The sequence below is a fragment of the Carassius carassius genome, chromosome 37 (assembly GCF_963082965.1).
Source record: "Carassius carassius chromosome 37, fCarCar2.1, whole genome shotgun sequence".
NCBI lineage: Eukaryota > Metazoa > Chordata > Actinopteri > Cypriniformes > Cyprinidae > Carassius > Carassius carassius.
In genome coordinates, this window is record NC_081791.1 from 14,055,763 (window position 1) to 14,307,520 (window position 251,758).

The following is a 251,758-nucleotide window of genomic DNA, read 5'->3' on the forward strand; positions in this document are numbered from 1 at the left end:
TGATAAAGATTTATAACAATTAGGCCTATGATTACAATAACAGAACATGAACTAACAATATATAGGCTAAACATACTTTTATTTTTTTAATGCATTATTTTAGTGGTATGTGTGCTCTGTCTTCAAGTTGTAGGCTACATATTGGGCCACAGATGCTGGAGAGGATCATTTAAAATAATTTCAAAAGTTGGTCAAAAGTTTACATACACCTTGCAGAATCTGCAAATTGTTATTTTTTAATCAAAATAAGAGGGATCATACAAAATGCACGTTATTTCGTACTGTCCTTAATTTGTGTGTTTATTTAACATAAAAGATGTTTACATGTAGTCAACAAGACAAAATTATAGCTGAATTATTTATATATATATATATATATATATTCAGGTGACTACCATTTCAGGTGACTACCTCTTGAAGCTCATCAAGAGAATGCCAAGAGTGTGCAAAGCAGTAATCAAAGCAAAAGGTGGCTACTTTGAAGAACCTAGAATATGACATATTTTCAGTGGTTTCACACTTTTTTGTTATGTATATAATTCCATTTATAATTCCACATGTGTTAATTCATAGTTTTGATGCCTTCAGTGTAGATCTACAATTTTCATAGTCATGAAAATAAAGAAAACTCTGTGAATGAGAAGGTGTGTCCAAACTTTTGGTCTGTACTGTGTATATATATATATATATATATATATATATATAATGACCCTGTTCAAAGGTTTATATATGCTTGATTCTGTGTTGTTACCTAGATGACCCATGAGACGGCTGTTCATGAGACCCTTGTTTGTTCTGTACATCCTTTAGTTCCCACAAATTGGTTCTGTTTTCCAGCATCTTTTGCATATTTGAACCCATTCCAGCATTGGCTTTATGATTCACACTGATGACAACTGAGGGACTCACACTCAACTATTACAAGAGCTTCAAACAAACATATATATTATGTGTACTGCATTATTATTAAGTCATCACACTGCCTTCCTTGTATCAGCTGTTTTATGAGTACATTTACAATAAAATAATTTACCGATATGAATAGCTCAAATAGGTGTGGTATATATTTTTTTGCTATTGCTTTTTGCTTATTTTATTTGGTAAGTGTACAAAATCAATAGTTATTGAAATCGTCTTAAACCAGCTTTGTAGAGGCAGGTGCCATGTCAGATAAAACACAGACACCACTGGCTCTGCACCCCTTTATCTAAGTTCATTACTTCAGACTTATGTGCCCTCTTGAAGCTTGTGTTCTGCAAGTGAATGGGGCATTATTGTGCCTTCTCAAAAGATTCTTTTGGAATAACATTAACATTTACTGTACTTTTTAATGAATTACAAATATTCATTCATAAACCATGGGTATTTTAACCTGTGCAAAGGTCGATATTAAAATGAGAAAATCAAACTTATTTGTTAGATCAGTTTGATAAAGCTAGACAGTTGAAGCAGAAGACTGGATGCTGTTACATGCTTTAACCACAGGATGGACTCCTGACATCAGTTGTACTGCCCTACATCTCTCAGTACTATGGTGCAACATGATATAGTGTTCAATTTATGATTTAGATAGAATAAACGTTATATAAGTTTCCATTTGTTTCCAAGTTTTTAAAGTAGCACTGAAACAGCCTTTAATATCAAGCCATCGCTTTTTTTTAACCACTGGCTGCAATAATGATGTTTTAACATGAGGCTAAATAGTTGTTCTTTTTTTAGAAAAGTTCTTGTTCAATTGCTGTAAAAGACAAAACAAAAGCATAAATACAGTACGTCTAATTCCAATAATTTAGCAAAGGTAGAAGTTGCGTAAGACATTTAAACCCATCCTACTTAATTCCTGTTGTGTTATTTTAAAGCATGTTTTCTTTAAATCAGTTCAATGGGCCTAAAGACATAAAGTGGCTTTGTATGTATTGTAAAAGCTCTTTACAAATAAACTTGACTGATCAGGTTAATGCTGATTCTTCAATGTATATTTCAAACTGACACACTGGTTATCACAGATAAAAAGACTTTTTCATGACCAACACACCAAGCAAGGAGCAATATCAGTGATTTTCCACATATTAGTTTATTTCATCCAAGACTTGACTATAATACATGTGCATCTATGTCTTAATATAGTATTTATCATTTTAAAAGTTTCATTATGTAAAACAAATTTCCATGTAGTACTAATAAGAAAATACTGACAATTTCAGTACAAATCTATACCTTAAGATTTATCTGGCAAGCTTATTATCAAAAAGAGAATTTGACACATGAATGAGAATGCTTAAAAGCCCATTTGTATGTCTCTCAAAGCAGGTGCTCATAGATATATGGTCTCCTTTAGAAATGCAAAAATATTCACAGTTTGGAAAATAGCAAGTTATTCTTCATATTTCTATTCACCCTAAAGGTCTGAGCATTGAGTTCCAACAAAGATGCTAGTGGGAAAAAAAACAGAACTCCATTTTCTAGACATGAAAAAAAAAAAAGGAATCAAAATGAGAGAAAAATGATGAGGTTTTGTGTCAGCTAAAACAAAGCAAGTAAAAATACATAGTCTATTTTAAAATAAATAAAATTTCTGTGATTCCAATTCCAAATCGTATGTAGTGGTTAATATAAAAATAAATTAACACAGCTAAAGACTTCATTCAATATGTCGTTTGTACGATAAAAATGAATGATCAGGATGAAGTGTGTATGATCACAGCTACAGTGCGTGTGCTACTCTAAGCAGATTTTGGTAATGTAAGTGCCATGAAAGTGATAAAAAGGGGATCTAATGAAAGGCTACTTCGGCTAAATCTCTAAGAGCAGGTCCTAACCGTAAGAGCGTAGGCACATCTGTCTCCCGTCAGTCTCTTCCAGTGTATCCACTGACACACACTTTGAGATCTCAGAAGATCGTATTGTATATGACAAGCTTACAGCTGTAACATCATGCATATCATTATGATGTATGTATAAGGTTGAAAGGGGGAGAAATGTACCTACAGCCATCTGAACTTAAAGGAATGCTTTCAAAGTAAGAGCATAACATTTGTTCATTTGTCCAGAGGTCATTTTTAGAAAGAATAATTATCACTCAAGTAGGAAGACCTCACTTTACCGTACACAGAGAGTGAAGGGTATGGACATTAGATGACAATATGATTAATTGTGCATTTTTGACTAGACTTCACAACAGATTTCAACCAGTTGAATTAAAAAATATTAATAATAATAAATTATGCATGTCTGTCCCATAGTAATGATGCAACTAACCCAACTGTTACATACTTTCTGAAGGGTTTGGCTGGTACTCTGCTGACATGCTCCCAAAAAAACAACAACAACAAAAAAATCTTCATATAAAGAGGGAAAGATACTGAATATTTTGGCATATATTCAATATTCATAGTAATTCACTACAAATTAAGGGTTGTTTTCTCCGTAATTCGACTGCAACACTTATTGTTAGAGGTAACACTTTAAAATAAGGTTCAATTTGTTAACATTAAATAATGAGTTATGTGTCATGAACCAAAAGTGAGCCATTTTTACAGCTTTTATTAATCCTGGTTAATGCTGATTCATACATATACTATTGTTCATGTCTCATTATGCATTATCTAATGTTTATTTAAACATTAACTTAAATGTTAAAAAGTAAATATAAGTGTATGCAGAAATTAACATAGATAATGTAAGAAATATTATAAATAGTTGGTTAAGATACCTAATGCATTAAGTGTACTGTATAGTTCACTCCCAGGAAAATGTAAATTCTGTCATCATATACTCACACCATGTTCCCAACAGGAACTCTCCATGTATGGAAATATCTGCTTTTATGCTCCACAGAAGAAAGAAAGTTATAAAATGACACAAGATCTGAGTAAAAGATGACAGAATATTAATTTCGGCTGATCTTTCTAATGTTAACAAGCTGAACCTTAGTGAAAAGTGTCAAGGTAGAGTCGCTCTTCAGAAATGAAACAACCAAGTGTCCACATCCGAGCGCTCCCTTGAAACATTATTGATATTTCTGTATTACAAAACCCCAGACAGGGTTATCAAGTAAGATCAATGGGTAAAATAAACCACAGGTAGCAAAGACCAGGATGATAGCCCTTGTAATAAAGAAATATAAGTGATACCAATAAAACATATCAGTATGAAAAATATGACATTGATCATCTGTCTTTTTGGCTATGATTAAAAACTTCTGAGATGATAAGACATCTGAATTTTAACCGAGGCAGCAGTCTACAACTGTCCACTCACATAAAAATATCTCCTAAACATTCACTCAAGCCTAAAGGTTCAAGATTCCCTTGATTACCACGAAGAAGCTGTACGCTGAGAGTGTTAGTGTTGCAGACAGGAACAGATGAAGAGCTTATTTCAGTTCCTTCTGAAGTTCTGTAGTGCAGCCAGACTCAGTTACCATGGTAACGCAGAGGATGGGTGAAACCCATTGTACTTTGTTCTCTGATAACGCAAGAGCCTCGTGGCTCTGAAGGGTGTGGTTGTCAAAGGAAAAAAAGATTGTCATGACTCATATGGTGCCGTCTGCATTCATTAAATCGCACTGACTCAGGAAGTTCATTATTACTCAAGAAATAGCTATTTTGGTGCTGTGCTGCTCTCCACGGGTTTGATGATGAGAACTACCTCATCAAGGTCCTGTTGTTATAGAGAAGTGCTGTAAGGTGCTGTGGTTTCTGGCCTTCTCTTTTGTTCCTGACATGCATTTTCAATCCTATGGCACACAAAAGTATGTATTGGCAAGTGTGTGTGATTATATGCTGTGTGTGTCTTTACAGTGTAATGACTGTGCCCTCCTCTAGATTTCGCCCTTCTAATCCCCTGTCATGGGCATTCAGAGACCTGGTGCTCATGCTGCTCGCCATGGTACCATTTGAGGGGCGGAGGTCGAGGTGGGGCTCGTATCTGGGCAGGGCGGGCATGCTGGTGCTGGCTGTTGCCCGCGCCCCTGCCTGCGGAAAAAGTTTAGCCCCTCTGTCTGCCTCGATCACCAGATCCTCCTCCTCCTCGCTCTCCTCGTCCGGTTCATAGTTCTGGATAATATGGGACGGGGTCATCGCCATCGAACCTGGTGTTGAGTTACCATAAAAACTGGTGCTGCTGTCAGATGATCGTCCTGAGCTGCCACCTCTGCTGCTGCGTACCACGTTATTGCGCTGATTGGCCGGTTTGACGGTTATAATGAGGTTGTGGCTGTTCGCGATCATCATGTCTGTGACTTGGTCCAAAGACTTCCCGCTCACCTCGATGCCGTTGACTTCGAGCACCTCGTCGTTGACGGCCAGCAGTCCCGTGCTCTCCGCCAGGCCTCCGGGGACCATGCGGGAGATGAAGATGCCTGGGACCTTTTCCAGGCCTTGGGGTGTGACGCGCACGCTTGAACCATCGCGGATGTAGAAGCCCAATGGTTTCTCTTGACCATGTTTGTAGAGGCGGACACGGCGGTGCGTCTCTGGGAGGATGTCCACATCGATGATGGAGGACACTGGCCGGAAATCTTTAGGCAGGCTGATGATGATAGGAGGCTTCTTCTTGTTGGCATCTGGTCGAAGGAGGACTGCTGCGAGCGCCGCTGGGGTCTTCTTACGGGTCACACTGTCCGTGCCGAATGCAGAGTAATCTGCCTCCTCTGCAGAAAAGGGAGAAGAAAGAGAAAAAGAATGTAAATATGTAACGTTTGTTTTAGTCATCTTAACTTAAAGGAATATTGGTGTTTACTTTATTTAGTGATGGGTTACGATGGTCATTCAACAACAACCATAAATTAAACAAACTATTTTTTGTATACATTGAATTTTTGCTTTTAAATAAAGTATAAACAAAGAAAAACAAACACACAAAAAAGCTGAAAAAAAAAACTAAACACAAAACAACTAAAAACGAAAATAAAATGGGTATATAGTACAACAACTAAAAGTGTGGGCATGAACACTTTTCAGTAGCTTTGTAAATAAATGCAGTATAATATCAGCATATTTTTGTTAATGTGAACAAGAACAACCACTTTGATCAAGTCATGTTTAATTTGAAAATAAATGAAAATAATATAAACCACTTTTTTGTTTGTTTTACTAAAAAAAATTAAAATAAAAAAGGTTAATATAGGACAGCAAAAAACAACAACGTGGGTAATATAAGGCAATAACTAAAAGAGCTTTTCAGAGGCTCAGTCCATACAATTTATTATCAGCATTATTGTGCTTGTAAACATATATTATGTCCATTAGAGCTGAAACAACGAATCGATTTAATCGATTAAAATCGATTATTAAAATAGTTGTAAACTAATTTAGTCATCGATTCGTTGCTAAATAACTTTTATTTGCCGTAAGCGGCTCATTTCGTGCATATTTCAAATCTGCGGTGACCAAAGTGTGGCAGTAATGAGCCACCGGAGGTTTTACTCAGCCAGTACAACAGGAGAAGTAGCGAATAGCCAATAGCTGGCCTTGTTTTATGTCACGTGCTTCCCGAGCAGCGTCTCTGCAGCCATAGACATCATATGATGTCTATATGTCTGCAGCATTCAGCGTGATGTGGGAGTACTTTACATTGAGCCTTTAAAAAAAGAAGAGTAACCTGTAAACTCTGCTCTACTGCACTGTTTAAGGGGACGTTCACATATCGCGTCTTTTGCGCGCTCAAGTTCGTTATTTCCAACACCGCACCGCATCGAGTTAAAAACATTTAAACTTTTCAGAATGCCGCAACCGCACCGCGGGTCATGTGACAAGAACTAACCAATCAGCTTCATCCTTTCCCGTAACAACGTTAAAAGCTCAGTCAAGATGAAAGGAACAGCTGATCATAGTTGTATATGGATTTCCATTTTGAAATAAACTTAGTAGCAGAGCTACTGCAAGCGATTTATTTGAGCTGCAAATCCATTTATCCTTTGCTGAAATTTCCGCGTCTTCAAGGAGAGAGCACGTCATGGTTGCTTAGCAAAGGCAGACGCCTCAGGGGCGCTTCTGTGCGAGCGCTTTGGAAAGAAGGAGAAAGCGGTGCGCCTAGCGTTTTCCACGCGTTTTTAGGCGCGATTTGTGAACGGCCCCTAAGACTTTCATTTGTGCAGATTCTCCAGTACAATATTGTTTGCAAATGTTTAGTCGTAAAAGCTGATAACATTGCTTTTTAACAGTTAACATTTAAAGCTTTACAAACATGTTCTGTGATCAGTTTGTCGTTTACCAGTTCAAAATTCAGTCGTGCAGCCTAATTATGACTGAATGAGAGAGGTAAATGTAGATATTTGAAATGCATTTTTTTTTTAAGTATTCACTGCTCTTTTTCACACAGCAGGTTTTTTGTGTGTGTCCTATTTTTTTTCTGGACAACCTTCTGATGGATTTTACTTTAAATTGTGAGTTCCATTCAGGTTTCATGCCATTGGCACTTTTTTTGAAGGATTGTTTACAATTTCACAGCAAAAGCTATAAAGCTGTTTCCCAGTAAATAATAAAATACAATGCACTGCAATTTTATTCTGTTTTATCCTTATTCTTCGTGAAAATATGTTCTGAAAGATTCCTTAATAAGCTTTGTTCAGGATGTTAAACTACTTTAGGAGCTCTAAGGACTGCCATGGTGAAAACATTATTTGAAATCTCCTTGTGAAATTTGCTAGAGTATGGGTCAGTGTTCTGATTGCAGAAGAGTTCGACAAAGGATTACTAACACAATAAAACAACTCCAGGTATGTTTTTGATGAGGATATGACAGTGCAAAATGGTTAAAATCTCTTAAATCTATGCTGAATGATAAAGACCATTTATTAATAATTTACTTGGGGAAAAAATGGAAAAAACTAAAATATAAGTACATAAACCGATTAATCGATTAATCGTAAAAATAATCGACAGATTAATTGATTATCAATTATTTAAAATCAATTATATAAAAATATTTTTTGCTCTTGTTAGACTATTCCCACAACTTTGTAAGGAGAGACCTGCAGGGGATACCATGGTAGAGAATGGCTGCTTGTTAGTTTCCCTCCGCCCCTCAGCTAATGTGTAATCTACTGTAAACCCAAGCCTCCTTTCAACCTCTCTCTCTTTTTCTCTCAGCTGCCATTTATGAATTCCTCAGAGGCTTAATCACTGCCTGGACTTTCACCTGCAAGACATTCATACTCAAGATCAAAAAGGAGAATAGAGTAGGAAGGGAGAGAGGATATAAATGCATGTGCGTGAAGAGTTCAAAGCAGTACCATGTGTTTTTCTGAACTCCCATTAACCAGAATGAACAATGGTTAACCTGAGAGATTTAATTATTAACAAAAACCACCATGTTATAAGAGTATAACTAACATTTCAATTATGATGTTTACTGATCTTTAGTATCAAGGGTTGTGACTTTTTTTTTAATGCCATAAACCTGAATTGTACCTCTAAAACGAAAAGCATCTTCTTCCAGTGTGTTTGTTTAACCAAGAATATGATAGCAGGGACGTGTCTGTGTGATCTAGTGAACAGATTTCACATTAGGCAGCACAAATATAGTCAAAACACACTCACACACACAATATTGATTGTTGGTCAAAGGTCCACACAGCCAGTTCCCACTAGAAAACTACCTAGATCGTCCTTGTGTTTTGTTTCAACATGAATATGCAGCCTGTGTTGAAATTTTAACAATAATTTGGCAAATTGTCTTCAGTACCTGCAGACATCATAAAAATGTCTTTCTGACCTAATAGAGCTGAGGTTTATTAGCCTAAAAGGACTTTGGGTTTATTCACAAACACGCAGGATGCACACACAAGGTTTGCTGGAGTGGTCGAGTATGTATGGTGGTCTCTTTTCATCTCCTCCAGAGTTCTTCTCCTCTCTTCCTTCCTTATCTGCTCCACTCTTCCATATTAAAGTCTAACAATGGCTTCACAGTAAGTGTTGAAGGGCAGCATGGGAAGCCCCTTAGGGCCACTCAAACGGGCACAAACTAGCTTTTCTGTTGGCTCAGAGATCGAGAGAAGAAAAAGTGAGAGGATGCTAAAAGCAGCTTACAATATATGGAAACTGCATCATGTTAAATGACACACAAACCTCTATCATCTTACTTTCTGAACACTTGACAGCTGGCTCTTTGTGAAACCTGACACTACAGAAACCAGTCTGGTTGTAATGGGTCTAATAATCATTAGAGGCAGACCAGGGGATATGAGTTATTTCTGAAATATGTCCTGAAGCAATACAATGCAAATTTAAAAAATCATGTATTGGTCAACTTAAGATGTCAAGATGATTAGTCAGTCAATTATTGATTCCTGACTTATGTCATTTATAATTACAGCATAATTACTATTATTTAAAAAACACACACATTAAATAAATAAAAAAAGAAATATTAAGTTTTCAACACTGATTATTTTAAATTGTAATAATATTTCACAATATAATTTTTTTTACTGTATTTCTGATTAAAAATGTAGCCTTGGTGAGCATAAGAGACTTCTTTCAAAAACATTAAAAAAAAAAAAAAAAACTTACAGACACCAAACTTTCTCTCTCAATATATATATATGTAAACATATAATGTAATATTCTTTAAAATTAGATTTCAGTTTGGTTTGGCAGTAAAATAGTGTGTATGTATCTGTTATGTGTTAATACAGTGCCTTGCAAAAGTACTGCCTGTAGAGCTCAGAAACAGGTTTGTGTCAAACCACACATCTGGGGAAGAGTTCAGAAAAAAAATCTGCTTAACTGAAGGGTCAGAGAAACATGTAGTCTCCATTACCCTTAATGAAAGAAGTTTGAAACAACAAGGAGTCTTCCTAGAGCTGGCCTTCTGGCCAAACTGAGCAACTGATGGAGAAGGGCTTTAGTTTGAGTGGTGACCAAGAACCTAATGGTCCCTCTAGTTGAGTTCCATGATCATATGTGGAGATAGGAGAAGCCTACAGAAGGACAGACATCACTGCAACACTCCACCGATCTGGGCTTTATGGCCGTGTGGGAAGACTCAATCCTCTCCTCAGTGAAGACACATGAAAACACACTTGGAATCAGACTCTGAGAAACAAGATTATTTGGTCTGATGAACCTAAATTCTAAGCATCATGTTTGAAGGAACCCAGCTCTGCTTATAATTTGCAGAGTAGCATCCCAAAAGTGAAGTGTGCTGGTAGCAGCCGCATGCTGAGGGACTGTTTTTCAGCACAGGGACTGAGGAACTCATCAGAGTAGTAAAGCTCAATGCACCAAAATATAGAGATAGCCTTAATGAAAAACTAGTCTAGAGCATTTAGAAGCTCAGACTGGGCCGAAGGTTTACCTTCCAACAGGACAGTGACCCTAAGCACACAGCAAAAACTCTGTGAATGTCCATGAGTGGCCCAGCAAGAGCTTGGGCTTGAACCCAATCAAATATTTCTGGAGAAACCTAAAAATACCTGACAGAGCTTGAGAGGTGAAGAGATGAGGTGAAGAATGGCAGATTATTGCCAGATGCAGATGTGCAAAGCTTTCCGCATCAAACAAAAAAGACTTGAGACTGTAAAGGTGCTTCAGCTAAATATTTAGTTAAGGGTATGAATACTTATGCAATGTACTTATTTCAGTGTTGTTGTTTTTTATATAAATTTATGAAGTTGCGACAACTCTGTTTTTGCTTTGTCACTATGGTGTATGGAGAGTAGATTGATGTGGAAAAAAGTAATTTAAAGCAGTTTAACATAAGGCAGCAACACATGAAAAAAATGAAGGGGTATAAATACTTTCGCAAGGCACTGTATGGCAGCAGTAATGTGACACTGGCTTTATCTGATACTGTGGTCACCATTGACCGTGGCAGTGGAAGCACCTCACTTCCTGTCAAAGGACACCAGGAAGAAGTCTGTGTGATCAGCATGCCAGTGAGAGTCGTGTATGTGTTTGTGTGTGTGTGAGCTTAGTGAAATGCTTTTTCCCACCTTTGCTTAGATGATCAGTATCTCAATACACAAGGTCATATTGTCTGCCTAATGTCAGGTGACCTGTTTGTGTATTCTTAAATCTTCTATGTTTTCAAGTAATTGATTAATGCCGACAATAAAATAAAAAATTATATTTTGTCTTAATAAATTAAAAATAAAACACAACACTGAAAACTAAAATCAATAGTTTTAAATGCTACAAGTGTTTTTGGCATCACAATGTTATAATATAAAGAATGATAATGGATATTAATTTTGAAATTTGCTAAAGATTAAATTAAACAGTTCTTAAATGTAAAAAAAAAAAAAAAAAAAAAAAAAAAAAAATAGGAGAAAGAAGCATGAACAATTAAATATCCACTATCTGCCAAAACTGAAAAAATATCTACATTTTGTCAGATAAAAATTATGCATCTATTATTTTGAATAAAATAGCTTTTTCTAGGTCCCTGATATTACAGGAGTGAGGATATTATAATTTAAAACAAACCGTGTCTGTAGAAATTAAACGAAGTTCAAAAATAAATTGGTGCACCTTGGGTCACTTAAAAAAAAAAGTTCCCACTGAATAAAGAAAGAAATTAAGATTGTTCAAGAACCAGAATGAAATGTAAAACACATTCGTGAGAAGCATCCCACGAGGAGTGTGAAAACAATAGAGATGTCACACCATGTCTCTGCTCACCGCAAACTGAGAGTGATGGACTCATCTCATCCAATATTCAGCAGGCCTTAAAAAGGCCGTGATGGCTCATGTTTCACTTTTGTGAATGTCTCATTCAGGTTTTTTTGCATGTGGCCACTGTGCTGCTTTCTGTTTATGGTCTCGCTCCACAAAGCTGCTTGCAAAGAATCGAGCACACAGATTATTCAGACGAGCAGCTGCTGACGGCATGACAGCGTCTGTGGAAACATTTCTGCTTCTTTAAGGTTAACTCCGAATGTCTCCCACATTGGGGAGTGTGTGCCATCCTGTTCCAGACACGGCACGATAAAGGAGAGGGGAGCAGAGAGGGTGGAGAGTGGGCTGTAATGAGCACTCATTAGGCCAGGCAGAGAGAAAGAGAATGAAAGAGCGAGGGAACTTTTCAATACAGAAACTTTATGAGGTGCTGCTATTCTGGGCTCGCGGAGCACATACTTCTGTGATGCAGCTAAGATAAAGTGAGAACAATTCTGATAACAGAAGAAAAACGCAAAGTGTGCGAGTAACGTAACAAAGGAAAAGCCCTTGAGGACAGGATACTTAGAGAAAATGTGGGAAAATAAGGTGGATGAAACTCACTCTGTGTAGGAATCATTACAGCAGTTTCTAATTTAAGTAAAAATGGCAAGCCAATCAAATTGTCTATTATGTGTAAACAATCTTGAGCCACCAATGTGTGATCCAGCTTTAACTAAAGAAAAAGTGAGTATGTTTTACTTTAACAAATCTTTGAACTGAAGATCTCCTTTCCTAATAATGTACATCAGGAACTGCTCATCATCGACAGGAGAGAGGGGTGAGGTGAGGAGCCGCTCATTAGCATTTAAAGGGATATGCACCTTTTGGGTCACTGTGAACAGAGCTGTTTTTGACGAGGTAAATATGGTGTTGTTTTACACTACCATTGAGAAATGTAACCAAAGTATATTATATATATATATATATATATATATATATATATATGGAAAATGGGCATCAGATGTCCCCTTTAAGTGTTATGTTCAGAAAGACTGACTGTTGACAATCAACATATCAAATTTACTTAACTTATTCTGTCCAGAAACTGGCCAAATAAACAGGAAGAGAAAGTCTCAATGATATGTGACCCTGGACCACAAAACCACTCTTGAGTGTCATTTTTTCGGAATTGAGATGTATACATTGTCTGGAAGCTGAATAAATAATTGATGTATGGTTTGTTAGGATATGACAATATTTGGCCGAGATACAATCTGAGGGTGCAAAAAAAAAAAGAAAAAAAGAAATCCACATACCGAGAAAATTGCCTTTAAAGTTGTCCAAATCAAGTTCTTAGTAATGCGTATTACTAATCAAAAATTACGTTTTTATATATTTACAGTAGGCAACTTACAAAATATCTTAATGAAACATGATCTGTACCTAATATCCTAATGATTTTTGGAATAAAAGAAAAATTGATCATTCTGACCCATACAATGTATTTTTGGCTACTGCTGGATACTAGGGGTGCACCGATATTTCAGCCGCTGAACATTTTCGGCCGAAATGGCATTATCGGTTTCGGGCCGAAATAAAAAAAAACAGCCGAAAACGTAAACCGAAAATGAATGTCACCCGCCCCTCCCATCCGTGCGCAAGCGCTTAGGTTTCACTCACGGTCGAGCTGTTATCACGCGTCTGCCTATCAAAGATTAAGCATGTCAAAGGGATGTCACAATCAAAAAAAGCTTGTCACAAAAGCTGCACAATCGATCGGACCAACCAACACAAGTTTCGAAAACGAAAACAGGGAATCGATTTTAACGGCCTTCTCTCGGAGTGCGTCCAGCTCGTCACTATACGCTCGCAGTGAATGCGCGTCACACAGCAACTGCAGGTTCTGACACACACACACACACACACACACACACACACACACAAACACACACACACACACAGAGCCTATTAGTGCATAATATCAATGTAGCCTTCAGTAATGTTTTTCATTGATGTTATGGCAGTCCACATTGCTGACTTGTGCGCGTCTCAAGCGCCCTCTTTACGTTCGCCCTAATGCCCGTTTAGTTGTCGGTGGATTTGCCTATATTTGGCGTTGAAAAACGGATCAACGCCAAATATAGGCAATTTACTAACGATTCAATGAACACTTTGCCTATGTCTCAAAAATCGAACAGGATTTTTTTTTCACAAAAGTGACAGCCCTATACGAGAGGACACCAAAGTTGCAATATGTAGCATTTGTTCTGCAAAAATCTCCAAAATTGTGAATTTTTTTTGCACAATTTTTAAAAAACTATTTTATTTGATGGAACATAAAACTTGAAGAATAATTTTTATTTATATTTATTGTTAAAAATATTTTATGTTTTGTTATGTAACTGTTAATAAAAGTTTGATTATTATATTGTGATATTTCAATTCAGATCCATTAAATCCAAGCAATATATATATACGTTTTTAAAAGAAGCCATTTTCGGCTTCAGTTTCGGTTTTCGGCCGAGTGCATCCTAAATTTTCGGTTTCGGCGCAAAATTTTCATTTCGGTGCATCACTACTGGATACCCCAGTGACTTAAGACTGGTTTTGTGGCCCAGGGTCACATATGTTAAGTGACCAACCACAAATCATTTTGTTTTAATGTGTTGTTGAGGGGCAGGTACATGAGAAAAACAGACTGACTGTTGAGTGCAAAACACAAAAATCTCATTACGGTTCATCTCTGAAAAAGAAATGGTATGGATCATTTCTTTTCAAGTGGTTCAATGGAAGTTACTTGACCATATTAAATTTTCCTAATTTTTCCATTTTTACAATTATTGGACCACTTAAGATTTAATAACCCAAAACATTGTGAAATTTGTTTTTTATTTTAATTTGAAAGAAATCAGTAGTCATTAACACCACCACTCGAATATTGTTGATTATTGCTTAATGTATTTAATTTAGTATTTATAATATAGCATATAGCACATGACAGCTTTACATCCTACATATATATAGTCCCTTTATAATGCTAGAGTTCTGTAAAGGATATGGTTAAGGAAATTTGGAACAAATTTAAGGATGATTAATATAAGCGTGTGTGGGTAGAATGACTCCTTCATGTTGTGTAACTACTGCTGCCTTCAGTTTAATTCATGCTGACGCTGCTCATTCTTCTCTCTCCCACTCTCTTCCTTCAATGTATCATCATCTCTCTCTCTCTTTCTCTCTCTCTCTCTCTCTTTCTAACACAGTCTCCGTCTCTTTAAGGGAGTGACTGTGACTGCTGTGCTACATCAGATGGGCTAGGCTTGTTTCAGTGGGCCTGTGTTTGGGCCAACCCTGGTTCCACAGGTTCAACAGTTAAATAACTGGTAGTTTCACTTTTAAATGGAAAGAAAATCTGATCAGTCTGTTATATTAGATGGAATCACGGTTTGGAGACTTTCTGCACTCAATTGTAGCTGGGACATGCTGTCACTCACTTTCCACAGTGAGGATCTTCCTGATAACCTGCATCTTCTCCTGCCTTTGACTCTGTGAGGAATGTGAAGTGCACTGCTAAAGGTCAGAGTTCAGTTTGGAAGGTGTTTTACTGCTCTGAAGTTAATGATACACATCAGAATCATAAAACACTAAACTCATCAGCATTTAAAACTTGTGACAGATGCAATTAAAAAACATGAGTGTCTCAAAACCCTGCATTTGGTTGTGTTTTATCTAGTCATCTACTCAAAAAAAGCTAGTTTCTGAGTCGTTGCTTATTTAGACAACCTGCTACTTATAGATGAGCCAAAAAAAAGGTTATATGAACAAACACATAATATAAAGTAATGTTCAGAAGTTGGGGTCAGTATGATTTTTTTTTTTAAATTAAATTAATACTTGTATTAAGCAAGGATGCATTAAATTGATCAGAAGTGACAAAGACAATGTATGTTAAATCCTGAAAAAAGTTTCACAGTTTCCACAAAAACATTAAGCAGCACAATTGTTTTCAACATTGATTATAAGAAATGTTTCTTCAGAATCAAATCAGCATATTAGAATAATTTCTAAAAGATCATGTGACATTGAAGAGTGGAATATTTTAATTGCAATAATATTTTAAAATAATATTGTTTACTTTATTTATTTTGGATTTTGAAATGCATGAAAGACTTCCCTCAAACACATTTTTAAAATCTTACTGACCGAAGACTTTTGAACAGTACTGTATATTGAGATACAAGGGTCTAATGTTTCTAAACAATACTGTGAGAAAACTCAATATTTGATCATATTGGCACCTCATCTATAAATATCTATGAAGCCATAGAACATCTCAACAAAGATTAACAACAAACAGTGTGTTTGTGAATGACTTGCCCTTTTATCCAAAACAGGACTAACCAGTGACCAGGTCTTTCACTAGTTTTTCTTCAACCATAATGTAACAGCAGAGTGTTTTCCCCACTAATAATACCTCCTTACCCTCCCACTGTTTTCTCATCACCTCTTTCCTGGTCTGGTCCCTGAGCTTCACAGACTGCTCCCTTCCTCGCCCTCCTGTCCTGTCTAATCTAATCAGCAGAGGTGATCAGAGTCTGAACACATTCCACAGAGATACGCCTCCCCCCAATCCTGCAGCTTACTGCCCCTTCCCCCCAGAAGAACAACCTCTTCCACCATGCAGCACACCCCCCACCCCTCCTTCAACCCGATCCGCTTCATTTGACAACACCAGAGAGGCTCTGGCCCTCTCTACCCAGGCATGACATAACAGTGTTCCAGTGCTTCTCTGCATCAGCGTGACATTCCATGACCCTGGAATTCCTCCCACATATTAAAGCGGCTCCTCCTAAAACTGAAGCGGCAATAAAAGCTGCAGACGTCACAGGTGTCCATAAAACACAACCCACCCCTGTGCCCTGATTCAGCTGATGACATGAATGGAAAAGTAAACAAATTTGTGGTTTCAGGAAAGAAAGGGGAGTGGAAAAGCGAAAGAGACGAGGTAAGAGTAGGCAGATTCCTAAAGCATATGTCACAGTGCTCTCTAGAAACTATTCCAGCTGTTTCCCTGAACCACACCTCTCAGACAGGTGAGGCCGGTAGGGAGGATCCCAGAGATACGCTGAGAAAACTATGAAAGGAATGGAAATGAATGACACAATCAAATGAATCATGGGGCTATTGTTAGAAACAGACACAGGTGGAAGGATTAATTATAATGAACAAAAGACAGCTCAATGCTAATACTATTAGCTGACTCGTCAATTAATCTCAGCGGAATTCTCAACTACAGCCTCTTTCAAAAGATTTTGTAGTTTGATTTAAATGTTGAAGTTAGCAAGTCAAGTGCTCAAACTGAAACTCTGTTCAGAAGCAAGCAGGCTGTCAGCTTTCTACACGCAGCTTTCTTCTAAGGCAGCATCCGAACTGAACAGGAACCCCTTAAGTGACAGATTTGGAACGCTGTACAGAGGCAGCAGGTCCACACGCCACACAAATAAGAATCCTAGTGTAAAGTGCAAAGGAGTCTAGACTCGTTTTATGTTAACAACCCAATTTTTAGGGTGAATACAACATTTTTGGCATCTCCTACCAAAATAGATAAGTAGGAGGAGATTGTCATTAGATGGCCTCTGGATAGAATTATGATGACACCTATGCAACACATATGTTGTGTACCATATCTCTGTTCCACTGACTGCTAAGCTGCACTGTAAAAAAAATTCCAGAAAAACACTATAGTAAATAGACAAAAAAAGAAAATAACATGCGATAGTAAAAATATGTTGACTGATTAACTGTAAGCTACCTTAAAGTAAAAAATGTAAATGAATTAACATTGAATTATATGTATTTTTACTTTTAAATATTGTATAATGTATAGTTTTTGTAAAGATAAACTATGGATTACCATATAATGTACAGTGAAAAACATTAAAAGTGCAATCCCTGCACATCACATATGATTATATATAATTTTTTCATTGTTTGTTTCTTCTTTTTATTGGTATCAGTCATGTTCATTATGGTGCCATGTTAAATTTAATTGAGTAAATGTTTAAATGCATTATTTTAGTGTCATGAGTGTACATGATCATTTGCATGTCTGTATTTTTACTGTCTGTATTATAATGTAGGTTATCAGTTTATCAAGCAGATCAATATGCCATCACATCACAATACCATTTTTTTCAGTGACTTTCTGAAAGTCACCACAGCTTTAATAGCTTATTTTTACAGTGTAAGATCATAAAAACATGATCTCATAAAGCACAGAAATTGATCACACACAGAAATGTTGGGTAAAACAGTCTATTAATTTAAGCTATTTCCATCTGTCTGTATTAAATGTGACCATGGACTACAAAACCAGTGATAAGGGTCAATGTTTTGAAATTCCATTGATGTATGGTTTGTTAGGACAGGACAATATTTGGCTGAGCTACAACTATTTGAAAATCTGGAATCTGAGGGTGCAAAAAACAAAACAAAAAAACACCAAATCACAATATTTAGAAAATCGCCTTTAAAGTTGTCCAAATTAAGCAATGCATATTACTAATCAAAAATTCAGTTTTGATGTATTTACGGTAGGAAATTTACTAAATATCTTCATGAAACATGATCTAAACTTATTATCCTAATGATTTTTGGCATAAAAGAAAAATCAATAATTTTGACCCATACAATGTATAGTGGGCTATTGCTACAAATATACCTGTGCTACTTATGACTGGTTTTGTGATCTAGGGTCACAAATGAACTATTGAAAAACAAGTTGTTGCAATGATGCCATTGGGCAAAATGAGTATTTCAGAGGACAGTAATATTGTTTCCCATTTTCAAGAACCTTTCACATAAGAAGCATCCCTATGGCACCTTAAAATGGTGTCTAGGGAGGCATCGCATAAGGTTTTGGAACGGAGGTTATTTTCTGGAATCTGCTGTTAACACGGAGGAGTGAATGTAGAGCATGGAGAATATAGAGCAAAGACCCAATATTATGACACAGTAGCGACTGAGCAGGATGTCTGATCAGGAAATCACATGATGCAAATAGACACACGGTTGCCAACACCCCTTAAACCAGCAAACACATATCCACAACAGCTCCACAACTACCACTGACACTGTGGGTGGGGGCACAGCAGAATCCGTATTCAGATACAACTTTCCATTTTTAACTGGTTCATTCTTAATTACAATTGGCCTCCCACAATCGTGAATATGTGGTATCTATCCCATCATGCTGCAATCACCACTCAAGTATCCCTCATCATTAACCCCACTTAGCTAAAGCTCTTCACTGCTGCCATGGCAGCAGATAAACAAGCATGGGATTGGTGCATTGTGGTCATCCTGATGTTGTCTGAAAAAGCATGTGCAACTGCATTGGGATGGGATGCCTATTGAAACACATACATCCTCATTTGGAGTGTTAAGATGCACATTAACACCCTACAAAACATCCTCATTAAAGATCGAGTAAGCTGAGCTCAAGTCAAGCCACTCGAATATGCCAAACAGGCTACGACAGAACAAAACCCACAATTACAAACACAATCCACAGATGAGGCACAGCGCTCAAGAATGCCTCAGACCCCCCCATCCCCCATGTGAACTCCAACCACAGCGAAGGCTTTCTTAACCAAGATCACTGAATGTGTGCCATTCAATGACGGCAAGACGCTGCACAAAAGATTTCAGCTGGTTTGACGGTCTCAGTACTGCGTGCCTTGATGTGATTTCAAACACAGATCCAACTCACGCATAGACATTATTATGTGAGTGTATGCGCTGGCATCCATCAAAGTGCACAAAACTCTCTGGATCTAATGTGATACGTGATGGAAATCTTCAAAAGGTAATACTTCAGGCTCTGTTCTGAAACCTGGCAAGATGCCTACTTAGACAGCATTTTAATGCATCACAACACTACAAAAACAAAGCCTGTTCCAAAAGGTAGACTGCAGAATGCATCGAGACTCCATGCAAAAATAAAAAAATAAAAATTCCATGATGGCAGAAAAGTACCAAGAAAAATCTTCTTATAATATGCTATTTATTTACTTAATAGTCTTATTTATTATGTAATTTCTATGCATAATATTGAGAATACTGTATGATTATCAACATGCTAATGTAAAACTCTAAAGGAATCAGTCGTGAGTCACATTTATTGTGAGCATTATTTGGTGAGGTATGCATGCCAGTCAGTCATAAATAGGCAGAACACTCCACAGATTTCCACAGCATTTTTTACATTTAACACATTCCATGCTTCTTATGTGTTTGTCAAGTAAAAATGTTGACAATTTGATTAGGCTTTTCAGCTACCAATAAGAATATAATTAACACCAAGAATGACTTCGATAACTATGAAGTTTTAATATTAATTCCTATGAGAATAGGGAAGTTCAAACAACAGAGGACCAAAGGCACAGAGGAACAATATTGTTAGAATAACTTTCAGAAAGATTGTCCAGCTCATAATTTATAATTAAAAATTTTTTTTAAAACACTGAGAGCCATTTTCCTTCTACTGAAAGAAAATATTTTGAAGAATATGGGTAATGAACTGTTAAAGGGTGATTTCCACTGATTTGCTTAGTATTTTATTTTTCTTAATATGGAAGTCAAAGGGGACCATCAACTGTTCTACAAAATATCTTCTTTTGCGTGATCACAGAATTATCTTTTTTTTTTAACAACCCCTTTAAAATGATCACAAAATGTCTACTGCTTTTACCTGGACCTACTTATAGACTCTTTTTTAGTCAAGGTTTTGCCTCAGAATGCCATTGTCTTATAAGCAGTGGAAAGCTAGAAAGGTTTTGAAACATAAGTTTATAAATCTAATGAATCTATGTAGCATTTAGCGCTTGGAATAATGTCTGCTTACCTCCTACATCCACAAACATGCATTCAAATAACTAAAACAATCGTGACAAGATATAGGGTCAAGTTAAAAAGTGGATGGCTCCTCGTGTGCCTCCGTGTCACACATTCTGCCATAGCAACAGGGCGCAGCATGGAGCTAGCGTCGCCATGTAATCGAAACGCAGGCCACACAGTGTTACACAGTGACCCCTCTAATCTCTGCCTGACAAAGTGGCTTACCATCTACAGGTCATATGGCACACAGACACAGCTTAGAGTGGGGGACCCCCAGCCTGGGGCCATGACACACCAAAAGCACACAACAACTGTGACCGGTCACCAGTTCAGACCTCAGAACTTTATATTGCTGCTTTCATGTTAGCTCAGTCGAGTCTCAAAGTCTGAAGACTTCTAACCCAAATTAAGAAACACTTGGCCATATTAGTTAACGAAAAATGCATCAAGGGAGAAATAAAATAGGTCTTATGAAATGTCTTAAATATCATAATCGCACAGCTGTAATTAAATTGTAAGTTATAGTATCAATAAAATGAGCAATCAGTTGTTCATATTAAACACATCTGTTAGTAAGGATTACATGAAGAAAACTTGAATTTAGACTTAAGCCGGCTAACTAGCAGTCAGGTTACTGAACACAACTCACTTCCCCCAGGACTACATAACCTGTCACATTATAATCTGATATGACTGATAAATAAACAAAAGCACAGCTTCCTGAAGCACAGCTATCGCCTCCACATGTTATCAGTCGAAACATTTGTGCATATTATATAACTACATGTATATAAATTCTCACCATACAGATCAGACAAATTTACTACAACCATGAGTGTTGAGACCATAAGGGATGTAGAGGGTATTGTTTCACATAATACACTGTGTGTAACACATGGGGTTGAAGTTTGACCAATGACCCAGTTCAAAAACACAACCCTCACCTTTCCGCTGCAAGAAGAGACGGAGCAGGGGCGCTGCCATGGAGATTGCTTTATGGTAGTTGTCATCATTGTTGATTGGCAGTAGGTCCCCGTGGACATCGGCGTAACCCACAAGCAGATCAACATTGGGGATCCGGTGCACATGCTGCAGCAAGCCATAGAACTCATCAAAGCGTCCCGGCTTGGACCGGTCCAAAGAGAAACGCCTGAATTCTGCTCCAAACTAACAACATGGAACAGATGTCAGTACACAGCAAAACAAGATGAACTCAACTAGTCTAGTTAGATAAAAAAAAACTTCTAAACGTCTTGCAAATTATGATTAATGCCTAGGCAGGACAAATGGACATTACTAAATTACAAGCTAAAACCTACACAAAAATTAATACTATTTAAAACTGAAAATGTGTAAATAAATGCTAAATCTAAATATTAACACATAGTATAATTGTATAATAAATAATACTAAAATAACAATGAAAAAGATAAAGATTTTCACATCTTGCATAAGTCAATTGGACTTCATTTTTGATTTTTTTTTAAAATTGTACTTTTGCTTCATCTATAAAACTTTTAAGTTCCAGTCACTATTCATTGTGCATGGAAAAAAGTAGGAATGCACTGATGCTACAAACCGTATTTTAAAACAATATATTAAACCGTTATTTTCAAGTTTTAGCTGACAACTGATAAACACCTGGTATTACAAATCTATAGTAGTTAAAATTAAAAAACACTGAAAACTGCTGACACATCTCCAGCATGCACTCTTAATGGTAATGCACTTTTTCAAGAGAATTAATATCCAAGAATAATATAGTGAAAGTATATTGTGCATATAAAAAAGCAACCAGTGCACCATTAAAAACATTTCCATTTTTGTATTAATAATAGAATCTTAATTTTTGGATGAACTATCCCTTTCAGTGAATTTAAGAATTATATTTTAGTATAGAGTAACTAAATATAGAATAGCATCAGTAGCAATAAAAATAATAATAATAATAATTAAACTATTTATAAACAAGGAAATTCAAAAGATCTTATGCAAAAATGTAAAGATTACTAACTAGTCAAAAGAGACAGCCTAAATTCTTTAGTGGTTTGTAATAGGTTATGAAGTGGTTTGGCAACAAACAAACAAAAGGGAGGATTGAGACTCAGTGTTTGAGTTGGTAGAGGGAGTATGACCAGGTTCTTGTTTATAGTGTCATCCATAATGATTAACACAAGAGAAACACGAAACATAGTGTAAACCACATCTACATTCCTCTGGTGCTGTTTCTATAGAAATCAACAAGAAAGGCTATGCTTGAGATTGAATGCCTACCTTGACAAATTTTAGGCATCATATGCATGTCTAGGTAGACAGGTTATTAGGTTTAAGACCAATATTAGATTTGCACATTAGATATAGCAGCATAAAGTTATAAATATCTTCTGTATAGATTTAAAGGTGTGTATAATGCCTGTAAAACTGCTCTTACGTAACTAACATCACAGTTGAGATAAAGACTCACTAAGACAGGTTCAGTAGATATCTTATTTATCCTATGTGCAGCTTGGTATTTGATTTAACTTTTTTTTTTTGAGCACAGTCAATATTTAATTTCCAACATGATCTTGTCATGTGGATGAGAAGTTTGGAACCCAAGATAAGTGATCATCAGTTTGTTTATGAGAAAAATGACTTTCATTGAATTTGTATTGATACATTGCAATGCCAAGCCACTTAAGCATTAAATTCCTTTAGACAAACTAGTATCTTTTTGTTACTAGCACTTAAAAAAAAAAATATTGCACTTATACCAATAATAACTAGTAGCCAATATATTAGTCAAAAGTATGTTCTCTTTTGCCAATATTCTCTATTCTCTTGTTATTGGTGAAGTTTTTCCACCGAATTCTATGGGGATTGGTGGTTCTTCTATCAGTTATTCACTTCCAACTAGCATCTAATCCGGTTTTACTAGTACCTATGCGTTATTTATGAATACATTTTCTTTTGTTTATTGTAACTTCTCATAGTATCCATTCCTGTTTTTCTAGTACTATTTGAACAGACACCAGTACTGGTTTATTAAACACTAGTATTTTGATTTTCATGTGACACTACTAACTTTTCAAATCTTACTAGTTATTTTTTTTAAACTGAACTACAAAACAACCATACTAGTTATTAAATATGACAACACACATGTAATTATAACCACTAAGTTAAGACATGTTAACAACTGGAAGAGATGTATCATACTGGCATAGTTAATAATCATTGGAGTCCATGAATAGTTAACTGGAACAGGGACCAGCAAGAACTGCTTCATCCTAATCTGACATAAACCACATAACAGCCCAATAGATTTAGAAGGAAATCAGCTATTTGAATTTAGGATAGTGACTAGTAGCAAATAAATGCAATTAATAAGTATTAGCTTCTACTAAATTCTCTATTGATTTAATTATTAGAAATTAAAAAATAAGTAACATAAAACAGATACTCGTTAGTTTAAAATAATAACGTTTTAAATAGCTTGCCATGGATAACACACACTTATATAAGAATTAAAATAAAAAAGTTTATATTATTCTACATTAGTTTTACATTATAATAAACACCTGACAACATGAGGTAAGAGAGCACCTGTCAAAACCTAAGGTCCAAACACACAATCTCTCCCTAACAACACGGACACATTGTGTCCTCAGCACTAAAAGCAACGGTCGACAGAACTCACAAGGTTGACCAAACTTGCCAGGACAGTGTGAGTGCGTCTGAACACCCAAAAGTATATTCCTACCACGAAGACTAGTCCGTTCTGTGACTGAACAGTAATTAAAGTAGTTGTCCCGCTGGGTACGCACCTTGCTCTTCACCTCCACGGCGTTCAGAGTTCGGTTGCTCGGCACTCGGTGGTTTTTGTTCATCTTTCGCTGACTGGACCCCGCCGCAGTAACACAGTTGCCCTCCCGCGGGCTGCGCTCATCCGCCTTCAGCTCTGTCCAACCAAAACGGCTTTTCTCGGCTTAATCCAGTTAAAGGCGCGTACCTCGCGACAGCTCCGTGCCTTCGCTTGTGTTGTTATCGGAATCGAGTAGCAACGGCGACGCCTGTCAACAGAACGTGCTCTAAACTCTGCCCCCCCCCCACTCTCTCTCTCTCTCACACACACACACACACACATATTACACTGGTCCGTCTGTGACGCTCGTGCACCCAGGAAACAGATCAAGCGCGCCCCCTCTGGACTTAAAGGCTATTCTGACATTCTTGTGCCATGAACGAGACTCATTACCAAGCCCAGTTCAAACACTCGCAAAAAAGAATTATATTCTTTGAAGTGCTTTGTATTTATATGTAAATACCACGAGTGGCAATCATTCAGTGCCATGGGATGTATAATGCTGTATTAAATTACATGGTATTACAATCTGATACCACTAGTTATCTTTTAGTGACACATAAAGTGACACATTATTCATTGCATTTTCAAACAATCTTTGTCTTGAAAAAGTATATTAGTTTTATTTGCTTTTTCATTTTAATGCTACTACAGACTGCAAATAAAAATGTACACTGTAATAATAGAAATGTGCAGTCAAAAATCATTTAGAATTATTGTTAACTACTAGATATATATTCTCACCCTAATTTATTACATTTAGTTTATTTTATAGAGGTCGTGTGGTCTCATTAAATATAGATTTTCATTTTATATATGAAACTCAATGTAGATTACATTTTCTTTTAAATATAGGTTTAAAAAACTATATCAGAAAAGTCTGTTGATAATATTCGCTAGTTTCCATTGATAAAGCTGTCGTCTGTAGGCCTACTCTTTCAGAGAGAATTCGTCCTCAAAAGCATTGGTTTATAATTTTAAGCTTTGGCACATTTATCTTTCCATACACTAATATATCCTTCTTTGTACTCTAGAGTATGCATATCGTTAATTAGTCATGATTGTACAAGGGCATACTGAATCTTCATTAAAGCAAACTTCGCATAGCTATAAGAGGGTTAAACCAAACTCACGAGTACAAATGTAAACTTCTCATGCCGCACCTTTAGAGGGCGATGGAAGACCTTCATTGTAAGATATTTGCTGTAGAAGAAGAGACTCTGACCGCGACAACGAGCACCAAAAGTAGGTAGACGGATTCACAAATGTGTGATATAATAACTGTGAGATGTCATTGCAAAGGTTTTCTGTTTTAAAAACGCATGCAATCTAAAGCTATAACTTAGATGCGCTAGGTTTAAAATGAAGACTTTGCATCACAGTGCTAACAGGTCCATTGATAGGCACCACCCATGTAGTCTGGGTTTAATTGTTTTCGTTGTTATGTTCAGGTCTTTTAAACCCCATCATCATGGCAACAGTCCAAGTGCCTGCTCCAGTTCCAGGTGAGACATCGTGGGTCTCCGCGTGTCCCGGGGGTCTGTGGGAGGTGCGCCGAAGGTGGCTTGGAGAAAGAAAACGAGGGGACATCACACCGATGCTGGGCTCACTGTGTAAGGTCAAGGTGCGGCGAAGTACTGTTACAGAAGGAGAAACACAACATACTGCTTCTCAAGAGCAGGAATCAACAGCCAGAGTTGATTCTAGCGAGCAGGTTACCTCTCACCCCCGCTCGCAGGACTCTGTGCTGCAGCTCCCGCTGGATGAGTGGTGCTTGTTGCGCATGGGCGAAGGGCAGTGTGACATTACAGAGGGCTGCCTGGAAGGGATGAGGGCTGGAGAGATGTGTGAGGTGAGGGCAAAGCTAAAATACAGACTTAGACCTGGGGTGTCCAATCCTGCTCCTGGACGGCCACTGTGCTGCAGAGTTTAGCTCAATCCAACCTGACACAGCTAGTCGAAGCGATTCTTTTAACAATTGTCTGGGTTCCCACTGTCCTGGTTTATTAGAAATATCCAGGTAGGTGTGTTGGGGCAAGTTAAAGCTAAACTTTACAGGACGGTGGCCCTCCGGAAGCAGGTTTGGACCTGGAGAATTTTAAAAGTATTTAACTGTTTATTAAATGAATTATTAAATCAAATGAAATTTTTCACCCTAAATCAAAATCTTTATATTATTTTCTAATCTATTATCTATCTATATTATTTTATTTTATTTTATTTTCTATTATCTATCTATCTTTTCTTAAAAAATTAAAAAGTTTTTTTTAACTATTCATGTCTTTTAAAGAATTATCTTCTGCTCACCAAACCTGGATATGTTTGATAGTATTACTATTTTAAATAACTGCTTTCAATTTGAAAATATTTGATAATCTGATTTATTCCTGTGATCAAATCTTAATTTTGAGCATCATTACTTCAGTCCTCAGTGTCACGTGATCCTTCAGAAATCATTATAATATGCTGATTTGCTGTTCAATAAACTTTTATTATTGTTATTGTCTATATCAATATTTAAAACATTTAAAAAAAATATATATTTTTTCAGTATAAGTATAATTTATGTAAGGAAGAAATTATAGAAATTAATACTTTTATTTAGCAAAGATGATTTAAATTGATCAAAAGAGATGATGAAGATCCAAAATGTTAATGTTACAAAAGATTTCTATTTCAGATAAATTATGTTCTTCTGAACTTTCTAAAATTCTACTCAATTGTATTTAACATAATAATAATAATAATAATAATAAATGTTTTTTGAGCAGCAAATCAGAACATGATTTCTGAAGATCATGTGACTGGAGTAATAATGCTAAAAATTTGGCTTTGAAATCACAGAAATAAATTTCATTTTAAAATACATACAAAAAGAAAACAGTTCTTTTAAATAGTAAAAATATTTAACTGTTTTTGCTGTACTTTGGATCAAATAAATGCAGGATAGATGAGCAGAAGAGACTTCTTTAAAGAACATGAAAAATGCCACTGTCCAAAAACTTTTGACTGGTACTGTATATATTAAGAAAGTTTTCCAGTTTTGTGGAATTGCACACATACACACTAGTCAAACAGCTGTAATTACACAGAAAACTTGACTTAATATAATGTTTAAAAAACTTCACGCTTCTCTTTGCATGTTTATATCTATGTGGTTCAAGATTATACTCAAATCAATGTATTAAACGAGTTAGGTCAAAACAATGTAAAAGTAATAAAACAGTAGACAGATTATTAAATGTAATAGATTACGTTACTGACTACAAGCTTCAACCTATAATGTGTTCAGTAAAGAACTACATTTTGTTACTAATTTACCAGCACTGTATGGTTATCATGGGAATAACATCTTATTCTTAAATTTTTTTTTTTTTTGGTGCAGTTTACAGTAAGTGCCTGGAATGCAAAGAACTCTAAAACAGCAGTCAGTGATGCTAATGGTACCCAGACTGAAAATACAACAGAGCAGGGATCGTCTCAGCAGTCTGACTGGTTTATACTCCAGCTTCACTCTTTAACCCCTGGGCAGGAGTCTTGGCAGATGACACCCGGAGAGAAATGGTCTTGGGTGCTGTCTCACAAGCAAAGGGGGGGTCAGCGGTTTGGGAATGGAGATATCTGGGGTGCGACAGACTGCTACTGCAGAGCAGTGAAACTGGCAATAACTATAAATGGCAAAACAAGAAGAAACGCCTCGTCCACTGGCTTTAAAGAAGGTGTGGATGGAGAGGATGATGATGATGATGCAGCTTTGACACCATGCTTTGATAAAGAAAATGAGCAGGCAGAAAGTGATGATGTCTCCATTCCAACTGAAGAGGAGTACAAAACTGTAAAAGCAGAACTTCACTGCAATCTTTCTTTATGCCAACTCAAGTTAGGCCAGCTTGGTAAGTCCAGAGACAGCAGTATCAAGGCCACTGAGCTGAACCCAAAGAGCACTAAGGCCTGGTACCGGCTTGGGCAAGCTTGCCTGCAGCTGGGCGAACTGGAGGAATCTCGCATGGCCTTTGGAAAGATTTTGGAGCTCCAGCCTGATTCTGCATCAGCTCGCACTGCTCTGAAACAAGTGAACTCCAGATTAAAGGACTTGGACTGTAAACTCGGTCAAAGGCTGAGCAAGATGTTTAACTAGAAAATCACTGAAAGTTGGGAATAATAAAAGAGGAACATGTGCATATGTATAAAAATTATAACAACGGTAAAGTGCCCAGAAGTTGTTTTTGGTCTGTTTTTGTAGCTTAACTTCAATGTTTAAAACTTGAAGTATGTTTACTGTATGGGTAGTATATGTACTATCTTAAATGTTCAGTGTTGTAATTTGTCAATGTTTAAACCTACATAAACTTGAAAGTTGTGCAAAGTCATAATACTGCTAGGACATTTCCTGAATGTACTAAAGTTTGGTTTATTTTTGTAAAATAAGAAGATACTGCTTTGATGTTTTGTTCTAAAACATGTTTTCATTCTGGATTTATAACTACTGTAGAAAATTATCAAGAGCCAAGTATACTGCATTCTTGCATCAAATGACAATAAACAATGTTATTTATATTTTATTTTTCTGTTTTTATTGATAAAGTTAACAATATGAACAATTAAACAGAAGGAATAGCATTGCCTATTTCAAACATGCAATTATATAATATTTCAGGGAGTTGCAAAACATTAGCATATCTTATTTTTTGTTGTGCTATTGCAGAAAATATTCAAATCATACTATAAACAGCTGAAAATCCATAAATCTATCCACCTTAAGCGTTTTTAATGAGTTAATTTTGTAGCCAATCGAATCACGTTTTCCATAAAGAGGCAGCCAATCAGACGACGCCTCCTCTCAACCGTTAACTTAGAAAGCCGTAGGTGAGCTGCTAGAGACAAAAGCAACACATTTACATTTTTCCCAGCTCTACAAAACAGCAGGTAATTCGTGAGGTAAGGAGATTATTGTATAATAACCAAGTAAACCAATCGATTTTACAGACATATTCCTTGATGTTGCTGCAGCGGTGAGTTGTGTGACGAGAACTACCGCTTGAGAGAACTGTTGCGCAATTGGCGGATTTAAGACTAAAATACCGTAGTAAACAATGTATCGAGCCATAACAAAGAATATCACGTGAACATTGCTATTAATGTAGATTATTATTGTTTGATTGTAATCACGACCCAGCAAGGACAATTAACATGTTGTAATGGCGGCCCAGCGCGGAAATGATCCAAGACCGTTAACGTTACATGGGGCCGCGAACACGATCTGCATGACAGATCTGCAGAGGAGGGCATGCAAAATGTTTTAGTAAGTGCAAAAAAAAAAAAAAAGCGTGAAACTAAATAAAGGAATACATTCACTGTGTCCTGCTATCGTTTTTTAAACCGTGTTAAAAACTTTTGCTCATACTTTTAAAGCGGGATTTTGTAATTTGTTCGCCACTACCCAAAAGGAAAATGGCTAAAGGGAATTGCAAAATTATAATTGTTTCCAAACTGCCGCCCCGCCAACGCCTTTTTATATAAAGCACTTTTCACCTCCACCCGGACCCCGCTGGTCGAGTCAACGGGTTTTGTCGGTTACTGAGAGAGAGAGAGAGGCTGATGATACACGGGACACATTGTTGAGCAATTTTGCCGGGCAACTTGTTTTGAGCAATGTTGCTTGGGCACTTTCTCTTTGAGAATGGTTAGCAATATGTTTAATCTGGATCCTTTAGATCGGTCCTGGGCCCTGTGTCTCGCCTGGATTCCCGATGATATGATACATGGGGCAGTGTTGCTGGGCAACATGAGACATGTGTCCCACGACCGATCTAAAGGATCCAGATTAAAAATATTGCTAACCATTCTCAAAGCGAAAGTGCCCAAGCACACAGTGCATATATAAATAACATCTACAACGCTGATAAACCAAAGTTTAGTTTTCAACACCTCTTAACTAAACCATACACGTTACATGCCACGTGGTGGCGTGACGTAAACCATTATTTAATGATAAATCGAATGAATTGCTGAAATTAACATTTGGGTTCTGTGTAATTATTTCCCAACGTTTGGCAAGAAATCTTAAGATGGTGTGGTTGGAAAGTACATACAACCAGTACTCACTGTGGATCTGGGAAGCCATGTTTTATAAATGGAAAATAAATGATTTTCTCTATGCTTGTTTACAGGTAATACCCATAACCATTTGTGAACTATATAAAGGCGAGCCCGCCAGACTCCTGCTAGAATCAGTGGTATGTATGGATACAAGGTATGTGATTTCACAAATTCATAAGAGATTTTCCAGGGTGAAAAATGGTGGTACTTAGATGAATCGTTCAGGCTGGAGCCATAGGTCTCTGTGGCGCAATCGGTTAGCGCGTTCGGCTGTTAACCGAAAGGTTGGTGGTTCAAGCCCACCCAGGGACGAAAGCTTTTGTTTTGATGCTTTTATTTTGAGTAATTCATCTTGCATTAACACAGCAACATTTATTCAGACATTGCTGATGCGCCTTACGACGATTCACTAGCAATGTCTGTGCACATTAATGAATGCAATCACAAAGGTCTGCGGTTAATGGTCTTGGCCACTTTTGCCAAAAACGCATCGTCTGTTATTCTAAAGGAATATTGATTTAAGTTTATACTTAAGCACATTTACCCCCAATGAAATTTTTTTTTTTTCTAAATATCGATAAACAACTATTGCGAAATGACGGCGTTTCCATTAACTGATGTTATGCGACTAAAACGTCATTTTTTTCCTCTCGCAATCAGTCATTCCAAAAATCATGGCAACGGACGTTGGTAGGTTGATATATATCACTAGACATTATGTTATTATTATTATCTCCAGGTTCAGGTTGGTGTGTGTTGGTTTTTGTCCACCTCAATCTCCAGGTTTGTGTGTGTGTGTGTGTCTGAGTCTGTGTGTGTGTGAGTCTTTTTGAATGTTTGAGTGTGTCAGTAAGTTTGTGAGTTTGAGTGTGTGTGTCCAGGTTTGTGTGTGTATGTGAGCAAAATTTGCAACAAGAAGTCTGTGGAGCAGTCATAGCGTAGAAAGCGTAGCAATGGCATAGCAATGTAGCAATAGCAATGTCTTTAAAGGGATAGTTCACCCAAAAATGAAAATTCTATCATCGTTTACTCACCCTCAAGTTGTTCCAAACTTGTATGAGTTTCTTTGTTCTGCTGAACACAAAGGAAGATATTTGGAAGAATGTTTGTAACCAAACATATCTCGGTCCCCATTGACTCCCATAGTATATATTTTTTCCTACTATGGAAGTCAATGTGGACCGAGATATGTTTGATTCTGTCATTCTTCCAAATATCTTCCTTTGTGTTCAACAGAATAAAGAAACTCATACAGGTTTGGAACAACTTGAGGGTGAGTAAACGATGATAGAATTTTCATTTTTGGGTGAACTATCCCTTTAAGGTATCTGACACGTGTTGGCAATGTGTACTTGTCACTAACAATATGAGATATATATATATATATATATATATATATATATATATATATGTTATAACATATATGTTATAACTTAATCCCCCATCCCCCCATGTATTGCTCATGTCAATAACGGAAATAAACTTGTAAAATATCTGCCGTTTTAATAAACTACCGTTATTCAAATGGCTGATCAAGCAATGAATACATTTAGGCAGTGCATATGGATTTCATAATCTTGGAAATATATTTATAGTATCAATTAATGGAGTGTATCTTATGACAAAATAACTGGGATAAGAGAAAACACCTGGCATGATTTGCGGACCTCCGTTCGTGACAGCGCTGCCCACACTGGCACACACTTCAGCATCACTGCTGCCATTAAATATTTCTGTTTTGTTTGTGGTATGCCGAGACGCACCGAGATGAGAGACTGATTCACATCCTGGACTCGATAGCAGACACAAGTTTAATACAGGCTGCCAAGACCCTCAAAACCCGCTGGCTCAATGTACTTTAATCTTAATTTTTATTTGTAATTAACACCTCTTGGAGACATCACTACGTGCCTTTCTATTTTTTTTTGCGTTTAATCAGCCACATGATTGTAACCAGGTGCACTTTATTTTTATTATACCTCCTCACCTGTAAATTTAAAATGAAACCCTAGCACAGATTTAAATCTGAGATAAAAGTTATGGTGCAACATGATTAAAGTTAATCTATCTTAAATATATATTAAACCAGGATCAAGATGATGGTTTAAACGTAAACCTGCTTATTTTAAAATAAGGTTAAAAGTTTGGTGCAACAGAGTTTATTACATAAACCTTGATTTATTTTAGATTTAATCCTTATTGGTGCAACCCATCCTAAGCCTAATAAAGATGTCCACTATCTGCAGTACACCGTGTGCGGTAATGCACAATTATCTATCGATAGCATGTATGTTGGGCAGCAAGGCAGTCATGCAACATGCATTAGGCTTAAACGGGCATGATATGCAGTGAAAAAAAGCAACAAAATATTTGGTTAGGAATGTTGTTTTTATTATTATTTTTAGGGCCTAAAAACATTTTGCCACACCTGCCAATTGCCGGTGGCATGATAAAATTTTAACGGCCAATTTTTTATTTTTTAACGACCATGAAACTGGCAGTTATTAATAATACAATGACTTGACATATTTACAATGTTTTTGTCCTGCTGGTGCATTTTCCCTCAATTTTCCCTATTAAAAATTGGTACCTAGCCGCGGTACCTAGCCGAAGCAATCTAAAATAGTTAGAATATAAACACTTATTATAGGGGTACCCTAGTGATTCAGGACACGCTAAAAACACGGTTTGGTAAATGGATTCATGGTGTACTCTCTTATTATATACATTTTAGTAAATTTTGAAAAAAAAAAAAAGTTACGGACCGCAGCTCTGATTGGTTGTTTCTGGGCGTGGTGTATTTCTGCAAGTGGCAATAGGACCACTGGGAGGAGCCAGAGGAGCTTGATTTTTTTTCACATATTATCCGTCTCATATTCTACTGTCAGGACATAATGACAGGTTTAACAAATATGAAAAAAATACATTTTTACAAAAGTTACCTACTGCAGCTTTAAGTGATTTAAAAAAAAATCTTCACATGAACTTTATTATATATGCAAATAAATCTTTATTCAAGCTATAAAAGTTAATAAGCAGCTAGAACAATCCATGGGTTTCTCTTTTGTTCTTTGCTTTTACTTCAATCAGACTTCAGCAGGTTTCACTTTAAAATCAGCGCTGTCTCTTTTAAACATGAATGTACATGATGCAGATTTAACACGCATCTGATTTTCTCCTAACTCTTTGTGGTCATTTAAGACGTTAAAACTCCTTTAAGATCACGTTTACAAGGTAACTCGCCAAAACCGTGTATTTAGACATAATTGTGTGTTTTAGTCTGTTGAAGCGCTACTGATGCGCTGTCTGAAGCGGATCAGCGTCTGTGTACAGCCGAACGCACAGCCTTTCAAACTATAATTTACTGCGGTGTTTAGGTGGCTTAACCCCAGTTTGTGTCGGTGCATTCTCGGGTTATAAAGAAGGGAAAAGTTAATCTGAGATGATGCAGCAATATCTTTTTAGGTAAAAGCGTTTAGAACCGTGTTTAGGGACAAGCTGGCCATCACTGCTCTGATCTTATCAGTCCGTGTGAATCCTATTATTTGATTCGCTTTCGTCGCTTCTGACAGAACCATAATCACGATGATATTGTCTTCGGAAAATATTATTTTTATTCGCTTGTGTCAGAAACGGCAAATCTTGTTAAAAACTGGCTGTTGTTTTCACTTCATTGCATTGTAATGATTTCGTAAAAGTTGTACCCTGCCAAATGGCGACTGACCCTGTTACATGGACTCGCCCACGCTGATTTTTACTCTCATTTGGCGCTTGGCGAGTATTTTCCTTTTGGCCCTGGTTGCACATCTCAAACCGATGTATTAAAAATGTTGCACTCCACGTAATGGCGTGATTTTACTCTGCATTCATTATTAAAGAGCGACATCTAGTGTCAAGCTCGGAGTAACTACAACTACTGTTATTTATTAAAATACTTTTTTTTTTTTTATTAATATGAAAAAAAATGTCATACGGTTTTTTGTTTTTTATTCATTGATTTAAAAACATTACAAAATTTTAATCGTTTAAGACTTTTTTTTTTGTTGTTTTTTTTTTTGTATGGCTTTGATTTGATTAGTAGTCTGTGATTACTGGCAGCTGTGATTTGCTGTTTTATAAAGCAACAATACCTCTTTTAGTAAAAAAAAGAAAACATGCACTAAGCCATTTAATATTGACCAATGGTTGATTTTGAAGGAATTCATGATTTCCAGTGTTGCATATTGACAGCGGTCTCCTGAAGGTCTGTGGACAGGCGATACCTTTTGGTAAACTTCAGAAATTTCCTTTGTGACAATGTCTTCCTAATGTGTGATTTGTTTGTGATGCAGATTTTCAGACAGGAAACGTGTTTCTTCTTCAGGAAACAGGCCAGGCAATACAACCACGAGGTCTCTGTGGCGCAATCGGTTAGCGCGTTCGGCTGTTAACCGAAAGGTTGGTGGTTCGAGCCCACCCAGGGACGTTCAGTTTTAATTTATATACGAATATTTGTAAAATAAAAATAGATTTTTTAATTTTTAAATACAGGGTTCCCACGGGTCCTTGAAATCCTTGAAAGTTTGTGAATCTGAAAATTGTTTTTTTTTCAAGGCCCTGGAAGGTTTTTGAAAATAAACATGTATTGATGTAGGTCCTTGAAAGTGCTTGAATTTATTTTGTGCGAGAAGTTTTTTGGAAAAAAATCCATATTATTCCCTCTGGTACGCTTATGTGTTAGTTTGTTATATTCTCGGCCTATTCATAGAAGCTTGCTTGATTTACATAAATTACGTGCATTTACTCGTAACGTTAAGTGTTTAGCATTTGAGGTACTTTGTGTGGCTGAGATTTCTGAATCGCCCAAAATGTCAGGAATTCGGCTTTTTCTTTCTACAGTCGCCAGTGCGTTTTTGTATTCGAGCGCTGCAAGGGACTGTTTTCTTAATCCCGCTGCCACTGAATTTCTGACCATTATTGCCCGCTCCCGTGAATTTTTTTTTTTTTTTTTTTTTTTTTTCTTCGTCCAGTCCCGCCCGCTCCCTGCAAACATTCTAATATTGCATATTTTTCGTGCATTTTCGCCGGAGCAGTTAACAATACCCAGAGTAATAAATCTCTTCTGAATAAGACTTCTCTCTCTACTCATCCTGTGATTCAGTCAAATCTGACTCCTGCAGCTCGTGTTGAATGCAGGGTTGCCAAGTCCGCATTTTGTTTTTCTCCTATGGCTACGTTTAAACTGTTGTAAAGGAGGCCCACTGGTAGAAAGCTTTTTAGCTGCGTTTATGATCAATGTGCATAACAGTATTTTATGTATGGATAATTGTATGGTCATTGCATTACTTTAACCACCAACAAACCAAACCCCAGCCCCCACCCTGCCCACACCCACATCTTAAAACTGTAACAATGTATCTTACAAGATAACACAATGTTACCTTGCTCTCATTTGAAATGTCTCCACACATTAAGTCCTTGAATTTGAGGGTACTGGACCTTGAAAGTCCTTGAATTTGAAGCTCATCAAGGTGTGGGAGCCCTGTAAATATATTTATTTATTTGAGTAATTAATGTGACCATTATATAGACACTGCTAAAGTAGCAACCTAATAAAGTATGCTATAAATGTCATTTTTTCTTTTTTAGTACAAAGTGAAAGGTCTGCACTCTGCAGTTCGTACAAGCTTTTTTTTATTTTTACGTCTTTCAAGTATGCACCTTTTAAAATGTAGTGTTTTTGAAAGATTTTCAGTTTGATTTGACACTAAGATTTTGCATTTATATTCTAAACAATAGATATCAAATAGAGCATTGCAGTGATGATAACATAATTTTTACCAAAAAGGAATTTATGATTACTCTGGTTCCCTTGACCAAAAACCCAACAGGATTTATTCATTGGTTTTTGAATTATTGCAGGCTCTGTGACCAAAAAAGAATGATTCTTAACACATTTTGTTCATAATAATAATAATTTTTACAAATAAACTTTATATGCACTTTGAAGCCTAAGTAAAGAAGAAAAATGTAAATGTTGGCTATAACAAGCTACACCACGCTTGCATGACTTTACATGACAACTCAGCTTCCAACAGCTCTTTAATTAAAAACATTTGTCATTTAAAGTTTAAATTAATTTGCAATAGTATGATTGTAAACACAATGAGGCTGTGAAAGCATTTAGATAAGTTTACCTGTTTGTCATGATGAACAACCTCTGTAGTCCAAGTAACAGCTAAAATCAATGATGTTTTTTATATTGCAGAATAAGGTGTGAAAATATCTTGATTTTGTGTTAACCATTCAAATAACACATTCAAGACAACGGAACCCATTTCTGGTTTTTGCAACAAAAAAAACCCAGACAATAATTTCTCATCTCTGTCTGCTGTGTATGGTACGCAGACAAAGCTTCACTTGAAATAGACTAATACTTTGTGCAACAATCTGAATTATCAGATATCTTGTCTAGTAGATTTTTTTTCTTGAGCATGAAGTATGGTGACAAAATGAACCTTAACAATTATTAATTTACGATAGGAATTTATTCAATGTAGCTCGTTTCTGAGGTCTGCTTTAAAGTTTAAACCTTATGGAAGAGCGGCCTCTTGTGTTAAACTCTGAGTAAAACTGTAACATTTAAGTTCGACCCTTGTTTTTCCTGAAGAGGGCGATAGAAGTTCACTATTGGGAGATTCTATTGCCTTTGTTTATGGTGACCAGAGTTTACCAAACAAAACCGGTCACCAATAGCGACAGACTGACTGCTTTTGAAAATAATACAGACATTAATGTGAGGTAACTAATATTAGAATAATTACTGTAAAACTCAGCAATAGACCATTGAGAGTCGTTTTTGTATTAAAATATTATTTAAATTGGCATGATGATCTTGAATTTAGTGAAAAGATATGGTGATATGTATAATTTACTGTATTATGATGGCATAGTTAGTAGGTGGATAAGTTATTCGCTTTTAAATCACTGGCAGAGCTCATCTGCTCCTAACAGTTACAGAAAACCGAATTCACAACACAAGTCAAGATCTACAGGTGACCAGTTTTTCAAGTGTTCAGAAACCACTGGCTGCAAAAAAAAAGAAGAGGTTATGAAGATTGAGTAAAAAGCATGAATATTTGTTTGTGTTTAGATCATGTCTGTATGGAAATACAAAGCCCGTGTGGATTGAATGTCCTACTTGTTGATGTTGGCTCCCTACAAAGAAGTGGTAAGTATTGAAAAGATCTTCTGTAAAAACCTAAACCTACCGTTGTCTATAAACTGTCCGAGTTGGAGTGGCAGCCATTTTTAACCAGATCTCCACAAGATCCTGCCCACAAGAGTATGACACAACCGTAAAGGTGAAGTTCTCTTGAAGGTGTAGTAGGACTTATAAATTCATGTTTACCTAATTCAAAAATAGAAGTATGCATCTTCTTTCAAAAATGAAGATGAAGTGTGGATTTGGTAATGATATTGGTGTGCAATGGTGTTCACTGACCAAAAATTATGGCTTCAGTCCAGAGGGGGTCTTCGTAGCCGAAATAGCTCAGTTGGGAGAGCGTTAGACTGAAGATCTAAAGGTCCCTGGTTCGATCCCGGGTTTCGGCATTTTGACTTTTCATTGTCTTGAAAAATTCCTATACGTTTAACAAAAATGATTTGTATGATTTCAACATTATTATAGAAAATCTTTCTTTTTCTTTATTTCTTTATTTATTGTTTGTTGAACGCTAAACACAAAGGATAAAATCACCACCACACACAAAGCAATTCTGTGTATTTGCTAATTGTTATGTAGTTAAATTTGATATTTTCCAATATTTAACACCAAAGAAAATGGAGCCATCAAATTAAAAAAAAGGAACGTTTCTTTAACCAAGAAAGACAGGATTAGAAAAATATAGTCTTATAAAAAAACAGATTAGGCTCACTTTATTGTCTTATTGTGTGTGTGTTTTGAAATGTGATTAAACAGCCAGGTGACAGTGATATAAGGTGTGGAACATTTAATAAAATCTCAGATATAATCAATTGATAACAGAACACAACATAACAGTAAAGGCACCTGAGCAGAGAGAACTGATACACTACAACAGTGTCATAAAGACACACAGGTAAATATAAAGCAGCCCTGCTGGAGTTTTATTGTGAGTATTTAATCATTTTTCTTTTTCTGTAATCAGTATAACACATTACACTTAAGGCATTTTCATTTTCTTCCAGGAATGACACCGTATTATTACAAAATTACATTACAAATATATTATTTCCACATATTGTATACATTCCAAAGCATATACAGTATTTCAGTATTTTTTCGACATCCCTTCTGCTTTCTACTGCTCTAGCTTCTTTTAGACTTTCCTTTAAGTGCTGCTTTATCAAAGATGGATTGACAGGCAGATAGCTGACACCACGAGTCCATTATAAGAATGAAAGGAATGACAATCCACAAAATATTCATAAACACAAAGTAGAACCAGAAATAGATGGGGTGACCATATTCACTGTGAATATATCCATCTCTGTGCTCAGTGAAGAAGTAGAGGACTGCACCATACAGCTGACCTGAAAGTAATGTTGGATGTTGAACTTAAATGTGCCTTATAACATACTTATAACATGCATACTTAATGTGGAAAAAATAACTTGTAAATTTGCACATATTTTATAATGCATCAAAACATATCTTACCTAGAGATACAATAAGTTGCAGGACAAATCTGTAAGAATGATTATACAGGAAGGCCACAACAATCAATATACTGAAGGGACCCCACAGGCACGCCGTCACTGTCTCCATGCTAACGGTGAAATTATCCGCTCTAGAGAAAAGATTCCATAAAAGGAGGTTAGATTCAATGCATAGACTCATTTTTTAATGCACAAACAAGCATGTGTATAACTTACATTGCATATCTGCTGTCTCCTTTGGAATATTCTTTCCCTGTAGAGGAAAACAAGCATTTTTGGTATTCAAGGGTTGTTAACGGAATATTTTCAAACAATTTTAGTCAAATAGACTTTTAGCCCCACTCACACAGTTGAGAAAGGAAACTCTGGTCTTCAGGAATGATGGTGTAGTATAAAGAGAACCATCCCTCAATGACTCCATGGATGAAGCCACACACGGTGAACCAGCACAGAGCTAACCTCCTCCCTCCACTGAGTCTGCTTCCAGACACCTTACGGCCAGTCAGTGACCAGGTGGCGAGCAGCAGTGTCCCGGACACAGAGAACAGGAATATGAGAATCTCTGACATTGAACGGTCATTAGCCACATAGTTGGGAATGGACAGGTTGCGTGGCCAATAGGGATGAGTTATAGTGTCTGCTTCCTTCAACATCTGTAAACATGGAAGAAAGATATGATGGAGACAACATTTTACAAATAGTAGCATTAGAAAAACTTCATCTGGAGTTACAGATCTTTTATTTTACACTAGATAACGTGGAAATAATACTACATGGAAATTACTTAATACGTCTGTACTTACTCTGGTGAATTGTGAAATGTCCTAGAAATGTGATTTCCTGCGTTACTCTTTATGTTTCATATAATTCTCCTCTTGGAGGTGGAGAGTTCAGCAATGAAGTGCTCAAATCTGCTCTTTGAAACTACATTATCAAATTGCAGAAACATCGCGCCACCATGTCACACCCCACGTGTTTCACGCCGCCCAATCACTAATAGGTTTTGTGAGAAGAACAGCCTTTCGTGAAATGTACTCGGCTTACAGTTGGATGATCTCCTCGGAACATGCATGTCGTCACATGTGATTGCGAAGTGTGTATATGTTGGTGAAATATATTACACATTTAGTAAATTAATACGTTTTGTCTCGTAAATCGCTCTTAGCGTTGGTAAATAAAGTGATGACTAAAATAAACGGAAGCTCCCAAGTTAAAAACCAAAAAACAGCACACCCCTTAGCCGCGTGATAGGGAGTCATCCCTGCCGTGACCCGGATTCGAACCGGGGTTGCTGCGGCCACAACGCAGAGTACTAACCACTATACGATCACGGCGAGCTAGCGGAGGTGATGGACGCCGATGGTGGAATTGGGCTTTAATAATTGTAGGCAATAGTTTTCTTTTTGTAATATTTTCTCAGTCTTATTGTACTGACACGCACTCATACTACTTTTTCTAGCATGGAGATCACTTGAGTACTAGATGGTTTCCGATCATAACGCAGCATGTTTGCATCTTTACGGAGGCTAGTAAAAATGAAGTGAAACTCTGCCATGGATCTTTAATAATTGACATCTGCAGTGCTTGATGCGACATTAAAAGGATTAACGGGAATGATGGACACTATAAAGTCTGTGGACTTTTGTGTTTTAAAAAATTGTGTATACATAATAAAATAATAAAATGGTTTACTCCTAATATATTAAATATCTCCCATATGGTCTAGCGGTTAGGATTCCTGGTTTTCACCCAGGCGGCCCGGGTTCGACTCCCGGTATGGGAAGTAGCTGTTTTCTTTTCAGTGTTAATTTTGTGAATGATACTGTGTATGCATAATATAAGTTTTTTTTTTTTTTTTTACTAATTCGAGTCGCTACAATAAAAGGCCACAAGCGAGTTAAGATTACACACAAAACACACAGTGTGAATATTTATTACACAACTCTTCACTCATATTTTGGGGAAAAAATAACAACATATGTGTGCTTAAATAAGCATGCAACATAAATCCTATAAAATATAAAGAATTCACAGAATTATAAACTATGCAATCTCTACGTAACGGATCTAGCTGGTGTCATGTGACTTAATGTCACGTGACCCATAAAGTTTCTCCAAAACCACTCTGATAGCGTTCAGCAGGAATACATTTCTTTTCATTCTTCATTAAGTTGTTTATTTTCTGTTGTTTATTGGTGTTCAGTTCTGTTTAACCAGATAAAACGACAGAAATGCGTGTTGATCAACAGCTTCGTTTGGACGAGCAGTTGCTGCTTTTCATGGACCAGCTCGAGGCTTTGGAGGAGAAACGACATAAACTTAATTCCCTTATAGAGGAGGTCAAACATTCAATTACACTTGATTAGACTGAGCACATATTAATATTAATTAATACTGGGAATAGAATCCAGCTTGTTTATAAATGCGTATTGTACACGGAAACATTTTCATTTGTAATCTGAATATAATTCCATTAATTTTTTTAACACAGGGATGGTTTTCAATTGCCAAAGGTCGTTATTCAATGGGGAAATAAGCAGGTCTCTGCTCTGCAGTACGCTAGTGAGATGGAGCCTCTTGTTTATGTTGAAACCAGGTCTGTATCATCACAAGCAATTAAATAACATTTGCTTGTGCTTAAAACTCAGTCATTTACCTCGATCCGTGTGCTTGCCTAATAACAGTGTGTTGGAAGGTGGAAAAGCTGAGTTCAAATGTGAGCAGAAAGAGAATAAAACAGAAGAACAGAAAAACAACACGATAGAAGACGTTGGAGCGAAAGAGACAGGTATGTCTTTCCACATTGTTGCTTATGTAATATTAAACATGTAGGAGCCTAAACTGTAATTGTTTTTTTTGTTTATGACAACATTATTGAAAATTTTAGGTCTTAGATGGCGTATAAATACCATACAAAAGGGGTTTAAAGACAAGGATCATGAGACAGACCCTAAAGTAAAAACAAAGGCAGAATCATCCACACCAGAGCACAGGGATCCTTTGAAGTGGTTTGGAATCCTTGTGCCACAAAATCTGAAACATGCTCGGTCTGCTTTTAAGGAGGGTGAGCTATTTTGTCTTTTATATAAATTGTTTGCTTATGCTATATTTAAGTTCATCCCTCCCTAGTGTACCGATGTGCTGCACATTTGCTGTGAGGCCTATATTTGAAGTATTATTTCAGCATCTTTTATTTATTTTATTATCATTTGTTCTTTCTTTTATTTTTTGTTAATTATATTGCTTGTATTCTGGGTTTATTGAAAGATTAATCATTTTTAAAAACAAAATGATTTGTTTTTGTCCCCCCCCCCCAGTCATCACTCTCTCAGCAGAAATTGCATCTCTACAAAGTGCAATACTTGCTACAAGAAAAGAGATGCAGGCACAGATGAAGGAGAAGCAAGAAAAGACAGAGACTCAACCAGAAATAAAAAAAGAATAACTGTGACCTTACTCACTTTCATCTATAATCTTTATTTATTGAAATTTTGTGTAAACCAGCTCAATTGTCCTGTGTTGAAATATATGAAATGTTTGTGACATGTCAAGACATCACTGAAAACACTCTTATTCTATGAACAATTCTAATAAAAATATCTTTGATTATTTGTATTGTCTTTTCAACATAATTTTGTCCTTTTAAATGTAAATACTCCTGCAATCATTAGTTATCAGATATTTCATGTCACCTTTATTTGTACAGTGGTTGTTACAATACAGATTGTGTCGAAGCAGCTTCACAGCGATAGACAGGAAAAATAGCATTAGAAACTCGACTAAGGGAACAGTGATATAGTTCAACAGTTCAAGGTTTCAGCGCAGATTTTGATGTCAAGAAAAGTTAGGTAGATACTAGATAGACAAGAATTATATTTGGCATGATTACTTAAGTTTTGCTCAAGAAAACTTGAATTGAATTCAAGAAAACATCTTCCAGGTATGCGTATGTAGCTTGGCATTGTTTAATCTAACACATTCCTGCTGTGAAGCAGCTCTAAAAGTCATTTTAGTGTTGGTTCAGGTACAATCCAATAACAGTCTGAATTTCATTTAAATCTATGTTTATAATCTACATTAGTAAATAAAAGCATTGTTCTAGTCGTTTCTAAGTGGCTAAATAATATCTGTCAGATAATTAAAGTGCATAGCCAAATGCATGTTCTTTTACATTTTTAATTGAACAATTTGTGAAAGATGAGAAGTTAATTGGGTATGTGTTAGATTAAACAATGCCAAGCTACATACGCATACCTGGAAGAAGGTTTCTTGAATTCAAGCAAAACTTCAGTTAACATGCTAAATATAATTCTTGTCTATCTAGTATCTACCTAACTTTTCTTGACGTCAAAATCCGCGCTAAAAAAACTCAAACATTTAAGTGGTAAACGTGCACGAGCAGTACGTATCAGGCGCGTCCTCGCCTCTTCTTGTCTGTTTGAGCTATAAAATAACATTTAATCACTGCATTAAATTAAAGTCCATAACGAGAAACACACACATCTCCTGTTCTTTGTTGTAGTTACTTCATAAGCCTTGTATAAAGCTGTAAGCGTCTCACGAATAAAATCCAAATATTCAGAGGCGGAATGGTAAATAAATAAATAAATATATTCCCCATTCATCGTCTACTTCCTGGTGTTCATCGGAAAAGAGCTGCTAGCGGATAGCGATGTTTACGGTCGGTTCTGACACCGGACATCATATCGTTTGCGCGATCGCGTAGATTTGACGGACGTCATTCTTTATGTTTTTACTGAGACGTGTAACCGAGAAGATGTTTTCACAATGACAGGACGATGCAATCAGTGTCAGACCAGGTGATCACGCTATCTCGGTCAGAATACTATCCTGTTATCTCTATGCTGAGACGAGGCTATTAACATTGAATCCCAAAAGCTGGACTAATATTTGATAAAAACGCAAGAGGATATCGCATGATTCTCGTTTGTAAGTGTGTTACTCTTACTGTATTGTTGCTCATATCGTGGAAGATTTGAGGATCACTGATGGCGTCAAAATCTAGGGTCTCCATTCTGGATTACTTCAATATCGTCTGTGAGGGAGAAAATGGCAAGATTGAATCTAACTGCAAAGCTTGTGGCACAAGGATTCAGGCTAAACGGACAGTTACTTCTAACTTTGTTACTCATTTAAAGGTAAGGGTTAATTTTTTAATGTAACAGTGTTTTGTATCTATTAACATGACAAATGTGAGAGGTTTAACAATGCATGGTCACTATTCAGGGTCATGGAAATTTGAAAACTAATTAAAATTGTAATTTTCTGGTCAATATTTACAGATATTAATACAAAAAAATAATAATTCACCATTTTTTATAAAATGTGCTGTGTTAATGCAATTTCTGTAAAGTTGGTTTATGATATACAAATGACTGGAAATGTCAAAGAAGTTAAATATCCATAAAGTGCAAGAATCTTCAAGTTTTTGCTCTTTGTGTGTGTTCTGTTTATATGATCATGTATTGGGTTCTCTATGTAATTCACCCGAATATAATTGTCACATTCACAGCGAAAACATCAGGCCATGTATGATGAGTTTGTGAGGAAGAAAGATGTGAAAAGGGAGGCAATGCAGATGTGTACTGGCCCTCCAAGTGGTCGAGTGATCTCTCAGAGTGGTGCTGGAATGAACAAGTTTGACTACAGTGACCCTCGCCAATCCCTAATTTCAGAAGCCATTGCCAAGATGATCATCCGAGACCTGCAGCCGGCACAGATAGTGGAATATGAGGGTTTTCGGGAGCTTCTTCAGCTCCTGGAGCCCCGTTACATACCAGTGCCATGCCATTATATACAACAGCAGCTCCTGCCAGCCTACGTCTCCCAAGTCCAACTAGCCGCCAAACAGGCTTTAAAAGGAGCCGAGTCCTGCAGTGTGACCCTTGACCTGTGGAGCTCTGTAGGTAATAACACTGGTGTTGGGTTTCTTGGAGTGACTTGCCATTTCATTAACACAGACTGGCATATCAGATCCGCTTTTTTGGCATGCTTGCCTCTTCCAGACCACAGCAACACTCAGCAAATGCTCAGCGAATTTGATGAGATCTCTGAGTCCCATGGCATCTCTGGCAAAGTGTTCAGAGTCATTGCAGACTTGTCGCCCTGTGAAAACAGATCAGCTTTTCGTCTTCCTGGGTTCAATCTCATTAGAAATGGTGAAGAAGATGAGGAGGATGGTAGCGATGAAGAGTCCAGTGCAGGGGAAGCCAAAGACGCCATTAGTAGCAAAGAGAACAACAAGTCTTTAGATCAGTGTCTTGGTCGAAGTAGGATAGACTGCTTTGCTCGATTACTAGCTCAGTGTGTTAAGGAAGGAGTTTGTGCTTCCCCTCAAATATCCGTTCCTCTAAACAAAGGAGCCCACCTGTATAACTACATAATTGCTACAGTGGCACCTGAAAAACTTGTCCAAGTGTTCGGCTCCAGCACCTCAACAAATTGGCAAAGACCCTCATCCACATACAAGTGGAATGCTCAGTTAAAAATACTACGGCAAATGGTAGAGTCAATGGATTTTCTTGAAGACATTGTGGATAGACATGACCTTGTCCTCAGTAACTTAGAAAAAGCAGAGCTACGGGAGCTGGTTGAAGTGTTGGAGCCTTTTGAGGAGGCCTCAGACATGGTCCAAGGAGACAAGCACGTGTCCATCAGCCTAGCCCTGCCCTGTGTGCTAGGTCTGCGCAAGCACCTGGCTGAGGTTGTTACTCACCATTGCGCTGGGATCGTGATGGGATTGTCTCAAGCTCTGGACCGCAGACTGGCAGGCATTCTTGAGGACCCTCTTTATGTAACAGCCACCACCCTGGACCCACAGTTCAAGCTGTCCTGGAGCAGTGACAGCGACTGGCACAAACAGGTGCTGCTGGAAGAGGTTGGAAAGCATACTCGGCCTTTGAGTCCACTAGAACATCACTCTGAGGCTCAGCCGTCACCGTCCAAACGCTGCAAGCTGTTCTCTTTCATTAAGCAGAGGCCGACCACCCAGGCCAAAACTGTGGAGCAGGAACTGTCCACATATCTCCACGAAGAACCCACAGACGAGGATCCACTACAATACTGGAAACGCAAGTCCATCGATTTCCCCCTACTCTCACAAGTAGCCAAAAAAGTTTTTACTGTGCCAGCAACAACCACATCAGTGGACCAGATATTTAACATGGTTAGTAAGACACTCAGACCAGAGCAATGCCGACTTCTGCCAAAAAATCTGGATACTCTGATTTACTTGAAGGCTAACTATAGGATACTTTGGTCCTAACTGCAAAGAGAGCTATTTTCTATGGATTTTCTCTTTACAGATATCACACCAAACACCTCAAATGCAAAATTGGGATTGTGCCTGATATATGTCTATCTATAAAGAACTGTGCCAAGTAAACAAAATACTGTTGTCAGCTAATATAATTATTATTTTTGTTAGGTACAAAAGTTGCGCATAAATTAGACAGATTAGGAAACTATTATGGGTAACAATTTATAATAACTTTTTTTATCTATCTGTCTATCTACTTACTATTTGAAAATATAATGGAATCTAATGAAAATGAAAGTTATTATAAAATGTTAACCTATTATGACTCATTATCTGATGCTGGTTGCCTTTATTGAAGACTTTTATAAAACATTATGTTCTGTCAACTCACTTTCACCACCCAAAACTGCATTGATTAATTGTTAAGTATTTACATAATAATTTTCCTTTACTATCAGCATGACAGAGTACCCCAGAAAATACACACTTCTTGTAGCCAAATGCTTTCTAGAAAACACCTTTAAGAAAAAGAATAGTACATTTCCAGCTAAATTAAACATTGTTATGAAACATTTAGTGTATAATAGTTAGCTTTATATTAAACTAAGGAAAGAACTGGTCAAATAGAGTTACTGTGTGGCTGACAGGCTTTTTGTGTGGGCTCTTTGTGTACAAAACCCACAGGGTAGAAAGCTGTAGGCAGGTTCTGTAATTGAAAATAATTACATTTCAGGCCTATGGGGAATCGGAGAATGCTGATGGTGGACTGCAGTCTCTCGCTTGCAGGGCTGAACCAAGAGCAATCAAGCCTGTGGGATATTAAGAAGAGTTGCTGTGCATTAAGGACCTTTTGTTATGAAAAAGACATTTCCATTTCAGTAAAAGTGTTTGTTATCAAACCTGACATGTTGTCCTGTCATAACTGCTGGGTCAAACAATAATATGCCAAAGGTCAAGCAATTTCAAGGTCTTTATAGCACGATCACTGATGTCAGTGTGTGCATTTACAGTTATAACTACAGCACACTTGTGCATCTCAACAGAGTTTATGTGTGCTTATATTCTGATCATGTGGAGAAGAAAATAGCAAAAGGACATTCAATCAATAAACTCAATTTCAAACAGATTTATGTGTAAGGCGGGGCAGCACTGCTGCAGTGCAGATATAATGAACATTCGTGAGTTAGTGTATGTGAATCCTGATTTCAGTTTCCCACTCAGTCTCAGTGGGGCTACAGTATCAAATTCTGGGTAACATTGTACTTGCAATTGCATTTTCTGTTTGTGCACACATCATTTGCAACGTCTGCCAAATTTTAAATGGAAAACGCAAAGTCCATTTGACATTTAATTTTCAACATGCATGCTGGAATGGCCCAGCCATATTGAAAGAGCAATAGCAGTGGCTCTGATTGCAATTTAATTTCCTCATTAACTTTACATGAGTGTACTACTGCATGTATGTGGTGGATAAAGTCAGATATATTACCAGTATATTTTCTTTCCATTTATATTATGATGTATTAACCAGAATATCAAAAAATATGGTAACTCAACATATCTGCAGAGTTAAACATGCCTACTTGATGACGTAAATATTACAGATTTTTTAAAATGATGAAATAACACCTTTTTCACATACTATTTTTTATAAAGGTAGGCAATACACAGTGTATACCACCCAGTAAGCTAATATCTTGAACATTGCCTCAACCTTTGGACTTTCCCTGGTTTCTCAGCTGGCAAAGATTCAAGATTGTGTAAAAATCTGGCAGGGAATTAGTAACAGAACTAATGGCTCAAATGGGTAGAGTGGGGGCATCAGCACTCTGTACAGGAATCTAACTTTAAAATTCACTGCATTTCACATCTGTGATTGTTATCTTCTTCAGAGTGAGCCAGTTCCTCCATCACAACATCTTAAGTGTCTGTAAATGGTAACAACACAGTTTGCTCATGGGTCAGGGACAGGGAGTGCAAAAATGTGATTCTTCAGGGACTGGCCAGTGCCATGCTGACCTTTAGACCACCTTGATCTGAGGGTAGCAAAGGCCTAAGCTGAACTATGGCATTCACTATGTGAAGATACTGAGTCATTCTCAACTGTCTGCCAAACTACAGTTATTAATAAACTGCCTGTTGTTGGTGGCAATAATATCCTGATCAAAAAGGGGAGGGAAATACCTGATGAATCTGGGTTATATGCCATTAAGTGTCAGTGCTCATTACACATTTTAAATTAAGCAAGAGGAAAACTGCTAGTTGAAGCAACTGTTGAACAAAGTGAGGCGGAGACGTGTTTAAACAATGAATGTATAAAATCCCACCTCCCATTATATTTTGGCCTTTTTTTAGAATGGAAACAAGAGAGCAGCTGCCCTTCGGTCTCCCTCCCTCTCTGACCAGCTCCTGTTTGTCACAGTGAGTTATCTTTATCTTCATCTTTTAACTATCAGACCTGGGACCATATTCAGGCTGTCATCTCTCTGACTCACATACTAAATCAACAGCCCCCTTCACACACTCACAGATAGCAGACTCATTTCATCGCACAGCTAAGTCATGGCGGACAAAAAGGACAGCAAGATCCCCAGTAAAAGCGGCCTGATAAAGAAGAAAGAAAAGAAATTGGAGAAAGTAGAGAGTAAACCTGAAAAGGAGAAAGAAAAGAACAAAGATAAAGGAGAAAAGGTGACAAAGAAGCCAGAGAAGACCCCAGAAAATCAGCAAATAAATGAGGAGGCGCCTCAAGGAAATGGGGAGGTAGCAGAAGGTGCCAAAGGCCCTGTCAAAGATGAGGAGTTTGAGCTGGAGCCTATGGAGCTGCCTCCATTCGAGATCATTATAGGGTATGTCAGACATCTTTCATGATCTCTTATCACAAACTGGATCCACAGTAATATTCACTATAATCACTCAGCAAGAAGAGTGGCATACTCTCAGAAAAAAAGTATCTGTAGGGATACAACAGCTTGTCACTGGGTTATTTACCCCTTAAACAGTTCATAATTGTAATTTAAGGGGACATACTTGTCATTTTAAAGGTACTGACAAGCTGTTGTATCCCTAAAGCTAAATTTTTTGCTAATTTGTTTCTGACACTGTCTCTACAAAATTCATAACAGCATGACATATTGCATGACACCACAACCTAATTTAAGACGACTTTGCCACTTGTTTGACTTTTGTTTGACTGATACTAAAAAGCCATTTTAAAAAAAACATGAAAACTTATAGATAAGTGTGTTTGGGTTGGTCGGACCAACTTTGACAAGAGTTACATCTGAAATTCCAACATGTTGGGTAGGAACATTATAAATTTGAACAATCCAGGTCACTGCTTTGAACCCCAGTGGTTTTAGGAAGTTGTGACTCTTCTGTAGGCTACTCAGTATAATATTCATGTCTTTATGAGTTTTCCTGTCCCTACCATGGTTTAGTTTCCCGAAGTCAATGACCAAAGGTTTCTGAGCACTGCCTTCTAATTGACCAGTTTGACTATTTCAACTGCACCCACAGTAACAGTTGCATATAATCTGGACCAAATGTCTTTCAACAGGGTACATCACTAAGTGAGGTCCATAAGGTTTGATTGACCTGCACAAACCCAGACCTGAAAAACCATTGGGATGAAATGCTCTTGCATTTAAATAGGAGCAATTCTCTAACCCCAATCCTTACCCAACCATGATTTAAATTATAGCAAACAACACACCTAGAAATGTGGAAGCTGTTAAAGAAGACTAATTCTCTATATCTGGTTTTGAAATTGTTCAACCAGGACATAGTTGTGTTGTGTTCAGGTGGCCATTTACTTTAAGCCCTGTAGTATTCATGAGGGCCAAAAAAAAAAAAAAAAGTTTTCATTTCAACTCACAAGTTTTCAACTCATCGGGTTCTTTTTCAAACTAAATAATACTCAAGAGAAACTCACCTGAGATAAGAATTTATTTAAACAAAGTGATCAATACAAGAAAATTACATCCTTTTGAGTCACTGCCTATTAGTGCCCACTCAAACAGAAGCACTTCTTGTCCAGTGTTAATGCATTCATTTGTTTTGAAGCAACACCACACAACTTTGACAAATAGTATTTAAAATCTGTTCTAATTTTCAGTAATGATGTCATGTAGTGTATTCCAGCTTTCACCCTTAAAGTCTCATTTCCAAACTCCAAATGTCCTCCTTCTTCCCACAGAGATCGAATAAACCCGACCTTCTTTAAGTTCCAATTTAAAAATGTGGAATATTCCTCTGGACGCAACAAGACCTTCCTGTGCTACCAGGTAGACATTCAAGGAGGCGCTGCAGAGACAGAAGGCCTTCGCGGTTACCTGGAAGATGAGCATTCGGGTTCACATGCTGAAGAGGCCTTCTTTCATCAGGTGCTGGCCTATTATGACAAGTCACTCCACTACACAGTGACCTGGTACACGTCCTCGAGCCCTTGCGCATCCTGCTCTGCTAAGCTCGTAGAGATCTTGCGAGCTCGCAAGACAATGCGCCTTAATATCCACTGCTCCCGTCTCTTTCAGTGGGAGGAAGCAGAGATACAGGCCGGACTTCAGGCGCTAGTTAGGGCAGGGTGTAAAATACGCATGATGAGGCCTGTGGATTTTGCGTATGTTTGGTCTACGTTCGTTGAGAACGAGGAAGATAACTTTACACCCTGGGAGGACTGTCAAGATAGCTATGATTATTATGATGAGAGATTGTGTGATATTTTAAAGTAGGGTAAGCAGCTGCTGCTGGCCTCTGATTCAGACCGTTAAAAACAGCCAACAACAAATGTAATACTTAAAAAGCTAATTTTTACAATGTCCCTGTAATTACAACAGCATTGTTTTCTCTGTCAACACTATTCGTCCTGTGAAATCACTTTGTTGACTTTACTGATTTTAAACTTACATAATGAATTCAAACCACAAATAAATAAATAAATAAATAAATAAATTAGGTAATATTTTTACTAAGTATCATTTTAAGAAAAATGTTAGAAGCTAAACATCTGGGTGCAAAATTCAAGCATAAAATTCCTGTTAACTCTAACTTTAACTAAAATATAATTTGCTTTGCACTAGCCTCTAAGCATTGTTTAAATACCGTATTCTAATTTTTTTTTATTTTATTATATGATGAATTTTGGGATTCTCCCTGTATGTAAAACAATAAACATGAGTCAATTAGCACAACTGCCCAATTTAAAGACAGCAGTGTGATGCTTTTCCATGCTATTTATATGTACTGATGCAGTGGATCACAACTGCGTTCCTTGAGTCTCCCCTAAACTGCACATTTTCGGTGTGTCTCATTTCAAAGGCTGCACCCTCCAGAGGTCACATTTGTCTGCCTTATCTGCCGACTGTTATATTCTAAAGACAGAAATGACTGTAACTATGCCTCATGAGGACTAAAAGTGAATTTTATAATGGTTGCTTTCCTGAAATGAGAGAGGTTCTGTGACGTTCGAGGCTGACAAATGCAACCTTTGGAGGGTACAGATTTGAAACATCTCCAGTAACACAGTTGAGAACCAATGTACTGAAGAAGAAAACTGGAAAATAAGGATATCAGAATAATGGTGGAATCATTATTTATGGGACATTTATAGTGCATTAATATTAGAGGTACATTTAATTTAGTGATAATGACTGGAAAAATATGAACTAGAAAGCATAATTTATCAAACAATCCAGTGACCCTCTAGTGATGAAAAGAACATCCACACAATTTAGAGATGCAACAGGAGAATGGAAGAACAATGGAACTGAACCCCTACATATTCTTAGAGTATATAACTGGAACAGTCTTAAGAGCCTATGTTTCCCAGAACAAGACTAATGAACACCCTACACACCATACAGTATGCTGTGAAATTCCATTAGAATAGAAAGTCATCCCCCAACCATTCTTCAAGCTTCAGACCTACTGTGGTCTAGATTGTGTACACAGTGATGGAGATTTGTGTGTCCTGGAAGACTTCTGTGATAATGGAAGACACATTTTCCCATTTCAGTCTATCCAGACCACAGCCAATCCTTCCAAGAGAAAACAACATCAGTTATTGAGGTCTATTCAGCAGAAGGCTAAAATCAATTCAAAAAGTAAAGTTACATTTGAGTTTTGACAACTGCAAAATTATTCTTAATGTCATTTTCAAAACATTTAGCTAGAATCATATTCAAGATAAGCAAATCTAAAACCAGTATCTGCATTTAAATTAAAAACAACACTATTGTTATTAAACATGTCAGTTTACCGAGGCATGGATATACTGTTAACACCATTGGCCAAGCAGTGTTCCCTCATAGACACAAGGCTCTTTCTGAGATTGTCATAGGTGGGTTTTTGGTTGTACTTTTTCTTTGTGACCTGGTTCAGGAATAAAAGTGGAAAAGGTAAGTTTTTCTTAACAAGAAAGCTTTAATTTATTTAGTAAAACATACAACAGATGTGAACTAAACCCTACAGGCCATCTTACCAGGTAGTACACAAAACGCTCAGATATTCTCAGGACAGCACACTGCCCAGGTTGCTTCTCTGCACAGAACAGAAAACCGGGAATCAAATGGGTGTAATTTGAGTGTCACTTCTCTTCTTATGATAATTCTCACTCACTCTGAGCCAGAAGCTCATCTACTCTACCAAAGGTCTTCTTGAAGAGCACAGCGATCCCTGCTCCCATGCGGCAGTCTTCACTGATGCAGTGCGCCAGGGCATCAGTGGGCGGACAGGTGAACAAATCTCCTCTCTTGTGCAGCAGCCGCCATCCTGATCTGCACAGCAGCTGTAATAAATGAACAAGAACACAAACCCAATCAAAACAAGACAATGCCCACAACCAACACTACAATTATTATTATTATTTTTTTAAATTATTATTTAATCAGTCTGAATACCCTTTTCACATTCTTTTGCTATGGAAGTCTTTGGTCAATCTTTACACAGATCCGAAAAAGTAAAAGAGCAAGTTTTTTAAGAGTACTGTTACTCAAATAATGATATGCTTACTTTTGCCATACCTTCATCCACAGGATTTTGCCTTCCAGATTCCTTTGACATTTGAGCAGGGACATGACTGGAATTATTTCCTGTACTGACACATTTTATCTTGACTACAAATAGCTATTGAACATTTCCGGTGTTACGGTCTAAGAGAAATATACAGGTCATTTAACACACGATGGGAGATGTTGTCACACAATATGGGGAAAGTCACAATATTACATTTATTCAGACATGAGAAGAATACACAAATATTGAAATATATAAACAGCCTAATATGCGAAATTTAACAGTCGTCTTCCACAAATTATCTGTAAATGTATTACAGGATAACAGTCAAACACAAAAAAAACAACAACAAAAAACAACAACAACAGCATTTTGGTCAACAGAAAATGCAGTTAATTCAGGGCTCTCAAGCTATGGCAAAAGTTTGGAGTGAGATTAGTTGAGGGGCCAATCAAAGGGGAGGAGCCATTAAAATATTTGCAGCACACAATTCTCTCAAGTTTTCGCTAGCAGTTCAATTTTACCTATTGTTCATAATTGACCTGAACAAATAGGAATGATAACCAGGGTTCCCCGTTTTTAAATGAATCTGAATCAATTAGCCAGTCACTTGCTTCATTCCTGAATGAATTAGTCATTTGAACAAATCAATTGAATGAATGATTCAGTGATAAACTCAATGATTTGCCACCACCTACTGGCAGTTTTACTTCCATTTTTAAAGTATCTTTTCTGTTATTTAGTTTGTTTAAATTTCTATATTCAAAATTTTATATTTAAAACATTAACCTCAACATGAATTTATGCATTTAATTGCACCCGTGCCAACTCTGAGCCTCATTTAACGTCTATAAAGCTCTTTCTGATTCTGATTATACCTAACAAGCCACTTTTGTGTTCTTTTGTGCCACCTCTGTAGTAAAAAAATAAAATTAAAGTAATACTGATTTAATTTGATTATTCTACTTGAGTTTATTCTGTTGTTTTAATTAGATATTTTAAACAGCTTATAAATAATATAATTTTTTGAATTTGACTTAAAAGTTGACATATCTTTAATGAAGTTAGAAAAATGCCATTACAAAGGTGTAAAAACTAAATTCCCTGTAAATCACTTTAAGGAGTCAAATATCATCTTGTAATGGGAAGGCTAATATTTCATCAGAGTTTTCGATTATTGATTAGAAGGTGCTCCTGAAATTTTTGACTGGGCTCCTAATTTTTTTTTTTACATTTAAAAAAAAAAAAAGTAAGCTTAGAGCCCTGTTTAACCACTTTTTATTAATTTTTTTTTTTTTTCTAATTTAAATATTTTGTTTGATGCAAGAATATATATTTTTATCAATATTTGAGAAATTGTATTTCAATATTACCAGTGTGAACTCCATTGAATTGCATTTAATTAAATTCCGCTGAACACGACTGCAAGTGTAAATGTCATGATGCTACGTATGCCAGTATGAAATTTGGCCAGAAACGAGCCAACTGAACAGCAGTACTCAATGTACATATTTGTCTGTCTTTTGTAGATTTACTCACTGTTATATTATAACATCGCTAGTACTTTCTTTTGTTTCTTGTAGCCAAAGTAAGGACTCTGGTGCAAAGCAGCTGGAGAGTTGACTGCATCAAAAATAATTTAGCATGAATGTGGCTATATTCCACAACATCAGCTCTCACTATCTTTGATCACAGGCAAGTGATTTCGTCCAGGAATCGTCAAATCAATCTGCTAAAAAAAAGGTAACCCTCAACATTCATCGGATATCGCTCTTTCAACTGTGCGCGAACCCATGGTGTTTAAAGCGCCTGCAGCGCGATCACGTCATTTTCGCGGAAACAACAACATACGCACAACCGGCGCAGTGTTATAGATGGTCTATGAACAGAGTCACGCCCACTTTTAGGGGAAAACAAACCGCCATACAGTATTGGATCGAGGAAGTGTACTAACCTTACAAAATGCCAAAGAGTTGTTGTGTGGTTGGGTGCACCAATAATGTTTGTAAAACCCCAAATTTAAAATTCATGGCTACCTGCCATCATCATCAATATCTTGCTGTTATGGAAATAACAGTTGTAGTTGTATGCTAGTTGTATGAATGGACACAAAAGTGCACTCAGTACTCTAAATATAAAGACATAATATACATTTAAAGAAGTTTACTTTCAAATATGAAGTAAAATCATTCACTGGCTTACCTGGTGACTCGATGAGGTACGAGTAAATGTCCCGGTAAGACACTTCTGGCCACTGGGTGAAGTTGTTACACCAGTTTGACACTGGGAGAATGAAGGGACGTACAGTACAGACCAAAAGTTTGGAAACATTACTATTTTTAATGTTTTTGAAAGAAGTTTCTTCTGCTCATCAAGCCTGCATTTTTTGATCAAAAATACAGAAAGAAATTTAATATTGTGATATATCAATATAAAATAATTGTTTTTAAATTTATTATACTTTAAATTATCATTTATTTCTGTGATGCAAAGCTGATTTTTTAGGATCATTATCACATGATCCTTTAGAAATCATTCTAATATGATTATTCATTATCAAAGTTGGAAACAGTTCTGCTGCTAAATATTTTTTCAGAACATGTGATACTTTTTTAGGATACTTTGATGTATGAAAAGTTAAAAAAAAAAGAAGCAATGTTTTTAAAATATAAATATTTTGTAATAACAATATACATTACTGGTCAGTAATTTGGGGTCAGTAATTTTTTTAAATTACTTTTTTTTAATTATTTTTTTTAAATAAAATCAATACTTTTATTCAGCAAGGATGTGTTAAATTGATAAAAAGTGATAGTAAAGAAAATATATTATTAGAATATAGAATTTTTATTTTATTTTGAATAAATCAAGTTCTTTTAAACCTTTTATTCATCAAATATATTAGACAGCAAAACTGTTTCCAACGCTCATAATAAATCAGAATATTAGAATGATTTCTAAATGATCATGTGATCGACTGGATGTTACATGTGACACTGAAGGCTGGAGTAATGATGCTGAAAATTCAGCTTTGCATCACAGGAATAATTTTTTTTAAGTATATTCAAATAGAAAACTATTATTTTAAGTTGTAATAATATATCACAATATTACTGTTTTTTTCTGTATTTTTGATCAAATAAATGCAGGCTTGATGAGCAGAAGAAACTTCTTTCAAAAACATTAAAAATAGTAATGTTTCCAAACTTTTGGTCTGTACTGTACGTGTTTTTAATTGACCAAATTAAGTTTGTGGATATATCTTTCACGCTCTGTGGCAGGAAGGGTGGACATATAATTACTTGACATGTTTCTTAAGTTATTCACGCCTGCCAGCTGTGTACGGACGTTGCTTTTTGCCTCTATTTTGTATGCAAGTCTATGGGAAATCAAGTTTATTTGAGACTTAGGTCTCTGCAGAGTAAAAGTGGGCGTTTATCACCTTGTGGGTGTTTTCAAACTGTTGGGTGTTTATAAATCATGCAATCTAAGTGATCCCCCAACCTCACCCCTAAACCTAACGTCACTTTGACGTCAACCAATCAGGTATCATAGTGTAAAAACACCCTGATCTGGTAACTCCCATTACTTGTCTGCAGAAAAAAAGGGGCGGTAATGAAATTCACAGTTACGTTCCCGGGTGTGCCGGTTGTGCGTATTCTAATTTCTGATTGGCTGGAAGATGGCATTTAACCTATGCATTTAACTATGAGACAGCTATGAACTCGGCAGAGAGCTTCCCGGTATTTGTTCATTAATTATAGCAGGAAAAGTTATCCCTTATTTCTCAGCGTGAGAAATACATGGTGTGGCGTGAGAGCGTGTGAACGGGTTGAAATCGTTTGAAATGCGCGTGTCTCACAGTGAATGCGTGACACTTGAAAGACCCAAGTTAATTATTGGTTATATTACATATAATTATATATAATATTACAATACATAAACAACACAGTGACGACACAAAATGTACGAATAAGTACTGTCCTGAAAGCTGCCAAGCCTGTTAAAATCTACCTTCATGATTCTGCTCTTTATTTAAAATCCCATGTATACTGAAGAATGGTGACTACATCCCGCTGTAAAATCTATAACGATCATGTTGATATTAATCAGTAAATACATTACCAATTAAGGTAAATGGGCCAAACTAAGGTGTGTTTAACTTTACATGTTTAAGTTCTTAACCAACAGCCGCTGGATAGATACGTCGAGTTCTGGCTAGAGATGCAGGACTGATAACTTACCACAACAATGAAGCTGATGTGTTTTACTTCCCTTTAAACATTGATATGGTTCTTCTACTCACACATGTTAAATAAAGAAGCAGGGGGAAAATGGTTTCTCTTTTGCTTTGAGTGCATGTTTAAATGAATGCTGATGATAGGCTTGAGCGCCATCTAGCGTCAGGGAGCCAACTTTATAAATCCACTGAGAGACATTGAAGGCTGATAAACGCTGATAAAAGAGAATGAAAGGTTACATTTAATAACAAAATATATATTTACTCACCAAAAAAGCTTCTATAACGTATGCATTTGTTTGTTTATTATTTCAAACAGTATCATACATCAGCATTTAATGGTTTATTTTAAAAAGTAGATAATAAAACATGTTTCTGTAGCACCACTGATTTTAAAAAGTGACAATTTCTATAATAATAAATTGTGACAATTGCTGACATCCTGAGACGAATAATTATTAGCAAATGCTATAACATTAGTGATGTTAATTTAATCATAAGATTAAATGTATAATTGATGAGTTTTTATTTTAGACAAATTTACAAATGCAAATACTTTTACAATTTGACCTTCCGGAGACTTTTATTTACAAACATGAGACATGCCAATTTGAAATTGGTTGGTTGTTTATAAATTGAGTAATATGCTACATACAGTAAACTCAGATGCACCTCATCTGAATAATAATACTAATAATAATAGATAATAGAAATTCAGAAATCCAGTCAGTCATGAAAGTGAGCATTTCGCAAATCCTAACAACAAGAATGAAAGAAACAATAAAGAAAACATGAATATTTACATGTTTATGGAATAAATTATGTTTGTCAAAAAACAAATGGGAGTAACACCACTACAGTACATTAGAAAACAAAGTGCTGATGGCTTAAAGCTGCAGTCCGTAAATTTTGTCTTTTTGTCGCCATCTGTGTTTGAAAACCTGGAATTGCAGTTCCTTGCGGAATTATATTCCATGCGTGGGTTGTGATGAATCTGTTTTGAGGTGGATGTGTAGCTCTCAGTCACCACACCAGTGTGGATATTCACTGTATATAGTAATCACAGATTCCAGTCTTGGAATATATGACCCAAATAATAATTTTACCCACATATTCATCTGAACAAGTAAGTAACAAGTCTGCCACGCTTTGTTCTGAAAAAAAGCATTACAGTAAATCGTGCTACCAATGGTAATTTAATCTAACGATCGATTGGCTCATATCACATCAAATCCTGCAAATGATCATTATCATTATTGTTATACTTTATACTCAAATTATTAATGTTAACAACATCCGCATTGCGTCACTATGAGTATAGTGTGTATTAGAATGTAGATTTCAATTTCTGTACAGTCTAATCTCTATTGACACATCATTCAAATTTAATTATTTTAACCCAAAAAGCAAACTATGCTCCCATCGAACTGGTTTTCTTTAAAATACACATCTTGTGTGAACCCAGGCTATCTGTAATCAGAACCACATTTAAAACTGGAACTCCGCCAACAAGATCATTTTTGAACTGCTGTGGGAATAGGCTATAATTAAATGTCAGCCACCTGCAGGATCCTCACATGTGACAGCATAGTAGCCGGGATAACTTCTTTAGGTTTACAGACGTGAAGTAATGACGCAGTGTCATGCTTAAATTTTCCGCAAAAACCTACCCGTACCACTCAAATTATTATATTCTAAATTAACCGTTGTGAATCGGGCTAAAGTAAGGCAATAGTTTGCTCAAATATTGATTCTGGATAATTTTTCAAACAAAAAAGTTACGGACTGCAGCTTTAAATTTACTTGAATGAACCATGACTAAGACTGTCCTTGAAGCTATTCATGCTCTGTATATGTTGGTTAAGGTGTAGGCTTCTGTTAAGAGTTGTTTTGGGGAATATGGAGCTCAGAAGTTGGTGCTGCGGCTTCTCTGTTCATTGATCCAGTCCCCAGGGTTCACGTCCATTTGCAGCATCTTCATGACCCATTTGTCACGTCGTGCCCCATCGATGAACTCATCCAGAGACAACTCCCCTGTGGACACAGCAAAGAAACTCAGTATCAGCTGCTTTTACAAGAAAGCCTTTGAACAGAAAGCTAGAATTTTCCCACAGTTTGATGAATTATTAACATCAGTGAACCTAAATAAACGCAGGCTATGTATTATAATAAAGGAAAAGACTAAACTTTGGCTTAACCATTTAAAAACTGTAGAAATAAAAATATGTTTTACCATCTCCATTCTCATCCACTAGCTCAAATATTCGGTCCACCACCTGATCTGGGGTCAGTAGGGTACACTTTTCATCAAGTTCACCATGGCAGGCTTTCTTTAGTCGGTAGATTGACTGTGAAGTAAAGGTGCAAATTTCTTTAGTTTTTTAATCCTAAATACATAAATGTCTTCTTTATAGTGGTATTACAAAGTATAACAGCATCTCTGCACACAAATGTACCGCTGTAACAGAGCTCATATGGATTAATCCCCTGTAAACATCTCACTAGTGAGTTTCAGTGTCAAGGTCAAAGTTATGAAATCGTAATCTCAGTACCAGAGCACACAGAATTATGTTTTTCATCCTTTTTTGACATGAGTTTTGATTACCTCCACAATCTCCCTGAGCTCTGTTTTGTCGATGCAGCCGCTCCCATCCTTGTCATACATTTTAAAAGTCCATTTCAGTTTGTGCTCCAACTTTCCTCGCAGCACTAGATTCAAGGCTGCAACGTATTCCAGAAAATCAATAGTGTTGTCCTATGAAAAAAATGTTTTTAAAGGAAGGTAAAGAGAAAGAGGATTGAACTGTCAAAAATTATAGATCATTTTCAGGGTCATTTTCTAAATATGTACTCTCTTTCCCGGTGTATATTTATATTATATCTGTGTAGTATTTTATACACTCACTTCTCACACAGTGTTTATGCCTACTTTTTGAAACTTAACTGAAATTAAATAACTTACCCCATTTTTATCAAAAGCACGAAACATGTTTTCTATATAATCAGCAGCTTCTGGGTTTCCAGTTACACCAAAGAAGCTCTTGAACTCGTGCATGAAGAGCGTCCCGCTCGGACATTCAGTCACAAACTTTTTATACCACTCCTGCAGTTCAGCAACATCAATTTCTTTATCGTCCGAATCCTCACTGAGTCGCTGACCCATCGCAAATGATGACAATAAAGAACACAAGCTCTGCTTCTCAACAAAAAATGTCCATTATCACAACTGGCAGCTTCACTGTCCTGGCATCCTCCTTGATCCAGACATCCCAATAAACCTTTAAGCTCCAAAAACTGATGATACAACACCAAAAATGTTCTGATATATGAGACAAATGTATATCCCCTTAAAAAAAAAGAAGTTTTGAAAAAACCTCAAGTTAAAAATTTCAGTTTGTACCAAAGTGTGAAACTAACCTCAGGCTTTCAGTAAAGGTGCTCTTATTGGCTTGGAATTCAGTACAAGGACTTTTTTGGATCACATGACTGCAAGGGATTATTCATATCAATCCATGTCTGAATCAATTAGCTTGAAACAAGATCAAGAGCTTTGCAATAATTCATCATTTAGTACACAGAGTGTTCTCTTCCTCATTTCAGGCTCAAGGGCTCCCCGAGGGTCTCGTGTCAGAGCATTAAACATGGCCTGATTATTTTTACCTGTTAAAGTTAAAATAATCCTTTGTAGGCCAAGTTGACGGCCACAAATTCCACAAAAAATCTTAGATTTAATTACTGAAAAAAAAATCACTCAAAAATGAATCAATGAAAATACATTTGGATAGTGTTTACTTCTTCCATACACTATAATAGAAAACTTAACCTTTGAGAAACCGAGAAAAAAAAATGAAAAAAAGAAAGATAATCATGGACACCTTCCCCCACATGTAAACTTTGTTTTTCAAAGTTGTAAATAAAACAAAAATATTAGAGCACATTTTACAAGAAAATACTTTTTCAGTCTTTTTACTTCAAAATTTCACATTTGATTCATTGTTACTTGCCATTTCTTTGTAATTATTTGTGAAATTTACTAACACTTTCTGTATAAATGTTTTTTTTTATTATACAAATATTCTATATACTGTAAAATGTATTTCTTAATGTAGTTAATTAATGATATACTGTGTAGCATTTTTGACCTGGGGGTCCATTGTTTGACTGAATGAGAAGAAATGTTGAAAGCCCTGACTGTATCCTGCTCTTGGTCACTCAATGTGAACCGTTCAGACAATCTGAGTCATAATCCCCTTTGCCCTCTACTATTACTATTAATAGTTTTTCAAAAATAGGATCTAGAAGTCTGCCCTAGTTCATGAGGGTGGTGCATTTTGTCTGGACACATACCACTTTGGACCACATAAAAACTCAGAGTGGTTATAATCTTTAAAATAAAAATTATTGGCTTCAATGGTTCCACAAAGAACTTTTAACATCTGTGCTACATTAGAAAAAAAGTTATTTTTTTATCACTTCTTTATCACTTAAAGGTTCATTCATTTCTGATAGAATGTTCTTTTGGAACCTTTATTTTCAAAACAGTAATAATGGGGTTGTGGAATTCAGGTATAGGCGACCCTGACCAAGTGGATCACCAAACATTTTTAAACGAGATGTGTTGCCTTTATAACTCAAATGACAGAAAGAATCTACAGTACAATTTGATCGTGCTACTAGCAGCCTAATATGAAGGCAACAGTGTTGACAGTTCTGCAACTATAACCTCAAAGAAAAGGTATTATGTGATATTACAGAATATAAATCTAAAGCAGCAGACTAATGTTATGATTTCACTATAATAATCTCTTTATGGAGTAGTGTGTGTCATACAGTGTCCACAATGCTTTGATGCATCACACACACCTGCATGCTGACATACTGAAATGTTACTGGTCAAAGATGCTCATTTGTCTACAAGTGAAAACAGATAGTACAGCAAGCCACATCTGTTTTGTCAGTCCATTAATTTTGAAGACCTTTTCCAAAGTGCTGACTATACTTTATAAGGATAAGCTCCTTTGGCCTATAGGTATCCAGACCGCTCATCGCACAATTAATTAATAATCGTATTGGATAGATAGTGAATGCAATAACAAATATGGAGAATTTGTACACTACGTCATATACATTTAGAATTCAAAATAATATTTTTTACTTCATTTTACCCATCGTTTACTTGCAATTTGCTTTTGTACCATGCATTATACAACAAAATCTTTCTAGTGCCATTAAAATCAATTACATCTGAAATGATTTAGTAGTTTTAGAGTCATAATTACAGCAAATAAGGCAGTATTCAGTACTGACTGATGGAGAAAGGAGTATGTTCACTATATATTTTGGCGTAATTACAATTACAAGTCATAAGTGGATTGTGATATCTTTAGAACTTAAATGAACTGCTGAGCAATGCTGATTTTTTATTTGTGATCAGGATGATTAATATATAAACATGATTCATCTCTGCTTTAATCTGATATGACACTAAATAAGTTACACAATGATACAAATATAGCCTGTGAGTAATTAACACAGACAAGAAGAGAAAGCCAAATTGAATCAAATTGAGTAGAAAACAAAGTTCTTTGTTACAGAGAAAAAATACTAAGAGATGCCCCTGGGTGTCAGTGTTACAAAGGCTAGCGTTTCATGCTGTGATTGGCTGCTTGATCACATTCTTTTGAGCCTATATGAATGATTTTTTAGTGCTAATTGAGTTACACACAAAATATAAGCTAGTTTCTAATTGCTAGAATTAAAGAAAGTCAAGGCAGAACTGTCTTGTTGTGAGGATTTAACATATTTCTTTAAAGCGATTACTAACGTGAATGTAGGCCTACTGTACCTCAGATACACCTCAGCATTAGTCAGAGCACTGACCGCGGGTGTCAACATTATGTAATCAAAAAAGACTCAGAGAGGAGAGTTATTCATTGGCTCTGAATTGAGATTAATGTCTGATCCAGTTGCCAGGGCAGTGAAATAATATTTCCTCTGTCTCTCATCCCACCTCCTCAAGCCCCTCACCCAAAACACACAGCAGGGAACCCAGAGCAATAATTCTGATGGTACACTCCTTTAATAAGAATGAGTAATAATCATCCACAGCACACACACACACACACACTGCGGGGAAATTAAAAAGCAGAAATTAGGATAAGTACAGAGTGCTACTGTTTAATTAGAGTATCAGCACAGCAGTTACCTGAGCAGGGATTCAAAGGCTTATGAAGTACTTTACTGTTTATAGTTAATTATTTTTTGATGCAAATGAATGAATTATTTGGCCACGTCCTTCATTTAATAATAGCCTGTGTAGCCTGTTTGAAATTAAATGCATTCATTATTTTATTAATATTGCTACAAGAAGGTGCAGGAAAGCACAAAATCAAACTGTCATTTAGACAACTGCCAGACTGTTAAGTCGTAAATCAACCCCTAACAGCCGAGGCAAGATACTAGACATCTTTAATCCCTGTCTTGCCAAGACGTGACATTTGAAGATGTTCTGGTTGTGTACTTCATCCAAAATAAATGGAGGTGACATTTTTGGGATTATTCGTTTATCTTTGTTCTGTAAACCAGCCAAGAAAAAAACTAAACAAAAACAATTCACTTGGGCCGGACCGGATCACACTGAGCCTTTTACTAAGCTCGTTTCCACCACTGAATAAAAAAATTAAAAAAGGTAATTGCGACTTTTTAAGGTTATATATGAGTTTATATCGCACAATTCTGAGAAAAAAAGTCAGAATTGTGAGATATAAACTCGCAATTGTGAGTTAGTCAGACTTGTGAGATATAAAATTGCAATTTTGAGAAAATAGTCTTTTTGGACTTTATATCTCACAATTCTGACTTTTTAACTTGCAGTTGTGAGTATCTCATAATTCTGAGAATTTCAAGATATGAACAAGTTTTTATCTCGCAATTCTGACTTTTTTCTCGCAATTGCGACCATAGGAGCCCAGTCTCATGAAAATGCATATAAATAGTACGCCAAAAAAAAATTGTGGCATTGATACACAAAAATTTACTTTGGCGTGCATTTATTATACAGTTTTCACGTGCATATGATACGCAGGTTTTGCGTACATATGATACATATCTACCCCACAACCCTAAATCTACCCATCGCATAGCATATGCATGCCAAAGTCAATTTTTGCATATCAATACCATGAGTTTTTGTTTTATTTGGTGTACAACTTATGGCCCTACGTACTTTCATGAGAACGGGTTAGGACTATATCTCACAATAGTGACTTTATACCACACAATTGCAGTTATAAAATCAGAATTGCGAGGGATAAAGTCGTATAAAGTTCTTACTTTATAACTTGTAATTGCAAGTTTATATCTCACAATTCTTAGAAAAATAGAATTGTGAGTTTGTATCATGCAATTCTGAGAAAAAACTCAGAATTGTGAGATAAAATGTCCCAATAACCTTTTTTATGTTTTAATTCAGTGGTGGAAGTATTCTTTTGTAATTTTGTAAACATGCGCTGTATTTTCAACTAGCCTACCTGTTTGCACATCAAGACGCATCTCGCAGTTTTGCCAGCTTCTTACATGCGATGCGATTTTACGACACCATGTTAAATGGATACTCCACCTCAAAATTAAAACGTTGTCATTAATCATTTACCCTCCAAACCTGTTAAAGCTTTGTTCGTCTTCGGAACACAGTTTAAGATATTTTGGATGAAAACCGGTAGGCTTGAGACTGTCCCATAGATTGCCAAATAAATAACAGTGTCAAGGTCCAGGAAAGTATGAAAAGCATCGTCTGCCATCAGTGATTCAACCGTAATGTTTGTAATGTTACTTTTTGTACTCGAAGGAAACACAAACAAAAGACGTTATTCAACAATTCCTCACCTCTGTCTCTCCGAATTAGCGTAGCGCCATTCTGGCAAATCTGAGCTTTACACAGGCGCCCGACCCTCTTCATTTTGCTATGCTGCATTCTTGTGTTCTTACATTAAAGTTTAAGAAAGACACACTGAACCACACAGGATCACATGGACATTTTCAAAGAGTTTATTACAGAAATCGCAGTAGAGGCACTACCTCACATATATAGGCACTGAACTACTGAACTGGACTCCCAATTGTGTGTCAACATGGCTCAACACAATTCAGATTTAAATCCAGACCATGTTAACCCATCTATAAATTTCAAGTGAAGTTCTCTATGTCATATGCAGCTTGAATCTCTGATATAATATACAAAGGGGGATTAAATCTGTGCACGAGATTTCACTGATATTCTGTGCAGTATATATATTGCTTTCTAACTACTCTTCATCCTGACAACATTATTAAAGGTGCTGTAAGCAGTTGGGAATCTGGGAATATTACACATAAATGTAACTCTAATCTGACAGATATCACTGAAACAGGTGTCCAGAGAAATCACACCTGTCTCTGTGACAGCGCTAGAATCTGTAGACAAAAACAATGAAATATTCAGGGGTCGCCAGCGCAATTTTATCCAATCAGAAACACTCTCTATCTGTCAGTCGTTTGTGTCTTTGAACTGTGGATGTTTTTGAGAGAAGTTTTGGATGTGAAAATGAGCAAAATATTGAAAGGCGAGCACTTACAGCACCTTTAAGGAGATAGTTCACTCAAAAATGTAAATCCTGTCATCATTACTCACCCTCATATCATTCCAAATCTATAAGAACGCTTTTGTCAGTCATACAGATGATGTGAGGGTGAGTAAATGATGCCAGAATTTAATTTTTTTAGGTGAACTATCCCTTTAAGACAGGCAAATGAAATTTCTTTCAAATGTTATCATAAACATTTTACACTATCAATAGCCATCAATAGCCTAGTTATGAATAAATGTCCCAACTCACATAGGTTCATGTCTACAGTGCTCATACAACATCAATTCTACAGTCCCATAGTTCTTCACAGAATAAACGCAGATAACAGTTACCTGTTTTTCAAAGTGTAACAACAGAGGCTGATTCAGTGCGTGGTCGACAACAGTATGCTAGAGGGTATAACAGCTTTTGCTGTGTGGATGGGTGCAGTGTAATCTCATGGGACACTGTGAGTTCCCCTGGGCCGACCGTGTGTCTCTGCTCATCTACCTCAGTGTGAATCAATCCTCCATGGCAATATTTCAGATGTGGAAAAACATGAACTACAATTGCATTTTCTGCTCAGGGCTAAAACCAAGACATATCTGTCTAGATTAGAGATTATGCAGTGAGATAATGTGGATTTTGATAGATTTTCTTATGGAAATTATGAGTCAGAAGCTGAAATGTGCCTAGAGTATCGGCACTGGGTGTTGAAGACTGTCGGAGGCCATCAGCTACCACTAGTACATCACATGACGGCACAACATCATAAAAAACAACAGACCATCTCAACAGCTCCTCAGATTACGGGTCAACATGACAACCTGTCACCTCACAAAGCAACAAAACAAACAGGTTAACCCACGAAACACTGGAGAAACTGCATTTAGTTCAACAACCCACCACAGAGAATATTCAGAACATGGAGAAACATGACAAATCACTGCAAAACAACTGCTACTTAGAGTTTAGGTGATCATACACGGCGTTTACGCCAAAGTGTTTTACATACATAGGGTAAAAGACGAAATGCATTTGAATGTTTACATAATAAAAAAAAGCCTATTTGAATTTCCTAAAGTAATTTAAAGCACTGTGGAGAGGTCTGAACGACACCTCTGAAATAAACAAATCGAGTAAAACATTTTGCACCTCTAGATATGAAAATATGAGCTCACTTCACCCACATTCGCCAGCGCTCAGATCATGGTCAAATGAATTCAGAAAACAGCCTGTTTAACATCCTGAGACATTTTTTTTTTGTCATGAGAGTAAAGAAGTTCAGCATTTCTATTTCGTAGAGGCAGCAGAAATGAGACTCGAGCGAAAGCGAGAAATACTCTGCCAAGATTAGTCATGTGTCTTGTTGCAGAATTCGTAGACAAGAAAAAATAGAGGTATATTTCTCTCGGCATTATCTTTTTCCCTCAGATCATCTATTCACACGTTGTCGTCTCCTGCGGTGCTGGAGGGTGTTTCAAATTTGAACCTCTGTGACATTTAACCTCACATGAAGCAAAGTGAAAATGAACTCGCTCTTTCAGTTAGCCTGCAGTCGGACCTACATTTAATAAAAAAATTAATTAAATACATTTAATTAAATAAAATGAAAAATGTAAAACTAAAATTAAATTTAAACATTTTTTAATAATAAAATATAACAAATAAGTTAATACTAAAAAACTCATCTTCTGGCGTTGTCACATATCTTCGAGTCCTTTGTTGTCTGTGAGTAGGATGGGTTTCATAGCTTCATACAGAAAAAAAAATGTGTATTTCCACTTTAAAATGACACGGATGATCTACATCTGCCAGCACAGCATCACAGTCATAGGGGAGGCTTAAATCTAAAACAAGTATGTGGATTTTATTCATTGTTCTTTTGATTCTAATGTTTCTAAGAGGCATTTTAATGTTGGATGTAAACCAAACTGACATACACTCCTCACCATCCCAACCAAAAACATACAAACAGCCATTTGCACTCAAACAACAGTCAGTATGAATATGTATGAAGGTCTGTTTATTCCCTCGGGCACCGTATCGCCTAATAACAACAGGTCAGCAAACCGTCTGAGACCAGAACGTGATGATAATCTGTGTGTGGGTGCACATTTTTATACAAACACATGCAGACCTGATAAATCAAACCCATACTCACCTCTCACAGCAAAGACGCACCTGAATTTAGTGCATTCAAACCTTTCAGTCAGCATTGTGAATTCCTGACATGTATGAGTTCTGTTTTCAGCATGCTAAATAGCTCAGTGACCCGATACCCTTGTCAAATCATCAGTGGGGGCAATACAAGACCCTCACAGTGCACTGGTGAAGCCAAAATGAGATGTATGAGGTCCAAGGTAAGGGTTTTATCTCATCAAAAAATACAGGAAGTGAGCCCTCTGTCCTCTTCCACGTCCCCTAGGAGCGTTCATCTCTCGCCCTCTAAATGGGTCACTCAGAAACCGTGAATCGCAACTGCATTGACTAGATTTAATTAGCTCTTACCCTGAAGAAACAACTTCCGATTAAATATGAATGTGGTTGTGAACTCATTTCCTGTGTTTAATGTGCTGAGAGATCTTGGAAATTACTACAGTTAATTTATCAAGAATTTATAAAATTGTAGTGTCTAATAATTTGTGACCATGGACCACAAAACCTTAAGTGTCAATTTTTCGACATTGAGATTTATACATTATCTGAAAGCTGAATAAATAAGCTTTCCATTGATCTATGGATCGGACAATAGCCTATTTGGCCGAGATGCAACTATTTGAAAATCTAAATATTGAGAAAATCGCCTTTGAAGTTGTTCAAATGAATTCTAAGCAATGCATATTACTAGTCAAAAATTAAGTTTTGATATATTTATGGCAGGAAATTTACAAAATATCTTAATGGAAAATCAATAATTTTGACCCATACAATGTTTTTTTGGCTATTGTTAAAAATATACCCCAGCGACTTAAGACTGGTTTTATGCTCCAGGTTCACATTTAGTGTAAAGGTTTTCCTCAAACAGCACACACCAGAAGAAAAACACACTTTGTAAGACTTTGTCCAAACTTCATTAGTATTAAAGGAATGTTCTGGATTCTATACAAGCTCTACCACCACAGAAAATATTTTTCAACTGGTTCATCAGCAAATAAAAACAAATGTGATAGCTTATGAACTTACAGTGGTGAGTCTGTAGGGCAGGACATTACATTATAAGATTTTTTTTTCTTTTTTTTTTTGAAAATGTAACCACAAAAAAATAACCATATTCATGCAAACATGAGATTTTTGATTATTTAAACTTTTAGCATAACCATTTAAAGCGGGTGACTGACCCATACATGTGTTTTTAGATTATGGGTTATGATAGATTACATAAACTATAGCAGGGTTTTCACACCTATTGACCAGTGAATTTGAGATAAAATAATGAGCCATCTTACCTGAAAAATACACTTAAGAATAAAAAATTATTGATATTTATTTTTGGTGTTTGGGGTCAGTGTTTGTTTTAAATAATACTTTTATTCACCAAGGATGCATTAAATTGATCAAAAGCGACAGTAAAGACATTTATAATGTTACCAAAGCTTTCTTTGTGAAGTAAATGCTGTTTTTAAAATGCATCATGTTTTCCACAAAAATATTTAGCGGCACAACTGTTTTGGACATTGAAAATAATAAGAAATGTATCTTGAGCAGCAAATCAGCATATAAGGATGATTTCTGAAGAACCATGTGACACTGAAATACATTTTTTTAACATAATCAAATACAAAACAGTTATTTCAAATAGTTACTATATTACCATTTTACTTAATATTTGATCAAATAAATGCAATCTTGGTGAGCTTGTGGGACTTCTTTCAAAAACACTATAAAAACATAATAAATAACACTAACATGTTAAATAAAAGACGTTTGTACAAATTAATTACTAGAACCACTTCAATTAAAATACATACCTTTCCTCTTAAATGTCCATTGCAAGAGCATTACTGTAAACACATAATTTAGCTTGTTTTAGGGACACATTCAAATGATCATCTGTCTAATCAACAGTATATTAAAGATACTTTCAAGCTAAACCTGTTTTGAACCCAGAACATTGCTTTAATAAACCAGCTAGATGAACCAAGTCCTCCTCCATCTCCCCTGTCTCATGCTACAGTGAGGCATCAGTGATTAGCCGTTATAAGAGTTGCTCTTTCCACGCATAATGATGCTCAATTTCACACGTGCATGGCTGTGAAGGTACAAAAACACACACGCACACACACATCCACCTCCAATTTCTGAAGTCTCACGCAGAAGATCCTCTGTTTGTCGATAATACAAAAAGTGCTTAACATGCTACCTCAGACGGATGCTGTGGCAGCGTGGTGGATATGGCCCTAAGTTCCTCTTTAGTTTGCCAGAAAATTACCCTGCTTTGATACTGAAAAATTCTGTATAGTTCAAAGGCGCCTGGAGTGTTGCGTGTGTAGGTCTGCACATTTAATCTATATTAATATATCAATATATGTATAATTACATTTATATATGTATTCATAAATATATTTACTATATTTAGTATAGTTATATTTAAGTATTTTTTTGCTTGTCTTAGCTCTCCAGTCCAAAACTCTTCTTTCCAGAGGTGTGGAACGCTGTCCAAGCTCCAGTAGATTGTCTCCACTATTCAAAGTATAAAGCTGGTGTGTCTTCTGAGGGGAAAGTCTGTGAATATTTGTCAGAGACACACACATGTCAGCTTGACGTCAGTATGCACGTGTGTGTGTTTGCAGAGCTTACACTCCGGAAAGTACAGCATGTGAGGATTTGTGTAGTTGTTCATTAGTGTGTGTTTGTGTGTCAGACGGTCTCTTTCAAACAGAGGGCTTCCACGGCGTTGCTGGGACCCTGGGACACCCCTCCGATGAGGAACAGCATGTTTGGGGTCTGAATGGAGGCACAGGAGCAGCGAGGGCTGGGTAACGGGGCCACGGGTTCCCATCTCCTCTTCAGCTGGTTATAACTCTCCACTGACGCCAGCGGGGACGGCTGGTTACCTGAATGCACACGAAACAAAGCACTGTCACAAACAAACAGAAATACAGAACTGTATGCACTGAAGTTCCCAAAATGTTTAGCAAATGCATGACAATTCAAATGTATAAATGGGCTACATTGATATTAACCATGAAATATAATAAATGTTGTCTCTTTGATTTAATACTGCTGTAGACCATGTAGCTGTGGGTTTTGTAAGTTTTGAAACGGGCCGCTATGGAGTGCTTAAGGCTTTGTGAAAATTCTGTTGTTCTTTGTGTATCTTGTATCTTTAAAAGAATTCACTAAAATACTGATGATGACTCCTGCCCTACACAGATTTTTAACCAATCAGATGCTCTCTCGAAATAAGTATGTCCCACTCCCAGTACCACTTACACTCAACTAGCAAGTATCAAATCACAATCCATGGCTGTGATGAAAAACTAATGGCAGTTAAAAAAAAAAAAAATGGGAGGATCCCTTTAATATTTCCCTAAAGTAAATATTTCCAGATTCAGTACATCACAGGCAGGTGTGCAGAAAGCCCTGCACATTACACAGCCTCTCCAGCCATTCAATCAACACAACACCCTCTCCACATTAGCATACAGCATCCACAGCGCACATCCTCTCACAGCACACACACACACTGCGGATGTTTCTTGCAGATGAAGCACTTGACACCTGGTGGGTTTTGGGACTAAAGCAGGTTTGAACAGGTGGCAGCATGCAGATTTCTTCAAATTACGTAACTCCAACAGATACTGTGGCTTATGCTTCGAGAAACCTTTGCTCTGATGTTGCAAAATAAAGAAATATATAAATAACAACAAAGTTTCCCTAGTAAATCCTGGCACAAACACTGCAGTCACAGTGAACAGCAAACATTTTCTCATTTTCCTCAGGGTCAGTTCAACTAGGCTGGTTGTTTACACTCCTTTGCCTTCAATGCTGAGACCTAAATCATCCCGCGCTACCTGCCGCTAAGTTTCCATGGTTACTCGAATTGAAGTGCAGATGATATGGACGGACTGGTGCAGTGACTATTGTTATCATAATTTCCTGGTAGAACAAACACTTGGGCGAATCCGTTTGCGGTAATCAAAAGTGTCACATCGAGCTGTGCTCCGGCGCTGGTGTGGAGAGCGAGAGCGTGTTGCAACGTATCCTCAGGCTCTTTTATGTTCACAGAAATACATATTTGAAAAAGTGGTTTTGTAGGAGCTGTTCGCAAAGGTTAGATTGATCTTTGCTGAATGATTTTCACCACCATCTATGGGGAGCCAGCTACCTCAACAGAAAAGAAAATCTTAAAGAAAAGTGTTAAATATACTGTACTGTAGATCTAACTCATAAAATTAAATCTAAATGTTAAATCTTTATTTAGAGCTAAATATTCAATGCTCTCCTCTGGCAGCAGCTAACAGAAAATAAAGCTGAACCATCAATGAAAATCTGAGAGATTTTAAAAATTAAAAACATAGCACAAACCATTTTACAATTTTTTTTAAAAGTTGTTTTCCCTAAATCAACATTCAATTTTTCATTTAGTTTTCTAAACTGGAAATAAAGTTTGGAAAACTCAGGTTGTTGTGTTAACTGGCGATGAATTAAACCAGGCACATTGTAGTTAAAATAATGCAGGACAAAGCACACATAAGTGTAAGTAAAATAAAAGTACTTTGGTGCAGTACTTTGATGAACCACTAGAGAGTGGTTAACTCCGCGGCATGTTGAGAGTCGATGTATATTGAATTCAGATGAAGAAGCCAGCTGAACATGCACGCACAAGGTTAGCATGAGATTGCACAAACGATTTAATTTCAATCTGTTTCTTCATTTTTATATGTATATTCTTTTATAAAGAATGTTATTAATCATTTAGGTTGCTAATTCATCCTGTTACTGAGGAAAAAAAACACACCAGTCAATGCTTTTGATTACTGGTTTGTCTTTTACGAGAACTCTGGTGAGTTTTGCTTATTGATGCATTACTTTGACATTCAAATTGACATTCATCTTTAACTTTATATGTCCTAAAAACCAATCAGAGTTATACATGATGTTTTACATGATGGAATTATTTTTCAATTCAATTTCAATTAACTCTATGCGTCAAATTCGCATAGAGTTAATTAATTTGTGTACAACGTTAGTTTAACTGTTTTGGTTAAATGATTGCATCTATGAGTATGTAAATGCACCAAATGGGAAAAAAAGGTGTTGTACAACAAGATATTTTGTATATTTAAGCACTTTTGTGTGTTTAAGCATGCTTATGTGCACTTTTGTGTTCACATGTTAGATTAACATTTGTACTCACAGACATTTTGTGCAGCTGATGTCGGTGTAGAAATTGTTGACATTTAGAAATGTTTAATGTGACTGCATTGTTTTGTGCAGATTGTTTTTTTTGTATGCTGATTCTGTTTGAGGATTCACCTTTTGAACGGCAAGCCAGACCCTGATCTACGATTCAAAAGAATCATCGTGATTCAACACGGATCCGAACTGCGAGCGAAGCACATACACACTACCCGGGTAGAAAACACAAAGAGGCCTTTATACACAATGGACATTTGAGTATATTACACACACATACACACATTGAGACTTTTTGTTTGGTTTTATTTTATTTTATTCCTTGACTTCACATTCTTGAGTGGAAACCAGAAAATTTTGATTTCATCTACATTATGAAGAATTGTTCACTCAAAGTTTTTTTTTAGTCTCTGCAATAAAATTGCCGGCTGTTAAATGCTTAAATTTAAATTTGTCTCAAACTTCTCATTTAAATCCTCCTAGAGCCAAACCTAGGCCTTATTTAACCTTTGTTGGGTAAAATACACTAAACATATTCTGTTTTCCCTGTTACATCCTTTTTTGTGGCGAGCCAGCCAGGAGGATTTTTCTAAATAGCTGGTTACAAGTACATTGAGACAGTAGTGAAATTCCAAGCTTTATTATCTGAAGTAATTTCTTTTTTTGTGATTTAGCGCAATGAGTATGTCTGATATTGAGAAGTGTTACAATGTGAAAGCACGACATTCATTATGTGTGTTAGGCATTACTGAAAATGACACAGATGATGACATTATTGCGACTTTTGAGAATTATGGGGTCATTGTGAAAGTAGTTAGAGTAGCCCCCTCTACTGAGCAGACAGGACATCCCATCATTATAGTGGAGTTTGATGCACACACTCCAGTCACACGTCTTGAGCCTAATTTCCCCCTAGAAATTAACCCTCTCGAGTCGATTAACGCAGATACAGGTTTTGAGTCATTTTCTCCTGATAACCCCGAAAAGAACTTAAATTACACTTTCAGTTTTAATCGTACAGATAAGAGCAATACATCAATCGAATCTGTAAAGGGTCTACTTTTTTTGGGGTACAGACATAATAATACACACAACAAAACTTTGTGCACTTATAAAATAAAGATAACAAACAAGGTGCGCTGTCTGCAGCCTTTGTCTGCGCTGATCTTCTTTTACAAACACGTCATTTAAATGAACTGTAACTCCGTGAATACTCAATGAAAATACATGAGAGAGATATATATAGAAAGCTTGACATGTCTATTTTTAAACTAAACAAGTGCCGCCGAAAACAGATATTCTGTGATAAAGTAATCCATATGAAAACAAGGCGATGTCTGTTTTTCAAGTCTCCCTTCATTATATCTAATGTGACCACGCCCCCACGCCGAACACGCTATTCAGATTCAAACTGAAGCGCGCGGCTTGAATACGCCCATAACAGAAGAAAAAGCAGCCAGACTGTTCAAGTTTTTTCATTTTACTGTTTGCTTCGCGATGAGAGGAATAAGACATAATTCACCCCAAATCAAAATCAAAGTCACGTGCCCTTAGTTCAGACAGCAAGCCTGATCCTGCTGTGAGAAAAAAACAACAAGGCCTGCCTTTAACACACTTACCAATGAGGAGTAGTTGAGCATGTCATCAAAAATGATGCTTTTTCTGCGCAGACCCACTCCAAATGGCTGCGTTCCTTCTCAGGAAAAGTACCTAAGCCCCCAGGTGAAGCTGACTTTGATACTTGGTGTCTTCATGTTGACCTTCTGTTACAGGATTCTCTTCCAATAGATATCCAGCGAAGGAAAATCTTAGAAAGCCTCTTGCCACCAGCTTCTGATGTGGTTAAACAGCTTGGTTCTACAGCTCCTCCTAGAGACTATGTGAAGCTTCTAGACTCGGCATACGGCTTATGGTGATGGAATCTTCGCCCGTTTCCTGAACACCAACCAAGATCCTGGTGAGAAAGCATCCGATTACTTACAAAGATTGCAAACACTGCTCAGTCCTGCGGTGAGGAGAAATGGTGTAAAGCAGTCATCTGCAGATCGTCAGTTGCTGAAACAATTTCAGCGTGGTTGCTGGGATCATTCGTTAATACTTACCCTTTAGCAGGAAGCCAAAGCCAAGACACCACCTGACTTTGCAGAGCTCTTGTTGCTGCTTAGGACTGAGGAAGACAGACGTGCAGCAAAACTGGACAAAATGCAATGACACTTAGGTAGTTCAAAGCACAAAGCTGCGATTCACAAACAATCTGTTGTTGACATGTCTCCTTACAGTGACTCAAGTGTGTTGCAGACCTACATTTCAGAAACAGAGGCTTTGAGAAAACAGGTGGCTGATCTCCAGATGCAGCTTAGATCCTCCAAATCTGAGAAAAAGAAGAAACATGAGTCCAAATTGACAGAATAACCAAGCACGGTGACACCTAAAGTTGAGATGCAAGCTCAGCAAGTGACTTCTAAACCACCAAAACCCTGGTTTTGTTTAGATGTGGTGAAGATATAGATAGCTCGGACATGTGAAGGTTCCATCAACAAAGCACTTGTGGACCAAAAGTACAAAGAGCTAAAAGTGAAACAAGATGAATGGAAAGTGAAAAATGGAGTGCCGTTAAACTGGACGGGGTTTCAGTAACGGGACATACTGGGGCCCATTGCAGCAAAGAATGTCCCAATGAACTGAACCAAAAAGAAGCAAAGTGTCAAGCTCACTCACGTCCTCCTTCTCATGAAAGTGAGTTAATCTCTAGCAAAATTGGTCCTAAATGCACAGCTGAAATCATCATTGAAGGACAGGTTTGCAACTCTCTTCTTGATTCAGGGTCACAGGTGACCACTGTGTCCAAGTCCTTTTATGACACACATCTGTCATCCTCTCCAATCCTCTCTCTTGATGATCTTATTGAAATTGAAGGAGCTGGGGGGCAGACTGTACCATACTTGGGCTATACTGAAGTTAGCATACATTTCCCAGAGAAAATTGCTGGAAAAGCTGAAACTGTTTCCACCCTTGCACTTGTCATACCTGACTACAAATTCAATGCTGAAGTCCCAGTACTGGTTGGTACCAACACCCTTGATGCATTGTTTAAATCTTGTGTTGCAAACGACAACAGTTATACTGCTCCCAAGGACAAATTCCAACATGCACCCCTTTTGAAAATTTTGTTGCGCAGATACATCCTGGGACAAAGTGATGGTAAAGTGGGCCAAGTCAAACTACAGGGTCAGAAATGCATCACCATTTCAGCGGGTCAAAAGATGGTCCTGGATGGGTATGCTAGGAATGTGGCAACGGTTGCTGATGCTCCACTTGTAGTAGAGCCATCCACTCACTCCAACCTCACCAGTGGTCTGCTTTTGTGCAGCTACGTCCTGACCAGTCCCAGACGGGCCTCATTTAAAGTCCCCATTATCCTCCAGAATGAAACGAAACACGAAATCACACTTCCAGCTAACTGTTGTTTAGCTGAGCTCTATGCTCCATCAGCTCTGTCCTCATTAAGGAATGCCTCAATTAAAGAAAAGAAGCCAAGTGTTGTGTCTTCCACCACTAAAGTCGGCTGCAATGCAGTATGTTCCACAAATCCTGAAAATAAGATGACGTTTGACTTCACAGACTCCTCTCTCTCTGAAGAGTGGAAAGATAGAATTACAAGAAAGCTCAACTCCATTCCTGAAGTATTTGCAATGGGTGACCTTGATTATGGGCACACTTCATCGGTCAAGCACAGAATTCAGCTTTCAGATCCAACTCCTTTTAAACAGAGAGTGAGGCCCATCCATCCCTCAGATTATGAAGCTGTCAGGCTTCATCTCCAGGAGCTTAAAAATGCAAACATAATTTGTGAGACAGAAAGCCCCTTCGCATTGCGAAGTGAATTATCTGGGACATATTGTATCGGAGAAAGGTGTAGAAACAGACCCTGAGAAAATCTCTGCACTCACCACCTGGCCAAAGCCGACAAATATCAGTGAGCTGAAGTCCTTTTTGGGTTTCACTGGGTATTATAGGAGGTTTTCTAAGAGACTACTCCAAAATTGCCAAAACATTAAATGCATTAACAGTTGGCTATTGTCCACCTCGAAGGAATGCAAAGAGTTCTAAGCCTGTCCCCAATTCTGATTTCAAGAAACCTTTTGGTGATAGATGGACGTCTGAGTGTGACACCGCATTCCGGGCACTAATTCAGAAGTTGACCACAGCCCCGGTGTTGGGATTTGCGAATCCAAAACTGCCGTACATCTTGCATACAGATGCTAGTCTCCATGGTCTTGGTGCTGCCTTGTACCAGGAACAAGATGGTCACATGAGGGTGATTTCATTTGCCAGCAGAGGGTTGTCAAACTGTGAAAAACTTTATCCCACCCACAAGTTGGAATTTTTAGCCTTAAAGTGGGCAGTGACGAATCTGTATGGGGCTGAGTTCACGATCATGACTGATAATAACCCCCTCACATATATATTAACATCTGCCAAGCTTGACGCTGCAGCCCTGTCTACTTTCAATTTCAGCATCCAATACAGAGCTGGAAAGAAAAATCAAGATGCTGATGGTCTCTCCAGGCGTCCACATGATCAAGTAGACACTGATAACAGAAAAGCAGAAAAAACATCTCCCCTTGTTAACATCGAGACCAGTCGACCTTTAGAACTAGTCTGTATGGACTACCTTTCTCTCGAGCCAGATGGTAAAGGTACTAAGAACATTTTAGTCATCACTGATCACTTTACCAAGTATGTTGTAGCAATTCCAACAGCTGATCAAAAAGCAAGAACAGTTGCTAAAGCACTTTGGGGTAACTTCTTCATTCATTATGGGATACCAGAACGCCTGCACAGCGATCAGGGTCGAGATTTCGAATCTGCTGTGATCAGACCTTTGTCTTTTGCTGGGTATAAAGAAGACTAAGACAACTCCTTACCACCCACGTGGAAATCCCGTGGAGCGGTTTAACCAACTCTTCTCCAAATGCTCGGAACTCTTCGAGAAGAAGACAAGATAAAATGGCGTGATTTTGTGCAGCCTCTGGTACATGCCTATAATTGTACGAAAAATGACACCACCGGGTTTTCTCCTTATCGGCTAATGTTCGGAAGACAGCCAAGCCTTCCCATAGATGTAGCCTTTGGTATCAAGCCTGAAGGGGAAAAGAGAGTTAGTCATGCTGATTGTGTCAAAAAGCTTCAAGAGAGCCTGCAAGAAAGCTACAAAATTGCTGTTGAATACAGTAAGAAGACAGCTCTTCGCAACAAGCAACGATATGACCTGAAGGTGAGAGAATCCACTTTACAAGCTGGAGACCGTGTTTTTATCAAGAATGTTGGCATAAGAGGCAAGTACAAGATAGCTGACCGATGGAGCATGACCATCTATCAAGTAGTCAAGCAAATAGCTGATTCTCCAGTTTATGTCATAAAGCCTCTTACTACTGACGGACCTGAAAGAACCCTCCATCGGGATTTACTCCGGCCCTGTGGTTTATTAACCCCCACCTATTCCAGTGATGAGGACAACAGGATTGAGGGAAAGGAAAAAACGACTTGTTCTAGGAAAACGCTAATAGTTCCAGAGGATGACGATGAACAAGCGTATGATAGTGTTGGAGAACCAGATTTCTACTTCCCCTAAATAATGCAGGATAAGACATATCCTACCATAACCATTGTCAAGGACGTGCCCTACATAAAAGAGGTGGAAGGAAGTTCCTGTGAGACAACACTGAATCCAAATGCACAACCATTTGAACCTTCTGGAGGTGTGGAAAGTCTTGATGTTGAATTTGAGCATGTGCAATTGGATGGGAGAAACACAGAGGAAGAAGTAGCTTTATCTGAAAAGGAAGAAACAAACTTACCTGAGGACATCCTGGAAGAGAATGTGAGAAACTCACCTGTCAAGGAACTGGATTCTGAGGCTGTTGATGTCAACAATGATGAGTGTAGTGAGGATTTGATCATGGATGGGATGGAACCTGTTGATGGAAAAAGAGATGGAATGTGGAAAGAGGATGATGACAGTGAAATACTAATTGAGAATTGTGACGAGTGGGGCGGGGCCGAGGGACATGGGAGCGAGGCCGGTGGAGTGATTGGAGATGAACTACACCTGTTCGACCCGCGGGTCTCGAGGCCCATGGAGGAGATGGAAGGATATAAAACTGGAGCGACGACAGTGAAGGACGAGAGAGGACCAGGCCTGGGTTTTTAGTTGTGTTTTGGTTTTATTTGAGCGCACCAGTCGTGCGTGAGGGGCTGGTGCGCTGTTTTGTGTTTATTTTGAATTATTGAAAGTTTCATTTGATTGTCCGCCGGTTCCCGCCTCCTTCTTCCGGATGAATATGAAGGTTTTATTATCGTTACAGTGGTGCCGAAGCCCGGGAGAAGGAGGGACGCGCTGCTGAAGATCTCTCGCCGCTGTGGTGAATCCGCGGTGCCAACGAGCAGGCGAGGATTGTGCCGCCATGGACGCTCGAGGCGGTGGGCTGGAGCGAGTTGCCGGGGACGGGCGAGCTCGCTACCGGCCGCCCACGATGTGGAGAGACGGCTGCCGTCCGTGAGGGAGCGGAGGAGTCGGCGCCGTTCGCCAGGTGGCCGGAGCCTGCTGCCATCCGCCGGAACGGGGAGGAGCAGGGAACGGGGGACTTCTGCCGGCTGCCCAAAACCGGAGGAGCCGTCGCCGTCCACCGGGCGGCGGAGGAGTGTCGTGCCGTCCGCCGAGGGCCGTCCAGTGCCACCGCCAGGCACCGCGGAGGAGATCGCCCAGCTGGTGGAGGGCCGAGCAGCGGTGCGTCTGGGAACCGGAATTTTTTTTTTTTTTTTCCTCTCTCCCCTCTCTCGTCTCTGTCGCTCCTCCTTCCATCTCCTTTTCTCTTGCCTCGTCTGTCCTACCCCCAGGTTCCCGCAGGTCCCCGTGAGCGGCCCCCCCGGAGGGAGGGGGGGGGGGGGGAGTAGAGCGCAGTCTCGGGAGTACCCCCCGGCCTGCGAGGGGCGATGGGGGTATGTGACGAGTGGGGCGGGGCCGAGGGACATGGGAGCGAGGCCGGTGGAGTGATTGGAGATGAACTACACCTGTTCGACCCGCCGGTCTCGAGGCCCATGGAGGAGATGGAAGGATATAAAACTGGAGCGACGACAGTGAAGGACGAGAGAGGACCAGGCCTGGGCTTTTAGTTGTGTTTTGGTTTTATTTGAGAAGATAAGAAGATTGAGAAGATTGAGAAGATATTTATTCGGAAGAAGGAGGCGGGAACCGGCGGACAATCAAATGAAACTTTCAATAATTCAAAATAAACACAAAACAGCGCACCAGCCCCTCACGCACGACTGGTGCGCTGTTTTGTGTTTATTTTGAATTATTGAAAGTTTAATAATTCCCGCCTCCTTCTTCTGGATGAATATGAAGGTTTTATTATCGTTACAAGAATGTTGAAAGAAATGGAAAAACACCTGTGCAGGAAATACCTGAGCCAGAGTCCAGACGTTCTACCAGAATCAGGGAGCCACCTGATAGGCTAACTTACACATCATTAGGAAACCCCTTAGTGTTAGTTATGCAATCCCTGTTAAGTGGTTTAAACAAAGCCTTCACACAAGCCTTTTAGTCAGATGATTTCCCTGAGGTTAGGATACTGACCCCTGATAGATCAGTGATTTTATAGGTACACTGCATGCAGAGACGCTTGCAGGTTCAGGAGGGGAGGATGTAACCCCTTTGAATTGTACATTCATATTTTCTTAATTTTTTTTTAGTCCTACAGTAAATTTATTTGTAACTATTTTTGTTTCGTGTGCTACAAAAAAAGAAACTGGTATCTTTGGTGCAGTACTTTGATGAACCACTAGAGGGTGGTTAACTCCGCGGCATGTTGAGAGTCGATGTATATTGAATTCAGACGAAGAAGCCAGCTGAACATGCACGCACGAGGTTAGCATGAGATTGCACAAACGATTTAATTTCAATCTGTTTCTTCGTTTTTATATGTATATTCTTTTATAAAGAATGTTATTAACCGTTTAGGTTGCTAATTCATCCTGTTACTGAGGAAAAAAAAAAACACCAGTCAATGCTTTTGATTACTGGTTTGTCTTTTACGAGAACTCTGGTGAGTTTTGCTTATTGATGCATTACTTTGACATTCAAATTGACATTCGTCTTTCACTTTATATGTCCTAAAAAAACAATCAGAGTTATACATGATGTTTTAGGAATTATTTTTGTATGTTTAAAAGGTCAAATAGAGTAGAGTTAATTAATTAATTAATTAATTTGTGTACAACGTTAGTTTAACTGTTTTGGTTAAATGATTGCATCTATGAGTATGTAAATGCACCAAATGGGAAAAAAAGGTGTTGTACAACAAGATATTTTGTATATTTAAGCACTTTTATGTGTTTAAGCATGCTTATGTGCACTTTTGTGTTCACATTTTAGATTAACATTTGTACTCACAGACATTTTGTGCAGCTGATAGTGAATGTCGGTGTAGAAATTGTTGACATTTAGAAATGTTTAATTTGACTGCATTGTTTTGTGCAGATTGGTTTTTTGTATGCTGATTCTGTTTGAGGATTCACCTTTTGAACGGCAAGCCAGACCCTGATCTACGATTCAAAAGAATCACCGTGATTCAACACGGATCTGAACTGCGAGCTAAGCACATACACACTACCCGGGTAGAAAACACAAAGAGGCCTTTATACACAATGGACATTTCAGTATATTACACACACATACACACATTGAGACTTTTTGTTTGGTTTTATTTTATTTTATTCCTTGACTTCACATTCTTGAGTGGAAACCAGAAAATTGTGATTTCATGTACAGTCATGGCCAAAAGTTTTGAGAATTACATAAATATTGGAAATTGGAAAAGTTGCTGCTTAAGTTTTTATAATAGCAATTTGCATATACTCCAGAATGTTATAAAGAGTGATCAGATGAATTGCATAGTCCTTCTTTGCCATGAAAATTAACTTAATCCCAAAAAAACCTTTCCACTGCATTTCATTGCTGTCATTAAAGGACCTGCTGAGATCATTTCAGTAATCGTCTTGTTAACTCAGGTGAGAATGTTGACGAGCACAAGGCTGGAGATCATTATGTCAGGCTGATTGGGTTAGAATGGCAGACTTGACATGTTAAAAGGAGGGTGATGCTTGAAATCATTGTTCTTCCATTGTTAACCATGGTGACCTGCAAAGAAACGCGTGCAGCCTTCATTGCGTTGCATAAAATGGCTTCACAGGCAAGGATATTGTGGCTACTAAGATTGCACCTAAATCAACAATTTATAGGATCATCAATAACTTCAAGGAAAGAGGTTCAATTCTTGTAAAGAAGGCTTCAGGGCGTCCAAGAAAGTCCAGCAAGCGCCAGGATCGTCTCCTAAAGAGGATTCAGCTGCGGGATCGGAGTGCCACCAGTGCAGAGCTTGCTCAGGAATGGCAGCAGGCAGGAGTGAGCGCATCTGCACACACAGTGAGGCGAAGACTTTTGGAAGATGGCCTGGTGTCAAGAAGGGCAGCAAAGAAGCCACTTCTCGCCAAAAAAAAACATCAGGGACAGATTGATCTTCTGCAGAAAGCATAGTGAATGGACTGCTGTGGACTGGGGCAAAGTCATATTCTCCAATGAAGCCCCTTTCCGATTGTTTGGGGCATCTGGAAAAAGGCTTGTCCGGACAGAAAAAGGTGAGCGCTACCATCAGTCCTGTGTCATGCCAACAGTAAAGCATCCTGACACCATTCATGTGTGGGGTTGCTTCTCATCCAAGGGAGTGGGCTCACTCACAATTCTGCCCCAAAACACCCTCCAACAGCAACTTCTTCCAACAATCCAACAACAGTTTGGTGAAGAACAATGCATTTTCCAGCACGATGGAGCACCGTGCCATAAGGCAAAAGTGATAACTAAGTGGCTCGGGGACCAGAATGTTGAAATTTTGGGTCCATGGCCTGGAAACTCCCCAGATCTTAATCCCATTGAGAACTTGTGGTCAATCCTCAAGAGGCGGGTGGACATACAAAAACCCACTAATTCTGACAAACTCCAAGAAGTGATTATAAAAGAATTTGATTGAGAGCATGCCCAGTCGAATTGCAGAGGTCCTGAAAAAGAAGGGCCAACACTGCAAATACTGACTCTTTGCATAAATGTCATGTAATTGTCAATAAAAGCCTTTGAAACGTATGAAGTGCTTGTAATTATATTCAGTACATCACATAAACAACTGAAACAAAGATCTAAATGCAGTTTAGCAGCAAACTTTTTGAAAACTAATATTTATGTAATTCTCAAAACTTTTGGCCACGACTGTACATTGTGAAGAATTGTTCACTCAAAGTTTTATTTTAGTCTCTGCAATAAAATTGCCGGCTGTTAAATTTAAATTTGTCTCAAACTTCTCATTTAAATCCTCCTAGAGCCGAACCTAGGCCGTATTTAACCTTTGTTGGGTAAAATACACTAAACTTATTCTGTTTTCCCTGTTACAACAAGTTTACCTGCATCTTGTAGTTTATCCATGCTGTGTGCATGAATAAGATGCTGCGATGCTCAAAACATGGTTCAATTTAAAGGGATAGTTCATCCAAAAGTTTCTTTCTTATGTTGAAGAATTTTGAGGAATCAAAAAGTTGCTGGTTCCCATTGACTTTCATAGTAGGAAAAGAAATGACTGTTTGATTCCCAGCATTCTTCAGAATATCTTCTTTTGTGTTCACCATAAGAAAGAGACTCATACAGGTTTGGAACAACATGAGGGGGATTAAATAATGACAAATATTAATTTATATTAATTAAAACTATTTCTTTAAGTGTCACTGTTTTGTCCCTTCAAATCTATTTGGATCAAAACCTATATATATATATATATATATATATATATATATATATATATATATATATATATATATATATATATATATATATATATATATATATATATATATATATAGGCTATATATATTTCATCAGAATATTTTCGGCTGATGCAATTTCAGGGCATTACTACATTTAACATACAAAAAAAAAAAGGTTTAATTTTTTTTATTTATTTATTTTTGTTATAATGGTAATATAAAAGCCACTGATCCATTTGTCCAGACAGTGTCATAAATATTCCGAGTCATTACACTGGTTGCTATAGTAATGACATGAACATCAACACAACGCCAAGAGTCTTTCTCACACCACAACTGAGAGAATCTGTCAGAGTGAAAAGAGGGTGGAAAAACTGGAAATTTTGTCTTTGCTCAAGTCTGTCATGACATCTTGACACAGTGCTGAACTCAGAAGGCACATTAAGCAACGGGGGCATTTTACTCAAGCACAGAATGCACAAAACATAGAAACATTGACTACATAATGAATTCCGCTATAAAAAGTAGAGTGAAAAATGAAAAAATGTGAGCACAGCTCCAAAAATATTATCCATTTTGTGTGATGTGTTATGGATGGTGCATATAAAAACATTTTAAACATAGCGAAAACACACACACACACACACACACAGACAGACACACACACACACACACACTCACACACACACACACACACACACACACACACACACACACACACACAGAGCTGGGTAGTAAATGATTACATGTAATCTGGATTCAAAAATGTAAGTACTTAGAATTAGATTAAATCACATTTTAAAATACTTGTAATGAGACTACAGTTACTTTTTTATTGATTGCATGATTATATATTATTCACACAATAGCAATAAATTATTCATAAGTATTAGTATAGTATTAGCTTAGGAAGTCTTTTGTCTTTCAAACACATTAAAATGCTCCAATTCAATAAAACAAATTATTTGAACAATTAAGTATCATGTTCATGTGTGAACTGTCATGTTAACACTTCTTTGATGTCGGTTAAAGTCACATGACACGCAGCTAAACAAATAAAATAGATAAATATTTTTTCCGTAACTGCTCCATTTTTATTGATGTTGTTTAAAAATTATTTAATTAATTATTAGCTTTTTATTAAACCTATGAACCCCCTACAATTCATTTGTGAACCTACATTTTGGAAAACCTTGATGTAATGTAGTACTTAATGCACTTTATGTTGTTAATCACAATTAATGGAATATATTTTCTTAATCTTTGCATTTTTATATCAATATGATTCAAGATTATCCGATTTTTAACAATGTTATAAATGACTTAGGTCAAAAGTAATCTAAAAGTAACTAAAGTTTTCCGATTATATTACCTAAAGTGTGTAATGTAATGGATTAGTCAATTCAATTCAATTTTATTTGTATAGCGGTTTTTACGATACAAATCGTTCCAAAGCAACTTTACAGGAAATGTATGTTTCTATAATATTTAGTAGTAGCTTATCAGTGGTGACTCAGAAATGTACAGAAAAATCAATTATGTTACTGATTAAAATTTTTGTCAGTCAATATATATATATATATATATATATATATATATAGATATAAAATGGTGGTCAATCAATTAAAATATTTCATTGCAATTAATCGTATGATTGTAATGAGTTAACTCGTGATTAACTGCAACTTAATCACACATTTTTATCTTTTAAAAATGTACCTCAAATGAATACTTTTCAAGTGTTTAATACTCTAATCAACAAGGCATGGACAAATAGGGATGCTTTATGCAAATGTATGTTTATTATTAGTGAAACCATACATAACATAAAGTATGAAGACTAGACAGGTTTTAAAGGTCATAGATGTTTTTCAAATAACTTGTCATATCTATTAGACATGAAAAAAAGAACATAGGAATACCAGGTTCCCATTATTTCTTACTTACGCAAGCCTGTTTACATTTTTGCATGACAGGGCAGCTCACATCTTCTGAACATGAAATATTTATTATTTATTATCACACTCCTCATTTGCCTCTCTGTGCCCACATACTGTATTTTGATATGGGTATATCTCAATAAAAAAGTTGTCATTGTTGTATTATACTGTTTCTTTTGTCAGACAACAGAATGAATATGAAATAGTGACTGAAGCTCGTGCGATAGTACCGGCGAGTTTCAAAACCTAAACAAGGTTTGTCCATAAAGCTGTTAGATTTAAATTTTTTTGAAGTCACTAAATCTAGTGACCAAGTCACTAAGTTGGCAACACTGTGCATCTCCATTTCTTCAACTACTGGCTTGGCCATGGGTCAAACAGAAAATGAATGCTGCATTAATCATGCATTAAAAAAATTAGTGCCAATAAAATGATCATGAAAATTATTTGTATTCGATGTATCCTCCATGTAATTATTTATATTCTGAATAGTTGCTAAACTATTAAACTACCTGATCAAATGTATAGTTCTCTTACGAGAGTTCTCTCGTACTGCGTCTTAGCTAAGACGCTACGGGAAAAGTCTCTTTTCACGAAATACTGAAGCAAAAAATTATCCTTAATTTTGAATTTTTGCAAAGCGCATTTGCAGCCGAAACGGGTGTGGCCCAACCCTATAAAAGGAGCTCGAAAAGGCTGACTCACCTGATTTTTCATCTCTTCAGCGGAGCTCACGCATCGCTGGATCACGAAGGGAGCAAGCGCCATCTGATAGGCATCTCAGCGGGACGAGCCACTTCCTGCTGCGCTCTCTGGCGCCTATATCCTTTTTATATATCCTCATAAAAGAGCTGCGTCTTTTTAAAGATGCCCTCGTGCGGCTCGTGCAGAGCCCCGCTCAGCGAAGGAGACCGTCACGTCATCTGTGTCTCCTGCCTGGGTGAGGACCATGCAGCGCTCGCTGACGGCGGCTGCCCTCACTGCGAGCTAATGCCGATGGTGACTCTGAGGACTCGCCCGGTGTTCTTCTCCAAGCCTGCATCCTCCGATGCGCCGCAGCGCCGTAAAAAGCGCCGCTCTCAGCGTTTACCGGAACCGCCTCCAGCTCTACCAAGCTCACCGGTTCCCTCCGCTTCACCGGCCTCCCCTGCATCGCTTCCTGATGGTCAGCTCCCGATGGTCAGCGCCCGCTGTCTGCCGCCGCGTCCTTCGAGGAAGTGGATCTCAGGGCCGCGTCGGAGGAAGAGGACATGTGCTCTCTGCTAGCTTCGGGCAGTGAGGGTTGGGCGAGCTCTGCGGATCTCGCGCCTTCTGCTCAGAGGCCCAGGCCTCGGCCTCGGCCTCGAGTGGTCTGCACCAGCGCCCCCTTCTCGTTCCCGGCTGGATGGTAGCTTTCTCCCGGATGAGCGTCTTTCTCCCAGCTCGAAGCACGCCCCTTTTCTTCCTGAGCTTCACGAAGAAGTGGCGAAAGCTTGGAACGCTCCATTCTCAGCGAGAATTCGTTCATCTGTTTCACCAGCATTCTCCACACTGGACGATGCTAAAAACAGAGGCTACCTGTCACTTCTTCTGGTGGAACAGGCTATAGCAGCGCACCTTTGCCCGCCCTCTGCTGGACAGTGGACGAAGGCGGCGTTGCCATCGAAAGCCTGCCGCATGACGTCATCGCTGCTCGCATGGATCTTCTCTGCTGCTGGGCAGGCTGCGTTTGCGCTACACACCATGGCCACGCTGCAGATTTTCCAGGGCGATCTCCTCCGCAAGCTGGATGAGATGGGACCTGAAGCGATCTGTCTCGCGGATCTGAGGAGTGCTTCGGATCTCTCCCTCCGCGCTACTAAGTCCGCTGCACAGGCCATGGGACGGGTTATGGCTTCCGATACGGTGGCTGACAGGCATTTGTGGCTAACGCTTTCCGACATCGCAGAGTCTGAGCGCGCTGCGTTCCTCGACGCGCAGCTGACTCCTGCTGGCCTCTTCGGATCGCCTGTCAACGAGTTTGTCGAGAGATTCGTCACAGGCGTTCAAGCACTTCCTGCCAAAGCGCTCCGGTTCTGCAGCGAGCCGTGGTAGACCGGCCCCACAAGGCTCTCAGTCACGCCCACCGCCTCCAGCCCCGTTCTCGCTCTTCCAGCCGTCGCCCCGCGCCGCGGGAGCCGCGGCAGAGGATTATGGTGAAGCCGGAAGCCCCGAAGTCATCCTAGCACTGCTAGGAAAGCGACGGTGTACGAGTTCCGCTGCGGCCGAGCTCTCACCCAAGCGCGTCGCTGTTGTAGTTCCAAGAATTGTGACTGTCTCAGCGTCTTCTGCAACGCGCAAGCCTGCACGAGTGCCCGCTTGCCTGCACACAAAAGCCGTTATCACGGCTACCCAGATATTTCCCGAAAAGAGTGTTATTTCTGGTGTTCCGGCCACGGCCGATGGTGCTATAAATGTAGTGACGATGCCCACTCCTCAGTGCCCATCTCCACATGTAAGCACAGCCCTGCACACAGGGCTCGCGCCTATAAGATCGACTCAGGTTGGTCGCGCGCGCCACATAGTAAACGTGCCCACTCCTCAGTGCCCACAAACACTATGTGACACACGGCGCGTGGTTTCTGTAAAAACGAAACCCGTGCACGTACGCTCTGCCCAGGCAGACAGCGAGTCGAAAGCAGTAAATGTGCACACTTGCAGCCCACAGTTACTCGCAGACATCACGAGTCCCACGGGACCCGCTCAGCCCCCCCTCAATCGGTTAAGCGCCGGGACGGGGTCGAGGAGGAGCGATCTGCCCGCTGTGATCAGCGCGCTCCCCGCCTCAAATGCCATAGGCGTAACGCCCATGGTGCAGCGCACCCAAGCGCCGCCGTTGCCCAGTCAACAGAGCGCGCTTCGCATCCAGCCCTTAGCCATTCATGCAGATGCATGGTCAGCGCTTCCAGGGGTTTCGGATTGGGTGCTAGGCATTATAAAGAGAGGCTACTCGCTACAGTTTTTTCGACGCCCTCCGCGCTTTTTAGCGGGCGTGGATACTACTGTCAAAACAGAAGTAGCACACATACTTCGGGCCGAAATATCAAAACTGTTGAGCAAAGGGGCTGTAGAGCCTGTGTCTCAAGCTCAAAGCGAGGGGGGGCTGTACAGCAGATACTTTCTAGTGCCCAAGAAAGACGGGAGTCTCAGGCCCATACTGGATCTAAGACAGCTGAACAAGGCATTGGTGAAACGCAGTTTCAGAATGCTTACAACCAGGAAGCTCCTCGCGCATATTCGCAGAGGAGACTGGTTCATGTCAGTAGATCTGAAGGACGCATATTTTCAAATACAGATAGCGTCAAGTCACAGGCGATATTTGAGATTCGCCTTCGAGGGCCAGGCATACCAGTTTACAGTCCTGCCGTTCGGCTTGTCCGTAGCTCCTCGTACGTTTACGTTAGCTCCTCTAAGACTCAGAGGCATGCGAGTGCTGAACTATTTGGACGACTGGCTGATTCTGGCTCAATCACGAGCGGAGCTCGTGGAGCACAGGGCCGTTTTACTCGATCACCTCGAGAAACTCGGTCTCAGTGTCAACTGGACGAAGAGTTCGCTGAACCCCAGTGTGACGAGTGGGGCGGGGCCGAGGGACATGGGAGCGAGGCCGGTGGAGTGATTGGAGATGAACTACACCTGTTCGACCCGCCGGTCTCGAGGCCCATGGAGGAGATGGAAGGATATAAAACTGGAGCGACGACAGTGAAGGACGAGAGAGGACCAAGCCTGGGCTTTCTCGTCCTTCACTGTCGTCGCTCCAGTTTTATATCCTTCCATCTCCTCCATGGGCCTCGAGACCGGCGGGTCGAACAGGTGTAGTTCATCTCCAATCACTCCTCCGGCCTCGCTCCCATGTCCCTCGGCCCCGCCCCACTCGTCACACCCAGTCAGACGATACTGTTTTTGGGTTTAGCTCTGGACTCACGTTCCATGACGGCTCGGCTGTCACCACAGCCTCATGGCCTCAGCATCTCCGGTTCTGCAGTTGGGCCTGCTCCGCATGCGCCCCCTGCAGTTCTGGCTGAAAGCGCGGGTATCTGGTCGACTGCGTCTCAAGGTCGATCAGGGCTGAAACCCTGGACAGCAAACGACTGGTACCAATCAGGTGTAAGCCTGGGGACTTCCTCGAAAGTGAAGATGGTGTCGACGGACGCCTCCACTTCGGGATGGGGAGCGCTGCTCGAGGGCAGACCGTCCTTTGGCCTGTGGTCAGAACGGGAAAAGCTCCAATATATCAACTGTCTGGAAATGCTGGCAGTGGAGAACGCGCTGACGCGCTTTTGTCCCCGAATCAAGGGCCGCCACGTCTTAGTCCGTTCGGACAACATGTCTGGAGTGTCCTACATAAATCGCCAGGGCGGTCTCGGGTCCCGAAACCTGTACAGGCTGACGGAACGCCTCCTGGTTTGGGCTCAGCGCAACTTGCGCTCGCTGAGGGCAGTTCATGTGCCTGGGCTACAGAATCTGGGTCCAGACAGGCTGTTCAGAAACAACATTCCCATGGGCGAATGGTCTCTACACCCGCAAACAGTCCGGCTGTTGTGGGAGAGATTTGTCAGGGCGGAGATGGACCTCTTCGCGTCCCATGAAAACGCTCACTGCCCCGCGTTCTTTTCCAAGAACAAAAGCGCGCTGTCACGGAAATGGCCGTGCTGCCCGCTTTATGCTTTCCCTCCCGTCTCCCTCCTTCCGCAGGTGATAGAACGGGTGAGAGAAACGAGATGTTCAATACTGCTTGTAGCACCTTTTTGGAAGAACCATCCATGGTTCCCAGATTTGCTGCAGTTAGCGGACATCGCCCCGTGGCCAGTGCCGTTGAGGAGGGACCTCCTCTCGCAGGCCAGGGGCTCGATTTGGCACCCTCAACCGGAGTTGTGGTCCCTCCATGTGTGGGCGCTCAATGGTTACCCGCTGATCTCTCAGTGGGAGTGCTAAATACCATCACTCAGGCTAGAGCTCTGTCGACACGACGGCTGTATGCCTCGAAGTGGTCGGTGTTCTCCAGCTGGTGTACAGCTCGGGGATGTTCACCCCTTAGTTGTGAGGTGAAGGAGGTTCTCTCCTTCCTACAGGAGCTGTTGGATAAGGGCAGAGCCCCATCCACGCTCAAAGTTTATGTGGCGGCCATCGCAGCGTTTTCTGAAACAGCGCTCGGTCAGTCAATAGGAAGGAACGATTTGGTCATCCGCTTCCTTAGAGGAGCTAGGAGGCTGAATCCTCCCAGACCTCCATCAGTCCCTATATGGGACCTTGCGGTGGTTTTGGAGGCCATGAAGGGTCCCCCTTTTGAGCCTATCCAATCGATTAGCCTCCAGCATCTGTCGTTCAAGACAGTATTCTTGTTGGCTCTCGCTTCAGTGAAGCGTGTGGGTGACCTGCACGCGCTCTCGGTGAGCCAGTCGTGCTTGGAGTTTGGGCCTAATGACTCAAGGGTCATACTCAAACCTAGGCACGGTTATGTGCCAAAGTCCCTCAACACGCCGTTTCGGGCTCAGGTTATTGCCCTGTCTGCCCTGTAGGTGTCAGGAGAGGATGGAGACTCGAGTCTTCTTTGCCCTGTTAGGGTTTTAAGAGCTTATGTGTCTCGCTCCGCTGTCTTTCGACAGACTGAGCAGCTGTATGTCTTGTTCGGTGGACGTTCCAAGGGAATGGCTGTTTCGAGACAGACTCTATCCAGATAGATAGTTGACGCCATAGCGTTAGCTTACGCTTCCAGGGGCCTTCAGTGCCCACTGGGCGTCAGAGCACACTCCACAAGGGGCATCGCCTCGTCATGGGCGTGGTCTACTGGGATCTCCTTGCAGGATATATGTATGGCGGCAGGTTGGGCCTCGCCGTCTACATTTATCAGGTTCTATAACCTGGAGGTTCCCGCCTTGCAAGCAAGGCTGCTGTCGGTATAACCGAATCAGGGCCCTGATGGGAATTCTGAGTTCGTGAGCATTATGCGCTGCCGACTGTTATATGGGCAGTATTGCGTAAGACCTGCATTGCCACATTGGTCAGGCCTTGCCTCGACTGTGTGATGTTGTATTGCCGCATCTACGGGTGCTGCTAGATATGGGACGGAAGGTTCTCCCCCCTCTCCTGTCCTGGACTCTCTGTGAGTCCCTCGTGTTACTGTGCACTGTAAATCCTGGGCGTTGCTTCAGGTTTATTGGTGTGTGATCCCTGCGCGCACAGTGTTTTACATGGGGTTCCCGTAGCGTCTTAGCTAAGACGCAGTACGAGAGAACTCTCGTAAGAGAACGTACTCGGTTACTAACGTAACCTCGGTTCTCTCTAGAAGAGGGAACGAGTACTGCGTTCTCTGCCGTGCGTACGATTCACTCTGCTTCGCTTCGGCGATGAAATAAATCAGGTGAGTCAGCCTTTTCGAGCTCCTTTTATAGGGTTGGGCCACACCCGTTTCGGCGGGAAGTGGCATGAAGGGCGCGAATTGGTCTGATATTGCATCAGGGTTTATTGCATATTGCTTGAGCAGCCAATGAGCGAGCGAGCCGTCTCGCCTATGGCTGTGTACTGCTGCAAATGCGCTTTACAAAAATTCAAAATTAAGGATAATTTTTTGCTTCAGTATTTCGTGAAAAGAGACTTTTCCCGTAGCGTCTTAGCTAAGACGCAGTACTCGTTCCCTCTTCTAGAGAGAACCGAGGTTACGTTAGTAACCGAGTACGTTTTTTTTGTGTAAAGTGAATATTTAGATACTGTTGACAATGTCACAAGTCATCAGCCAAATATGACAAAACAGTTATTAAGGAAGAATCCTAATTATCCTCATTTCCTTATTAAAATCATCCTGGAAATTATTTTGTCAGTACTTTTTTTTGTTACTGATACTGTGATAACACCTGAACAAATGATCATATATGGGCAACCAAATACATTTGAATGAGGCCATAGATGATTTAGGGACAAATCATCTGAAGAGCAATTTCCTGAACATCATGCTAATAGTAGCCATTAATTCTAGAAAGACATGAGGAGCTACAGGGAATGAAGCATCTCCTCCAGTTATGTCATTATGTCTCTGTGTGTGCATAAGTCTGTATGGCCTGAGTGTCCAACAATGCCTGTTAAAAAGAAAAAAAACAGAACAGAAGAAAAAGAGGAGGAAAGGACTAAAGTACTAGCAAAGAGACACAAAAATAGCTCAGAAAAAGCACCAGATAAAAAAATGAATGGCAACAGCAGAGACACTAAAATCCAAGGGAGGAAAAAACACACAGAGACAAAACATGAAGGGGGGACAGGGTAGAAAAAGGTGACAACAACTAAGAGAGGATAGAGCAAGCAGGTGAAGGAAGAAGTAGTGTGACGCTCAAATGTGAATGTTCTCACGCTATGAATAATGGAGACTCTCTCACACACACACACACACACACACACACACACACACACACACACACACACACAACCCTCCATTGGCTGCTGTGATGCCTGAAATTCTATCTATTTCTAGACATAAGAAAAGACGAAATAAATATGTGCCATGTTTAATCTGCAACGCTCTGCCCTAAATATCATTTTTTGGGAAGACGCTGAAATTTCTCGCCCACTCTTTGAGCTGACATTTATTGAAGAAATCTCTCTCTCTCCCTCTAGTAATGTAGCCACAGACAAACAGACTGGAAAGAAATAAGGCAGTATTTGAGACCGATATTCAGAGCCTTTTCATTGGAGCAGAAACCCAAATTAACAAATTATTTTGTTTGAGGACACATGGGTCTAAGGTACAGGCTGTCGTTGAGCGATTCCATATATATTCATTGTTTCATAATTAGATTTAATTTAAATCTAAGATTAAACAAGTGCATAAGGGAATGTTGATCGAACTACACCCTAAGATATCTTAAATTACACTGCACGTTACATTGATCGCTTCCTAATGGTAAGGGGCATAGTCGGGAAAGTTGTTGAGATGTGGTCTGTAATTGTTGCAGATGGTGTACTGTGAGGTGGATTCTTGTTGCTAGGTGACATTAGTGCACAGTACTTACTCATGGCTGAACATAAAGACCTCACATAATGAATCCATTTGCTTGATATGGCATTTTATTATGAGGCTGCTTCTGCCGCAGGTTGTTCTGAAAAATGACAGTCTTTGCACTGCGCTTTGTAGATTTCTTACCTGGTTTTCCAAGCTCAGTTGATCCTATTTGCATAATCTGTTCAACATCCGCAGTTACTTACCGAGTCCCCCGGCAGCGATGACCCATCCACCGAGACAGCCAGCAACGAAGTCCGCCCGCTTCTCTCTCATGCGACAGCTCCGTGTGGCCTTCAACCACACACCTGCACATGGGTGAAAAACACAAACCAGAGGTTAAAGGTTAAAGAGATCAAGATCGCACCGGGTATTATTGATGAAAGCAAAACCTAATTTTCCTTTAGTTTAAAGGTGACATTTCATGAAAATCTGACATTTTCTTTAAGTGCTATAATCGGGACTCTGTGCATCTACCAACCCAGAAAACAGATCAGTTGATTTATTGATTTATTTACTGTATATTGTATAATGACCACCCAAGAGGTCACCTGACAAACAGGTAAAGCAATCTTGATAAGCGCTCATTGTCAGAGTTTTAAACATAATGGCTTTCTTATTCCATGAGAAAGTTTGCCATCACAATGGCTATGTTTTCAGGCAGACCTTAAAATTATATTACACACACGAATCCCAGAAATCCTGTAAAATTCAACCAATCAAATGATGACTTTGAAACTTGCAAAATGTTTTCCATTTCGTGTGGCTTATGCATTACACGTTTGGCACATGGTCCATGGGCATGATGTCTTATAAATTTTATACATGTACACAGTACTGTGCAAAAGTCTTAGGTCATTAGTATTTTTACCAACAACAAAAAAAGGTTATAAGCCAGTTATTTCTTTCTTTTGCCTTATCTTTTGAATACATTGCCACAGGTCTTTACAAAAAATAGTTTTTCTGTTTCTTCAGGTAAAGCAAGATGGACTGTATGATTGTAAGATCAGATTTCTTTGTGGAGCACTGGCTGTTGTCAGACTCCCTGTGCATACAAAAGTCTCACTGGATTATTACAATTAATAGCAAAAGGCATGTTTGGAAAAGTAAACTGATATTTTTCTACTGACACAATACAACAAAAGATAGACATAACTGGCATAAAACTATTTTTGTCGGTGAAAATATGTATTACCTAAGATTTTGCGCGGTATCATATATATATATATATCAGAGTGATCAGTCACATGCCTTTATTGGTTCAGGTCTTCATGGCTCAAAAACATTCAGTGTAATGTTGGCAGATTATAAATTGTGCTCTTCCAGGGAGTTCTGTTCTAGCTGAACAAACAGTTGTTGAGATTCCTCCAGGTATTATAGACCTCCTTGGTCTGCTAGGTCTCCAAAGATCAATATAAAACCCAAGCATATTGTCTCTGGTTCACTCAAATTTAGCCAGATGGGACTTGTGGTCATTTGTCAGAAAAAAACTGACATGGAAACCATAATTTACCATAATGACAGCAATGAAAGAATACAAGTGGACACTGAATGTCAGAGACAGTTCAGACTCACTCAAGCAGTCAATCTGCCTTAAACTATACAGACAGGTTGATACACAACTTTAGCGATGAACAAACAGCTGAGAAGGGTGTATCTCTATTTTTGATTTCCTAACATGCCATGACCATGCAGTCTCCGGAAAGCTGTCTCCCTGCATGACACCATCTGCCTGGGAAAAAAATTATGCCCTCAGTTTTCTGTTACCATAAACAACATCTTCACTCACTCTTTTTAAATCCTCAGATTTTTTTTGAGGGCACTTTAAAATCTGTTCACTCCATTTTCTTGTAACCTTCAGCTCACCTGGCATCTCTTTCAACTTGTGGTCTCCAAGCTCTTTACCATCTTTCAATTCATCCCAAATTTCAATTCATTCTCCCTGCTGTTCGTCTCACATAAAAGAATGCAATTTGTTTGAAAAATATTCTGTAGGCCATTGTATTCCCACCCGCACACTCATATGTGTTCTTATCGGACTTAATAGCCCTCTTGCTCAAGGTATCAAGGTGATGTGCTCCTCATGAAGATAAGAAATACTCTGCTGTAACCCAACCCTGTCCTGACTGATGGCACAATCTGAGGAGCTGCTCTGAAATCTTTCTGAAGTGTGAATATCTTTCAGCACTTTCTGACTCTTTAATAGGGTCATAAGAATCTGAATTTTCCTTTGACAGTATGAGGCAAAAAAGAGTTTAGGATACTGTAAGTGTCAGAAGTCATAAGTGTGAATTTGAGAGATAATACACAGTCCACCAGCACTAGGACTTTTCACTGACAGTCATGCTGTCATGAATCTGATCTATGAACTTCCGTTCACACACTACCAGAGGTCACCCGCAACACTACATGGACTCTCACACTACACAGACTGTTACACATCACCCTGGACTACATTTCCCATCATCCGTTGCACTGATTGCACACAGCTGTAAACAATCACACACTCACCTGCAGACAATCACACACACTATATAACTCCCACCCAGTTCTAGCTGAAGTTGCCGAGTATTGTTTGTGCATATCACTCTTCTAGTGGTAGCACATTACAGAGCCAGTTTTCTGCCCTAGTTTCCAGTCCTTAGTTGTAGTCAAACCTTGCCTGTTTTCCCATGTTCTGATTCTTGCCTGAGTATTTTGGATTAGCCTTACGTCTTGTCTTTTGGATTAATTTTGCACCTTGCCTGGACTATTGTTTGTGTTCCTGGGATTACCCATTTAGTCAAGCCCTCTGGATTTTGTTCACCGATCGACGACCCACGCCTGTTTAACGGATACTCCTTAGTCTTGCCTGTGCTATATGTGTTTGCTGGTGTTCGACCCTGCCTGTTTCTGACAATGTCTTCCAATAAAGCTTTGCAAATAGATCCGCAAGTCGCACGTCTCGTTTGCCCCGTAACACATGCATTTGTGGTGGGAGGTTTGCAGCTTGTTCTGAAGGTTGCATCGCTACACCAGTTTGTGGAAGCAAGTGCCTGTCTTTATGAGCGAGTCAGTGAGTTATTTAACTAAGAGATTCATTAAAAACACATTGATTCAGTCAAGATGATTCTTCAGGGAGAACACATTAATACTGATAATAACATCAGTGGTGGTTATTTATTTCATGTGGTGACTTATGCATTTTATGGACATTAATGTTGATATGAAAGTTTTCTATATAATTATACTAGATTATAACTACAGGGCCGTTGAATGCTTGAATCTGTCTGGCTGATGAACATTCATTGGTGTGCAGTTATTTTCAGGGAAACGCATGGCGAACATAGTTCCAGGCAGCTCTCTTGACTGCATTACAGTTCCATATCACTTCGCATAGTTAATTGTAATAACATAAATTAGCATACAGTAACTATACAGCACACAGGACTAACAAAAACAACAACATGACAGACAATTTTCCGAAAGTAAATACACATGACATGGTAATAACAGTGCTGTTTAGAGATGCTGCTGCAGAACACTGTTGAAGGACAGTGCACAGACGTACAGAGGCACAGAGGTAGCATAATTCACACAAGCTCCCTCTCTTTCTCTCTCTGTTTCTTTCTCTTTCTCTGTGTGTCTCTGTCTCTCTCACTCTCTTTCTAATAACTTCATTAATACCAGAATTAAAATGCTATAAACGGCTGAAGCCTCCATTACCAGCTTTAAAAGTAAATTTTAGAACTAGCAAAAGAGGCATTGGATGAGATGTGGTAGAAATAATAGTGATTAATGTACAAAAACCGGACAAATCCCTTTAAATATATAATCTGATCTATGTTTTGAGGTGTGGTAACAGTAGTATAAGCGGAATAATTGACTCTGGGCTATTGAATTATTTTTCTATTAATTCAATGGCCTGTCGTCTATTATTCCTTACATATATAATATGATTCAGTACTCTGTACAACACAATAGCAGGACCCAGACAAATAAGTTTAACACTACAGGGATTCAAATAATACACTGCTTCCTGCGAACTGTCAAATCAAAGATGCTATTATCTTGAATCGTCACCTCTGATAATGAAGCTCTGCATTTAAACACATCCTTTCTAACAAAACTGATGGGCTGAGAAATACAGAGAAATCAAAGAGCAAAAGATCAAAGATATAAGCTTTCTCAACCTGTCTGTCTTTCTCTGCCTTCACACACACACACACACACACACACACACACACACACACACACACACACACACACACACACACACACACACACACACACACACACACACTCACACACACACACACACACACACAGACACAGTTAATGAAGTGTGGCGGCCCCAGAGTGACTGGTCAAACTGTTTTTAGAAGAGAGAAAGGTACAGGTAAACTCACTTCTTGAGATTACAGCACACTAAAAGGAGAACAAGAGAGCAATACAGAGAAGAAAATATTTGGATGGAGGCAAGAAAAGAGGAACAATTTCCACCCCCCTTTGAAGCCCCTTCTGAAACCATGAGATAAATTGGTTGAAATTGCCAGTGACTCCACGCTGACAGGAGTTTGAGTGTTTGTCTCGCTCTCTCAATGTGTATGAGACGCAAATGGAGCTGAATTAGGGTTAGAGGTCACAGATAACACTCTTAATCACTCAGACATGCTCAAATCTGATGGTTTATGTAGCATGCATTTACAGTGATGGTCGTTTCTCTCCATATGAGATCTCTGGAGATCACATTTCATCCTCAGATTCATCCATTTTCATTTGGGACAATTAGGTCAAGGTAACCTTCCAGGCTGTTACTGGTCACAAATCTATACATTTCCCTCCATTTATTGTAAAAGGTCAACTTTTCTACTCATTTTCTTAAAGATATTCAGACAATCATATTAAGTAAAATAAGATATAATGGTAAACACTTTTGGTTCAATTCATTAACACTAGTGTAGCCGATCTGACCCGAATCAGACAAATTAAAAAGTCGATTAAGACTGTGGTTGAAACACGAGCCGAATTCCTCAGGAAGGCAACCGGAGGTCATAAAGCATTCTGTGCCACAAGTCCCAAGCAAGATAACCAACCAACCAACCAACCAACCAACCAACCAACTCTTTCAGAAGAACAGCTTTCAACATTAACACCACTAGAACAATTATTGACTATTTCAATTCGGAGAAGATTTGTTCGTAATTGAGATGCAACGCCGGACATCACATGTAAACCCATGAGAGTTATACACAATATCCTTAAACACTTTCCCCCCTAGCAGAACCAGACTGAATTTCCTAAGGGGTGTCCATCGCTTCACTCCATATTCATTTATGTGTAACCCACACATTTGACTATCATGTTATAATCACTGATTGTGAATGTCTTTTAATAACTATTGGATAGCTTAAAGATACATATTCATGTTTAGTGTGTACGTGCTCGAATCTGTTAGCTTGAAACAGTCATGACCATCAGTTATTTGTCAAATGTATCATATTCTTTTTATAGGAATCATGTCCAAAATTAGACCCTGCAAGAGCGGGAAAATTTAGACCACATGCTTGATAAGATAACATATGATTTATGATACCCCCGAGCCAAGACAATATCTGATTGGTCAACACAACATTTGAGGTGTGGCCAACAGGCCAGTTTAAATACTTAGGCCACCATAAAATCTTGCTTTTAGCTTTTGTTAAGCTTTTGCTATTAGTCATGTCTGCTTTAGCTTTTAGTTTTAGCTTTGCTTCTGCTATTAGTCATGCCTGTTTTTAGCTTTTAGCTTGTAGCTTTGCTTCCTAGCTTTAGCTTTTAGCCATGCTTTAAGCTTTCTTTGAGCCCGGTTCCAGCGTGCTTCGGCCTGCACGCCTGCTGCTACTTAGCCACGATGAGAAGAAACACCACCTAGTCTCATCAAACTTTACTTTTTTTCTTTCCCGTTTGAGAGTTTTGTGTTCTGAGTTAAGTTTTGTAACGTCGAGTCTCCGACGTCTGACCTCGACTGCCCGTTCAACTTCAACCAGCCGACACAACTCCGCGTCTTCATTTTGAATCAAGTTTTAATATTTTATTAACTAAACAAACGCAAAGCTTCCAACAAGAAAAACTGTTCCTTGCAAGAGTACCTGGATTACCCGGATGAGTGTGTGTTTTAAGCTTTTACCGTTTGTTATCTAGGCATAACATACCTTGGAATGTCGCGATTGACCAATCAGAATCAAGTATTCCACAAAGCCATGTAATAATCTAGGTTAATGTTCATTTCTACATATACAAACACATTTTAACAGAAATGATTTAACAGTATTTTTTGTTTACAAAGCTTACTCTACACCTACATGCTACTGTACATCATCTGCTGGAAGGCCACTCTCGTGTATGTGCAAACGACAGTTAGTGGAAGCTAGAGATTACAATTTATATTACCGGATTTACTAAACAGGGCAAATTATAGCGCAATTCCATAAGCACCAATGGGAGGGGAAAGTCCTGCTTTTGATTTCCTGACAATGCGCACATTATAGAACACAGATGCAACCAGATGATTTCCATAATGACCAGCGCAACTTACCAAGAGCAGCCCAATTACCGCCTGCTTTAAGACATGCTTGTTTTGTGTGTTAAATAATGGCAAATACCAGTAATTTGATGGGTGCAAACATTAGTAAATCGTGTTGTGTAATTAATTTTAATAATCTCCTCCCAAAAATTTTGCATCTGAAAGGGAAACACCTACAAATGCTTATTCAATAAGGTCAGATGCAAAAATAACTGTCCACGCCTTTTCAGCACTAACTCTTCACTGCACGTTTTTAGTAAATCCGGACAGTAATATTTTAACGACAAAGGTTTTTTGCTGACGCAAACTTAGTTAATCTAGCCCATAAAGTTTTAAATATGGATATTTTCCTTACACAAATGCATCACTTCAAGAGGCCTTTATTAACCCCTCGGGGCCATGTGGAGCACTTTTTATGATGGATGGATGCACATAATCCACTTTGACCTGGACTTCAAAATTTCGACCCCCATTCACTGCCATTATAATGCTTGGAAGAGCCAGGACATTTTTTTATATGTGGACCTGGACCACAAAACCAGTCTTATATATATGTAGCAATCGTATATTTGTAGCAATAGCCAATAATAAATTGTTTGGGTAAAAATTGTAAAAAAAAAATTTTAATGCCAAAAATCATTAGGATGTTAAGTAAAGATTAAGTTCAATGAAAATATTCCCTACTGTAAATATATTAAAACTTATTTTTTGATTGGTAACATTTTAAAGAAATGTCCTTCATTTAGACAACTTTAAAGGCGTTTTTCTCAATATTTAGATTTTTTTGCGCCCTCAGATACTATACTAACAAACCATACATCAATGGAAAACTTATTTATTCAGCTTTCACATGATGTATAAATCTCAATTTCGAAAAAAATTCTATCTCAACAAATTAAAATACTTCATAAGACCAATTAAAAAAAAACATTTTTAGTGAATTGTTGGCCTTCTGGAAAGTATGTTCATTTACTGTACATGTACTCAATACTTGGTAGGGGCTCCTTTTCCTTTAATTACTCCCTTAATTCGGCGTGGCATGGAGGTGATCAGTTTGTGGCATTGCTGAGGTGGTCTGGAAGCCCAGGTTTCTTTGACAGTGGCCTTCAGCTCATCTGCATTTTTGGGTCTCTTGTTTCTCATTTTCTTCTTGACAATACTCCATAGATTCTCTGTGGGGTTCAGGTCTGGTGAGTTTGCTGGCCAGTCAAGCACACCAACACCATGGTCATTTAACCAACTTTTGGTGCTTTTGGCAGTGAGGGCAGGTGTCAAATCCTGTTGGAAAATGAAATAAGCATATTTAAAAAGCTGGCCAGCAGAAGGAAGAATGAAGTGCTCCAAAATTTCTTGGTAAATGGGTGCAGTGACTTTGGTTTTCGAAAAACACCCCAAATCATCACAGACTGTGGAAACTTCAAGCAACTTGGGATATGAGCTTCTCCACCCTTCCTCCAGACTCTAGGACCTTGGTTTCCAAATGAAACTTGCTCTCGTCTGAAAAGAGGACTTTGGACCACTGGGCAACAGTCCAGTTCTTCTTCTCCTTCTCCCAGGTAAGACGCCTCAGGAGTGTCTTACCAAGAGGAATACAAATACTGTAGCCAAATCTCTTGACACATCTGTGTGTGGTGGCTCTTGATGCCTTGACCCCAGCCTCAGTCCATTCTTTGTGAAGTTCACTCAAATTCTTGAATCGATTTCACTTGACAATCCTCATAAGGCTGCGGTTATCTCTGTTGGTTGTGCATATTTTTCTTCCACACTTTTTCCTTCAACTCGACTTTCTGTTAACATGCTTGGATACAGCACTCTGTGAACAGCCAGCTTCTTTGGCAATGAATGTTTGTGGGTTACCCTCCTTGTGAAGGGTGTCAATGATCGTCTTCTGGACAACTGTCAGATCAACAGTCTTCCCCATGATTGTGTAGCCTAGTGAACCAAACTGAGAGACCATTTTGAAGGCTCAGGAAACCTTTGCAGGTGTTTTGAGTTGATTAACTGATTGGCATGTCACCATATTCTAATTTGTTGAGATAGTGAATTGTTGGGTTTTTGTTAAGTGTGAGCCAAAATCATCACAATTAAAAGAACTAAAGACTTAAACTACTTCAGTCTGTGTGCATTGAATTTATTTAATACACAAGTTTCACAATTTGAGTTGAATTACTGAAATAAATGAACTTTTCCACGACATTCTAATTTATTGAGAAGCACCTGTATAACTCTGAGAGAAGAAAGTAATGTACAACTAGGATGGCATGAGGGTGAGTAAATCTTAGGGTAATTTTTTTTTGGGGTGAACTATCCTTTTAAATTTGTATATTTTAAAGCATCGCTACAGTTTGGTGGAACTTCCTTAGATAAACTTATGATGAAAAGCGATTCTTTTTATCATACTATAAAATACTCTTTATTTAGAGAGTGGAAAATAAGAAAGGAGGAGCCATATATCACAGCAAGGTCTACAAAGCACTGCACTTTTTCTTTGAACTGCTGCTTTAGAATATCTGTCTGCTTGCCCGCCTGTCTGTCTGTCTGTTGACCTGTCGCTTGCTATTAAACCAGACATGCACACAGCTGTGCTTCCCTCTGTAGCAAAAGAGTAGGAGGTGTTGTATGATTGACAGTTCTGCAGGCTCAAAACAACGACCCAGCTGGAGATGAGACCCTGTGTTTATTTAAAGCCCACAAATCAGTAATCTCTGCTCTTTCTTTTACGCTCACACATGTGCACACAAGCACATACCCCTTGTCTGATCTACACTTGTACACTACACTTGATCTACAGGTGTTTCTCTCACTGTCGGTCAACATATTTTCAACATGTATTTTAATCAAGACTCTTTAAAGTGCTTCAACCAAAGTCCCTTTCAAGAAAATTCCAGACTTTCAGGAATACGAAACCAACTCTTATTGACTTGAATGGGGAAATACCAAAATCTCAAAAACTTCTTACCACATTTGGAATTGGCATTTTGATCTCCACTGTGAATCTCATATCAACGGCCAGATAAATCTCTGCTGCTCCCCTGCACACTCTCAGGGGTAAAGAAGCACTGTGGGATTGATTAGAACAGATCAGTGGTGGGCTAATCCATGAGAGCTGTGCACTATATCAGTCAGTGTGATGCTGATGCTGATGCTGCGGAGGAGCACATGTGGAGTTTGTGTTATCAGAGCTGCTGGTCCAGATGGCCCTTGTGAGGAAGGACAGAAAAGTTGAAAATAAGGAGAAATGACAGGAGTGGAATGTATAAGGTCAGTCTGAGAACGACAGATAGAGGAGAGAGGAGGAGTGAAACATGTGACAGCAGGACATCAGCAACTAGGACTCACACAGTGAAAAACACAGTTTTTATGATGCCTTGAAAACCTTTAGGGAGGAAGTTTGTATTAAATCCTGCACTGGTGGTGCACACAAACCCTTTCTGCACACTGTTACTGTGAATAAGGATGAGGGATCCAGCAATTGTTGCTAACACCACACTCATTCATGTACAAAAGCCCTGAGAACACAAGCCGACAATAGCAGCCGTCACACCTAATGAGTGAACACACTCTGCCTGTACGGCACACAGCAGCTGAGGTAATGAGTCTGTGTTCAGAATCAATGTGAGAGGATGTGTGCTTTAATGTCTCGAACAACATCCACTGAAGATTTTCTTGCGTGAAGCTAAACCAACCATATCGAAGAGATCCCACTTTCATTAAAGGGGTCATATTGTGGATTCTCCCCCCTGGGGTCTGCTTTAAAAAATATTCTATTTCTGAAATGCCTCCAGGCGCATAATTGCTATTCAATAATTAAAAATGCATATATATATATATATATATATATATATATATATATATATATATATATATATATATATATATATATATGTAATTGCTTCTTTTTTGATTAAACAGTGGTTTACTATAATGATAGCAAACGAGAAGCGCACACTCCCGTCGAGGAGAGCCCAATCTTCAGCCGGAGCCTTCTATTTAAGTCAATTTAGCAACTGTGAATGTTTTGTGTGTTGGTAAGCAATTTTTTATTTATTGGTTTCATAAAAGCCTTATTTTTATGCATTTTTTTCATTACAAAAAAACCCCAAATGCGGCTAATCACATGGGAGGACAGACTAGGATCATACTATTATGTGAAAGAAGCAATGGGGAAACATGCACCAAAGATAGCGAGAGAAGTGGTACAGGTAATCAGTGGTACACAGAGCGACATGAAGAGACGGGGGAGCCAGATTTAAACACAAGCACGTTGGTTTAGGTAGGAAGCATTGTGCAACATTGGTCCCCTCAGAGAGTCTTCTCAAAAACAGGACAAATAATCACAGAGAGGAGAAACCGCATCAGCACATCCAAGCTGAGGCATCTGATATTTCTGAATGCCAGCCTGCACTAAAGTCTTATTATTAAAGTTTTATTAAAGTGTTAAATAATAGTATCTGTGTATTTTTTTTTAATTGAATTTGTTTTATTTTTTTTTTATAAAAATAAGGCTTTTATGAAAAAAAATTGCTTACCAACACTAAATTGGGCTAAAATAGAAGGCTCAGAGTGCTACTAAATAAAGTTAACTACTAAATAAACTACTAAAACTAGTTTACTGAACAAATTGGTTACAATGGTTATAATTTACAACAGATTTTAAATATAATAATCAACCTTCAGAAAATGTATGCAAATGTGTAAATGTTTTTAAATTAACTTAAAAATTTGAAAAATATATATATTTGTTGTTGAAATATTGAAAAAGTGTGGAACACAAATATTGAGAAAAGGCACAGAAAAGTGTTTTTTTTTGGTTCCCAAAGAAAAAAGAAACAAAGAAAGTAACATGAGGGGTAAGTAAATGATAGTGAAAATAAATATATTAATTGTAATATATTTATTTAATGATAAGTATCCTAAAAATAGATTGATGTCTATACTAATTGAACTAAATGTAGTTATTTCATGCTTTCATCAAGCACAAACATAGTGAACTACATCAGTGCACAGCTTATTTAGCCTATATTAAGACTTTCCAAGTCCATATAATTAAGTCTTTAAGTCCATATAATTTGTGCTGCCATTGTTAGAAAAAAAATATTTTTAGTTATAGTAGTATTTGTAACAGTATATAGAAAGACTGCAAAGTAACCGCAGTTTTTCACCGCGCATGTCTTCTTTATTGACGCATCTGGCAAAGCGAGTTCACATGTGTGGCATTGAACTGGGTTTGAATCCAGTCCACAGTGTTTCCTCTAGCCAATGTTCATTGTCAATGTCTTTGCCCAATGTTCCACTGATGTTCTCTGGATAATTGAGTTGGCTGGTATGCTGGGGTGTTAGTAAAAGGCAATTTCTTAAGCTGTGCCATTATTTATAAAAGTTAATTCATTGCATTAGAAGCACACAATAATTGTGCCATTAGCAAACTTAAAGTTTACTTGAAATGCCATTGCAATGCATTTTTAAAGTCACTACAAGTAAGGGATAATTTGACCTCAGTTTGTTATTTGTATTAGTTAGTCTAAAGTACATACAAATAAATTGTACTTAAGTATACTATTTTTTCACTAGGGTATCCTTTTAACACAAATTCAATAAAAGTCTCTTTTACAGTATGTGCCTTAAACTATTATAATGAGAGATTTTATAAAAAATAAATATATTAATAATACAATAAATAAAACAAATGCCAGTTGCTCACTCCACCAGAAGACCTACTAATCCTTTTCAGATTCTGAAATGTGCATCCAGTTTACAATCCTATGAGGCCACAGGAGCGGAGTTGTGAATGGAAGTGAAGTGACACAACTGGCTCTGGTAGGTCACATGACAATGACAACATGACAACTATAGAATGGCTAGATTACATTCATATACACACATTCAAAAGAAGTAGCTACTCAGAGTATGTGATTGTGAACGCAGCCCATTACTTGTATGTGGGCAGTTTTAAATTCTTATTTCAAAATTTACATTGCAAAATACACATCGCACACTGTACTATGCATTTTAATTTCTTAGCAGATGGATTTGACAAAAGCAAACATGTATAAAGGTTATGCTGACCATTCAAAAAGCACCTAAAAGATACAAAAGGAGTTCTTTGTACAGGCTCTTTGTTAAAAAAAGAAAAGAAAAAAACAAAAAGAGGCTTTCATTTGGTATAGTGGATGGTTTCTCCTCCATAACTCACAATAAGAGTCAGAGTGGCCACAGGGCTTTACCGGATCATATTCATACAGTAAAGGTTGCAACTACAGTGTCCAGTGATATGACAGGGTAATATTAGCAATCTCAGCCACTCAGCCATTTGCTCATGGGACACATATAACACTGTAATTAAATTACTCATTCTTAATGTTCATTGCTGGCAGTATGATTTATGACACATGCTGTACTGGGAGGGTGAATTCTGCCAGTCACTGTGCATCTACTTTCATTTTTGGTCATCCCTCTTGATGGTGATTGCAACTGAAATAATAGTTTACCCCATCATTTAAAAATCATCTATTTCTGTGACATCACTGGGTGAATGTATTCACAGAAGCGCTCTTGTATCTTCTCTTCAGAATGACTGGATGCTTCTGTGCATATTTATGTAAAACTGTAGCCAAGAGCTAAATGTCGTGCCACAATGTTACTGATATACATAAAAATCTCTAATTAATGCAAGTTGAAAGTTTTTTCAGCTTGTGCAATTGAGTTACATTTGTACATCTCCATAACAGCATGTTAATGCATAATATCTTATTATGCATGCTAGGAAACTATGGTTGATTGGCTGTATTATATTTCCATGAGGCTAAAAGACTGACCAAGAAAACAATATTTCAAACATAAGCAAAGAATAAAGAGATGAAAATTAAATGTGACAGCAGAGGAGGACGCAATGAGAGAGTGGGTGACAGAAAGGAAAAATCAGAAAAGAAAAAGAAAAAGAGAGAAGGAAAGAAAATAGACACAAAGTGCACCATGGAAGGTGTTTGACTATGCTATGATTCTTCTCAAATGTCAAAGGCTCTTCACAAGCACTCCCACTTAGCTCTGACAGACAAAGAGATAAAGAGCAACAGAAAAGAGAGAGTCATCTCAACTCATAAATACTGGCAGATGGACAAAAGAGCTGGCCAGAGGATAATCAGATGATCCTTCACTTTCATCCGCAGAAATTTGCTTAATTGATTTGACATGTTATAAAATGTTCATGTGCTAATGCATTCCAATATTTCTAAGGGCAACTTAGATTTAATGTATTACGCTAAAAATTTGACGTGACAGTTAAAATTGTGTCCTAATTTCCTAACCTTCATTTCATTCCAAACCAATATGACTTTATTTCTTTAGTGTAGATCTTTTGAAAAATGTCCTCGCCATCTTTTCCATACAATCAAAGTTAAGGGGTATCTGGGTTGTCGAGTATATAAAAGCAACATATCATTAATGTGGTCCATATGACTTGTGTACTACAAGTTGTACAACAGTTTTGTGAGGAATACACCTAAATTGAATTCATTATTCAATGAAAATGTTGCCCTCCATTCAAATACTGATGTCAATGAAAGCACGCCATATGTAAGATGTTAGAGAGTCTTTTTCCTCACACAAAGCATATCATATAGCTTCAGGAGACTTGAAACTTTTATATTCACTTATTTTCACATATTTAATAATACTTTGGAGTTATTGTTATTTTGGAGCTTGACATGCCAGATCCCTTTTCACTCTTATTATATGTAAAAGAGCGAGCAGTACATTCTTCAACATTTCTTTTTCATTTCTTGTCTTCTGCTAAAGACGGCAAATCACACAGGTTGTAATACAGGGCTTTATTTCTGGGGGAACTATGCCTTTAAAGATCATTTTATTTGTTAATTAAAGCCGTAGGGTAAACAGAGAGAAACTTCAGTTCAGCAGCTCTTCACAAAAAGATTTGCTTTGATATTAAACTAAAAAGCCATTTGTAAAGTTAGTTCATAAGGCAGCCTAACAAATCCCAACAGATTAAACATGAAATAACTGTCATACATATTGCATTATTCTGCTTGTATTCGGCTGGAATTCACAGCAAAAATGCTTTTGAACGTTTAAAAAAAGAAATGCCAGGAAAACTGTCTGTGTACACTGCAAGCATAGCCTCAGTCTATACATCATTCAAGACAAAGATGAAGAACTATCCTGTATAATATGTGTGATAAACTGGTTTGAAGCTAAAATAGGACCTTCTGAAGTGCACAGTGTGCTGGTCATATAATTAGAATATCATCAAGAAGTTGATTTATTTCACTAATTCCATTCAAAAAGTGAAACTTGTATATTACATTCATTCATTACACACAGACTGATATATTTCAAATGTTTATTTCTTTTAATTTTGATTATTATAACTGACAACTAAGGAAAATCCCAAATTCAGTATCTCAGAAAATTATAATATTGTGAAAAGGTTAAATTTTGAAGACACCTGGAGCCACTGTTACATATCTGGACTCAGTTTGTGTGTTTTTGCCCCTGTGACCCAGTTTCTGTCTTCCGTGTTTGGTTTGATTAGTTTCCAGGTGTGTCTCTTCATTTCCCCATGTGTTCCATGTCCCTGTTAATTTAGTCATGCCATCCACCTGTGTTTCCCCAATTATCCCTCGTACTTAAACCTTGTCCTTTGAGTTCTGTGTTGTCGGGTCTACTAACCACTCACTTGCTACTTACCTGTGTCTTCCTCTATGATCCATGTTTGGAGAATGCCTATGTTGGATAATAAAGCATTGTTTCGTTTATCCTTCGGCTCTGTGTTCCTTCCAGCAGCGTAAACGGTAACAGCCACACTCTAATCAGCTAATTAACTTAAAACACCTGCAAAGACTTTAAATGATCTCTCAGTCTAGTTCTGTAGACTACACAATCATGGGGAAGACTGCTGACTTAACAGTTGTACAAAAGATGACCACCTTGCACAAGGAGGGCAAGACACAAAAGGTCATTGCAAAATAGGCTGGCTGTTAACAGAGCTCTGTGTCCAAGCACATTAATAGAGAGGCGAAGGGAAGGAAAAGATGTGGTAGATAAAAAGTGTACAAGCAATAGGGATAACCACACCCTGGAGAGGATTGTGAAACAAACCCCATTCAAAAATGTGGGGGAGATTCACAAAGAGTGGACTGCAGCTGGAGTCAGTGCTTCAAGAACCAATACGCACAGACGTATGCAAGACATGGGTTTCAGCTGTCGCATTCCTTGTGTTAAACCACTCTTGAACATCAGACAGCGTCAGAAGCGTCTCGCCTGGGCTAAAGATAAAAAGGACTGGACTGCTGCTGAGTGGTCCACAGTTATGTTCTCTGATGAAAGTAAACTTTGCATTTCCTTTGGAAATCAAGGTCCCAGAGTCTGGAGGAAGAAAGGAGAGGCACACAATCCACGTTTCTTGAGGTCCAGTGTAAAGTTTCCACAGTCAGTGATGGTTTGGGGTGCCATGTCATCTGCTGGTGTTGGTCCACTGTGTTTTCTGAGGTTCAAGGTCAAAGCAGCTGTATACCAGGAAATTTTAGACCACTTCATGCTTCCTGCTGCTGACCAACTTTACAGAGATGCAGATTTCATTTTCCAACAGGACTTGGCACCTGCACACAGTGCCAAAGCTTCCAGTACCTGGTTTAAGGACCATGGTATCCCTGTTCTTAATTAGCCAGCAATCTCGCCTGACCTTAACCCCATAAAAAATCTATGGGGTATTGTGAAGAGGAAGATGCGATATGCCAGACCCAACAATGCAGAAGAGCTGAAGGCCACTATCAGAGCACACTCAGGCTCTCATAACCCCTGAGCAGTGCCACAGACTGATCGACTCCATGCCACGCCGCATTACTGCAGTAATTCAGGTAAAGTGCTGTACATGCTCATACTTTTCATGTTCATACTTTTCAGTTGGCCAAGTGTAATGAATTAACTTCCTACTCATCGGGAAGAAGGAGGCGGGAACCGGTGGACAAACAAACAACATTTTAATTACAAAAATAAACACAAAACAGCGCACCAGCCCCTCACGGACGACTGGTGCGCACAAAATGAAACCAAAACCTAAAATAACGCCCAGGCCTGGTCCTCTCTCGTCCTTCACTGTCGTCGCTCCAGTTCTATATCCTTCCATCTCCTACGTGGGACTCGAGACCGGCAGTGGGTCGCAGGTGCCACTGATTTCCCAATCATTGCCGGCCTCCCTCCTTGTTCCCACGTCCCTCGGCCCCGCCCCACTCGCCACACCAAGATTTCTAAAAATCCTTTCTTTGTATTGGTCTTAAGTAATATTCAAATTTTCTGAGACTGAATTTGGGATTTTCCTTTGTTGTCATTTATAATCATCAAAATTAAAATAAATAAACATTTCATCATATATATCATATATAAATATGTCTGTGTGTAATGAATTAATATAATATACAAGTTTCACTTTTTTAATAGAATTAGTGAAATAAATAAACTTTTTGATGATATTCTAATTATATGACCAGCACCTGTAGAGCTGTATGGGTCGATCACTGCCCTCAAAGACAACAGTGGAATTGACAAGAATTGAGGAGATTTGTAAACCACATGGAAGAGAAATGAGCCAAAGAAGCAGAAGTTTTCAGCAAATAACACTGAGACACAGCTCATCTGGGATTACACTGCAGATTACACTGATGTACTCTGAAACCAAAGTCAATAAGGATGAAAGGAAAAGACAGATGAGGGAGGAAAAATGTGTTAAGTAAAGACCCAACAACACTCACAAAATTGACTGTATTCATTTTTAATGGGCTATAGCTACACAATTCTACAACATTTTAATACAAGCAATCAATGTAAATTCCAAGCCAAAGGCTTTGTGAATAATATATTAAATCAGCATATTGACTGCATATCCAAAAGTAAAAAAAAAAATAAATAAAAAAACACAGCAAAAGCTAAATTATGGTAAAAAGGCAAAAACTACAGAAAAGTATTAAAATGTGTTAAAGAGGAGTGATTCAACAGAGAAACGCAGGCAGTGGTGTGGTGGTGCATACAGTATGTGCAGCAATCCTACTCAGTCCTTCTCATTTTCACTGCATTTAGTTGGCATAGCTAAATTAATTTGGACAAAAAGACTACTAAACCAAATCCATTCAAACTATTTATTTTTGCTGAGAAGGCTTACAGTTATTTAACTGCATGGAAAAGCTTCCTGAATTTAATTATGTAAATGTTTTATTATTGAATGAACAAAGGAATTGAATATGATAAGGGGATGCGATTAGGAAGCCAATGCTCGGGGAAGAATAAAGGAAAGGTTTAAAGCAAAGGAATTCAATGCTGAACAATAATGAAGTAATGAAAAAGGAAGGTTCTCTGAGCTCAGGAACAGAGAGAGAGCAGAGAGAGGATGCTCATACTAATGATTCCTCTCTAACAAGCCTCTCCTCGCTCTTTTATGTGGTACTGCTCTGAGGATGCTTGAGGGAGAGATTCCTGTCAGACCCAGACCTGCACTGCAGTTCCACCATAGACTACCCAGAGACATCATACTTTATCCAGCTCTCATTATTGATCACATCAGCTACAGGTAAATGGAAAGACAACAATTTCAGGTGAAAAGGCCAGGATCAGAATCAAATCAACAAATTTAATATTGAATTGTTGGTTTTCATTCTGTGGCAGGGAGAATAACTGTTGTTGTGAACTGAAACTGTTTAAAATAATCTTAGGTACAGAAATACATTAAAGTTAAACAAATATTTGAAACAAAAAACATTTATAAAATTGTTATAACTAAAATTAAATTTATTAATATATAATATAAAAATAAAAGCTCACAAAAAATTTAATAAGTATATAAATAATACTAAAATCCTTAGTGAAAAATAAATATACTAAAATGTATTTGAAATAAAATTATATTTATATAATTGAAGTATACAACAGATTACATACGTTGTATTTATGTATTTAATAAAAATACACTGCAATTGTACTAAACTAATAGGCTATCCACCTTTTTCCTGACGTAAAAATGTGTGTTGCCATTTGTAAATTCTATGGGTCTAGTTTCCGGGCTCATTTGCGTCCAGCTATTTTAAGCTGTACAAAACAGTTTGTTTTGCTGCTTGATATTGACAGTTGATGTGTCCTATCACATTATTTTAATCTATATTAAGAACACACTGCTTTGTACTGCAAACTGTTTTACCGTTTACTGCACGTTGTTATTTGCCTATAGCGGCTAATGAAACTGAAGTCTCACCCATAGGCTTACTTCCGCGTTGAGGAAAAAAGTGGATACTTAAAGTGCTAAATTTGAACAACTAATTATGTGTTTAATGCAATTTAATTGTACGGAAGTAGTTCTGAAGTCCAACTAAAGATATACTGATTGTGTTAAAGTGGAACTATTGCAAGTATACTTCATAGGGCCTTTCGCGTTGCAGAAACCTTTTCATAGTACCAGAACTAATCGTGGAACTACCAACTTTTTGGAATTTTCGCACAGCAGGAACTAGGTGTGATTTTAGTACCAGACTGCCTTTTTCAAGAACCAAATTAGCTCCTACTCCGGAGCAGGGCTTTGTTAATGTTGTTGCACTCTGTGCACAAATGACATTGATGTCAACCGGCTTATGTCACATCCTAGTACACACAGTCAGTGCGAATGCAACCCTTTAAATGGTACTGGGAAATAGTTCTGGAACTAAAGCGGTGCGAAAGGCCCTCATGTACAGTTTAAATGTCTTGCATTTAAAGACCGATATTCAGTGCATTGTGCACATGTGGTACTCCAAATTGTTTCATTGTAATTTTTACATCAGTAAGTTTCGAATGATATGTCAGTAAATATATTAATAGACTTGAACTATACTTAGTATGTAAGAAATGTATTTCAGATATATAACTTGTTTTACTAGGGATAACACATACAAAAACACTGATAGCGCTGTTTACTCTAAAACACTGTTTGGCTTTTTTAGAACCCATTCCATGCAAATTAGGTAATATTCAATATGCTAAACAAATGACAGACATAAAGACATCTTATTTAATCACTTCATTTAAATACTCAGGCTTTTGTAAGGTAATACCATGCAGTAATTTAAATTTAATTTGGCCCCAGCAAGTTTCAATGACCAACAACACTTATTGCACATCTCTGGAATACTTTACTCTGATTGGTCAGTGGCAACATCTTGCAATCAAATGACAAAACAATGAACATTAAACTATACAGCTGACCTTTGTTCCAGGAAACTGATTTCCTAGCAGTGCTACTTTAATGCTTCTTTCTTCTCCTATTATTTTGCACTAACAACTGGTTGACTGCACATTGTCCCTTTATAAATAAAGTGTACAGATTACAGTGATATCAATGCTCCGATATACAATGCAAATCACAATGCAACAGACTTTGTCTTTTACATTGTAATGCAGGACGACTCATAAATACACACAAGCACGCACATGTAGACCTATGTGTGCTGAATGGGGAGATTAGAGAGCAGTATAATGTGTAACTGAGACTACGGCCTGTAAACGTGGGCTGATAATTACAATGGGTAGCATTTCTCTATGGACTCTACAGTAATAGGTAAAGTGATAATGGAATTAGTGATTGCCTCTTACACAAGAAGGACTTGCGCTAGCCTCCATTAACCACACACACGTATATAGGCCTGTTCACACAAACACACACACACAGTTTTCTTTCACACACTTACAGCTCACAGAATCAGAGCACACAACTGCAGCATTTAAATGCAAATGTATCTTGATTAAAAGGTAAAACTGAGCAGGTTACAACCTGTCCCGCTCACGTCACCCATGTATGCTTGCCTTTTAGCAAATACACAACTCTCTCTCTCTCTCTCTCTCTCTCTCTCTATACAACCCGAATTCCGGAAAAGTTGGGACGTTTTTTAAATTTTAATAAAATGAAAACTAAAAGACTTTCAAATCACATGAGCCAATATTTTATTCACAATAGAACATAGATAACATAGCAAATGTTTAAACTGAGAAAGTTTACAATTTTATGCACAAAATGAGCTCATTTCAATTTTGATTTCTGCTACAGGTCTCAAAATAGTTGGGACGGGGCATGTTTACCATGATGTAGCATCTCCTTTTCTTTTCAAAACAGTTTGAAGACGTCTGGGCATTGAGGCTATGAGTTGCTGGAGTTTTGCTGCTGGAATTTGGTCCCATTCTTGCCTTATATAGATTTCCAGCTGCTGAAGAGTTCGTGGTCGTCTTTGACGTATTTTTCGTTTAATGATGCGCCAAATGTTCTCTATAGGTGAAAGATCTGGACTACAGGCAGGCCAGGTTAGCACCCGGACTCTTCTACGATGAAGCCATGCTGTTGTTATAGCTGCAGTATGTGGTTTTGCATTGTCCTTCTGAAATAAACAAGGCCTTCCCTGAAATAGACGTTGTTTGGAGGGAAGCATATGTTGCTCTAAAACCTTTATATACCTTTCAGCATTCACAGAGCCTTCCAAAACATGCAAGCTGCCCATACCGTATGCACTTATGCACCCCCATACCATCAGAGATGCTGGCTTTTGAACTGAACGCTGATAACATGCTGGAAGGTCTCCCTCCTCTTTAGCCCGGAGGACACGGCGTCCGTGATTTCCAACAAGAATGTCAAATTTGGACTCGTCTGACCATAAAACACTATTCCACTTTGAAATAGTCCATTTTAAATGAGCCTTGGCCCACAGGACACGACGGCGCTTCTGGACCATGTTCACATATGGCTTCCTTTTTGCATGATAGAGCTTTAGTTGGCATCTGCTGATGGCACGGCGGATTGTGTTTACCGACAGTGGTTTCTGAAAGTATTCCTGGGCCCATTTAGTAATGTCATTGACACAATCATGCCGATGAGTGATGCAGTGTCGTCTGAGAGCCCGAAGACCACGGGCATTAAATTTTAAATGAGCTAATTAAGTGGATAAAAGTGTAAAATTTCTCAGTTTAAACATTTGCTACGTTATCTATGTTCTATTGTGAATAAAATATTGGCTCATGTGATTTGAAATTCCTTTAGTTTTCATTTTATTGAAATTTAAAAAACTTGAAATTTATATTTTTTTAATGTTTTTTTTACTCTTACAGCTTCTTTTTTATGTAAAAAGCCTTATAACTCACTAAAAAGCACGTAGGATCCAAAAAGGTGGCTTGTTGTTTAAACATCCTTTCTTATAGATTTTTTTCCCTTCTATTCTTCTCTGTTTGTCGCTTTGGCTGAGTGAAACGGATAGAGACATTCGTGTAGCAGAGGTTTAATATATAGGTAGGCAGGAATATAATTTAAGAGGTCAGTGAGAATGACCCTTTTGTCAGGAGGACAGATCAGACTTCAGTCTGTGTTGGAGATTGCCCTGGAGTTTTGACAAACACTTACACACATATAAACGCTGGCAAACGCAAAGGGAATACGAAGGGAAAGTGACAGAAGATGAAAAAGCCAATAACACGTATCTTTGTGATAAGGGCCGGTGGCCCATGGGGGTCTGGCTATTTACATGAAGATGAGAAAACACTCTAAAATCACTCTAAACTATTTTTGTTAGCGAAATTAAAAGCTCATTGAGTGGTACTCCAGGGATAGGGAAAAAAGATTCAAACATAACAGAATTACAGTTTAATTAAATGCCAAAAAGACTGCAGAACACTGGGAGAAAACCAACACAGATCATTAGTAAAAATGCTTCTATTTTGCATACTTGTAATATAATAAAAACATTAATATATTGCTATTTATGTTACTATTAAATTGTTTTAAAGACTGATTAAAATTTTTTATAGTAATAAAATGAATGAATGAATGAATAAAAATAAATAACATAGCAATAAACATTAAATAAAAAAAAAAATTAAAAACCGATTACCAATTATATTAGCATTTTTTGTGAAATTGTTCAAAATCCTGAAACCTAAATTAGATATTGAAGCCCATATTTTAAATGTTGTCTCTGATTTGTAATATCAACAAATATTAAAAACTATATCATTACCTAACAATTTGAGTGAAATTGTCCAAAATCCTAAAACCTAATTTCCATTTTGTAGCCCATATTTTAAATGTGGCCTCAGACTTTTTTGTTAGATCGATGTGAATATTAAATCAGTGCGAGTTCTGAAACAATGCTTTCAATGACATGAACGAATATGACGTTTTAATTATATCAGATCCTTTATGTAAATTACTAACTGCGCCGTGGACTTAAATTATATATCCACAGGCCGTTGTTTTATTCAGGTCACCAGAACATTTTAAATAACTCATAAACTCATAAACCCACTTAAAATGGGTATTGGCCAGTCAGCTGATATTGCTGGATTCTGTGCACAATGACTGAATAATACTTCCTGTGCTCAGAGGAAGGTGAATAAATATTCTGTGTGCCCCTGTTGACTTCCCCCAAAATGAGAAATGGATTAAAAAAATATGCATTTTATAAGGCCAGAGGACTGACACAGCAGTTTCCACAAGGCCCTTACAGGTGGTGTTCACCCAGAAAGCATGTTGTATATCAGTGAGCAGTGAGAGAGTAACAAATATATTTCCACCCTTCCTGTGCTGTATGTACAGTGAACACAACAACACATCAATCTTTCTCCTGCCTGTCACATAGTGACTCTGAAGAGATTGAAGCTGAGCTGTCAGAGAGGTTTCAACCACAGCATCAGAGCCACAGCGAGAGGAAGTCATGTAAAAGAGACCACAATGTTGTCAAGGCTGCTTTAAATACATAATGATATGGAAATTAAATAAATATACTGACTCCTAAAGGCATTTTTGTGTGCCTATTTGCAAGTTTCCACTTGTTATGATAATGCAATGTCTTTATTTGGTAGTTTTTCTAAATCTAAATGCAAATATATGTGACTAATTAATCAGTATATGATGTAATTATTTAAATAAAAATGTTATTTATTATAAAAACACAGGTTTTACACAGGTTACTTGACATCAGTTTTGATAAATCAAATTATATGCATTAAAAGCATTACCGACACCTGTTCAAGCATCAAATTAGCATTGCTTTGATATTCACCAATTACAAATATAATAAACAAACTTAACTAACCATGGCATTGTATGCACGTAGTTTATTTTGTGCATGCTACTGAAAAGCATGCGCTGCGAGCACAATACTGTTTCTGTGCTCATTTGTGAAGTAGGAGCATGTCTGAATGTCTCCAGTTTAATGTGGTCATAAAGACGTTCTGTGACTGAATAAATGCACTTCTTGTCAACAGAAAAAGTGACAGAACCAGCAGTTTAGCAGAAAAAAATTAATAGTCTATGTTAACATGCTAATTTTGACCACTATTATATATATATATATATTTACTATAACGTATAACTTACAGACTCCAAACTTTTGAATGGTAGGGTAGTGTAATGACGAACCCAGGCAAAGCTTTTTCTTAAAAATATCCTTTTTACAGTACCATTTGGTTATATTTATTACTCCAACAATGTACAATGAAAAATGTCTTTGAGCTGACATACTAAAGATCACATTCCTTTTGTGTATTGTTTTATCGATAAAGATTCAGCAAAAGAGATGAAGTGCTCACCCTGCTCACAATCAAATTCCTCTACAGTGGAGACGAAGTGAGGTCTGGAGTAAAAGTTGTGGGGTCCAGGCTGCTGAAGACCCCCCAGGCTGAAAAAGGCCCTGTCGCTGGCAGCGCACGAGGAGAACGCTCTGCGGCTGGGGATGCACGGGTACCGGGTCCAGCTCTTCATCTCAAGGTCGAAGGCCTCAAATGCGGTCACTGGCAGCTTGCCCTGACGCCCACCTGTCGAAGGGGAAATAAGAAGAGGGTTGGAGGATTAAGATGACGTATACGTGTGTGTGTGTGTGTGTGTGTGTGTGTGTGTGTGTGTGTGTGTGTGTGGTATCTCTCTGATGGGACTCAGTCAGTGTGTCACGTCTATCCCTGCTGGGAGTCAGTGTGTGTGCGATTACCACGTGTTACGGCTCACTGACAACGCTTTGATCTCCTCAGACAAGCTGACAGCCTATTCCATTATTGGGTCTCTGACACACACACACACACACAAATATGCCTTTAACAGCACACCTACAGCCATACACAGGCTTGAAGGTACAAACTCATTTACATTTATTAATTTAGCAGATGCTTACAAATGAGATGAAGGTTTGAACGTGCATGACGCTTCTGCCTACTAAACAAATGATTCATCTTATGGAGACAGTAACACAAACACACACAAGTAATGATAATATAGAAAAGCACATTTAGCAAGATGCATCACTGTTGTCGACTAAACTTTTTATTTTATTACATTAATGCATTTGGCAGATGTTTTTATCCAAAGAAAGTGTTACTTTCTCTAACACAAGGACCATTGTAAAAATAAATACATAAATTATATATATATACTACTATTTCAGTCTGTCACAAAATTTCATGTTTAAATTCAACGTTTTACCCATCACTGCAAAACTAGTAATTTCTGAAAATAACTAATTTCTAATAACTAGATCAATTATCTCATTTATATCTCAAATGATCTAATTTAATTTCTCATGTCTTAAGGTCATGTATGAGCATGTGGTGTTTTTTATATTGATTTTGTATGTAGAATATGTCTCTGGAGCTTATTATTATTGAGATTGCAAAACTGCCAAAAGATGACACAATAAGTGCTTCTCATTGGTAACAATGATTCAGTTAGTTGAGCTTCTGTGAGTGTGTAGCTACAGTAATATCCATTAGTCACAGCAGACAGCATATTTCATGTGATGAGAATGAAAATGAGGCTGTGATGGATGGAAGTTCATGTCACAGTGTTGTGTATCTGGGGAGAAATCATTAAGCTGATGAAACAATCTGGAAATAAAGTCACAGTGGACAAAACAATCAGGAAATTTTCAATAAAAAAATGACATTTTGTAGGATCTTAACATATGATGCAATGGATGCACTGACCTTTCCACTTCATTTGATAATAATAATAATAACAGTTTATTTGACATTGTCATTTAAGCCTTACCCTGACTAAGGTCTAAAACCAGTGGTTCTCAACTGCTTATACCCTAAAGAGATATCGCCATATACCATATAATCATGCATTTAAAGGGATAATTCATCCAAAACTACAAATTCTGTGATCATTTACTCACCCTCATGTCATTCCAAACCTGTATGGAAATAACTTGTATAAATAACTTAACACAGAGGAGAACTTGTTTCTTATGTTTTTGTTGTGACATCACAAAGGTCACATGTCCAATTATTGACCCTTCACCCCCCTTGGTTACGGTTGCTAAGTCTAATAAGCCATGCCGCTCTCATGTTCTCAACACACACCATTTAAAGGCCACCAAAGTTAATCTACTCTTCTATCTGGTTTGTTTGTCAGATAAAAATGGCAGATTCTGCGTTATGACCAGTCAGATCACCTGTCAATCAAACTCCCTGCAAAGGGTCAATAGTGACATCTGTCACTAAGTAAAAGCAGCCGAAATAGGTACATGCCAACATGGAGCGGAAACGTCCTCATCCTTGAAAACCATGAACAAAACTAAACAAGGACAAAAAGATAAATACAAACCACACTGCATTTAAAAAAAAAATTGGTTGAAAATAAGAAACCATTAAAATAGTTTAGATTTTTAGAAACATAAATCATCAATACTGTTGATTTCAGTGACTTTAATAACATTTCTATAACTTTTGCACAACAGTTGTGGTTCTCTTTTGGGTTGCCACTGTGCTGTATATCCATTGTTTATTCTGGGTGCTGAAACATAATCAGTTTTTTGATTGACTGATCGAAACAACAAATAATACCGCACATAAACCTCTCTGGAAAACAATGTGAAGTTTACAACTAGGGTTTATATATGTGAGAGCTTGGAAAGAATCAAACACTGTCACATTTCCAGGTATGCACTTTCTCTTTCCTTCACTATGCATTCACAACACGACTGATCTCCTCCCAGCTTTGGCATTACTGAGAGCCCTCTGGGACAGAACACAGAGCCAGGGAAAACACACACACAAGAGAAAACAAAGGGAGGAGAGAAAGAACCTGTCTGGGGAACAATGCGGAAGAGCGAAGAGATGGAGAAAGCAGGCCAGACAATGGAAATCCAGTCAAAACAATGTGAGAGAACCAGATAGAGGAAAAGTCTTGAGGATGGGGCGGCATGTCTCTATAAGAAGCGAGGTTACAGCAGTCCATTTAAGAGGACTTGTTCCCTTGACCTTTGCTGGACATCTCTAATTAACTTCTTTCAAGTCTTTCAGCCTTTCGACTTTAATCATTAAAGCCTCCATGGTCAAAATTGTGAGAAATTAGCTGAGGGGAACAGGGCAAATACACGAGTGGATTCAACAGAGACGTGTATGGGTGAGATATTGAGCTGAGTGAAGTGCAGCTGGTATTGGGCCAAACCCATCCACAGACAGATTTGAAGACAGATGGCCGCTGCAGCCAGCATCAAGCACACATGGCAAACTAACACACACATCATATGCAAAATAACACACGCTGACTGTCAGTAAATCTGAATTGAAAAACAAAAAAACAAGGAGAGCTTGGATATGTTACAGCAGGGGTCTTCAGCTGTTTTCGAGAGAAACCTGTTACATAATGCAAAAAACCGAGTGACAAATTTTATGCCTGGCCTACAACACATACTGTATATTATTGTGATGCATTATGCACTGGCAAAAATAATTTTTAAAATAAATAAAAAATAAAATAATAAAATAATTGATGTAAAGAGGCATATGTGCGCACATTAAATTTGAATTATACTTAACACATGCTAAAGAAGTCTGAATTCATGAGGTTAATTCTAACTGTTTATTGAAGTTCATCTAATAATACTGTTTTTTTTTTTGTAAGACCCATGTTGCAGTATAGAACATTTGATTTTTATACACAATGAATTTTCCAACACAATCTCACAGCAATGCATAAATATTTGACAAGGTGGCTTATTCGTATGAATTCACACAATTTGTGAAAAATCTTACATATTTTATGACATGGTATTATCGAAGGAATTCGTACAAAGGACCACACCTAACCCCACACCTACACTTAACCATCACAGAAATTGTTCAAAATTGTCCAAAATAGGTCGTAGATATCTGTACGAATAAGCCACTTCGTAAAATACGTAAGATTCATCTAATATGTTTTTTTCTTTTTTATTCCAGAGGCATTTCTTATTATTATCAATGATGAAAACACTGTTGCTTAACATTTTTTCTGAGAATGTTTTTTATTTCACATTCCAATAGGGTCACGTTGCTCTCCTGCCCGCACAAGCGGTAACAATATTAGCGCGCACAGTAGGCATCTTATTTTGGGGAGACAGCATGGTGCATCTAGGTGACGTGTGATCGAGTGTCTGCGCTCATGATAGACCTCGCGGGGCGCATCCCAAAGTAAATCCAAAATAAATGAGCATTCTGTGATAGAGGCCCATTCCTCATACATGGCCTTAATGTGATTTTACTGCTGCTCTATTTGTGGTCCAGCAGCCAGACAAATAACAGAATTAAGTTTCTTGACTATACTGCTGTCACAAGGCAAAATATCCTCAATGCAAAACTTTTTTAAGTGTCAAACTGCATCTAAAGCATGACAAGCAACACAAAGGCGAGTAGCCCTTTGAGCACAAGTGAGGGAGAGAGAGTGAAAAACAGAGATAGAAAGAAAGAATGGTGATGAAGACGGCAAGGAAGGATATAAGCAAAAGCAAGGGTTACATACAGAGAGACTCTGAATGAATTATTCCCTGTGATGTCAAATCAATGAGTATAAATCTAACCATCAAGACAAAACTGTCACAGCGGAGGAGAAGAATCATGAGTCCACAAGGAAAATCTGTATTACCCCCCATTCCACTTACTTCCCACATCACATCTCAATTTCTAATCATTTCATAAATTGTTAAAGTTTTGAGAGGTTGAACTTATCAAACTCCAATCAAACTGAACTGTGCAGAGAGAAGAAACAAAATAAGAGTTTAGAGTTAGCTGGAAAAACATAAATAGTTGAAATGAACAAACTCTTCATTTTAGTTTGCACTATTTGGTTGTAAAAAGTTATTTATGAATTTTTTGTTTTATTTTGTTTTGTTTTTCCCCAGAGGCAAATTATTGGTGGAGATGCATGTTAACATATTCCCCTTAATCTACGTTCAAGCAATCTTAAACAGCCTATCAGAACATCTCTACTGGATTCACCGCATTTCTACACATTTCTACACATTAAGTCTGAGCTGTAAAATGAAACCAAACAAGACTAGATAATAAGTTGAAACACAGAAGTTGTACTTGCTGTGAGGGACTGTAAGTCCAGGTGTGTCACAGTAATGAGGGCACATCTGCTTTTCCAGGCTGATCAATCATACGTTGACATGCGAAGGTGATGTTGCCCATCACTCTTGCCATGTCCAGCCTACACCTTATACAAAAAAAATCTTTTTGTTTCTGTGTGTTTGTGTGTTTGTGTGTGTGCGTATGTGTAGGGAGGCAGAGTTTTAATGACTTCTCAAAGAGTGAGAGGGCAGCTGATCTTTGTGTCTGACCTGAACAGAATGTCTCACAGTGCAGAGAGATAGGAAAGAGGACAAATCTGGCAAAACAAGACCCCATACTGGCAACCCCACATGCTCATCAAACCCATGGGCACAAACTATCAAACTCACACATACACAGTTTAACCAATTCCAAATGCTCATCAAACTCAGACATTTACATTTATACATTTGGCAGAGGTTTTTATGCAAGGCATCTTAAATTGCTTTGCATCTTTTTATGCATTAACACATTCACTATTTAACACATTCAACTATTTAAATAAGAAATGTTCTTGAATGATTATTAACCCTAATCTTATAAAAAATAGTTGGCATGTCTAGAATTAAAAAAGTAACATGCTTTTTTGTATCTGAATCTATTAATTATATAAATAACAATAAACCATACAACTAACGGCGTGACTAACTAGCTGGAAACAAATCATGACTCTGTGTCAAGGTCAGTAAGCTGAGTTTAAACTGCATGATTTTCAAAGTCATCAGATCACAGTTGTTTTCAGACTGCATGACTATCTGGGGTAGCATTCAGTTGCTGCCGTGTTCACATTGTACGATGGATCGGCGACAGGATGTTACACACTGCATGATTTTACAGTAGGAAGAATTACCGACAACTCTGTCTGGTCCACAAACTACAGCCAAACGCACACGAGACATGATAAGGAAATTACACAAGATCACGCTGATATTGTGGTCTAGAAGTCCCGAACACACACTAATGTACAAAGATGACTTCCTTGTTAACAACATACTTCTGCAGGGAAGATTTGATATACTGTACGACTGATCAAAGTACTTGAAAGTGAAACCAGCGTTTTGTGCATTTTATAATGAGTTTATTTCTTATAGCCTATAAAAGCCCTCAAAGTTGTAAAAAAGAAAAATGCAATAAATCTTTTATAGAAGATTATTATTTAGAGAAAAGCCCTAGCCCTCTTTTACATTTATGCATTTGGCAGACACTTTTATCCAAAGCGACTTACAGTGCATTCAGGCTAACATTTTTTACCTAACATGTGTTCCCTGGAAATCGAACCCACAACCTTTTGCGCTGCTAACACAATGCTCTACCACTGAGCCACAGGAACACTATTTTATGTTTAATTATATATTTTATATATATATAATTCTTCATATATCTCTGTTTTATATTCTAATGCACAGATATTGGCACATTGTTTGTACATGTATGTCAGCGACGCATCGGCGATTCTCTCAGATCACGTCTTTGATCATTCACACTGCGTGACTGTCACTCACATGAATGAGCATTGATTTACATCCAATTGTGGCCATTTGTCCTTTCGGAAAGTGAAAATCAGGGCTAAAATCGTGGAGTGTGAACTTGGCATACAGTAAGTCTCTCAAAATATCCAACAGCTTTACCTTTTTATGAAAAGTAATGTAAATGTAAAACCCAACATTTTTTATAATATTTATGAATTATTAATTCATGTTATTTGTAATAGAAATACATTTTACCTTGAAAATAATTGTAAAATTTTGATTATGTGCACATTCCATGTATATAAGGTGTAAATGTTTACATGTAGACTTGTCTTGAAAACGGTATACAAATTTTTCAAATGGAATACAAGTTGGTTTCACTTTTTATGAAACCAACATGAATATAAGGATAAAGGATTTTTTCTTTTCTTTTTTGTAAACACTCATTGACCCATTTATCTGTCATACTTAACTTTAACTTCGAAGTACAATGTTTTGTCCGAATAGTTTGTTTTCTTATACATAAAATCTACATACTGTCTCTCTCTCTCTCTCTCTCTCTCTCTCTCTCTCTCTCTCGCGCTCTCTCTTACACACACACACACACACACACACACACACACACACACACACACACACACACACACACATGTTTGTTTTTGAGAAAAGTGGGGACATCCAATAGTCGTAATGGTTTTTATACTGTATAAATTGTATATTCTATCGCCCTACACCAACCCTACCCCTAACACTAACCCTCACAGGAAACTTTGTGCATTTTTACTTTCTCAAAATGATATGTATGATTTATAAGCATTTTGAAAAATGGGGACATGGGTTATGTCCTCATATGTCACCCTCTCCTTGTAATACCTGTGTCATACCCATGTCATTACACAGAGTTGTGTCCTGATATGTCATAAAAACATGCACACAAATACTAACACAGAGTAGCTAATAGCCACATATGGTCAGCGTCTCTTTCACTCAGCCCAAAACAGGCAATAACTTGCAGCCAAGGGCTGTTTCTCTTTTAAAGGACAGACTTTATCATGGGACAGAGTGCATCATGGGAACCTGCAGTGTAGATTTCCATTTAATGCTCCTTTGTGATTTCCAACTCTGAGGTAAGAACTGATCAGCTCTGCTGTAAACCGTCAGATCCCTGCAGCATATTGCAGTGCAGATTTCACTCCCCCCACTGAGAAATGACTCCACTCAATGGTTCTTATCAGCCCTGGCACGGCATGAACAATTACCAGGTGTTGTTACCACATCTGCTGCTCCTGGAGAATACTGTGACACAGTCTGACACAGAAAATAAGTTACATTATAATTACTGGCTAGTCTAGTACTCCGTCTGCTGAGCATCTCTAGAGAGAAGACCCACATTTCCACCCCTTTAAAACAATAAATGTTGATGATATGCATAGACATACTCTACTGTTCCAAAGATTGGGGACAGTAATATTTTTTTGGGTGAAAAGAGTTCCATATTTTAAGCAGCTTTACTGTTTTCAACATTGCTAATAATAAGAAATGTTGTTTTTTTTAGTAGCAAATCAGCATATCAGAATGATTTCTGAAGGATCATGTGACACTGAAAAATCTGCTGAAAAATTACCTTTGCATCACAGGAATAAATTACATTTTAAAATACAACAAAAATAAAATAGAAAACAGTAGTTGAATTGTACAAATATTTCACAATTGTTCTGTTTTCACAGTATTTAAAATAAATGCAGGCTTGGTGAGCATTAGAGACTTTTAAACATTTAAAGTCTTATCAACCAGTTTAAACGAACCAAAATGCAGTCACACTCACATGACAACATCCACATCACTCATTGGCCATGACGTATTTTCTAAACTGCTTTTCGATTGGTCAGAATTTACACCCGGGAAAATTCCAACATAAGAGGAAAAGCCAGCAAACAACACGGACACAACACAACTATGGAGAGAAGACTGCGCGGGCTGGTTTTGTCCCTGGCCATAATCTATTACATTGTTTGTATACACCACAATATGCAAACAATACATTTCTATAATGAAGCGCGGATGCGGCTTGAAAACAACGTTCTAATGCACTGCAAATGGCGAGTGGGCATTGTTTGTAACTTCAAGTGGAGGCGTGCATTAATTCTCTGACATGCTCATGGCTCAAGTGCAAACTGTCAACAAACACTTCCTCATCCCATAATGCACAGAGCAGCTGACTACGGCAGCTGGTTTGGTCCAAAAATGATCAGTACTTTTTGCTGTTGGGTCTGTTTGAGGTCGGATCACGTTCTCACCACAAACGAACCGCTCCAGAGTTCGTTTGAAAGCGTACCGAGACCACATCTTCAAGCAGGTCTCGGTACGCTTGTTTGGTCCACCTTTGGTGCGCACCCGAGTGCGATTGCTGCTTTCACACCTGCCCAAACGAACCACACCAAAGGGGGAAACGAACTCTGGTACGATTCAACCGAACTAAATGGGGCAGGTGTGAAAGCACCCTAAATGTATCCAATTATTCAGTTTATTTGCTCAAAATGACAAATTTTGTCATAATCTACACTCTTAAAAATAAAGGTTCTTCCCGATGACAAAGAAACTTTAATCTAAATGGTTTCATGAACCTTTAACATCTGAAGAACCTTTCTGTTTCACATTAGGTTCTTTGTTGCAAAAGAAGGTTCTTCAGATTATAAAAGGTAAGAAAGAGATGGTTCTTTAAAGATCCTTTGACTGAACGGTTCTTTGTGGAGCCAAAAACTGGTTCTTCTATGGCATCACTGTGAAGAACCTTTTAAGCACCACCATCATGTCCCTAGAAAACTATATCCTTTTTTCCCTGTTGATGAAAATGCTGAAATTCAAGTTAAATGGCTGTCAAGATTAGATTAGAAATTAGAAAAAAAGTATTAGGTTTTACACCTTTCACACTTAAAAAACGTTTTACCATTAGACTCTCCTGCCTGTCTGCCATTTGTCTGACAAACAACTAAATTATTCAGATTTATGAGACGATTTTATGAGGGCTTACCTAGAACATAAATCTTGTTACCGCACAGGAAGGAGAAGGCTCCGTAGCGTGGGGTGGGCATGGAGGTGAGGGGCAGCCACTGGTCCTTTGTTGGCTCATACAGCCTCACTGAGGCCTGAGGGGTTGTGTCAGTCCCCATCCCACCCAGCGCATACACCTTGCCATCTGAGAGGGACAGACAAAAAAAGAGAGTCTGAAATTAGTTTCAACTCTGTCTCCAAGTCTCCCGCATCCCTTATTACAATTTTCTCAATTGCTTAAACACACTTGTCCACTCAGACATCAAATTTTCAAAACAGTTAACACGCAAGCTGAAACTGAAGCTCGATGGCCAAAATGACTCATTTTGTCTGCAAAATGCACCAACACATAAAAGAACATGCAACATAAGAAAATACTTCCATCAAACACCACAGCATGTGGTCAAATTCATTTATTATTTCAATCAATCATTACACAATGGACAACAAAATACAAAACACAGCTATCAATATGAAACAAACTCAGAAGTGTTGAATATAGTTCAAGAACAAAACAAAAACAAAGGAAACTTATGGGTCTTAATATCTAAAAGAACAAAATGAAGAGTTGAAATACTCAGAACTTCAAATTGGATGTATTTCCTTGCAGTGCAATCACTGTGAGTTCTGTAGATGAGAACTGTAGTGACTGTTTTGACAAAGGGTGTGAAAAATATGTGAAACAAATGAAAAAGTGTTAAGGCATTTGCAAGGGAAGACTTTTGCTGTGCTAAGAATGTGATGATGAAGATCAAGTGGACCCCAGTTCCATTAAGCGTGTCTTAGCAAATGAGAAAAACTGTAAAACAATTCATAACAAACAAATCAGGAAAGGCAGAGCAGTGGCAGTGAGTCACTAGTCTGAATTAGGAATGTTCTCTCTCTGCCAGAGTGCAGAATCTCAAGAGACACGCACTTTTTTTTTTTCTGAGCTCCAGCTATTTTAAGGTTTACTTAAATTCCACCTCTAAACCTCACACTCCGACATTTGTTCTCTTCCCCTACAGGGACTGAACATTAAATATGAATGTGTTCCCATAACTGACCCAAACTTTTGAACTTCCCCACAAACTTTTCTATTATAGCTCCACCTCAAACCTATACAGTAGTATATATTTTTTTCTCAATTGCTAAAACACATTTAATCAAAGCTCCCTGGTGAAAAACCAGCTTACAACTTTGCTGCTGGTCAAGTTGGTGGATATGTTTAATCATGCTGTTTTCTTTGCTAGCTGAGCAAAGGTTGAGCGAAGAACTCCTGCTGGTTAAACTAGAAGCCAGATGTACTGTAGACAACAGCATCCATAGACAACATGTGCTGAGCTATAATAAATGTAGAAAGAAATCACCCTAAATATTACACCGAAACCAAACCACGTCATACACCTATAAAGAGCCAGATTTACATTAAAGAAGAAGGCATGTTGGCACTCAAAAGTGAATAGAGAGACTTCATTTAATACACTTCCTCTAATGTGAGCGCGTTCTGTATTGTTTGCATCTAAAGACCAGAACTCTGTAGCTATTTTTGCAACCCCCATTCTGGTTTCTGTGTGAAGTAGTTTGCATACTAATGTTCACATAATGAGAATTGTCTGTTAACTGAGGTTGTGATGACATCGTGATGGTTTCCTGAGCACAAAATGGTTGTAAAATGATTCAGTTGTATTTAGATGTTTTTGGGGGGGTTGGGGGGGGGGTGCAACTTGTGTTTATATGTTTGAGAAATTAGTTTTTGTTTGTAAAAGTAAAACTGATGGTTCATAAGATCGTAAGTTTTGTAAGTGCTTTGCCCCAACAGTTCCAAAATAGTAAAATAATAATAATTCATATAAAAATAAATTTGATTAAAATAGAAACAGAATGCCAGAAATTTCAGTATTATGGAATATACATAATTTTGCCAAAGAATAATCATGGATTTTAGTGTGAAAACAACTGAGAAAAACTGTAACTAATCCAATTTATAGAATATGTGTGTCTATAATTAAACAGAGCAGCAAATTTTTTTTTATCAAATTCCACTCTCATTTAAAACACAGCTTTTAGCTCAGTTTAGGCTTAACTCTAATACAAAAATGACCTTCATAAAGATTTCAAGGGAAAATGCAGCACAGCGGTGAAATTAGGATATGAATGTGGAGAGAAATGCAGCATCAGCAAAGAGAACAGCCCTGCTGCGGCACAGCCAAATGCTAATGGAAAGAGAGCGAGAGACAGAGAGTTGTGTGTACAGTTGTGGAAGAGAAAAGCATCCTGATGCTAGTCATAATTTTACTGAACTGTCAATGGGACAAACAGCATGTGAGAAAGAGCATGGGAGTACTGACTGATGTGCACATACGGTTTATTACACCACCGAAACCCCCCGAATCAAGACATCAGGATCATCCCTGGAGGAAACAGCATTAATGATCACCATATGGAGCGTATAAGACTGTGAGAGATTATGTATGTTAGTTAAAGGCTGTATAATTCTCTCCTGGCATGACTGCAGCAGCTGCTGACTCGGATATCTGCAGTACTCCGGGACAGCAACCTGTGACTAAAGTTAACCAACAAATGGGACAGACAGAGGGAAAATAATGTACAGTATGTGGAAAATAATGTGTTTTTTGAAACTTAAACCGCATAAACACATTTCATTACACCAAATACACAACATAATGTTTTTTTTTAACAACTTCATATGACCCCTTTAATTATTTCTCTCTTTTTCTCTACCTGATCATGACAAAGCCATTTTAGGATTCAGGATTCAATACTTTATTGCCATACAACTCGGTGCAAGTTGTTAGGGATTTGCTTCAGTGTGCTCATAACAGGACATCAACAAAATACAACCAGAAACATAGAGCAAATATATACGCAAACAGAATCCCACACGGGATAACACTTGACACAGGCAGATATAAATAAAGGAAACACACCGCTCACCACATACCTGGATGACAGTCCAGGAAGCTATAGTGGCTGATGTCAAGGAAAAGTGACAATTTTCATAAGGATACAGAACGCAAATCCACAACTTTACAATAAATAAATAAAATTAGACTAGTATGGTTAGCATAAAATATAAAAGGATATAAGGTAGGGCTGGGCGATATGGAGCAAAAAATATATCTCTATATATTTTGCTATATCTCGATATACGATATATATCTCGATATCTTTACAGGAAAAATAACCCCCCATATAACAGTTTTAGGGCCCTATGAATTTAATTAAATTCATTTAAATAATCTTTTAATTATTGAAAATTAAACAAACTTTATTTTTTGGTAAACAAAGGGGATTTACTATTAAAAAATAAAACATGGAAGAAACGTTGTGTGATTATTCCTCAAATTATGTTCATTTTCATTTTAATAGCAGCAGTAGTAGTAGTAGGCTATGTACATTCTGCTGAACAATAGTAATAGATTTCTGCCAAATAATTTTTTTTTGACGGGTTTACCTTTACAGTTCTATGATATGACGCTAGTTTTACTCAAATCAAATGGTCAGATGCTCATGAAGTGACTCTCAGTGCAGTTCTGGAGATGTTGTTCATGTGTTCACGTCCTCATTTAGTGAGACGATATACGCTGAAATCACCGCGAGCATCACGCATGCTTCTGTGTGTGTAATAAACGAAGACGCGCTTCTGCACCATTCATTAATACAGACATGCAGAACATGCAGGATTCATATTTAAATAGACTTTTCCGGCTTAATATTTACATATATTAGTCCATATCGCGATTTGATGTGAGTCCAATGACCTACTTTTGATTAATTCATAATTCATTTGACAAATTCCGTGACATTCCAAGTTAAACTGTAAATTCCGTTTTTATGACTGAATTCCGCGATTCCGTCCGCGTTTTCTGCACCGCGGAAATCATAGGGCACTACACTAGACATCTGCCTGCTTTTCGCCCGACGCCTTAAAACCGAAGTATCTCCATATAATGGAGCCAGTTGACCTTTTTTGAGACTAGTTCTGTAGCCTCCGGGCTGGCTGCGGATGACGCCATGTTCAATGAGACAACACGCGAGGGGAGGGGGAACAAAATCAAGGAGGCGGGGGCGATCACAGCACAGAGAAGACAAACAAGCAAAGTGGCGGAATCAGAATTAAATATAAACAATATATCGATATATACGATGTCAAAATCCATATCGTGTTTAAAAAAAATATATATATATATTGCCCACCCCTAATATAAGGTATATAATTTTATAAAAAAACATAAAAATGCAAATTATGCAGACTCATTAAGAGAACCTTTTTTCATAAGGAACTGGTTCAGGGGTTGAAAGCTGTTTAGAGATTTAATGGCTCTACAGTATGTGCTGTTGAGGAAGTGAGAGGTTTTTGTCTTAATAGCTCTCATCCTTCTCCCTGATGGAAGTATGGAGAAAAGGGAGGGGCCTTTAGGCCTTTCTGATGAATACGGGCCTCATAGATCTCACAGATGGGGGAGAGTTTGCAGCCAATGATTTTTGATGCTGTATTAACTATCCTGTCTAGCTGCAACCTCTGCTGGATGGTAGAGTTGCCATACCAGACAGTAATAGAAAAAGTAAGGACACTCTCAATGGCAGCTCGGTAGAACTGCAACATACCCTTACAGGCTACCCCAAATTTCTTTAGCTGAAGAAGGAAAAAAATCCTCTGATGGGCTTTTTTGGTAATGTTTGTTACATTATCATCCCATTTTAGAGAGGATGATATCGTTGTACCTAAAAACCTAAAACTGTCCACCCGCTCCACCACTTCCCCATTGATGTGCAAGGGCTGGGACGACTTCCCCCTTCTGCAGAAGTCAACCACTAGCTCCTTAGTTTTGGAGACATTTAACTCTAAGTTGTGGTTAGAAAACCATTCAATCAATGAGAGGACCTCATTTCTATAGGCAACACCACCATCCCCAGAAATGAGCCCCACTAATGTTGTATAATCTGCAAATTTAAACATTTTAACAGAATCATTGTGTGATGTGCAGTCATTTGTGTATAACGAATATAAAAAAGGTGACATGACACACCCCTGGGGGGCTCCAGTGTTAATGTACTTAACATTGGAGATGTTATTACCTATTTTGACCACTTGTGTTCTCTGCACCAGAAAATCCAAGATCCAGTGACATAAGGAATTATGGACCCCCATTTGTTGAAGTTTCAGAAAAAGTTTGCTGGGTAGGATTGCATTAAAAGCCGAGCCAATTCATCTGCACAGTGTTTAATAATAGCAGAGGATACCAATACTTCATCATACCTGGTGGGTTCCCTGAATCTGCTGCTTAAACCTGGGCAGAAACGGCTTCAAGTTGACGTGGCTGAAGTCCCTTAGAATCAACACCGTAGCATCCGGATAAGAATTTTCAACATTCATGATGTGAGCAGAAAGTTGTTGGGCTGCCTCAAACTCAGTTGCTTGAGGAGGTATATAAACAGCGACCAGTATGATAGAAGTAAAATCCCTTGGTAGGTAAAACGGTCTGCATTTTATAGTAAGCATCTTGAGAACTGGGGAGCAGACCTATGTGATAACTATTGTGTCTATGCACCACCACTTGTTCAAGTAAAAACATTTCTGAGAAGCCTCGGTGTGGTCGGCCTCCGTCGTTTAAGCCGGACCAGAGCGCCATTTACTGGGTTTCCGCTGGACTCCGTGGTTGGCGTGCGCCTGCTCAACCCCAGTGTCAGCATAAGAGTCCAACTTTAATTAATAGTTTAACATATTTTCTCATATGTGAAGGTGGGCCAGCCTTTCATATTTTATCTGCCCCAAAAAGTAATCCACTCGAAAACATAACACTAACAAACATATTGACAGACAGAGCAGCACTATGTCGCCATAAGGCGGCGCCATGTTCATATTAGGTTTTCATCTGTAAGGTTAAGCTACTGTTTAAAAAATGAAGAACAGTGAATGTGCATTAGGTGTGGAATTGGATGTCATAGAAAATGATGAGGAAAGCAGCCTGGTCATACAGCCTTGTCTCCTCATAAACAGGCTAAATAAATTTTCAAATGAGTGTCATCCCTATTTTTCATCAACACTAAAGAAAATGCATACAAATTAATTTGAGCATCACAGATATAACTCGGAATTAATACTAATTTGCTTCCACGGCAATTATTTTATCAGTAATGTTACTGTTAAGTAAAATTATTAAAAATAGTTTTTGGCAATTTAATTGAAGCTGAATAAAATTTGAACAAGAAAAATGGAATTAGGAAAATAAGAAATCTTGCTTTGGCAATTAAAGGATGATTTATACATCCTTTATGCCATAGGCTACACTTCAGTTTTCATTTATACTTCTGCATCATTGTCCGCGTCGACGTGCAGTACACATGCAACCCATAGTCAGCAGTGTCCACAGACATGTTGCTGGTGTAACCCGCAGACCACGACAAAAGCCGAAGAAGAAGCGGCTCGTCAGAGAAGCATTATAACTGTGACAGCAGCAAATAAATATCAAATAATTAAATAATTATTTAAAACTACTAAAGGAGACAACAACAGAACAGGTGATGATGGCATTCTTTCCATCTCCACAAGGAATTGTACCACGGCATATCAAGTTTGTTTGTCGCGGACAACTAGTGATGTATAATGATGTGTAGTTTAATAAATGATAAGACACTTGTTCTTTGCTTTGTTTTGTTTTATATAAGAAGATGTAACATTAAAATATATTGTGCACATAAACACACACAAAACTCAAGTATATACGGAGGGAGGGATTCTAGCAGACCAATCACAGTGCTTGCTGTCCACATAGAATTGACATGCTGTTAGATTTTTGGAGAGGTGCACGTCAAACTATGGTGTAAGGGAGTGCGTCTATGCGTAGGCTACAGCTTAGGTCTGACACAGAAGTGTAAATCAGCCTTAACTGAATTTAATTTAAACTTAAGTGACAGAAAATGAATTAAATTAAATTAAAATGGTGTCCATGTGTAATCATATGTAGGCCTATGATTATTTTGACATTATTTGAATGCAGCTTATTTACAGTATTATGGTAAATGTATTAAAACTCATAAACTGCCTAAAGTATTTTCCTTATTAGCGAAAAATTGTTTAGCAACCTGTAAAACATAGTTTTCAATGTATTGCTAAGAGATTGTTACAGCGATGATGGAAAGCAATGTTCTTTCCAGCACTCTGAAGCACACTCTATTTCTCTATTTCTTTACCATGGCTTGCTATCTATGAAAATTATTTTTAGTGAAGATTTTCTTTGTCCTTTTTGGAGCTTGACAGCCACAAGTCACTATAAATGGTCTTTGCATGCCAATAGCTGCAAAACAGTTCCTGAAAAATTTGTTCCACCGTAAATATAACAGCATACAGGTCTGGAACAACATGAGAGAGAGTAAACAATGAAATAATTATTTTTGGGAAGAACGGTCAATTTAAAATTCTGAGTGTGAAAGGAGTAAGTATTTTAGAATAAAAAAATTACACACATATTACATCACCTTTAATGCTTCAGAAAGTGAGGAGACAGTGAGAGAGCAACAGTGAAAGCAAGAGGTCTTTCAAGGCTTGTGTGTAAATGACAGCAAAAAAACAACACTCAAAGATCATGACCACCATCTTCACTTTCATCCCCTTCACTGAATTCATCTGATGACCACAAATGATTTCTCCAGCTTGATTTGATAGGACCCGACGTGTTTAAAACTGTGTAAAGCATGAAAGAGAACGAGAGAAAGAGCAGGACAGAAATATCTGAACAGTGCAGAAGGATCTAATGGCTTTAGAAACTAACAAACTCAAGTTTTCTTCAAAGGGACGTTTCAAGGCTATTTTCTATAAGTATTTGCCATAAATTAAGCAATTCCGCAGACTTTAAAAACACTCTTTTCAATCCACCCACAATAACACGATAAAACAACAAAAACTCTTCCATGTAAAGAGGTTTTGCCATTAACATCCACTGCAGATAATCAATGACTAACAGAACATTTTATTGAAGGCTTGTCTCATATTTCATGCTGGCTTTGCCTATTTTAAAATCTCATTGGTCCAACATCTCACTTTCATAACTGTCATTAGACATCAAATATCTTCCATTTGCTTTTACATCAGACAGCTTGCAGTTTCAGTTTTAGTGTGAAAAGATCAATTGCTTGTCACTAGAAACATCTCATCATGTCTGGTTAGGACATGGTGTCAGTTGTCAGACAACAGATGGAATCCAAATGACTGTGTTCACCCATTAATGAACGTCAACAACCTGTCTCAGAGAACAAGACATCACCATGACATACATGTATTGTACTATACACATTCCCCGCTAGTCTGAAAACTTTTGCAACTTTTAGTATTTTAACTACTTGTCAACTTTCTGTCAAAGCTAGTCCCTGGCCATATATTTCATCCAAATTAAACAAGTCTTTTGAAACAGTTCTGTCCTTTTTAATAGCTGCTCTTTTCCTCGAGGAATGAAGACAGCAACAGTGCTTTTTCTTTTTATGCATCTGACATCTTTATAATATCTTGCTCAAGCTGCAAAAAAATAAATAAATACTATTTGATATGTTTTATAATGCAGATAACTGAATAACACATTATTAAACTACTGCAATTTTTGTGCATATTTATGGTGCAATTGATTTATCATACAGTGTGACAAGCAAAATACTGTCTTAGCATAAGATTTGATGTCACGCTGTGTTTCACGCTGTTAGGTCAATCCGAGGCCAAACTGAACTCAGCCAGCTTCGCTGAAACAGTCACTCCTTCTGCATGGAAAAAACATTAAACAATACACTCTTAAAATAAAGGGTGTTATTGCAGTAATGCCACTGAAGTACTTTTCAGTAAGAAAGTTCTTATAAGAACCATATTTTCTTAGTGTAAAGTACATTTTAATAATCTTTTTTTTTCCCATAAAAAAAGAACCTTTTGTGGAAAGGTCTACTTTTAAAAATAATGAACCTTTAACATCCATGGAACTTTTCTTTTTCATTCTGCAAAAGGTTCCTGATAATGGAAAAGGGTGCTTTAGATCATTCAAATGTTCTTCACACTAAGACTAGAATGGTTATTTTTAGAACTGTTGACTGAAAGGTTCCTTGAAGATCCAAAATGGCTCTTACATGGCATCAACACAAAAACCTTTTGGAACCTTTATTTTTTAAGAGTGTTCTTTAAAGAGAGGTTCTTCAAAGGTTCTGTGGATGTCAAAGCTTGTCCATGGGTTGGTGCTGATAGCCAAGTGAGTAGTGTGCCAGCATATAATGCAGTTGCATTGCCAGCGTCCCGAGTTCGAATTCCGTCCGATAAAGAACCTTTATTTTTAAGTGTGTAAACAATGCATTCATAAATAGACTTCATGTTCTAGTATTGTTAAATTTCATTCTACAAGTAATAAATTCTTTTATAGTGTAATGAGAGGAAAACACATTTCATTCAAACAATAAGCATTTTGAAATCTCCTGCGTCAGCAGCACAACATGCATGTGTCGTCGTACTCTCATGAACATGGAAGAGAAGAAATCATTGAATAAAGTCAGTATTTTTGTTTTCTCTGCACACAAAAAGTATTCTCATAACTTCTTAAAATTAAGGTTTAAGCACTTGGACTATTTTAATGACGTCCTTACTACAGTAACTTTCTGGGCCTTGAATGCTTCAGTTGCATTGCTGTCTATAGAGGGTCAAAAAGATCAAGGATTTCATCAAAAATATCTTAATTTGTGTCCCAAGGATTAACGAAGGTCTTACAGGTTTGGAATGACATGAGAGAGAGTAGTTAATAACAGAATTTTCATTTTTGGGTAAACTATCTCTTTAATGCTGGAAATGACCAAAAATGGACAAAGAAGTCACAGTCTATCTTCATCACATTGGACCCTAAAAAAGCACATCTTGTCGACCACCCAAATAAGTCAAATATTCAGTGGTACGGACAGTACAGCACATGCTGGCTGTTCCAGAAATAAATCATTCATTGGAGGATTATGGGAATGGTGTTCTGAGAGCACCGTTCTTTGCAATCAAGGGTATATAGTGAGTGAACCACCTTTACCCAAGCCTCCATCTACAAGCTGTTTTCTCCAATCAATCTAAACTCAACCCACCCACCTCGGATCCATCTATTTCTCCCCTCTGCAACCTCGCTGAGTTCGTCACCCCCTGCAGACTGCACTGCCCAATCACACACAGTCACTTCTAATTAGAGCTCTCTGTTCTGATCTCCGTTCGTCGCCCTGGGAGACCCCATAGCAACCAAACACGTACTCTGAGACAATTAGGAAGTAGTGGTCTGACAAGAAAACGCATCTATTGCACACAAAAACACACATGCATGAGCTTGCATCTAACCAGAGCATACACTGGAACAAACAAATCATGTATCAAGTCACAACTATAATTTGGGAAACAGATGCACATATGTGTTTGTCCGCTCCTGTACACACACACACACACACATACGCACACACAGTTGTTTTGAACCCTGCGTATGATAGAGAGAGACCCTTATTAAACAGACCACCTGCTGCTGGTCTTTCTCCTCAATTTTCAAGACTGCAAGCCGGAAATATGGCCTTCATCTCATCACATCTTTTTCTGGCTATATAAACTGGTTAAAAATAGAAGCCTTGCCTAAAGCCAAAGCAAATGATCATTCCTCCGGTTCATCTTCAGCCTTGTGATCATAGCATCTTCCAAGTATTCCATACTGCATGACACTGAAACCAGAACAGGGGGACAGAGAAGTGACAGCGAGAGACTCGCATGGGACTAGTTGACCCTGAGGAGACAACTAGCACAGACTTTTGTGGTTTTAGCAGATAACAGATCAAGTTATCTACTGCACTTTGGCGAACATGGAGGTCCTCTGAGAAATCTGAGAATGGGGATTCTTTTATCCATATGAATGTTTATGATTGAAGTATATATTTTGGCATTCACTGAATAACTAAAGATAACATAAAGCCATATAGATGAAATAATATATATTAAAATTCATTGTTTTAAATAAGGAATTGATCAAAAGTAATTTCTATTTCAAATAAATTGTGTTCTTTTGATATTTCTTTTAATCAAAGAATCCTGGAAAAAAGATCCAGCATTCGTTTGCAAAAAAACAAAAACAAATGAAGCAGCACAACTGATTTCAACACTAATAACAATACTAATAAATGTTTCTTGAGCAGTAAATCAGAATATCAGAATGATTTCTGAAGGATCATGGGATGTTGAAGACTGGAGTAATGATGCTGATAATTCAGCTTTAACATCACAGATTATGGAACTTAATAATCATTAATCAACTGTTTTAAATTCACTTTAAACCTTTTAAATCAATTTTAAATAATTTTCTAAGTTTTTAAATTGCTTGTTTTATTGTTGTGATTTTTTTATTTTATCTTTTTTCTCTTTTATGTAAAGCACTTTGAATTACCATTGTGTATGAAATGTGCTATATATAAATAAACTTGCCTTGCCTTAAATACTTTTTTTTTTTTTTGATTCAAGAATTTTATCATATTAGTTTCATTCTACTTTCTGAAGACTGGTCACATTGCATTCATTATATTTATCATGATTATTTTATTCTATTGATAGCACTAGTTTTTAACAGAGAAAAAATATGTAATTTTTATAAAAATCTTTGTAACACCATGCTTAAAATTTATCCTTTATTTTACCAGGATAGTCCCATTGAGATATAAAATCTCTTCTTCCAGGGAGTCCTGGCCAAGATGGCAGCACAGAAAGTTTCACATAAACAACATACAGACATAAAAATTCAGAATCTTTCATAAAATTTTGTCCAGCACTCAAAATAACAACAAAAACTACTTAACAAAACATACACACGTTTCCCTTAAATTGGTCAATAAGAGATTTTAAAAAACTTTTAAAGAGGGGAGTGCTTCTATCATTATTATACTCTGCAGCTATAAAATTAGTTTATTAAACGTTTTGTACATTTAGGAAGTGGGTACTTCACAAGAGGATCCACACATTTCCTGGTCCTTTGCATGAAAAAGTTGAAAAATCCCTGGCTTATGAAACGAATCCAGTCCTAATAGTGTTAAAATGTCATTTAAAAAAAATCTATCCTGTCTGAATGGCTCTTTAGATAGGAATTTGATCTATCTTGGCCAGAAACTGAAGATCACAGTCAAAAAGCCCAAACTGATCGATCTCCACAAGCAGCAATGCATATCCGGTGTGACAGGAGAGTTAAATGACTGATATTTACAGTGAGATTCAGGGGCGGTGTTGCAGAAGACGGTCTTTAATAAGTGAGCTGGAAGACTCCAGTCGCCCCAACAGGAGCCCCGTCTGCATCATCTCCCATCATGCCATTTAAAGGCCACTTATTGCTGTCCTTCACAAACACATAATCGATATTCAAAATCACTAAAGGCTCTCAGAATATGGAACTGATAACGGCAGGATGTATTCTCAACGGAGTCTGAAAGGAGGAGGAGAGAAAGTCAATAATTCACTGAAGGATGAAATTTTAGGAAGCCTTTGTAACGACTGGGTGAAGGAGTGGCAGGAAGCAAGTGCGAGATTAATGATATTTAATGAAGACAATGATACAGACAGTACTTGAGACACAAACAACGCTGGGAGGAATGCACAGACCAAGATGGTGGTGATGAGTGACAAATCCGGAAGGCGGAGGTGAGTTGGCAGCAGGAGAGGGTGACACAGGAACTGTGGGGAAGCGAGCCGAAGGTAAGTGGTGTTGCTTGGTGGTGGGTTGCATAGAGTGGACGGGGTTCCGGGGAGAGACGGACATCCAACGCAGAAACACACAAGAAAGCAAAGCATAGGTCATAAACATGAAACAACGCTCTCACGAACACAAGACGCTAGACAAGCCAATATATAGGGATGAGTAATGAGTGACAGCTGTTGCTGATGACAATTAACGGAGACGCCCACAAACTAATCAGTGCTGACGCGTAACATACAGACTTCACCCACAAAGTGCAAAACCCAGAGATCACGGTTTACCAACTGTGACAGCCTTAAAATGGAAAGAGAGCATCCAAACCAGGAATATATGGATTTGAACTTATAAATGACACAGTCTGTTATTCACCTCTGTTTGTGCACCTTCTTGCCCCTCCATCAACACAGTATACTCTTGAAAGAAAGAGGTGGAAACAGCTTACACATGCCAGGAAATATGGTCCCATAAGGCACCACAGATGGGTGACTCACTGAAAGACAAATAGCCCTTTTTGATATACAGAGAACAGAAATGACAGGACCTTTTCAACACCACACTCTTTGGACAGAGGCCGTCTATATTATCCCATAAAATACAAACCATTTCAAATAAGGAAATGATAAAGGGCTGGTATTTCGAACGGGAACTTCCTCCAGCGTTGATCTGCAGCACACAGGAAATAGGAGAAGCAGGGCTGAAGTACAGGGGTGACTCTGCTGTTTTTCACAATACATCTCCTAATAGAAGGAAGGTCTGCTGCTGTGAATATCACCTTTAAAGGACATCAGGAGGTCTGAACTTCATTTCACATGTGCTCCACCAATTTATTATATGTAATATATGTGCTCGTCAGAAGAATGCAGAAAGTTAAAGATGACATATTTAATTGAATGTTAATAAAATGAGGCTGTGTGGTACAATTTGTTCAATATATTTCCAATGTTTTGTAGGCTGAATTATTGAGATGCATAATTATTAAAGAGCGTACAGTACTGAATATGAGTAGAATGAATTAATGCATAAACCCTTTATAAAATTATTCTTGCCCATTTATGCCCGTTAAATAATTTATGTAAGAACGGATTTTCCAATTGATTTACACATGAATGAGGCCCATTGAACAGAAAGTAAATCCGTCCCCCATAGCCCTGTTTTTGTGCATGCTTCTATCAATTTAAAGGAAAAGTTCACCCTAAAATACAAATTGTTATTCTTTACGTTCAAAAACCTATTTTTCAATCCATTTGATTTTCTTTCTTCCATAGACCACTGAAGATGCTCCATATAATAAAAGTAAATGGTGATCAGAGTGACCATAAAAGTAGTCCAGACAAATCGTGCATTATATTCAAAGGCTTCTAAGGCTTTGTAAATGAGGAACAGGCAAATTCAAGTTATTTTTCAATTATATTTGGTTTCAAATCTCATTTGTGAAATATAAATATGTGCATATTTAAATTTGGCATTATGGCAAGTAAAACAAGCAAAACAAGTTCATAATGACAGATTTCTCCTCCTCTCTTTTCTCTAATGATCTTTTCCTCTTCAGGCCAATGTTTAAAATGAGCCGCTGAAGTGGCAGTGTGCTATTTCACATTGACCTTTACTCGTAACACACAACACACACACACACACACACACACACACACGCACAAAGACTGTGACCAAAATGCAAAAGAAAAATCAAATGATAACAAGCTACCATTAGATACAAGAGGCTGTTCAAGTCAGCATTACATTGTGGGTGATGAGCTGTTTTTCTGAAGAGAACAAAAAAAGAGAACTATATAAATAAGCAACATTCGCTAACACTGCAGTGACAGAGAGTGAAATGAATGAATTCCTCTAAGATGACCTTATTATTAAAAATTGAATAAATTAATAATTTTCAACTTTGCTCTACAGTAAATGTCTAGGAATGTTAGATACATATTTACTTCACATTCAGGACATACCAAATGAAAATAAAACAGAGGGTTTGGACCAATCAGTGATGAGATTGAATCATTTAAAGCAATTAAGTGTAAACAGGAAAAATCACTCAAGACAGCTTACATTATTATAATTATAAAGCCAAACCTGGAAAACAGAAAAAAAAACTGACAAAAACAAACCCTTACTTTAAGTATCCTAGTTGTATTTTGCATGATTAATCATTTATTCCAATTTGTAAAAATGTTAGTAATCATAAAACTTCCTTAAACTGACTTCACAAATGCACCAATATTGACATTACAATTTTATTGATATACTGTAAATATAAAAATAAAATCTAATATAAATTCTTGAACAACAAAAGTTTATTAACACTGTTAAAGTAAATGTCCTATTTTAATTCATTTAATAATGAATATCCAATTTTCATACTGTACATTAATAACAATAATGCTGAGATGCCTAAATTCACTTGAAATAATTAGTATATTAAATGTAACATTTAAAATGGTTGATTTTATTGTTATTTCTCTTATTTATTTAGTCAAAACAGTGTCTTATTTTAATGTAGGTTTTTGGCAATAATGTGAAAATAATTATTGGCCAATGTATATTTACATATAGTTTCTTTTAATATTGGTGCATTCCTACTTCAAATCTTAAAAAAATATTCTACTGGCTTTTTGTGGTCCAATAATAATAATAATAACAATAATATATTTATTATATGTATTATTATTATTATTATTGTCATTTCTAATAAGTAGATCTTCAGTAAATCCTCTAATTTATAAACCATCTCACATCTCTAATTACATAGGCTTATTAAATCACTTCAGATAAACAGTGAACGTTTATCCTCCTGAAGCCTTGAACAAGTGGACACACAAGTCCATTTGCTGAGAGCCAGAGACCATGTGTGTCAGTAAAAATATTTACTGATGATTATTTCCTAATTAGAGAGTGTTGTTTATGTGCAGAGCTGACACTCTTAACATGATTTCCTCTCATATACAGCAGCGTCAGACCATGACAGGCCTCTCACATCATACTGATAATACTAAACACAAGCTGTTCTGTGAATACTGAAGCGATGAGTCTGAGATCCTCAGTAAGACATAACACACACATACAGAACACACACAATATGGTTTGCAGCATTTGTCAAGCACTAAGCAGAGACATTAACCTGAGGTGACAAACTGATGATAAACAACAGCAGCTAGAGGCTAAGTGCGTGAAAACAATCCCATTAACGTGTGCACACACACAGGCACCCCAGAGAACACACACCTGAGTGATTTCACAAACACAAATCAGAAACATTTACAAAGTAATGCAACAAACCATGTTTGTCAGAATGAGATGGAGAGAGAAGCTCCTTGCAGCCGTCCTTAAAGTCAACATATCCACAAAATGACACTATATATATATAATAGAAATACCAGTAAATAAAACAAAATGTTTACAAACATTTTAAACTCCATAAACATACATTTCAGTCTGCTCACTCCACAACAGATCATTTATTCTTGTATTCAGATCTTTATTTCAGTATTCAGAACAGAACAGTGATGAAAAGCATACATATAAAACAAAACAAAAAATGAATTTGGCATTCATTATGAATTTATTATAGCCTAAATTCCAAGGTTAAACTATTTATTTAAAGCAGATTAAAACAAGTGTTTACTTTATATGTACCGCTCTTATTCTGCACTCCGTTTCTCCGTCAGATTTTTAATGAATCGGTTGATTTTGAAGTTTACAAAAATGATATTAATGACTCATTCGCAAATCATTCAATGAACTGATCTCAACAACAAACATCTTTCTATCAGAGAATAACAACTTAAATGTTAGACTACTCATTGCACAATTCTATTGATTCTCTTCGAAATATTTTTAATATAGAAAATGAGTCACATTTATATTGCTTTTGCATGCTCTTTAAAAAACTGAAAGCTTTGGTCCCCATTGTAACTGCATGAAAAAGAGTGACCAGCACATACATTTCTCTTTTTGTGTACCACAGAAAGTGATACAGATCTATGACAGTTTTATTTTTGAGTGAACTGTCCCCTCCCTTTAAGATGCATACCATTTAGAACAATGTTCTTATGATGCCTTAAAATGCTTCCTCAGTAGGCACTTAAGTTTTGGAAAAGAGTGAAAGAGAGAGTGTGCGAGAAAAAAAGTCTGTGTGTTCTCCTGGCTTTTGCAGGCAACTGTGAGCTGGAAGAAGGTGCTTGTACTGATGGAAGTTGTGACTTGTCTGATTAATCACAGTAAGAGATACTGCTAGACCTCACTAGCACACACCGCATCACAAAAACAGCCCCATTATCTTTTACAAACAGCCATTTCTCTACTCTAGAAATCAACAGAGAGGAAAACAGGAAGTTACAGGACAATCAAACCACCAGTGTTATGACAGGGCACAAAACACAAGTGGAATACAAAACACACAATCAGCCAGAGAGCATCACTACTGCTGATGTCTCACGTTCAACACATGAAGTCTGGATTCACTCTTAAGGTGCAGAACAAAATTAACCTAAACAAAAAGACAGCTTGGTTTTCCACGAAAGATACTAAAAGTGAGCTCTGTTCAATCTTTATGAAATTTTCCCTGCAATCCATCCAGTTTGAAAGTATCAGCATGAGTCTGCATGTGATCAAGAGTTTAATGTGAATGTTACAGGGGTCTGAGATGACTCACGGAGAGAAACTTTTAATCTTGATGTCTCTGAGATCAAAATTATAATGACATCAGTTGCATGAGTTGACTTCTGAATATGTTTTATTCAAATAACACATATAAGTCTGGATAGATGTCTCTTTATGTATGCTCACCAAGACATTTATACATTTGTATATTTAAAGAAAGATACAGTAAAAACAGTAATAGAAAACAGTTATTTGTATATTAAACAGCCATTATTATACAGCCTTGGTGAAGAAGAGACTTCTTTCAAAATCATAAAAAAAAGAAATTTTAAACTTTTTGACATAAATGTCCTACACACTCTCTCTAAACACACACTTTCTGCTGAAATGGACTTTAAACTGAATAACTTTCCCACAGGGCTGAGTGGGTGAGAGGCTCTTCAGGGAAGTGGGTTAATCGTCAGTTTGATTACATCATTAAGAGATGTTTTCCAGTGGCATACAGGAGAGGGTGTTGAGCTAGTCGAGCAGAAACAGACAGATGGCTTCAAGTCTCACGTTATTACCTCAAATACACTCAAAGTGAGAAATACGAGGAGAATTCATCATTTCTTTAAGGTGCCATAGAATGCACACATAGAAAATCACTTTTATAAGGTGTTTGAACACAGTTGTGTGGCCACATTGTGTGAAAACAACCAGCCTTTAATGGTAAAAATGCACCCACTCATTGTTTTATAATCCCAATAAATCATAAACAGTCTCTCCACACGAGCAGTTCCAAAATTTCTCACTAATATGACATCATACTTGGAAAAGTCCCACCTGAGTGAGAAATAGCGTTCCGTCATTACTGTTTTCTTGCTGTAGCTGCTGAAAATGTCAGCGTGAAAGAGCCATTAAAAGTGTTGTGTGTTGGGATGCACCAACGAACACAGGAGTCCCTATAGACCGCTGAGTACACATTACATTTAATTTAGGAAATGTCCCTAAAAAGTCCTATACGTTTGTGCAAAAATTTTACGCCAGACTACCTCACATGCAAGGCTCATTTCAGTGCTGGAGTTGTGAAAAGATTGCTTCTGAAAGAGGGATCGATACCAACACTTTGTGTTCAAACGTCCAGGCTCCAGACAAAGTAAGCATCACGCATCATATTTTGTTTTCCAAAAGGAGGCGGGAGCACCAGCTCATTTTCATTTCAAGGGGACAAACACAAAAACAGCCTAAAAGTGTAAATATCAACAAGCTAAAAAAAATTACCTGTGAGGTATTTTGAGATAAAACTTCACATACACACTCTGAGGACATCAGAGAACAATTTAAAATATTGTATCAATGCATTCTATGGCACCTTTAAAGGGTTAGTTCACCCAGATAGCAAAATTATTTAGAAAAATGATTAATTATTTATAATATCTTAAACTGTGTTCCAAAGATAAACGGAGGTCTCACGGGTTTGGAACAACATGAGGGTAAGTTATTAATGACATTATTTTGCTATCTGGGTGAACTAACCCTTTAATGACTGATGGGAATTGTAAAGCATTTATAAAATTTCATAATGCAAGAAATACATTTCAGGCCAGTAAACTACATGATGCTGATTAGAGTGACTGCTTGATTGCGACTGTAACCTAGAACTGCTTTTAGGAGCTGAAGAGGGAATTTGTGCCATTTTAACTGAAAGTGATATCTATTACACTCTAGCATCTGCACAAACATCTGCCACAAGCATTTTTCTTCGATGAGAACCTTCATTTTTATGTCAAAATATTTCTGTTTAATTACTTCAAAAACCTAAAACCTTTGTTTTTTCAAAGATGTAAAAAATAATTTAAAATCACAGATTTTAAAAGTGGTCTCAGTCACAAATATTAAAATAAGTGAAAAAAGTATTAATTTCTAAAGCAGTACACTTTTTTAATTGGAAAAAAATCACTCGTTGCACCTTTTAAAAAATGAAAAAATTAAGAAAACAAATCTGTTGATGTTAGAGAAATTTTTTTGTTTCTGTTTTATTTTGGAGAATTAATCTTGCTCTTCATTTGGATATTTAATTGTTTATATTTAGATTTTTTTTGTCTCTCTGTCATCTAACACTCACTTACTTAATTGTTAAAAAACAATCATTTAATAACACTGTTCAAAGGGACTGTTCACCCAAAAATGAAAATTCTGTTATCATTTACCGTCAAGTTATTCTAGTCCAAACTGTATGAAATATGTTCTAATTCTACTGAACACAAAATAAATATTTTGAAGAATGTGCAAATGTTCAAATAGTTTCTAGAAGCCCTTAATGTCCAAAGCATGGGAAAATACTTGCGATGTCAATGGCTACCATCAACTGTTTGGTTATCAACATTCTTTAAAAAAAAAACTAATTCTGTTCAACAGAATCTAAACACATTTCATACAGTTTGGAACAACTTGAGAGCAAGTAAAGGATGACAGAATTTTTTGAGTGAATCAAGTTTAAATGTAACACTCCCCTATTGAAAAACAAATATACTGATGGGCCACTGTCTGGACCCATCCAGCCTCCCCTGCTAATTAAAACCCTTGGCTTACAGACATCGTCCAATCAGAGCACTAAATAAAAGCTACTGGGATGAATGGTACAGCACTATACTGAGGTTTGGCACTGAGCGTGAGGATGAGGAGAGCAGCAGTGAAGGCTGACTCATGCACTCAGGCATAATGCATCAGCATCGTGGAGATGAAAGCCCAAACGATCCCCCTTGATTTACCTGGCACTGCATTAAAGCAAAGGACAGAAGGTAAGCCATTAAATGTACTGTCAAATTCATATCTCATTTGGAACAACAGAGAAAATCCTGTCTGATATCTTTGAAGGGGAATTAATTAAGGAATTAATCCAGCACTTTTGGGTGACGTCATAAATAACAAAAATAAAGTGGAAATAATTAAAATAAAAGTCCACACATGCAGCGGCTCGCACTGCATGAGTGACCAGCAGCATATATTACAATAAACGTGCACCACTGTGCTGTGACCGAAGCTTTAATCACTCTGAATAAAAAGGGTCAGGGAGAAAGTAGCCTTGCTCAGGCAAGCTGTCTCAGTGGGGCTGATGCCTAACAGCGCTTAAAGAGCCTGTCTGGTAAGGCTTGGCCTCAGCCCAACACAATTAATACTGCTAAGCACAAAAAAATCAATCAGCACAAATTTGGCACATGTTTGTACTGCCTGTACAGAATGCCAGGCCAGATCTCAAGTGACTTGCAGCCTGAGAGTCACAGTACCAGAATCACAACACTGGAAAACAACATGTCTCGTCACACTACTGGATGTTGTAGGGCAATTTCACAATAATCAGAACTCGTATACAGTCTTAAAGGGACAGTGCACCCAAAATGAATATATCATCTGTCATCTTTTAGTCACCCTCGTATCGCTCGTCATTACTCCCAGAAAATGTTGTGTTTCGGCCATTCATATTTATAGTGTTTTGTCTAAGAACAAATCAATCCAACAAATCATGTTATCTACTTTCAGGCAATGACTCATTTTTCATTCACTGACATCTCTTTCTTATGAAGTGTGTGACTGTAATAAACAAGCAAAATATTTTGTTTGTGAATGAGGATTTGCTGACAAACAATGACTGAACAAAATTGGGCATATCAGTCATTTAGTTCAGCAATCGAGTCGTCTTGTTCAACAAGGAAACAAAGTGGGATCAACAACATTTCAAGTGGAACTCAATTTGTTAAGAAATGTTAGATAACCATGCACAGTTAAAATGAAGTAACAATGAATTACTTTGTTTTTGAACAAATCCATTGAGGGGTTTATTAAGTGATTGGTGTAATGATCTAAACCAGGGGTTTTAAAACAAATCAGGTGGACACAAGGAAGTTTGAGGCGGTCTGTGTACAAATGTAGAGAAAATCAGTGTAACAAATGTAAAAAAAACTAAAAAAAACAAAGATTTAAAGGCAGGGTAGGTAATAAATGTATAAACAACTTTCTTCCAAATTTGTTTTGCATAATTTGCATAATTAAAATGTAAGTACTCTCATAAAAAGAGTATAAAAATCGAGTGACTCTAGACCGTTTAATCTGTATTAAACACAGCTCATTATTTCCATTTCGGGACGAAACATAGGATTGGCTTAGGCGACTGTCACTCTCTCGCAACCATGGCAACCACCCTTTTGCCACACATGACCTGCCCACTTGCGCGTGCACGTTTGATTTGAGGAATTCAACAGGCACGGATCCTAGGAATACCAAAACAATGGCAGAGAAACAGCAAGCAAAATTCACAGTACCAGCCTATGCAGTTAGTGAAGGCAAACCAGGCAAAAAAGGAAGACAGTAACAGTACAAGAAAAGGCAATGAACAAAAAGTCTTTGGATAAACAAAGAAATAAAACGCGAGTTAATATCGGCGTGGCTTTCCAGCGATGGCGAGAACTGAGGGAACTCAAGGGGCTGAAAAGTGACTCCTTGATGGCTTTATTTCTGCTGGACAGGTAAATCTTTCTTTTTGTATTTTGATCATACATATTTTTTTCATGAAGCATGTGTCATTAGCACACGTAGCTGCGTAATATAGCTAACATAACATTACTTAGCGAGCCCTAGTAGAGACGATAATTAATCTATAGGAGTCCAGAAGGGAGGGGGTGGAGTGAATGGAAATAATGAGCTGTCTTTAAAACAGTCATGAGAGGTCTACAGACACTCGATTTTTATACTTTCTTTTTCAGAGTACTTACATTTTAATTATGTATTGATATATAAATAAAGTTTAAACAAATTTGGAAAAAAAGTTTTTTATACATTTTTTTACCTACCCTGCCTTTAATGAAATACATTTTATTTGACAATTTTATTACAAATAAATACTAAATTGATCTGAATAAATATTTAAATCTAATAATATAAATCAGTATAGTAATAGGAACTAATATTTTGGAAAGTAATGTTTTACACATTATTACTATTAATTTAGCACAGTATAAACTAGGGCTGAATAAAATAATCGATTAATCGACTTTCATTTTATAACAATAAATCTCAAGAATCGATTAGTCTAGCCTGTTTTCAGTTAATGAATGGAAATTGTAGCTCACATCCCATCCAATAAATAATAACAAGCTTTGAGCCTTGCTAGTTTAAATATGAAAAAGTCACAGATCTTAATTTTTTTTTTTTAGATTTTAAAAGAAAGAGTACAACTTACCAAAATTTATATAGCAAAATAAAATTTCATTCACAAAATTTAACTGTAGAGAGAAGCATTTTGCTAAATACATGCACCATATAACATATCCATTATAATATTTTACTATTCTTTAATGTTTAACTCAAGTTTTTATGACAGCCACCATTTAAATGCTTATATTTCAAAACATTAAAGTAAAAGTTTAATATATAGTCAAATTGCAACTTAACTATAATAAAAACTTTTATTTTAATAATTTTAAACTTTTATTTTTATATAATTTAGTGTAATTTAAGTGTTTGTATTCAAATCAGTTAATTTTAATCTTCAACAGTAATGTATTACCAACTGACTCTCATGTACTGTATACATTACAGCATTAGTTATATATCATAAAACCTGGCATTTACTGTGCCTGATATATCAAAAATGAAACTGAATCAAATCAGAAATTGAAGGCACTTCAATTGGAGTCAATGTGATCAGGAATTTCAAGTTAGGGCGATTCAGATTTTGCAACAAGATCATGTTGGTCAAGTAAAATAGAGAAAACGGTTTGATTTAAAAGTGAGTTCTGTGTGAACTGGATTTCTACTCTACTGCCAAATGACAACAGACACCTTAAAACCTCCGATATAATCTACACAAATGGTCAATGAACAAGATTATTCAGTGTAAACTCTTCTAATCAAGGGTTTGTTTCAAAACCATTACCAGTAATACAACTGAAGTATGATACCAAGAAAGTGGAGATGACTCACACAAACGCCATTGGCTCTCATTTGTCGTGTGATGCGTCATTCTGCAAAACACTTTTTTTCTGGTCCATTTAAGACAGACAATCAGATTTTGAACAACATGAGAGTGAGTAAATTATGATCAATGCTCCATTTTAGGGTGAGCTAACCCTTTTATGGGTTATTTTTTGCACTAATAACAAAGCATCTGATGATGATTACAACCCTCATTTTAGCAGCGTGGATTTTAGTATTTTCTGAACATGGATCAGAAAGAAACATCATTTCATTTCTCTTTATGTAGCCTTCAGCCCTACCCCCATGTCCCCTGGTGACTATTTAGTGTTTGTGAAGCCCTGAGCACCAATTACTGGCCTTTCTAAATATAGGAACCTTGCAGAAGAGACATAAGAGCCCCTCCTACCACAACCACAGCTGTGTTTCTTTGCTTGTGTGTTTGTGTGAAGAACTTTGAGTGGGGGATTGTTCATGTGTTGGTCATCTCATATTTAGCTCATGTTACTTCATAAGTATCTTAATATCATATTTAATGCTATACACAATATGTATAGAGTGTGAATTCTGAGTGTGTGTTTATCTGTGAGTAGTATGGCACTCTGAGGGAAAGATTCACCACCCACTCAACGACACAATCAGTGAGGCAGGGGAAATAAGTACATGAAATATACATTAGAGTTGAACTATAGCACAACAGCAGTGCTGCAATGCAGTGAGAGGAGAGCAAAAATATAGATCTGAAGGAATCCCAGATAAACATGTGAGATAGTGTGCTCCTTTCCCTGTTTTTACTCACTTGTCTGTGATAATTCCAGTTAACACTTATTACCAAGCACTTAAAAGTGGATTTGACAGCAGTCAAAAAAAAATAAAAAATTTTGGATGGAGGGATAGATGGACATACACACACATATAAGTATTTTTTATATATGTATATAAAAAATCTGATAACACTTTACTTAAAGCCTTTATGAATAATTCATTATAAATGGTTATAACAGGCCATAATGCATTATAATAATTATGCATAATGTGCATTATAATACATTATATCTTGTAGTAAATAATTCTAAACAAATTTTAAATGCATAGTGTAACAATGAATTTATAATGAATTAATTATGGTTGCAATTATTCATGAGATTGTACAATGCATTATAAGGTGCACTGCAAGGCATAATTCATGCATTAAAAGTACTTTTATAATGCATTACACATAAAGGGTTTAACTGTTACCAAAAACCTTATAAAGGTAGTCTCTTACAGAAAAATCTGCATTGTGATTTCTGTAGATCTGCCATTCAGTCAAAAATGTGGCTACATACTGTAGGTCTATGCATGTGGGCACACGCTTACACACAACTATAAGCCTAAATGAGAAACAGCTAATGAAGCTAATCCCCATGTGCACAAAGGAGAGGAAAATACCTTATTAAAGAAATGCTGTTATATAAGACCCAGGGCACTACTTCTCTCTTCCCTGTGGGAATCATATGGAGTAGCAATTTATGGAGCGAGTGGGGTGGAAGAGGTTGAACAATTACTGTTTGTGAGAAAGAGAGAGAGAGAGAGAGAGGTAATGAAAGGCTAAGCAGTCAGTGATGCTCCAATGAAAGATGCTGTCATGCTGAGTGCTGCCATATGATGTCAGGAAAACAAAGAAATCAAAAATTGGAATAGAGTGGATTCTGATTGGATCTATTTCTCATTCAAAAAGACAACATGTGAGTGACAGCAATAAATCCCACCTTCTGTTTAGCATCTGCATGTTCATGTCAATGTCTTCTGCTATATTCTGTCTAGCTTTAACAAAAGCTTCTGTCATCACTTTAGAATACAGTCTAAGTATAATTTCATATTCAACCACTAGCATAAAAGAACAGTTCACAAAAAAGAACATATATTAAAGGGATAGTTCAGCCTCGTGTCGTTCCAAACCTGTATGAATTTCTTTGTTCTGCTGAACACAAAATAATATATTTTGAATAATTTAAGAACAGGTGACGGTAGCCATTGACTTCCATAGTATGGTCAATTGGTTGCTGTCCACTGTTTAGCTACCAGCATTCTTCAAAATATCTTCTTTTTGCGTACTTTTCTAGAGTAAATGATGTGAAAATTTCTGTTTTTGGGTGAACTGTAACTTTAAAAAATAAGGAAACTTCATGCCTTTCAAAACCTGTATGACTTTCCTTCTTCTGTGGAAGATAAAAGATGCTTAACTGAATTTAATGAAGCTATTTTCCATATGAAGGGTCTGTCAAGCTACAAATCTAGCAAAACAATCTATGCATATGAAACCTCACATCAAGTTATTAATACAAAAGAATTCTGTTTCAAATATATCTTAGAAAAAAATTGTTTCCACAAAGTTTCCAAAAAGTTTCCATAAAAATATGAAGAAGCACTGTTTTCAACATTGACAATAAGGAATGTAAGGAAAGCAAATCAGCATATTCGATTTCTGAACGATCATCAAAAACTGGAATACTGGCTATAGGTTAAATTTTTTAATATATTTAAAAACTAAATAATTCCTTTTAAATTGTATTAATATTTCACAGTATTATACAAATAAATGCAGCCTTTATGAGCATTAAAGACTTCTTTCAAAACTTCTGAAAAGTAGTGTTTATAAAAAAATGGCTGCAGTAATGCAATAAACTATGAAAAAAGACAGAAGCAGTTATAATCATACATCTACAAGGGTGGTGTAATCAAGTATGGTGTTGTTTTGCATTTTATGTTACATTTCTTGCCATGCATCTGTGTTTAAAGTGCTGAGTCGTGCGTGTGTGCATGTCTCATATCAAACATACGTAGGGTTTGATGAAAGTACAGCAAAAATGAGTGCCATATAAATACCTTTGATATATCTCTACCGTCCCACATCCACTGATGACTCAGTATGTGTGTTTAATTAGGTTAGAGTGCTGGCAGTTAGTCCAAATTTGGGCAGGCGTACACAGTGATCCCAATGTCTTTATGTCATTTACGTTGTAGTCGCATAACAAAATAGCCCATCTCTGGCAGTACACGACGTTATGCTCTGAGGTATTCTGGGAAGCACACTGGCAGGACATTACAGCGTGCTCTCCTCTCATCAAACACTTTATTTAGCATGTGTCAGAGAGAGACACTGAGAGTGAGTGAGTGTTTACTGGTGCATGACATTGAAAAACATTAGTTTCCAATTAAATTATATGCTTTATGTTGTGTGAATGCCAGTTGTATTGTTTATCTATTAATGCATCTTCTTATGCCTTTTTTCCAGCAAAGTCATTGAGAAAAGAATTAAATCCATCTACAATTTTATCACATTCATCCAGAATAAACATGCTAATGATGCTCAGTTTGTCAAGCCAAGATGAGCTGCAGACTAAATAGAAATATAATTACCCAACAGCCCTCTCGCTCCCAGTGGCCCACTTTTAATAATACAGCAACGAGGAAAGAAGGGAAGTTGAGGACAGAGAAGAGGTGCTTCTCTGAAACTGTGCGTCCTTGGATCCTTTTCTGGAGTCTTAGCTCCACCCTTTTAAGACGTGAGGTACAGATAAGTCCTGCTCACTCAAGCACCTCCTCAAAGTGACGTCAAATTTGGATTACTCTGTGCAGCTTTATTACCTTAAGAAGCGCTTGAGGGATCCGCTGTTGTTGCTGGAACTTGATTAATCAAGATATTCTTGTCTAGATATTTTTATCTGTCTCAATAAAGAGAGATGAATATATTGAAGTATGTGAAATGTAAGTTTTATTTAAACTGCAAAGTTAAAACTTAACTTAAAGTGATAGTTCACCAAAAACAAGAACTCTCTTTCTTCTGTAGAACAAAAAAGAGGATCTCATGCATATCAGTGCAGATCAAAACAACACTGAAGCCCAGTGACTTTCAATTCATGGACAAAAACAGTTAAAACACTCATCAAATACACTTCTGTTCAAAAGTTTGGGGCTAGTCAGATTTTTTTATACTTTTGAAAGAAGTCTCTTATGCTCACCAAGGCTGCATTTATTTGATCAAAAATACAGTAAAAACAGTAATATTGTGAAATGTTATTGCAATTTGAAATAATAATATTTCTATTCATAAATATCTTCAAATGTAATTAATTCTGTAATGTAAAAGCTGACTTTACAGCATCATTACTCCAGTCTTAAGTGTCACATGATCCTTCACGATCCTTCACTCAAGAAACAACTTTTACTATCATCAATTTAGAAAACAGTTGTGCTACTTAGTATTTTTGCATCCATATTTTTTTTGATGAATAGAATGTTATAAATCTTGTAATAACATTATTAAAGTTTTTACTGTCACTTTTGATCAATTTAATGTGTCCTTGCTGACTAAAAGTATTCATTAAAAAGGATCTTACTGACTCCAAACTTTTGAACAGCAGTCCATATCTTACACTCCTGAGAATCAATCTGTCTTGCTCCGGTGTAGAGCCCCATCCCTCTGAACAACTGCAAGCATCTGTATGAGGTGGGCCAGGGAAACTATGGGTAATGTTCTCCTCTCTGTCAGCGTGAGTAATGAAAAGAGTGCATATCTTTGGGTTGAGACAGACAGAAGGGGTGGGCGCTACATTAAGCACATACACCGCGGTCATCCGGGAGAGCGTAAATTGGCGCTATGGGACATGTATTCAGGGGAGTCGGGTCTACTGCTATCTGCCTCAGTAACAATATGACACAGAGAGAAGAGAACATGAGGAGGAAAGAGAGAGAGAGAGTCGGGGAGAGGAAAGAGGGAGAGAGATGAGAGTGTATGATATAAAAGGAACTGTGCCACAAGCCAAATAAACCTCTCCTGTAAGGCCGAAGAGCTCAGAAACATAATCACTCAAACAGATATATATGGGTGTTTTTCTACTTTTGACACCTTGGCCACGTGGACTGTGAAAATATACACTCTTGAAACACACTTTTCACTTTCCCACCAGTTTATTTGTCTACTAGCAATGCCCAAAAGAGAACACACTGTGCATTCAACACAAAAGAATGCTAGAATTTCTCTCCTGAATGTCAAGAACAAATATTATCTCACCATGGAAATTAAATTCTTGGAATAAAATGGCAATCTTCTTTGAGGCTCATTTTTATATCTTACATCCTAAACATACATCATTAAATAATATTTCAATACTTTTGGCATATTTTTTTACGAATTACAACCTGATTTTGAAATTATGCAGGCGTGTAGGTAATATTTACCATCATCTCCTTGGTAGCCAAACAGACTGACTTTTAATAAAACTTATTGTTACCTTATCTGATTATCATGAACAAATCTAATTGTCCTTAGATCTCAGATTACATGCTATGGAAATTATGCGGTGGAAATGACATTTTAAATTGGCTAAATCTTTTTTGTTTTGATACAGCAAGGCTAATAGCATGCATAACTAGCATAGTATGTATGCTAAATACAATTAAATTACCCCACTTCGCATAATTTGACAAAAATGCATAATTTGTTAGCATTATAATTGCTGGTCGTGATGAAAGTGACATTATAACTAAGGGTTACTGATTGTGAAAAATTAACACTTTTAGTCAAAGGTTAAGGGATATATAAAATATTTATATTTCAACTAAATACTGTCCATTTGAACTTTCTATTTACAGAAAAATATGATGGTTTCCATAAAAATATAACTATTATCTACTATTAAATATTGACTGTTTTCAACATTGATAATAATAAGAAATGTTTCTGGAGCATCAAATCAGCATTATAATGATTTCTGAAGTATTATGTGACAATCAAGACTGGGGTAATGATGTTGAACATTCAGCTTTAACATCACAGGAATAAATTACACTAAAAATATATTTTCTAAATTAGTGCTTTATTATTATTATTATTATTCGTTGTAGTTTTTTTTTTTTTTTTTTACAATATTGATCATATAAACACTAAAACGTTTTAGAATTCTTACCAACCCCAAACTTTAGAAAAGTAGTGTATAATTATTTCCACACACAAAAAAACATTCAAATAGTTAATGATATTTACATAAATTGTTTGTATTAACATAGTTTTAAAATGTAATGATTCATATTTTATGGATTTTCACATAGTTTTATTCTGAGACGGGGATAAGGTTAAGACAATAAAACTTGTTACTCAAATAAGTTTAAGAAGTACCCGAGGCAGGGTAAAACATTTTTATATGATATTCACATAACAAAAAAATAAAGCAACAATCTCTTAATTTTAATAAAAATCAACCCCTGAGGCATAAAAGTGCTTGAACTCGAAGAAACATCTATGTACATATACAAACACATCTACACCAAAGCCATTAAATGAGCAGAGAGATGGAAATGAGACTAATCTCAGAGCTGAGCCGCAGAGAAATCCGCCTTTCAGCTTCCACCATCTGGAGCAGAAGAGCATGTTGAGCCGAATCAGTGCCACACACACACACACACACACACACACAGAGAGACAAACCTCTCACACTACAAAAAAAGGGCGTGTAGGAACACCAAACATTCGGTTCTTAAAAAGTAAATACTGCTGAGTCTCAGCACACATATACTTTTGTACAATAATCAGCTTATAGCAGCAAGTGTCTGGGTGTCTGTGCGGTCAAAGAGAAATAGACTGTGATGAGGATGAGGATGGTGCGTGGGCGGGTGGCAGCCGTGTGTGTGTGTGTGTGTGCTATCCTCGCGACTGGCTCTCCTCTGCAGTATCACCCTAAGCAGCTTTCTGCTGTTCACTGGCTGTATGAGTGTGTGCTGAAGACACACTGACAAGACACTCTAGAGACTGAGGCTCCTTTAAAGGTGTGCGCATTAGGAATCTAATACACTTTAAAACATATGCCATTACTGTTTACGCATTCACACACGCAGTGACATCAGATGGCTATAGCATTAGATGTGCAGTCAAACATGACCGACCATATATGCCACAACTGTTTCCTACCGTCAGATTGATATCATACTCAACAATTTGACCAAACTCCTTCTAAATCCATAATCAAAGTCCAAGAGAAAACCTGGAAGATTTCATACCTGGTTACTATGGCAATAATCTCAGTCGAGCAAAAGTGGAAGCGTGTTGTGATCACAGTGTGAGCTGGGTTTGAGCTCCTGTGTGATGGTACCAAATTCCAGACTGTATAAAAGTTGACAGAGCAACAGTTCTCTGGAGATTTATGAGTTTCTGTACTCTGACTGCTGCAGTGGCATTTAAGCAGAACAAGATGAATGCACTTGTCTGCGGGAGAGGTTCAGAGACATATGTGCTAATGAGTGAAAGTTCTTCATCAGCGTGTTGCTGCATCTACGACATGAAATTCACAGCAGCAGTTGATCACCTTGCGAACGACTCATAGAGAGTATTTTTATACTATGAAGAAACCGATAAATTCTCCTCCACAAGTGCAAAACAACTGATGAATTCAAGGAATCAACAGGCGCTGAGTTTATTCTTGGCACCAGATGAAAGCAAACACGTTTTTTTTTGTGTGTTTTTTCTCAGAGATACAGTGAGAAACAGGCATGCTGGGTAGTGATATCAAGCTGAGCAGATAAACATTTTCAAACAATTGCCCTTTGAGATCTATAGCGGTACAGGCACACAATTTTTGCTCTCATTCAAGTACCAACACACACACACACACACACACACACACACACACTCTTTCATGCTCATGAATTATTAGTTATTCTTATTATAAGTTTCTATAGGGACTGATGTGAATGCAAGAGCCTTACATACACATATATATATATATATATATATATATATATATATATATATATATATATATATATATATATATATATATATATATATGTTACATCAGTATGTATGCCGAAATAATTTGTTCCATCTGTATCTAAATCGGCCCTCGTCTTGACCCTGAACTGATCTGGGAATAAAAAGAGGAATATTTTTTGCTTTACGAGGTTGTGAGTTTGAATCTTGTGCAACTGAATTGAATTTCTTTGTAAATGTATCAGTAATGGAGTATTTAGCTGTATTTTATTTTAATGGGAGGCATCTGGATGACATTTAACAAATTAATAAATCCATTTATTAATTAAAAATAAATAATAAACAAACTAATTAATAAAAAAAATACAGATTCAGATGGTTTAAACCAGCTAAATAACCTAGAGGAGTAATGCTTATGTTTCAGTTAGATAAAAGAATAACCAAATGAAATGTAAAATAATCGAAACCCCGTCTGTCTCTGTGGGCTCCACATCACGACTTCACTGCGTCAGTGTCAAACTAAACCACACGGAGGGTTAATTATTTGCCAACGGTTTGACTTTTCCACAGAGCTAACCATTGCCATAGAAACAGAAGTGAAGATGAATTACTTGTGATTTGATATTGAATGAACATGATGTGAGTTTGTTAAATTATTATTATTTTTGGAGAAAGAAAGTTGGAAGTTGGACGTTGCGTGTCAGGAGACAGAATGTAGAAAGATTTAAAACTGATTAAAAATGACTGAAGGATGTAACATAAGGCCATGGATGAAGAAACGCTATAAAGAAAGAAAGAGGGCAATGTGAAAAGGGAAATGTCTAATAATAATGCAGAGGACAGAACAGAGGGAAAAATCAGTGAAAAGATGACGGGTGGAAACAGAGTGCATTAAATTTATCCCCACTGGCCCTCTTGGCCCTTCATTACTTAGTCGGCAGCTTTAGAGTAAGTGCCAGAAGAAGCATTAGCTGAATTGCCGGTAAAACTCCTCTTAAATGGCCCATAATTCTCCCTGAGGTTCAGCCAAGCTGAAGAACGTAGATGGAGACGGCGCAAGAGTAGTCGCCTATCCAGTCTTTACCTAAACACACTTGGAAATGTTTTATCAGATAAAACATTACATAAGAAAAAAAACATGGCATCTTAAAAACCCGTTTTTGGCAATAACATATATATGGACAAATTTGAATTTGAGGACTCAATTGGATACAAAATGAAATAAACTGATTTCAAGGAGGAGTTCAATCCCTTGAAATAAGATCTACAGTAGGGCTGGGCAGTACAACTAAAATTTACAGTACTGTGCAAGCAGATTAGGCCATTAGTATTTTCACCAACAAAAAATGATTTTGAGCCAGTTATTTCTATTTTTTGCTGTAGTGTGTCAGTAGGGTTGTGTATTGCCAGTAAGGTAACGATACGATATGTATCCTTATACAGACGCCACAATCTGATACTGTACATATCATGATACATGACTACACTAAATTTAACCTAAAATGTATAACAATACTCATTCAAATATTTTGAATTTTACATTGCTGGTAGTAATGCTGAGCAAAAAATCAAATGCGATTTTCATGTGCATCTAGTCTGTAAAGCCACTCCTGTGATTTGTAGTAAATCGACCAGCAGATGCTTTCAGATGGAGCGGCATTTACTACACAGAGCCATAGTTAACTGACAAGATACACAAAATCACATTCAAGATTGCATGCGATTCATTGGCGATTATGAACACGATTTTGTGTAGCTTGTCAGTGAACTACGGCTCTGTGTAGTAAATGCCGCTCCTTCTGAAACAGGGTTGCCAGGTTTTACAGCAAAACCCATCCAATTGCTACTCAAAACTAGCCCAATCGTGTTTCAAGGGGGTTCTCCGGCAGAAATCACGGGGATAAAATACACATTTTTCGGTGGGGTTCCTCCAGTAAAATTAGCATTCCAGGGGCTGAATATCATGGTAATGGGGGGCGCTTTAACCCGGAGACATGAAAAACAATCCGCAGCAACAGTGTTTAAGTAGCTTCATTCCATGGGAAAACCATGGACTTGGCAACACTGATCTGAAAGCACCTGCTGGCGATTTACTACTAATCACAGGAGCGGCTTTACTGATGAGATGTGCATGAAAATCGCATTCGATTTTTTGCAAAGCCCTAGCTGGTAGGTTATCATTACAGAGTTTAACGCTCTACATTTAAAAAATAATAAAAACAAAAATTAGAAGCATTCTTAACTAATAAAACTGTACCTTAACTGTAGCTCACACACACACATTCAGCCAAACCTTTCAGTGCTTCCCTGCAATTTTATCAGTCTTTCTCAGCAAGGAGTTAGTAACATCATTTCTGAAGCAATTAAAGCCACCGCTTCACTGTTAATAGAGAAACGTGGCAAAAACGGAGGTAATTAATACATACACAGCCTCTCTCTCGCTCTCTCTCTCTCTTGTGAATGAACACTTGATGAATTCCACTTTTTTTGAGAACAGAATATCGAAGTGAAGATCCCTACACCACAAGCTTACCTGTGTTTTCAGAAAAATGGCACTTTTATCCACATTGGAGAGAGAGTGCATGCACATGTTTGCCAGGTTGACAATAAGTGACACACTTAGCAGATATTTACATATTCCACAAGTGTAAAGCTTGCTGCACACTAGCAATTTTCAAATCTTAACCGATTTTAAAACCATGGGAGACAACACAAGAGCTACACAGAATAATTAAAAAAACCTGACAAATGTCTTGAATCAGAGGTGGATTATTTTCTAATTATTAAACGGACCATTCTCAATTATTCCTTTATTTTTATAATATTCTTTTATAATTATAACTTAATTACAGCACTACATGAAAAAATGGCTGTCAACTTCTTAGATAAACTAGGTATTCACACTAATCAACTAGTTTATTTAGAAGGGGTGTGTGTGTGTGGCCATTATATTTATTTTTATGAAGGCTGCATTTCCATTTCCAAATCCAGTTGCTGCATAATCTGTGAAGGCACGTTTAAATGGGCATGACGCATGAAGGGGAAAAACTGCAACAAGGCAGTGTGAATGAAGGCAATGATGTAAAACCAACTAATTTTCTTGCTTAGTGACTTACGAGAAGTGGATCACAGGGCATAAAAGAACTCATAATGTGGCTGACGTGTACAGAAAATATACAGTAGAAGCCACTGAACCAGAAAACTCTGGTCAGTATAAAAGTGCAAGATAAAATATATTTCAAATGAATGAGAATGGTTTGTATGCCGTGTTCCAGGCAACCCGTGAACTCGAACTAGATCTATGTACTGTACTCCCAGTTCCGCGCTCTGACGTCTCCTAATTTTCTCCATTCATTTAATTGCAGTCTTTGAAACTATTCATGTACGTTTAACATCTTAAATTTTGGGATCAAGAAAATAAGTCCAAGGAAAGTTACTAGACCAGAATATAGTGCACTCTTTTACAAACATATATCTGCTGTGATGGAACATCTGCCTCTCCTCAAATTGACGCTGCTCCAAGAGGACTGCTACAATGGAGTCATATTTGCATATTGTGATGAATCATTGTGGATGCTCATCATGTCTTCAATCCAGCACTACATCACACTTTTTCACAGTTTCTTTGCATGCACAAGATATCCTCAAGGTCAAGGAACAGTGAGATGACAACTGACCTCCAGTCATTTATGTCTGCTCACTGAACTGTGTCTGAGAGACAACAGCAGCCACCATCAACTCTAGCATGCTGCCTTACCTGACTGTTACTATGTCGTCTTAGCCTCAAATGGCATGCCCACAGGCAACCCACAGTCCGTTCACACAGCATCTGATGCATACTGCATACAAAAATGAACTCAGCAGTCTGAGTTTCCAGGTATACAAAGGGGATATTTACAGTATTCATGCTCTTTTTCAGTCAACGACCACATATGCTAGGTGACAAAACTGACAAAAAAGTCAGCACCATAAGCACCATAAATGTAGTCCATGCTAATGAAAACTAGTCTAAAAATGTAGACAATTCTGGACTGCTGCTGCTGTCCCTAAGAGCAGAGAAGACCTCCTGAAAACCCTACAAACTGTGACTACAAAACTTGGTCCGTGTGTCCACTACCAGAAAAATACTGGACAAGATACTGTAGGTGTTTATAAAAAGACAAGTGGGAAATCGCTGCTGCCAAAAAAAGAGGAATATCTTATGTTTGCCTTTAAACCATGTTGTTGTTCCATAGCACTTCTGGGAAAAAGTTGTGTGGACAGTTGAACTTTTTGGCAAAAATGCATGTTGTTTTTAGAGGAAAAAGAGCACTGTGAAGCATGGTTGAAGGACTGGTCTGAACATTTTTCAATTATTGACAAAACAATGAATTTAAAAGTGCATCAATTAATTTTACCAGAGAATATCAGTACAGCAGTTCATGACTTCAAGCTTTAGAGAGGTTGAGTGATGCAACAACACAAGGACCCAAATCATACAAAGTAATACCAACTAAAGAATGTCTGAGAAATAAGTCCTGAGCTTTTGCTAGTTGAGATGTTGTGGCATAACCAAAAGAGAAATGTGCTATCAAGTCAAGTCAAATTATCACAAGCTGTGGGGAGAGATGGTCCAAACTTACTCAAAAGTCTACAGGAATAAATATTTGGTGGATGTTTTTTGGCTAAGAGAGGATCTACAAAAGACTAAATTCAAGGTTTAAATTCAGTTACTTTTTCCATTCTGCACTGCCAGTCATTACTCAGGCATTATTAGTTCACTCAGATTGTCTTTGTCTGTAATAGTCAGGTTACATTTAATAAGTAACAAATGTAGAATCCAGACATTTCTGAAGGGTTCACAAAGTCATTATTAAAACTATAAATCAATTAAATAATTTCACATTTTATATATAGAGAGTTTAAAAATTGAGGCCGCATGTTGCAGCAATACTGGAAGTAGAAATTGGGGAAAACAGCACTGTGAATAAAGTAAACGATGTAAAATCAACAAATGTTATTGCTCACAGAGAATATAATCACAAGACAAAGGAATTCATAATTAGACTGCTGCGTACAGTAAATATGCACCAGAAGTCATTGAGCCAGAAAACTCAGGACGTTTTTATGAAACTGAAAGATAAGTAGCCAATTAAAATGTTGGTGAGCATAGTTTGTAGCTTGAGAATAAAAATCTATACAAGTTTAGAACAACACGAGGGGAAATAAATGATGACGGAATTTTCATTTTTCCTAACCTGTTCCAACGATTAGTGTACTGGAGTTTCTCTAGATGAAAAGGATCTAATAAATGTTAAATAATCAAAGGAATAGGCTCAGGTGTAGAGCACCCCAGCTGGGCCTGGGGATGAAGTGGGAATGATGCATGGTTGACAAGCAAGTGCAATAGAGACCATTCAGCACTGAGCCGCACTGGGCCACACCACTATTCACAAAGACTCTGCAAAAGTAACAGCTGGCACAAAGCAGCACACAGTGAACTCTCGAGGCAATGGGATTGTGGGATAGCACAGTCTTCCACCACCTGCTCAGGGGGAGATATGGCTTTCTCAAAAAGAGCTCTGACCTCTATCTCTCCTCTGTGAAACTCTGAAAGCACTCTAAATAACAGCCGCTGGGTAAGTCAACACAGAGGACTGATGGAGGGAAGCTGCCTGACCCGCACATCTTCACTGTGCTCAGGTACAGCCGTCTCAGCAGGAGCTCAGACAGCTGACGCCTAGAGCACACAAACACTGAAATGACTTTGAAGTCTGGTCTGATGCAGAAAGTAATACCAACATTCTTTCACCATCATTGCCTTTTTAATGTTTATTGGCCTAGTGCAAAGTATTCTGCAAAGGGATTTTGAACTTGTGCATTTAAAAACACCTACAGTACAGACAGCAAATTTGGTTGAGAAATGCAAGTAATATCACACAACATATTGCGTGTTTTTCTACCCAAATACAGTTGTATTTCTTTAAACTGAATAATTCATGCATAGTGGACTTATCTAATGAGTATAATAAAGCCACATAACACCTTAAAGTGAACATTGAAGTCAAAGTTGACCTATTTACTTTCTTAAGTTCCTGGTCTGGTTGTGAGCGATTTATCGAAGCATTTTGTTCATGCTGTCTTGTATTACTTCGTAAATATTTAATAACTTGCTCTTCTCAATTTTCCTCTTCGGCTGATGTCACATACAGGATAGGTCACACAGGCTATTAGTTGTTTTTGTAAAGGCCAAGTAGCTATTTAGACATTGTTTTAGCACATTAGCATTCAGCCAGAATCTATTCTGGTAAAGTAACAGCTACTATTCACAATCTAGTCAATTTTGGTTTTTCCCAATTAACTCGGAAATGCCTAAAATTACAGAAGTGCAATGAGTTGCAAATTGCTATTCAGGTTGCCTTTAAGATTAAGGCAAATATGCACAAGAAGAAAATTTTAAAAAATGCACCGTCAAAAAATTGATAAAAAAAAATCTTTATCCATTAAAGTGAGGGACGGTTAATTTTTCCATTGTTAAAATGTTCCTCAGGCAAATGCAGAGCGGGGTGCTTTGATGGCTCAAACCCCTGCCCAAAATTAACCAAAAGTGCCCCTCTCTCAACAATTCATTCAGAGAAAACTATTTGTTATTCTAAACAGTTTGAAATAAAGTTTTGTTTTTAAGCATTTTTTCTCATCTTTATTAAAAAATTATTCAAAAAGTTATTTCAATTTGCTATGTGTCTAAAGTGGTTTATGTCCTTAAAGAATATATATATCTTGCATTGGCAGTGACAACGCTAACATGAGAATTTTCAAATAAGAAAACATTTGCGAGTAACTACATAACAGCTTACTGGCCTCAAAGGAAGTGGAATATCAAACTTCATCTTAACACTTATGTACATACATGGATATTTAGTTGAAAAATCTTTACTCCTTATGTATCGTTATATTTCTGCTCATGCAAACTCATATGGAGTATTGAAGGTAAGGTAAAACCATAAAGTTTTAAATCACTGACCCAATTAAAATCCTTGATATTTTAAAACATGCAGTTGCTGTGCAATCACGTTCACAAAACATATCTAAAGCACCCACGTAGAACGATCAATGTTTTTATCCTAGTTGTCCAAGTCCTGACTGTGAAAAGAGGAGGAGTTGGGGAAAGAGGAGCTTAATTTGCCCCTGAACAAGTGAAAAAGCTGCTGAATAATGCTGAACAGACCTTATATTGGAATGCTGTGATAGGTTTGATATTCCTATAGGTAGATGTGCACTCACATGACCTGCCAGGACTAACGCTAAATGCTTCCATTCTGCGCATTCTCATATAATTCCATTCTTGTTCATTTATGTCAATCTGCATTGTTTGCGTTGTTTAATATTGGATGTTCATTCAACCCCCACCCGCCCAAAATTAGTTTCATGCCTGTAAAACCCTCCCTAAATACACTGGCTGCTAATTAAAACATCTACTATAATGTAATGAAATACTTGCTATTTAAATGTTACTTGTAAAACTTTTGTTATACATGGCTAAATTTGCCAGCCAGATGAACAAAGAACAATCTGTTTGAAGGGAGCAGTCATTATTTTTATAGTTCAGTTTTAACTACATTTCCATGGATCCAAGATATTCTGAATGCATGAAACATATGGCAACACCGTATCTATGGAACTATGTACGTCTATGAGAACAGAGAACAGACGTCTGCAGAATTGTTTAAAAGTGAGCTCAACAGTTTAGCTGTGGACTGTATCTATGCCTGCAGCAAAAGCATTGACTGTCAGAGAAGCACAATACCCCCAAAGCTCCCCTAGAGAAAGAAAATAATCTTTAAGTGGGGTGAAGAATGTTACAAGCCACCAGCTCTGAGACAATTACTTCACGTAGGAGAAATTCTTTAATCGTCTTCCTTTCAAAGCATTAAATTGTAGCAGAAGCTCAAGTATATTGAGGGATTCCTCTAAAGCTAACATGATAATGTCTGTGGATGCCGATCAAGGTGACTGATGAACATTCAAAAGCACAGAGCAACTACATTTTTGAGAATGTTTCAGAATAGTTCTTATTTGATGGGTTGTAAGTCTGTTCAGACAATGGTAAATGCAAATAATAAAATGCAACAAACTGTAAAAAATCATAGATCATTTGATCCAATCAAACTGTACTTTGGCCCAAATTCATCTGTCACTTAAAACTAGACAAAATAGGCAGACGTCAATACAGGCAGGCTATGTAAATGTATAGTTAACTCATAATTCTGTCATTTAAATTATTACATCAATTCCACCTCTTTTTTTTTTTTAAACCCCTGAATTTAGTTTCTCTGCAGAACTCAAAAAAGAAGATACTTTGAAGAATGCTGGTAATCAAAACAAGCAGGTTTGTCATGTGTAGACGACATAAAGGGACTCAATTATTGACATTTTTGGGTAAACTATCTCTTTAATTAGGATGATACACACTTTCAATTTCAATACTGGACACAGCCACTTAATGTGCTAGAGTTAAATGGGTAATTAACAATAAATAAATAGTCTTTTAAACAACATGTTTACAACATAACAACATAAGCAACAAACACAAACAGTATTCACTGATAAAATTATTCATATTAACAGTTAGGTAATAATTATTTTAATTGTTTTACCAAGTACAATATGTTTCATTTACCAATATGTTTTTTAAAACACCTTTTACAATTTTAAACTTTATTTATTAAATGTTACGGTCCAAGTGTACATATAAATGCCTCATTCTTTCAAGTAAATGCATGGGTAATTTTGTAAAATGTCAAATATTTTATCTACACTTATTGTATAACTGCTGTTTTTCACATGGTTTTGTAAATACATTTTCCTCATGCTAGCTTGATCAAGCGAGTTATTTGATGGATTTTAAAATTGCTTTTTTAATAATGAGATGTTTATAGATTTGTTAAGTTATGTTATCTATGTATTATAATCTATATAATTAAAATTAAAGTAAACATTTTGTCTAGGTAACATTATAAATTTTAAATGAAATGTTAATGAACAGTACAGTAGAGATAGAAATGAAACTGGTCTAAGTCTGGCGTGCTGCGCAACGGGCCGAGTCCGGCTTGGATGAGGCAGTCTCGGTAAGTTACAGCAATCGCATTTGGTCCGGTTGATTCAGCCCAAAATCTGAAAGTAAGTACACAGGCATCCAGGCCGGGTGTGGCAGATAGATCCGGGCCCATGGACAAATTTCTAGCAGGTGAAAATGTAACTGAAAATGGTTGTAAAAAGAGGGTTTGTGTATGAGGTAGATGTAAATAACCTATCAGCAAACGTCAAATTGGTAAGTTTTTGTCATGGTTCTGCCTTCATGTCCTGATTTTTCTCTAGTCTTGTGGCAGGATCATGACAGGCCCCTGTTTTGTGTACAAGCACATGGCCTTGTCTTTGGGCCATGTGCTTGTGTTGTCTCGTTTCCTTGCCCCGCCCCCCTTGTTACCCTAGTTTTGTCATCATTGATTTACCTGTTCCACCTGTTGTGTTCATTATTAGCCTCCCTTTATAACCTCGTGTGTTTCTCTGTCCTTTGTCGGTTCATTGTCAAATACTTTCAAATGTTGCTAACTGTTACTCAATGTGAGAGCTGTCCGTAAGTAAGTCTGTAGAGAGTCTTGTCTAAGTAGTTTTTTGATCCTGTTTTAGTCATAGTCTAGTTAGTAAAGTGTTAGTCTAGTTTCGTCATCTTTCGTCTGTCTAGCCCTTGTTTTGCCCCCTCGTGGGTTTTGTTTTGCTGTTTATTGTATAATAAACTGTGTTGCTGTGACAACTGTCTGCTTTTGGGTTCATCCTCCACCCTCCACATAACAGGATGTTCCGACCAACAAGGAACCCAGCAGACAGTATGTCCTCCTTTGTTGAGCACAACTCAGACGACCTTCCACAATGGTGGCAGAGGGCTGTCGACGATGCAAGGAATGGCAAGCTGCCAATTCCTCCCCAGGGAGAGAGGTCCCTGAGAGAGTACGCTCGGGTCGCGAACGAGAGGAGATTGTTTCTACCTGAGAGTCTCCTCAACCGCTACCTCATAGCGGGCCTCAACGCTCCTCCACCCCTGGCAGAACGGGAGAGGCTGATCTGCTGCTCGTTTGGTGACATGGTGGATAGTTTGTCGCAGAGGGAGTCGCGGGGTTCCACCTTATTGTCACCATCACCCAAGCTATCAGTGATCCCGGAGGGTCATGTCCTGGCTGTGGTTACCCAGGGGAATCAGGCTGGCTCCACTTCCACCCCTGAGGCTTCAGTCGTCCCCGAAGGTCTTCGTGGCAAATGAGGGAGACGGACTTCGTGGGATTCTTCATCGGCGTCATCCTCGGCTGAGTCAGCGCTGTCTGAGACTGCCCGTCCAACGCAAGTCACAGATCCCGCTGAGCTTCACCAACCGGCCACATGTCCGGCTCTGTCTTCCACACCACGACCTAAGAGGAAGAGGAGGAGAAAGGGAGCCTCTCGCCCTTCATCTCTGCCGGTCCCAGAGCCCGCTACTGCAAGCGTTGTCCTAAGCGCTGTCCCAGAGCCCGCTACTGCAAGTGCTCTCCCAGGTGCTGTCCCAGAGCCCGCTACTGTAAGCGCTGTCCCAGGTGCTGTCCCAGAGCCCGCTATCGTGAGTACCGCCGAGAGAGTCGCGGCCGATTCAGCTGCTGAAGCTGTCTTGCGGGCTGTTTCAGCACATCAAGAGATGCCTGTCCTCATCGCTGCTGACACTTTGGCTGAGTACCTAAAGCGTCTTGTCCAGATTCTCGAAGCCCCTGGCCAGTCTGTCATGTCTTGTACCGAGTCCACTGATTCTACGAGCGCCGTGAGCGCCATACCCCAGTCAGCTGCCATGAGCGCCGTACCCCAGTCAGCTGCCGTGAGCGCCATACCCCAGTCAGCTGCCGTGAGCGCCGTACCCCAGTCAGCTGCCGAGAGCGCCATACCCCAGTCAGCTGCCGGGAGCGCAGTACCCCAGTCTGCTGCAGACGATGATCTCCCCGATTCAGAGATGGGGAGCTCTATTCTTGCTTCTGCTCCAAAGTCACCCGCAGTATCCCCTGTCTTGTCTCCTGTTGTGTCGCCTCCTGTCTCCCCTGTCAAGCTGCCTACTGTTTCCCCCAAGTCATCCCCTCATGTGTCTCCAGCCAAGTTCCCCCGGAGTCCCAGTCCTCAGTCCTCGTCCCGGAGACCCAAGACCCCCAGTCCTCCCATCCACCCTGGACTGCCCTCTAAGAACCTTGTACTTCCCCCACCTCCTCTGCCTTGTTTATTGTTTTTGATTTTGTACCCTAACCCTGTGATTGTTTTTTCATGTTTGCCTTTAGTGTTATTTGTCATGTCCTGTTGGTTTGTGTCTTTGTCCCAGTCAGTCGTGTCCCGTGTTTGATGTTCCCTTGAGGAGCGTCTGGAAGCTGCTCCTTAAGGGAGGGGTTCTGTCATGGTTCTGCCTTCATGTCCTGATTTTTCTCTAGTCTTGTGGCAGGATCATGACAGGCCCCTGTTTTGTGTACAAGCACATGGCCTTGTCTTTGGGCCATGTGCTTGTGTTGTCTCGTTTCCTTGCCCCGCCCCCCCTTGTTACCCTAGTTTTGTCATCATTGATTTACCTGTTCCACCTGTTGTGTTCAGTATTAGCCTCCCTTTATAACCTCGTGTGTTTCTCTGTCCTTTGTCGGTTCATTGTCAAATACTGTCAAATGTTGCTAACTGTTAATCAATGTGAGAGCTGTCCGTAAGTAAGTCTGTAGAGAGTCTTGTCTTAGTAGTTGTTTGATCCTGTTTTAGTCATAGTCTAGTTAGTAAAGTGTTAGTCTAGTTTCGTCATCTTTTGTCTGTCTAGCCCTTGTTTTGCCTCCTTGTGGGTTTTGTTTTCCTGTTTATTGTAGAATAAACTGTGTTGCTGTGACAACTGTCTGCTTTTGGGTTCATCCTCCACCCTCCACATAACAGTTTTAACTAGACTTTAGTCAGCAGTTCACTTGACAGAGAATAAGGATCTAATCCTAAAGTATCTATTCTGTTTTTAAATACCATTGTTTTCCGTTGTTGGTGGAGTGTTATTTGGTTTCCAATCAATGAGGAGAGGCATCGCAAGGTCCTAAAGATGGCGGCTGCAACAAAAAAAGTCATGTGACTGAAACCCATTAAAACATGTTTACGTGGATACTCCTCAAGACTGTCATTCTGACGTGCTTCGTGTGCATTAGCTGATGAAGGCGGGAAAGAAAGCTCAATTTGGTAGCCTAATCACATGCTGTCAGAGCCGAGCTGTGGCTTTGTGTGTATGTTTGTGTGTGTGCGGCGAGTGAGTACTGCATTTAAATCTCTTTCAGAAAAGGTCTATCACAGCATGTAAGTACCACATTGAAACCTATTCTGTGCTGTCTCACGCTTGAATGGCTTAAAACACTTTAATGTTTAAACTGTCAGCAGCTGAAATAATAAATGTGTTGATGTCTAACACTATATTAACTATATTCTGGTAAAGAATGTACTATAGTCTGAGAATCTTGTGTGATTGTATCAATACAGAAAGAAAACTTTTTAAAATAATATTTTAAGGCATTGAGGCCTTCCTTAAACTCACACACACTCAGATAACAATCAACATCACACATGCATGCACGCACACGCATGCGTACACACACACACACACACACACACACACACACATAGGTTGACTGGTTTCAGAAAAGACTAATGAGCTCTTCAGTGATTGAGGATGCATTTAGATCAGCTCAATTAGAAGAGCATCAAAAATGCACCTCAACACAGGTGTCAGAAAGAAAGAGAGATGGAACAGAGAGACACGATGGAAATTACCAGTTGTATGTATTCTTCACGCTTCCTCAGAAGAAAGTGGCCCGCACACCACACAGTGATCAAACGTGTGCCGCACACAGAGGTCGCAAAGCAACATCAAACAGCCCTTGCACAATAGCAGAGAGGAAGGGACTAATGCTTTCAGCGTCTTTTATTTCAGATTGCGTGTATGTGTGCACGTAACGAAAGCTTGCAGTTGGGATTTCCGTGTACATGCAACATTGTGTTCTTTGAGCACCATCTGTGATCCAAGTTACCTCATCCAATAATGAAAGAATTAGTAGGTGAAACTTTCATTTTTTGAAAATTTGAGTTGAAAGTGTGTTTGTTTGCACAGCTGTCTCATTCCTACGTGAAGCAGAGATGGATGTGTTACCATAGTGATCTGCATCTCCGCTCACTCCCCAGACAAATTTATATAATGAGATCACGCAAACACATGCACACACAAACACGACATCATCTTCACCGCTGTGGCGATAACGAATGACAAACACATGCTAGTCTAGTAACATTCTATCAGCAGCTTGCACACCTACACACAACATGGGCTGCATTAAGACATGTGATAACAAGGTCAAATCAGATGCACTGCACATCTAGACTTCACATAATAATGAACAAAATCAATGCAGCTGGTTTATGCGAAATTCTTAACTATCCAAAACACAAAGGCTTCACATTTTGGACACATAAACTGTCATCTCTAAACTAATATGCAACTAACCATAAGTCAAAGATAGAGCTATTCAAAAAATCTGTGGCCCAAAACCATCCATCACTTGGTATAGGCTGGACAAAATTGATAGATGTCAACATGGAGAGGTAGTGTAACTTGCCCTTCTCATCAAAAACCACAGAAAAATATGCAGGCAGTTAAAAAATAATAATAATAATAATTTTTAAACCAAGCCTGTTGATTTTTTCATTATTATATTATTATTATTATTATTATATATTAAATATATTAAACCAAGTTTGGAGAAATTGTTAGCAGTTTTGGGGACTATTTAAATGTAGAAAATCCACTAAATTAACTTAACCTTACAACTGAATGTGAAACCATGTTCTGCTAAAATGTGTTACATCTTTATTCATTTAGGTGAAGTGACTCACTTAGATGGTTTATGCAAATGAACTAATTCAAAATAACAATTCAGCCATTTGACTACCAGCATGGCATTTTAGGCCTTATAATTGAAAATTGTTCATTTAAAAATCCCCACTGTTTTATGCTTGAAAAATTAAAGATATCATTTTGCACACCTAAAATATAATGAATGGGTTATACAGACCGTGTTTGCATCTGACACATTTAATTGTAAGAAGAAAATGGGTAAGTTAGTCATTTAAACCATTTCCATCTGAAATCATGAATAATCATGAGACTGCAGAGCTTTACTCTATGAGAAGGCGTGGCTTCATTATTATTCATGACACCATGTGACATTTCCTCAAGACCTGCACTTCAAACACTTCAGTGAGTTGTTGCCGTCCTAAAACTAATTTCATGTGTCTTGTCTGCTTGGCTTCTAGCGCAAATGCTTTCAATCAAGCAAAATACAAATGCAAACAGCTCAGCATTTATGTGTTTAAACTATAGGCATCAATTTAATTTATTCATAGTTCATTAATAATTATTCATTGATGGAGTCTTGACATGATACAGCTTCCCCAACAGCATGTAAGCAAATCTGCTGCAGTTTCTTGTTCAAATGCTTTTATTTAGCACTGACACATCATATAGCACAACAACATTTTTTTTATTATAGATTTTTTTTAGCACTCAATAATGAGGAAGACTGTAAGGGCTGACCTCAATTCTTACTTGTACAGTTATCTTTTAAAGAAGCCGCACTCTTACTGCGTTTCTGCATAATTTACAGAGGGAAAGCCCACTTAGCATGAATCACATACTTTCAGGAAAAATGGACCAAATGGGTTCAACAGGATTATTGAAGAGACATTCACCGACATACTTTTAAAATCATCTCCAGGAGCTTCTGTACAACCTGAAAGCTTCTTTTAAGAAGCTTCTTCAAAGTCACACTATATTTAAACAAAGTATTTCAGTTAAAAGAAAGTGAGTGTGAAATCTAGAGATATCCGTTTGTCTAGAGGACAAGCTAAAAAATGGTTTGGATTGTCAGATGAACTATCAGAGCAAGCGGTTTGGAAGAGTCTCTTACCGTGGTGTATCTGATGAACACAGAGGGCATTATGGGTATTAAGGGGGCAGAAGGGCAATAAGCACTTCTCTCTGCCTCTCTTGTGAAGAGAGAAAGAGGCGAGTAGCAGAGCAGCGAGTGAATCATGGATTGGCATTGTAACTCAGCCTGTTCCATTCTAAAAATGTCTCTGGGTCAAACACGCACACAAACGCACACACACACACACACACACACACAGATTTACACACCTGTTGCCTGGCAACAAGAATGCTCTCTTGATCAAATAATGGTAGGAAAGTGAGAGGGATGGTAGAGAGGGAGATTCAGATAGCAGCAGTCAGAGAGAGAGAGAGACAGACTCCACTGTCACAGGGTTGCTAACTTAAGCAGAAGAAAACAACAGACAGTTTCTTTTTAAAGACAATATAAGAAGACCTTTATCTATATACCATTTATGATTTTTGAGATGTATGTGAACTGTTGTATGTGGAAGGGATGGATGATAGAATCAGAATTTAATCTGATTTCATTTTTAATCTCAGGCATTATTCAGTATCAGTTAAAATAATTACCAGCTTTTCTGTAACAGTCAGAAATCTGTGCATTCCTGATTTTCACGTCATACAAAAGTGTCCCACGTCACATACCAATTTAGCAACCTAGTAATTATATTATTTATTGTGCGTAGTAGAAATTAGTAATCTGTCCATTCATAAAGCAAAACCAAATCAATTCAAAAATCAAATCTAATAAAAATTCAAAAACAAATTTTAGTTAACAATACAGTAACAAATCCAGTGAAAAATGTGCACCAATGCAAGAAGCTGACGGAATGTGACTAATTTTCTTCACATTTCACCTTTCAAAAAATGCATGCATTACCCTTTAAAAGTTTGGGGTCAGTATGATTTTTCTTAAAGAAATTTATATTTGTATTCAGTAATGATACTTTACATTAAATTTATCAAAAAGTGAGAGCAAAGACATTTATAATGTTATACAAAATATTTTTATATTAAATAACAGCTATTAATTTTTAGCTATTTCAATCTTTTCAACATTGGTTGAATCTGAGGGATCTGAGGGATCACGTGACACAGAAGACTGGATTAATGGTGCTGAAAATTCCCTACATTTTGAACAGAGTATATACAGTGTGTGTGTGTGTGTGTGTGTGTGTAACAAGACAGCAACAGCAAATGTTATGGTTCCCTTTCAAGGGAACTTCGAACTGTGTCCTCTGAGGGGACACTATGGGGAACACCTCGTCGTGACCCGTGTCTGAAGCATACTTTGAAAAACGCCAACGTGTTGGCCGGCGACAGCCTCTGACGTCACTACCAGCGCGACTATAAATATGCGCCCGTAGGACCCGTCACTATCTTCTTTGTCTTCAGCTGACTGTTTTATTTGAAGCGTGCATCTGAGAAACGACCAAAATGGTAAGAGCGATCTATTACTGTTTTCATCATGGCTTCCACTAGCAAGGCGTTTAGACAGTGTGTGCATCCGTGTCAGCGTTATCTGACACCCGATGACACACACACTCTTTGCGTCTCTTGTTTGGGCGAAGAGCACGCGCGCAATGTCCTTGAGGGGGCGGTCTGCGTGCACTGCGAGCGTTTCTCTCTGAGAAAGCTCCACTCTCGTTTGTCTCTCTTTTCGAGGAAAGAGGGACTGCCATCTGGATCCCGCGGCTCAGGTCCCGCCGTTGCCGAGGCACGGAGGAGAATGAGCTCGTGGGGATCACAAATGGATCTCGCTGAGGAGTGTAGAGAGGGACCTCCCCTTTCACACTCTCCGGCGGCGAACGAGAGCGAACGTCGGGAGGCAGATGTGGTATCATTAACCCATTCTGACACTGAAGTTGGTGCTCTGCTGGGTTCTACCCAGGAAGAGCAGGAGATGTCTGAGAGTGGTGAAGAAGCTGAGGCTGAGCCTTTTCAATCCTCCTGTCCCGCGTATGAGGAGCTGTTAGAGGTTATGGAGCGTGCCACGGCAAAATTAGATTTGCCATGGAAGCGTGCCAGTAGGGTGGCGCCACGAGGTGGCCTCACTGAGCGGTACTTGTCTGACCATAGCCCTCCAGCCCAGGTGAGCCTTCCATTCTTGCCTGACTTACATGCAGAAGTTGAAAAGGAATGGAAGAGGCCGTTTTCCTCTCGCATCCACCGGTTTCAGCATACGAGCTATGCTAATATCGAGGGCATGCATGAGAACGGCTATGAGAGGATGCCCCCTGTGGAAGAGACGCTGGCTTGCTATCTCTCTGTGGGGCAAACGTCCTCTCTTAAATCTCCCTCTTTGACATCTAAGCCCCTCCAAGATACATCCCGCTTAAATGGCAGGTCATACGTGGCAGCTGGTCAGGCTGTGGCTTCACTGCACACGATGGCGGTGCTCCAGGCCTACCAGGCTGACCTGCTGAAGGACCTGGATACAGGTGAGGGCCTTTCACCTGACCAGGTAGCCGAGCTGCGCCGCACCACAGACCTCTCTCTCCGAGCTACCAAGCAGGCCGCCTCCGCCATGGGCAGGTCTATGGCGGCCATGGTGGTGACGGAGAGACATCTGTGGGTGAACCTGGCTGACATCGGGAGGGAAGAAAGGGGGTTTCTTCTCGATGCTCCGGTCTTCCCTTCTGAGCTTTTTGGTACCTCCATCGAGATGGTGGTCGGGAAGTTCAGGGAGGCAAGGGCGCGCTCAGCGGCCTTTAAATCCTTCATTCCACGAAGGTCCAGGTCCGAGCCCGAGCAACTCAGGGGTCCTGGCCCATCTCGATCTGAGGGTCGTAGAGGGGCGCAGAAGGCTAGTGTTGCGGCTCGCGCTCCTCCCCCGCCTAGGGGCAGGGGCAAGAGGAACCGCGGGTCACGGAGCGGAAAGCAGGGTCTGAGGGACGTGATTCAGACGAGGCAGCGTCCTCGCCCGGGTCAGAGCGGTAGGATGACCTAGTAGCTCCGGATGTTTTTAACCTCTGTTTTTTGTCCTCCCCTGCCTAATTCCCCTGTAGCCACCAGCTTTCCACCTGATTGAGGTTAGGTGGGCAGTCTCTCACATAACAGTCTCCTTCATGGACCTATGATGTTTTGGTTGGTTCTATGTTCATAGCAAATGCCTTACTGACGGTCCGGACCAGAAGGGGGCGCCCCGCAGTGGGACTCCAGTACAGGAGGGTGGGTGAGTACGTAACCCTTGCTCTACCTGTTTATGGACGTTATGTTGTTGGTGGTTATATGTCTACTAACAATCTCTGTGAGTACCTTTACAGTAGCTAGGTGGCCAAAGAATTGGCACAGCACTGCAGGGAATTACATAGATGTCCGGCCAGGTCACCCTGAGGGGCCGCCTGGCCGCCTGGCGCATCCAGGGAGGTGGTGGTTACGGCAAGAAGCTCTGTATTTACTGCCTCAGGTGATGCTCCCCTCGCCTAGAATAGAGGGTTGGAGCTCACCGCTCCCGTGCGATCCAGCGCCTCTGCGATGCTTGGGAACCTCTCTGTACACACGCTTGCCTGTGTACTTTCTCAAAACCACATAGTGGTCAGTGTGCACGTTAACGCTTTGCGCACTGTCTGAAATCCACGTAAAGTGGTAGGTGTGCACGCAAGACTCTGCGCACTTTCTGAAATCCACGTAAAGTGGTAAGTGTGCACGCATGACTTTGCGCACTTTCTAAAATCCTGTAAGGTAGGGGTTACGCGCTTCGCTTCGTTCCCTTTCTTATAATAATTAGCCCTGGGTTCCATGGGCTTCATTCAACCAGTGTGTATTTGTTATACACCTCAAGCATCGCTTCCCTCAACATGAGGGGCTGGGTGGACTCCCACATATTGTGGTTATCAGGTGGTAGGCTTCATCAGGCCTCCCTGATGGTGAGCTCCCACATACTGTGGTTGCCAGGTAGTAGGCCTCACCAGGCCTCCCTGGAGATTTAGCTCCCACATACTGTGCGTCTCCACTAAATAGCATATTGTGGTTTTTTCAGATAGTAGGCTTCACCAGGTCTCTCTGAAGGTGAGCTCCCACGTTCTGTGGTTGCCAGGTAGTAGGCCTCACCAGGCCTCCCTGGAGATTTAGCTCCCACATACTGTGCGTCTCCACTAAATAGCATATTGTGGTTTTTTCAGATAGTAGGCTTCACCAGGTCTCTCTGAAGGTGAGCTCCCACGTTCGGTGGTCGCCAAGTAGTAGGCCTCACCAGGCCTCCCTGGAGATTTAGCTCCCACATACTATGCGTTTCCACGGGGTAGCATATTGTGGTTTTTTCAGATAGTAGGCTTCATCAGGTCTCTCTGAAGACGAGCTCCCACTTACTGTGGTTGCCAGGTAGTAGGCCTCACCAGGCCTCCCTGGAGATTTAGCTCCCACATACTGTGCGTCTCCACTAAATAGCATATTGTGGTTTTTTCAGATAGTAGGCTTCACCAGGTCTCTCTGAAGGTGAGCTCCCACGTTCTGTGGTTGCCAGGTAGTAGGCCTCACCAGGCCTCCCTGGAGATTTAGCTCCCACATACTATGCGTTTCTACGGAATAGCACATTGTGGTTTTCAGATAGTAGGCTTCATCAGGTCTCTCTGAAGACGAGCTTCCACATACTGTGGTTGCCAGGTAGTAGGCCTCACCAGGCCTCCCTGGAGATTTAGCTCCCACATATTGTGCATTCCACTAAATAGCACATTGTGGTTTTCAGATAGTAGGCTTCATCAGGTCTCTCTGAAGACGAGCTCCCACATACTGTGGTTGCTAGGTAGTAGGCCTCACCAGGCCTCCCTGGAGATTTAGCTCCCACATACTGTGCGTTTCCTAAAAAGCGAGCTCCCGCGATTTGTGGTTGTCAGGTAGTAGGCCTCACCAGGCCTCCCTGGAGTCGAGTTCCATATTGCTTTCAGTTTCCACTGAGGTGGTTATCTGGTAACAGATAGTAGGCCTCTCTAAGCCTCTCTGTAGGTGAACTCCCACATATTGTGGTTATCAGGTAGCAGGCTTCACAGGCCTCTCTGAATGTGAGCTCCCACATACTGTGGTTGTCAGGTAACCTTTCAGTACACACGCTTGCCTGTGTACTTTCTCAAATCCACATGGTGGTCAGTGTGCACGTTAACGCTTTGCGCACTGTCTGAAATCCACGTAAAGTGGTAAGTGTGCACGCAAGACTCTGCGCACTTTCTGAAATCCACGTAAAGTGGTAAGTGTGCACGCAAGACTCTACACACTTTCTAAAATCCTGTATGGTAAGGGTTACGCGCTCCGCTTCGTTCCCTTTCTTGGGATGATTCGCCCCGGTGTTCCTTGGGCTTCATCCAACCGGTGTGTACTTATTGTACACCCCAAGCCCCCTCAACTTGGGGGGGCTGTGTGGGCAATTCTCAGGTAGTTCAGCAGCGCTCCCCTTTTCTGAAAGGGTCACCTATGAGCATGCTGCTCGGAGCTCGGAGTCTTCCTCTCTTGGGAGACTGATTCCCGGTTCTTCAGAGCGCTCCAGTACCACATACTGTTTGAGACGCTCTGTGAGAGCAGGCATCCTGCTGAGGCAGGGGCTGAGGCCTCCAATTGCTCTGCTCCCGGGCCACTCTTCTGCGAGCTGCTCTGACAGAGTTCCACGAGAGCCCCTCCTTAGAACAGTATTTGTAAGTCCATTTTATGGTAAGTGTGCACGTGGAGTCTTTGCGCACTTTCTGAAATCCACATTGTGGTAAGTTCGCACGCTAGTCTCTGCGTTCTTTCTAAAAACCCTAGATGGTAAGGGCTTCGCGCTGCTGCTTCGTGCCCTTTCTTGAGTTGGTTTAAGCCCCGTTCATCTTGGGCACCACTCCACCTAGGTATCCTCGGATACCTATCTAGAACAGGGCGCCGCTACTAGAGTGCTGTGGGGACAGCCCTTTCGGCAAGTTTTGCGAAAGCTAGCAGTAGCCCCTGTGTGACAGGCAAAGACTTGGTAGAGGAAAGTGCCAGGCTCTTAGCCGTATCCCTTTAAAGGAATCTCTGTGATTCCAAGCCTTTAGCTCTACCCCGGGCCAGGGCCCTACAGGATAAGTTGGGTATGTAGCTTAGGCCTTTGGCCGTAAGGGATAATGTCATAAGGCAGCCGTCAGACCGTCCCAGGGGCGACTCCCGGTGAAGAGAAAAGCAGTAGAGTTGGTACTTAGTGTTTGCCATGATTCTGGTCTGCACTCCCCTCAGCATGGCGGCGTGGGTATACTGTTCCCCATAGTGTCCCCTCAGAGGACGCAGTTCGAAGTTCCCTTGAAAGGGAACGTCTCAGGTTAGGAATGTAACCATGGTTCCCTGAGAGGGAACGAGACACTGTGTCCTCTAGCTCCCTGCCATGCTTCGGACGCAAGCTTCACGAAGAAGATAGTGATGGGTCCTACGGGCGTGTATTTATAGTCGCGCTGGTAGTGACGTCAGAGGCTGTCGCCGGCCAACACGTTGGCGTTTTTCAAAGTATGCTTCAGACACGGGTCACGACGAGGTGTTCCCCATAGTGTCCCCTCAGAGGACGCAGTGTCTTGTTCCCTCTCAGGGTGAGAGAACAGAAGAGCCCAGAGTGGCTCGCATGTCAAGGTCATAAAATCTGACAAATGTAGAGGGCGTGGACCACCCCACAGCGTTGCAGATGTCCAAGAGGGACACACCTGCTGAGAAGGCCTTAGAGGCCGCTATACCCCGAGTAGAGTGAGCCTTGGCTCCCAAAGGAAGGGGAAGACCAGAGGACTCATAGGAGACGTTGATAGCCTCGACTATCCAACGACTTAGGGTCTGCTTGGAGGCAGGAGAACCCTTTTTAGGAGGACCGTGGCAAACAAGAAATTGGTCAGATTTTTTCCACAGGGCAGCTCTTTGGACGTATGCGTCCAGTGCTCGCATCTGCGAACCATACTCTGCCCGGCCAGAACAGGGCTACTACCCCGTCCCGGCGTACTCTCGCCAGAACTCCCGGGAGCAGAGCGATAGGGGGAAATGCGTACAGACGAAGCCTCGGCCAGGTCTGTACCATAGCGTCCAGTCCCAGAGGAGCTGGATGAACTAGAGAGAACCAGAGGGGACATTGCGATGTCTCCTGAGTCGCAAAGAGGTCCACCTGGGCTGTGCCAAACACTCTCCATATCTGTTTCACCACCTCGGGGTGAAGTTTCCATTCCCCGGGCCTCGGCCCCTGCCTCGACAGTATGTCTGCTCCCACATTCAATCTCCCAGGAATATACACTACTCTGAGCGAGAGGAGTTTGCCCTGGGACCACAGAAGGATCTGGTGTGCCAGCTTGTACAAGGGGCGTGAACGCAGACCCCCCTGGTAATTGATATAAGGGACCACTGATGTGTTGTCGGTGTGTGAGGAAATATTTCAATGCTTGATAGACTACTAGCATCTCTAGGCAATTGATGTGCCATGTCAGATGGCGACCACTCATGACCGCACCCCAACCGATGAGGGACGTGTATATCGCTAGCGTTACACGGCGACAAGGAGCTCCCAGCACCGGGCCCTGATTCAAGAACCAAGGTTTCTTCCACATGTCTAAGGCACGAAGGCATCGCCGCATGACCTTGATAACTCGAAGTGGATTTCCCCTCGGGGAAAATGGACATGAGCCACCACTGTAGGGGTCTCATGTACAGCAGGCCAAAAGGTATCACGTTGGACGCAGCTGCCATCAGACCTAACAATCTCTGAAATTGTTTGACAGTGAGTGACTGGCCCTCTTTGACTCTCTCGACTGATGTGAGGATCGACTCGATCCGAGCAGGAGACAGACGTGCCTGCATATTGGTCGAATTCCACACTACGCCTAGATAGGTGGTTCTCTGAACTGGAGAAAGTACATTCTTCTTGGCGTTTAGTCTCAAACCCAGCTCCCCCATATGTGCAAGAACGACATCTCGATGTTGAACCGCCATCTGCTCTGATTGAGCTAGAATCAACCAATCGTCTATATAATTTAGAATGCGGATGCCCTGCATACAGAGGGATACCAGAGCCGCATCTACACATTTCGTGAACATGCGGGGTGAGAGTGCGAGGCCAAAGGAAGGTACTCGATATTGATAAGCTTTGCCCCCGAAAGCGAACCTCAGAAATTTCCTGTGTTGTGGAAGGATGGATATGTGGAAGTATGCGTCTTTGAGATCTATCATGACAAACCAGTCCTCGGATCTGATTTGAGCTACAACCTGCTTGACAGTGAGCATTTTGAACTTCAGTGACATAACTGAGCGGTTCAGGTGACGTAAGTCTAAGATCGGACGCATACCCCCATCCTTCTTTGGAACTATGAAATACCGGCTGTAAAACCCGGATTCCCTGTCTAGAGGAGGGACCACCTCGATGGCCTCCTTCCTTAATAGGGTATTCACTTCTTGTTCCATAACCAGAGCCTGCCGGGGGGCGACCACTGTCGGTGTAACCCCGTTGAATTTCGGCAGTGGATGAGCGAACTGAATGCAGTAGCCTTTTTCTATTGTACGCAGGACCCACTGAGATACATTTGGCAGTAGTTTCCATGCTGCTAAATAATCTACTAAGGGAATCAGTCTCTCGAGACTGACCTCTGGTGTAAGAGGCCCCCGGAGGGGCAGCGAGCATCCCAGCTCCGCTACGCTCGCGGGCGGAAATAACTTGGAGTAGCGCTCTCTGGAGGCCGCTGTGCCCTGAAACTCTGGCAGGGTTGGCAGACCGACCTCCTGAGAGCACAGAAGTGAGGCGGGCACCGTATAATGAGGTGGACCGCGCTCTACCCCAGTAGGGGCTACCCTCAGGATCCTTAAGCCACTGGCGTCAGGATCTTTTTGTCGAGGACTTCCGGGCCTCGATAACTGTTCTTAAATCGGGCTTTTTAGATTTGGAAGTCCCCGACTCAGAGCGTCGCTGAGGCCCTCGGTCCCGTCATGGGGGAGCATGAGCGGCGACACTGTTTTTGCACTTCCCTATATGAGGAGCCGGCATGTGGCGTGGTCATCTCCCGCCCAGATGCACCACGAGAGCGACGAGGGAGGAAATTCTGGAACGCCACTGCCTGCTTTCGTGCCTCCTGGAACCTGTCGACGACAATATTGACTGTGTCGCTGAACAGGCCAGAAGGCTGAAGCGGGGCGTCCAGGAGGCAGACCCTGTCTCTTTCTCTGATTTCTGACAGGGTCAGCCATAAATGCCTCTCCGCGGCCACTAAGGCTCCCATAGACCGCCCAATCGCGCGAGCGGTCTCTTTAGTGGCGCGGAGGGAGAGATCAGCGGTCTTTCTAAGTTCTTCGATATCTTCAGACTTAATCCCCTCCCCCTCGTCGATATCTCCCAGCAGGTCGGCCTGATAAGCTTGTAGGACTGCCATAGTGTGAAGGCAAGCCCCAGCCTGACCTGCTGCCACATAACCTTTGCCCACCAGCGATGATGTAACTATAAGAGGCTTGGTGAGCAACGTCGGAGCCATTAGAGACGATGCCGACCCGGGCGACAGATAGCCCGTGAGCGTCTGTTCGACCCGTGGCACCGCACTATAACCCCGCTCTCCCAGCCCCATCACATTGCCATAATATAGTGAATCGGGGCCAAAGAGGCGGGTCGAATAAGGATGATTCCACGATCTCGATATCTCGTCGTGGAGATCGGGAAAAAATGGTAGGCTCCGACGTGGAGGTGGTTGCCTCGGCCGCAGAAAGCGTTCATCTAACTTGCTTCTCTGCGGCTCAGAATGTTTTTCAGCAGGCCATTAGATTTTTAATTTATCGACTGTGTGTGTAACCACCTACAAAAGCTCCTCATATTGGGGCGACAGAATCCCCAGCAACAGTCTCCACATCGACCTCCTCGGAGGAAGAGAGGTGAAGAGCTGATCCCTCACCCTGGGGGGAAGAAACCGACGAGCGTGCTTCCGAACCCAGGGTTTGGGCGCCGGATCTGGCAGATGAGGAAGGAGATAAGGACTGGCCCGTCTCCATTCCCTCTGACAGATCCACCTGCGAACCCCACGAGTACAGCAGCCGTTCTGCCTGGGCGGAAGCGGTGCCAGCACTACGGGGAACTCTGGTGAAGGCTCCCTCCTCGAAGAGAGCCCTCCGGGATCGAAGCGTCCGCATTGGCAATCGATCACAGTGTGGACAGTCGGCCCCCTCAAGAGCCGACTCAGTGTGCTTCGATCCCAGGCAAGCCACGCACAAATTGTGTGTATCCCCACTCGTAATGTAGCGAGGGCAGGGAGGAACACACAATCTGTAACGTGGCTTGGAATCGCTCTTAATATGTTTGGTCTTGGCCTTAACTTTAGACTTTTGACATGCACACACAGAGCGCTTGCTGACAGACGCGAAGCTGAAGCCAGCTGCACGGCACGTGCTTTTATAGCTTCCTGGTCGCTACGTCACCCCGCCCATGACGTCACGCCCTTCCATTGGACAGATTGCACACGATATTCAGAGTCGGTCTCTTCAGGGACGTTCCCCAAAGCGCTTGAGAAAGCGCTGAAAAGGAACTGTTTGTTTTTCACATTCATCACTTGCTATTTGTTTTGTTTTCCATTCTAATCTGTCATTTAGCAGACACAAAATTGACATAAATACCAAAGTGTTCTTAGCAATAATTTAGGAACTAAACAAAATCGTGTAATACTGCATCCCGCATTGGATTTAGCACAGGGTGAGTCTGTATCATATGTTATGGTTGGCAACCCTAGCTGACAGTCGTGTTTCCTTCAGAGTGCTGGAGAAACACTCTTTTCCCTCAGACTTCAAAGTCTGAAATCAAAAAGACCTTGTCTGCCTAAATAGCCATCCACTCCAAGTGACAAACAGGTCAGCATGATTCTGACTCGTCCTCACACCACAGCACACACTCAAACTTCAGACCAGATAACAGCACACATCAGAACAATCATGTTTAACAGCAAAGATATGAGGACTTCTGTGGCTTTGACCAGCCACCGCTGCACTTCTCAAGCTTGAGTCTCTATTATTGTCTTAATCACAAACAGCATCAGCTAAACAAATTAGATTGTGAATCTTATGATTGAGATCAAATTAAGTATGGGATGTTTTATTTACAAAATCGAGATGGTTTGGCTCAGACCCTGATTGATATTCGGATACAGAACGTGTCCGATAAGCCAAAGGGGTGCAAAGGAAAATGGGATTTCAAAGCCAAATACAAATTGAACTCTCAAAGCAATCTGCCCCTAAGATGACGGGAAGGATATCAAAGAGAGCAAGCACCACTGACAAAGAGAGAGAGAGAGAGAGTGAGAGAGAGAGAGAGAGAGAGGGGTGAAAACAGAGTTCTTTGATACTAAGGCCTGGAAACTTAATTATAGCTTCATATAGCCTGGTTTAGGACCTTAATACTTTTAGTGACACAAAAGGACATGCTGAATTACGATGATAGACTGATAGTAAGAGGTGATGTGACAGTCTGTCAGTTGAAAATGAAAGAAACGTTGTGTTATAGTGTTATCTGGTAAGTTAGATGGATCTCACAGCAGCATGTGTCAGAAAATAAACCCCTTCAGGATGATAAAAAAAAAAATTGTGTCAAGGTCCTGATCATCTTGGTGCAGTAATGACAAATTATATTTATGACATTACAAGGCTGCTTGCCAAGTAAATGAACTAATGTAATAAAATTATCAGAAATGACTTTATAATGTGAAAGAAAACATTATACAGGTCATACACTCATTATATAAAAATATTTGACCAGCAAGAATAAACTATTCCAGAAAGCTGTATAATAATATATTTCAAGTTTTAATTGATCAGGCCACATGGTGGTGGCATATGGCAATTAGCATGTGCTTGTTTTAATATGGCAAGGCATGGATCTTGCTGGTATTTATATTCTTGTATGATCTGTGCACCCTGAAATGGAACGCAAGAGACTCTAACTTTATGGAGACTGAACAATAGATGCATAATTATTAACACACTAATGCACATGAATAAACACACAGTACACAATCCTGCAGCTCCTTCCCCTGCGAGCTCGTGTTCTTTCACATATGTGAATGTGGCAACAAATTCAAATTATGATTTTAAACACATTAAATGCTGTTACTCTTTTTACATGCTAAGAGGTTAGTCAATCATAATAGAGGTCGTTTACAGTACACACATACAGTAGCAAAAGACTGGAGCAGCTCACCCAAAATTTAACATCTTTCATTATTTTCTCAAGGAAATAATACTTATGATACTGCTATGATGCCCCTCTGCCCTTTTGAAAGCTGTGGGTCTCTGTGGTTTGTTTCTTTTTGTTTTTGTTTTTTTGCGTGGAAAAAAGCAATATGTGTGTCTTTAGTGTGTGTGTGTGTGTGTGTGTGTGTGTGTGTGTGTTTTTTGCCCCGCCTCACTGATGTAATAAAGTCTTATAGGTTTGGAACAACACAAGAGTTAATTAGTTTTATTTAATATATTATTATTATTATTATTATTATTCTGTGATGCCTATTAATAATTAACAATAATATTCATAATAATTAATTATTTATTATTCATTTTTTTATTATATAAAAAAAAATTAAAATGCTTGTGCAAAAGTAAACCCTATAGTGTTTTGGTGCAGGAAACCTTTACTAACCTGATGAGTAGACCTAGAAAAAAGATATTTATGATATGGGCTCTTTAAGATGTCTCCCTCACATCCTCAATATTATTATTTTATGACAAACGCCTAGATCACAGCTCACATGCTAATTTCAAACGATCTGCTGCTGTAGGTTAATGAGCAGACAGTTCATTTATAATTCTGCGGACGTGACCAAAGTATTCATTAAAGAACCACAGGCTTATGAGCTCTCTCTGGCACATGAATACAAGTCTTGTTTTTGCTGATAGCTTTTAAACGGATCCGCAGAACTGATCAGTCCGGGCCTGAATTCGGATCAGCTGCTGGAATGCGGCTTAGCACAAGCGAATCCCTGTGAATAAACACTCGTCCTCGGGGTCTCAAACAAGATAAAGAGGAGGTAGAGACTTTTCTCTCCAGTGTAATGCTTTGTGTCACAGAACGGCATGACTGATGCCTTGATTTGGAGCTGGTACATCCGGAGCACTCTAGAGACGCTGGCTACGAAAAAACATTCATTACAACCACTGTGATTGTAGGAAAGATAAGAGCAGCCAAGATTATACAGCTAATCGTGCTCTGACAGGAGGCTGCAGAAAGACCAAATTTAGTTTTCACCAATTACTGTACAGTCTAATGTTTTTCTACAGACTGCTTCTTCCTGATGTTTGAGAACCAAACAATGACCCTTTAGCCTGAGAGCAGCAGAAATTCATCAAGACAATTAAGGTAAGAAGTATCATTGTCTTGTTTTTCTGTTAAACATCTAAACATCCTTAGAAATGCGATCAATTTACTTGGCAAACAATATAACACCCTAATACTATTAACTTTTTATTAATTTAATTTAACAAATAAATAAAAATGCAATTCAAGCATACAAAGAATATATTTTTGTATGATTAGCATGTTCTTAATTTCCATATTAAAGTTAGGGAGCATAAAGTTTAAAATATCAGGGTGATAAAACCACTAGAAATACAAAAAAAAACTTTATTATGGGAATAAATTGAATTTTTGAAAAGTATTTTGTAATATATATTTTTTTTTTTCTTCAGTATTAATATTTGAAACACATTTGTCTGTCAAATAAGCAAGTGGTGTAACTAGAATTCAGAAATAACTAAACAGGAAATGACATCACAGATGCAGACTAGCTGTGTGCCAAGATCAATTAAATTTATATATATATATATATATTGGATAATAGATATTTTGACTTTTGAGGAAGGTTGGTTCAGATTGTGGTCTTGAAAAATATATATGGAAAATATATACAGAAAATACTCATTAGTATGTCCATGATCACATGCAATCAAACTATGGTGTAGAAACTAATGAACACTTTTCTTTTTCATGGCCACTACTTCTCATTAACCCCAGAAGTAAACCAGCAAAAATACTAAGACTTAATGTCAGAAAACATGCAATTAATTAAGTTTATTTTTCTTACCCCATTGTCAAATTAGGCATAAACAAACAATATTTAGTGAGGTTCATGGCTAATTTGACAACTGGTTAAGAAAAATAAGCATAATAAATGGCATATTCTCTGAAAACATGTCTTTTAATATCTTACCAAATTTTGCTTTAGGTATTTAGACTTACTTTAATTGGAAAAACTTTTTGACCAGTGCAGTCTTATCAACAAAGAAGGAAACACCGTTCTTACCTTTCTCCAGGGTGGTGATCCCCATGGAGGGCTGCCCCAGTCCCGTCTTTCTCTCCCATTTGCCCTCATCAGGGTGATACACTTCCACTGAGGCCAGAGGACTCTGCTGCGCGTCCATGCCTCCCATGACCATCAGCTGGTCTCCAACGGCCACGGCAGATGCCCCGGCCCGTGCGGTGGGGAGAGGGGGCAGCTCGCACCAGCGCTGGCTCTCCAGATCCAGCACCTCGGCTGAGTCCAGAGGGAGGCCGTTCTCGCTGCAGCCCCCCAGAACATAGAGGCGTCCGGCCCAGAGCACAGGTGTGCAGTACACCCGCTGCGTGGCCATGGAGGGGAACACCTCCCAGTACAGAGACTTCACCGGGCTCAAAGCCATCTCGGGGATGGGCATGGCTCCAGGACGGCACGCCGGCAACAGAGCATGACACAGGCACAGAGGGGGAGGGCCAAGGAAGGCGAAACTCAAGGCAAATGCATCAACGTTCCACCAGGCTAGAGAGCAGGAGAGGCTGCAACTGTCAGTCTGCCAGAGACCTCTCTCGCTGGTAGGGGGAGAAGAGCGTTTTCTTCAGCGCCGTCTGTGAAGAACTAGCCCTCACTCCCTCTTGATGATTTATTCATTTTTGTTGCTGCTCTTAAAAGGTGCATCAGGCCCTTTTAAGTCTTTCCTGTCGTGTTCCACGAGCCGTGCAGTTGTAAAAATATATGGCAAGAATGTGTAACCCCTATACGAAATAAACTAATTTATCCACGTGGAGCGCCGCTCTGTAGTCCTGCCAAATGTGTCGGTGCGACCCTCATGGCTGCCGCTGCAAGAACAGTAAAAGAGAGACAGTAACAGATCAAGAACAAGATAAAAGACAATATAATCTCGCTAATCAAAGAGAAAAAATTCCCAGCTTGCCGAAGGCTGATGTGTGGACGGAGTCAAGCTGTTGGTGGAGCTTGTGGTGCTCATCTGATCCGCTCTTACACTTATTCAAATAAACCGTATGATTCAATGGCTAGAGCGCTGACATTTACCATTCACTATTTACTGCCAGGGGCTCAAGGGTAGACATGTGTGTGTGTGTGTGTGTGTGTGTGTGTGTGTGTGTGTGTGTGTGTGTGTGTGTGTGAAGGTGTTTGGCCACAGAGCAGCAGTCTGGCCCTCTCCAAAGGTCACTGCGTCTGCAGGGACCAATGGCCCTGGATAGTCACTGAACCAGGCTAATTTGAACCTATGCATCATTAATTAAATGCTTCATTTTGGTGGGATGTGTGAATGTGACGTCAGTGGAGGAGAGAAAGAGAAGCACTAGAAAGGTTACAGACGACACACTCAAAAACTTACTAGGTGCACGTGTGAAAGAGAGCTGGATCTCTTGGGCTTCTTCTTTAGGAAATCGCATAGGTAAAGAGAACAAAAAACGTGAGGGAAGCAGATCAGATGTCTCTGTGCATCCCTCTAAAAAATGCCAGCGTATCTCCAGATGTAGAGATGCTTCCTCCGTGGTCTAAATCGGTTCGGCTGTGTAATTAAGATGCTGTGGAAGTTGAGCCCAAGCCACATGCTACGACACACAGTGCGGGAGGGCTAACAGCTCTAGACTGACTAAAAATTATGCAGAAAAACATCAGTTCATCTGGAGCCAAAGTGCTGCCGCTGGGCGCTCTTACTGAGTACAATTAGTCCATATCATATGACACCATCAGGGTCTTCTTTGGGTTTAAAGATAAAGGGGCAGTTTTGTAAGTAAAATTAATCCTGACGGTCAGCTTTTAGAACACTTTCCTTGGCTCTTCATCCATGTAGAGAGAAAAGACAGACGCCCAGGGCTCATTTCATACAGATGATGTCAGGAACATGGGAAAAATCCCAGCTGTTTAAGCTCTAGTTTCCTTTGCTGTAGACTTTAATCCACATAGTAAGAAGAAACTCCCGGGATTTGTGGGAGACGATGTCGTCATGGGTATGTGCTGTCCAGTAGATCCATGGGATAAACACCAGCTCCTGTCTGCATAGCCTAGACAACACAGAGGAAGTTACAATAAACAAAATTAAATACTGTAAGAATAATGGAAGGAGAAAAAAAGTGGGAGAAAGAGGCAGAGAGCCAATAAGAGAAACAGATGTTTATGTTGTGTTTTGGAAGGACTACTATCTATAACTAGGTAGAGACATCATTGCATAAAGAGTCATATTGAGAGTAAAAATGCAGTTGGCAACCAAACTAGAAGTATATAAGTCGGTGTTTATAGTTAACACCACTAAAAAAAATTCATAATAAAAGAACAGACTATGGCGCATCTAAGCATCTTTTTCCTCCCCAGCGAGTGTATTCACTTGTGCTATTATGTTTTAAAAAAAAAAACTTTTTGGACCTGACAGTAATGGTGTCCTAACCTATGAAATTGATTTTTCTATGAAGTATGTGCTCACAGGGAGAAATTTCTCCACTTCTCCATTCTCCACACTAACTTAAGGTGAGCTGTATTTAGACCCAGAGCCCTAAAAAGGCACGGTTTGACAGAAACGTGTGTTTTTTAAGGGTGCTGTGTTCTACCGAAGCAGGAAAAGCTGTTTTCTATTTTTTCCATCAGGTAGCAACCATAAGAGACCCCGAGACAGCTGCAGTCTTCATTTTGGCACATTTCTAAATTTCAGACAGTTAGACCCTTGAATCCTCAGAGCACACAGCAAGACCACATGCACAGACAATTTTTAAGGGTTTCAAAAAAAACAACAAAAAACACACACACACACACACACACACACATTTAATGACATCAAAGAGAGAAATCAAGGCAGAAATCAAAAACAGAGATGCACAATTACACAACATTTCCTTAATGGGTATTTTCATTTTGTTTTCCCATTAAAAATATCTAAACATCCTTGAAACATAATTTATCAAAGGAGTTAAGAATAAACTTAATTCAATATTGATATATCAAGTCTTAATATCATATGCAAACTGTGGTTTATGTAAATAGGTTTACACACTGTTATTAGAAAACAAGACAAAATTACTAATTAAGTACAGATGTTTTTAAAAGGACTATGTGCCCTTATTTGAAAACAGGCAGTCTTGTGGATGACCGTCAGCAAGGACAAAAACAGCATAGTGCTCATGTCTTTTGTTTCATATCCCCATATCCCTCCTTTACACTGCAAGGATAACGTTTGTGTCCTTGCTGAGCACTTGTGTGTGAACTGTAGGCAAAAATAAACAAACAAAAAGATTATTTCCCTTATTAAACCTGTGAGCTCTGAAGGCCAAGAGCAGTCATGACAGACATACAGAGAGACAGACAGACAATAGATAGATAGATGGACAGATGGCAGTGCTATTATGTGTTGGGAAACACGACCTGTAGGGAATCAAATGGAAATCTTTTAATTCATTATGATGCTTAATTAATAGGACGAATTACAAATGCTAAGCAGGAAAGGAGTCAAACTGTAAGATAGAAAATTCAGATCCCTTATCAACACAGTACTGAATGATAAAGATGGACTGGCCTTGGGCACAGCCGACAGTTTTCCAGAAACATACAGTGGGATGAATCAAGTATTCTGTACAAACAGTTCTTGGTTTCAGCAGAGCCCCCATGTCTGCTTGGTAAGACTTCTGGCTCTGCCTTCACTCAGAAGAGACACAGAGGCATTATTCTCTCTTAAAGATGGGTTCAAGTCCGTGCCTGAGCTCCAGATAACATTTAGAAGCCAGATCAGTCTTAATCCCACAACTTCACGATTGATCCAGGCTCAAAGAGTGCATTTTCTTTATCTGTTCCCATCATCCCTTCACAGTCTGATTTTTTTATGCCTGTTATCGCTTACGTTCAAACCACACGTACATGCAATACTGGTCCTTTGACTCCATTCTCCAACATCCTCTCCTGTCTCACGTCATTCTCACCCTTCACGCTCCCACTGACAGTCGTCGATCACAGGAGCCCCCGCATTTCTCAGGCGTTTAGCCTTCGGCACAAAAGCATGATTACTTCTGCATGAGAGTTTCCCAGGGATTTGGTTGGGCACTGGAGAACATGCAGTACGCAGGATGCGTTCAAAACAGCAAAGTAACACAAGACACTAAGATACATGCTCAAAGGCATTAATATTTACTGCATTAAGGGGACATTTGACCCCAAAATTAAAACTCTCTCATTATTTACTAACCCTTACGTCATTTCAAACCCAAATGACCTTCGCTCAGACCTTTTATACATTTCTTTGTTTAGGAAAATTTCAGTTACATCGCTGTCCATGCAGGGTCAGAAAGCTATCGGATTTCAGTAAATATTTCTTAATTTTTTGTCCGAAGGTGAACAAAGGTCTTACAGGTTTAGAACCACATGAGGGTGAGTAATTAATGAAAGAATTTACATTTTTGGGTGAACTATCCTTTTAATTTCTTCTTTAATGTCAGGTGCAAAGGCAGCATGTCAATCTAAGACATGTTTGATTCAAGTATACTCATGGTTAAGGCAAGTATTATACAAAAACATTTAAACTATTTCCATCCAAAAGGTATAGTACAAGCGTTTCAATTCTTTTGTTGTGAAAGAGTACCAAAAAAGAAGGAAACAGAAGCAGTCAGCAGGGGAGTACTAGGTAAACAGAGCATAAGATAAAATAAACAAAAATGTAGATATAATGGCCTGGGGATGCAGACAAAGAAAGAGTCATTGTCAGAGAGTGAGTGAGTGAGTGAGTTAGTGAGTAAGTGTGTGTGTACTGGTATATATGGTTTATGAAGACACAAATGTGACATGGGTACTACAATGTAAACATGGTTTATGGGGACAATTCCTCTGTTCCTGTAAAACAAAAGGCTTACAAAACATACAAAACTGTGTTTTATGAAATTCAAAAATTGGCAGTAGTTTTCTGTAGGTTTAGGTGTAGGGCGATAGAAAATACAGTTTGGAGAGTCCCCGTGTGTGTGTGTTAACCGTAGCAAATATGATCCTGGATTCCCTTGGTGAATCAGTTAATCAAACGATTTTCTGCATCACCGCTCAATGTCTCTACTAGTCTACAACCAAAGGCAGGAGAAGAGATCCTGTATATACACGCTTGTTTTTCCATTTTTTTAGACTGACTTGTTTTTATACAGAGTTAATGATATTTTCTGTCCCCTATAACCTTAACACAGACACAAACCTTTTTGTAATTTTATACTGTCATTATACTATTGAGTTGTTTTCCTCATGGTAAAATAAAAATTACAGTAAAAACTGTAACCATGGTTATTCATGAGTTATTTATTTATCAAATAATTTCAACTTTATTTATGAAAAATCACATTTCGATCACTACAGTGGAAATCCCAGTTAAAATGACACTACCCATGAATTCTCAGGGGAGAACTGTTGCCAATCATAAAACTGCACCAAACAAATCAGGAAAAAATAATTATTTAATACTGAATGAAGATGGCCCAATTTTCAAAAATTAAAAACCAATATTAGTTATCGACCATTGTATCAGCCAATATGTTGTTAAAATTTGTAATTTTGATTTATCAGCACTAGACGATTATTTTTTATTTTTTCTCTTTGGCTTATAAGTGTTGTAAGTCACTTTAATTTTGAAAGTACAGAGAGACCAACACCTAAGCGAGCTTAGACACACTGGAGCTTCAGGTCTCTATTAGTTTAATGCCATTGTTTTAATAGTTTTCTCTAATAACTGAAAGGCAAATGCAATAATACTTTATTCAATCAGCATTCAGCAAACACACATTTTTTAACAAATCTTTGAATATCTAAAAAACATTTAAAGCAACAAACTTTGCAAACTGTCAAATCCAGTTGTTAGATCTTCAAGTGCATAACCTGCATAAAATGTGTACTCAGAAGAGTATGCATGAATTCAAGCCGTGTGAATTGCGATATATATACTAAATTAAATGTTATAAAAAATGTATATTGTAATTCATCTAAAAAACTGGTTTGGTAAGGTTTATGGTTCTTTCTGAAGATGAAATCCATATGGAAATGGGAGAAACTGCAAATGCTTCTGAAAAAGTGTGTGGTCATTGTTTCGCCTTATTACTGAAGACATAATTTAACCAAACCTGACTCTGGTCCTCAAACACATCTAGTAATGTTGCACAGTAAACGTTTTCTAATGTGACAATCTCACATCGAAGGGCACAGATTCTAGGACAACTTCTCCTTACAGTCTGTAAAACCTATCATTATCTCTTAACTCCATTATGCACATCACTACAATAGTAAGTGATGATTATACAGGAAAATTATGCAACAAGAACACACTGTCTCACAAGACCGAAGAGGTTATTCTAATGCCTACCCTGAGGGGCCCTACACACATTCATCTTACTGTCCCACCACAAAGAGAGAAAAAGATCTCTTCTACTTTATCTGATCCCTGACCTCACAATCTATTTATTAAAAGATAAGAGAAACTAGGCCAGTCAGAGGAAAGAGAAAGCAGACTTTATTGAGATGCTTTGGTTGGATAATGTATTTTATGTGTTAATATTCACGTTGAAAATGCAAATGATACATTAGGACTTGCGTTTACTGACCTAATAAACTCCTTTGGAGTCAAGCAAAATGTCACCGGGCCCACTCATCGTTTTAATCATACACTAGATCTAATTATATCGCATGGAATCGATCTTACTGCTATAGATATTGTACCCCAATGTGATGATATTACAGACCATTTCCTTGTATCGTGCATGCTGCGTATAACTGATATTAACTATATGTCTCAGCGTTACCGTCTGGGCAGAACTATTGTTCCAGCCACCAAAGACAGATTCGCAAATAACCTGCCTGATCTATCTCAACTGCTATTTGTACCCAAAAATACACATGAATTAGACGAAATTACTGACAACATGGGCACTATTTTCTCTAATACATTAGAAGCTGTTGCCCCCATCAAATTGAAAAAGGTTAGAGAAAAACGTACTGTGCCATGGTATAACAGTAATACTCACTCTCTCAAGAAAGTAACTCGTAGTCTTGAACGCAAATGGAGAAAAACTAACTTGGAAGTTTTTAAAATTGCATGGAAAAACAGTATGTCCAGCTATAGACAGGCTCTAAAAACTGCTAGGGCAGAGCATATCCACAAACTCATTGAAAATAACCAAAACAATCCAAGGTTTTTATTTAGCACAGTGGCTAAATTAACAAATTACCAGACGCCACCTGATTCAAATATTCCACCAACGTTAAATAGTAATGACTTTATGAATTTCTTCACTGATAAAATAGATAACATTAGAAATACAATAGCGAATGTAGATTCTACAGCGTCTAACACTTCAGTTTCATCCATCGCACCCAAAGATAAACTGCAGTGCTTTACAAATATAGGACAGGAAGAGCTAAATAAACTTATCACTGTATCTAAACCAACAACATGTTTATTAGATCCTGTACCCACTAAATTACTAAAAGAGCTGTTACCTGTAGCCGAAGAACCGCTTCTCAATATCATTAACTCGTCGTTATCTTTAGGTCACGTCCCAAAACCATTCAAGCTGGCGGTTATCAAGCCTCTTATTAAGAAACCAAAACTAGATCCTAGTGTACTGGCAAATTATAGGCCTATTTCAAATCTTCCATTTATGTCTAAAATTTTAGAAAAAGTTGTGTCTGCTCAATTGAGCACCTTCCTGCATAAAAATGATCTGTATGAAGAATTTCAGTCAGGTTTTAGGCCCCACCATAGCACAGAAACTGCACTTGTTAAAATTACAAATGACCTGCTTCTTGCGTCAGATCAAGGCTGCATCTCATTTCTAGTCTTACTTGATCTTAGTGCTGCGTTCGACACCATAGATCATGACATACTCATAGATCGATTACAAAACTATACAGGTATTCAAGGGCAGGCTCTAAGATGGTTTAGATCCTACCTGTCCGATCGCTACCATTTTGTTTACTTAAATGGGGTGTCATCTCATTTATCATCAGTAAAATATGGAGTGCCACAAGGATCCGTCCTAGGTCCCCTTCTATTTTCAATATACATGTTGCCCCTTGGTAATATTATTAGAAAATACGGAATAAGCTTCCACTGTTATGCTGATGATACTCAGCTATATATTTCAACGAGACCAGATGAAACTTCCCAATTATCTAAGCTAACAGAGTGTGTTAAAAATGTAAAAGATTGGATGACAAATAATTTTCTCCAATTAAATTCAGATAAGACAGAGATATTAATTATTGGACCAAAAAACACCACACAGAATCTTGTAGATTACAATCTGCAACTAGACGGATGTACTGTTACTTCCTCTACAGTCAGAAATCTGGGTGTTATATTAGACAGCAATTTGTCTTTTGAAAATCATATTTCCAATGTTACAAAAACTGCATTCTTCCATCTTAGAAACATTGCCAAGCTACGAAACATGTTATCTGTTTCTGATGCAGAAAAGCTAGTTCATGCATTCATGACCTCTAGACTGGACTATTGTAATGCACTTCTAGGTGGTTGTCCTGCTTCGTCAATAAACAAGCTACAGGTAGTCCAAAATGCAGCAGCTAGAGTCCTTACCAGGTCAAGAAAATATGATCATATTACCCCAATTTTACAGTCTCTGCACTGGCTACCTATTAAGTTCCGTATCTGTTACAAATTATCATTACTTACCTATAAGGCCCTAAATGGTTTAGCTCCTGCGTACCTAACTAGCCTTCTACCACGCTACAACCCATCACGCACCCTAAGGTCACAAAACGCTGGACTTTTGGTAGTTCCTAGGATAGCAAAGTCCACTAAAGGAGGTAGAGCTTTTTCACATTTGGCTCCCAAACTCTGGAATAGCCTTCCTGATAATGTTCGGGGTTCAGACACACTCTCTCTGTTTAAATCTAGATTAAAAACGCATCTCTTTCGCCAAGCATTCGAATAATGTATCTCTTAAATTGTGAGTGTAGTTGCATCTGCATTTTTATTCTTTAGCTTGGGTTAAACTAATTTTACTTTGTTGGATCAGCAGCTATGCTAATGATGTCTCTATCTTGTTTCTATGTTCTGCCACGGGATTTACATCCCGTGGTAACTAGGATTTACACAAGCTCCAGTCTGGATCCAGAACACCTGAGAAGAGATGATGCTGACCCTCAGAGGACCCCAGATGATCCTAACCTTGAATCAACAAACAGAACTAACAATTATTGCTACATGTGTGACTGCATCATATAATTACTATTAATTAATAATATTGATAGTTCATCATCTAGCTGACTACGTCTTGTATTATTATTATTATTTTTAATTTTCTGTAAAGTTGCTTTGTAACGATTTGTATTGTAAAAAGCGCTATACAAATAAACTTGAATTGAATTGAATTGAATTGTATTTTATGTGATGTGTTTTGAAAGGATAGTTAATCCAAAAATGAAAATTCTGTGATCATTTACTCACCCTCATGCTGTTCCAAACCTGTATGACTTTCATTATTAAAGAAGATATTTTGAAGAATGTTTCGACATACAATGAATGCCAATGGGGTGCAAAACAGCATTAGGCATCACTGACTTTCGTCACATATTGAAAAAGTACACCAAGACATTTTTTAAATAAACTTCTGTTTGGAAAGTTTGGAACAAAGTGATTAATTATGACAGATGAAATTTCAGAATTTGCCCTTAAATAGTATGAGTTAAAATTACATTTGCCAAAAAAACAACCACATAATCTGTGCCAAATCAGGCAGCGGATCATGTGAGGTTCACTATTTGAACTACCAATAACAGTTGCTACATCACATCACTGCAGATTTCTAAGATGTTGAACTCTGCCCAATTTTCTGAAATCGCCAGCGGTCTCTGTCACTATTGTCACTTAAATCTCCAACTCTCACTGAAAATGAATGACTTAGGGTTGCATTGTCACTGCAAATCGCTGTCAGTGTGAACATCCCTTCACTGTGTCCCTGAGCACAGCATGTTCCCACAGGTTGCATCTGGAAGACAGACCCTGTATGCTGTATAACATATTTCAACCTCATCACTTCACCAGCATCCGAGGTAAGGCAGATATTAAGGGTTTGAAATCTGTATTAAAATGCACACACACACCCAGAAGGACTGAATAAGTTCAAAATGTTACAGGTCTGTGCAGCCATTTCTGTGAAACTTCTAGAAACTTGCAGAAAAGAACTTTCCAAAATCTGTCAATGTCCAGGATCGGATTGCAAGCAAATGGCCGTTTCACTTCCTCTGCTTTTCACAGAGAGCTCAAGGTGACACCTCTTTTTAAACACTGCTCTTTTGAAATATTCTGAAGTGGCTATAGCTGGACATTGAGCTGGAGTATCTTTAATTAAAATGCCCTCTCAGAGTCTGTAACACATAAAATAAACCCTTCACAGGTTTAGATGAACGCCATATATACCAGGATTGTGTGTAATTCAGAAATGAAATGAAATGAAGAAGACTTTAAAAGTCCTGCCTTTGAATTGAGGTAGCAAACAAGATGCAGGGCCTAAGTGTAGGCCTACTTTAATGAATACATTTCATTTTTCAGTGTAAATCGGTAAACATTAAGTAATACACACAACACATGGCCTACTTCTATTTCTTTATGGACTATTGTTGATGAACATTTGAGATGGTTACACAAGAATTTATCTGTTTTTGCCCAAGATTTTGTTGTTGGACTAATGAGGTCATCTGCTTTGTGAATTCAGTTACATTTTCTTTATGTAATTCCATTTCAGCATCCGGTGGAGTGGCTACTTCAATTCACTCTATGAATTATGAGGGAGCTGATTTTTAAAGGTCAATACAGTAGCTGTCATGTACTGTAAGTATCAACACAACAGTGGTGCAAGACACTGCATTATGTTTTGACATGGATCAGCATGACCCATGAGGTTCAGATCAGACGACACTTCACAAAAACACAAATAATTTCTTAATGTGTAAAGCTTTTTATATTAGCAACAAACTACTGAATGCACCTTTTAAATCTGAATTTTGCCCAATCCTGGCAAATGCCAACACAGCCCCTCAAACAGAACTACCTGTGGCACCTAATAGGACCTGCAAACCTGCCTTATACTTTTCTTTTATAAACAGATGGTAAAAGCTGACTCCTGACTGAATTAATATCATTTTCTTTATTTCCAACTTACATTTATCCATTTAGCAGATGCTTTTATGCAAAAAGACATATAAATGAGAAACATCAAAAGCAATTTATCATGGGAGCCAACAATGTTTGCAGTACAGAATGCCAGATCTTAAGTAGTATAAACTAGATTAGTTGCTCCTTCAACTAATGCCAGCGTCTGAGTGAACAATCTCTTTAAAAAGCCAGAGACAGAACCAGAGTGGAATGTGTGCAGTTTAGCGCTTAAAAATTGCCAAAGTTAAGAGAAACCCTTTTTTATGATAAGGGCAAGCAAGGAGAAAAGGATTATCATAGTACTAATCTGCAGTCCAGTGAAATGATCTGGACCACTTGAGACATAGACCCGAAGACAGCTTCCTGTACAACAGCTCTCATATTTCTTCCTCACACACACACACACACACACACACACACACACACACACACACACACACATACACACATTCCACAATCTTCATTGTGAATGAGGATAGACCTGTCGCATGGATACAGTGCTTATAGGAAAAACAACTCGTTATGCTGGGTAATTTTTTGTGCTGATTCATGAGGCATAACCATAAAGATAAATACCGTACTTAGTTATCAGTAAAGTTAGGTATAACACTAAATACACTAAGAAAAATTAAGATTTTCTTTTATACTTATACAAAGACTGCGCATGTGACAGTATTACAATACAGTGGAGGTAAGAAACGTAATAACATTGTACTCTGGAATGGTATTAACCATTATTACTGCCAGTACTTTGATAACATTTTAGTCGGAAAATGTTTTACGTGCACTACAGAGTGAGCCGTTCTGATTCGAAACAATGAACAGAAAGTAGGTGATACACAACATGCTTGCTAAAATTTTGTGTTTGTGTGTGTGTGTGTGTGTGTGTGTGTGTGTGTGTGTGTGTGTGTGTGTGTGTGTGTGTGTGTGTGTGTGTGTGTGTGTGTGTGTATGAGAGAGAGAGAGACCCTTTAAGTGGAGTCGGAAATATAGAAATTAGTACTAATCTCAAGCACACAATTTAGTTCACAGGAGATACAGCAGTTGCAAAGTAGTGACGCGGGGTGTGTTGATGTAAAACATTGCAGAAACACTTTTATTATTATATTTTCAAATATTATAACTTCTTTTTAAAGTTGATAAATAAGTTGATTAAAAACTGCAGAAACACATGATCTATTGATAATTACAGGTGCTGGTCATATAATTAGAATATCATCAAAAAGTTGGTTTCACTAATTCTATTAAAAAAGTTAAACTTGTATATTATATTCATTCATTACACACAGACAGACTGATATATTTCAAATGTTTATTTCTTTTAATTTTGATGATTATAAATGACAACTAAGGAAAATCCCAAATTCAGTATCTCAGAAAATTAGAATATTACTTAAGACCAATACAAAGAAAGGATTTTTAGAAATCTTGTCCAACTAAAAAGTATGAACACGAAAAGTATGAGCATTTATAGCACTCAATACTTAATTGGGGCTCCTTTTCCCTGAATTACTGCAGCAATGCGGCGTGGCATGGAGTCGATCAGTCTGTGGCACTGCTCAGGTGTTATGAGAGCCCAGGTTGCTCTTATAGTGGCCTTCAGCTCTTCTGCATTGTTGGGTCTGGCATATCGCATCTTCCTCTTCACAATACCCCATAGATTTTTCATGGGGTTAAGGTCAGGCGGGTTTGCTGGCCAATTAAGAACAGTGATACCATGGTCCTTAAACCAGGTCCTGGTAGCTTTGGCACTGTGTGCAGGTGATAAGTCCTGTTGGAAAATGAAATCTGCATCTCCATAAAGTTGGTCAGCAGCAGGAAGCATGAAGTGGTCTAAAACTTCCTAGTATACAGCTGTGTTGACCTTGGACCTCAGAAAACACAGTGGACCAACACCAGCAGATGACATGGCACCCCAAACCATCACTGACTGTGGAAACTTTACACTGGACCTCAAGAAACGTGGATTGTGTGCCTCTCCTCTCTTCCTCCAGACTCTGGGACCCTTATTACCAAAGGAAATGCAAAGTTTACTTTCATCAGAGAACATAACTGTGGACCACTCAACAGCAGTCCAGTCCTTTTTGAAGTGAGACGCTTCTGAAGCTGCCTGTTGTTCAAGAGTGGCTTGAAACCCATGTCTTGCATACGCCTGTGCATAGTGGTTCTTGAAGCACTGACTCCAGCTGCAGTCCACTCTTTGTGAATCTCCCCCACATTTTTGATTGGGTTTTGTTTCACAATCCTCTCCAGAGTGCAGTTATCCCTATTGCTTGTACACATTTTTCTACTACATCTTTTCCTTGCCTTCGCCTCTCTATTAATGTGCTTGGACACAGAGCTCTGTTAACAGACAGCCTCTTTTGCAATGACCTTTTGTGTCTTGCCCTCCTTATGCCAAGGTGTCAATAGTCATCTTTTGGAAAACTGTCAAGTCAGCAGTCTTCCCCATGATTGTGTATCCTACAGACCTAGACTGAGAGATCATTTAAAGGCTTTGCAGGTGTTTTGATTTAATTAGCTGATTAGAGTGTGGCACCAGGTGTCTTCAAAATTGAACCTTTTCACAATATTCTAATTTTCTGAGATACTGAATTTGGGATTTTCCTTAGTTGTCAGTTATAAACATCAAAATTAAAAGAAATAATCATTTGAAATATATTAGTCTGTGTGTAATGAATGAATATAATATACAAGTTTCACCTTTTAAATGGAATTAGTGAAATTAATCAACTTTTTGATGATATTCTAATTATATGACCAGCACCTGTACATAGGCTACTATGATACATGTCATTATGTTATTTACAGAGGTCATTTAGCGAAGAAAATATTGGTCTGGATGACCTGAAACACACTATTAGATGACATACTGATATTTTTCAAGAAAATACAGGAATTCTATTTTTAAGTATATGAATTCAGTCATGGCCAAAAGTTTTGGCAGTGACATACATTTTATGTTTAGCTTAAGCTGTTGTGCTGTTCATTCACATTTTTTTCTAGATTATTGTGTAGAACGTTCAGATGCATTTAAAATAATTGATAAAAGCTTTGTTGGAGAAAAAATGCACTTTTCACACACACACACACACACACACACACACACAAAAACTGTTTTTTTGCTCCTGACACAAAGTGACCACTAACCACTGATCTATAATCAGTGCCACTAACATTAATTGACTAATCATATCAGCAGCACATGTGAAAGTGTCATACTAATCATACTAATTAGAAAGGCAGAATGATTGCTATAAAAGGAGGGAAGAAACGCTTCTAATCATTGTGTTCTTGTTAGCAATGGTTACCGCCAAAGAAACACGTGCAGCCATCATCGCTTTGCATCAAAATGGCCTCAAATGCAAGGAAATTGCTACATAGAATACTGCACCTGAAAGAACCATTTACCGGATCATCAAGAACTTCAAGGATAGAAGTTCGACTGCAGTGAAGATGTCTTCAGGACATCCTAAAGTGTCAAGAAAGCACCAGGACCGTCTCTGAGGAGTCAGCAATGGATAAGACACATGCCTTTGGTGAGAGAGACCCAGGTTCAAATCCACTGTGAGACACCAATGTGTCCCTGAGCAAGACACTTAACCCCTAGTTGCTCCAGAGGCATGTGACCTCTAACATACATGGCAATTGTAAGTCGCTTTGGATAAAAGCGTCAGCTAAATGAATAAATGTAAATGGGAGCATCAGCACACAGCGTTTGACTTGATAGATCATAAAATACTGCTTCAAAAATTAGAATGCTATGGTTTTACACCTTCGTCTCTGTCATAGATGGGGAGTTACCTATCCAATAGGAAGCAGCGGGTGTTCTTTAATGGTCAATATTCATCTACTAAGACAATACATTGTGGTGTGCCCCTGGGTAGCTGCCTTGGGCCTTTGCTATATTCAATCTTTACAAATGATTTGCCTTTTATTGTGAAACATTCAACTGTTGTCATGTATGCAGATGATTCCACACTGTACTGTTCTGCAAAAACTCCTCATGATGTTTCAAATCTATTAAATCATGACTTGCAGAATATAAGCAAGTGTGTAAAAGATAACAAACTAGCTTTAAATGTAGACAAATCAACATCTATTATATTCTGGAAAAGATCAAAACTAATCACCGAGCCTTCTCTGAACTTGTCAGTCAATGGGCTGCAGCTAAGACAAGTGATGCAAGCCAAGTTATTGGGCGTCACCTTGGATTCTTACTTGTCTTGGTCAGCTCATATTGATGGAATGATAGCTAAAATGGGGAATGGTATTGCAATGTCCAGAAAATGTATGTCATATCCCTTATGAAACAAAAATATATTTCAGTATATTGGAAAATATCATGTAATATATTAGGCATATATTCTTATATTTATTTTTTTCCATTATATTGCAATATATTGAAAGCGGCAATCATTTGTATATTTTGCAATATATTATATAATATATGTATCATTAATATATTATTAAATGTATTCAAATATATAATATATTAGAAAATAAAAAGGGAAAATAATATATTACAATATATCACAATATATTTTAAGAAATATATTGGTAAATATATTTTCCTTTCATAAGGGATATTCCTATGTCCATTGCTAAACAGGTTGTCCAGTCTCTTGTTCTGTGCCATTTAGAAAACTGTCCAATTATATGGTCGTCTGCATCACAAAAAGACCTACGTAAGCTTCAAGTGGCACAAAATAGGGCAGCGAGGACTGTCCTCCAGTGCTCTCCTAAGACTAACGTGGTCCTGATGCATACACGCCTTTCTTGGCTTACAGTTGATGATAAAATCAAACTACGATTAACTTTAATATTGGGGAATGCAGTATTTATGAAACAGCCACAGTTTCTTTCTGAGCAGCTTGTTTTTGTAGGAAGTGGACACCTATATGCCACCAGGCAAGCACTAGGTGGTGACATAAAACTTCCGCTTCCCAGGACAAATTTTCTGAAACGCACATCATTTTACAGAGCAATATCTATTTGGAATCGACTTTCTGTCTCATCACGCAGAGTTCAGAACAAATATAAATTTAAGAGGACAGTAACCCAGGAACTGCTGAAAATGACCTCGTGAAAGCTGGAAATAGTCATGTTCTTTCACTTGGTAAATTTTTGAATGTAACTGTAATGTTTGAATTTTCTTGATTGTAATTTGTGTTTGTTTTGTGTAATTTTATGTTGTAAAGATTTTTTAAAAGGACCACAGGAAGACTAGCTGCCATTAAATGGGCCGCTAACGGTGATCCTAATAAAACAATAAAACACACAGTGAGGCCAAGACTTTTGGTCTCAAGCCTGGTGTCAAGAAGGGCATCATTAAGGGAAGTCGTGGCCTAATGGTTAGAGAGTCGGACTCCCAATCGAAAGGTTGTGACTTCGAGTCCCGGGCTGGCAGGAATTGTGGGTGGGGGGAGTGCATGTACAGTGCTCTCTCCACCCTCAATACCATGACTTAGGTGCCCTTGAGCAAGGCATCGAACCCCCAACTGCTCCCCGGGCGCCGCAGCATAAATGGCTGCCCACTGCTCTGGGTGTGTGCTCACAGTGTGTGTGTGTGTGTGTGTTCACTGCTCTGTGTGTGTGCATTTCGGATGGGTTAAATGCAGAGCACAAATTCTGAGTATGGGTCACCATACTTGGCTGAATGTCACTTCACTTCACTATTCAAAGAAGCCACTTTTCTCCAAGAAAAACACCAAAGACAGAAATTCTGCAGGAAGTACAAGGATTGGACAGCAGAAGACTGGTGCACAGTTATTTTCTCTGATGAAACTCCCTTTCTGACTGTTAGGGACATCAGGAAAATTGAATGTTCAGAGAAGAAAAGGTTAACACTACCATGAGTCCTGTGTTGTGCCAACAGTGAAGCATCCTGAGACCATGTGTGGGGTTACTTTTTAACCAAGGGAGTGGGCTCTCTCATAATTCTGCCCAAAAACACTGCCATGAATAAAGAATTGTATCAAAACGTCCAGTGATTTCTTTCAGCATGATGGAGCACCATGTCACAAAGCAAGAGTGATAAAGAAGTGGCTCGAAAATCATTATACTGAAATTTTGGATCCGTGGCCAGGCAACTCCACGGACCTCAATCACAGAGAACATGCAGACAGTGCTCAAAAGGCGAGTGGAGGTCCATGAACTGTGATCAACTCTGGATGGAGTTGATCAACTCCAATGGATCTCCATCCGTCAAGATTTGGACCAAAAGCTAATATTCAGCATGCCAGAGTGAACTAGAGGTAATGAAGAACAAGGTTCAACACTGTAAATATTAACACTGTAAATATTGACTCGTTATATATTTTTTTGCCAATAAAAGCCTTTAAAAAAATATATGCATCTCATTGTTTTTCAGTATACCATAGAAAACATGTGGAAAAATGATCTACAAGTACTAAAGCATCAAATTGTAAAACACAAAATTTATATCACTGCCAAAACTTTTGGCCAATACTGTACTGTGGCTCTGCATGCATATGAAAGTCACAGTTGCCAGATAACCAACATTTCGCCAAACAATCTTTGTATGCATAGGTGTGTTGGTGTGCGAGTGGGTGGCGTGAAACACAAAGCATATTAATGTGAGCATGTTCTCTGGATAGCTATTAACATTTCTATAATTAATGTTGTAAACTCAGCATGGTGAAGGGACTGTGAAGGTGAGGGGACCCACGGGCTGCTAGCTATAGTGAGTGTACTGAGAGGCCATCCATCTCCTGTGACCGTAATATTTCTCTGTGGTGAAAGAGCACTTCACAGAAAGTCAGCCCTTTCTTACACATCAAATCAGAAGAGAATCACTACAGGTCATTATTAGCCATCTTTACAGTTCCTTCTGGTTATGTACAGGTATATGAGAAGATTTGAGACTAACCTTCATAAGTAAATAAAAGGAAAGACCAAGGTGAGTGTAATTGGAAATCCATGCACAATCATTTTATCTTTTAATATTGTCACTCTGGTTCAAACAAGGGGCTTTTGACTTAATGTAACTTTATAATATCTCTGATTGGAGTGTCACCTCAGATGTTTGACAGCACAGTGAGGGGCTGAAATAACCGAGACTGTGGAGGATGAAGCCCTCCTTCACCCAACCTCAATGAAAATTAAACTTTAATTGCCCAGCACTATTAAACTTTAATTGCCCAGCACTGTGACATGGATTGACATCTTTGTAACAATGAAGCTGTGAACTGATGGTGCTTTGAGGATTGACGCCGCTTTGCTAATTTACATTCAGTCATCCCTCATTCAGTTCTTAAATCGATCGTTATACAGGCTGCAGTTTCTAGATACGGCTTTCCACTTTCTGTGAATCAGCCCTTGAGCATCTCTCTTCATGGTTTCTGGGTTAAAGGGGTTAAAGAGGCTTTCCAGTACTCAGTTTCTGGGGACTTTGTGTTATTTAGCCGAATTGGTGTCAGGTCGTATTGAATGGGGGCAAAGAGGCAAGTCCCTTAAATCCAGAAACTACAGAGAGCCACAAAAGGCAGCATTTATTGGGAGCACACACAACTCATTACACTTCTCATTAATTACCAGATGACAAAGCAGCCACTTGCATATCATCCTGTGGTGTAAATGGGGAAAAAGTGCAGGTTAATTTTTCTAATGATTATGCAAATTATCGCCAAGCAGATGAAGGTTATCACGTCCGCGTGCAAGGCAGTAATTACCTCCTCCGGGGATAAGCACGAGACAAAATCATTAAGCAGAAGAGTTTAGTATGATACAGCAATGCATTTAAAACATCACCTTAACAATCAAATAGAACTAAGTGGTCAAACTAAAAAGTTTGACATTTAGGATTTCATAGGAATTCACAGGTAGGCCTATATTGAAATAACCATAGCATATTAGCATATCACTATTAGGTTATTTCATTCCGAATTCTTACTTTTAGTGGTCGGAACACTTCATGTTCATGTTACCTTTTATCAAAGCATTGGCCATGATTTGCATTAACTAATAGACAAATAGCTATTTAACCCGAACTTTAAGAACTTCAGATGAATGCAGTGGAAATTACACATGAAGACAGGTTACACCAACTGTGAACATAAAAGATGAAGGTCACAACCACGGTCTTTATTGCTGTGAACTTGTAAAATGGTTTTGCTGAAACATTAATCCCAAATTTACAATGCAGTCTGAGATAAAAGAAAACAGCCATGATGCAACAGGTGATTAAATTAAGCCAGATTAAAGATGTACTGTGTAGCCTACGTACTGTGACTATAAAAGTACTTCTTGCTGTTGGATTTGTTTAATCAAGCGAATAATAAAGTTAGCTGCCTCTCACTAAACTACCATTCTCCATAATAGAAATGGCCATTCTCTTAACAAACCTTTGAGAGAATGTAGCATCAGCATCATAACAGCTGGGGGTTGTGCAGTGCTGATCGACTGCGGAACAGCATCTCCAAAACCGACGAAAACACACTGAAAGGAGCAGAAGACCGCCTTATCCAGCCGTGAACTCAAAAACATTAATTTACATAAAAAACTGTACATACTACACCACCCAAAACATATACCCTAAAATCAAGATTGAATCAATATACCCGTTTCAACCAAAATTTTAACGAATCCAAGATAAGCTTCCCTAAACCACGACTGTAAGGTTTCCATTTTACACGCTTTTCATATGACGGCGAAATGTTTACTATAAATTATAATATAAATTATTTCAATATCGTTTAAACGTGTTTGCCTAGCATCGAAATGCAGATTATTAAGCTATTGGTAGATCATCTCAGACACATGCACAAACTAAACACATAACCATGCGTCTCGCGCATATGAGAAAATAACACGACAAACTTTCACTAATAACCCACTGCGCGTATTATTACCTTCTTGTTTTGTCCTGCTCAAGCAAATCTCCCAAAGAGAGTGAATAAGAACGAGCCTCTTTAAACTTCAGTCAGATTGTGACCTCGACGCGGAGCCAGAAGTGTTCTGCCAGCGGTTAGTTCGGGTTTAGGACAGATGCTCCTCGCATGAATATCTCCATTGGCTCAGCATCACTTACTTCGCCCTCCCCTGAACGCTCAGCAGCGCTGAAACAGTCCCTACCTCCTTCTTACTTTGACAGTCAAAGTGAATAACAAACAAGTATAGATTTATCTTACATCTTCTTATGGAGATTGGTTGTGCAGAAGAAATTAGACACTTTATATAATCTTATGTTATTATCTGCAATAAATTGTTACTAAAATATCTTCATTAATATCTGATTTGTTGGTACAGTGGACCTTATTTAATTAATTCACGCTTAAATGTTTGTGTGTTCAGTTTCACCCTCATCATTACAATCTCTCTGTGCTCGTGAAGCATAACGAGAAAAGAAACACGTGTTGCCATTAGAATGCGTGATGTGGAATTTCGAAATGAAGAATTGGTGATCCTGTTGCGATCCTCCCTCGGACCCTCCTGTGCCTAGCATGCGCCGACTTTTATAATAAATGACAGGGGTTATGGGGGTGCTGTGAGTGACAGCCGCACTAACGAAGTGCATCAGTGCAAGCTGTGTTTTTGTAACACTACTGCCCCCTTTTGGTATTCAGTAATATTCTCATACCTTTTACTCGACTAGGTAATTTTTAGGATAGGTTCATAGCCACAAAAAAAGGGAAAGATACAATTCATGGAGTCACACTCAACTGGTAATTGTGTGTGTGTGTGTGTGTGTGTGTGTGTGTGTGTGTGTGTGTGTGTGTGTTCACTGTGTAAATTTCCTAGTAGAGGGTACATTACAGTATGCAGACACATTTCTTACAAATAATCATTCATGTATTTGGAACCACAAGCGAAGTGTGACTTAATTAAGAGCAAAGCAGATGAATCAGTCATGGGTCTGTGTCCTAGGAAATGGGAGAATAATGTAAACCTTCACATTATTTTCGAGTCATTAGGCAAGAACACAATACTCCTAGCTGTGCTGTGGCCTAAAAGCAAGTTGTACTACGCTTTAAATGTGGGCTAATTATGCAACAGTACCCCATTTAGCCTGTAATGAGAAATCTTTGACTACCACAAAGACAATTAATAAGCAAAACACACATTGAGGTAAGAGGTTCAAATGAAAGTGTGTATTTGTGAAACAGATAAAGCATACAGAAAAATAAACAGGTAGCTAAAGTATTCGATCCATTCACCTTTAAGAAAAAGACTGCACATGTAAATTCATAAACTAATTCATAAGCATTGTGTAAAAGACCTTTCAAGAGAAGAAAGTGAATAGTCTCTGTTTCCCTGCTAACTGTTTGCACTAGCAATGACAGGTCTTATTGTTACAATATAGTGAATGCAGTGAATAGACCTTCAGTCGCTCTAAAGAACAGCTGAGTCTTGCACACTAACAAAGACAGAGATCCACACACACACACACACTCAAACTATTCAGTGTAACTAATTATGACTCTCCTCACTGCAACCTTGGTCAACTCTACAGATTGATCTCATTTGTAGATTCTCCTGAGGAGGAATTACTGCTGTTGTCTCTAATCGATCACCTCTGCAGACACTCTGTGTGAGTTCACTGCTGAGCTGAAGACAGGAGGTCAGCAGGAGGAATTGAATGCTCGAGTCAAACGTTTCTGACAGGCCAACACAAACATCTTAAACACAAAGGGTGAAGAAAAAAAGAAAAAGCAAGAAAGAATCATTAGTGTCTAAAAAGCTGTATTTCATAACAATATTTGATAGTATATAGACTATTTAACATATAATCAGGCTCAAAAAAGAAATAGCCGGTAAAATAAAAATTGAACATGTCACAAATTTTCTCAGTAAATATATTTCTAAAGGTGCTGTTGATTTGAAATTTTCACCAGTAGGTAACAACCCAAGTAATCCATACATACAAAGAAAACAAAACAAATAAGTTCAGAAATTAAGTTATGCGTAATAAAGTGGAACTACACAGGGAAAAGTATTGAACACATGAAGAAAGGGAGGAGCAAAAAGGCATGGAAAAACAAGACACCAGCTGAAATCTATCAGTAATTAGAAAGCAATCATGCCCTTTGTCAGTGGAAATTAATATTAGCTGGTTCAGTCCCAACACCTACAGTACCAGGATCAAACCACAACCAATCACCTGACTTGAATCCAATATAGCAAATAAGAACTAAAGATCAGAGTTCATAGAAAAGACCGTCAGGACCTTCAAGACTGAAGACTGTGTGGAAGAATGAGCCAAAATCACACCTGAGCAGTGCATGCGACTAGTATCTCCATAAAGGAGACGTCTTGAAGCAGTCATTACCATCAAAGGCTTTATTACAAACAAAGTATTAAATACATTTCAGCAGTACCTTTAGAAATATATTTACTGGGAAAAATAGTGGCGTGTTCAATACTTATTTTACATGCCGTGTGTGTGTGTGTGTGTGTGTGCTACAATGATTCATTACAATGTGCTTTTATTATGTAATATCAATATCAAATTTACATCAAAAAAAAATCAAAATAAACTGGTTTTTTAATTATATGTATAAAACCAACCAGTAAAGAAAAGAAAGCCTTACTTTTTAATCAGTACAGTAATATTATAACTAGTGTGTTTCCCATTCAACACTTAAAAACACTGGGCTGATAGTCAGTAAGTTTGTCACATTTGCAAGTGCTTCCATCTACTGGTTGTTTATATGAATAACCTTGACTTCAACGTCTACGTCATTGGTTCCCAACCTTTTTCAACTTTTCAACACAACCAAACACATATGTTAGCGCGGCCCACTGCAAAAAAATTAACTAACCCCACTATTGTTGGGTTAATAACTTAATACTCAGAAGCTAGATTGTTAACTGTCTTTATTGAATGAACTGGCAATGAACAGAAAATAACTCGAGCTGGCACCGCTTGGCACAACTGCTGTTGTTCTGTAGCATATGCAGCAAAAATATCTAAGATAAACTGGGGGTTTATTCTTAAACCAATCAGCAAGCTTGAATAGTGGAAGCATAGTTACAGTTTAATATTTATTTTTTGTAATTTAATTATATATATATATATATATATATATATATATATATATATATATATATATATATATATATATATATATATATATATATATATATATATATATGAAATGCTGTTATTATGTTATGACTTAGACATTTGTACATATATGAACAATATTATTATTTATTTTAATAATAATTGGCGGCCCACCTGCAATACCATCGCGACCCACAGGTTGAAAACCACTGGTCTACGTAGTTCTAATATATTAATTAAATAAATAAATACGTTTATGATTTTTTTTAAATGATTTTGAAACAAATTGTTTTGGAAACACACACACACACAGGAAAACAATGCTAAAAGATCTCGCCAGTACTCTCCAGAAAACAAACTAAACAACAATACCTTACTTCCGCCTATGTCCTGCTAAAGCGCGCGTTTAATAAACAAATGTTAATTTTCACTCAAATGGACGTTTCCGTTTAACGTAAGTGAGATTTGACAACTAGAAATGTATTCTTCTACAACAGGCTAACGTTTTTCATAAAGACTAATCAAAGTAATTTAAATGGTTTGTCCTCACAGAAAATGTAAGACTGCCATGGAATTCAGAGCTTCTCTCTTTCAGTTAATTTCCCACACATTCAGCATTTCACGAGCCCACATCCTGTGAGTGTGGAGTAGATCTACTGTGCAAAGCTGTCTCCAGTCATTTTCTGGAATACTGTAATATCAGTGTGTGTGTGTGTGTATCAGTGGGTTCGGTCTTGTGTGGGAGTACTCTGTGCTTTTGTCAGTGTGACTGCTGCCAGCTATCTATGCCATGTGTCAATGTTTCTGAAGAGATGCCACCCTAACAGAATGACACTCTATAAAAACAAACATCTTAATTCCATTTCACACTTTTAGATTTGTCACATGCTGTGACTGATTATCTTACCATGACTCCAAGATCCATTATATTCTAAAACATTATGCTTGCATGGGCTCATTTTGTACCCATCCAGTTTTACTAAAAAGCCTGGACAAATGAACTGAAGGTGGATGCCATTAGGTAATTATATTAAAAATTCTCTTAGGTTTGTCTCCAGCTAAGCGATCCATTAGATGGAAGAATGGACAGATAGATAGATGTTCATCTAATCAAATGAATCTGGAACTGTTGTAAAATGACAGATATTAAAATCATTTCAGATGTACTAAATGATGATAGTGTGCCAAAGGCACCTGGAGAAAAACACAAACAAACTGAGATCAATTCAGTGTGACAGCACTCAGCTCCCTCAGGACCACACCGCCGGGCAGCGGAGATGAGGGGGAGTCAAAGATGTGGTTTCTAAGCTGACTGGTACCTCATGCTATGCAAAAAAAAATTCTCTCTCATCCAAGTCCAAATGTTTTGATGATTTTCATGAAATGTAAGACAAGACAAACACACAGCATCCTAAATCCTGTTAAGAGATGTGCTCTGTGGGGGAATATTGAAGCGGAAAAAGACAAATCCAGAGGGGATTAAAGGAACCAAACAATTGGAGAGAGAAAGAGAGAGTGAGAGAAAGATAGAAAGAGAGAGCCGTATCGGGAATAATCACAACGTGAGAGGGAGAGACGTGAGGCGGTGCTTTGAATAGGAAGCAGAGGCAAGGATGGGAAGAGATTAGTGCTGCACTCTGTGGGCTCATCACTCAATGAAAGGACACTCTGGAAACAACAAGAGCACTCAGCCGCAGGAGAACCGGGAAAGGTGCGAGTTTGGTTTTAGGGATACATTAAACTTACTGGAAAACGCTTTGGACTTTTTGGATACTTTCAGATCAGGATAATCTGTTTGAACAACTTCTAACCATGGATTGTTACAGCAAAGTAAGATCAGAGGAACCGGATCTAAGAAGGTTCTGAGTGACTTTTCTGGTAGGCTTTCCTGTGCATGTTGTGCTAAACCAAACGTAAAACATTAATTTTAAATACATCTATTAACGGCATACTGTTTTATTCTAAGTCTGTTCCATGCCACAGATACTACACATCTGCATGGTACACAGGAAATTAGATGGCCATCTGTGAAATATTGAAAGACGCGACAGATGTAAAACAACCTTTCTAGGATTTAAGAGCAGAAGGCTTCCTGTATCAACTGTGCTGGCACTGTTCCTGGTATAATCCTTTTTATGTGCAACCAAAAGAATGACTTCTACATCTCGTGTGGTTTTGATCTCACTCTTGGTTCGGCTCTCAGGGGCTATTTGTCCTCAAGGCTGCCTGTGCATCTCTGACATACTGAACTGTGGCTCCTCAGGTCTGGATAGATTCCCTAACCCACTTCCATTCACAACTTCTGTCCTGGACCTCAGTCATAACAGACTAACATGGCTGGCAGCCAGCAGCTTCTACGGGCTCCCAAGGCTGCACACTTTGCATATGTCCCATAACCGCATCTCCTTGCTCAGCCCGGGAGCTTTCCATAACATCAGCAGTCTTCGATACTTGGACCTCTCTTCCAACAAATTGCAGGTGGTGGGCAAGCATCACTTCCAGGACCTGCCAACCTTGGAGGTGCTGTTGCTGTACAACAATCGTCTAACCCGCGTGGAGAGCAGCACCCTAATGGGGCTCAGCAGTCTGAGGAAGGTTTACTTCAGCCTCAACCAGATCACAGATTTCCCGTTCTTCTCGATTCGTAAGCACAGCCACCCCAACCTGGTTACACTGGACCTCTCCTCAAACCGCCTGTTCCGTTTGCCTATAGATGACATTGTAGTGTTGCCCGCTGCAGTGCAAAAAGGCCTGTTCCTGCACAACAACAGTCTGGAGTGCGATTGCTCTATGTACCGCATGTTTTGGCACTGGGAGCAGAAGGGATATCCAAGTGTGAAAGACTACAAGGATGTCTACAAGTGTCTGATGTACGGTGAGCTTCAAATCTCAATTAACTTTCTGCGCTCTGCACACTTCTTTGAGAACTGTACCATTGGGAAGATGATATCCCTGATATCTCCGAAGGCTGATAAAGTTGTTTACGAGGGTGAACAAGTGAGACTGGACTGCACTGGAACCCTAAACGGAGAAGACCTGTCTTACAGCTGGATCATTCCTCAACAAGAAAACATCTCTCAGCTGGTTTACAACGGATCTCTACGTATCAATCAAGATGGTAGCTTGGATATTCTAGCTGCCCAGTCCCTAGATTCGGGGGTCTACCAGTGCACTGCTGTGGATAACACGAGGATGATCAATGAATCACGAGAAGTGAATTTAACGGTGGTAGCCCATCGTGCCATGGAGGAGCCGTTCAACACAGGCTACACCACTCTTCTGGGATGTGTGGTGACCCTTGTCCTCATATTGATGTATCTGTATTTAACCCCATGTCGTTGTGGTTGCTGCAAACCTCCTCCTCCCTCTCCGGGGATCTCAAACTTTGGGGAAGACCGCTGCACTCTGGCCTCTATCTTTGCAGCTCCTTCAACCGATCGAGTCAAGAGCAAGGCTCAGTCTGACAGGCACGTAGTGTTCCTTGAGCCACTCGTGACAGGGAAAAATGGCCATCCGAAAGCTGCATGTGTTGTTGAACAGCCTACAATTGAATGGGACACAGAAAACTTCATAATTAGAGAAAGAAAGGACTGTGAGTAACAAATTTGTGACTTCAAATCCCACAGAATTGCTTAAGCCTGTTTGAACCATAGGGACAAGCAGCACAAATTAATCTGTCATAATTCCCTAATTACCCAGGAATGGGTAAAATAAATTATTTTGGTCCTCAGATTTAGAGGGTGTCTCCTGTCTCACAGTATGAAGTGATCCATTTGTTTACGCTGAATGCGTGGGACTGCACTGTTAGTAATGCACTGAAAATCTAGAGCAGTGAATGTATCATTTTTAAGACTCAAGAGCATGTGTATTTTCAAGGTTTGAAAGAAGCACAAGTTTGCTCTGTAAATCTCAACAAAATACTCTGATTGTCATGACAACAGCAACATTTAAGATGTCTCTAATGTAGTGTTTTATTTGCGCAGAACAAATGTTGAATCAGAGCTGCCTTTGATTCTTGTATGTGGAGCACATCTATCAGCTGGGAATGACCACAAGCTCTTCTTGCAAGGTTTTTCAGAAAGATAAACCCCTGCCCTTTGAAGGTAGTCAAACGTGCTGTTGATTTTATACTGTGAGCAGTCATTGATTTATAGAGAGGACAACAGAAGGCATTGTGGATCCATTGAAGACTGAGGTTTTATCTCTTCAGTTGCGAAGCAATTACCATTGAATAAAGCTAATCCTTTTTCAAGAAAACATGGTGGTAAAGTTTGGTGCAGAACTATGACGGTATGCAAAAAATAAATGTTCTACCAGCTCACACCAAGCAGTTGCGAAAAGTGAACAACTCCACAACTCAAAGGGGAGACGTGATAAATGAAGAAGAAAAAGCGAAGGCAATGTAGTGATGTCTGTTTATGTGTGATATTATACATCTCTGCACTTTGCATCAAGCAAATCGCTCTTTCATTAAAGGGATGTACTATGGGAGAGGATTAACACCCCTGCCAGAATTTTCCCTCCCACACCATGCACAGTATGCAAAGTAAAAGCAAAATATGAAAATGAAAGAGCACCATGGCAAAGGTGCAGAGTTAATCCAAGCAGCCCATTTCCAGATATGATCAGATTTATCTGCAGCAACCCGATTTAACATTCGCAATATGTCGACATGTGTCCCCTGGCTGTTCATCTGTTGTGCAGTCCTGCCAAATGAAATGTTACCAGATCTACTCTATAATATATATATATATATATATATATATATATATTTATATAAATAACACCTATGTGATCATACACAATAATTTCTCATTAGATCTCATGCTCTAAGTTTATCCAAACCTGTACATCAAAACAGCATTTTAAAAAAACTGAACAATTATTTAGACTTGCCAAACAGACTGACCGATCTCATCAACAAACTCATATCTGATGTGGTAAAAATCAAGATATATATAACATTGCCTGTCTCATTCCAGCCTTGCCTTTGTGCTGTGTTTGTAATACTAGTGTTGTTTTGAGAGATGACTATATCAAATGAGATCTGAGATGACCATAGGTCAGATTTAGCAGAATTCACTTTGGGGCAAAACTAGGCACTCCAGCAATTTTTCAGCCTTTCCTTAATCCTTTAATGTTTTTTTCCCCCTCTCTCATGCTGCGGTTGTGCTTTGGACTTCTATTTCTTTCAAACCTATACTGAACTCAGGTGGAGATGTATAAAGAATGCATGTGCTTTCAAAATGTAAACTGGTGAGCCACATGAAGAATTGTGCAGAGTACACATTTCCAAACCATGCAAAAGAGCTGTTTAAATGGACATAGTGAAAGACGCCTGATCATTTTAAAAAATGCTTTTAACATTGCACTTTCAACAGCCAATTCTGGAATAAAAAGCCAGATCTTCTATTAACAGAGAAAAGCACGCAGAAACTCACATACGCCAGGTTGGATTCAAGAAATAGCATTAAAAAAAGTGTTTTGAACAAAATCTTACGCATTGTTTTCAGAGACATAGTCATTTATCTGGTAAATAGTAACATTTGTGAAATGCCCTGAGGTATTTTCTACAAAACTTCAGCTAATTCACGTATGTCATGTACAAAGGGCAAATTCAGATTCAGTTTTGAAATCAAGATGCATAATCTTCATTATATATTTAAACACATTAAATTTTTCTTTTTTGACAAGAAACATAACCCCCCTTTAGAAAACTGCATCAGCATCAGGGCAGCAGAATCAATTAGGAAATTATGCCCTCTGCTGGCTGGCTGTAAAACCATTAGTTTCAATGGTGTCAATGCACACATATAAACAACTCTGGCATTGACCAACCTCATTGGAAAAGAAAACCTGTAACCATTTTTATATAGCATCATAAATAACTGTACATATACAAAGAGTTCACACATTCTCAACTTCGAGTTAATACTGGACACAATATCACAATGTTTGATACAACCTTGTTTTAATAGAACATCTGTACAACCAAGAATGAAAAAAAAAAAACGCTAAAATGAAGAACGACTCACTTTTTCTCTTTAAAAAAATATTGTCTGCTTTTTGCTCCTTGTTCACAAACCATTTCCTTGTTGAAAATCCGAACGAAAAGTATTGACAAAAATGAAACATTGAAATGCAATTACATTTCTTGGCAATATAAATATAGTGGTATGAACAAGGTTTTTCAAACATCTGGTTTAGGAAGAGCATTACTGACAACAGTGAAAATCTGGCCAATGTCTGAGTCACCAATCTCAGTCATACAAAACCAGATTTCAATTTTTTTTTTTTTTTTATTTCAGATGATGGTATTTTGATTTGATGTGCTCTTAATGTTAAATATGTACAATCCTAATGCCAGTAGTCTATAGGGCATCCCTATGGCATTTAGTTATAGGTGTAGTCCGAATAGTAGTCTGACCGACCACCCCCTCCCCTCCCAGGGGGATAACCCCAGTTACAGGATGGGCCCCCTCTCATGTGACCCCGACCCGGTCTAGATCTCATGGGATGTGGCGGTACTCCTCGACCCCTGAAACCACCACGCATCATATCAGGATGACCCCCTCTGGGATTGTACATGCTATTGTTGTGTCCTCCTCGGCACAAGGCTCTCATTGCGGCTCCAGGGATGGGTAAGAGTCCTCTGCTGGAAGTGCCGCCCCTGGTGGGAGGGGCCTGACTGCCGCCCTGACTTTCAGAGGACGAGTTCACTGGAGTTCTGCTGCCTTGGCCACATGAGGTTGAACTACCCAGTGTACCTCCTTTCTCTCCACCGGCCTCCTGCTGGAGAACTTTAGAAGTCGCTGAAGTAAGGGCACCTTCTTCCTCTTGTCCACGAGCGGTTTCGCTCTCAGTGGCTCCCACCCATGATCTATCAGCAGGCTTTGCGGCCTCAGCTTGGGTGGAAGGTAGAGCCCCGAATCCTGCCCCACTCTGTCCAGCTGCGTAACCCTGCTGGGCTCCTGCTGTAGGACCCCAGCCGAAAAGCAGTGGAATGGGGGGAATTGGGGTCAGGGCTGGAAAAAGAGTAGTATCTGGATAGGAAGGAAAAGTGGTGTGAAGAGAGGACAAGGAAGAAGCAGTGGATGAGGAAGCAGACTCTACACCTATCTTAGCAGTTTGAGAGCCAGCAAGTCCTAACTGGTTAGCAGTGCTTGCCGCTGCCACCCCAGGCACCCCCACGCTGTCAGGAATGGGTAAGGACTGTCCAGGCGGCTGAAGAGAGGTGGCTGATTCTGGAATAGAAGGCACCTCCACTGAGCTAACTGGGGGCTGAGGGAGAGAAAGGGGAACAGTGAGTGGTTGAGGAACTGGTATGGTGGAGGTGTTTGTTGGAGTTTGGGTCCCAGGAGGAGCAACAGTTTGGCTGTAATCTGATCCCCTGGAGGCCACGCTAACTGGAGACGAATATGCTGAGGACATATGGTACGCAGGAGAGCCAGAGTAAGGGCTCCACTGTGCCGAACTGGAACACAGGTAGCTCTGGTGGGGGTTCACACCGAAACTGGCCAGGGTGTCCTCTACTTCAGGCATAGAGGTGCTCTCCTGACTGGCAGCTTTATATTGAGCAATGGCAGACTTCAGAGCTGCATAATCAGTGGAGATAGAGCCCTGGATAGGGTAGGCAGAAGGGTTAGGTGGTACAAGTGGATCACTAATGGGGTCCACACAGGGTTGGTCAGGGAGGGGAGGACGAAATCCATCGGTCTGGGGTGGAGGGGGCTGAGGTGCCTGTGGTTCCTTCAGGTCATTTTCAGTCTGAATGGACGTCTCTGTGATAATGGGCATGTCATCTTCAGAGTCTATTGACATGTCATCCTCATCTCGAACCGAATCAGGCTCCACTGAGCAGTCAAAGGGAAGATAGTGTCAAAACTGAAATCTCTCATTTCTTTCGGAATTTTGTCAGGAAAAGTAAAGGACTTTGTGTTTTTACCTGGTTCAGGTAGGGCAGCCACTGCTACTTCTTCCGGGACACTGATCAAACTCTGGAAGTTGTTCATGATGTCATTCATACCTGCAACGATGACTCCACTACCGGAGAACTGGGAGAATGTTTCATCGTGCTTTTCTGTTTACGAACACAGCAAAAACAAACTTCAACTTAACACAGACGACAACACACACCAACATTCATATACACCAGAACTTCAACTAGACTTGCTTCATGTACCTGTGAGAAAAATTAGGTGTCGAAGCTGTGTGTGCTGAGCTTGCAGCTTTACCAGACAGTCCAAATCAGGAGCCTGCCTAGATGGAGTGTCACACTCGTGATAAGGCAGAAACTCCACCAGGTGTTTCTTCTGGTAGGTCGTCAGCAGGTTCAACAGATCCAGGGCTTTAGTGTTTAACCTGTGAAAAGGAGGATGTGTGAGATTTCGGAGACTAGGAGTCTGTCAGGATTGGCAAAACACATGAAACCGTTTGTCTCTAACCTGCTGAGCTCTTTAAGCTTCTTCTGAGTCTTACAGTGCACCTTCCACTTCCAAGGTGAGGACTGTTCCTCCAGGAACTTGAGAAATGCCTGTAGCTTCTCTGTAAACATAAATGGCAATGTGTGAAGTCTCAATTTTTTCTTGCATATTGTAACCATTTGAATTAAAAAAACAAATTCATTTGAACAAAACGTAGGGTAGTGGTTGATCGAACAAAAGCAGTTCTGAATGCAAGAACTGTATTGTAATAAAGGGGTGGTTTAAAGCAGATATATATCTCCAGAGAGGTCTGTCATTTCATCGGAAGATCAAGCTACTGTGTTTTGTTTGAAAATTATCCATTTAAAACTTAAAAAAAAGATACATGCATAGATGAATCATTCTCAAAATCATTACGATGCATTTAGAAAGTAGAGTGAATTTCCATTTCATGCAGTCTTTAAAGGAAACAGTACAACAATACACGTTCACACTTAAAGGGGGAGCTCTTTTCAACAAGCTGGTGCCTGAAGATTTTGTTAACCCCTCTACAATCTACCTTAAGCTCTCACCTAGTGTTATATTGTCAGGGTTTAGAATGAGCTCATCTGATACAATGAGTCCTCCAGACACGAAAAGCTCATTGTAAGTGCGATTTTTCACATCATCCAGGCTATCCACTCCAGCAAAGTAAACTGTGGGCAATTTTTTCAGAGACACCAGTGCTGGAATCTAAATGGAGAATGGAGGGAACAATGCCTTAAAACAGATGCTTCTGAGTTTGTTTCCTACAACTAATAAACTAGTTATAAAACAGAGTTAGAGTAGTGAGTTATTAAGTACCTTATGTACATGAGCGGCTATATCCTCATTCTGAATAATGATCATGAACTTCTGCTGACTTTTACTCTCCAGGTAATTCTGAGGGTTGCAATCAATATTGCCAAGGCTGCGTAAATATTCCTGTAAAACCAAACAAATGAGGTTAAAGATAAGGTGTTTCAAAGGTTGGTCAAATGTATCGGGCCACACTGAACATTCTGAAACTTCATATTTTCAGACCTTGATCTCAGTGCAGAGTTCGCTTTCCTCATCTCCTCTTTGAATGTAAAACTTGACTGCGTTTTTCTGCATGATCTCCATCAGTGTGCACAAAACATCAGGCTTGATTTGCCCAATAACGCTGCCTCCCACAGTGCTTGAGGTTCCTGCATGAGTAGGCTCTGAGGGAATCTCTGGGACTGGAGCAACTGGAGGTTGACTGGCACTTCCAGATGATGGGGAGCACACAGGATTTTCCACGACATCTGTACTCTTGGGGTCAGCTGATTTTTCTGCTGAAAACAGGTGGACCTCTTTGACAGTGCCGAGGCGACGCTTGCTTGAAGGAGGGTTGAGGGTAGCTTGCGGCTTGCTTGACAAAGCCTGAGACTTAGGCACTGGAGATGATGTTTTAGTGTGAGGATGAACAGGAGGTGAGGGCAGCATGGGTTGGGCAGGAGCTGGCATGGCAGAAGGGGGCGGAGCAGGTGGCAAGGGGGCGGGCACTGGGGCAACAGCAGGTGGTGAGACAACAGCCACGGGTTGTACAGATGCCATTGGAGCCCTGATCAAATGGTTCATCTTTTCACAGAGTTTGTTAACGTAGCTCTGCACAGGCATTGATGAGACATATTTGGATACAAAAGGTGAGAATGCAGAGCGTGACCATTTAGCCTGATCCTCACATCGCGGCAAAGGAGGCTGATGGTTGTAAATTATATGTTGGGCCTCCATCAGATTCTGGACCCCAGTGCAGAGATTCTGGAACTCACTGTCGAGGATAGTGTCAACTACTTTCTGTGTAGAGAGTACCTGCTTCTCCACTCCACTCAAACAAGGTTCACCAACACCCTCTAAAGCTAAAAACAGAATATGGATATTAGTTTGGTAAATATATCATTTAAATTATACATGTATACATGAAAGAACGCATATTTAAAATCAAAATTTAAAACACACATTACATTAACTAAAATGATAAGGTTGATTCGATTATATGTAATACACTACTGTTTTAAAGTTTGGATTATTTCTAAAGTATTGGTTTTATCCAGGAACAAAAATTTCTGAAGGAAATATTTTTCCATTACAGGAATAAATTATATTTTAAATCACATTATCCTAGAAAAAGGTTATTATAAATCAGAAAAATATTTCACAATGTTACCGTTTTACTGTGTTTTTTTATTTATTTAATAAATGTAGCCTTGCAGAGCATATTAAACGTCTTTCAGAAACATATTTACCACCCTAAACTTTTGAACAGTAGTGTATATTGATAAGAAGTCTGTGTTATTTTCTTAAGTTAATAATAAGGATAAAAAAAAAAAGCAAGCATGCAGGTGAGGACAGACCTCTGGTGGACGTTTTCCAGAGAGGGAGGCTCTGATGTGGGATTTCTGCTTGACGGGAGGGCTGCTGCTCCAGAATGGATGAGGGACTGTACACATCCATACTGCTCCTGCTGCAGACCATCTGCTCCTAAACACACATACTACAGGTTAGCAAAACCAACGATTGAGTATAGCATTAGATATGTCATGAGGAACTGTCCACACCTCCAAGTGATCCTGGTTAACCTGCTCTTCTTCAGCACGCCTGCCATGCAGGTCAAGATCACAGTGGGCGGCTGAGTCACTGGGGTCGTGTCTCTCTGCGCTTTTAGGCAGCATCGCAGGCTGGCTGCTGGCAGTGTTAGAGTTCTGGGCCATCCTGTTGAGCGTACTGAGGAAGAGTTTAAGCAAGGCATGTGTGTCCCGGAGGGTGGGACTCTGAGTCCCGCGCTCCCGCAGGTCCGTGTCACACAGCCCCATGCTGTCCATCACCACTAAGAGAAAAGAAAAACAGATCATGTCTCTGAGCACCTGCAGTCACACTCTATTGTGTGAGTAGATACAGCACCTTCTCTCTCATTAGGGACAAATAAAAACTTAGCTTCTAAATATTAGTGATGTAAAGGAACTTCCGATGATTTCCTTTACCTACAGCACTAAATAAAAGATCAGTATTCATATGCAGGTCTAGAACTTTTTTTTTCTAAAGCTGTATTATGCTTTTTCCATTCATAATCACCTGGTATATAAAATGTTTTTTCTTAAATTGAAACTTCATGCTTTCGGAAAAATTTAAAAAAAAACATTTGAAAATAAGGATCGTTATCCTACATGACAATTTTTGCAGATAATATATTATAGATATATATATATTTTTAAAAATATGAATTTAATTTAAAATCATTTTAAAGCAGAGCCTAATAAAACTGTAATTTTACAACTTTTCCAGTCCTTTCCAAATTTTACATCAAGGGTTTCCAGAATCCTGATATACATTCCTTTACATTAGTTCAGCACAGACTCACCTCTTCCTGGTTCTCCATTCAGCAGATCCATCCTTAGGTACTTGCTCACGCCCCCAGGACCTTCACTCTCCAGCCTCCTCTTCAAGCCAGCAGCGTCCCAGTCCTCTTCTCTTTCAGGCCCCTCCTCCTTGCCCAAAGTCTGCTTATGTAACTGTATCAGCTTTAGTAATTTTTCCATCTTTTCTTTGTCATACTCTCCCTGTGGCCTCTGAGCGCCGCCATTAGACTGAGAAACCCCAATCGTGCTGCTACCCGGCACCTGTCTATCCGACCCTCCCCAGTCTGAGACAGGACTGTACTCTTCTGCACCTGCTGGGGGAGACGCTGCCCCCTGTTGGCTGTCCACCAGACCCTGCTGCAGTGCTTCCACAGGCAGCTGGAACTGTCCCGGACCATATATGTAAGAGTTCAGTGCCACATCCATATTCTTAGGACGAGGTGCCTGGTGTTGGTTAGTCCGGTCATCCAAACTGTGCCGGTACTCTACTATGTGGAAAGGCCGTATGACACCTTGCTCTTTCTGGTTGAGGTAGTCCAGCGCCTGATGTTTCAGCCCCGCCGCGAGCTCTTTGGGTGGATTGGCACGCAGCTTGTAGAGGCCATGATGCAGGGCGGGTATAAAATTATCTAGCTGATGGCTGACTGGGTCTTTAGGCTCTAATGGAACAAGAGGGTCCTCATCTACTCCAGAGTTCTTCAAAACTAAAAAGCAACAGAAGAAATCAGTGAAAGTAAATAAGTGAAGAGTAAATATAAAGAAACCTCCATAAATAAACATAAAAGACACTTACTCAACCTCGAGGTGATTCTTTGCTCTTGAAATACAAAAAGCGCCAGCAAAACCCTGTCATTTCTTCCTCGCCGCTCTTTAAAGAAACAAAAAACAGACGGCCTCTGTTATTCCACACTGTCAGTGTCACATATGGGGTTAAAAGCGGTGCATAAACGTACCGGTGGTAGTGTGCAACTGAGAAGATGAAAGGAGGAAGAGAAATCCTTTGTCTATCAATGGCTTCACCAAAACCTAGAGTGAAGAGTTTAATTATAGCATGACTATAATAAAACACGGGCAGTTTAAATTCTGCATGTCAGATCAGTGACACAGATTCTATGAACAGACTGAAGACATGGTATACAGGAGGGGAGAGGGTTGGCAGTGACGCCCTGCTAGAGTAAAGCTGTGGACATTAATTCAATAAAGCATAAAGTGGGCTGTGAATGAGCTCACCATTCTTTCTCTCTCAAGCCGGTGCAACAGTCCCGACAGACTGTTTTCCTGTTTACTCCTCCCAATGACCTCATACAGGCTGCAGTACATCCCACACTTAAATGCTGAAAAATACCACAGCACACTGTCACGTCAATACTGATTCATCAAATGTTGTGCTGAAAAGCATCACTGGTACTCAATACTCATCCTACCCTCTCGCGATCCACTGTACGCTTCCCATGACAGCAGAATGGGCGGGATCTTTCTCTTTACTTGATCGAGATGCATAGCCGTATTAATGTCAAGCTTGTCTGGGCTGAAAATAAAACCAAAACAAATAAGGGATTTAAAAACAATGCACACAATTGGTGTTAAACTTTATTAGCGAAAAGAAAGGAGACTCACAGTTTAAGTGGAAGGTGAGGGAGACTTGAAGACCGGATGTACACTTGATGGACCTCTTCACCCTTATTCACCAGCGAGCCACTCCAAACCGTATATCTTCGCCGAACTAAAGCAAAAAATGAAGTAATAACACAATAAGTTGAATAAAATTCCTATCTGATCATTTTATTAGACTGCTCTTAAGAAAAAAAAACAAGTCGTACCTCTTTGCCCTTCATGTAACGTGCTGGTTAATCTACTAAAAGAGGAAACAAACAGTTCAAAATTGAAATAAACCACAAGAGATTGTAATACACTTTCTATGCACTTCATCAGTGGTCCTGTTCATACCTGTGTGTGGCTGTGGCTGACTCTTTTCCTTTGAACTGAAAAGAGACAACCGCATATGGCAACACATGCCTGGGCCTTGACCTGAGCTCCTCAAATGCAAATTCATAGAAGTATTGCTGGAATAAAACACAGAGGGAAATAACAGGTCATCTATCTGTACAAAGAATACAAAACAAAATACTGAAAACTAAATGAAACACTCACCTGAGTGTGCTCAAAGGCCCTATAGGACAATAATGAGGTCACTTTGCTGGCATTTTTGAAGACATGGCTGTCATATTTAAGGGTCGGCTCAAGATTGTTTTTGGGCATGTTGTCAAATATTGTCTTCACTTTACCCTGCAGAATAAGACAAAAGGTCACTACTGTTTTTTGAAACCATTGTGACATCGTGTGTTATGAATACAAAGCAGTACCTCAAAGTCAGATTTGATGTGTAAATGTTAGACAATAACTTACCTTCATGGTTTTAAATATGATTATGTCTCCAGCAGCACCCACTTCAAATGGATTCATTTGTAACAAATCTGAGTATTTTGAGAGGTAAACCCCTAAAAAAAAAAATAGAAAAAACAGCAATCAAGGATATGGGAGTTACTTGGGGCGACATTCCTGAGAGCCACAAACAGCCTTGGGTTAATCCCAAGAAATTCGCTGAGTCTCTGCACAGAGCATACTATGTTTAATAAGATTAAATATTTGCAGAAACTATTTCATTTCACCAGTTAAAGCAACCCTAGTCACATTCACAAGATGCTATTATACACACAGCAGCAGCTTCACTAAACTATACAAAGATAATCATGAATCAGAAATCTGCTGATCACTAAGCCAAGAACAAAATTAATATTATGTTGCTTCCAAAACCACAAAAATGCTCTGAAAATAGAAAGTAGTAATAGGGGTGACCAATATAAAAAACAGATGTTACTTTACAAAATGTTTATCCACGTAAAAACGAACGTCTGTAGCGAGTTTGGGTCATTAACATTTATTTGGCCCAGCGATCACAAGCAATTGTGGAGCAGTGGTCTTTCTGGCCCTGTCCAATTCAACTACTCCAAACCACAAGATCAAGTGACCAGAGTGCTCCCAGGCAAATGATTACAGCCAAACAGATATAAACAGACCCTTCAGAAGCACTCACCTTTTACAGGGCTTCCCAGATTGTTGATCCGCGAATGTCCCACAGAAAGACCCTTTTCGCAGATCCAGTGAGCCTGGAAAACACCAGCAGATATTACTTTGATTATAGTTGCGCTTTTGACCAAGACTATAACTAAAAGATGCCATTTAAAACCTTCTCAAATCGCAGGCTTACAGAATTATTAATCTCACATTTCCAGTTTCATGTTACACTGTATGTCCTGATAAATAATTAGACAAGACAACGAGACATTGCGTCATCTAGCTGTTAAATCTAAACTTAAAGTTAAATTTCAGAGAGGGAGCCATAGTCTCATAATGAAGTATAATTTGTTTAAATCAGAACAATGCTTGCTCTGCTATATTTGATTGCAAGTACTGATAAACATCTAATTACTGTGGCAGTTGTGTAGTAAATAAACGTATCAATGATAAAAACCTTATTCCTCTCAGGCAGCAGAAAAGCATATGATTCTGCAAGTTCTGCCTCTGTCCTGCCATTCTGCTTCAGTTCCCTTTTCTTCTCGATGAACTATGAAAAAGACATAAATCATATCATTATTTGATTCACTGGAAACAGCCCTCAAATGGCCCGAGGACATTTTCAATCATCTAGTTTTTAACAATCAAGCAACCAAAAATACTGTTTGTCAGCATCAACTAATTAAGTTCTCAAACCTCTTTCTCCAGGAGCTCGTTGTGAATGAGAGACGCTTTGGTGTAGATGAAAGTCCCACGAGACGTGGCGTCCAAGTAGAACGTGGACAGAAGCTTCACAACTTCCTCAAACTCTCTGGATTCTGGAGACAAGTGCTGAAGGAGGCCTGAAGAACAAACACATAAGAAGGAAAGAAAATTAGTGTCGTTTTATTTTAATTCAATTTCAAACACATAGTTGAGTCATAATCTTTTCAAACCGCCATACATCTTGCAGTTCAGTGCATTAAATGGGTTTTTCAATACCTTGCGGTGATATGTTGAAATGCACATAAAATAATCCTGCCATAATGAGACACAAATTTCAGAATATTTACTAAAAAAATTGATAATGTTTATAATCAATAAGCAAAACCATCGAATAATTTGGAACTCGCATCAATCGGTCAATTAACGCCAATGATAGGAAAACAAATTGGCTTTTTCGATTGACTAATAACAAAAAAAATAACGGCATAAACTGGAGTTTAAAGTGCTGTTTAGAAAACATGATATAACGTTAGAACACCAACAAACAGAAAAAAAACTTGCACTAATGCCAGCAAATGCCAAAGTGAAAGCTGTAATGCAACTAACGTTACTACAAACACCTCCCAGCTTAGCACTTTCGATTTCATTGAAGCAGCGTTTTTCTGTTTAAAGATCGGTAATATCTTTGTCTTCTGCTTTAAGGAAATAAATAGTACGGGAAAGAATGGATCTGTGTGTCCTAATAAGGCTGGTTGTACAGGACTGACAGGTGTTTCTAACCGTAGTGCGTAAAGACTGACGGGAGAAACGCACTGGTCAACGGGACACTGCTGCCATTGATGAGGAGGGAAGAAGCGTGTCCTGTGGGGTGCAGCTCTGTGTGGCGAGGGAGGAAGAGTGGAGCCAGATAGAAAACCAATGACACCGGCCTCCGTGAGGTTTACAACCGTGGGACGAAAATGCACCGTGTCTTTGAGGTCTGCGTTAAACGACTCGCGCGGGCGCGTGAAACGAATCCTCACGTGCTGCTCGAGGTTGCACAAGAGCGCACGACTTTATTTCCTGCAGCTCTGAGCTGTGCAACAACTTAGCTAAAAATGCATTTAATACCAGTGGTGCGTTATATAGATCCCCCGTTTGCTTATCAAAACAGCTCTATTAATTTGACCCGAAAAGGTAAGCAGCACGCTTTTAGCGAAGTTGCAGGCTATGAAACAGAAACAGTGCATTTCGGGAATGGCAGTAACATTGTAACGTTAGTGGCGGTAGCAATGGGACACACAACCTTTCCGCTCCTTGATTTTCCTCGGAATCTGAAAGCTCCTCCTTGGCAGCTCCTCGGTCGACCGCGGGAGTGTCGAGGGAGAACCGCCGCAGTTTTTTAGGTCTGACAGTCCTGCCTTCCGTCGCTCAGAAGCATCTTGTTCAGACATTTGCTCGTCTTCACATCCAGCTTGATCGCCATTTTGCTTGGATGTGGCCGTGCTAGAGGCTGACAACAATTGTTTCTTGCTATCGCCATCCTCCAAGGTTAGGCCGCCGGCTTTGCTGCTCTCCTTGTCGATTTTTCTCTCCTGGCTGAAATTGCTAGCCATTTTTCGGACCAGCGGTCACCTCGTCAGCTGGCGATGAAGTTGGTTTCAGTGCCGCTTCACGGAGTAATTCTCCTTCTCAACCAGCCTCCGCCATTATGCCTGTGACGTATGCTCTTCCCCACCACTGCAAAACTCTGGCGTCACTCTGTTTACCTTCACGAGGCCTGACGCCCCCCAGCGGCGCTGCTGTGAACTGCACAGCGTCTAGACGTCACGACGGTGAGCTCTAATCGCTGCATGGCGCGTGAGAGCAACTCCACAGAGAATAGGTGCCAAGAACGAATCAATCAACATTATCAACAGTTTGGGGAAAGTCACCTAGAATCATCACGAGCCCTTTGTGCTCAGCTAGGTCATTTAACCTAGCAATGATCACATGAGTTCAAAACATGAATCAAAATCTAAAATTAATGCATTGATTAGCCTACATAATAAACACGTACAAGCTCACGTACATTGGGGTCCACTGTTTATAATAGCAATATTTTCCGCATAGTAATTTAAGAGAAAAGGTAATCTATAGCTGACCTCCCCCCCCCCCCCCCCTTTGGCTTTAATGGCAGCAACACTTATACGAACTCCACTAGTTTGTGTAAAACCTTGCAATCATCATGTCCTCCAGCATGATTTGAGATGATCCAAAGAGCATCTGAACATTTGTACAAATAGTTTTGTTTCACTTTTTGAATTAGCCAGAATCCTAAACCATATCTTTCCACATTTAAATGGATAGTTTAACCAAAAATATGTTTCAAAAAATCTGTCATCATTTAGTCACCCTCAAGTTGTTCCAAACCTGTACGAGTTTCTTTCTTCTGTTGAACACACACACACACACACACACACAACAGATAGTTTGTTGAATGTAACCAAACAGTTGCTGGTAGCCATTGAATCACAGGTTTTCAGCACTGTGTCTCTATTATTTTTATATATCTCTATTATTATTATTATTATTATTTAAACACAAAAGGTTTTTTTAATAAAAAGTGTACATTTATAAAGTTTTGTTATAGCAGCTTCTCTTATACAGATTTATCAATCTGGTTTTACTCTTCTGTCATACTTCCTCTGCTGTAAATATCATACTCTTTGAAGCGAATATAGTCTTTGAGACTAGTGGGCAGAGGCAGGAAACTGATAAAAACTGGAGCCCTCAGACCCAAGTGACCCAAACAGTCAAGGATCTTCAGTCTGCAGAGATGCTTCAGGCTTCTAGCATTTTCTGATTAGCAGAGAACATACATAAATACATTCTGGAATGTGCTGCTTTTTTATTGAAACACATTATCACTTATGACAAGTATAACACAGCACATTTAGGAACATTAGGTCTACTGAGAATTTCAAGTTAAGGTTTGGCTTGAGACTTAGCTTGTATCTTACCTATTTCCGGCCACTGTTTTTGTTCAACCAGAACACTCCTCAGTTTGGGGCAGAGAGTCACATCATCAACATAACCCAACATGATTCTCACTACTTGGGCTGAGATGTGCTTGAGCCAGTACACAGTGATCACCTCACAGAACTGCACAAAAATGAGTTTAGACTTACAGTAGGTACCTTAAAGAAACAGTTCACCCAAAAATGACACTTCTGTCATATCACTGATTCACCCTCATGTTGTTCCAAACCTCTTTCGTCACAAAAGAAGAAATTAAAAATGTTTTTGGTGATTTTTGTTCAGACCTAAATGTTCTTCAAAATATTTGCTTTTGTATTTTGTAGAAAAAGTTATACACGATCATTTAGAAGTGTTTTTAATACTTTTGCTCACTAAGGCTGTATTTATTTGATCAAAAATGAATTAGTCCTTTTAAGTACATTTGTCCTTTAACAAGATCAGATCACACTCCTTGACACTGAAAAGTGAGCAGTAAGTGGTCTTACCACAACATCTTTGATGACAGAAGCGCTCCAGCCCTCACAATCCACAGGCACATGTGAGGCCTGGCATATGAACAGTAAAAGCAGCACTGCACATCATAGCCATTATTGAGCAGCATACGCAGCATCACCTCATCCTTCAAATGCGTACTGAAGGGCAGAAGGGAAGTGGGTGGTGTTGACACGGGAGTAGTAGTTCACATTGGCACCATAGCGGAGCAGAGTGTTGATTAGCTCGTAGTTGCCCAGTCGCATGGCCACCTGCAGGCAGTTGACAGGGTCTTGATTGGGCCTGGCCCCGGCCTCCAGAAGCAGCCTCGCTGGACATTATTATGCGACACAGCGAAGAACAGCGCTGACCTGCGTTCGTCCTCATAGTTCCTGCACACTATGGGGTGTAGCATGAAGTTTGGGTCAAACTCAGAGCTCAGGAGCAGATCCAGACACTGAGAGTGACCGCCTGCAGTGGCGGAGTGTAACAGGCTCATGCCGCTCTTTGATCACCTCTTTCTTAGTCACAGTGATCAGCTGCTCCAGCACTCTATGAAAGACATAAACAGAGTTTTTTTAGGGTTAACATTTCATTGATTAAACCATCAGCAGGGTGGTACTCACAACGGATTTCCACGGTAGGCTGCACGGTGGATGGGGAGATGGCCGATGTGGGTGGGCACGTTGGGATCGGCTTCATAATCCAGCAGCAGTGAAAGCATCGAATAAAACTGAGGCTGAACCAAGAAAATGAGGCTTGGACCACACACTGGCCCCTGAAGATGAGCGGGTCATTAAATGTTATAACAAGTGATCAATGCCAAACAGACCATTATATATAGACAGACTGATAGATAGATTGCAAAATCCCTTTTCTGAAGCAGAATCTCTACAATGTTAAAAAGTCCAGCTTTAGCTGCAAGACCTAAAGGAGTATGTTTACAGACATCAATGACATTTGGGTAAGCGCCGGATTGTATACAAAGTTATCCAGGCCAAGCACGGATGCTTCATGCAGAGCGGTTCTTTGAAGACTTCCTTTTTGGTCCACTGTGGCATTGTAGCGGAGCAGCAGCAGAGCCAGGTCATACTGGTCATTCTTTATGGCTGGAAAAAAGGCAATTCATGTATTCAGGCCAATGTGAATAAAATCATTTTTTAAAATGTTGAATCAGTTTTATTAAGTTCTACACTATTTGACTACAAAATATAAAACTAAAAAACTACAAATTAAAATCAACCTGTTTAAATCAGTGGTTGTCAACCTTTTTGACAAGGCCCCTTATTTTCCAAAATATTTGAATGATGATTTGTAAAATATTTTACTCACAATTTTCTATCTGATGAAATATTTAAAGCTTGGATCGTTTTATTTTACATAGGTTTTTTCCATTTTCAAAATTTATTTATCACGATTTAAAATAACAATGCACTTTAATCTGCCCCCCCCCCCCCCAAAAAAAAGTCTTGCCGTTCTAATCTTAAATGAGGAATGTGCGCTTTATTATAAACCCTGAATTCTGAGTCTACACCTGACAATTCTTACCTTTTTTCTCTCAAAATTCTAAATTCAAATCTCAAAATTCAGATTTTATTTCCTTGCAATTCTGATTTTTTTTTATTTCTCTAAACTCTTAAACATCTCGCAATTCTGAATTTGTTTCTTGTAATTATAAATTTACCGCTCGCACTTCTGAATTTTATTTATTTTAATTATAAGTTAACTGCTCGCAATTCGGACTCTAACCCCCACCCCCAATAATTCTGACTGAGTGTCCATCTCGCAATTCTAACTTTATGAAAAATGTAAATAGGTAATTGCAACTTTTTAATCCCACCATACAGTAGGTGCTCTCTTTTTTCCTCGCAGTTGAATATCTCTTCAACCTGCATACGTGATCTCCAGAATGATCCTCTTGTGTTGCACCGCTGCCTCATGCAAAGGAATCCAGCCCTTGTTGTCTGTCTTAGACAAAGCCTCTTTACGCTGCTATGACCTTCATAGCATCTTCATTATCGGACACCACACATGCAGTGAGCATCACAAAGACTCCAGATCTACTACAGCACTTACTGGAAATGCTGATGAACATTTTTGGAGGATTTAGCTCTTACCAGCTTGTATAGCAGTGAAAATTTCCTCGTGGTCAATGCAGTCTAATGGATCACTGCTGAGGGACATCAAAACGAAATGTTAGATCATAAGACACACGCTAATAGTGCATTAATGAAAGTGGGGATTTAGCTGTACCTGGTTGCTGAATCAGCTTGTTTACTGTACTCCAATAGACTCTGTTCAATCATGTACTGAGTGGCCTCATCTTCATCATCATACTAGTCATCCTCCATAGCCTCATACACTTCCTCCATCTTTCACTAATAAACTCTAATTTGGCAATCAGAACCACAAGATTTACCAGCAAATAGCATTTTCTGTCTTTACAATGTGAAAAAACTGACTTTAGTTATCAGTTATCCACATTTATATCCTGTAGTTAAAAACCCTTAACTAAAGTATATTAATGTTGACAAAGATACTGATAAAGTCACTTTTTTCACATTTCACACTTTACGATTTTCCATTTTTCTGCAACATACTGTATTGTATATGCAAACAAGCTTTGGTTTCCAATTGCCAAATCTGAAAATATCTGCTCTAGTTTCTACTGAGCTGGCTTGAATTACAAAACTTTGTTGTTGTTGTTGCATTAAAAATGTCAAATTCATGAATGTAAAAAGAGCCTGACATCATAATTAAAAGCTCTGGTAACTTTATCCTTTAAATGTCTTGCTTTAAGAATGAATTACTTTAAGAATGTTTCATAAACATGCAACACATCCCATGCAATCTATTTCTGCAGAAATTTTCCAGCAGGAATAATCTGTTTGCATATGCTTAATTCAAAGGCAAATGTTTCTTCTACCTGAGGCAATGGGAAATGTTGACAACAGTCGTGGCAGTTGTATCTGTGCTGTGTTTTTGGTCACTTTACACTGTGCATGGTTAAAAATACACACTCATGGGGCCTAGGCCAGCCAACCAACACCTGGCTTTGACCCACTGTGTGACAGTCAGTCTAGCAATTCCACCCCACCGAACAGCTGACCTGTGAGCTAATGTTCTTAGCATTTGAGTTCTTCTGAACACATGCAATGAGCCACACTTTCTCTTGTATTCAGATGTCTGTTTAAATTAAACGGTAACCACATGTCTTTAAATTCACAGTGGGCAGTACAAACCACACACTCTGATTGGTTTGATCCAGATGATAGGGACTGCATCGAATATCACTTAGGGATACTGTTCGGCCAAGACTCCACTGCAAGGAAAAGCATAATTAATGAAAAAATGATAGCTTAGAAACGATTCTATTATTTCCAATGTCTTCCTGCCCTGGAAGGCATTCTTGCCTTTTTCTATACCAACCAGCTCCATCCAGGAAAAGGCCATGAATGTAGACTCCATCTTCAGGAGATGAGTTGGAAGTGTCAAATGGCAGAACCCTAAAGTAATAAAGAACAATCTGTAGCTCTCAAATCATCTCTTTTTATCTAATAAAAGTACTCTCAGCCATAGAAAAGCTGCAGCAGAGGATACCTCATAATTAAGGCCAAGCAGTCAATAGGGATGGAGTACTCCTAGCGTAATTCAAGCCTGAGTGAAGGCTTCTGCGTGTCGTACCACTCTTCGAAAAAGAAAATGACACAGAGAGACACCAATTAACCCTTTCACGCATAGTGGTCACTACAGTGGACAGCTATTAAAAAAGCATTTTCTTGAATTTGCACAGGTTTTTATGGCAAAGTTGCACATCAATCTCTTCATTGGACCCTGGTGCATCATCCTATAAATTGCAACCAAGTGGCAAGCCTTTGTGTTTTTCCCCCTCCAAACCAAGATGGCCAAGGGTCAGTCAGACATGCCAAGTTGCTCCAGAATATCCACCCATTCCTTCTATCCTAGGAGACTCTTGTAGGTAAAAAAAATATTGCAGCATAAAGCAATATCTAATGAGTCATTTCACAGTAAAATTTTCCAAGTTTTGATTTTAGATTGAGAGAAAACTCTGATTAATCACATGTCCACTGTAGTGGACATCATGCATGCAATGGCTATATTTCAGCTACAATTCATAATTATAATGTGAATATTGTTTTTGAAATTTAAAACTTAAAAACTTAATATGCATTGACTTTTTCTACTGTAAATAAATGTATTTGTATTATTAGAATGTAATTTTCATTGACATCGAAAAAGTCATGTGATTACATAATGTATGACACTTGTAATGCATTACTTTACTTGTTAGATCAAAAAGTAATCTGATTTTATAATGCATGTTACTTTTAATGCGTTTCTTTACTCATAACATCAAAAAGTAATCTGATTACATAATGCATGTTACTTGTAATGCGTTTCCTTTCTCATAACATCAAAAAGTAATCTGATTATGTAATGTGCGTTATTGTAATGCGTTTTGTTTACTCATAACATCAAAAAGTAATCTGATTACGTAATGCATGTTACTTGTAATGCGTTTCTTTACTAGTTACATCAAAAAGTAATCTGATTAGGTAATGCACATTACTTGTAGTTAATTACTTGTTAGATCAAAAAGTAATCTGATTAGGTAATGCACATTACTTGTAGTTAATTACTTGTTAGATCAAAAAGTAATCTGATTAGGTAATGCACATTACTTGTAGTTAATTACTTGTTAGATCAAAAAGTAATCTGATTAGGTAATGCATGTTACTTGTAACACATTACTTTACTTGTAGCATCAAAAAAGTAATCTGAATGGGTTATGCATGTTACTTGTAATGCGTTACCCCCAACACTGATCATTTTCAGATGAGATTGAAAAAACGTATCGCTAGGTTTTCTCAGAGGAGGGCTATGATAGAAATGTGCATGTCCATCTTGAACATAATCATAATTATCTGCTAATAAGGGTAAATCTCCATACTCTGGTGCACTGGAGGGAGCATCTGAGTGGTTTCCACAGTTGTACCTTGACAGGCTGTAGAAAATTCTGATGGAATCACGTCCTCATGTTCTGATATCATAGATACGCGAAGTGCAACTTGTATGAAGTTTGCATGAAGCCATTGCAATATTTTGCATTTATATTTTTTGTACATATTATATAGTTTTCACATTATTTGATATAATTGCATTGATTAGTTTGTCACATACTTTATCTGTTTGATTATTGTCTTATATTTAATACAGTATATCTTCAGTTTAAACCAACCGCATGCTGTCCACTCAAGTGGACATGTGAAGATCTCTTTGAAAAATTTGTAAAAAAAATAAAATAAAAATCAATTCTTGTTTTTCATGCCCTAAGAGCAATAAAAACACATAGGAAAAAAATCCTGACTGAGGTTATCATAATTCATGCATGAAAGGGTTAAAGGAATTCATTAAAAAATAAAATACATAGAGCTGAATCTTCAGTTTTATGATATTAAAAAATACAATTCTGCAATTTCTGTCACTAATCAAACGTTAGTAAATTTGAGACACAAATGTACATTTTCGCAAAAATGTTTAAGAAAAATGTTAATCATACCATGCATTGAAAATATGTACAGTATTACATTTTAAAAATGCAAAATAAAAAAGTTTTACTAGCTATCTGATACTTTTAGACCCCACTGTCTGTGCGTGATCACTGACCTGCAGAAAATTGAGTCTGGCTAAGAAGTCATTGACATAGCTGCCCAATGGCTTGCGACTATGAGCATTTGGCCCACTTTTCTGGCATTTTCCCCACCAGCAGACTGCCATCTATAGCCTCTAGCTCTGCATCCATCACCACCAGCCCCTTAATGACCTTTTTCAGATTCTGCAGACTCACACATATAGTGCTGCTCAAACTAAAAGAGTAAAGCACACAAAGATTAGAGAAAAAACACCATATGTGGAATTGTTTCAGTTGAGGTTTTGGATCTAAAATGAGCTCTGAGGACTCACTTGTTGTAACGCTGCATCTCCTGCATGAGCAACTTATTTAAGCTCTCCTAATAACACACAGGAAGCAACAGATTTCAACTTATAATTTTGTTATAATATGGTCACATTTAATCTGTCAGGCATACTTCTGTCATGCCTTCTTCATTTATTTTTGCTACTTTTAAAGTGACATGACATTCAGCCAAGTATGGTGACCCATACTCAGAATTTGTGCTCTGCACATCCAAAGTGCACACACACGGCAGTGAACACACACACAGAGCAGTGGGCAGCCATTTATGCTGCGGCGCCCGGGGAGCAGTTGGGGGTTCAGTGCCTTGCTCAAGGGCATCTAAGTCGTGGTATTGCCAGCCCAAGATTCAAACCCACAACCCTTGGGTTAGGAGTCAAACTCTCTAACCACTAGGCTACGACTTTTAATGAGACTTTTACACTGTACATATTTTATTGTTTAACCCCTGTCCAGGACCTAAAGCTTTTCATCAAAATAAATAAATTGAATTTTTTAACACTGTGATGATATGAGCAAAGAGTCAAATAAGCAAATACAATTACAATATGTTTTTTGTGTTTGTGTGAAAATTATTTACACTACCGTTCAAAAGTTTATGGTCAGTAAGATTTTTCTTTAAAATAAATTAATACTTTTATTCAGAAAGGAATTACAGCAATTAATTAAATTGATAGTAAAGGCATGTATTATTAAATTAATGCTGTTCCTTTGAACAAATGCTGTGCTTCTGCATCACAGTTTCCACAAATATGAAGCAGCACAACCATTTACAACATTGATAATAATAAGAAATGTTTCTTGAGCAATACAAATTTGGTTTACAGTGAAAAGCTGAGAATATGAAATACTATTTAATTGTAACATGAGACATTATTTAATTGTGTTTACAATGCTATTAGTTATGAAATTAGCCTTAAATGGATCAATAAGTCTGGCATTTTATTAATTTTAAAATTTAATTAGCATTTTTAATCACAATACTTCATGTAGAGCAAAAGACATTGTGGTGAAAATTCAAGCATTTTATCTGCAGCTTCTCCCAGACCTATAAAAAAGCAGTCAGTAAACAGTATACTACGTAGTATTTGACTTGTATCTTTAACAGGTTTTTCATGACCAAGCTGCACACCACAAGAGGGCATCATTTCCCCAACATCATTACAACAGGGCGTTCGTTCACAATCCAATGAACATGGTGTGGTTAATGCAGTACTGCTAGATGCCCCATAGTTTAATTACCTTCAGAGAGATCCTACTTTGTCTATCTGGGTGTAAACAGTCTGGGTGTGACCCACTTGCAGCCACAGTGGTCCAGTAAACGTCCTTCCCTTAAAAATGACTCCTCGTGTAAGCAAAATCATATCAATGAGTGGTTCCAAATCAGAGGTCTAAGTTTGCACAAACATTCATACAAACAAACTACATTCTGACCTCAGCATAGTTTTGTACAGCCCCTCAAATGTTAGTAGTTTATCCTTTGTAGTCTATAAATTTGAATAAAATGCATTTTCTGCCATATTGGTCTGTTTGGCAAAGAAAGGTATTATTTTATGATTTTATTTCTACCATTAAGAGTGAAAGCAGCACCACACATTGTGAACATTTGTCTTCATTGCATTTCACTGTATTGAAGCCATTGCGAAGGTGACATTAAAACAGGTCTGTCTTACTTCTCAGTGAAGATGACTGACAGTTGTCACTCTGCTCATCAATCATATTGTCAAGACAAGGGATAAATCACCCACTTGGCTCACTAAAACCACTCTGCTGGTATTTAGATGGTATACATTTAGATAACACAATGTTGCCCATAAACAGAAGTTTTTCTATATTTGTATATTGAAATGCACAAAAATGTTCTTGCTTTTTTAAACCGTGCCATACCACAAAAGCCAATGAGGTCCAGGTTGTTTTGAACCCCAATGACTTTAAGATAGACAAAAACATCTGAAACGATTAAAATTATCTTCTTTTGTTTTTCACAGAGAAAAATAAAACCATACAGGTTTGGAATGACATGGAGGGTGAGTAAAAATAATAATCTTTGGGTGTATTATACCTTTAGGATTGTTATGCAATGCACCAGTGTTATTATAATATCACTGAAATACTATTACAGTTTTTGAATATGTGTTGAGTGAGATTTTAGTACATTTTCAATTTAATTATACTTAAGGTTTTTGTAATTTTGTTTTGTGTTTTTAATTCTTATTCTTTTTTTATGTCTCTATATATATTTTTTTTTAGTTTTCATTTTTAGCTTTAGTAAACTAAATGAAAGTGAGAAAATGGTTTATAATCTAGGCCTAAATATGTTCACTTAAAAATACTATTAAATATCACAAACAATTACAAAGAAATGGCAAGTACTGTAACTGTATTTTGAAATTAAACAGTGTTTACTTGCCAAATGCACTCCAAAAACAGTGTTTTTACAGTGTAGCTGAAATCAGCTCATTTTTAATATTCTCTTTTAGTTAATGCTTATTTAAAATAATGAAATAATTTTTATGCTTTTCGTTTTAGTTAATAATAACCCTGCTATGAACGATGGAGATTGAAAGGTTTATTAGGTTTCTAGTGTTTGATTCATTTTGGTTACCAAAGCTCTCAGTGTAAATCTAGGTCAGTTGTCACAGCCTTTAATTGTGCTTCAACACAAATTCACACTCTCCACTAACTTCTAGCCATGCCAGATATGCAGTGCTTATGAAACTAGGCTCCTGGGATGGGAGTTGAAACGCATAAACCCTTTGCTTGAGGTCAGCCGGCAGCTACTGTATGTCTGTATGAGAGAGAGGGTGCAGAAGAGAGAGAAAAACGATAAGGGAGGGGTAGAGGAGTGTGTGTGAGGGTGTGGGGGAGAGAAAGGCTGCAAGAATGAAGGCTGTGAGGCGAATGACGCACAATCATCTCCCTCCTGCCTGCTGATTGGCTGCGAAGGCCGCCCTTCAGAGAGCCCAGGTTTAGGGATGTGCGTTCAGAACAGATTATGAAGCAGACCTCATCTCTGGCAGTCTCGTCAGATTGTCTCAATGGCTAAACACAAGCTTTTCCTGTTTTTTTCTCTGTTACTCTGTGTGTTTATCTCTCTCTCTTTGCCCTTCGATCAAGTGCCTGCGATCCTGGACAGGAGGTAAGAGCTGCGCTTTCAGCTCTAGCGTGGGGAGGGGGAATGGGGCAGTGATGCTGTGCAGCTGATGCACTGTCTTAGTCTTTTACAATGGGCAAGAGACACCAAGAAAATGTGCTTTATTAGGAAAATGGTGAAAGAGCATTCGTGGAACTCAGGAATTAATTTGACGTGTGTGGGCTCTAGATTCAGAGCATGTTGTGGTTCTGCTGCAGTTTTTCTTCACTGTAACTATAAGACATGCAAACATGGCTATGACAATGGGACAGCAGGCAGACCCCATCCAGTGTCTGTAGGAGTCAGTTTACAGATGTTACTCCAAGAAACAGAAGAAAGAAGTGAGATCATGATGGCTCTGGCTATATGAGCATCTCGGAGTACATTAACTAATCAGTTTATTGTTCTCTTTTACAGTTGCGGGATTCCTTTACCCATATCTTAACTGGAGTAGCATAAATATTAATCGAAATATTAGTCGAATTTAGATTTATTCACAAAATCAGTGGTAACATCTGACATTACTGTATAAGAATGAGCACAAATAATAAAATCAGCAATATGTTATTATTACATTTATTAATGTTAGAATTCTGCAAACTTTCACAAAATGTGAAATTTGACAAATTATTTGAAAGCTATTTTTTGTGCTATTAATCTATTAGCTACCTTCTGTAAATTTTAAAGAAGGTTTGAAAAATGTCTGTATGGTAAGTTTTAGATAAACAATTACAATTAATTATTTAAAATATTTATTTATTATTAAATCATTTTAAATTATTATTTTGAAATAATATATGAACAATATTTTACTAACTTACTTTGTGTACAAGTATTGTTACTGTTGGAAATAAATTATTTTTAAGCCGAGTTTAATTTTATTTAAAGAAGCAAAGCTATATTTAGAAGTGGTTATTTTTCTGCTATCTGTTACTTGCTAGAACTTCTCCGTTATCCATGCCTTTATCTGTGAATATATGAATAATATATGTGAATATATTAGTTGATAGAGACCAAGATGTCGTCCTTTAAAACTGCAGCTATGTTAAACAACCTAACAACTTGCCCATCTCTCTCCTTAGATAGATCTAAAGCTTAGGATTTCTAGGGATAAGACCAGCATTGCAGGCTGTTGAAATGTTGGGGATCTTGTTAGTCCAGAAATGTGTTTTAGGAGTAAAAAGTGTTAAACGGTTTACAACCCTCCTCAAGTGCACTGTGCTAATCTGTATGCTAAACCTATAATCTATATATGCAAAAGATGATTTTGAGCTCTGACAGCAGCAGTGAGGTGAAGACATAGCGTGAGCTGCTTTTCATTACATAAATGCTCAATTCAGCACTTAGGCTACTGTGTCCAGCCATAACCAATGACAGCAGCGCAGTCCTCAGCTGCTGACCTCGGTAAACTGGCATTGAACAAAGGCGAGAGTCACTCCTCTTGCACACACACTCCTCAGCAGGGCTATGAAGACCAGATTGGCTACGCTCACACTGTTTTCAGTTTAGAATTTGTAGCAGAACTACCCGGAAAGAAGAAGAAATTGTACAGCTCTTGATATTTCATTTGGGTACTTATATTGTTATTGGTCTTAGGTTTTGAGCAGAACTATGCAGAAAGAAGAAACAATAGTAGAAATGTAGTTCTGGAGCTGCTAATATATGTGATTTTTATATGTCATATCCATTTTCGTACCTTTTCTTTTTAGCAAAACTAGACAGAGAGAAGAAAAACTGTACAAATGTTATTCTAAAGCTCTTCATATGTCATTTTTATTTTTATTTTCACACCTTAATTTGTATTCGTAATGTCACCTTTATTGGATTATAGCAGTTTTATGACTCAATATGCTACGTCGTTGTAGATTTAGAGCTCATATCGCGCTTAGGAACTGAATGAACTTAAATGCTCCATTTGGTAATCTGTTTATTTTCCCCACAAGTCTGATGTTTTGCTGTTTTTTAATCTCTTACATGATCATAAAGCTCTAAGCATTCATTCCGGTGTAGTAGAGGAGGGTGGGGTGGCCAAACCGGTGTGGTACGTAAGAGATGAACCTAAAGAAAATAAACCAGGGTCATCTGATGCTCTCATTCACACTCAATTCAATTCAATTCAAGATTATTTGTATAGTGCTTTTTAGAACACAAATCATTACAAAGCAACTTTACAGACAATTTCATTTCTACAATATTTAGTAGTAGCTTATATCACTCACACACTCTACTGACTTTACTGCAGGTGTACAGGCTTTAATCTAGGCCCAGTTCTGGATGTCAACACATTCACACAGCAGGAAACCTTTTCCCAGATAGTCCGGCAGATTCTTAATAAGGTTTTAGGAGATCGTCCGCCAAGATCATTATCTCTGTGATTAGACGTGTAAATGGTTCATCTAAGGATAATCCAGCAAGTTCAAGTGCGAGGGATGAGGTGGCACGAGATAAATATACATGTGCGTACATATACACAAGGTGCCATTAAGTCTTTTTAGCCCCCACTTTGTTGATGGACTCAAGGTCCTAAGCACCTGAGAATCATGACATTCGACTAAATGTCTTGTCTTCTCCTGAGATGCTAATCTGGACTGAAGATGTCAGACTTGCGGTCATGCATCACTGCTGCATCTAGCTGAGTGGATCTATGGGAAATCTGTCTTAGACGTTGATAAGTAGGCCACAGCCTGACACAAAGAGATCAACCCCCTTTTTGTTTTGCTTTGTTTTTCCATTACAGCTCTGAGGTCCCGCCATATCAAGCTGTGAGAATTAGAACAGGTCAGTATCTGTTACTTTCATCCTTTTTGGGTTGCTTGCATTATTTGTTCAATTTTACAGCTTCTTTAAATGTGGTAATAAATTTTGCATTCTTGTGTTTATCTATTTTTTTGTGATACTTTAAACATTGTGAGAGACGCCAGGTTGAATGAAACAGTTTTGTGCTACATTTCAGTAGATAAGACTTTTCCAATAAGCATAGAGTTTAGACACTTTATTTTAAGTGAACTATTTTTGCTCCACCAGCAAAAATGGTTCGAAACGAAGCCACAGCAGAATCAAACATTGCATGTCTCCAAATAACACAAAGCAGTGGAGTTTGTTCCTAAATGATGCTTGTTTTGAACAAATCGGTTAAGTGAACAGTTCAATGGCTCACTCACAAAAAAAAACTAAACCGTTGTCTGAAAATGGCTACATGACTAAATGAATCACTTATATCGCCATCTACTGGCATAATGATTTAACTTGAAAAATTGAAAAATTCCAACCACCAATCAAACTGATACTAACTGTTATGTCATGGCAGATTAAAATTAGGTTTTATTTAAAAGCTAATGCAAATGGAATTTTATGTAATTCTCAGATTGAATTAAACAATATACTATTGTGGTTACTTCGCATATTGTGCTGAGTTTTATCTCTTAGATTTTTATTTGTCTTATTAAATTTCACTTTCATACTGCAGAAATGAAAGCTATTTTTCTAGTATATTTACTTTGCGTGCTAAGTAAAGCAGTGATTTACTGTACTGAAATAACTCACCAAGCCATCTCCCCCATTGTCCTATTTCAACATTGTGTGATGCAGATAGAGAACATGTTGACAGTCCAAGTGCCTCACACGAGGAGAGTTATTCGCCTGCAGCTGAAAATCCACTCAGAAGAATACTGCAGGTATTGCATTTTTCCTGATAGTCAATGTGACCTTGGCTCCCATAAGCAACATCTCTGCCTTAATTCACCCAGGATCCTACAAGACTCGGACACAGTGATGGTTTAAAAAAAATAATGTATCATGAAGAAAAAAACTTTTGTGGACCAGAGAATGTCTGTCATATCTGCTGTCTGAACCCTGAGTGTTTTCTTCTGTAAAACCCATCAATAATGCACTTGTTGCTTAGTTTTTCCTGTTATCATTTTCAAACAGCCTTTTGGATGGCATCTGCATTCCCAGCCCAGAACCAAACGGAAGTTACTACAATCTACCAGCTCGGGACCCTATTCCCCACTGACTGTAGCTTACAACAGCAAGATATGCATCCTATTCAAAGCGAAGAGACTGGCTATTCGATACAGAAACAACACTTTCCTGGACCTCACAGAGAGGGTATTTGGATCCAATGCACAAGTAGACACCAAAGGCTCTGTTTGTACAAAGGAGAAGGCCACGTATGTAAAAATTATTCTTGCCATAGATTCAGTATCATATATCAGCAGTTGTCTGGAAGAAAGCATTAAAGTGATCAAAGGTGACGATAAAGACATTTACAATGTTACAAAATACTACGTTTCAAATAAATGCTGTTCTTTTGGACTATCTTTTCATCAAACAATCCTGACAAAATGCTAACAGATTACCACAAAAATATTACATCAAAATATGAATATATGAATATAGTAATTTTCAAAGTTAAAATTACATTTTAATAATCAAAAGTTATTTTTATTGTATTATTATTTATGATATTACTGTTTTACTGTTGATCAAATAAATGCAGCCTTGTGCATGAGAAACGTCTTTAAAAAATATATTAAATTTTTTTTTTATTTGGTGGTATACGTATTTATATATTCAAAGATACAGTTTTTTATTTTGTAGTTGTACTGATGACAGTCTTACATTTTTATAGGCTATCTTTGCATTTGGGTGATGTGGAAGATATCAGGGGACTTGTCATCAGGTAAACACTCTTTTTCTTCTCCTATATTTGATTGCGCAAAACCTCATAGGCTGATAATTACATTCACTTGTTAATTACTTCCTCTTGTTTGTTTTCTGAAGGCTTCAGATGTCCAACACATATTATGAATCAGTAGGCCAGAACTGGTTCACTCTGGACAGCGTTCACATCCACTACAACTGGACTCATGAGGCCACATTCAATGCTACAGAGGTCTATGCCCCTGCCACCTATTCTTACCACTGCCAGCATGTCAGCAGCTTACAGAAATATGACACCCTACTGGTGCCCAGCTCCCACACTGACAGCTCGGCAAACTGGCACATCACTTTCACAGATTTCCAGGTAGCTGCCACAAAATGTGCTTGAGAGTTAAGCAGAATTTTATTAAAGTTCAGTATCGCTGAGAGTTTTTGCTGACATATTTGAAAATTACTTTGAATATATTTATATTTTATATTTATAATATTTATTCTCAAAAAAAAAAAAAAAATTAAAAAACAACTAAAGTTCTGTATTGGCATCTATGGTTTCATGAAAAACTATGGGATGTTTATTTTGGGACGTTCACGTGGCACAAAAAAAAAATGAGAAAAAAGAAAGATGTATTGAAAAAGTCAAACTGTCCTTTCAGGACTGTCCTTTTATTATAGTTTGTTTGCTTTTACAAAAATATGTTTTTTTGTAAATTATACTTCACAATTATATCTTATAAACTATATTCAAAAATAAATGTATCTTTCAAGAAATTTTTTATACAGTGGCGTGAAAAGGTTTTTGCCCCTTCCTGTTTTTTTTTTCTTTTTCATTTTTTGCATATTTGTCACACTTCAGATTCGGATCAAATGTAAATGCTAAATTCAAAATGTTACAGTTTTTCTCAGTCACTTTGGTGCATTTCTCAGATCAGAAATAGAATTCTCAAAACCACTTGTTCAACCTCCACATCTAGTCACTTGTGGACATCATAAAAACAGTTTCTCATTCCTTTAAACAAGTTGCGATTGCTTTGGTACATTCATGCAACTGATTATGTGCATTTGTCTGCAGTTTCCTACATTATCAGTTGCTAATGTCATGTTGCTCAAAATGTATTATGTAGTTCTCTAGTCTTACCCCTCAAAACATCTAGTCATAAGTAATGAAATGCAAAATGGTTGATCTAGTTGTTAAAAACTGTCAAAGCAATATTTTCTACACATTTAAATTAGACTTTTTTTAAAATTTGCCATGAATTGTGGCGGTCAATTGTGACTTTTACTAATGAAATGTATATCATACCAATGATAAACCAGTTCTCTGAAATAGCTCAAAGGTGCATCTCATGAACCTTCAATTAGAGGACACCACACTAGTTACAAATTCTGACATTTGATGAACATCCAGGAAAGGATCAGGATCGACAGCTGAGAGGAGGAATAGGAATAAGGATACATGGTGGAATGGTACAGAGGCAAATCAGAGGAAAAAGCAGAAGAGGCCAAGGACATAGCATATCGAATGAAATAAGGTTTACTGTGAACCATGTTGTCAATCATTGCCTTACAATGGCTGAGGTGGGTTTCCAGTGTTTGCCTTTCTAATTTTGTATTTTCGCCTTTGTGCCCATATTTTTTTCCTTTTCTATATCACAATGACAAGTGTGTGTTTTTACTAGTAAAATGGGTAATTATGAATCCTATCCAGTCTCTTTCAATCAATAAACTACTAACATACAGTAATGTGTAAATTTGTACTTTTGAAATGGATACATGGCATGCATACGAAGTGCAGACTTCTACATTTCAATACAGTAACTGTCATCCAAACTGTTGCCATAGTTTATATCAGGTAATACTAACAGAGCACACTGTTATTTTGACAACATTACTTTTTTATATATATGTGTATACTGTATATATATCTTGTTTGTGAGCAAGAACAAAGGGACTTTCATTCTAATGGCACTATGTTCATTGGCTTAAATACTTATTTTTGAGAGATGAACTAAAGATTCTGAGTAAATTACAGGCTTTTGCAGGTTATCCATTTTGTGGTGCTGTTTGTACAAAATGATCTGATAAATGCACATAATCTTTTGCAAATGTTAAGGATGATTCGAGAAATGCACCAAAGTGACTAAGACAAACTGCACTAAGGGAAAAAAGCCATCCAAACCTGCATGGCACGACATGAAAAAGTAATTGCCCTATAAATCTAATTACTGGTTGTGCCACCCTTTGCAGAAACAACTGCAATCAAGTGTTTGTGATAACTGGCAATGAGTCTTTCTCATCGCTGTGGAGGAAATTTGGCCCACTCTTCTTTGCAGAATCGTTTTAATTAAACAACACTGGAAAGTTTTCGAGCATGAAAGGACTGTTTAAGGTCATGCCACATCCTCTCAATCAGATTTAAGTCCAGACTTTGACTTGGCCACTCCAAAACCTTAATTTAGATTTTCTTGAGCCATTCAGAGTTGGACTTGCTGGTGTGTTTGGGATCATTGACCTGCTGCATAACCCAAGTGTGCTTCAGTTTGAAGTCACAAACTGACATCTGGACACTCTCCTTCAGGATTTTCTGATAGAGTGCAGAATTCATGGTTTCATCAATTATGGCAAGTCGTCCAGGTCCTGAAGCTGCAAAGCAGCCCCCGACCCTCACACTACCACCACGTTTGATTGTTGGTATGATGTCCTTTTTATGAAATGCTGTGTTGGTTTTACCCCAGATGTAACGGGACACAAACCTTCCAAAAGACTTTTGTCGCATCAGTCCACAGAATATTTGCCAAAGATATTTTTTCACAAATGTGAGATGAGCCTTTGTGTTCTTTTTGGTCAGCAATTACTTTTGCCTTGGAACTCTTCCGTGGATGCTGTTTTTGCCCAGTCTCTTTGTTATTGTTGAAAGATGAACACTGACCTTAACTGAGGCAAACGAGACCTGTAGTTCTTTAGATGTTGTTCTGGGTTCTATTATGACCTCCTGTATGAGTCGTCGTTGTGCTCATGGAGCAATTTTGGCAGACCGGCCACTCCTGGAAAGGTTCACCATTGTTCTAAGTTTTCTCCATTTGTGGATAATGGCTCTGACCATGCTTCACTGGAGTCCCAAAGCCTTAGAAATGGATTTAGAACCCTTTCCAGACTGATACATGTCAACTGTTTTGTTTCTCATATTTTCTTGAATTTCTTTAAATCGTGGCATGATGTCTTGCTCTTTAAGCATGCTTCACTTTGGCAGACAGGTTCTATTAAAGTGATTACATATCTTTATGTAATATTAAAATATCTTTGATGATCTGAATCTTTTAAAGTGTGACAAATATGCAAATAAAAAAATAAAAAACAGGAAGGGGGCAAAAAACTTTTCACGACACTGTACATAAAAACTTACCAAATACCCAATAAAATGTACATTTATTTATAATTATCAAGTCAAGTCGCCCTATTTCTATTATAGCACTTTTTACGGTACAGAATGTCAAAGCAGAAAAAAATTGAAAATAGCATAATTAATTATGGAAACATTTAAGATTCTGCTGTAAAGCAACTCTTAAAGGGGTCATATGATGCAATTTTATTTTTTCTTTCTCTTTGGAGTGGTGCATAAAGAAGATCTGTAAAGTTGCAAAGACTAAAGTCTCAAATCCAAAGAGATATTCTTTATCAAAGTTAAGATTCGGTCCACACCCCCCTAAAATGGCTCATTCTAACACACCCCCACATCTCTATGTCACTATAGCTGGCCAATCAGAGCACACCTCACTTTTCAGCTTTGTAAAATTTTCACGTTTCAGAAGGCAGGGCATACAGGAGAAACAATAATGTACAGTATGTGGAAGATAATGTGTGTTTTTAACCTTAAACCACATAAACACATTGCGTTACACCAAATACACAACATAATGTTCTTTTAAGCAACATCACATGACCCCTTTAAAACAATAGTGTCAATATTCAGATCAAGTCAGTTCAGTGTTGATTTAGTTCAGATAGGGCTGCACATAACTCGTATTTTAACGTATTTTAATCATGAACATGATTTCTTATTCTCTCAATTTACTATGCATAATTGTCATTTATATTTGCCGACTGGCTATTTATCCTGAAACACATTATGCATTTGGCAGATGCTTTTATCTAAAATGACTTACATTGACTTAAATACTTTATCAGTTTCATCAGTGCCATGTTTTACAGGCAACAGAAATTAATTTAAAGAAATTTGTTATTCTTATTCAAATTAAACCATTTATTTTATACCCCCCTAGATCCAGGCCTTTAATGTCCAGTCCAACAAGTTTGCTTCAGCAAGCGACTGTGCAACCTTCTTCACTCCAGCAATCTTGATGGGTCTGATCACCTCTCTGATTCTGCTGCTGGTGTTGGCCTACGCCCTGCATATGGTCGTCCACCTCAAGCACATTGACCGTTACGAAGAGCACAAGACCACCGTCTACTTCCCCCGCACCCCCGAGGCCGAGCTCCCGGACAAGAACAGCGTGTGAGGAGTGACTACGGTGCTGTAAAACCAGCAAAAGACCAGCGTGAAAGGATTGCTAGTTCTAATTCTGGATGGCTTCGTTGTCCTCTTGGTCTTCCTCCTCCCTGGCACTACTTCCTCTCTTTATCACTGTCTTAACCTAACTTCTTACAGTCACAGATTGAGATTACCTGATCAATCAGGTGTTAAAACCCTGGCTGGAGCCAAAACCTTGACAGATCACGGCTTTCTAGGACCAGGACTGGGAAGCTTATGAAATGGGGACAAAAATGTGAAGCTTGCCACCATTCTGGCGGACTTTTCAAAGCACTTCTCTGACTGGATACAAGTACGATGGTTAGAAATATACAAATTGACAATGTGGCAGTCGCAGAAGAGAAAAGACTGTGAAACAGAAATGACTGTGGTTTGATATGGAATTTTTATTTGCAGTACTTCATAAATCACCATCTCATGCATCAGAAATGGAGTCCGCAGACTGATCTGCCAATTACAAGAACTGTTTTATGACAGCCAAAGTGGTGCAAAACTGTTTGTCAGCCTCGATGGGTAACTGACATTAATAATGTGAATACGAAACATACAAAACAAACCATAAATGTACAGTGGTTAATACTATTTATGTATTCCAGGACTATACCATGTAGATTCGGGAACTCCATAAATATACTCATTGGCTTTAAACGATCAGCTAGATATTTAATAGAGCTAGATTCAACTGCTGTTTTTAAGTAATTAACAAACTTCCAGTATTAAGCACCTTCAGATCTATAAATATTAAGTGCATAAAGCGTATAGCAAGAAAAATACTTTTTTTAAAGCTTCGGAAACTGATATATTGCACAGAATTTTTTTTATATGATCTCATAATTGCTAGATCTATATGCTGTCCCTTTCAGGTTGAATATATTAGGACTAATAGATGAATTTAGCACCCCTTGAAAATTTATAGTACAGACAGTATAACTATAGTGAGGTAATGCTGAAAGATTGCTGTACAATTAAGTGTTTAATACCCTCAGTATCATAATCAGTATGCCTCTATATCTACCAGTAACTCATTATCACAATAACCTGCAGCATGACAATGACTAGAGATAAACCTCTACCTTGGCACGTCTGATACTGGAGGTTGCAATGTGTAATGTGTTCAACTGAATGACGGTCATACATACTGAAGTGCACAAGAAGTTTCCTGAACATCAGTCAATTCAGTCTGAACAATAAACAATGATCAGATCAAAACAGTGCATCATACTTTTATATCTTCAATGGTAGAGAAACGGTGCATGCCTTTTCTGTATTGTTCTCTATTATGGTAAACAGTGGTCATGGCCACACAGACTGCTGCTGTAGGAATAACTGCTGTCTTTCTAGCCCACCTCATGCTGGTTGTCTGCTACGGCCTTGTTTTTTTGTGGTGAAAAAGCAGCAACCTCCTTCTGTCTGATTGTTTCCTGCCCTTTCTGCCATCTGCTCTCCTCTCACACTTCACAGCAGGAGCCTGCGGCGCTGCCCTCTTACCGGGACAGTTTACCTGTCTGCCTTCGAAACGAACTTTACTCACACATGCACTACTTTCTACGTCACTGACTCTCACAGCACAGCGTGTCTTTTTCTGCAGGGTCTAACGGCCTCACAGCTTGCTTTAGTCTGGCTTTGTGATACATATACAAACAATATCATGTTGGTTTAGTCATGGCTGAGTGCTTTACTTTTATTCCAGGGCACTCTGCTATACTTGATTCTGATTGGTTAATCCATCATCCATGGCTACTTTTACATTCCTTGTATCACTCAGAAAACTCCTGTTACATACAAACACAACTATTCAATTATAAACTGTACTGAAAATAACCCCATCAGTATTAATCACAAGTAAGACATGTTCCTGGATCAACATCTTCTGTTGAGCCTGGATCAACATTATTGTCCAAAAATATAGACTTAACCCTATCCTTCCCCTAAACCTAACCCTACCCACAATTTATTCCTAAAATCAGTAAGAAATGATAACTGATTAACAAGGGTGTAGAAGCACCTTACTCTGGTTGTAAGCTTAAAACAAGAATTTTCTGAAAAGTTATATCTCAATTCTGATTGGTTGATTGGAATGTTGTTCCAGGATCAACAAGGATGTTTATATTCAGGATCATGTACTCAGACTTCAGGATCAACTGGTCATTATCACAAAATAAACCCCAACACTTCCCTTTTGTCTGCACTTGGACTGTAGATTGCTAATAATGATGATACACAATTAGATTTTTGAAGAGGGCTCATGATCAAAATATATAAAATAATCATTATCATTATTATAACAATTAAAAAGGTAGATATTTCCTTTCTATGTCAATGAAGACATTATATTGATTTAACATATAAATCATGTTGAAATGTCAACATTAATTTATAAGTATTTTGTTAACCCTTTTAAAATCATTAAATGTTGTTCCAATGTTTTTTTTTTTTTTTTTTACTTAATAGTGAATATAAAAATATAAGGTATTAAAGAGGATCAAAGAAAATGGAAGTGATCGAGAAATAGTCTAATCTTAATCTTAATCTATCCTAAAAAACATTGAATTACTCAGGCTCTTGAGGCCCAATTTTAGATTCAAATCTTAGACAAACTCGGCTTAATATTGTTGTTATTAAAGCTTCTGGATGCTTATATCGCAGGGATGTATGACCATGACTCATCCCTTTCAAGGATTCAAGGTTATATTGATGGCACTGGACAAGGTTACTTCAAGCCAAGTGATATTCTCCGCTGGCGATCGGGTTTGATTTTTCTCAGTCCATCTTGTGCAGTCAGCACTTATGTGGGCAAGAACTATGAATGAGACAGGTTTGCTCTGTCATCATGACAACAAAGGAAAGATCCATACAAACCCTATCAGTCTTTCTCTGAGCATGGCAAACTCTCTTAGTTCCACATCAGTTGCCTTAGTTGGTCAAATTTAGAAAAAGAAGCCAGCATAAGTCAACTTGAAGAAGGAAACATAATTATTTCATAAGAGATTTAATGGAATGGCACTGGAAATTCAATGCTTATGTCTAATGTAATTGATATAATAATTATTTATAATAATTTTATACATATTTTTAAATGTGATGGTGTTGACCCATATC

General features: G+C 38.6%; 12 protein-coding genes, 5 non-coding genes and 1 pseudogene across 22 annotated transcripts; 10 read left to right on the forward strand and 8 right to left on the reverse strand.

Moving 5' to 3' along the window:
• Nucleotides 1-2,557: 2,557 nt before the first annotated feature.
• pard6b (par-6 partitioning defective 6 homolog beta (C. elegans)) lies at nucleotides 2,558-24,578 on the reverse strand. Its single transcript, XM_059527622.1, has 3 exons — nucleotides 24,308-24,578; nucleotides 21,446-21,668; nucleotides 2,558-5,653 (listed from the first exon to the last, which is right to left on the reverse strand). The coding sequence occupies exons 1-3, from the start codon at nucleotides 24,368-24,370 to the stop codon at nucleotides 4,797-4,799; spliced, it is 1,143 nt and encodes a 380-aa protein (XP_059383605.1). The 5' UTR covers nucleotides 24,371-24,578; the 3' UTR covers nucleotides 2,558-4,796.
• Nucleotides 24,579-25,603: 1,025 nt separating this feature from the next.
• fkbpl (FKBP prolyl isomerase like) lies at nucleotides 25,604-28,902 on the forward strand. Its single transcript, XM_059527025.1, has 2 exons — nucleotides 25,604-26,197; nucleotides 27,731-28,902. Exons 1-2 carry the CDS (start codon nucleotides 25,817-25,819, stop codon nucleotides 28,481-28,483), a joined length of 1,134 nt encoding a protein of 377 aa, XP_059383008.1. The 5' UTR covers nucleotides 25,604-25,816; the 3' UTR covers nucleotides 28,484-28,902.
• Nucleotides 28,903-30,682: 1,780 nt separating this feature from the next.
• Nucleotides 30,683-30,756, forward strand: trnan-guu (transfer RNA asparagine (anticodon GUU)). Its single transcript has one exon. It is a non-coding gene; the product is annotated as a tRNA-Asn (tRNA).
• A 4,079-nt stretch (nucleotides 30,757-34,835) lies between these two features.
• Nucleotides 34,836-34,909, forward strand: trnan-guu (transfer RNA asparagine (anticodon GUU)). Its single transcript has one exon. It is a non-coding gene; the product is annotated as a tRNA-Asn (tRNA).
• Nucleotides 34,910-37,964: 3,055 nt separating this feature from the next.
• trnaf-gaa (transfer RNA phenylalanine (anticodon GAA)) lies at nucleotides 37,965-38,037 on the forward strand. Its single transcript has one exon. It is a non-coding gene; the product is annotated as a tRNA-Phe (tRNA).
• Nucleotides 38,038-38,689: 652 nt separating this feature from the next.
• Nucleotides 38,690-40,081, reverse strand: ebp (EBP cholestenol delta-isomerase). Its single transcript, XM_059527026.1, has 5 exons — nucleotides 39,927-40,081; nucleotides 39,470-39,776; nucleotides 39,340-39,376; nucleotides 39,124-39,254; nucleotides 38,690-38,997 (listed from the first exon to the last, which is right to left on the reverse strand). The coding sequence occupies exons 2-5, from the start codon at nucleotides 39,774-39,776 to the stop codon at nucleotides 38,774-38,776; spliced, it is 699 nt and encodes a 232-aa protein (XP_059383009.1). The 5' UTR covers nucleotides 39,927-40,081; the 3' UTR covers nucleotides 38,690-38,773.
• A 304-nt stretch (nucleotides 40,082-40,385) lies between these two features.
• On the reverse strand, nucleotides 40,386-40,457 carry trnah-gug (transfer RNA histidin (anticodon GUG)). Its single transcript has one exon. It is a non-coding gene; the product is annotated as a tRNA-His (tRNA).
• A 377-nt stretch (nucleotides 40,458-40,834) lies between these two features.
• On the forward strand, nucleotides 40,835-40,906 carry trnae-uuc (transfer RNA glutamic acid (anticodon UUC)). Its single transcript has one exon. It is a non-coding gene; the product is annotated as a tRNA-Glu (tRNA).
• A 281-nt stretch (nucleotides 40,907-41,187) lies between these two features.
• Nucleotides 41,188-42,721, forward strand: LOC132118091 (coiled-coil domain-containing protein 115-like; annotated as a pseudogene).
• Nucleotides 42,722-43,598: 877 nt separating this feature from the next.
• On the forward strand, nucleotides 43,599-47,306 carry LOC132118089 (uncharacterized). 2 transcript variants are annotated; one of them, XM_059527625.1, is made up of 3 exons: nucleotides 43,599-44,282; nucleotides 44,657-46,309; nucleotides 47,136-47,306. In XM_059527625.1, the coding sequence occupies exons 1-3, from the start codon at nucleotides 44,133-44,135 to the stop codon at nucleotides 47,223-47,225; spliced, it is 1,893 nt and encodes a 630-aa protein (XP_059383608.1). In that variant the 5' UTR covers nucleotides 43,599-44,132; the 3' UTR covers nucleotides 47,226-47,306. The 2 variants fall into 2 exon arrangements, with proteins under 2 accessions (XP_059383608.1, XP_059383607.1); XM_059527624.1 differs by lacking the exon at nucleotides 47,136-47,306 and having other exon boundaries at nucleotides 43,605-44,282; nucleotides 44,657-46,559.
• A 1,541-nt stretch (nucleotides 47,307-48,847) lies between these two features.
• Nucleotides 48,848-51,143, forward strand: apobec2b (apolipoprotein B mRNA editing enzyme, catalytic polypeptide-like 2b). The gene is made up of 2 exons (XM_059527626.1): nucleotides 48,848-49,251; nucleotides 50,601-51,143. The coding sequence occupies exons 1-2, from the start codon at nucleotides 48,965-48,967 to the stop codon at nucleotides 51,133-51,135; spliced, it is 822 nt and encodes a 273-aa protein (XP_059383609.1). The 5' UTR covers nucleotides 48,848-48,964; the 3' UTR covers nucleotides 51,136-51,143.
• Nucleotides 51,144-51,978: 835 nt separating this feature from the next.
• Nucleotides 51,979-57,755, reverse strand: oard1 (O-acyl-ADP-ribose deacylase 1). 3 transcript variants are annotated; one of them, XM_059527629.1, is made up of 5 exons: nucleotides 57,661-57,755; nucleotides 53,021-53,189; nucleotides 52,884-52,942; nucleotides 52,662-52,774; nucleotides 51,979-52,440 (listed from the first exon to the last, which is right to left on the reverse strand). In XM_059527629.1, the coding sequence occupies exons 2-5, from the start codon at nucleotides 53,085-53,087 to the stop codon at nucleotides 52,338-52,340; spliced, it is 342 nt and encodes a 113-aa protein (XP_059383612.1). In that variant the 5' UTR covers nucleotides 53,088-53,189; nucleotides 57,661-57,755; the 3' UTR covers nucleotides 51,979-52,337. The 3 variants fall into 3 exon arrangements, with proteins under 3 accessions (XP_059383612.1, XP_059383611.1, XP_059383610.1); XM_059527628.1 differs by lacking the exon at nucleotides 57,661-57,755 and adding an exon at nucleotides 55,619-55,699; XM_059527627.1 differs by lacking the exon at nucleotides 57,661-57,755 and adding an exon at nucleotides 53,414-54,186.
• A 1,407-nt stretch (nucleotides 57,756-59,162) lies between these two features.
• On the reverse strand, nucleotides 59,163-61,127 carry guca1b (guanylate cyclase activator 1B). The gene is made up of 4 exons (XM_059527631.1): nucleotides 60,619-61,127; nucleotides 60,262-60,411; nucleotides 59,890-60,004; nucleotides 59,163-59,690 (listed from the first exon to the last, which is right to left on the reverse strand). Exons 1-4 carry the CDS (start codon nucleotides 60,817-60,819, stop codon nucleotides 59,563-59,565), a joined length of 594 nt encoding a protein of 197 aa, XP_059383614.1. The 5' UTR covers nucleotides 60,820-61,127; the 3' UTR covers nucleotides 59,163-59,562.
• A 7,919-nt stretch (nucleotides 61,128-69,046) lies between these two features.
• On the reverse strand, nucleotides 69,047-208,313 carry LOC132118094 (kelch domain-containing protein 8B-like). Of its 2 annotated transcripts, XM_059527632.1 has the most exons (8): nucleotides 208,097-208,313; nucleotides 207,590-207,683; nucleotides 189,435-190,107; nucleotides 188,102-188,910; nucleotides 127,854-128,018; nucleotides 118,578-118,802; nucleotides 94,642-94,743; nucleotides 69,047-71,316 (listed from the first exon to the last, which is right to left on the reverse strand). In XM_059527632.1, the coding sequence occupies exons 4-8, from the start codon at nucleotides 188,490-188,492 to the stop codon at nucleotides 71,120-71,122; spliced, it is 1,080 nt and encodes a 359-aa protein (XP_059383615.1). In that variant the 5' UTR covers nucleotides 188,493-188,910; nucleotides 189,435-190,107; nucleotides 207,590-207,683; nucleotides 208,097-208,313; the 3' UTR covers nucleotides 69,047-71,119. The 2 variants fall into 2 exon arrangements, with proteins under 2 accessions (XP_059383615.1, XP_059383616.1); XM_059527633.1 differs by lacking the exon at nucleotides 207,590-207,683.
• A 4,202-nt stretch (nucleotides 208,314-212,515) lies between these two features.
• On the forward strand, nucleotides 212,516-215,443 carry LOC132118095 (amphoterin-induced protein 3). Its single transcript, XM_059527634.1, has one exon. The coding sequence runs from the start codon at nucleotides 213,403-213,405 to the stop codon at nucleotides 214,849-214,851; it is 1,449 nt and encodes a 482-aa protein (XP_059383617.1). The 5' UTR covers nucleotides 212,516-213,402; the 3' UTR covers nucleotides 214,852-215,443.
• A 1,650-nt stretch (nucleotides 215,444-217,093) lies between these two features.
• LOC132118096 (protein TASOR-like) lies at nucleotides 217,094-228,583 on the reverse strand. 2 transcript variants are annotated; one of them, XM_059527636.1, is made up of 23 exons: nucleotides 228,138-228,583; nucleotides 226,844-226,989; nucleotides 226,605-226,697; nucleotides 226,167-226,239; nucleotides 225,479-225,570; nucleotides 225,224-225,358; nucleotides 225,020-225,135; nucleotides 224,893-224,924; nucleotides 224,690-224,795; nucleotides 224,497-224,600; nucleotides 224,303-224,406; nucleotides 224,026-224,098; nucleotides 223,866-223,940; nucleotides 223,075-223,776; nucleotides 222,275-222,543; nucleotides 222,071-222,197; nucleotides 220,737-221,575; nucleotides 220,518-220,637; nucleotides 220,247-220,406; nucleotides 219,696-219,795; nucleotides 219,434-219,612; nucleotides 219,197-219,331; nucleotides 217,094-219,104 (listed from the first exon to the last, which is right to left on the reverse strand). In XM_059527636.1, exons 1-23 carry the CDS (start codon nucleotides 228,445-228,447, stop codon nucleotides 217,645-217,647), a joined length of 5,550 nt encoding a protein of 1,849 aa, XP_059383619.1. In that variant the 5' UTR covers nucleotides 228,448-228,583; the 3' UTR covers nucleotides 217,094-217,644. The 2 variants fall into 2 exon arrangements, with proteins under 2 accessions (XP_059383619.1, XP_059383618.1); XM_059527635.1 differs by having other exon boundaries at nucleotides 224,893-224,927.
• A 913-nt stretch (nucleotides 228,584-229,496) lies between these two features.
• Nucleotides 229,497-232,507, reverse strand: asb14b (ankyrin repeat and SOCS box containing 14b). Its single transcript, XM_059528636.1, is given in 11 exon segments — nucleotides 229,497-229,672; nucleotides 229,834-229,975; nucleotides 230,338-230,373; nucleotides 230,376-230,477; nucleotides 230,479-230,657; nucleotides 230,660-230,832; nucleotides 230,834-230,875; nucleotides 230,950-231,115; nucleotides 231,194-231,313; nucleotides 231,316-231,432; nucleotides 232,441-232,507. Coding segments are annotated over 11 exon segments (1,320 nt in total).
• A 6,698-nt stretch (nucleotides 232,508-239,205) lies between these two features.
• LOC132118097 (V-type proton ATPase subunit S1-like) lies at nucleotides 239,206-249,868 on the forward strand. The gene is made up of 7 exons (XM_059527637.1): nucleotides 239,206-239,457; nucleotides 242,189-242,229; nucleotides 243,040-243,125; nucleotides 243,379-243,620; nucleotides 244,082-244,132; nucleotides 244,234-244,477; nucleotides 248,391-249,868. Exons 1-7 carry the CDS (start codon nucleotides 239,357-239,359, stop codon nucleotides 248,625-248,627), a joined length of 1,002 nt encoding a protein of 333 aa, XP_059383620.1. The 5' UTR covers nucleotides 239,206-239,356; the 3' UTR covers nucleotides 248,628-249,868.
• Nucleotides 249,869-251,758: the final 1,890 nt, after the last annotated feature.

Bases quoted from the DNA above. Each gene is read 5' to 3' on its own strand.
- LOC132118097 (XM_059527637.1), top strand. From the start codon at position 239,357: ATGGCTAAACACAAGCTTTTCCTGTTTTTTTCTCTGTTACTCTGTGTG. The intron at 242,230-243,039 runs GTCAGTATCTGT...TGTGTGATGCAG, and splicing joins AGCTGTGAGAATTAGAACAG to ATAGAGAACATGTTGACAGT. The intron at 244,478-248,390 runs GTAGCTGCCACA...ATACCCCCCTAG, and splicing joins TCACTTTCACAGATTTCCAG to ATCCAGGCCTTTAATGTCCA.
- oard1 (XM_059527627.1), bottom strand. From the start codon at position 53,464: ATGTCAAAGGAATCTGGAAGGCAAAATCCTGTGGATGAAGGTATGGCA. The intron at 53,190-53,413 runs GTAAGCATATCA...CATTTATTACAG, and splicing joins TGGATGAAGGTATGGCAAAA to CTGCTGTGCAGATCAGGATG. The intron at 52,441-52,661 runs GTAAACTGACAT...TTCTCTTGGAAG, and splicing joins AACAGTATATCCATGCCTCG to GATTGGCTGTGGTCTGGATA.
- LOC132118094 (XM_059527633.1), bottom strand. From the start codon at position 188,492: ATGCCCATCCCCGAGATGGCTTTGAGCCCGGTGAAGTCTCTGTACTGG. The intron at 118,803-127,853 runs GTAAGCCCTCAT...CCCCTTCGACAG, and splicing joins TAACAAGATTTATGTTCTAG to GTGGGCGTCAGGGCAAGCTG. The intron at 94,744-118,577 runs GTGAGCACTTCA...ACCCATGTGCAG, and splicing joins GGAATTTGATTGTGAGCAGG to GTGTGTGGTTGAAGGCCACA.
- pard6b (XM_059527622.1), bottom strand. From the start codon at position 24,370: ATGAACAAAAACCACCGAGTGCCGAGCAACCGAACTCTGAACGCCGTG. The intron at 21,669-24,307 runs GTGCGTACCCAG...CCATGTTGTTAG, and splicing joins CCGTGGAGGTGAAGAGCAAG to TTTGGAGCAGAATTCAGGCG. The intron at 5,654-21,445 runs GTGAGGGTTGTG...CCTTTTCTGCAG, and splicing joins TCTCTTCTTGCAGCGGAAAG to AGGAGGCAGATTACTCTGCA.
- LOC132118095 (XM_059527634.1), top strand. From the start codon at position 213,403: ATGACTTCTACATCTCGTGTGGTTTTGATCTCACTCTTGGTTCGGCTC.
- LOC132118096 (XM_059527635.1), bottom strand. From the start codon at position 228,447: ATGGCTAGCAATTTCAGCCAGGAGAGAAAAATCGACAAGGAGAGCAGC. The intron at 225,359-225,478 runs GTAAGTTATTGT...CTTATTCTGCAG, and splicing joins TCATATTTAAAACCATGAAG to GGTAAAGTGAAGACAATATT. The intron at 223,777-223,865 runs GTAAGTGTCTTT...GTTGCTTTTTAG, and splicing joins AAGAATCACCTCGAGGTTGA to TTTTGAAGAACTCTGGAGTA.
- guca1b (XM_059527631.1), bottom strand. From the start codon at position 60,819: ATGGGTCAGCGACTCAGTGAGGATTCGGACGATAAAGAAATTGATGTT. The intron at 60,005-60,261 runs GTAATCAAAACT...TTTACTTCACAG, and splicing joins AGCTCAGGGAGATTGTGGAG to TCAATCTACCGACTAAAGAA. The intron at 59,691-59,889 runs GTAAAACATATT...CTGTGTCCACAG, and splicing joins AGTGGATGAGAATGGAGATG to GGGAGTTGTCTCTGGATGAG.
- fkbpl (XM_059527025.1), top strand. From the start codon at position 25,817: ATGGCAACAGTCCAAGTGCCTGCTCCAGTTCCAGGTGAGACATCGTGG. The intron at 26,198-27,730 runs GTGAGGGCAAAG...TTTTTGGTGCAG, and splicing joins GGGCTGGAGAGATGTGTGAG to TTTACAGTAAGTGCCTGGAA.
- apobec2b (XM_059527626.1), top strand. From the start codon at position 48,965: ATGGCGGACAAAAAGGACAGCAAGATCCCCAGTAAAAGCGGCCTGATA. The intron at 49,252-50,600 runs GTATGTCAGACA...TTCTTCCCACAG, and splicing joins CCATTCGAGATCATTATAGG to AGATCGAATAAACCCGACCT.
- ebp (XM_059527026.1), bottom strand. From the start codon at position 39,776: ATGTTGAAGGAAGCAGACACTATAACTCATCCCTATTGGCCACGCAAC. The intron at 39,377-39,469 runs GTGAGTGGGGCT...TTTCCTCTACAG, and splicing joins GAGTTTCCTTTCTCAACTGT to GGAAAGAATATTCCAAAGGA. The intron at 38,998-39,123 runs GTAAGATATGTT...CATTACTTTCAG, and splicing joins GCAACTTATTGTATCTCTAG to GTCAGCTGTATGGTGCAGTC.
- LOC132118089 (XM_059527624.1), top strand. From the start codon at position 44,133: ATGGCGTCAAAATCTAGGGTCTCCATTCTGGATTACTTCAATATCGTC. The intron at 44,283-44,656 runs GTAAGGGTTAAT...TCACATTCACAG, and splicing joins ACTTTGTTACTCATTTAAAG to CGAAAACATCAGGCCATGTA.